A 285713-nucleotide genomic window follows, 5' to 3' on the forward strand; every position below is an offset into this window, starting at 1 on the left:
AATTGTTTTGCAAATCGATCTATTTTTATATGAATTTTTTTTTTAAGCAAAACTAACTCTTCCTTACCCCCTTCTCCTCCATAATGTAAGAGGCTTCGATGGCAGGTTCCAGAGTCCCTGGGATTTCTCCTCACAAGCCTCCATCCTGAACAAGCCCCTGGACCGACCTCCACCTCAGCCCTCAAGCCTCTGGGTCCTTGAGGCCAGTGCAGATTCTCTCCCAGCATCTGATTCTGGGGAGGAGGAAGCTCTCCTGGTTGAGCTGGACCAGGCCTAAGAGTAGTGGGAGCCCTGAGACCACAGAGTTTCTATAAATTTAATATATTTATCAAGCCAAATGTGCAAATGCTAACTGGACACTCTTCACAGTGGGCCCAGGACGTGCCTCTACCCTGCCCTCTTCTCAGCAGTGGGCAGGCCAAACTCTTTGGCGGCCCCAGTCACAAGAAGCTCAGATTCTCTAGCTCGAGGTGACACTTTGCCCTCCCTGTGCTCCTTTCAGCTCCCCACCTCCAGGTAGGGAGCGGGAATGGCATCGGTAGGGCTTGGCCCTGAATCGCAGTTGTTAGAGCCAGGAGGGGAACTCAGGAGAGCTGAGGGCGCCTGCAGGGAGGCCGTGAGGCCAGGAAAGAGGGTTCTGGTTGCCAGAGCCTGCGTGGGAAGGGGCAACAGCAGCTCCTTGGAACTATTTCTGGGAAGACTGTGATGCAGGGGGCCACTGCTCCCTTAGGTCCCCTCCTCCCTGCCAACATCTAGGGCTTTGACCCTTTCTTTTTTAATCTACTTTTGCTAAGATGCATTTAATTAATTAAAAAAAAGGGACAAAATGCAAACCTATTTCCCTCGCCTCCTGGGCTTCTGGGATGTGGATGTCATCACCTCCGGTTTGTAGGGTTTGTTTCCAACTGTTAATAAAGCATTGAAACGGTACTGCCTTACAGCTTCCTTTGTGAATTTCTCAGCTACTTTCTTTTCACTCTCATCCAGGCTCCTCCACTCTTGTCCTGCCTCAGGTCCCTGACTCACTTGACAAATCATCAGGTGCTGGCACCTTCACATGCCAGACACCATTGTTGGGTGCAGGGCTAGAACTGATCAATACATAGTGGCTTCTGCCCTGCCATTTGTAGGGTCTCAGTTCAGCCCTCCTGCCCTTCCCAATTGCAGCCTCTTGGCTTGGAAACCTTTTTTTCAATTCAGTTCTGGGTCCCCACGACCCCAGACTTCACAGGCAGCTTCCTGGCAGTATCTGTGCCTCTTGTGCTGAGGGAACCATTTAACTGCCACTTTCCCATATTCCCCTCCCTCAACATACTTTAAGTGTCCCCAGACCACATTCCAGACCAGAGCTTACACTGGGGTGGAACCTGAGCCTGCCCAGCCGAGGTCAGAAGAGAGAGGTCATGAGCCAGATGACTTGCCACTCAGAGCCATACTTGTTTGAGCACGTGGTGACCTGCACAAAGAAACCTTACAAACTATGACCAGGCTCAGAATAGACAGGGAGGGGCCTTGTGAGGGCCACAAACCCATTTGGGCAGGCTCTGGAACTGGAATTAAAAGCCTCTTAAATAGCCTTGGAGCCTAGGCAGCTGCCTCCCAAGTATGGCTGGAGATGTGGAGGTGGGCTGCCTGCCTCCTCCTTCCCTGCCCCCAGAGGCCACATGTTTCTGGCTCAGAGCTGTACAGGCACACATACCAATTAGGGTACCAACCACAGCTGCTCACGCGCTCTGCCAGTCTCCTGCCGTGCCTGGAATAGAACCCGGGTGTCCGGCACCCCGCCCTCTGCAGCCTGGCTCTCAGAAACAAAACCCTGCTTCCATCTCAGCAACCACGCAAACCACCCCTCCTCCGACGCAAGAAAAGTCGCCACCAGATGCTTAGTTGGTAGGCTTGGTTTCCATGACAACAGACTTCAGGAGCTGGCAGAACCCTTGACCCAGCTCCGTGTCAGCTCTGAGAGACTCAGCGCAGAGGATGCTCAGAGGCGGCCTTCCCCCCACCCGACCCCGCGCCCCGCGCTTGGGCATGCTCTCACCGACCCCCTTGATAACACCATTGGGTCTTTCTGTCCTTCTGCCCCTTCTGGCTTTCCCGCCCCCCACGCTGTTTCCTGCAGCTTTGGTGGCAGCATCCTCAAATCCCTCTGTGCTTCCAAGATGTTGGTGGAGGAGGCGGGAGATGGGCTAGGCGACGAGGGAAAGAACGGAAGGAGGCAGGGCATCTGGGTCTGCGGGCAATCTCACGTCCTGCATACCCTTTCTGTCCCATTGACACCCCCGCCTCTTCCGCACACACGCAAGAAAGCGGGGAGCCCACCGTTTCCATGGCGTTGCTGCAGGCAACCTAAAACGTGAATTCCAGATGGGAAAACAGGCAACCTATAGACTCGGCTTTCGGAGAATCGCCTCCGGCATTCCTTCCCACCCTTTCTCGGTTCCCAGGCCCCCTGGGCAGTGGGGTTCAGGGAGTTGGGGGGCGTGGAGGAAGGCAGCCAAAAAAGAACCCACCCTCTTCCGGCGAAGCCCGAGAGGACGCTCCGGGGTGGTAATTTTAGCAGAGAAGGGGCGGAACTCAGGAAAATCCACCGCCCCCTCTCTAGCTCTATTTGCCAACCCGCGCCCGCCTCCGCGCAAGGGTCTCCTCTTCTGCCTGGAGACAGCCGCACACACACAGCTGCGCACTCACACCGCCACGCCGCGCGCGGAAGGCCCCTCCCCCACGGCGGACCCGCAGGCCCATGACACACGCATTGTACAGATCCACAAGCACCACTACCGTCGCGCACTGTTACACATGCACGTGGTGCTGCACGCATACACAGCCGCATTTAACAAATACACAGACTCTCGGGCCATGACAAAACCAAGATGCGAACACAATAATCGCCTCCGGAACCTGCTCTTCTTCCAGCATATACCTCTTATCATTTCAGCCACAAATGCCAGGAGCCCCCATCTCTTACACAGAAACGTTCAACCTTTCAGAAGAAACCCTTTAATTTTTTTTTGTCAAAGAAAAAAAGCCATATAAATATTAGAGTATAAAACTTGCGTGAGACACAGGAAGGGGGGTGGGGAGCTACGTGACTATGCGAAGAGAAGCGCTTATAGGAGTCAGTACGCGGGAGGGGGTCGCCGCAGCGCGTGACACAGCACAAAACACAGCACGGGCTGCCGCAGGCAGATTTGGGGACAGACGGCTGCGCGAAGACCGCCGCCCCCTGCCCACTCGCCATCACGGAAAAGCACGCCGCACTACATACACTATTGGCTATTCTACACCAGCCAAAAGAGGGAGGGGGCTCTACACTCTACTGTAAGGGCGGGGGTGGGGTTCTCGCGAAGCCCCGCTGGATGAACGGGACCCCCGGGCAGAAGGGGGTGGGCAGAGGAAGGTCTATGCACAAGGAGGCACTGGGGGACTTTAACCAGGCTCTGGCCACTAGGGGGCGGACTGGAGGCCTGGGCAGCGGGCTTCACAGAGAAGACATGGCACCTGGCAAGTTGAAGGACTGGGGATTTGGGAATGCAGGGGCCCTAATCCTGGGCTGACACTTTCTATCTACTTGGTCCCTGTTCTAGCTCCTTGCCTCCCCAACTCAGGGACCAAAAATGGCCTAGCTGGCCCATCCTTCCTGCTGGGGCCACAGTGATCCTTCAACCAGCAGCACCTCTGGAGTACCCAGCACCCACAGAGGCCCCACTGACCTCTCTAGGGGACCTGGTCCCAAACCTGCTCAGAATTTCCCTGGACTGTAATGCCAGTTTAAATCCACTGGTGCTGGTAGCTCAGCCCAAAGCTGGCTGCCTGGGCTGCCCTGTATACGACAGATGAGGGTCCAGCCTGGTGCTTGATTTATGGCTGGAATCTGGGGATCTGGTCAGTATCCTGGTGGCATACAGAGCCTCCCGCAAGCCCTGTTAACTGATGGGTCAAGCTTTGTTCAGCCCCCCATCAACACACCTACCTTTCCCTTCTGTATCTTACCACCCCATACTGTCTGAGAACATGCAATGGAATCTCTTGTTTGGGAAGAGGGAAGTCACAGCATGCAATGGGAACATCAAACAATAAAAAATGAAACAAAAGACTGGTCCCCAGGGTGTCGGGAAGAGGCATGGTAGCAAAATGCCCTCCCTAAATCCAGCAAGCATCAGTACCACGGCAGTGGTGACCAGGTCTCCCAAAACTTGAGCTTGGTCTCAGGTTCTGGAAGGAGATGAAGGGACAGGCACCAAACCATGCTCTGGGGGAAGTTTGAGGATTGAAGGAGAGGCCAAGAGGTCATGATGCCCTTCCAATACTTCAAAACTATCATCCTTTTTAGGTTACCAGGTACCTCAACACCCCAACCACTTACTCAAGAAAGAGGAGCTGTTGAGAAGGGTGGGGTGGGGTGGGTAGGAGGGAGGCAGGGGATGGATGGGCCTGATAGAATTTGGAAGATGGAAGAGTTCAGCTGTAACTAAAGGGGGGTGACAAATGGTGTCTACACTAACCCCACTACCCCCACGGGCACAGCAATTGATTGGATGGGGGTTCCCAGCAGAACTCCCTTTGCATATTCAATCCCCTGGGGGCAGAGAGGGGGGTGTTGACGGGGCACTTGTTTCTGTTTCCCAAGGGGAGCATGGCCTGGGCCCCTACCAGGATCCTGGGGGTGAGCCCTGAAAATCCGAGGCCTGGGTACAGGTAGGGAGAGGCTGGGTTGGTTGGGGAGGGAGGCTGCCCTGTGGCTCCAGGCCTGGCCTCCAAATTACTTCTTCTCCTTCTTGCCCGACTTCTTCTTGTTCCCGTTGCCACTTGCCGGGGTCTTGCCATCTCGCTTGCCAGCTGCGTTGGTCAGAGTAGCATTGCTGCCGGGGATGTAGACATTCTGGCGGTAGTCGGGCACGTGCTGCAGGGTGAACTGGGGCCCGTAGCGGGCACTGAGGCCCATGGTGCCGGCGCCCCCTCCCAGGGTGGAGCTTCCATCAGCAGCTTCTGCAGAGACAAGGGAAGGTGAGGGGCTGAACTTCAGGGTCCCCAACAGTCACTCTCTTATAGCACAAGTAGTTAATGAATACCTGCAAAGTTCCCAGCCCCAACTTTGCTGAGCACTGGAAATGCCGTCTCTATCCCCAAGGGGTAGACGTAAGAGGCTCAGGAGTGATAGCCTAGGTTTGATCCTAACTCTTTTACCTACTACCTGTGATCCTGGTCAAATCTACCTAAACTCCCCCCATGTCTCCTCGGTTTGCTGATCTGCAAAATGGGGATAATAATAGTACTTACCTCTTCTGGTTGTGGTGAAGGCTAACCAAGACGATATACGTACAGCTACACCGCAAGGTCTTCAAACATGCTGGCTGTTATTTCTCTCAGGGCTGAGACACTGACTCAAGTCCCTGCCCTGCCCAAGGCAGCCTCTCTGGTCTCCACACTAGACCATGGGCTCCCGGAGGGCCGTGACAAGGGAGCTCGTGCTTGTGCAGCTCCTATCCTCCTCCCCCAGTGCTGGGCACAGAGGGCAGTTCGTCGTTCCATCATTAGTTAGGAGGGGTGCTCTTCCGGGCATTCATCTCATGACGGCAGTTGATGCCAACCCGGTGCCAAGCACCTTGCTAGATGCTGCACATGCAGGACGGCTTTTAACCTCAACACAACAACCCAGGGAGGTGTGTGCTATTATTCCCGCTTTCTACCTGAGGGGAGCAAGGCTCAGAGAAGCTAAAAGACTAGCCCGAGGCCATACCGGCCAGGACAGGTGAGGGCAGCGCTAAGTCTAAGTGTATCTTAAGTGTATGCTGTAGAGCGTGGTCGTCGCCACCACCAGTGGCCTGGACCTCCTTACTCCTCCGAGGGTAAAGGAGGGGAGAGAGGACAGTGGTGAGCTGAGTTCTATGAGGCTGAGGTGATGAAGATCCCAGACCAGATGTCCTAAGTACAGTGTAGGCACACGCTCAGTGACAGAGCTATAGGTGACATCAAAGAGCCTCCAGCCCAACTTCCCGCTGCGCACAACAAAAACTGGGGCCCAGAGAAGTACAAATTCTGGCCCTGGCTCTGCGTCGCCTGGGAGCTTGTTAGAATCACAGACACTCAGAATCTGCATTTTAACAAGATCTCCAGGTAATCTGTCTGCACATTAAAAGAAGAGAAACAAAGACGTACCTCCCCATTGGGGTTTCCTGAGGACTCAAGGAGACGGTGCGCAGGCGCATGGTAAGTGCTCACTAGATGTTAGCTGCTGCCATCTGACCATCCCCATCCCCATCACACAGGGTCACTGCTCCCCCTGAATGCTCCCTGACTGCCTCCAGGGGGATTAAAAAACCAAGAGTTTTGACGACTCTGGCTGATGTCTCGGGAGGCTCCTGCTGGAGTCTTCAGGTGGTAGAAGGGTTAAAAGCCCAAGAATGCCCAGCCCAGCCCCTCAGGCAGAAGGGCTCCCCCGACACTGGCCTCCCACTACCCCCGCCCCAGACCCTGGGTGACTAAAGCTGGAGAGGCTGAGTAATCCTGGGACACCAACCAGGGATTGAGAAATAAGAGACAGGAAATATTTTCAGGGAACAAACCCGAGTGGGAGGGGCGTAAGAGAAGGCAGAGGAAAGATGAGCCCGGGCCTCCTCGCCGCCTCCTCACTCCAGTGCTCAGGTTTCTACAGCATCCATTTCAAGTCCCAAATCCCAGGATCCCGTGGCCTTGGGGCGGGGGAAGTGGGTTGGGTGGGAGGGAGCAGCTGCCCACTTCCTCTTCTCTTTCCCCAGGCCAGGCCCTCCCCGAGCCCTTTCACTCCACTGACAATTCCCTGTTTTCCCTAATTAACTCCAGAAGGGGGCCCTGTCCTCCATTGCCCTGCCCCCTCCCCCTCCCCCTCCCACAGCCCCTCCTCCAGCCTGGGACTTCAAGTGCTGGGGGGAGGGGGCCCAGATCCGGCTTCAAGAGCCAGAATTCCAGAATGATTTAGGGGCTTGAGGGGAGGACCTCAGAGGCGCCAGAAAGGCAGAGAGAGAGCGCACTCGAGAGAGACAGAAAGACACATGCACTCAAAGAAAAAGAGGAAGAAATGGGGAGAAACAAGGAGAAGGGAGGCAGAAATAGATAGACAGGAAGGGCTTGACTGGGTAACTGGAAGCCAAGCCCACCCACATCCTACAGGCACCCAAGATCTCTGAGGAGCATCTGAGTGTATGCAAGTCACAAAACCAGCCCCTACCACCTCCTCCCCTAAAGCACAGACCTGATGCTGGCCTGGGCCCTATCGATGCAGTGAAGCTGGGCTGGACCGGGAGGAAAGAAGATGGGGAGACCTAGAGTGTAACAGAAAGAGACTGACGCTGGAGTTGCGTCTGGTCACCTCTGCCATGATGAGCTCCGTGACCTTGGCCGAGGCCCTGGCTGACTCAGGCCACTGTTTACCCATCTATAAATCTGAGGGGGAGCAGTTGGATAGCAAGCTCTGACCTTCTGTAGCATCAAGTCTCCAAATGGCCCCTCCTTCTACCCCTGCAAGACCCATACTGGGCAGGAACCAGGATGCTCCCTGAGTCCAAGGAGAAACAGACTTTGAAGAGCAGCAAGAAAAAAACACCCGGGCATCCTCCAGCCTGGAGGAGGTGGGAGCGGGGCCAACCTCCTCTCCTGTGCCAGCCTCTCCTGAGGAAGCAGCTTCCAGCCCTAACCTCCCCTCTCCTCCTGCCCCGGGGCTGAGGGCAGCCACTCCAGAGCAGCCCGGAGGTCTGGTCAAGCCGGACCAGAGCCAGCTGAGCTGCAAACCGCAGCCTCCTTGAGAGCACACCTTCCCTCAAGTGTTTATTTAAAAAGCCTCCCAAGTACACTGACTCTCCGGCTGACTTACTCCCTCGCAGCAGCCCCACAGGCCTGGCTGGGCCGGCCTCCAGGGCCGGGGAGCGGGTGTGAGAGTGAGAAGAGGGCCTGACCCCACCACCTCCGTCCGCAAGGCCCACCCCCCAAGGCCCCGGCTTACACTTGGGTCAGGCCCTGTGTGGCCAGAGGGGTGAAGCCCGGGCGGCCAGCCTGCCGTGACTCAGGGGACCTTCTGGGAGGGTTTGGGACTATAAATACTGACTCCGCTTCTGTTTTCAAAATCTGGATTTAGGCTAAAAAGCCTGCTTCCTGGCCTTAGGGTTCAAAGCCGCACTAGCTAAATATACCTTACTGTCTGTTTACTTCTCTCAAGAACCCAACTTTTGGCATCTCAGACCTAGCCACTTGCCTTTTTCATCCTCAGCATCTGGCCTCTCTAGAATTACAGCCCCAGACCTGGGCCAGCTCTGTCCCAGAAGGCTGGCCCCCCACCCCCGCCACTTCCCCCTCACTCTTCTCTACCCAGGGCCTCGCCCCACTCAGCCTCAGACATCTGGGGAAGGCTTGTCAGATTCAGCAAATAAAAGCCAAGGGTGGGCAGTTAACTCTGAATTTCAGGTAAACAGTGAGCAATTTTTTGTGTGTGTTAGTATGTCCCAGTTCTAACATTTGGGACCTTCTTATGCTAAAATATGATTTGTTGTTTTTCTGAATTTAAAAATCAAGTGGCCATCCTGTATTTTATCTGGAACTCTAACCTGAGAGAATAATGCAGGGAGGGCATCGAGAGAAGTTCAGCCTCTAAATGTGTTCAGCGAAAAGGGAAACTGAGGCTGGATTGAAAGCCAGACATGGTCACTGGAGGAGAAAGGGCACGAACTTGGGAGTCGGGCTGGCTTTGAATCGCTAGTCTGCAGCTCAAAGTGGGGGCCTTGGAGCAAGTGACGTCTCAATTTCCTCAGGACACGGGCATGACTCTGGTGATCACGGTTCTGCCTCTCCCCGGCTCTACCCACCGGCCCTCCAGACATGCTGGAGCGCCGGGCTCTCAGCCTGCTCTGTAAGGCCAGTGCCTTCCTCCTCTGCCAGCCTCCATACAAGCCCAGGATGGGCTGCTCCGGAGCTAGTCCTTATTAACGGGCATTCTTCGAATCCTGCCTTCTACGCCACCGTGGGTCATGTGAGATAATAGTTACTCAGTTTTAGCCCCTGCATAGAGTGCCCTTACTCTCTGCCAACCCTTGTGCTGAGGCCTTATGTTCTGCCCTCACGACCCCACGAAGAGCTCTGTTATTGTTATACTGACTTTAGAGTCAGTGAAGCTGCGGCCCAGAGGGGCCGAGTAACTTGCCCGAGGACACTCAGCCAAGGGGTGGCACTAGGACTCAATCCAGGCCAGCCTGCCTCCAAAGCCTACAGCACTTTTCGGTACCAGTGATGTTATTCTGCTTGCCCGCTCAGGACTCCTGTTACTCCTCAGGGACGACAGCCATCATCTGAATCTCTAGTGCCTGTTCAAGCTCTTCGTTAGCCTTGTGGGAAAACCAAAATCCTGCTCTGGAGGTGGGGGCAACAAGAGAGAGAAGGGGTCTCATGTGCCCAGAGTGTCCTCTCCCTGCTGGGGAGGGACTGAGGGCCTGTGTGTGCCACGCCCAGCAGGTGTTGCTTTGTGGTATCATCTCACTGATCCGCAGAGCAACTCTTTGAGGTCCCTGCCCCTGTTTTCTTGGCTGAGGAAACTGAGGTTTAGAGAGAGAAAGCACATTGATCAGAGTCACAAAGATTGTGAGGGGTAGAGTTAGGACCCAACTGATAGCGGTCCCCTTCTAGGGGCTGGACTTTTAGCCACTACTCCCCACTTGTCCTGCAAAGATCTTCCCTCGTTCACTTCCCTCTGTGCATCCCAGGACACCTCCCCCCTCAGCTATTCCCTCATGTGGCTTTGTAACCTGCAGTTGTCGGCCCTCTCAGACCTGCCGATAGGTCCGGAGGAGCCACACGGACGGAAAGCCGGTCTCAGGGCACGGTGCTGTGGGATGCACCCCAGAAGCCCGGGGCGCCCATCCTGCGCATACTGGCACAACTCACCACTGGCGGAGGCCAAGATCATGGCTTGCAGCATCTCTGTGTCAAACTGGTTGTTGGGCCAGGTGCCGGTTTCATCGCCATTTTGGGAGCTGGGGAGAAAATGGGATGGTGAGTTTGGTCTCCCAGGCCAGCCCAGCTCACATTCCTCCAGTCCTCTCCCAGGGCTCCCAGATCTATTCCAATCCCCAGCCAGCGCCCAAGCCCTGCTCCCTTTCAGCAAGTTAGGAGGCAGCTTATACAACCAGGAAGCCAGATCCCCATTTGTCACTTCCCCAAACCAGCTTTCTCGGGTTTCAGACACCATGGCCCTTGGTGGGGGGGCGAGGCAGGACACACTGCAGCTTGTCCTCCCTGAGAAAGCAGAGGCTCCCAGTGAGGGAGGGCAGGACGGTGGAGGTGGGAAATGAGAGAATGTGTCAGAGCTGGAGAAAAGCATGAGAACCCAGGGAGAGAGGTGGGAGGCCCCACAAGACCTGGGAGCAGGGAGAGAGAGGTTTTTAAAACTCAAATCTGATCACTTCAGTGGCTTGCTGAACCCCCAGGATCAAACCCACGGTCACATAAGAACCAGCCCTGCCTGTCTTACAAGAACACTCTCAGCCCCACTCCCCAACATTCTATCATCAGACCTTTTCTGAGGCACTTCCCCTAATTCCTCAGACTCTCTCTTGCAGCGCATCCTGGGCAGATAAATGCAAATTGCCTACCTCTGCCTCGGTAACATGAATATGATTTGCCAGAGGGAATCCCTAAACCCACCCAGGCTAGACTAGGTGCCTCCACTGTGCTCCCATCCCCACGGCTGCCCCGGGGGCACGGCTGCTGTACCATCTGCTCCGCCCCAGATCCAGCTCTGTGAGCTCTGGGACCAGGCCCCTGCCCTTTCCTACTGAAGCACCTCGTTAAGACCTTTAGGTGCTCCAAGCATTGAGAGAAACATGAAGTGATTCTCAATTGTTAAATTGTTAACCTGTAAAAGAACTCTACGGAATGCCAACTCAACTTGGATTTTTCCCATAGTGACTATTTCTGTGCTTTGGGGGGGAATTTTCAAGGATTAAATGATTTCCATTTTTGAGGGGAGGGGGAAGCAGCCTGACAGACACCCAGTCTATTAGGTGACCCTTGCATGCTCTGCAACACCTAAGTTCATCAGTACATACTTGGAGCCTGAATGAGTGGGAGACCTGCGGAGTTACGTTACTACGGGGTAAGATGTGGCAGCAGGGCAGCAGCTGCAGGGAACACCTTAGAGGCTTTAAAGAGTGAGTGAGTGCGAGTGAGTGCGCGTATATTTTGTCATGGTGGATGAGCACAGTCAAGAACTGCTGTACATTTTTTCCAAGGTCTGTCCCAGCTTAGTCTCCCCTGCTCTGGACTTCCCTATCCCCAACTAGGTGGATTCAGCCAAAGGCTCAGATCAGAGCACACAGCTGCTGCGTGGTGTCCTCTACACCATCACAGCAAACAAAGAGTTAGGGATGGAGGAGAAAGCAGGAATGTCATTTCTCCCTCCACGGGGTGGGAAGAGCTGGAATCAGATCTGGATTCATTTATTCAACCAGTGTTTATTGAGCAATTACTGCATACCAGCCACTGGGCTAGGAGCTGGGGTCAGAGCTGTGAACGTGACTGAAATAGTCCGACTTTACAGTGCTCACAATCTCCACTGAGAAACTGATATTAAATAATTATGTAATGGTTTCATTGCAATTATGACAAGTGACATGGAGGCCAAGAGCAGGAGGCATAGGAAAGCCCTGACCTAGTCGGGATTAGGGAGTCAGCCCATCCAGGCTTTCCTGAGGAAAAGACAAGGAATTTAAACCTCAAGAAACTATCCCACTGATTTGCAGGAGGAAGCCAGCTAAACAAATGCAGGAGGCATGATAGAACCACTGATATAAGAAACAGTCTGAGACAAGGCTCATGGGTGAATACTAAAATACTAAAAGCAGTGAAAGGTGACTGCAAAGTCTCAAATGTCACCCACAATTTATGTATTAATCACCAATATTTATAAGCATCTTTGTCATGGGGAGATCTGGGGATACCACTTTATCAGTGAACGAAATGAGCATCACTGACAACAGGACAAACTGACACAAAATGATTCCCAGCAGAAAGTGCACAACTGCACCCACAGTCTTCTTAACAAGTATGTGTAACCAGGGGAGGGGGGTGGGAGGGGACAGACTGGGAGTTCAAAATCTGTAGATACTGACAGGCATATGTAGAATAAACAAACAAGATTATACTGTATACCACAGGGAAATATATGCAAGATCTTGTAGTAGCTCACAGTGAAGAAAAATGTGACAATAAATATATGTATGTTCATGTATAACTGAAAAATTGTGCTCTACACTGTAAAATGACTATAACTCAATAAAAAATGTTTCAAAAAAAAAAAAAGAAACCAGACTGTGTAACCTGATCTCACCAAGAGAGAATGATCAGCAAACCCCGACTGTGGGACATTTTGAAAGACGACTGGCCTGGACTCTTTAAAACATGCCCATGTCATTTAAAAAACCAACCCCTCCAAAGGTAAGGAGGCTGCTTTAGATTAAAGGAGATGAAAGAGACAGCACAAGCAAATGCAATTCATGCTCCTTCACTGAATCCTGGAGTTAAAAAAAAAACAGGTTAAAAGGACGTTAGGAGAACATTTACGAAAATCTGCTAGTGGACTGTGTGTTATTCCATTAATGTTAAATTCCTCAAATGCGATCATTCTTTTGTGGTTATGAATGAGAATACTGTTATTAGGAGATAGATTCTGAAGTATTTCAAATGTTACGATGTCTGCAACTCTCAAATGGTTCAGAAAGGAAAAATGTGTGTGGGGTGTGTGTTTTGAGTAGGGAGAAAGAGAAAGCAAAATGTGTAAAATATTAATGAATGATGAATCTAGGTAAAAAGTATTTGGATGTTCCATACACTATTCTTTCAATTTGAGAGGTTTGAAACATTTCAAAGTAATAAACTGAGGGGTAAAATTAAGTTATCTAGGAGAAAGGTAGTGTTGGGAGAGAGCTTTCCAAGCAGAGGGAGTAAATACTGAGGCTGAGTGGAGCGTGTACGTTCAAAGACTAAGAGAAACACAGAGGGAGGGCGGGTCAGGGCGAGGGCTGCAGAGTGGACACCAAAGATTTTGGTCTCATCCTAAGATGAGAAGCCACTGAGGCCATTGGATTTAAGTATTTAAAGATCATTTTTGCTCCTATGAGAAGACCAAGGGTTGAGGGGACACCTCTGGGAGGACAGGAACCCAGGGATGCGGCCCCAGCCACCTCTGTCTCCATGAAAATCCAGGAGTCTTGACTTGCAGCCAGGCTCCGCTGTCCCTGGGGCTGAGGCAAGGGGGCTCAGGTGGAGGCGAAGGGCCGCATGGGGACAGAGTGGGGAGAGCAGCGCAGTTGAGAGCAGGGAGGGGAGCTCTGGGGCTGTGGGGAAGACAACAGGGTCAGACACCTGGTTAGGAGGACACCATCGCGGGGCAGAAGGGGGATCACATGGCCTGGGGAATAAAACTCAGTGGAAGGATGGGCCTGGAACCATGACGGCCTGGGCTGAAAGAAGGATTCTAGGGAAATGGCTCAAGGCTGGAGGCCAACTACCCGGGCAGGCTGCCAGCTCTTTGAAGCTGGGCAGGAGATGAACGGAGAGAGACTTTTTTTTGAACCATTTACTGAGAGCTTCCTATTCCCTGGGTCCTGGGCTGGCTAAATTATATACATGTTGTCTATTCCAGCCTCAGAACCACCTGCAGCTAAGTGTTAGAAGTGTCCCTATTTCCCAGCAGATGAAACTGGGGCTCAGAGAGATTGAGAGACTTTCCCCAAACCACACAGCTGGCAACAGGCAGAGCTGCAACCTGAAATAGGGCTAATGTTACTCCCGAGCCTGTGCTCTTACACATGACAACATGCTGGGCTTCAGCCTGGAGGCCCGGGAACCCTGGCAGCAGTGACAGGAGACTCTTCTAGGATTTGGGGAACAGTGAAAAAATAAAAGTGAAAGAGATGGACTACATCTAAGTGACCATTTTCCAAGCACCATGTGCCAGTGCCTGTGACAGGCCCTAGGATTTAAGAGATGACAGATACAGTTCTCACCCTAAGGAGTTTGTATTCTTGTACACTGGGTATGTGTGTGAGGGACTAGCCCAGAGGCTGGGCTGTGGTAAAATGCTCCCTGATCATGCTCAGAAAAAGGGAAAAATCTGGGAAAGTCATCCCTGACAGGAGCCTGGATTTCATTGTATTAAATCTAAAAGCATGTGAAGTGTTTATGTAGTAAAAGTCTATCAGCATTTTAAAATATACATTTTGGTCCATATAAGGGGCTATTATGCAACAATTAAGTGTCAATTTAATAAATAATCTTGCTTCAAAATAAGAACAATTTTCAAGAATTGTTTACTGACACAAGGAAATTCCCATGATGTCATACAAAGAGGGAAAAAAAAAAACAGGCTAAAATACTGATGCACACGGTATGACCTCAATGACTCCAAAAAAAAAAAAAGAAACCACTGAGAAATATCACTTGACTGGGAATGAGAGTTCTTGATATTCTGTGAACAATTTACGTAGGTGAATCAGATTTTTAAAAGAAGAATAAAAAGAGGCAGCAGCAGAAGCAACCGAAGAAGAGAAGGGGAAGCAGGAGCAGCCACAGCCCATCTGTGTTGTTTAACTGCACAAAGGAACAGATTTGAAATATACACATAAAAATTTTAAGAGAGCCTAAGACATGTGAGACACTCAGCCAAATATAAAATATGGCTCTTAATTTGAGTAAGCGTGCAAACCAGGTAACAGAGGGAGATACATAATTGGGGAAGTGTGGATATATACTAAATATCTGATGATGTTTGTAATAATATCATATTAATAAACTAACAGATTGTTAGTTTCTTCAGATTATTTCTGGGACTTATGTGTTTTAAAAAATGAATCATCTGTTAAAGATAGTGAAGACTCAGATGATATCATACGATGGCTGAGATTTGTTTTAAAATAAATCAATGAGAGGAGATGGAAGTGAAACATGTCAGTCGAAGCTGGATAGTGGGGCCAGAGAGGCTCATGACACGGATCTTTCTATCTTTGTATAGATTTGAAATTTTCCGTATTAAAAAAAAGTGAGTGGTGGTTTCCCTGGGTTGTAAAATTAAGGGGGCTTCTTCTTTTAAATGGTTTTAACTATTTCTTATGTTTCTATAATGAGCATAGGTTATTTTATAAGCAGAAAGAAGTAAGTTACTATTTGTTTGTTGAATGACTGCCCAAACTGAGGGGGGGCAGGGATAGTCTCTCTGGAGGAGGGTGGGTTGCAGAATAGAAGGGGAAGGACAGTATGAAGCCACCAAAATAGAACAGTGTGGAGACCAGGGGAAATCAAATGGAGACACTTCTCAAGGCAGAGATTGGGAACAGCTGCAGGGCGGGGCCTATGGGGTACAGCCGAGAAAGGAGAGCTTGAGCAGCAGCTGTTGGGATCAGAAACCAAAAGGAAGACCTGAGAAGGGGTAGTGGTGGGGAGGAGGTACACCTGGGGGGCGGGGATTTCAGAAGACTTCCTTTTGTGTAAGTAAGGTGACAGGGCTGGCTTGAACTTGAACCTGGTTTACTGAAGAACTCAACACTAAGCCTGCTCTGAACCTGGTGTGCCAGTAGCCAAGATGGGCCAGAAAAGCACTTGAGGGCCAGGGTTTGATTGAGTAAGAGGAATTTTCCCTCTCCATCTTCTCCCTCCCACTGACTCATCAGAACAGCAGCAAAGGAAATCTCCCTGTCATCCTGCGAGGCCTCACCACAGGGCCTTTGCAAGTGCTCTTCCTCCACCTGGAATGCTCTTCCCTCTTTTATCTTCAGCTGGTTAATTCACAGCCTCATTTCTTCCTGGATGTCCTCCTGCTCCCTGACCAGGGCAAATCCCTATTCTATGCTCTCACCACCAGGCGCTGCTCTTCCAGGCATTTACAGTAGCTGTAATTGGACATTTTTCAGTGATTATTTGGTTACCATTTGTCTCCCTTAATACACTGTCAACTCCCTGAGGGCAGGGATTACATTTATTTTATATCTCCTACACCTATAGTAGGTGCTTCCTAATTATTTACTGAATGAATCAAAGAGGGAAGTGGTAGTTGCTGGACTGGGCCGCTAACACTGATTTCATCTGGGCCACTTTGGAGCTGAACCAGAAATGTCTGTTCCATCCCCCTCAGGGTGACTAAGGAAGGGAGAGTTCCTGAGCTTGCTCTCCCATCTCCCCAAGAGCTCCCCCATGTTTTTCAGGCCAAGTCTCTCCACTGATGAAAGGGACTTAAGGCAGAGGTAAGGCACCCAATCCAGAGGGCACATCAGAGGAAACTGGGGGGGCTCCTGCAAATTCAGCAGGGCGCTCTGCCTCAGGGCCTGGGGAGGAGGTGGGTAAAGGGGACACAAGTTGCCCTGTGCTTCTCATCACCTCAGCTCACATGTCACCTCCCCCTGGAAGCCTTCACCATCCTCCTCCCCCTTTACACTCATGTGACCCTCTTCTCAGAACTTGCTATGATTTGTAACTATATATATATATATATATATATATTTTTTTTTTTTTTTTAAGTGTGATTTGCTGTCAATTTTCTGTCTTCCCTGCTGGCGTGGAAGCCCATGAGTTCAACACTCATGTCTGCTGGTTCACCCTACAGGCCAGGGTTTAGCCCAGGGCCTGGCACATAGTAGATGCTGAATAAATATTTGTTGAATGAATAAATACATGAACAAATACATGAATGACCTAATGTATGGGAAGTGGGGAGAAAGGAGACACCTGGAGTCAAAGGAGGGGCCAGGGCAGTCCATGCCATCTGGCTTGCTACCTTCTGGGAACTGCCTGGAGATCTCAACACCAGAGGCAGGACTGCACATGCCTGGGGGCTGGAGTCTCCATCCGACACCCAGGTGTCCCAGGTTTTTGGGGCAGTGTGGGCATCTCTAGCATCTGGGGAAATGGTAGCAGCAAGGGTCTAAGGAGTGAGGAGGAGGGAAGACAGCCCGGGCTCTGCTCTCCCTCCCTCTCCTGGGCTCCCTGCACTCCCCCAGGCTCCTGACTTCTCACAGGGAGGCCTGGCCCAGAGCCCAGCCCGCTCTCCCCAGACCCACCACAGGCCCTTCTGCTGAAGTCCTTCCCCCACCCTCCACCCCTCAGGGGGTTCCTGTCTTAGCAGGAATTCATACCAGATTGAAGCATGCAGCTGGGGCAGCCTGGATAGGAGGGTGTATGGTAGAGAGCAGAGATCAAAGGCTGTGTGTGTTTGCATGTGGTGGGGGGCGGAGGGGGGCAGGCATGTGTGTGCTGGCTTGCCCACAAGTGTAAAGAAATGAGAGACAAGAGACAGGAGGAACACAGAGTAAAAGCAGGATAAAAGAGAGACAGAAGAGAAAGAGAGGGCAACAGAGAAAGAAACCCAGCGAGGCAGAAAGGGACAAACAAGAGACAGAGAGAGAGAGACAAGGAGACACAGAGAGGCTGAGAACAGAGGAGAAAGACATAGTGAGAGACAGAAACAAAGAGACTGGAGACAGCAGAACACAAGAACAGTAGGGAATGATGAAAGAAGGAGAGAGATCAAGGACAGAGACAGGGAGACAGAGAGGAAAGTAGAAATAGACTGAGACTGAGGAGGAGCCACATTTATTCATTGATTCCACATTGATTGAGCGCCTAGCCACAGCAGGCGTGGTGTGAGGCACAGATCAGTGTGACAAGACACAGAGGGTAGAGATACAGCAATAAAGACAGAAATTGAGATAGAGACGGAGCAAGAGGGGGTGAGGCAGAGATTGCAAACTGAGATGAGACTGAGGCAAGGATGCAGACATTAGAGTGTCAGAGACTAAAGGCCAGCAGGCTGAGAAGGCAGGACCAAGGGGGCCCAGCGGGCATCCTGGAGGCGGCGCAGGCCGGGGAGAACGTGCCCCCCCTCCAGCTGTGCCATCTCCACTTCCCCACAGCTGCCTGACCTCCCTCCCCTCAGCCTGGGCTCTTTCCTGACGGCTCTGGTGGAGGCTCTGACTGCTGACAGCACCTCCTCTCGGTCTCCTGTCCCAGATTTCTCTGCCCGAACCCCAGTCCGGATGGGGCCCGGCCAAACCCGGAGTAGGGGGCCATAGCCAGTAGACAGACACAAGAAGCCTCCTCTTCACCCAGAGACCACCTTAAGACCATTTTTTCCCCACAGAGCTTCCTTACCCCCGGGAGACAGGAAAATGTTTGAATGGTAGAGAGAAGGAAGGGGAAGAGTGTGTGAATTGAGTTTCCAAAATAGCCAGAGTAGGAGCCTCTTCCCTCTGGGGTTTGTGTACCAGCCCACGATACACCAAAACCTCCCTGAAATCTGGAACAGAGTGAGGAAGCCATTTGTAGCGAATGCTGAGCCCTCCCCCATCTCCTCCCACACCCATCACTGAGAAAAATGCCGCAGAGAAGAGGGTGGGCTGGAGAGACAGTCACCTACCCGCTGGTGCCGGGTCTCTGGGCCTGAGAGAAACGCCAGTCCGTGTTGGGTGGGGCTTGCTGTGGAGAAAACAGAGGGAAAGGGGCTGAGTACCCAAGTCGGCTAAGGTAAGGGGAGGGTAGGCTCTTCTTCAAATACGAAGTATACCTCAGATCTCAGAGGTCTGAGGCACCAGAGACAGAGACAAAATCACATTTATCAGACCATAGTGAGCAAACCAGATTCCTTTGCTAAAGCAACGGTCCCTTCAACCCTGCCCTCAGTCTCAGAACTCTGGAGCCAAGATTCAAGGGCTGGAAGTGTCTTCTGTGGAACTGGGAGGGGGTTACAGAGGACCCTAAAAGTGGCAGAGGAGGCTTTTAGATGAGGATTCCAGCAGCCCTGGAAAGAATTTCATTCAGCTCCTCAGCTGTGAACAAAGCATCTTCTGCAGCAAGATGGCTGCTGCTCGGGGTAACCCTTTTCATGCCAGGTTGTGCCTAACACATTCAGAGGGACAGCTCCTTCAGACCCTTGGCTCTCAAGGATCCCTCCCCACAGCTAAATACACTATTAATTTAGGAATTATGCCAGACTGAGCCTTTGCAGGGCATCCAAACCCCACGTCACCTCTCACCCCCAGAACTCTGTGCCAGACAATGGCTGTGACCCAGGAGGAGAGAACAAGGCTGCTCTGTCTGGGACAGAGAGAACTGCTGGGATGGAGCCCAGCAAAGCTCAAGCTCCCACAGCCTTCATGCAGAGCCAACTCAATCTGCAGGGCTCCCAAGGGGCAGATCTCTGGCCACCTCCCACCTGGATGAAGGTGTGGGGCTCTAAATCGGTCACTTCACTCCCAAGCCCCTCCCAGCTTTCCCAGAGGGTGTGTTATCCCATCACACACTCTCATGGAGCATTCCTAGAGCCATCTCCTCTCCGTTCTAGGGTGTGCTGGTAATTGATTCTCACACTCAACTCCCAGGAGCAGAGCGGGAGGTGTGAGCATCTCCGATTACACTGGGGAGAAGGAAGACTCAGGGCTGCCAAGTGACTCACTCTAAGGTTCACAGGTGGCAGTGATGTGAGCAGAACCCAGAAACTTAGCATCCCAGGTGCAACAGGAGTCACTAGCACCATTCCTGGGCCGAGGTGGGAAAGGGCACAGGGACGTCTGGTCACTGTATTCTTAGACACAGTAGAATCTACACTGAGCTGCAGTCACTCTGACAGATTGGAGGAGAAAAGCTGGGCAAACTCACAACCTACCTAAGGACGGCCGGTCTAAGTTTGTTCAGTTAAGTCTGCTCAGGGATAAAGAACCCCAAAGGACTTTCCTCCACATGTAAGGTCGTAAAAGGGAAAGAATCACACCTCTGCTCCAACCCAGCAGATGCAAACTATCCCTCCTACCCTCCAGCTTTACAAGTACCCAGTGACTGAAAGCACGAATTCAGGAGTTAGTCTTGGGTTAGATCTTTCTCTGTCACTCACCCTGTGAACTTGAGCAAGTCACTTGATCTCTGTGAAACTCAGTTACAAGGGAGGGATGCTACTAGCTAAACAACAAAAGCATTGCGAAGAACAAATGAGATGTTGTGGTAAGTGTGTAGTAAGGGTCAATCAGCTATCAGAATCACATGGGGGGCGTTGTTTCAAAATATAATTCTGACTCAGTAGCAACAGAGTGGGGTACAGATATTTTTTGTATAAAGCTCCCCAGTTGTGGAAACGTGTGCTTTTTACTATTATAGTTTCCCCACTTATCAGGGCACCTTGGCATCTGACAGAGGCCGTGGCTTTCCATCAGCCAGGGAAAAAAGGACTTGCCAGAGTCTCAGATGCTTTGGGCACCCCTAAAGCCCCGATCCTAGATCGCTGGGAACATTGTGGTTACGACGGAGCCAAAAGCCTATCTCTGAGCGCCCAGAGCCCTTGCACTCCAGGCTCCCACTTTCTGAGAGAGGACAGATTAGTGGTACTGCTCAGGTCCCAGGCTGGGCCCCGCCGCGCCGCGGGTCACAACGGGGTTCGGCCAGCTCCAGCGAGGCTTCTGGGCTGGAGGTGCCGACGCCGTCTGCGCGGAGTCCTTAGCCTAATGGACCGGCCAGCCCGCGGGTCACAGAGTCCCGCCCGTCCCTAGAGCAGCCCCCATGCTCCCCGCAGTGGGCTCAGGCCAGCCCTGAGGCATTTCGGGGCGGGGATGGGAGGAGATCCTTTTGGGACCCTGAGGCGGAGACCACCTGGGATGTCACCTCCCCGGAGTCAGCAGTGAGGGCCTCCGGGGCCGGCAGCGGCGTGGGAGGGAAGCGGTAAGGGGGCTGGGACAGCCCGTGCGTGTGCACCTGGCAGTAAATGCGGCGTGCGTGGAAGGCCAAGTGCGACGAGCGTGCGCGCGCGCAGGTGAGGCGTGGGGAGCCCGTGCGCTGTGCGCGGCTCGTGAGTGTGTTCTGCGCCGAGGGCCCCGCGGGTGCACCTCTGTCCTGCCAACGAATGCGTTGGTTTCCTGTAGGAATAAGGAGGGTTGAGAATAAGAGCGCAGTCACACGTCGAGAGAGTGGGAAGAAACCTAAAAAGAAACCTGAAGACCCACGGAGTGGGCCGGCTGCAGGTGTGCACCTCTACCGGGACCCGGACTCCCACCTCAGCGGAAATCGCCGAAATGATCGCCCGACCCCAGCCTTTTCTGGCGTGTGGCGACGGGGTCGGTCTTACCCTCACCCCCTGGCCCACAATCACCGTCACCTCCCGGGGCTCAGAGCTCCATCCCTGCCTCGCCCACACCTCTGGTATTGCGCAATCAGTCCAAACAGTCCCGACATTCGGGTAGAGCCAGCAGCAGAGCGGTGGCTGCAAGTTCAAAGTCCCTGATGTGGATGGGCGGCTTCTCCGTTGCCGCCCCCAGGGGTCATGCCGAGCCCCTCACCTGGCTCCGCTCGAGCAGCGTGTTAGAGCGGGACCGGAAGGCGTCAGGCTCCGGCGCCAGAGCTGAGGGCTGCTGGATGCTGAGGGGCCTTAGAAAAGTGAAGTCACTGCCATCCGAGGCTGGTGAAAAGCACGTCCGGTAGCAATGGCTGTGGGAGTCTGTGGGCCGCAGCGTCACCTCCATGTACTTGAGCGTGCCGTCTGAGCTCACTTGTAGGTTGGGGCTGGACTGCGTGTAGAACTCCCGAGAGGGCGAGTCCTGGCGCCTGCAGCACTGGCCCCCACCCCCATCCCCATCTGCATGCCCCCGAAGGCACTTAGCTGACAGAAAGGTGAAAGTGACTAAGGATAAGAGGCTGATGGCTGCAAGAGCCACAATGAGGTAAAGTGTAAGGTCTGAACGCTCAGGAGGGTGAATGAGGAAGTCCCTGGATTTGGGCATTTCCTCAGGGTCCTCATCCTCCAGAATCAGCAGCACTGTGGCTGTAGAGGAGAGTGAAGGGTCACCATTGTCCCTCACTAGGACCACCACCTGCTGTGTGTCAGAGTCATCCTCCAGTAAAGCCCGGGCTGTTCGAACCTCACCAGTGTGTGCAGACACCAGGAACAGTCCCGGGGCTGTGGACTGTGGCAACAGTGAATAGGAGAGCCATGCATTGTGGCCTGCATCAGCATCTACGGCTGTCACCTTGGTGACCAAGGAGCCAGGAGGGGCTGAGCGAGGAAGACGCTGGGGGATTGAGAGTTCCCGGCCGGGTATCGGGTGCAGCACGGCTGGGGCATTATCATTCTGGTCCAGGACAAACACATGGAGAGATGTGTTAGCGTGCAGTGGGGGAGAACCAGAGTCTCGAACGCCCACCACGATCTGCAGCATCTGCAGTAACTCATAGTCAAAGGTACGCTGGGCAAAGACCCGCCCGTCCTCAGGGTTGACATATACGAAGGAGGAGGCTGGGGCTCCCCGAATCTGGTTCCCTACAATGGAGTAGGTGAGGCGGGCATTATCCCCAGTGTCTGGATCAGAGGCAGCCACGGTGCAGAGAAGGGAGCCTGGAGGTCGGTTTTCTGGGATGTAAGCAGTATAGAGCTGCTGGGTGAAGTAGGGTGCATTGTCGTTAACATCTGAAATGTTGAGTCTGATGGTGAGATGTGCGTGCAAGGGAGGTAAGCCCGCATCGTGGGCCTGCAGCTCAATGATATAGTGGGATGTGGCCTCACGGTCCAAAGGCTGGCTGGTTAGCAGTGAGTAGTGGTTCTCAGAAGGCTTAATCTGAAATGGGAGGTCCGGAGAGATATCCAGGCTCACTTCACCATTTCTCCCTGAGTCTCGGTCCCGCACGTTAAACAATCCCACCACTGTGCCCACTGGTGTGCTCTCCAGGACAGGGTTGACCAAAGAGGCCAGCAGTACCTCAGGGGCATTGTCATTGGCATCCCCCACATCCACTTGAATCACACAGTGGCCTTCCATGGCTGGCTGTCCCTGGTCACGGGCTCTTGCATGAATTTCATAGAAACTTGACTCCTCAAAGTCTATGGGACCAAACACATGGATTGCTCCACTGCTAGGGTCTAGGCCAAAGAGATTCCGCACTGCCTCAGATGTATGGTCTCCAAAAGAATAGTCTAGTTGGCCATTGGTGCCCTCATCCGGGTCAGTGGCATTGAGGCGGAGCAGCAGTGTACCCATGGGTGTATTCTCTGGGAGTGCTACACGGAGAACTGAGGACTGGAAGGCTGGAGCATTATCATTGATGTCCAGCACAGTGATAGAGATAAGGGTGGTCCCTGAGCGGGCTGGGACACCCCCGTCCACAGCAGTGAGCACCAGCTGATGTCTTGCCTGGGCTTCACGGTCCAGCTGCTGCTCGAGCACCAGCTCTGGGAACAGCTTCCCATCTTTTAGGGTCTTCACATTCAGAGAGAAGTGGCTGCTGGGGCTTAGAGTATAGAAGCTCACAGTATTGGTGCCCACGTCTGGATCCTGGGCACTATCCAGTGGGAATCGTGCCCCAAGTGCAGCTGATTCTGAGATGCGTATCTCTCGCTCAGGAGTGGCAAAGCTAGGAGAGTTGTCATTGAGATCCAGGATCTCTACCTCTACACGGATTAATTCCAGGGGGTGTTCAGTCACCACCTGTACTGGCAGCAGGCAGCTGGTGCTGGCTCCACACAGTCTCTCTCGGTCAATTTTCTGATTTACTGCCAGAGCACCGCTCCTCAAGCTCAGGGAAAAATAGTGCCCATTCTCCTCAGAGCCCAACCGCAGTCGGCGGCTCAACAGATCTGTCACCTTTAAGCCGAGATCCTGAGCAACATTCCCCACCAGCGTCCCCGGTTCAGACTCCTCCACCACTGAGTAACGCAGCTGCCCAGACACCCAGCCCCAGCAGCACAAGGACAACATGCACAGCACTTGCCATTTCCCAGCGAGCTGTGGGGCTGTCTTGGGCCCCATGACCCAGAAGTCCATTCCTGGACACTGACTCGGTGCTGTCCTGTCTCCAAGGTAGACCCAGGGCTTGGAATGTAGCAGCTGAAATCTCTTATGTCTCCTTCCAGCCTCTTAAAAACTGCTCCGAGGTTTGTCTGCCCACAGCAGTTCTTCTTAGTCACCAAATGGCGGGGGTGGGGGGGGAGGGGAATTGAATCTGAGTGGAGCTGGGGAGCTGGGGGAGGAGAGGCAGGCAGGAAGAGCAGATCCCCCACCTCTGCTCTGAGTCTGATTGGCCCAAAAGTCTGTCTGCTCTCAGCCAATTATAAAGTCTCCACAGTCCTGGAAACCTTAGGAATAGGCGCTGCAAATCTGTCACAGAAGCCTCCTACCTCCCCATTTATTTCATGCCGCAGGTTGATTTAGCCCCCTTGGCAGCAAAGTTTGACAGCTCAGATGGTGCTCACCAGGGAAGACAAAGTGGTACAAAACTTCTCAGTGTTCTATCCCAGTAACTTCCTGCATGACTTCAGAAGCTCCCACTACTTTGCTTGAACCAACAAAATCTTGTCCTCATGGAGGCAAAGCCCATTTGTGACCCCCTCCCCACTCCCCCCATCTTGCCACACGCTGCTAAAGTGAGAGAAAAGAGGTGTTAGGACCCTTTAGAGTCTTGCTCTGACTCTCCAGCAGTACTTTCAGGAATCTCAATGTCAGCTGATGGCTATATATAAGGAGTCAGTGTTTCTGAGGTCCCAGACTTGAGCTGTGGAATGGGAATCACAGTTTGTGGTGGGGAGAACATTCCTGAAACTGATCCAGGTCACCCAAGGAAGTTGGTGAGAGGCTAGGCATGGCCTCCAGGCTTTATGGTTTCATCAATTCAGATAACCCGTACTTACAGACTACAAGAGTGGCTGTCTCTATGAATGCCTAGCAGTAGAACACTTCTTGGTATTAAGTGATTTCACTTACTGCTTTTTCCCCCACGAAGAGGTGATGTTTCCTGTCCCAATCTACTGCATCTAGCTCAAATCCCAGTGGGGACTTGATTGGGAGTCCTGAAGACATGGACAACAAGTTTCTTGCTTCCACCTGATGCCTCTCTACTCCCTTGGCTCTCTCCTCTTTTTGTTCTCTGCTACATTTCAAGCAAAGAGTGCATTTCACAGTGGGTTATGGAGTAGTTGATACTGTGGGGCAACGGTATTAGTTCCCTTCAATCCATTGGGAAGTGTAACCTGGAGTTAAGGTAGTACAGACCTTGACCCCCTCATTCAGAAGGAGTAGAGAAGGCAGCCCCCAGGGTTTAGGTACATCCTACCCTTGTTCACCAGAGCTGTCTACACTCCCACATTCCAACAGCATGGTTCCACAAAACCCTGGCTCTTGATCATGTTTTTCCACTTCTTACTCTCAGATAAGGGCATAACCGAGTCCAAGTACTCATCTGACAACACCCTGGTTAATTCACAAAACACTTCTAAAAGCACAGCATCTACCACATAGTTACCACTCACAAAAACGGTGACATCACTACGGGCTCTTACAGAGAGACCAGTACTCTCTGGGACATGGCCCAGCCATACGCCTGCATCAGAATAACCCTCAAGCATTGGCTGAGCCTGCAAAGGTCTCACCTCTAGCCCATAGAGAAGATCAGAGGGTGGGCAGCTTGGGCGAACAGGTTCCCCTGCCATAGGTGCACTGGGTGACTTCACCATCATGAAGCTATCGCTCCGAGTGGGTGCAGAAGCCAAGGGTGTACAGCCATGAGAGTGGCCGCCCACATCAACAAACTTGATAGGATCATCTGACCCTAGCTGGATTCGGAGGATCCCATTGGAAGGAGGAAGCCCCTCCCTCCTTCGAGAGCGGGTGAGACAGGCACAGGTGCCAGCGGGAAAGCAGGTCACTCCACAGGCAGCCCCACGCAGGCACTTCGAGATTAGTGCCACGAATGAGCCAAAGGAGACAAAGCAAATTGCCACTAGCGATACAGCCAAGTAGAGGGTCAAGCGGGATTCTCCTTCCCTTGGAGCTGAAGATTCTCGAAGATCGGGAACAACTGGATGAGTGTCTTCTTCCAAGGACACTAGGAGAGTAACAGAGGTAGAGAGCGGTGGGCTACCACTATCCTTTACCACAATGACCAGCTTCTGTGGCGGGAGATCAGCTGGGATGGGAACGGCCGTCCGCACCTCCCCAGCATAGCGAGAGACCGCAAACAGGCTGGGATCTGGGGCCTCCAGGAGCTGATACGAAACCCAAGCATTATAACCTGAGTCCAAGTCCACAGCGGTCACCTTTGTGACTAGGTGGCCAGCACCAACTGATGGAGGCAGTGCTTGGGGACATAAGGAACCAGGCCGGGCCCTAGGGCGCAGCACAGCTGGGGCATTGTCATTGAGGTCCAGCACGAATAGACGAACTGTCACGGTGCTACTAAGGGGTGGGTTGCCCCGATCCCGGGCCTGCACCTCAAACTGTAGTGTCTGTGTTTGCTCATAATCAAAGGATCGAGTAGCATGAACAGCTCCTGTCTGGGGGTTCAGAGAGATGAAGGAAGAAGCTGACACATCTCGATTTCTGGGCTCTAGGAGAGAGTAGGAGATAAGCGCATTCAAGCCAGAGTCTGGATCAGAGGCTGCAAGGGAGCAGAGCAGGTCCCCTGGGCGATTATTTTCTGGAACAAACACCTCATGTGACCTCTGGAAGAAAGAGGGTGGGTTATCGTTCACATCTGAAATATTGAGGAAAATAGTCCTGTGGGTACTCAGAGGAGGGTTCCCAGCATCAGAAGCAGTGACCATGATGTCATAGCTGGATTTGGCCTCTCGGTCCAAGGGCCCAGCAGTCACCAGGGAGAACTGGTTCCTGAAGGCAGACTTGAGGGCAAAGGGCAAGTGGTCAGGAATACGGAGGCTCACATCTCCATTTGACCCTGAATCCGGGTCCTGCACGCTGATGAGTGCCACCACAGTGCCAGGTTCTGCACTCTCAGGGAGAGTCCCAAGCTCTGAGGTCACTGTGATGTGGGGGGCATTGTCATTTACATCCAGGAGATCCACCCGAAGGCTGCAATGTTGCTCCATGGCTGGAGAACCCCCATCACGAGCCCGAACATCAAATTCGTAGTAATTCTCACTCTCGAAGTCTAGGGGCCCCTGAAGGGTAAGCTTTCCAGTAGTGGGATGTAGGCTAAAGAGATTTCTCACACGATCAGGGGTGTGACCACTGAAAGAAAAGGTGACGTTACCACTGGGACCCAGGTCCGGGTCAGAGGCGTTGAGCTGGATGAGCAGCATGCCGGCTGGCGCGCTCTCCAACACACTAATCCTGTAGCTGGATTGCTGGAAGGCTGGGGCGTTGTCATTCACGTCCAGCACTGACACCCGGAGCTCCGCGGTGCCCGATCTCGGGGGGTTCCCTCCATCCACAGCAGTCAGGACCAGGCGGTAGTCTGATTGCTTTTCCCGATCCAAAGGCTTCTCTAGGAGCAGCTCTGGGACCAGGCTGCCGTCGCTGCGCTTCTTGACATCCAGTGCAAAGTGTTCATTGGAGCTTAGTCTATAGCTGCTGATGGAGTTGCTCCCCACATCTGCATCCTGAGCCTTTTCCAAGGGGAAACGCTGTCCTGGAGGAGCTGCCTCTCCAATCTCCAAGTCCAGCTGCTGCCGAGGAAATCGGGGGGCGTGATCATTCACATCCACGATTTCTACCTCCGCTCTGTACATTTCCAAAGGCCCTTCCGTTACAAACTCCAGGGGCACGATGCAGCTGGCACTGAGCCCACACAGTGCCTCTCGATCGATTGGATTCTTGATGAGCAGGGCTCCGCTGTCCAAATCCACACGGAAGTGTCTTTGGTTCACCTCTCCAGCGACCTGCAGCCTGCGAGCTGACAGACTCTCTGTATCCAGCAGGAAATCTTGGGCGACATTCCCTACAAAAGTCCCTTCCTGTGACTCCTCTGGGACCGGGTAGCGGATCTGCCCACAAACGTAACCCAGGTGGCAAAAAAGGAACAAAAGGGTAGCCCCCCGGCAGATTTCTACCCAGCCTCTCACCTTGCGGAGCATTGCTGCCGCCAGCTAGTTCACTATCTGGTCCTGAGAAGCGGAATAAGCCGACCCGCCCCAGAACGGCCACAGCAGCTGGAGACACCTATCTCCCTTTCCCCGCGCCAGTTCTGGCGCGGCTGGGCCGGCGCCGCAAGGGTTACGCGCCGTTTTTTGCTGGTGGCGGGGTAGATTTGTCTGCCTTCCACCACCCGATTGGTAGACAGCGGCTCCTGGACTCAGCCAATAGGCTAAGCGGAGAACGTCCCAATAGCAGCAGGGTTAATGCGTCGCAGAATTGGAGGAAAAAAAAACCCCAAAAAACAAAAAACAAAACCACCTATCTTTTTGCCTTCCTCCTGTTCAACAGCATTTTTTTCCCACGGGTTATTACCTCTGTGTTAAGGCAGACAACATATATGTATTTTTTTTCTTAACACACCAACCCTCCCCCCCACCCCGCCCCTTTTCCGTGGGGAAAACAGCGACAGCATGAGCCCTAGCAACCTGCAGCCCAGAGAGTGAGTAGCCATTTGAGACTGGTCACTTTGTTCAAGCCAGTGTTGTCATCTACCAATATTCTAAATGAGTAGCTTCTGCCTCAATCTGATTGTATTAGAGCAACAGCTAATTAGAAGCACTGCCACATACTAAAAACTCTGCCCCTCTGCAGATTATTCAGAAACATATCCACCTCTTTGCAGAAAAGGCTCACACATTAATGTAGCCAATTAAATCTATGCAGTACACGTTTTTGTCATAATAGAAGGCACATCAGAAACCAAACCTCTCTTATTCAGACACTTGCTGGTGATATATTAAATTACCATTCATTGATTTCAAGGACAGTATGGAAGGGGATGAAGCAGGGTGGAGGAAGCCAGGAGAGGGAGATTTTCCAAATCAGTAAGGAATCAGCATGTCTGAGACACTAAGGACTGGATCTCATTAGCTGGCAGAATGCTAATGTTCACAGATTTAATAGCTTCCCTGAATGATTGAGATCAGCTACCAACAGCATTGTGCCTACAAATCTCCTTTATTTGACACCACGGTCTGCTTGATATGTTGTTAATTACCAACAGAGACTGTTTCCAAAGAGCAAGTTTTTCACTGATCCCTGGAGGGCCTTTTGGAACCAGAGATTTGATCTTATACCACCCCTACCTGATCCAGAACCACCCCCACCCCACGGCGCCTGGCTACCACCTTACACAAAAGCAGAAACACAGCTCAATTCACACTGTAGTTACCTGCAAACTGTAATTTGAGAGGCAAACACACCACAGTATACAGAGAAAAATCCAGTCTGACCTGGACTTGAGTTTTTTTTCTTTAACTCATCCAAATCCTCACATAAGTTACCACTGGCTGCCAAAACCAGCGGCAAAACCTGGTTCTTTTCCTCCCCACATTTTTTGATGGTGAGGCCAGCAACCAGCATTCTGGTCTCAAAGGGAGGTATCTGGCCTCCTGTATTCTTTTACCCCAAAACCCCTGAACTTTCTCCCATGGAATGCCAGAGGTGTGAATCCATCTGACCTATCAGGTGTTTATGCCAGGATTCACTATCTCAGTAGAATGACACCGTCGTCCACCCAGCTGCCTCAGTCACAATAGGGAGGAGTAAGGAGGGCGATCCTTGACTCATTCCTCTCCCTCATTCCCTATGTCATGTCACTGAGCAAGTCCTGATGATTTCACTATAGTCAACTCCCTACATCTATACTGTCACTATGCTGCATCAAGCATTTATCAGTCTTCTCAAATATTTCAATAGCCTTCTAACTGTTCTTTTTGTCTCCAGTCCCAATTGTCCTCAATCCATTTCACTTATGGCTCCAGAATAATCCCTCCAAAACAAACTAGCAAAAACCCCTGATGACATATGTGTGTCAGTACAGAATTCTGCAATGACTATCATGGATACAGAATAAAATTAACTCTTTCGCATGGCCTAAAGATAACTCAAGCTTTAATTCCTGTCTACTTGCTTCACTTTATCTCCTGAAAGACTGTTTTACAAACACACTTTAAGGTTCAGCAATAATGAAATACCATTATCCCTCTGCATGGAATTTGTTGCAAGAGTCCCTCCCTATCACCTTTTCCCCTTTACTGACAATCTACTACTCAACCTTTAGTTCTCAGATCAAGCATCACCTCTATGAAGTCTTCCTGATTTCTCCAAGCTGCCTTAGATGTCTCCTTTCCTTTGCTCCCATTGATTCTTGTACTACACAAATATCCATTATCATTTTTTGTGTGTGTATGTCTATCTCCTATGGTACTCTGTGTACCATAATGGCAGGGACTGTGTCTTTTCATCTTATAAAGTGTGTAGAACATAGGGATGCTCAATAGTGAATTAGTGATCTTATCATTTATTAGTTCAGCAAATATTTATCGAATACTTGCACTTTATGAGTACTTTATATTGAGGACAGATATTTTATATGCATTATGTTTCACTGTCACACAATTTGGAAAGATTTTATAATGAGAACCCTGGAGTTCAGAAAAGTTAGAATTGTCTAAAGCTAAACTAGTATGTGCAATACTACAATCCCTCCACTTCCACCCTTGGTCTGTCTGGAAAGAAATAAAGCCTATTTCTGTAACATCTTAAATAATTTTTCTACCAGTCAATCATCCCTGTGACCATTAACTAGCTCTTTACTGACGCATTTAATATCCAACAGCTAGACCTCTTTTAGGTCTCAAGTCCTTATATCTCTAAGTTTACACCAAAACAAACAGGCATACAGTCTGTATTACTAGCACTGGAGCATCATAAATCCTGAATCCTACCTATCCTAGGCTTGACCTTTTTATGCCAGGTATGTCAGTCTCCTATCCCTAGATTTTAAAAGCAGCTTTTTGAGTTTTCATTCATATAGTCCAACCATTTAAAATGTACAAATCAGTGGTTTTTAGTATAGTCACACACACTAAAATGATGCAACCAACACCATAGTAATAATGACAGAAAAATCTGTCACCCCCCAAAAGAAACCCTATACCCATTACCCAGCTCTAGATTTTCAAAGAAATAGTTGCTCAGGTGCTAGTGGTTTAGGAAGATCTCTTTAGATGACTGAAATATCTTCTCTTCCCTACAGTGCTCTCCTAGAGCTATACTATGTAACATTTTAAAGTTGGAAAATAACATCATGGATCTTTTTTTTTTTTTAAGTTCAGCCTGACCCAAAGAGGTTGGCTCCTGGTACTGTGAACACCAGAATAACACTTTGCCTCAAAAATATGCTAACTGATAGACCAGCAGGTCCTAAGGCAATCATTTTCAAATTTGTCTGTACATTGGAATCACTTGGGACCTTCAAAAATGCTCATGCCTGAGTCCCACCCCGAGGGATTGTGCTCTCATCCATCTGGGATGTGGCCTGGGCTTCAGAATTTTTAAAAGGTCCCTAGGTGACACAAATGAACTTATTTACAAAACAGCAGACTCATAATTAACTTATGGTTACCAGGGTGAGGGGAAAGAGGGTAGGGAGGGGTAAACTCAGAGTTTGAAATTTGCAGATACTGACTACTATATATAAAATAGATAAACAACAAGTTTCTACTGTATAGTTCAGGGAACTATAGTCAGTCTTATAGGAACATGTAATGAAAAAGAATATGAAAAGGAATATATGCATGTACATGTATGACTGAAACATTATGCTGTACATCAGAAACTTACACAACATTGTAAACTGATTACACTTCCCTTTAAAAAAGAAAGAATGAGAATAAAAGGTCCCTAGGTAATTCTGGTGTGCAACTAAGTTTGAGAACATCATTCTAGCAAAAATGCCAGTTGTTTCCCAGTCTGACCAGAAAAGCAGAAGCTGCTTCTCTCTGGCTTTCATCCTTCTTTAGTCTTTCCATATATGTCTCTACTTTCTCATCTTCGGCTGTCTCCAGATTTGCTCATTTCCAAAATGTATTTAAGATTTGGGGTGGATAAAAAACTAATAATAATAACAACAACAACAGCTATGAATTTTTTAACTTGTCAAACAGCAGGCATTGTACATACATTATATTATGCACTAATCTTACAAAACCCTTGTTACTCTTGGAAAAGGCTGAGATAAGAGATTAACTTGGCCAAGGACTCATAGTTGGTAAGTGGTGGAGCTTCCTATGTCTAACTGGCAAATCCGATGGTTGATGGCAGTAATACACTTTATGACTAAGTAACCGTTTGTGGGAACTGCAGTTCTCCCATAATTGGAAGTACCTTAAGTTTCACTCCAAGACAAAGGCCTTGCAGTCACCTGAACACTATCTCGAATAAATGAAAGTTTTATCTTTTTCTCAGGCTATGAATTTACTTACATTTCACACTCTGTGTATACCTACAAAAAATTATGCTGAAAGGATAGGGAATAAAGCTGGTTACAAAAGAACTTTCCATTTGTACTTTGTTTTTCTAGATTATCTGGATTTATTTTCAAAATAACTGATCACTTTTTACTTCTGTAATTAATGGTGGTTACCTTTGGATTTGGGGGATATAGTTAATTTTAGTATTTTTCTTTATACTTTTCTGTACTTTCCAAATTTTCTATAATAAGCCTGCCTTACTATTGTAACAAAAATATTTTGTAAGTAATACCCACACATCATTTCCAGTACCGTGCTTGAAATAAAATTTAAAAGACCCTAGAATTTTATTTTTCTCATAGAAAATCATCAGAGAATGAGGTACAGGATCTGTGTAGGCAAAGGAAAATCATAAGCAAACCATTAGTTTTAATGCAGATGTGGCAACCATTTGAAAGATGGACGGATGAGGTAGTTTTTATATTCCTAGCAGCTGCCACTGGTTAGTTTTCCAGCAGCTTGTTCCAATGCAAATGACACCAAGCTAAGCTCTGAGTGCTGAGATCTTGAATTATAGCTTAATGGCCCTTTAACAGGCTCGGTTAGTTGCGATAGCAAGTGAGTGCTAAAGGTGTGAACTGGGCCCACAGATGAGTCAATTAACTCCACATTGTGTGGAACCACAAACCACAGTCCTAACTGGGCCAGCCCCCTCCCCCGCAAAGGCACTACAATGGATCTGGGAAGAAAATGTGGATGTCTAATTAGGAAAACAATTTCATCACTGAGGAAAAAAACCAAAAACAAAGCTCCATATCTCCCTGAATGTTATGCAGGTATAAAAAGCATTAATGTCATTCCAGGATGACCTGCTAACCCTTACCTGTCCCGGAGGGGAGCTCTCTGCACCCAACACTTGCCTATAGAATACCGGATCGCAGCTTCGCAGAGTGTTCTGGCGGCTGGCCAGCGGGCTGGCGGCACCTGGTTTCTTCAATAGCGGGTCACTACGGCGCGAGTCAGTGGTAAGGTACACCTGATGGTAAAGGTGTGGGGGCATGAGGCCTCCCCGCACAGCGTCTGCGTGCAGAGAGGGCCCTGGTGTTCGGTACAGGGAGCTCACGGGGGCTCGGTAGAGGTCCCTGGACTGCTTCCACTTGTAAACTTTGAATATGATCACTCCCAATACAGTGATTGCGAACCCCACGGAGACCAGGATTAGAGAGAGAAGTAGATAGAAGGTGAGATTTTTATTCTGCTCCCCGGGAGCAGAGCTGGAAGGGAACTCAGCCCGGGCTTCAGGAGATTCTTCGGTTACTGACACAGTCAGGGTCGCTGTGGTGGACAGTGATGGTTCCCCATTGTCTTTGATCAAGACCGTGAGAGTCTGCCTGGGCGAATCTGTGTCCTGCACTGGGCGGGCAGTGCTGACTTGACCAGTATGAAGTCCCACAGCAAAAAGGCTCTGGTTGGGGGCTCCCAAGAGGCTGTAGGAAAGCCAGGCATTATGCCCTGCATCAGGATCCCAGCCTACCACCCGCGTGACCACGTGACCCGCTGCAGCACCTCGAGGCAGCATCTCAACCGAGCTCTGGCCAGGTCGAGGGTATATGACCTGGGGGGCGTTATCATTGCGATCAGTGACAAATATGTTCAGGCTGATGTTGGTGGCCAAGACAGGAGTGCCCCCATCGCTGATGTGAGCTGTTAATTCGAACTCCCGCCGATCCTCATAGTCCAAGGGCACTAACGATGACACGACGCCACTGTCACGATTTATTGTGAAATAGCGTCCCACTAGGCCGATTTCAGCTCCTTGCTCCAATAGAAAGAAGGAAAGGCGAGCATTCTGCGGGGCATCGGGGTCCCAGACACTTAGGTTTAGTATTGGAACACCAGGGAGGTTATTTTCCTCAACATAAACATCGTAGGAAGATTGGGAAGATTGTGGAGGGTTGTCATTGATGTCGGACACTTGTACCCGCACTGTCGTGAGGGCTGAGAGGGAAGGGGTTCCCGCATCTCGAGCCGTGATGCTAAGGTTGTATTCTGGCACAGTCTCCCGATCCAGGGCTGAGCTGGTTTTCAAAGTAAAGTAATTCTTGAGGGAAGATGTAAGGCTGAAGGGGAGACCTGGTGGAACCTCGCAAGTCACCAGCCCATTCTCCCCAGAATCCAGATCAGTCACACTGAGCAAAGCGATGACAGTTCCTAAAGGGGCATCCTCGGGGACTGGGCTGTACACGGAGGTAACTGTGATCTCCGGGGCATTGTCATTCACGTCCACAACCTCCACCAAAACTTTACAATGTGCTCCCTCGGGATTGGCGCCCTTGTCTTTCGCCTGTATGTAAATCTCATGGAGTTTCGTGTCTTCAAAGTCCAGTCGACCCTTGACTGTCAGCACCCCAGTTATGAGGTCTAAGGAAAATAGTTCCCGAACGCCGGCACGGTTGTGACTACCGAAGGAGTAAATGATTTCGCCATTAGGGCCTTCATCCAGATCCGTTGCACGGACTTGCACCACGCGAGTGCCAGGGGGTGCATCCTCCAGGACGCGCGCCCTGTACAAGGACTGGTTGAAGGTGGGCGCATTGTCATTCGCGTCCAGCACTATGATTCGAATAGGAAGGCTGGCGGAGCGAGCCGGAGTTCCTCCGTCCAACGCTGTCAGCACTAACTGGAGACTTGCCTCTCGCTCCTGGTCCAGAGCGCGCTCCAGCACCAGTTCCGCATACTTGGTGCTGTCTTCCCGCGTCTGCACTCGAAGCGCAAAGTACTCGTTTCGGCTCAGCTCATAGGTTTGTAAAGAGTTGCTACCCACGTCGGGATCGTGCGCGCTCTCGAGCGGAAAGCGCGTCCCCGGCGCTACAGCCTCACTAATCTCCAATTTCATTTCCCGGGTAGGAAAAGAAGGATTGTTGTCGTTAATATCCTGGATCACCACTTCCGCGCTGAACAGCTCTAGCGGCCTCTCCATTACCAACTCCAGAGTTACGGTGCAGGAGGGTAGTGTCCCGCAGAGCTCCTCTCGATCCAGGCGGTCATTCACGAACATCTCTCCCGTCTCCCGATTCACCTCAAAGAATCTTCGGCTAGCTCGGGACAGCACCCGGAGCTTGCGGGCTGACAGGCTGCCGAGATCCAAACCAAGGTCCCTAACCACGTTGCCCACCACAAAACCCTTCTCTCTTTCCTCCAGGATCTCATAGCGAATGACGGCGGCGGAAGCCTTGTGCAAGGCACCGAGAAGAAGCAAAACTCCCACCACTCTCCCGGTGCTTACCAGTCCGCCCCTCCAGGCCTCCGGGACCATCTCACTCAAAGGCAGTTCCTCTTAGCGGGGTCCAGATCGTCCCGGCTCTTTTGATGAAAAACTTTCAGCGGGTTAGCGCTTGGGCGCTGGGCTCCGAGTCGGACATGGCTTTCTGGATGCCTTTGATTTGCTCGCAGGCTGTTCAGTCTCTGCCTCATCCCGCGGCGCCGAGAGGGGACGGGCCGGGGCCAGATATCCAGCGTCTTCATTGGCCGACAGCGGCACGCAGAGTCCCAGCCAATAACTGCACGAAGAATGCGCTAGCGCCCGGCTCTTTGAGCGGGACAAGTGCTAGCGCCAGGAACTTCTTTCTTCTGGCTTTCTTCCAGAGTTTAAAGCCAGAGTTCCTTGGCAGTATCTGTACATCGGAAACCCACCTTAGCTGGAAAGCCAACGACAGGGTGATGGAAGCTGCTGTTTCTGCAAGTCTTCAAGCCGAACCAAGGCCTATTAAACACTTCAACCGCTGTCTTTAAGGGGGATCAAGCCAAACCAAAAACGACGCAACGTTATCTGGTTTGTTGGAGGCCTGGGTAAAACTCATCTAGCCAGACTCTACCTGTAAGGAAGGCATTTAGTATTTCTGTGGACGTGTTAATTTCAGTTTTTTTTTAATCTCTTATGAAATGACACTGTAGAATTCCAGGTCACTTCCTAAGTAGAGAAAATCTACAGAGCTGCCATCTATTAGGTTAAATTAGTTTTACGAAATTTTAAAATACAGTTCAGATTTCTTTTTAAAGTAGATGTTGTTGCTTCGCTCTTACTTCTTAAGAACCAGGGAGCAATGTGAAATTTTCCTATTGTGTCTTTCCCAGTGAGCATAATCTCTACTGTTTCTTCCCCTTGCTTGATCAATCCGTTTCGCAAGATCATATGCCACAAAGAGAAGTTGCATTGCTAACAAAGTATAACCCCACCCCCAAAAAAAAAACAGAAAAGAAAAAGAAAAAAGGCCAGGTTTACCACATGGGACATTAATAAAATGACTGAGGTATCAGAAATACAAAGACTTTAGCCACAGAATAAACAGCCTCAAGTTTTCTGCACATAGGATTGTAGTTACAAAACAAAATAACGATTAGGATAATGTATAAGAGAGTCATCTATGAAATAAGTTAGAACTGAGTTGTACATCTTTGGACAAAAACCATCCTCTGAGCGTTCCTGGGTCCCTATCTTATTAAATGAAAAAAGCAGATAAAACACCTGGCAAAGTAAGCCTCAATTAATGATGTACATCAACCCATTAGATACTGGATGTAAAGAATAAAGATCCTTATACTATTTCTGCACACTGATCTTGAACATCACTTTGACTGCATACAGTCCTTTCTGAAGTGTAACAGAATCCTGAGGCAGGCAGACAGATTAGATATGTACATAGGAATTAAGTATATATAAAGTATTTATTGAAGAGATAAAAAGCCACATTTGAGGGGCAGGGTATAGCTCAAGTGGTAGAGTGCATACTTAGCATGCATGAGGTCCTGTATTCAATCGCCAGTACCTCCTCCAAATATAAATAAATAAACCCAATTACCTAACCCCAAAAAGAAAAAAGAAAAAAATAAATTTAAAAAGCCACATTTGACCTGTCTCTCTATATCCTCAATACTTTTATCTCTTAAAACCTCCAGTTTGAAATACTCAAACTTAACAATTGTCCAAACCACCAAGAAGGGTGATAGGTATCATAACATAGAATACATTCTATAGAATTAAATACATTCTATAGAATTAAATACATTATATAGAATTAAGTAATTCTATAGAATTAAATACACTCTATAGAATATATTTAGAATTTAGCATATAGACTATATATAGCCCAGTCACTTGGTACTCAAAATGTAAGCCAAGGACCAGTGGCATGGGCATTACCTGGGAGCTTGTTAGAAATGCAGAAATGCCCCACTCCAGACTCACTGAAACAGAATTTGAAATATGGGGATGATTTGAATGTACATTAAAGTTTGAAATACACTGACTACTGGGTTTTTCAGATATACTGACTTACCATTTTTTCCACAGTCACCACCACTTAACTGACATTGTAGTTTCCAAAAACTAGCTTTTAAAAGCTGAAGTAGTTTTCCCTGTAACAATCAGGCCAATATGCCCAAAGCAATTTACAGATTGAATGCAGTCCCTCTCAAATTACCAATGACCTTTTTCACAGAGGTGCAACAAAAAATGTTAAAATTTGTATGGAACCAGGTAAGACCCCAAATAGCCAAAACAATCTTGAAAAAGAAGAATGGAGCTGGGGGATTCATGCTCCCTGACTTCAGACTATACTACAAAGCTACAGTAATTAAAACAATATGGTCCTGGCACAAAAACAGACACACAGATCAATGGAACAGGATAGAAAGTCCAGAAATAAACCCACACATTTATGGCCAATTAATCTATGACAACAGAGACAAGAATATACAATGAAGAAAAGACAGTCTCTTCAATAAGTGGTGCTGGGAAAACTGGAAAGCTACCTATAAAAGACTGAAATTAGAACATTCTCTAACACCATATACAAAAATAAACTCAAAATAGATTAAAGACCTAAATGTAAGACCAGATACTATAAAACTCCTAGAGGAAAACATGCAGAACACTCCTGGACATAAATCACAGCAATATATTTTTTGCATCAGATCCTGCAGTAATGGAAATAAAAGCAAAAACAAACAAATGGGACCTAATTAAACTTAAAAGCTTTTGCACAGGTAAGGATACCATCAACAAAACAAAAAGACAACCTACAGAATGGGAGAAAATATTTGCAAATGACACAATTGACAAGAGACTAATCTCCAAAATATACAAACAGCTCATACACCTTACTTATCAAAAAAACAAGCAACCCAACCCAAAAATGGGCAGAAGACCTAAACAAGCATTTCTCCAGTGAAGACATACAAATGGCCAATAGGCACATGAAAAAATGCTCAGCATCACTAATTGTCAGAGAAATGCAAATCAAAACCACAATGAGATATCACCTCACACAAGCCAGAATGGCCATCATTAAAAAGTCTACAAACAGTAGAAGCTGGAGATGGTGTGGAGAAAAGAGAATCCTCCTACACTGTTGGTGGGACTACAAATTGGTACAACCACTATGGAGGATAGTGTGGAGGTTTCTTAAAAAACTAAAAATAGATTTACAATGTAATCCAGCAATCCCACTCCTGGGCATATACCTGAAGAAAAATATAATTCAAAAAGATACATGCACCCCAATGTTCATAGCAGCATTATTTAAAATAGCCAAGACATGGAAACAACCCACATGTCCATCAACAGATAACTGGAGAAACAAGATGTGGTATATGTGTGTGTGTGTGTATATATATATATACACACACACACACATATACATACAATGGAATACTACTCAGCCATAAAAAGAATAAAATAATGCCATTTGCAGCAACACGGATAGACCCGAAGATCATCATTCTAAGTGAAGTGGGCCAGAAAGAGAAAGAAAAATGCCATATGATATCCCTTATATGTGGACTTAAAAAAAGAATTGAGGAATGGCAAAATTGGACTCAGCTGTGAGAATGTGAGAAAGTTTTCTGTGATGAGATGAGGGTAACAGCTAACAAACAGATGCACCAGAGGAAAAGGATTGGGGTAGGGATAAAGTGGGAGTTTGGGATTTGCGGATACTAAGTACTATGCATAAGATAGATAAACAGCAAGTTCTTACTGTACAGCACAGGGAACTATATTCAATACCTTGTAATAGCCTATAATTAGAAAGAATATGAAAAGGAATATGTAGACATTTATGTATAATTGAATCACTATGCTGTACACCAAAAATTAACACAACATTGTAAACTGACCATACTTCAATAAAAAACAAACCAACAGTAAGGCCCATAGTTTTCCTAAGACGGCTTCATAAGCCAGCAAAACCCTTCTTGGAGCCACTGTCTACAGTAGCTAGAGCGATCTTCTTAATTTTAATTGGATCTTCAGCTCAAAACTCCTCAGTAGCATCTCACCACCCTTGAAATAAAATACGAAATCCTTGCATAGTATTCAAGTTCTCATGTATTCCATTACACAGCTTTCAGTGTGGTCATCAATCAAGCTCTTTTGTGCTGCAGGGCCTTCAGAGGCTGTTCTGTTCCTCCTCTAGGAGAGCTTCTTCCCCTCCCTTCCCTTTGCTATGTTAATTTCCACAAATATTTCAAGTCCCAGTTTACAAGTTATTTCCTAACAGAGGTCTTCTTTTTGGCCCCAGTGAAAACCAGGATCCTTTGTTATGCTCCGTCAGAGAACCTTTTATTTTCCTTTGTTGAACTTAGCACAACTTAAAATTTTATAGTTATATTTTGTTTAAGCATAATGCCCGACTCTCCCACTGAAAAAAAAAGCTGCAGGAAGACAGGCCACGCCTGTTCTGACGATCATTTGTATCTTCAGTGTCTAGCACAGTAGGTACTTAATACTTATTTTTTTCCCAGCTTTATGGAAGTATAATTGATAAATAAAATTATATAATTTAACATATACAACATGATGATTTAATGCATGTATATACTGTGAGATGATCAGTGCAATATGGTTAACATCCATCACCTCACCTAATTGCCATTTCTTAATGTATGTGGTAAGAACACTTAGGATCTACCCTCTTAACAAATTTAGTTACACTACAATCTTAGTAACTATAGTCACCTTGGTGTACAGCACATTCCAGAACTTATTCATTTTATAACCAAAAGTTGATACCCTTTGGCCAGCATCTCCCCATACTTAATGCTTATTAATATAGCAATCTCTATGCTAATGGCGTAGTAAGCATAAAATGCACTAAGGACTATATGTATTCATTTTGTGCATCCATTTTCCCTAATAGTAAGCATTTTTAGAAGATACATTCACTCTTTTAAGCTACCAATGGGCCTAATGAAACTATTCCTTAACCTAATGATTTGAAAGAGAAAATACAGTTTGCCAAAGAGCCAAGTAAGGTGTGATAGTATAACTCACATTGGACACACAATTAAAAAAAAAATGAAAAAACCAAGTAGTATAACTTGCTGTCACCTATATCCAGGGGAAATGGAAGCACCAGTGCACAGGAGCAATACAATTTTCCAGTCTCTTTTTTCTTTCCTCTGTTTTATAATTCCAAGAGAGCCTCTGATCAGTGAGATGCAGCACACATAATTTTAAAATAGAAAGCGAATTTATTACAGTGGTCAAGAGTGAGGTCTTAAGGTAAAAAAGACCTGAGTTCCAATGCTGGATATTACACTTAGTAGCTATATAACCATGAAGCTTTTATTTTTAACTTATTTTCTTTACCTGTAAAATGGGAATATTAGTACTCCTTAACATAATCATGGAATCTTAATCTTTCGTTTTAATCTTTTCACATCTTTGTATTTACCATACAGTTCACCTAGACAATCAAAGACTTGGAGCAATTTTATGCAGTTACACAACCAATACCACAATCCAGTTTTAGAATAATCCTATCACCCCTGCAGAATTCCTTCCTGCCTGTCTGCAACCAATTCTTGCTCCTACTCCCAGCTTCAGGCAACCACTGATGTACTTTCTCTATAATTTTGCTTTTTCTAGAAATTTCACAAAAAGGGAATTTTAAAACACATAGCCTTTTCCATCTGGCTTCTTTCACTTAGCATGTCAAACCCAGCTCTTAACCACACCTTCCAATCTGTTCTTTCTCCAACATTCTTCATCTAACAATGGGCACATCTAAGTCCAGTAAAAAATTCTCAGGTCATTCTTAACATCTTTTTCTACATCCCCACACTGAATTCACTATCAGTTCATGTCAATGCTACTATCTCCAAAATTTATTTTTGAATCTATCAATTACTTTCCTATTGCCACCACCTGAGACAAAGCCACATTAAATACTGTTGTAGTGTCCTATCTGATCTTCTTACTTCCTCTTTTGCTTTCTCTAAACCCTATTTCACATGTAGAAACCAAATAATCCTTAAAAAAGTAAATTAAATTATATGCTCTCTTTGTGAAATACAGTGCTTAGTACCAGGACTGGCTACACAATTTGCGGGACCAGTGCAAAATGAAAACAGGGAGCTCCTTGTTTAAAAATTACTACAATTTTAAGATGATGACAGCAGAGCATTAACCCAAATGCAGGGCCCCTCTAAAAATGGGGGTCAGTATGATGGCACAGGTCACATGCTCATGCAGCCAGCTTTCCTTGGCACAGAGAGGCTCTCCATAAGTATTACCTATTATTTTTAAAATATTAGGTAATTATCTAATAGTATTTATTAGAGTCATTAATATCAGAAAATCTTACTCATGATACTATTAAATTACTGAATTCAAGGCAAAACTTATATGTATCATCCCCTAAAAATCGAAATATTCTCTAATAATCTTTGAATTCAATCTAATTTGCTTATTTGAGAAACATCCTAAGGTCAAATTAAGGGCTCATTCAAGGAGAAATGGCATTAAAAACAGATAATCAATAGATCAACCAAACATGTATCACAATTCAGACAGAATTTGGTGAAAGCTGAAAGGTTTATCCTTAATATTATGTGTAATTTACCTGAAGTTTATGTGAAAAATACTTTGCATACTTTGATTTAAAAAGATATTCTGTGAATTATGAAATTATCTCATTAAAATATTTTAGAACTACCATCAGTGATTTAAACATGCTATTCTATTCTAGTCTTTATCACACTAGTACTCTCTTATTGTTTATTATACCACAAACTTAAATATACCAGAAAACTATCCATAAAAAGTGCTAAATTTGTCCACATGAAAATTCCCTAAAAGACCTAAAGTCTCCTTAGAGAGATGGAATTAGTTTAATTTTTACCCATCATGCTATTATTATACTGGTATCTAAATTATTATCAGTTCTTACCAAATGGGTAGCCTTATATGGCTGGGTTGTTTATTTTTTCTAAAAAAAAAATCAATTCCCTTCAATATATGATGATAACTTTGAGAAAAAAGTGTGACTTTTTGATCTTTAAAATCTTCTGGCAATACAGGAGGTTTTTTTTAAATTGTGAATCACTATACTGTACATCTGTAATTTGTACATTATAACTTATATATTATACATTATATAATATTGTGCATCAACTATACTTTAGTTTTAAAAATAAAATAAAAATTTTAAAAAGAGAAAGGGCAAATACAAAAATACGTATGAAAACACAACATAAAATAACATGACAGAATTGAAATCAAATATAACTGTCATCTCAATATATGTAAGTAGGTTTAACTCATCTATTTTTAAAACGGTTTTCAAAATAGGTTGCGAAGTCCAGTCCAACTCTAGGCTGTATACATCTAAGATAAAATAATGCAGAAAGATTAATAGTGAAAGGATGGGCGAAGAAAAGCATACAAGAATATATAAATATTAAAAATCTTAATATCTGACAACATGGAATTCGGGACAAAAAGCTTCAAACAAGATACAGAGAAGTACTTATTAATGCCAAAGGCTACAATTCACCATGAAAATTTAAGTTATGAATATCTATGTACCAAAATATATAACAGTTCACATACTAGAGCTATAGAGATACAAGGAGATTTAAACAAAGACACCCTGTGGCAAGGCCCAGCTGTAAGGCCACACAAGAACACAGGCCTGGAAATACACTAAATGTAGCCAATACTCAATTCACCAATCACTTGGTTTACTGCACACAATTAGCATACAGCACAGGTTAGTCAAAGACGTAAAAATAGAAAAGGGGTAGCGAACCACCTCAAGGGGAAGTCCCAGGAGGCATCTCAGCAGTGCCCCCCTGTCCCCTCGAGTGGTCTCTGCTCAGACAGTCTCCAGCAGTGTCAGTCTGGAACAGCTCTCAGCAGTGTGGAGTTGGCTGCTCCAGCAAGAAGTCTTCAAGTCGCCCAACTCAATGGTCTTATTTTAAGGACTCCACCAATATAGGGCATAATGGTTACACCCCAGGGGGCCTTGTCTCTACTGGTTGTACCAGTGAAGTCTTTCGACAGATGTTACCAAACAAGTTCCTCACCTAAAGTAACACTTAATTTTTTACACTAAGATATTCACACATCTACAACAGATATTCAAAACAACTAATGTGGAAGCTCACACTGGCCACTGTGACTCCATTTTGAACTGCTAAACATAGCTTAAATTCTATGAGTTCCTAACACAGTGAGTAGGAATCACAACGCAAAAGACACCACATCATAACACACACTAATAATAAAAGGATTTGATTTCACCTTTCCCAATCCAAAACAGACCAAGTGGTCAAATTAATGAGGATCCAGAAGTCCCAACAATACAATCAAAAAGGTAGATGTCATTGTTATAGATCAGATAATACGAGAACAGAGAACATACTTTCTTCTCAGGTGTGCTCTGGGAAATTCCCGCATACACACAGATTATAAATTAGACCACAAAGCAAACCTCATTAAATTCCCACAGTAAAAATAATATAGATAGCATTCTACAATAACACAATAAACACTGACATTTATAACATTCAGAAAACAAAAAAAAAGCCTTTCTATATGGGTGTGTGTGGGAGGTCTGTATTAAATAATTCCATGATCAAAGGGAAAATAGAAATTCAAAACTGCACAATTTCTAGAAAACAATAATAATTAACATATTACAGAAGAACCTATGTGTATAGCTAAAGTAGTACTCAAAGGAAAATTTATACTCTTAAACAACTACATCAACATAAATGAAAGAACAATAAGTGAAGTAAACAGCTGGCTGGGGTAGTGGGGGAGGGGTTAGAGTACAGCTCAGTGGTGGAATGTGTGCTTAGCACGCATGAGGTCCTGGGTTCAATCCCCAGTACCTCCATAAAAAAAATTAAACAAACCTGATTACCTCTCCTCCACCAAAAAAAAAAAAAAAAGAAAAAAGAAGAGAAAATACTCAGCTGGCTCAAAAAGTGAGAAAAATAATTTTTAAATAAACCAAAGGAGGGGGTGTTGAAGATGGCAGAGTAGTAGGACCATGAGCTCGCCTGTACTCACCACCACAACAAAACCACAACTGACTGCCAAACCACCACTGGAAAAAAAGAAAAAAGAAAAAGACTGGAACCTAGCAAAAAACGTCCTCCCCAAATGGAAACACAAAGAAGGAACCACAATGGGATGGCAGGATGGGCACACTCGTGACATAATCAGGCTCCACAACCCCGGGGTCGGCGACCCACAAGCTGAAGAACAACTAAGTCGCAGAGGCTCTCCTGCAGGAGTGGGGGCCCCAGGTTCCACGCCACGCTCCCTAGCCCGGGGTTCCAGCACTGGGAGGATGAGAAACAAGGACATCTGGCCCTGAAAGCCAGCGGGCTCGACTCCAGGAGCTCTGCGGGACTGGGGGAAACAGAGACCCCATTCTCCCGGAAGCTCACACAGAATCTCCCACGCACCAGGTCCAAGGGCAGAGGCAGCGCCCCACAGGAGCCTGGGCCAGACCCACCCAGTGGTTCCCGAAGTTCTCCTTGGGGGGCAGGGGCAGCGTGGCCAGCCCAGGGGACACAAAAGCTGGTGGCAGACACTCCAGGAGCGTCCATCCACGTGAGCTCTCCTGGAGGCTCCAATATAGGAGTTTTGTACATGATAAAGATGGGATCTCAAATTACTGAGACAAAGATGAAGTTTTTAGTAAATGATACTGGGACAACTGGATAGCCACTTAGGAAAAGTGGTAAAATTAATTCTATATGTCAGCACACACAAGAATAAAGTTCATATAGGTCAGGGATCTAAATCTAAAGCTGAAACACCACACAAGTACTAGAAGAAAACTATGATAATTGTTTCTATACCTGAGTGTAGGGCAAGGCTTTCTATTACTCAAAACCTAAATGTAATACAAGAAAAGACTGAATCATTTGATTATATGAAGAGAAAAATGAAGGGGAAAAAAGACTGCATTTTGCAAGCATACCAAAAAAAGTTGAAAATACATAACTTACTGGGAGAAAATACTTGCAACTTTTATCTTGGAAAAAGGGCTAATATCTCTTAAGTGTACAAATAACTTTTTAAAATTTTAGATTTTCTGAGTGTTTTGTCCTAATAGAAAAATAAATATAAAACATGAACAAAATTTTTAAAAGAGATAGACTGGCTCTTAAACATTTGAAGAGGTATTTAACTTCAATAGTAATGAGAGAAATTCTAATAAAACTACTTTGAGATTTAAAAAAACTGATCAGATTGGCAAAAAATTAAAAAGCTTGACAACATACCCTGCAGATGAGGCTATAGGAAAATAAGCATTCTCACCTATTGGAATGAAAAATAGTACAACCTATATGGAAGGAATTAGTTCTATCTAACAGAACTACATAGGCGTTTACCCAATGACTTAGCAATTTCACTTTTGGAAATGTACCCTAAATAGACACCTCTAAAATTATGAAAATACATATGCACTAGGTTATTCATTACAGCATTATTGGTAACATCAAAAGTATTGGAAACTATCTCAATGGAAAACTATAGCTGGTTAAATAGACTATAATATATACACATACAATGAAGTTTTATGAAACTATAAAAAGAAAAGATCTTTGTAAATTGATATAGAATGATTTTGAAGATATATTGTTAGTGCAAAAGGCAAAGTGAAAATTTTTTTCTTGACAATGTGGAACTAACCATTGATGAAACTATATGGAAAAATATTTTTTAAACATTGGCTCAAAAGAAGTGTAAGATAGAGAAGGGAAGCAATGGGTTGAGCCCTAGGATCTCTGGGGTTTTTTTCCCTAGAGGCAATTTTCAGAGAAAAAAAGACTGAAAAAAATAAACAGAGTTTCAGCAACTCTGTGGGAAAAATATCAAGCGGTCTAACATAAGTGAAATTGGAGTTCTATACGTGTGTGAGAGAAAGAGAGCGTGCGTGCATGTGTGTGTGAGAGAGAGAGAGAGGAACAGAGGGAGAGAAACAGTATCTGAATAAGTAAAATCCAAAACTTTCTAAATTTAAAGAAAATTATAGACCCACACAATTAAGAAGCTGAAGCATCTTATACCCCAAGTAGGATTAAACACACCATAAAGAAAGTGCACCGTAAGGAAACACACAGGAAAGAGAAACACACCAAGGTCCATCATCATCATTTCTGAAAACCATTGATAAACAGAAAAATTTAGAAGCAGTAAGAGGAAAATAAATATTAAGAGGAAAATAAATATTAAATAGAGGGGAACAAAGATAAGAAACATTCTACACTTCTCAGAAATAATGCAAGGCAGAAGAGAGGAACAGTATCTTTAAAGTGCCAAAAGCAAAAACAAAAAACAAAAAAACTGGCAACCTAGAATTCTGTATCTATCAAAGGTAACTTTCAGAAATGAAGGTGAAATCAAGATTTTCTTTTCAGATAAAAACCAAGAAAATTTGCAACCAGTAGATCTATGCTGCCAGAAACATTAAAGGAAGCTCTTTAGTCTAAAGGAAAAGTGACACCAGACGGAAACTTGTGTCTATGTAAAGAATCAGTGACAGAAATGATAAAAATGATATTAAAGACTTCTCTTCTCACTTTTTAATTTCTTTAAAAGACAACTGATTATTCAAAGCAAAAACAGTAACAACATATTGTGGAGCTTAAAATATTGCAGTAGTAAAATGTGTGGCAACAATGGCATAAAAAAACAAAGGAGAGAAATTGAAGTATACTATTATAGGGAACTTACATTATATGTGAAGTAGTGTAATATTATTTGAGTTCTATTACTTTTATGGTTATAAGTTAAAGATGCATAGTATAAGCTGTAAAACAACCATTTAAAGAGGATATCTAATAAACTATTATCGGAGACAAAATGGAATACTGAACAATACTCAATCTAAAAGAATGCAGGAGGATCTCTGGTCAAGATGGCGGAGTAGTAGGACCATGAGCTCCCCTCTCCTTGCAATTACAACAAAACCACAATTGACCTCTAAACAACCGTGAAAAAAAAAAAAAAGACTGGAACCTAGCAAAAAAGATCTTCAACTGGAAACAAAGAGGGAACCACAGCAGGATGTGTAGGAGGGGTTTGCTTGCAATATAATTATTCTTCAGCTTGTATGGGGTCTGATTAAGTCACAGAGGATCTCTCATAGGAGTGAGAATTCTAAGCCCCACATCAGGCTCCCCAGCCCAGGGTTCTGGCATTGAGGGGAGGAGACCCCAGGACATCTGGTTTTGAAGGCCAGTGGGGCTTGGCTCCAGGAACCCCACAAGACTGGGGGAATTAGAGACTTCACTCTCTTGAGAAGCATATGCAGACTCTCACATGTGCCAGGTCCAAGGGCAGAGGCACTGGTTTTGTGGGAAACTGGGCCACACCTACCCACTGGTTTTGGAGGGGCTCCTAGGGAGGTAGGGAATGGCTGCAGCTCACTCAGGGGACAGACATTCCTAGTGTTTATCTACATGAGCTTTCCTGGAGGCTGACAACTTGATTGGATCATTAGCACCAAGCCTAACCCCACCTAACAGCCTGCAGGCTTAAGAGCTGGGAAGCCTCAGGCAAACAACATACTGGGTGGGAACACCATCCAGTACGATAGCAGGAAAATCTCCAAACACTTGGAAATAAAACACAGTTCTAAATAATCCATAGGTTAAAGAGTAAGTCTCAAAGGAAATTTTAAAATATATTGAAATGAATGAAAATTAAAATACAACATATCAAAATTTATGGGCTGCAACTAAAGCATTCCTGAGAGGGAAATGTATAGCACTAAAGATAAAATTCTCAAATCAAACTATAATCTTACCCCAACAAACTAGAAAAAGAGCTAAATAAACACAGAGCAAGCAGAAGCAAAGAAATAAATCCAAGATTGTAGATCAATGAAACTGAACTTCTAGGTACATATCTAAGATAAATTAAAACATACATTCATACAAAGACTTGTAGCAAATGTTCACAGCAACATTTTTCACAGTAGACCAAAACTAGAATCAACCCAAATGTCCATCAATGGATGAATGGATAAACAAAGTGTAATATATATTTACAATGAAATACTATTTGACAATGAAAGGAATGAAGTGCTGATAAAAGCTACAATATGGACAAACCTCAAAGTTATACCAACTGAAAGAAGCCAATGCAAAAAAAACTACACATTTTACATGAAATTTCTACAAAGGGAAGAACTATAGAGACTGAAATCAAATCAGTGATTTACTGGGACTCAGAGTGGTAGTGGGAAATTACTGCAAGAGACCACAAAGGAAGTCTTTGCAATAAAAGAAATGTTCTAAAACTGGATAGTGGGGATGGGGATGGTAGCATAAACATACAAAGTACTAAAACTTGTATAACTTGTCACCCTCAAAATGGGTGAAGATTATGATATGTAAATTAGACCTCAATGAAACTGCTTTAAAAGAAACAGAAAAAACCAATGGCACAAAAAGCTAGTTCTTTGAAAACTAGTAAAATTGGTAAACGAACTGACAAACTCTAGCAAGACTGACAAACCAGTATCCACACTGAAACAGGGAGTATCACATCAGACCTCAGCAATATTAAAAGGAACATAAGGGAATATTATTAACAACTGTTTGCACATTAACTTAACAATTTAAATGCAATGGACCAATTGCTCAAAAATAAAAGCTACCACAACTTACCAATGTAAAATGGATAAATTGTCCTGTAGCTAGGAGAAAAGTTGAATTTATAGTTTAAAAAATTCCCCAAAAGAAATCTTTAAGTCCAGATAGTTGCACTTGAGAATTCCAAAATTGTAAAGAAGATTTAACACTGATTCTGCAATTTCTTCCCCCAAATAGAAGAAAACACTTTCCATTTTACTTTATGAATCAAGTATTACCCTGATATTAAAGCCAAAGACAGCACACAAAAAAGAAAACTATAAACCAACATTCCTCATGAATATAGACACAAAAACCCTTAACAAAATATTAGCAAACAGAATTCAGAATATGCAAAAAGAATTACACATCATGACCAACTGGAATTTATTCCAGAGATGCAAGGCTGTTCAATATTTTAAAATTAGTTAATATAATTCACCATAGTACCAAGCTTAAAGAGAAATATCACATGATTGTATACACTGGTGCAGAAAAAGTGTGTGACAATTTATGGGAAAAAAACCCATTTATGAAAAAACCCACCACCCTCAGAAAACAGAGAATAAGGGACACTTCCTCACTTTAATGAAGAGCACCCACAGAAACCTACAAACATTACACTCAATAGTAAAAGACTAAATCTCCCTCCCTAAGACTGCGAACAAACCAAAGATGTCCACTATCACTATTCTTTTTCAGCATAGTACTAGAAGTTGTAGCCAGTGCAACAGGCTAGAAAAAGACCAAAAGACACAGATTGAAACAACGTGATACTGTTTTATTTGCAGATGACATGACTGTCTACATAGACAATCCCAAAGCATCTACAAGAAAACTCGTATAAACATTAAGTGACTTCAGCAAGGTCATGGAATAGAAGATCAACATGTAAAAGTCAACTGTATTTTTATACACTATCAATGAGCATATGGAATTGAAATTAAAACCTAACATCACTTACAATTGCTCAAAAAGTAAAATTCTTAGGTAAAACTCTAACAAAATATGCGCAGAACCAATAGGCTGAAACTTACAAAATGCTGAGGACAGTGATCTAAGAATACCTAAATAAATGGAGAGAAGGAAATATAATATTCATGGATTGAAAACTCAACATAGTCAATGTCAGTTCCCCCCACTTCAGTCTCTAGGTTTGATGTGATTCCTATAAAATATGAGCAAGGTGTTTTTTCTAATATAGACAATCTTATTCTAAAAGTTGTATGTAAAGGCACAGTCCTAGAATAGCTAAAACAACCCTGAAAAAGAAGAAACAGTGAAATGAATTATTCTAATCAATTTTAAGACTTACAAAATAGTTACAGTAATCAAGACAGTGTGGTACTGGAAGAGACACACATACATAGTTCAATAACCAAGAAATAGCCCCACACAAGTAAGGCCAACTAGTTTTTTTTTTTAAGCCAAAAAGATTTATTGGCTAACATAACTGAAATCCAGAAGAAGATGTTGTGCTTAGTGTGATCCAGCACCATTAATATGTCACCAAGTTGATTTCTTTCCTTCTTTCTATTTAACATATAATAGTATTCTTCATGGTGTAGCTTCACACTAAGGCTGCCTGCCTCCTCCTGCGATCTTAACATGGCTACTGTCAACTCCTGCATACTTCCATTTCCTGAGGAATAAAAAGTATCTTTCTTAAATCCCCACCATACTCTTCTCTTCAACTTTGTTAGGCCAACTGATTTTTTGACAAAGGTGCAAAAGTGATTTAATGCAGGAAGGGTAGTCTTTTCAACAAACAGTAGTGAAACCATTGGTCACTCATAGATTAAAAATTGACTCTCAACCTAAGCATCATACCTTACCCAAAAATTAACTCAAAATGGATCATATGTGCCAACATAAAAATTAAAACTATAAAACTTTAAGAAAACAAAGGAGAAAAATCAGGATTTAGGGTATGTGAACACTTCTTAGATATGACACCAAAAGTATGATCCATAAGATAAACTAATAAATTGCACTTCATTGAAATTTTAATGTTTTGCTTTAGGAAGATCCTATTAAGAGGATGAAAAGGCAAGCTATAGACTAGAAGACAGTATTTCCAAACCAATGTCTGACAAAGGACTCATATCTAGAATATATAAAGAACTCTCAAAATTCAACAACAACAAAAAAACAACAGAAGATGGGCAAAACACATAAACAGATTTCTCACTGAAGAAGTGATGGTAAATAAGCATATAAAAAGATTCAATATTATTACCCATCAGATAAATGCAAACTAAAACTACCAAGAGAAACCCTACACCTATCAGCACAGTTAAAACAGAAAATAGTGACCATACCAAATGCTGATAAGAATGAGAAAAGGCATATCTCATAAATTGCTGTTGGGAATGTAAAATGGTACAATCCTCTGGAAAACAGTTTGGTAGTTTGTTACAAAACTAAACATACATTTACCATCTGATATAGCCATTGCAATCCTGGGCATATATGCCAGAGAAATGTAAACTTATGTCACAAAAACTTATATACAATGTTCATAGCAGCTTTATTTGTAATAGCTCCAAACTGGAAGCAACTCAAATGTCTTCCAAGAGGTAAATGGCTAAACTATGGTATATCCATATAATGGGACACTCCTACGTGATAAAAAGAAACAAACTCAATATCTGCAACTATAACTTTGGTGGTTCTCAAGGGCATAATGCTAGGTGAACAAAAAATCTCAAAAACATTATATACTGTATCCTACCATTTATATAACATTTTACAAATGACAAAATTATAGGAATGGTAAACAGATTAGTGGTCACCAGGGATTAGGGCAATATGAGCGTTCTTTGTGGTGATGGAACATTTCTGTATTTGATTGTGGTGCTGGTGGTGGTTATACCAATCTACACACATTATAAAGTTAGAGAACTATTCATAGACACACGAAAATGGATGCATATAAAAACCGTTGAAATTTGAATAAGGTCTGTAGATTGTAGCAATGTTAATTTCCTGATTTTGATAAACTACAGTAAAGTAAGATATTACTGTTTGGGGAAGTCAAGTGATGGATACCTGGGACCTCTCTGTACTATTTTTGCAACTTTCTGTGAATAGAAATTTAAATAAAAGTTAAATAAAAGTTTAAAAAACTGTATGGACTTAATAATACAGCTTAATATATGAAAAAATGTATGATACAAAAACTGATATACCTGAAAGGGGAAGGAAAAACCTATACTTACAGTTGAAGATTTTAATTCTCTGTCAATGATTGATAGAATGAGTAGACACAAAATCAGTAAGAATACAGAAGGCTGAACAACACTATCAACCAACTTGATCTAGTTGACACAATTGTAAGGAACAAAAATCACTAATAGCAGAATGTATTTTTAGGTGTGCAAGAACCATTAACCAAGATGGACTATAGCCTGTGCCATAAAACAAATTTTAATAAATTTAAAAGAGTAGAAATCACGCAATGTTATTGGGTCATAATAAATTAGAAATTGCTGACAAAACATATTTGGGTAATCCTCAAATATTTGGAAATTAAATAACATTCTTTTATGTAAACTATGAGTCAAAGAATAAATTATAAGGTGTATTAGAAAACATTTTTTTTTAAATCAAGCTCTGATGTATTTTATTAAAGAAAAACTGTGCACAATTTACTTTTCACCAGTCTGTTCTGGCATGCTCCTAATAATATCAAAATCACCTGGATCAATGATAGCCAGTGTGCATACTCTGTATTATTTTCCACAGGCTGTGCCCAGTTCAATATTATTTCCACTGTAGTGATGGACACCAGTTTTGGCCAACATGGCGTAATACTCTATTTCAGATTTCCTTAAAGCTGGGCAGTTGTTGGCAAGGATAACCAGTTTCGCTTTGCCTTGTCTGATCATTTTCAGAGTCTGCTTGTACCCCAGCACGTACTTTCCACTTTTCATAACAAGTTGGAGTCTAGAGTTGATCGACTCCAGCGACTTTTTCGTCTTCTTTGCGGCCACCATCTTCCTGCCTTAGGTGCGGGACGAGTCCCAACCAAGAGCAGCCACCAAGATGGCCGGGGAACAAGAAAGGTGAAAACATTTTTAACTTTAGTGGAAACATAACATCCAAAATTAGTTGGATGCAGCTAAAGGTCAGAAAATTTAAATACTCACTAGAAAAAAATGTAAAGTCAATGATCATACCTACAATCTTAAGCAGTTAGAAAAAAAAGAGTATATTAAACCTAAAACTGGTAGAAGGAAGGAAAAATAGAGTGGAAATTAATGAAATAGGCAAACAGAAAAATCAGTGAAATCAAAAACTATCCCCTTAGTAACAAAATGAAGCAAAGAAATTGTAAGAAAGTTTATTACAGACCAATATACTTCATCAACTTACATGCGAAAATTTTTTTGCATAATATTAGCATACTGAGTACAGCAATATAGAAAAGACTAGAATATTGTAACCAACTTGGATATAGTCTAAAAATGCAAACTTGATTAAACATTCAAAAATCAATCTGTAATTGCACCTAAATACATACAACAAATACGAACAGACAAAGGGAGAAATTAATGGGAATACAATAATAGTAGGAGATTTTAACACTCCACTAACATCACTGGACAGATCTTCCAGACAGAAAATTAACAAGGCAACAGAAATACTAAATGATACAACAGAACAGTTATATTTAAATTAGTATTTTCAGGACATTACATCCAAAAAAACAGAATATATATTCTTTTCAAGTGCACACAGAACATTCTCTAGAATAGATCACATACTCAAACACAAAACAAGCCTCAAAAAATTTAAGAGGATAGAAATTATTTCAAAGCATCTTTTCTGACCACAATGGAATGAAACTAGAAATCAGGCACAGAAAGAGAAATGAAAAACAAAAAAGATTGCATGGAGATTAAACATGATACTAAGAAACCAATGGGTCAAGGATGAAATCAAAGAGGAAATTAAATATCTTGAGACAAATGACAGTGAAAATACAACCACAGAAAATCTATGGCATGCGGCAAAAGCAATCCTCTTAAGAGGTAAGTGCATAGAAATATAAGCCTTCCTCAAAAAAATAAGAAAAATCTCTAACAAACAACCTAACCTACCACCTAATAAAATTAGAAAAAGAAGAACAAACTTAAAGTCAGCACAAGGAATAATAAAGATAAGGGAGGAAATAGAGACTAAAAAAAAAAACAAATCAGTAAAATGACGACCTGGTTTTTTTTTTTTGATAGAGTAAACAAAAATCAACAAACCTCTGGCTATGCTCACCAAGAAAAGAGAACCCAAATAAATAAGAAACAAAACAGGAGAAATAACCATACCACAAAAATACCAAAAACTTAAGAAAATACAGTGAACAATTATATATGCCAACAAATTGGATAACCTAGAAGAAATGGACAAGTTTCTAGAAACGTACAGTCCACCAAAACTGAATCAAGAAAAAAATAGGTAATTTGAACAAACCAATTACTAAAAGTAAAATAGAATCTGTAATTAAAAAAACAAACAGAAAAATTCCCTGCAAACAAAAGTCCAGGACTCGATGGCTTCACTGGGGAATTCTACCCAACATACAAAGAACTTACACTGATTCTTCTGAAACTCTTCAAAGATTAAAGAGGAGGGAACATTCCTAAAGCCATTCTATGAAGCAACCGTTACCCTGATACCAAAACCAGACAGATACTGCCAGCAAAGAAAATTATAGGTTAATATCTTTCATGAATACAGATGCAAAAAATCTCAACAAAATACTAGCAAACCAAATCCAACAACATAAAAAAGATCATACACTATGATCAAGTCAGATTCATCCCAGGGTCACAAGGATGGTTCAACATACGCAAATCAATCAATTTGATACATCACAGAAACAAAAGAAAGGACAAAAGCCACATGATCATCTCAATAGATGCAAAAAAGCATTGATAAAATTCAATATCCATTCATGGTAAAAAGAACTCTTACTAAAGTGGGCACAAACAGAATGTATCTCAACATAATAAAAGCTATTTATGGCAAACCCACACCAATGTAATTCTCAACAGTGAAAAGTTAAATACTTCCCACTAAAATCTGGAACAGGACAAGGGTGCCCACTCTCACCACTTCTATTCAACATAGTATTGTAAGACTTAGTCATACCAATCAGACAAAAAAATAAAAAGGATTCAAATTGGAAGAGAAGAGGTAAAACTGTCACTATATGCAGATGATACGATACTACATACAGAAAACCCTAAAAACTCTGCACAAAAACTACTAGAGCTCATAAACAAATTCAGCAAGGTAGCAGGTTATAAGAGTAACATACAGAAATCTGTTGCATTTCTTTACACTAACAATGACATATCAGAAAAGGAAAGTAAAAGAACAATCCCTTTAAAAATCACATCAAAAAAACAGAATACTTAGGAATAAACCTGCCCAGGGAGGTGAAAGACTTATACACTGAGAACTATAAACCACTGATAAAAGGAAATTAAAAATGATTTAAAGAAACAGAAATACATCTCATGTTCTTGGGCGAGAAAAATATTGTTGAATAGCTATATTACCCAAAGCAATTTCCAAATTTAATATGTTCCCTATCAGATTATACACGACATTTTTCACAGAACTAGAATTTAACTAATCCTAAAATTTATATGGACTCACAAAAGACCCAGAATTGCCAAAGAAATACTGAAGAAAAAGAATGAAGCTGGAGGCATAACCCTTCCAGACTTCCAACAGTATTACAAAGCTACAGCAATTAAAACAGTTTGGGACTAGCACAGAACCAGACATAAGGATCAATGGGACAGAATAGAGAGCCCCAAAATAAACCCACACACTTACAGTCATTAATCTTCAACAAAGAAGGCAAGATGGAGAAAAGACAATCTCTTTGCCAAGTGGTGTTGGGAAAGGTGGACAGCTGCATGTAAATCAGTGAAGTTGGAACACACCCTCACACCACACACAAAAATAACATCAAAACGGCTTAAAGACCTGAACGTAAGACAGGACGCCATAAACCTCCTAGAAGAGAATACAGGCAAACTATTCTCTGACCCATATAGTTGCAATGTTTTCCTAAGTCAGTCTACCCAGGCAATGGAAATAAAGGCAAAAATAAATAAATGGGACCTACTTAAATTTATAAGCTTTTGCACAGCAAAGGAAACCATAAACAAAAAGACAGCTTATGGAATGGACAAAATTTTTGCAAACGATATGACTAACAAGGGCTTAACTTCCAGAATATACAAACAGCTCATACAACTCAATAGCCAAAAAAACAAAAAACCAAAAAACCCAAAAAACAACAATAAAGTAAAGGACAGAAGACCTAAACAGACATTTCTCTAAAGATATAAAGAAGGCCAAGAGGCATATCAAAAGATCCTCAATACCACTTATTATCAGAAAAATGCAAATCAAAACTACAGTGAAGTATCACACTGATCAGAATGGCTATCTTTAAGAAGTCCACAAAATGATAAATGTTGGAGAGGGTGAGGAGAAAAGGCAATCCTCCTACACTGCTGGTGGGAATGTAGTTTGGTGAAGTTACTATGGGAAACAGTATGGAGATTTCTTAAAAAACTAAAAATAGACTTACCATATGACCCAGCAATCCCATGCCTGGGCCTATATCCAGAGGAAACTCCAATTCAAAAAGATAACATGCACCCCAATGTTTATAACAGCACTATTTACAACAATCAAGACACAGAAACAACCTAAATGTCCATCAACAGATGACTGGATAGAGAAGTTGTAGTATATATGTAAATGGACTACTACTCAGCCATAAAAAAGAACGAAATAATGCCATTTGAAGCAACATAGATGGACATAGACACTATCATACTATGTGAAGTAAATCAGAGAAAGACAAATATCACATGTCACTTTTATGTAGGATCTAAAAAATTACAAACTCACAAACATAGAAAACAAACCTATGGTTACCAAAGTGGAAAGAGTGGAGGAGGGATAAATTAGAAGTTAGGAATTAGCAGACAGAAATTATTATATACAAAATAGATAAATAACAAAGTCCTATGGTATAGCACAAGGAACTATAATTAGTATCTTATAATAACCTCTAATACAAAAGAATATGAAAAAGTATATATGACTGAATCACTATGATGTACACCAGAAACCAACACGACATTGTAAATCAAGTATATGTCAATTAAAAAATCCATCTTTAATTTACCATATTAACAGAGTAAAACAGAAAAGCTCTATAATCATTTCAATAGACGCAAATTTTTTTTGACAAATACAACAGTCATTAATGATAAGCTCTAAACAAACTAGAATTAGAACTTTCTCAATCTATGTTTATGGAATCTTATGGTGAAAGACTAAATGCTTTCCATAAGAAAAGATCAGAAACAAGGTAAGCATTAAAAATAAATAAATAAAACTAATCACCCCCAAAAAAAGATTTAAAAAAAAAAGAATAAACAGATCTTAAAAAAAAATAGGTATGTTTAAAAAAAAAAGAAGAAACAAGGCAAAGATTTCCACTCCTATCATTTCTATTCAGTTTTTCCCTGGAAGTTGTAACCAATGCAATAGGGCAAATAACAAAATAAAAAGGCATACAGATTGAAAAGGAAGAAATAAAACTATTATTTGCAGAAAACATATTTGTATATTTAGAGAATCCTAAGCAATCTACCACAAAAAAAAAAACCTTCTAGACCTAAATAGGCAATTTATTAAGCTCCCGGAGTAGAAGGTCAACACACAAAAATTGTAATTCTATATGAAAACGAATATATGTATGCATATGCATGAGTAGGACATTGTGTGGTACGCCAGAAACTGACACATCGTAACTGACTGTGCTTCAATTAAAAAATTACTTATAATTCTATATACTGGCAATGACCAATTAGAGAATGACATTTTTAAAATGCCATTTAGAATTGCAGAAAACATTAAATACTAAGCAATAAATATATCAAAACATAAAGATCATCTGCACACTGAGAAACATGAAACAGTGCTTAGAGAAGTTAAAATACTTCAGAGAGAAGCCATGTTCATAGATTGAAAAATTCAATAATGTTAATTTTTCCCAAACTAAAGCTACAGATTCAATGCAACCCTAATCAATATCCTGAAGCCTTTTTAGTTTTTCAAGAAAGTGACAGGATGATGTAAAAATTTATATAAAAATCAAAAGATCTAGAATAGCAAAAACAATTTTGAAAAGGAAAGCAAAGTTGGAGAACTAACACTACCTGATTTTAAGACTTTATTACAGTACTATAAACATATGTACTAGAACAAAGATTCCAGAAAGACTATATACGGTCAAATGATTTCTAAGGAAGGTGTCAAGATTATTTAATGGGGAAAGGATAGTGTTCTCAGCAAATTTTTCCAAAGGGACAACTGAATATTCCTTTAGAAAAATATGAACCTTCACCCTTACCTCATACCATACACAAGCATCTACTCAAAAGGAATCATACCAAACTTTAAAGGACAGAACTATAAACCTTCTAGAATACAGTACAGAAGAAATCATCAGAACTTTACAACAGGCAAAGACATCTTTCAAAGGGCCTAGGAAATACAGATTATAAAAGGAAGAAATTAATAAACTGGACTTTATCAAAATTACAAATTCGGCTCTTCAAAAGACATTAAGAAATTGAAAAGTCAAGTCAGTCTTTAAGTCACAATATCCACAAAATATGTATGTGACAAAGAACTCACATCTAGAATATATTTTTTAAAAACTTAATTTTAAGACAAATAACTCAGTTAAAGACAAACTAGAGATTTGAACAGACTTCAAAAAGAACACAATAGCCAATAAGCACTTGAAAAGATGTTCAGTATCTTTAGTCAGAAGGAATACAAATTAAAACCACAATGATACAGTACTATGCACCCACTAGAATGGCTAAAATTTAAAGGTCTGACAACAGAAAGCATTGTAGGGATGTGGAGCATGTGGAACTCTCATATACTGCTGATGTGAACGTAAAGTAATAGCACCACTTTGAAAAATAGTTCTGCAGCTTCTTACAAAGCTAAATATAGACCTTCCATATTATATGACCCAGCAATTGTGCTTTTAGGTATTTATTCAAGAACTTTAAAACATAAGCCCACAAAAAGACTTGTACATAAATGTTCTATATCACCTTAATTCAGAGTAACACCAAACTTGGAACAACACATGTCCATCAACAGGTGGGTGGATAAACAAATTGTGATGTATCTATACAATGCAATACTGCTCAGCAGTAAAAAAAAGGAGAAAGCTACTGGTATATGCAACAATGTGAATGAATTCCAAAAATATGTTGAGCAAAAGAATGCATATACAAAAGAGTACATGATGTAGGATTCCGTTTAGGTGAAATTCTGGAAGAGACAAAACTAATTTATAGTGATAGAAAGCAGGTCAGTGGTTGCCTGGAGCCAGGGATGTGAGGAATTGATTTTGAAGGGGCATGAAGGAACTTTTTAGGATTATAATAGAAATGTTCTATATTTTGATTATAGCAGTGGTTACATAGTTGTAAATATTTGTCAAAATTCATTTAGGTGTATAATTTTTAAAGGTACGTTTTATTACATGTAAATTACACTGCAATAAAACTGATTTTTAAAATTTCTAAAGCAAGTTGCAAAAATGTATATGCAGTCAGTTCTCACTCTGCGTGGTAGTGCAGGACTGTAAAAATGACATGCAAGCTGAAACTGTAAAATGATCTTAATTATCAATGCAGGGAAGTATGGTTGTTCCATGGCTTTTAAAATTTTTAAATAAAAACATTAAAAATTCTCTTTTAGGGAAGTAAAATAGTAAAACTAATATTTATTTAGTACATTGTAATCTAAAACATTAGAGCCACTGAGAATTAAAGGGTTTTGTTTCTTAATGAAAAACTTATCAACAAGATTTAAGAGGGTTTTGCCTCTTCTTATCCTGTAACTTACAATATAGAGCAAGCATCTTTTCTATGCCTTGGCAAAATGTCATACACCTTTCTGTATTTGGATCAACATCCAACATTTTATGTATTCTTCGAGCTTTCAATGCCCTGAAGTATCTCTGAGACTTCCTGTAATGTGAAGTTTTTTGCTGGTGTCATTTTTTTCCGGGACATATTTATCCTTTTCATCACAACCACTCTCCTCACTCGTGTCATTAAGTTCCCCTTCACTAAGTTCCTTTGGCTGCATGGCTAGAGACTCTTGAAGGCAGCAGTGTCAACCTTTCCATGGTCAGCTATTTCTTCTGTAACTCCATCTATGGTCAATTTGAATTTCACTGACAGCCTTATCACTTTGGTTTCCTGGCTGCAGTTTCATGTTTGCTGGTCAATTCTCTCTATACATTTTTGTAAAATGTCATGTGGGTTTATCACTGGGAGGTAAGAAGCCAGCACAACTACATGCTCTGCTGTCTGCTCGTGAACTCAACAGCAGGTGCGTAGTAACCAATCACCAACAGACTGAAAGCAGCCACATGATTTGTCACCTGATCATGCTGCACACCTGTTATTGGCAAAGAAACTTGTGGACTGAAAGGCCAACAGCAAAATTTGTACTTTATGCAACTACTCACTTACTACACCATGGTTACTGCAGTTTGGACTGTTTTCAGGAGACTTGTATTATTTAAACTGTGGTAACTGAAATTTGTATATATTCCAATTGTTCACAAGCCATGAATGACTGCATAGTATGTTACTGCTTGTGAAGAAGAAAGAAGAAGATACAAATATGTGGGGGTTTTTTGTGTGGTTTTTTTTTCCACAAAAAGATATACAAGGAGGATAACCAGAAACTAATGAAACAGATTATCTACAGTAAGGGTAAGAACAAGGCAGAAGAGATAGGGGAGGAGAGAATTTCCTGACTACACTTTAAAATACTTTTGACTTTCATTATGTGAATGTTTTACATATTTAAAAAATACTAATCAACACTAATCAATTTTAGAGTATGGAAAACCTCCAAAATTACATACAATAGAAATAAACTTCCCTTTATTTCAAATGGATAACATAACCATCCTATATGCAGCTTTCAACAAAGTACCTTGACTGATTGAAGCCAGGTGTTTCAGTTTGAGCTGCCCTACGGGGGAAGTCCACATGGCAAATAACTGAGGTAAAACTCTAGCTAACAGCCAGCAAGGAACCGAGGGCCTCACTCCAACAATCCATGAGGAACTGAATCTCACCAATAACTATGTGAAATAAGAAGTGGTTCCTCCCTCAGCTGAGCCTTCAGGTGAGATAAGCTAACGCCTTGGTTGCAGCCTTGTGAGAAATACTGAGGCACAGGCACCCAGCAAAGCCATACAGAGATTCCTGATCCACACATTTTTAAGATACTAAATGTTTGTTATTTTAAGCCACTAAGTTTTGGGACAATTGGTTACACAGCAATGGCTAATATACTACAAAAAAAAAAAAAGGGCCTAGTTTAGACTCACAGAAAACAAACTTACGGTTATCAAGAGAAAGGAGGGGAGAGGACAAATTAGGAACTGGGATTAGCAGGCACAAACTACTATATATAAAGTAGACACACAACAAGGTCCTACTGTACAGCACAGGAAACTATATTTAATACCTTCTTATAACCTATAATGAAAAAGAATATATATATATATAACTGAATCACTATGCTGTACACCAGAAACTAACACAACATTGTAACTCAATTATGCTTTAATTAAAAAAGAAATTTAAGAAGTTCCTGGTTTAAATATAATCACTAGGAAGCATAAAGCAAACCAAATTTAAGGGCATTCTACAAAATAAATGGCTTATAATCTTTTCAAAACGGCAGTGTTTTAAAAGACAAATCAAGTCTGAGGAACTGTTTCGGATTAAAGTAAAGAGACGTGACAACTAAATGCAATGTAGGAGGCTGGACTTTAAAAAATTGCATTGAAGTACGGGTCAAGTTTACAGTAATAGACTACAGATAATCATACTGTATCGGTGTTAAACTTTCCAATTTTCATTACTGAAATTCAGTTGTTAAAGAATGTCCATGCTTTTAGAAAATACACAATGAAGTGTTCAGGAATGAGACATGATATCTACAACATATTCTCAAATGGTTTGTAAAAAAATCATTTTTTTGTATATACATACATACATATACACACGTGGGCACACATACGAATGGTAGAGTTTAATGATAGGTGGGTAAAGGGTATATAGTTATTTGTACAATTCTTGCAACTCTTCTGTAAATTTGAAATCATTTCAAAATAGAAAGTTAAGAAAAACTTGCTGTCAAAATTACAAACCTATGTATTATTTGACCCAGCAATTCCACTTCTGAAAATTTATCCCACATATATACAGCATATGTGCAAAGTATTGTAAGTATAAGGTTATTCAATGCAGTTGTTTGTAATACTCAAAGATTGGAACCTAAGTATCAATTTACTAATCAGGTGACTGATAATAGCACGATAAAACACAAAGCAGCTGTTAAAAAAAACCCAGCTTTCTCATGTATTAACAGGAAAATATTTTTAAAGGATACACTGTGAAGAAAGCAAGATATAGAACAGTGTATATAGCATGTTCTCTCTTTTGTAAGAAAAATGGGAAAATAAAAACATATATCCATACTTTGCCCATATTTGCATAAAGAAATGCTGAAAGGATACTTAAGAAACTAGTAAAAAGTTCACCGTTAGGGGTATTAGGCTGCATCCCACAGGCCTGCAAGCTTTGTACTTGCCCAGCCGTGAGACTGAACAAAGAGCCCAGAGACTGACAGAGACCGATGATTTGCTGCATAGGGAATCTTACCAGTCAGAAGCAAAAGGTCCCGGAGCAACACCTCACTGTGAAACACAGGCAACTAGCAGGGCTCTGCAATAAACCTCGCTACAAAGGGGAGGAGGCTAACATTTATAGGGGAAGTGACGTCAGGTTGGCTCATCAGTTACCAGGGAAACCAGCAGCTGGGGCAGGGGGCAAACACATGGGCAGCTACTAATTAAACCCTATGATCAGAGGCTTGGATAGTCAGGTAAGCAGGATGTAAGTGACGTAGGAACTGGTCGAGCAGAGGACGTAGACAGCAAAAGAATACCCATCGTCAGTGGCCTGACCATACACTCCACCCCTACCTACCCAGATCGACCCTTACAATCCTGGTCCACCCCTCTTCCATGATATCCCTGGGGTCAGATACATAGAGGTGGGCTGCAACCAAATACCACAAAAGCAGTACTGAAAACAGCAGCTGAAGAGTATCAAGGGTAAATGAGTACGCTAAAAATAGTCATTTGCCAGGATGAGGGCAAATTTTGGAGCCAGGTGCTTACTGGGTAGATGGAGAGAGAATCTATGGCAGGTGATGTGCTGGTCTAAAGCTTTCATAGCACAGGAAATATTGAGGAGTTAGTGACTGTATATACATAGCACTGGGTTTGACAGCGCACAGGTCCCACCTTGTGCTGTTGTTAGCATATCCGGAGCCATCCTGTTTTGGAGGTCCCCTCCGACAGGAGGGTAACTGCATATCTAGTATTATTTAAGGCAGCAGTTATATGTTTAGCCAGCGCTTCTTCTTGCCTTTCTATATCAATAGAGGCATTTCACTGCAGACCCAGCGATGAGATTCATTTCACAGTAAGGCCACTGCCGTCGCCCAGTCTGAGAACAGATTGCCTCTGCTCATGCAGAAGAAATGTAAGATGTTTAACAGGCACTATTCCGGAAAGATCAGGATCATTGATCAAAATACACGCAGTAACAGCATTTTGAGATAATACCAAACCTGCCTGTGTTTTTTGTCTTGACCTGTAGTTCACCCTCAGTGGTGAACACCCTCAGACCCCACAGCTGGTGCCGATTCTGAAGAGGCGATAGAACAACAGACCACAGAGTTAATATGATGGTGCCTTTCTTCAGCAGGAGTGATTAGTACCTTAATACTCTTAGGTGGGGCCAGGTAGAAGACAGGTGAAATCTGTAAGTCCCTTTCTAATCCTGTTCCCCACATGCCCCGTGGGGTACGCAAACCCAAACAACTGGGGACTGAAATGCCGGTCCAGGGGCCACTTTGTAATGTATTCCTCTGGGAGTAGATCCCGTGGCAAGAGTTATTGTCTTGACTGATAGTTGGCAATGGCCCTTCAGTGGTCAACAGTTGGATGCAGATGGTTTAAATAATTGCCTCTGGGTTAACAAGTCTTAGGCAAGGGGATGATTGCTTCTGGGAAAAAGACGCTACCGTTAACAGGGAGAATTGACACCAGCTCATCAGTTACCAGGGAAACCAGTGGTTGGGGCAGGGGGCAAGCATGCAGGTAGTTACTGACTACCCCAGGGCTTGATCATAGCCCTCTGATTAAGCGTATTGGCTAGTCATGTGAGTAGGGCATAGGTGAAGCAGAGATTGGTCGAGCAGGGGATAAACAGTCATCTTGAGAGGCATGACATAGAAGGGGCAGGAGGAAACAAGTGCAATAGAAGTTGGGCAGGAATGGGAATGAAACAATATACCTATTACACTGTTTTGGTTTTTGAATCATGTAAATATGTTTCCTATCCCCAAATAAAATAAATAAAAGAAAATTACAAAGACTGAGGTAGATAGCACATCTATAAGGACTCAAACAAAAAGGTGTCCCTGAGATATTATTAACTAGGAAAAGCAAGTTGCAGAACAGTATATATACTGTAAAGTGATCCCTATTGTGTAAACAAACAGCACACATATTTACATATACAAAAAATTTTTGGAAGTATATAACATCAGATATTAACAGTAGTAATCTCTTGTAGGTAAGTCTCTAGGCAAGGTGAGGCTGGAGGGGTGGAATCTGATGTTTTATTTTCTTAAATCTCCTTTTAAATACAAGTATTCTTTATATACAGCAAATTGCAAGGGTCTTAAATTCAATGTGTTTAAGCAAATGTATACACCCATGTAATCTACCCCTCTCTCAAAATATGGAAAATTTCTATCCTCTCAAGGGGGAAGGATCTACAATCATTATTACTGTTGGTTTCAACTTAAGATGCTTAATTACTGTTGATTCATTTAAGAAATACTTATTTAGAGCTTAACAATGTCAAACACTGTTACAGGCCTTAAAAAGAGCATGAAAAAATAAATAAATCCTTGTCATCAAGGAGCTTATACTTTTGTTGAGGAGAAAGCTAACAACACACTGATGAGGAAGCAAGTATGTATTAGATGAAAGTCACAGAACAAAAAGTAGTATCATTTTTTACGAAGTCACGGAGGACTCTCTAGGATGTTTAAGGTAAGTGTGGTATACGATCTTCAAGTATATTCATAATATTAAAATCCAACAATTTTATTACTACTGTTCTTGATCTTGTATCCTAAACATTCCTTATCTGAAATTTTACTGTTTGTAAACCAAAAACAGATAGTGAAGAAAAGCTGAACCTAAAAATGTCCATGGAAACATGATAAAGAATATATATGTATAATTGAATCACTGTGCTGTACGCCAGAAACAAACACAACATTTTAATAGACTATACTTCAATTTTAAAAAGTCCATAGAAAACATTCAAGTGAAAGAAAATTCAACAAGAACAACAACAACAAAATTTATAAGGCTATTTATAAGGCTGATAAGTTATAACCCAAACAGAATTCCAGAGGCAGAAAAGAACTGGTCACCGGATGAGTCTCAAAAGTGGGGTGAGTTTTGAAAAAAAAAAGAGTAGGGTGAGTATGAATCAGAGACAGTGAGGTTCTCCAGGTGCTAGATGTTTCTAACAATGAAAAAAAGATCAGGAAAAAACCCCCACAAGAGTAGCTCTGCCATGAGCCCCAAAACACACCAGTGAAGAGCTATCAGGAAACTGATGATGCTCAGCCTGGTACGGATCCACACATCTGAGGAGATTTTCACAATGGAAGAAATCAGAGGGAAAGAATGGTGACCATCCATCCAACCATACTCTTAATATCTGCACTTGGATGTTTCTCAGAACCTCAAACTTAACATGGTTGCAACTCAACTCTTGATTTTTCTGAAATCTACCCTTCTCTGGTCTCCCACATCTCACTAAATGGTACCTTTGTCCATCCAGTCCCTTAATTTAGAAACCTGCAAATGACGCTTATTCCCCTCCCTTTCATCCTTTATTCAGTCAACAATATTTTATAGAGAATTTATCACTTGCAAGGGAACAATCCGAAGAATATAATAATAAACAAAATAGTCCCTGTCCTCGTGGAGTTTACATTCTACCCACTCCATTACTGTCTTGTTGGATCTATTTCCTAAATACATCTCCAATAGCCATTTATTTCTATGTCCAGTGTGTTCCTTTGAATCCAGTCCAGCACCATTTCTTACCAGGAACTTTGCCATAGTTTCCCATCTGTTCTCCCTACTTCCATTTATAACCTCATAAATCAGTTCACCACAGAGCAGCCAGATTACTCTTTTAAAAATTCAAATCATGTCTTGTCACTGCCTTGTTTAAAACCTTACAACAGTTCCTAAGTACAAGGTTACTTAGAAGAGAATCTAGAATCTTTAATATGGTTTACAAGGCTCTGCCTTGAAATAAATGTACCTCATTTACTTATTTTTCATTTCTAGCCTCCCTAGCCCTTTTTAATCACTCACTTTTTGGGTGGGGGGTGGAGTCCTTTACACATGCTATTGCTTCTGCCTGACAATTTCTTCTTTAATATCCTTGCTACCTAGCTAACTTCTATTCATCCTTCAGATTTCACCCTAAGTATCACTTTCTAAAAGAAGCCTTTCCTGACCCTTCAGACTAGAGTAGGCCTCCCTATTACAAGCTCACTTAGCACCCTTGTTTTTCTCCTTGGTGGCATTTATCAGGCTTGTAAAAGATCATATCTTAGAACGGGGGGCCATTAATGCAGAAATTGTATCTGCCCTGTTCATTGCTGCATGCATAGCACCTAGAACAGTGCCTTGCATATTAACTACAAAAGCAATTAAAAATTTGTTATAGAAATGAATGAATGATCCACCCACTTTTAGACTTGGGGCAGACACCAGTGTTTATACTCTGTTTTGAGGTAGACTCTTCCAAACTATTCCTGCAGAGAATGGAAGCCTGAATTTATGTAGAGGTAGTTTAAGCTTATACTTTGTAGTATCATACGATATAAGAATAGAGCATCTTGTATTTCTTGTTTTTCAAAAGCATATGGAATATACGAAAGTCAACAGTGTTTCTGTAAACTAGCAATGAACAATCAGAAAATGAAATAAGAAAATACATTTTACAATAACATCCCAAACCATCAAATATGTGGGAATAATCTTAAAAAAGATACACAAGATCTCTACACTGAAAATTATAAAATATTGTTGAGAGAAGTTAAAGTCCTAAATAAATGGAAATAAAAACCATTCGCACGGATTGGAAGTGTCAATATTGTTAAGATGACCCCTCCCCCAGTAGATTTTTAGATGCAAGGCAGTCAACCCCATTCAAAATCCCTGCAGGCTTTCCCCCTCTGGAAAGTGACAAGATGGTTTTCATTTATTTGGATAGGCGAAGGACTAAAAATAGTCGAAACTGTGTTGAAAAAGAAGAAAATACTTGGAAGACTTACGTGGCTTCAAGACTCAATAATCAAGATAGAGTGGTATTGGCAAAGAGACAGAGAGATCAATGGCATATCATGGACAGCCTAGAAATAGACCCACATATATAGATCATATGATTTTCAACAGGGGCCAAAGCAATTCAATAGGAAAAGGAAAATCTGTTTGACAAATGATGCTGGAAAAACTGGGCATTCATCCATATGGGAGAAAAGAAGCTTGACCCCTACCTCAATGAATTTCTGCCTCATACCACATGCAAAAATCTATTTTAAATAAGGTAAATAAGCATCATAGCAGTCAAATAAGTGCACTTTGTTCACCAGGAATATTCACTGCCCCCCCATATACTGCTGGAGAAGTATTAAATTAGATAAAGCCAGTATATGCAAATGACACATATTTGTTTAGGTGCTTGCCTTTTCTTGGTTTCCAAGCTTTAGCAAACTTTTCAGGTGAGCATCAGAATCCAGGATGAAAATGCCAAATTATCTGATTTGCTGAATTCCTTTTAAGGACCAACAGCCAAGTAGAACTCATAATAAAATTAACATCTTAGACAGCAAAATCCATGCCAACAAGGAACCTACTGTGACTAACCAATTAGACACATTCTAGTGCATCTTCCTCCTAATATTCTCTTTCTCTTGACTTACCAGTAATTCTCCTTCCACTCTTTTCAGAGTTCCTGTATTATCCATTTTACCTAATTTCAGTTTCCAAAGGTAACTGTTTTCTTTTCCTATTTTTTTTGCGATTGTTGCTGTTATATTTTAGAGTGCAAGCTTCCAAAAAATGACAATGATATATAATGGGGAATTTTATATGCAGATGTTATTATACATATAATTTTTGAAGTGTTTGTAAACTGCAAGTTCAGTGAAATTCTATGCTAACAGTATTGGGATCCATTTGTAAAATCACCTGATTACAAGGAACAGTCCTTATCCAGCGCTCTGTGCTAGCTCAGATTCATTTGAAGTATTTGAACTGGCCACAACGGAGTAGGAGATATGGCCATTGGATCCCAGATTGGGATCTGCAGTGCATACTTGGGCTATGGAGGTTCCAGGAGGGTTGTTCTCATCCACGTGGACCATGTAGGAGGCTTGGCAGAAAACTGGCCCTTGCGGATATTGTCTCTGTGTTGCGTGATGCTTCTGGAGGAGAAAGGTGGCTTCCTCCTATCAGCAGCTGTGATGGCGACATTGTACTCCGGGGTTTGCTTCCACTCTAGGGCCCAATCTGTCACAAGCTTGTAGTAATTACTGGTGGAAAACTCAATTCTGAAAGATGCATTTTCTTGTACCAAACATGTGACCTCCCATGTTTTCTAGTGAATCTGGATCCTGTGTTTTAAACAGAGCAATTATTATCTGAGGTACAGAATCTTCAGGAATTTTTATGGAAATAAAAGTAAAAATCACCTCTGGGACTCTGTCATTATCATCTAGAATTTTGGTCTTAACTACACTCAGAAACCATTTCCCTCTGCCTCCATTCCTTCCTTCCAAACCGTGGAACAGTTTTTCATCTCTTCATATTCTGATGTAATTAAAGTTTTCATTTTCTCCACTACTGTGGTCAAGGCTGGACTGGATACTGATACTGTGGGCTGCAAAGGCATACTTGATCTCCACTTTGACACCCTTGTCTAGCTCAGTGGCCCTCACCCTCACCATGGAGGTGCCCAGGGGCATATCTTCTTGAAGGCTGACCCTGTACGCATTCTGGCTGACAGTGGGGGTGGGAGGTTATGGTTGACGTTGACCACCAGGGTTGGGGTCTCAGCAGTTCTGCTTCTAGTGCGCCTCGCCATCCAAGGCCATCAGGACTAAGTCATTCAAGCTTTGCTTTTCCCAGTATAGTGGCTTCTCTAACATGAGTTCAAACTATTTGTTTCCACTGTTGGCTTCTTTTACTTCAAAGACAAATATGGTTTCTGCTCAGGTGGTAATTTTGCAAAGGAATTGTTTCCAACTTCAGGATATTTTGCAGGAACTATTGCAAATCTTGCTCCAAGCTGGGTCAACTCAGATATTTAACTCAGTAGTACTCCTGCCGAACTTAGGTATTATCATTTACATCTTGAATATCTGTATTACTATGCAAGACATTTAAAGTATTTTCAACTACTGTTTCTAAATGTATGATACAAAATATAGTATGTGAACATATCTGCTCCAGGTCCATCCTGTTACTCACAAGTAAGTCCCCACTTTCTTCACCTGGAGCGAGATATTTTTTCCACATTAACCCACAGCTTCTGAGGCAGTAAGTCCCGGACTCCTGGCTCCATGTCTTTGGCAAGGTCCAATTAGGAAAGTCACCCAGTGGAAAGCTTATGGGATCTCTGTTTCCACATGGACTGATAGCAGTGCTCTGAGTCCCTACTCGAGCGCTGCAATCTGAAGAAACTAGAGGTTGAGGTTCCGAAGAGTTGAGAGCAAAGAGAGAGATGTTTCTTATTGGAACCTCCAAGCTGAAAGGCAGCAGTACAGTCTTTATCAGGCAATTAAATATTCTTGGAAATGTATATCCTCAGTGACTCCAGCATACGAAGTCAAAGTGATGACTTCTTTTTACTTCTTCTTGACTCTTAAGAGTATTTTTAGGTCGAGTCCCTCTTTTTATTTACTTTTTTGGTGGTGGTGGGGGCAAGGATTTACTTTTCTTATATACACAGTCTCAGGATGAACTACTGGCTGGATCTTTAGCTACAAATGTATAAAAGCTTCTAGGAGGTTTCACAATACAGAAATCTTGCAGATTGTAGCATCTGCTTTAAAAATTTGATAAATCTCCAGCTACCTAGCTTTGTATAGATAGATCAGAGAGTTGGCTCTTATTAGGAGTGTGATGTAAAGAAAAAGCACAAGTAAAATGGATTTTGCACTATGATTTTTTGCCCCTGAGAGATTATTTTTTAATCATTGAATGCAAGCCTGTTAACTGAGTATCTAGAAGGTTTATAATATACCACTGTATAGAATTCTTCAGATACTTAAAGATGAACTATGAAATTACACTTGTCCTCAATGATATTAAACATTGTAGGTCTTTTTATGGCTTCTCTAAGAGAAATTGTGGAGGTACTGATCCCTTTTATACACAGGTCAATTATTTCATCTGACTCTATGGTCCATCTGATGGCAATTTCATCACATTTTCCTGAACCAGAGCTCTTCCAATTTGGTATCCAGAAAACATATCCTCTCTCAAAGATTTTTTTTCAATTACCTTTGCCATAGGCTATCTTTTCTATCAGTGCTTTAAGAGTGTGTCCCAAAGAGTATGTTCTGTTATTGGTAACTTTGCATTAGGTATGGTTTCCTAAAAATGAACTCCAAGTGTAGCATTAGAGAGTGAATCTTTCTCTTTCCTAATATATACAGCCATTAGTTTGATCAACATCCCTTCCCAACTATGTGTTTGCTTAAAATTTTAAAAAAATAGCTTTATCGAAATATAATTGATATACAAAGAGTGGCACATATTTAATACGAAGGTGTTTGCTTTTTTGAACTCGATATCCTGCATGAGAAAAAAGCAGATTTTTCACCAGAAAACTATTCAATTCATGACCACAGCTATATTCTGTTAGACATAACTGAAAAATTGTGATACAGTCCGCTCATTCATCATTAGCCTTCTAGCTCAGTTTAAAATATTCCATGGGTTGAGTAGTTGCAACAAGTTGTACAGACTCAGCAAGCATCCTAGGCCATTGCTCCTTCAAGTAGCATAACAGCTCTCATGGAATGGAAGTGGTGCAGAGGGTATGGCTCAGTGGTAGAGTGCATGCTTGGCATGCATGAGGTCCTGGGTTCAATTCCCAGTAAGGCCATTAAATAAATATATCTAATTACCTCCCTAACCTAAATAAATAAACAAGTGGATATATAGATAGATAGATAAATAAACATATATATATATATATATTTAAAAAGAATGGAAGTCGGGGAAGAATGTCTACTGATAGATTACATTCCAATTGTAGCTTAACATCTTGATTAACTTACTAGATAAAGTGAGTTCCTTCCTCTTCCACAGAAAAAGGAAGATAAGCAAAGCCCCTGACATAATTTCATTACTAGAAGCAGAAGAAATATCAACATCCAAACCCATTGCCATTACTCTAAAAAACCAATCAACAAATATCCTAAATATCAATCCTAAATTATCAACCAATATCCTAAAGTTAAGATTGATATTTTGTACATCTATTAGCTTAAATTCTCATGTGGCCCAAGCCAAATTACTCCAGCTTTCAGGTTTTGCTGATCCATTTTCCATTTAAATCATCCTAGCAGTTTTACTGGAGTAAATTGGTCCTTAAATAAGAAGTTTCATGGGATCTTTGTTTAAGTTACACTATGGTTCAGGCAGAGAAAAATTAACACTCATAAAATTGTCTTATTAAAAACAATTTTCCCCCCATCTATCATGACCACAAACAAGGCCTTCTCAATCAAGAATGTGCCTAAGCATTTAAGATTTCTATATTAGCTTTCATAAAAACTTTAGAACAGTTTACGTCTGCCCATTGTACCGCCTGGAGAAGCACACAAATCATTATTACTTTTCCCAACAGAATGTCAAGTGTAGTGATATGGAAAGCATGACTCCTTTTTCTATCAACAATCTCAAAAAAAAAAGGCTACTGTTAATTAAGTACATATTATGAACTAGATGGTTTATATGTTATCAGTAGTCTTCACCCCAATCTTTGAATTACATATTACAATCTCTATTTTGCTGAAGCTGAAAGAGATTAAGTAACGTCAAAGTCATTTAGGAGTTACCTCATTACAAAGCTGCTGTTTTTCTATCATACTACATCTTAGAATATGGATATTAGGTAATCCCCAGAGCATGTACATTTGTTCATTCATTCACTCAGCAACTATTTACTGAAGCCTATTTAGCTCATACTGGAAGCATAATAGAGCTCACTGGTATTTGAGATACAGCCTAAGGGTCATCACTGTTCATTGCCCCAGCTCTTGACGATTTGCCCCTAAACTGAGTTACGTGAACAGAAACCAGCATAATTGGACCATACTAGTTTAGCTTCCCAAATAATTTCTGCTGTGTGTTACATCTTTCATTCTGAATCGACTGTCATATGAAAACTGGCCATGTGATAAACATTTTGATAGCTTTCACAAAAAAACCCAGAAGCTACATTGCCCTCTATTCTTCTTGATATTATTTAGGAACCTCTACTTAGTAAATTCCATTTGGAACTCAATGTCGATACAAAGTTTGCCATTTTAGATAAGGTCAAAAACTTCCTTTAAAAAAACTAGACAAGTAGAACCATACTGTATTTCCCTTTTTGGCCTTGGTTGTCAAGAAACATAAAGTGACGCGAATCTCAGTAGCAGCAGCTCTTTCATTTTAGGGCCATTTGATTATCTTTCATTCTCCAAATGGTTTTCAATCTCTTTTATAAGTCTAGATTTTAATTAACTACCATATTTTGAAAATAGATAGAAAACAAATCAGGAGAAAATAATCAGGATGTTATGGTTTCCTACCCCTTCACAGAATTCACCAAAAGAAACCAGGCTTCTTACAGGTTCCACAATGCTTTTCCAAGAATAATATATTTTAGCATTTGATTTCTGTTCAACATTCTACAATAAGCATAAGGTTCTCAGGAAACAGAATCTATGCACTTTCCAGAAAATTTTCCACTGTGAGAATTATGGGAAATTTTACATAAGAGAGAATTCCTACAAATTTACCACAGTATCAAAATGCACTCAAAACACAATTTGTTAACTCTGAATATCCCACAAAGTCACCATTAAAATCATCAGTGTGGGTAAAATGGGCGAAAGAAATATTTAACCTGGAAATTACCTTTAGACATGGTATTCCTGAACTCTATGATGGGGATGAAAAATAAACAATTTCTTCCATTTTTCCTCATGACAACACTTATACTGCATATTTCAGTGAGAAACTTTTAAAAGTGTAAGAAATAAACTCTCAATATTTGGAAGTTCACGAATGATATGAAACCATGAAATGACTTAGGACACTGACAAAGTATAATGTATGCATCCCTAATGACCAGAAAGAAGTACCACACTTTAAAAGAAACTAAATGCAATTTGTGATTTTGTTAGCAAATTCATGTGTAGTTAGAAGTTGTTCTATTTATGAAAGTTTATTTAGAATATCATCGAGTACTTTTCATTGCATTAGACTTATCCCCTCTAGAAGAATTTGTATTCTTGACAGATAAATTGGCATGAGATGTTCAACATAAAACTGTTGCATGGCCAATAGGAAATAAAAGCAATCAAAAACAGGAAGAGTTGTAGAGTTGTTAATTAAATTAGAAAAATTATAGAGTTTTAACAAGTACTTTACAAACTGGATATAAAAATTTATATATGCCATATACAAATATATTTTAAAAATTGTTATAAACAAGGCATGAGGGAAGACCTGAAAAGAGGCCTGAGGGAAGGCAGTCCGATTGTCACTGGTGCCTGCCATATTTATATAAATGCATTGGTGTCTGTTTTATAAACTCCGAATATATGTTATTTACCTATAATAAGAGATATTTTGCTCAGAGGAGAATATTTGATATGAACTCACCTGAATTAATGCATGATTATCTTTAGAAAACACCAAATCGCCTGACAGCAAGAGAGGCTCGCTTTTCTCACAGCTCTCTTGGCTGATGAGCGTGTCAGCGTAGTTGGGCTGCGGGAAGATCACGTGACTCTTTCGCGAGTCCGCGGTGAGCGACACCTCGTGGGAATAGGTCTGCAGGAAAGCCCGCACCCCGTCCACGCCCACGAACTGAGAGGCGGGTACGCCCGCCAAACGGCCTTTCGAAGCCTGGAGCACGCGCGACGTGTGCCAGCGCCTCAGCCTGAGCGCCAGCAGCACGATGACAAAGGCCAGGAAGACACAAGAGACCGCAGCCACCGCCACCACCAGATACAGCGTGAGATCTGAACCATCAGAGTCCTGCGGGACTTCCAGGCTGCCCAGGTCGGCCAGGACATCTGGGATGCTGTCAGCCACGGCCACCGTGAGCGTGACGGTGGCAGAGAGAGGGGGCTGCCCATGGTCCTGCACTGCCACCACCAGGCTCTGCTTGAGCGCATCTCTGTCCAGCAGGGCCCGCGCTGTGCGCACCTCGCCCGTGTGCAGCCCCACCGCGAAGAGCCCGGGCTCGCTGGCCTTGAGCAGGCGGTAGGACAGCCAGGCGTTCTGGCCTGAGTCTCTGTCCACCGCCACCACCTTGGTTACCAGGTAGCCGGGCTCTGCGGAGCGGGGTGCCAGCTCCACCCCCGTGGAACCATCCGTAGGTAGAGCAGGAAAGAGGATTTCCGGCGGGTTGTCGTTCTGGTCTAGCACAAATAGTCTCAGCGATACGTTGCTGCTGAGTGGAGGGTCCCCGCTGTCATGTGCCATCACTTGTAGCTGCAAGTTTTGAAACTGTTCATAGTCGAAGGAGCACAGTGCATACAGGACACCAGTGTCGGAGTTGATGGAGACGTAGGAGGACAGAGGAGCTTCCCGGAGGGTGCCCTCTGCCAGGGAGTAAGTGACCTGGGCATTCTTTCCATAGTCAGGGTCATAGGCGGTCACAGAGATGATGGAAGCTCCTCTGGGGTTGTTCTCTAGGATATAGGCGGAGTATGAGGCATGAGAGAAGGCAGGAGGGTTGTCATTGGTGTCTGCCACGTTCAGAAAGATGTGAGTTTCCGTGGACAGGGGTGGACTTCCTAGGTCACTGGCAGTCACCGTGATGTTGTAGCTAGGAACCAGTTCTCGGTCTAGGAGTGTGTCTGTCACTAAACTATAGTAACTTCCATAAGACTTTTCTAATTTAAAGGGCAGATTTCCTTGGATGAAACAGATCACTTGTCCATTTTCGCCAGAGTCTTGGTCATTTACATTTAAAAGGGCAATTAACGTCCCTCTGGGAGAGTTTTCCGGAATGGAATTGGAGACAGAGGTGATTACTACTTCAGGGGCGTTATCATTCACGTCCAAAACTGTGATCAGGACTTTGGCTCGTGCAGAATATCCTGCGTTATCCATTGCTTGCACTTCCATCTCATAGAATCCAGATTCCTCGTGATTCAACTCCCCTATTGTTGAAATTGTCCCTAAATGACAATCTAGCTTGAAAACTTGAGCCGCTTTATTGTCCACATACCGGAAGGAATACATCACTTCCGCATTGGCTCCTTCGTCAGCGTCGGTGGCGTTTACCAGAAGCAGCTTAGTCCCCACCTCCACGTTCTCCGGAACGCTCACACGGTACTCAGACTGAGCAAACGCTGGTGCGTTGTCGTTCACATCAACGACCATTACACGGATGCGCGCGGTGCCAGTGCGGACTGGGTCGCCAGCGTCAGAGGCCGTGAGAATCAGGTGGTGAACAGCTTTTTCCTCGCGGTCCAGGGAGCGCTCCAGCACCAGTTCCGGGTACTTGTTACCATCCGCTCCGCTTTGCACGTCCAAGGAGAAGTGAGTATTACTACTGAGCTTGTAGCTCTGGAGTGAATTCTTCCCTATATCCGGATCCCAAGCGTGCGGAAGGGGGAATCGCATCCCAGTGGCTGCATTTTCACTCATTCTTATTTCTAATTCATCCTCCTGGAAATAGGGGGCATTATCATTAATATCCCTCACTTCTACCACTACACCGTATATTTTCACGGTATCCTCCATCAGAATCTCCAGATTTAGTTGACACTTGAGGGATCCCATACAGAGCTCCTCCCGGTCTAACCTACCCGCGGTGATCAAGCTGCCGCTTCGCGGATTCAGAGCGAAAAGTGTCCTACCTCTGGAGACGATGCGGACTCCGTGCTCCTCCAGTTCCCGGGGCTCCAACCCCAGATCCTTAGCGATGTTACCCACCCTAGAGCCTTCCTCCAGTTCCTCGGGAACTGAATAGTGGATTTGGGTGCATCCAGTTTCCCACAGAGTCCCCAGGAGAACTCCCAGCATGACCAGCTTTGTGCAGTCCCGGTGTAGTAGCGCAAGAATCATTGTCAGTTTCCTCAAGGATTACTTCCAATTCTTCGCTTGACCACCTAAGTCAGGATTAGCTCTTCCGTCCTTAAAATCCGACAGTTGGGAGACCAGAGACCCTCAGTCCGGAAGATGGTTAGTTTCTATCTGTGCTTTGTGCTTCAGGAGCGTGCAGGGCTAGCGGGATCACTCTGCTTTTCTCTCCCTGATTGGTGAACAGCGGCGCTCAGAGTCCTAACCAATTACTGCACAATCTTCAACTCTGGGGAAGGATTTTGGTTTTAAGACCTTAAATAGCTCCACCTACTGTTCTTCAAATAGGGATGGAGCCAACTAAAACTACAGTATTCATTTTACTTGAAATTTCAGTGAGCTTCTTTTTATTTCCCTAAATTTTTCATACAGAGCCACTTTGAGATTATTTTCTGTAGCTGGAGGCATATTCCGTTTCTCCAACGAGGTTTTAAATGAATTTGAAGTTTCTCTAAACAGTAAATTTAACCTTATTATTTTAGAACACTTACTTTGATATCACTCCACTGCACAAAGGCACTTATTAAGGGAATCTCCTTAGAAGTTTCATGTTTTAAGACACTGTATAATAAGAGTAATTTAGAATTTCTTACCCAGCTAAAATCTAGGGCAAATTTTTGATAGAGTCTTGCCTAAATGGAAGAACTACCTTAACAGGCTGTTGACACTTACTATTTAAAAATAAATTTTTCACAACTGTATGGAAACCTAAAATTAAGAAACGTGATTGTACACATTATCAGAATCACACTCAACAGGAAGTCAAGTGAAGAAGACACATTAATATTTTTAGAACAAAATTAATATTTTTTAGAACAACTAGCATTTAACTGGAAGTAAGGGAAGTAGTATACTAATATATTACATTTCAAAAGAATGTTTAGGAAAATAAAAAACCCAAAGAGTATTACTAACTTACCTTTTTCTGGGTAACAAACGTAATTCCAGTTACTGAGATTTACTGGTAATACACTTGAAAACCCATCAAAATATAGGAAAAATTCTCACTATTGTGTTTTCATGAATGTACATACTTAGATTCTGAGGATAAGCATGTTTGGCAGGCATGCCATGAAATAATACATTTAACTGGGATGAAATCTATAAGTAGCTCTGAGAAAAGGAAGGGCATATAACTGACTTGTTCAACGGGATGCAAAAGAGTCCCTAGCAGATAAACCTAAATATTATCAAATCATTACTATGTCCGTAGTTCTAAAGCCTTTTTTTTTTCATGGATTTCCCTCTCACTTTGTAGTTGATAGAGCAAAGAAAGTCTTATATACCAAGATATTGATGTTCTGAAAAAGAGAAACACTTACAGGGAAAAAATTATGTTCCTATTAAAAATATTGGAGCATAACAAAGGAAACCATAAGCAAAACAAAATGACAATCTACGGAATGGGAAAAATATTTGCAAAAGATAAAACTGCCAAAGGCTTGATCTCCAGAATATATAAACAGCTCATATACTTAATAAGAAAAAAACAAACAACCCAATCCAAAATGGGCAGAAGACCTAAACAAGCAATTCTCCAATGAAGACATATGAATGACACACACACAAAAATGCTCAATATCACTACTTATCACAGAAATGCAAATCAAAACTACAATGAGGTATCACCTCACACCAGTCAGAATGGCCATCATTCAAAAGTCCACAAATGATAAATGCTGGAGAGAGTATGGAGAAAAGGAAACCCTCCTACACTGCTGGTGGGAAGGCAATTTGGTGCAGCCACTGTGGAAAACAGTATGGAGATTCCTCAAAACACTAAAAATAGACTTACCATATGACCCAGCAATCCCACTCCTGGGCATATATTCAGAAGGATCTCTAATTCAAAAAGACACCTGTACCCCAATGTTTATAGCAGCACTATTTACAATTGCCAAGACATGGAAACAACCTAAATGTCCATTGACAGATGACTGGATAAAGAAGTTGTGGTATATTTATACAATGGAATACTAATCAGCCATAAAAAAGAATGAAATAATGCCATTTGCAGCAACATGGCTGTTCCTGGAGAATGTCATTCTAAGTGAAGCAAGAAAGAGAAAGAAAAATACCATATGATATCATTCATACGTGGAATCTAAAAAAAAAACCAGACAAATGAAATTGAATATAAAAAAGAAACAGACTCACAGGCATAGAATACAAACTTGTGGTTGCCTGGGGGTAGGGAGGTGGGAAGGGACAGACCGGGAGTTTGACATTAGTAGATACTGAGAGGTATATATGCAATAGATAAACAAGTTTATACTGTATACCACAAGGAAATATATTCAAGATCTTGTAGTAGCTTATGGTGAAAAATATGAAAACGAATATATGTATATTCATGTATGACTAGAAAATTGTGCTGTACACCAGACATTGACACAACATTATAAACTGACTATAACTCAATTAAAAAAATATTGGAGTGGCAGCAGCATCATAATATCTACTTCTCCCAGTAAGAGAGATTTTATTGTGTGTGTGTGTGTGTGTGTGTGTGTATGGATAAAGAATAACTCAGGTGAAATTGTCAAAATATTTAAAATACTTGACAGCTAATAATGAAGTTACTGACCCACACAGAAAGGAACAGAAAATATTGAGAGTGGGCAAAAACTTGAACTGACAGTAGGTATAATCTGTTTAAGATTTTCTTTCCTAAATATTAGGAATTAAACCAAACCCATATGCAGATGAAAGGCTGAAACTCACGTGAGCAGAAGCAACATAGTTAGAGCTCAACTTGTTATTCTCCTCAGTGACATTTACTCCCAAAGGAGCTTCATTAGAAAGATCTTCTGGGGGGACTACTTCTGGCGTCATGGTGAGAATATTAAACCCCGTTTCCCGAGAATTGGCCACGTACAGATTGTAGGAATAAGGCAAAGTTCCCTCGTTGTAGTTGGAAAACCCCTCTGGTCCAGTCTTAGAACAGACACTAGGCTGAAAGCAGCCCCAGGTGGCCAGACTAGAGGAGCGACGAAGGTGCAGGGCGATTGCCAGAGTCACTGCGAGGAGGAAGAGCACGGAGATCAAGGCCAAGGCCACTACCAGGTAGAATTGCAGCTCACCTTGGGGGTCAGAGGGCTCTGGGCCGTCACTGAGGTCAGGCAGCGCCTCCTGCAGGCTGTCCGCGAACACCAGGAGCAGCGTGGCGGTGGCCGAGAGGGGCGGCTGTCCCCCATCGCGCACTGCGACCAGCAGGCGCTGGCGGACCGCGTCCCTGTCGCCCAAGGCCCGCGCCGTGCGCACCTCGCCCGTGCGCAGCCCCAGGCTGAAGAGTCCGGGCTCGCTGGCCTGCAGCACGTGGTAGGACAGCCAGGCGTTGTGCCCAGAGTCGGCGTCCACCGCCACCACCTTGGTGACCAGGTAGCCGGGCTGCGCGGCGCGCGGCACCGTGTCGAAGAGCGCAGAGCCGTCGGGCCCCAGCGCCGGGTACAGCACCCGGGGCGCGTTGTCGTTGCGGTCGCCCACCAGCACGCGCAGGCTCACGTTGGCGCTGAGCGCGGGCGAGCCGTGGTCGCGGGCCTGCAGCGTCAGCTCGAAGGCGCGCAGCTGCTCGTGGTCGAAGGCGCGCTGCGCGAACAGCACGCCGCTCTGCGCGCTCACGGACACGTAGGACGACAGCGCGCGCGGCTCCAGGTCGCTGGCCACGATGGAGTAGGACACGTGGCCGTTGGGCCCCAGGTCGGGGTCAGAGGCGCTGACTTGGGCGATGGAGGCTCCAGGCGGGTTGTTTTCTGCCACGTGGACGACATAGGAGGCCTGGTGGAAAACTGGAGCGTTGTCGTTGACGTCACTGATGTGCAGGGTGACGCTTCTGCTGGAGGAGAGAGAGGGCTTGCCTCTGTCGGTGGCTGTGATGGTGACATTGTACTCCGGGGTCTGCTCCCGGTCCAAGGCCCCATCTGTTACAAGCTTGTAGTAATTATTGGCGGAAGATTCAATTCTAAAAGGAACTTTTTCTTTTATGAGACATGTGACCTCTCCATTTTCTCCCGAATCTTTATCATGTGTTTTGAACAGAGCAATCACGGTTCCAGGTTTGGTATCCTCAGTTATGGAACTAGACACTGATGTGAAAACCACCTCTGGGGCATTGTCGTTCTCATCTAAAATTTCCAGTATAATTTTACACTCGGTGGCCATGCCTCCGCCATCCTTGGCCTCTATGCTTATGGTATAACTGCTACTGATTTCAAAGTCTGTAGGGTCTTTGGATTTAATTTCTCCACTTTGATGATCTAGCACAAACATTTTTCCAATATCTCGCGGTGTTTTGAAGGAGTAGGTGATCTCTGCATTTATGCCCTCGTCTTGGTCTGTGGCTTTCACCTTTAGAACAGAGGTGCCTGGGGGCGAGTTCTCACGCAGGCTAACTTTGTACACGTCTTGACTGAACACTGGCGGGTTATCATTGGCATCAGTGACCTTGATCCTGATTTGAGTGGTGCCAGTTTGGATGGGATCACCCCCGTCCACTGCTGTCAGGACCAGGAGATGGGAGCTCTGTTGTTCCCGGTCCAGCGGCTTCTCCAATACTAATTCTGGGACATTCTTGCCTTCAGTCTTATCCTCAACCATCAGAGAGAAATACTCACTGTAGCTGAGCTGGTAAGTCTGGAGAGAATTAGGCCCTACATCTGCATCTATAGCTGATTCCAAGCCAAACCGAGTTCCTGGAATTGCAAGTTCGTTGATTTGTAAAACAATGCTATTTTGGGGGAAATGAGGTGGGTTGTCATTTACATCTTCTATCATCACGTTTATGTGAAAAACATTTAGAGGATTCTCTGCTACAATCTCTAAAGTCACGACACAGAGAGGGTTTTGCGGGCAGAGTGACTCCCGATCTATTCTGTCACTCACAAGTAAATTTCCATTCTCCGTGTTCACAGTTAAGTATTGTTTCTCTGCGCTAACTCTGAGGTTGCGGGTCAATAAATCCCGTACAGGCAACCCCAGGTCCTCAGCGACATTCCCCACCACTGAGCCTCTGGCCATTTCTTCTGGAATAGAGTAGCGGATCTGCTCGGAGAGCGCTCCGCGTAACAAAGGCAGCAAGAAAGAAAAGAGTACTTGCCGCCGCCGCCGCCAGGTACTGCTCCTCTGCTCCGCCCTATTTCCCATCCTTCTCTGCGCTGCTATAGCCTCAGACGTTAAGAGAAGATGATTCACAAATTGCGTTCAAAATGTCTACGTCGACCACGGAGAAAACTCAACGCTCCCAGTTTGAAGACATCGCAGCCCGTAATCCGTAATCAGATATGCCGAGCAGAGAGCCTGAGTTCCCGCTACTCTCCTTGCCGACTTGCTTCTGTGACCGTGCAGAAAATCACATGGGTAGATATTGGACTCCAGCTCTGGCAGCGCATTGGCCAACAGCGGCGCTTGGAGTCTATTTAGAAAACTGCAGTCAGAAGCCTTTTAATAATGGGATTCGGTATTCCGATAGATATGTTGTACTGATGTATAGGAAATGAGTCAGTTTAGGAGTTTTGGACAGATCTATTTTCCACTGTTTACTACCAAATAAGTTTCCCTAGAGATGAAATCCTATAGAAGAGCCATTAATTCAGTAATGAGAAAAGTTTGTCTTTTTCTAATCAGAAGCAATACACATATTCGAAGAACAAAGCAAAGTCTTCTCTCCAGACTTAAAACAAAGACCATGTGGAAAAACAGCCCCACCAAGTGGTATGGGGAAATTGTGACAGCCATAAAGTGACACCCAGTATTATCTTCAATCTGCTATGCATATAATTTTCCTCCTCCTTTCATCAGAGGAAACTGGAGGTGAGATCAAAGGTAGGGTTTTACTCAAGATAAGGATGGCCAATACCATACAGTTTCCCTTGTTAATTATAAATAAGATTTATGAAAAGGATTATTAAGTGTTTTACACTTTAATCATAAAGAGTATACCCTAGTAGGTTACCATAGACATTTAATGACATGAAATGTAAGTGTTTTAATTTTATCCTTTTATTTAACTGCCCCATATGTTGCATCTCAACATAACTTTCCCGCTACCTCTAATCAAAATAACCTTCTTAATCTCAAGTGTCAAAACCAGCCTTTCCTTTTTATTCTCTAAGATCATGGTTGACAACTCCTAACTAGTTCAAACTATGTTAAAAAAATATGGAACAGCCTCTCTCTTTCAACAAACACCTCATATTCTTTTTATTCATCTAATTTCAGTTCAAGTAACATGCCTTAAATCTTTTTTTTCTCAGTTTGGAATTCCACAAGCATAAATTCTAGCCCTAGATGCTCAAAACAATCTCACACTTTTCTTGACTTCAATACAAACTTAGGCATCTGTTGCAGGACTCCCCTTTCCCACAGTTGAAATTCTTTTCACACAAGCACTAGATACTCAATTTATAGTTAATTATAATAAGGTCAATTCCAAAATGAAAAGGAAAACTTGAAAGGAAACATAAATATGCAAGTAATTTGGGCCAAATACCCAAAAGTGGTGTGAGAGTGATGAGCTGAATTGACTATGGAGATAATTCCTTTGACCAAATACCCTAAATCAGTTTCCTTTCCCTCCTTAACTTCCCTAGACATTGCTTCACATAACACTTATGTTAGTAGGTAACTATCAGGGCTTCAATAACAAGTTGGTTCTGAATATAAGAATTGAGTATACTTATAGTTAATACAAAAATGAGTTTACAAATGAAATAAAGAAGGAATCTGATAAAGTCTAAATTCCCACTCTGTTTCTTACATTCACAAACTATTCCATATGAATAAATCTGAAAAATGTGAGCATTTTTAGCAGATTTGAAAACAACTTTTTGAGAAGCACTGGATCAACATGAAGTTATTTCCCTAAGGGAATTTACTACACTAAAAAAAATTAACAATACACACACAGACATTAAATTACAGGTAAAGGAATAAAAGGAAATAATATCAGTATTTCTTCACTGTAGAAACAGAAAAGATGTCTAGAACTTAACAAAAAAACGTGTGTTCTACATTTCCTCTCCCAAGACAGTCTAGTATTTAAAAGATAGTCACTATATCTTGTTTTGATGGGATAAATAAATGAGACAAAGGTGAAATAATCAACATGATTGAAAAATATTACCAGCCACAAAAAATAAAAACAGAATTCTTTCATGCTCAGAGAAAAGCTTAGACGTGTGCAAGTGTACATGTGTGAGTGTGTGTACATATGTACTGTGGATAAGAAACAGAGCTAGAGCAAGTATGCTATTTAATCAACAGTGTCAAATATGAACATTAGAAATAAAGCGAGCAATAGGAGAATACAATCATAAATCAGTGGAGGTGATAGGAAGTTGAAATGAAATAAAAAAAACCTGTGAATCATTAATTTGAATCATAACCAGTTTACACTGATAGCCATAGACACTGATGATAAAAAATATTACTAAAAATCACCTTACAATAAAGCAATCTATAACTGAACTGGACCTTTGAAATTAAAACAAAACAAAACAAAACAAAACAAAACAAAACAAAACACCAGGACTAAAAAAATGACTTTTACAAAACCTCTCTGGAAAATGTTAATTTGATGAAAGGTAAAGTACAGAAACTCACACGTTTCGCTTTAAATATGTAAGAATATAAGCCCCACCTCTAAAAAAACAAAAAAAAAAAACAAAAAAACAGGTTTTACAACAGGCTCAGAAAAAAAGTCACTTAGAAGACCTATACAGGGATACCAGCAATTGGGAGGCAGGAAATAAATCTCACCTGATTACTGGTAGGATCACATTTGCCTAAACCGGTAGCTGAATCGTCAGCTATCAAGAGAGGCTCGCTTTTCCCACAGCTCTCCTGGCTGATGAGCGTGTCCGCGTAGTTGGGCTGCGGGAAGATCACGTGACTCTTCCGCGAGTCCGCGGTGAGAGACACCTCGTGGGAATAGGTCTGCAGGAAAGCCCGCACCCCGTCCACGCCCACGAACTGAGAGGCGGGTACGCCCGCCAGTCCGCCTCCTGAAGCCTGCAGCACGCGCGACGTGTGCCAGCGCCTCAGCCTGAGCGCCATTAGCACGATGACAAAGGCCAGGAAGACACAGGAGACCGTGGCCACCGCCACCACCAGGTACAACGTGAGGACCGAGTCGTCAGGGTTGGCGGGAGATTCAAGGCTTCCGAAGTCAGCCAGGACGTCGGGTATGCTGTCGGCTACCGCGACAGTGAGCGTGACGGTGGCAGAGAGAGGGGGCTGCCCATGGTCCTGGACCGCCACCACCAGGCTCTGCTTGAGCGCATCTCTGTCCAGCAGGGCCCGCGCTGTGCGCACCTCGCCCGTGTGCAGCCCCACCGCGAAGAGCCCTGGCTCGCTGGCCTTCAGCAGGCGGTAGGACAGCCAGGCGTTCTGGCCTGAGTCTCTGTCCACCGCCACCACCTTGGTTACCAGGTAGCCAGGCTCTGCGGAACGGGGTGCTAACTCCACGCCTGTGGAGCCATCTGTGGGGACAGCAGGGTACAGGATCTCAGGTACGTTGTCGTTCTGGTCTAGTATAAATATGCTCAGTGACACATTGCTGCTGAGCGGTGGGTCCCCACTGTCACATGCCGTCACCCACAACTGCAGTTCATGAAACTGTTCATAGTCAAAGGAGCGCAACGCATACAGAATGCCGGTGTCTGAGTTTATGGAGACAAAGGAGGATAGCGGTGCTCCCTGGAGGGTATCCTCTACCAGAGAATAAGTGACCTGGGCATTCTCTTTGCTGTCCTGGTCAAGTGCAGTCACTGAGAAGAAAGAAGCTCCTCTGGGGTTGTTTTCAGGAATGTAGGCAGAATAAGAGGAGTGAGCAAAAGTGGGTGGATTATCATTGTCATCTGCTACATTCAGTGAAATGTGAGTTTCTGTAGACAAGGGCGGACTTCCCTGATCTGTTGCTGTCAAAGTTATATTGTAGCTCTGAACCTGCTCCCTGTCCAATGCTCTGTTTGTTATCAACTTGTAATAATTTCCATAAGTCTTTTCTAATTTAAAAGGCATATTGTTAGGAATAAAACAGGAGACTTGACCATTTTCTCCGGAGTCTTGATCTTGCACATTTAGAAGAGCAACCACTGTACCTGGAGGAGAGTTTTCTAGCACTGAATTAGTAGAAGATGTGATAGTTATTTCCGGAGTATTATCATTCACATCCACAACTGTGACCAGCATCTTAGCAGTGGTGAAGAGACCTCCACCATCTTGGCCTTGAATTTCCATCTCATAGAATCTGTATTTCTCAAAATCCAGAAGACCTTGTATTAAGACTTCTCCAGATCGAGAATCCAACTGGAATATTTCAGTAGCTTTGTTTTCCATATTCCGGAATGAATATACCACTTCCCCGTTGATTCCTTCATCTGGATCAATTGCATTTACCATGAGAACCCGAGATCCAGCGCTGAGGTTCTCAGGAACACTCACTCTATAGACAGGCTGAGTAAACTTTGGGACGTGGTCATTTACATCGAGAACCACCACACGAATGGGAACAGTGCCCTGGCGGATGGGATCTCCTCCATCTAAGGCTGTGAGGAGTAGATGGTGAGCAGCCTCTTTCTCCCTGTCCAGGCTCCCCTCCAGCACTAGCTCAGGATTCTTGGCCCCATCCGTTCCGCCTCGCACTTGCAAGGAAAAGTAACTATTAGGACTGAGCTGGTAGCGCTGGAGGGAGTTCATTCCCACATCTGGATCTCTAGCGTTAGGAAGAGGAAATCGCGATCCCGGAGTTGCGTGCTCACTGACTTTTATCTCTACTTCTTCCTCCCGGAAGCTGGGGGCGTTATCATTAATATCCATTATTTCCACCTCCACTCCGTAAATCTTCAGGGTATCTTCCACAAGTACCTCTATGTTTAAAAAACAGGAGGAAACCGCCTCACAGAGCTCCTCCCGGTCTATCCTACTCGCCGTGATCAAGCTGCCACTTCGCGGATTCAGAGCGAAAAGCTGCGTCTTTCCTCTGGAGACGATGCGGACTCCGCGCTCCGCCAGCTCCCAAGGCTCCAGCCCCAGGTCCTTGGAAATATTGCCCACGAAGAAGCCTTTGTCTGTCTCTTCCGGCACCAAGTATCGGATCTGCCCGGCCTCAGACTCCCGCAGCGTCCCCAGGAAGATACACAGTACGACCAGCCCTCTGCGGTCCAGGCGCAACTGCCGATTCGCCATGGCAGTGGCTGAGCCTATATTCCGCGGTTTCTTGAGCCGTTTGGTTCTGAATCAGCATGTATCCACAAGGTCTCTGGCCGACTGCATCCAAAATGTATTAGTGAAGAGAAGTACTTTTAAGTTTCCAGCATCAGGCTCTTTGAGAATCCAACCTCACTCGGCTTTATGTTGTAGAGGTAGGGGAGGGAGGGAATCTGTAGCGCGCTGCTTCCCATTCCCTAATTGGTGAACAGCGGCGCCTAGAGCCCAATCTTATTATTGCAACAAGAAAGAAAAACCCAACTAATATACCTGTTTCCGAAGTTACTACACTCACCTCTTCGAGAATCACAAGCATTTGTAAAGCTTAAAATTGCAGACAATAAAGAATTATGCAATGTGATGTTAAAAGTATACCAAGAGCACTTATGAAAAGGGTAATTATTTAAAGAGCTTGCTAAATTCTTTTTTGAGTTTCCAAACACTACTGGAACTGAACACTTGCAGGTTAGATTTGATTCCTAACGATTTTTACTGACTGAGGGAACAGCATTTGTGGTTGTGGAACTAGCATGGTTCCAAAAAAATCATCAATTAGGATTATGACTATAATTCTTACCAATGTTTCTTTATTAAGTAAAATAAGGGCAAAATTATGAGAAAATTTGCATGGCATTAGAATTGTCATTTAAAATACCACAGTATAAAAATATAACTGTATTCCATATCCTTAATTAAAATATATTCTATTTCATGAAAAATTGACCTAAGAGTTCTCTATATATTTTACCTTAAATGCATTTGAACAGTAGAAAGATTGCAGCATTGTAAACTTTAGTTTTAACAGTAATATCTACAGGTTTGAGCTAGATTTATTTGAAGAACTTTAACAAGAGATGAAACCTAGAATCTGGAAATAACAGTACTATATTAGAATATGTTGGCATATTGTAATATATAAAGCATTATTTTAAATACTTACCTGTTTAAAACTATCCTTATCGTCTTCAACACTAGGAGTCAAAATGCTAGCCAATAGCACTGAAGAGCTATCCTTGATGAGAATATCTTGTGTGGCTGGATAATGTTCAACAGATGCAAGAAAATTAAATTCCGGATTAGTTTCACTCCCAGGCACAGATAAATTATAGGCATAGGGCAAAGTTCCCTCACTGTAGTTGGGAGGAATCTCGGAACCAGACTTGGAGCAGAGAACAGATCTAAAGCAGCCCCCGGCGCTGGGGCTGGAAGAGCGTCGCAGGCGCAGAGCGATTGCCAGAATCACCGCGAGGAGGAAGAGTACCGAGATCAAGGCCAAGGCCACCACCAGGTAAAACTGCAGCTCACCTTGGGGGTCAGAGGGCTCTGGGCGGTCACTGAGGTCAGGCAGCGCCTCCTGCAGGCTGTCCGCGAAAACCAGGAGCAGCGTGGCGGTGGCCGAGAGGGGCGGCTGTCCCCCATCGCGCACTGCGACCAGCAGGCGCTGGCGGGCCGCGTCCCTGTCGCCCAAGGCCCGCGCCGTGCGCACCTCGCCCGTGCGCAGCCCCAGGCTGAAGAGTCCGGGCTCGCTGGCCTGCAGCACGTGGTAGGACAGCCAGGCGTTGTGCCCAGAGTCGGCGTCCACCGCCACCACCTTGGTGACCAGGTAGCCGGGCTGCGCGGCGCGCGGCACCGTGTCGAAGAGCGCAGAGCCGTCGGGCCCCAGCGCCGGGTACAGCACCCGGGGCGCGTTGTCGTTGCGGTCGCCCACCAGCACGCGCAGGCTCACGTTGGCGCTGAGCGCGGGCGAGCCGTGGTCGCGGGCCTGCAGCGTCAGCTCGAAGGCGCGCAGCTGCTCGTGGTCGAAGGCGCGCTGCGCGAACAGCACGCCGCTCTGCGCGCTCACGGACACGTAGGACGACAGCGCGCGCGGCTCCAGGTCGCCGGCCACGATGGAGTAGGACACGTGGCCGTTGGGCCCCAGGTCGGGGTCAGAGGCGCTGACTTGGGCGATGGAGGCTCCAGGGGGATTGTTTTCTGCCACGTGGACCACGTAGGAGGCCTGGTGGAAAGCCGGAGCGTTGTCGTTGACGTCGCTGATGTGCAGGGTAATGGTAGCACTGGAGGAGAGGGGAGGTTTGCCCTTGTCAGTGGCTGTGATGGTGACATTGTATTCCGGAGTCTGCTCTCGGTCTAGGGCCCCATCTGTCACCAGCTTGTAGTAATTATTGGAAGAAGAATAAATCTTGAAAGGAACATCTCTTCCTATATGACAGGTGACTTCTCCATTTTCTCCGGAATCCCGGTCCCGTGTTTTGAAGAGGGCAACAACCATTCCTGGAAGAGAATCCTCCAAAATCTCATCAGAGAGGGAAGTGATGATTATTTCTGGCCTGTTGTCATTTTCGTCTAACACGTCTATAATTACTTTACACTGTGTAGAGAGAGATCCTCGGTCCTTTGCTTCTACATCCATAGTATATCTTTCGACATCTTCAAAATCCAGGGGCTCTCTAGTTATAATGTTTCCTGTAGCAGAATCCAGAGAGAACACATGCTGGGCTGTTTCAGCCACACCAAGGAATGAGTAGGTGATAACAGCGTTGTTGCCTTCATCTTGGTCAGTAGCACTCACCCTCAGCACAAAGGTGCCTGGGGGCACGTCTTCTCGAAGACTGACCTTGTACAAGTCTTGGCTGAACACGGGGTGGTTATCGTTGGCATCCACCACCCGGATTCGGATCTGAGCGGTCCCACTTCGAGGCGGATCCCCGCTGTCTAAGGCTGTCAACACCAAGTGGTGAGTGCTCTGAGTTTCTCGGTCCAGGGTCTTTTTTAGTACCAGTTCTGGATATTTGCCACCGTCAGGATTGTCTTTTACCACTAACGAGAAATACTCATTAGGACTTAGTTGGTATTTGCTCAGTGAATTCATACTAATATCGGGATCTTTTGCAGACTCAAGAATTGTTCCCATTCCTGGGCTGACAGATTCACTGATTTCTAAGTTTATTTCATCTTTATGGAATTGAGGAGCATGGTCATTAATATCCTCAATAACCACAATGATATGAAAAATATTTAAAGGATTTTCCACTACAGCCTCCAACTGCAATTCACAGCTTCTTCTCTCTTTGCATATCTGCTCACGGTCTATTCGGTCTTTCACAAGTAAGTCCCCACTCTCCGCGTCTACGCTGAAAAGCAGCTTCTCCGCGCTAACTCGCAGCTTTCGAGCCGCCACATCCAGGACACTGAGCCCTAGATCCTTGGCGAGGTTTCCCACCACCGAGCCCTTGGCCAGCTCTTCGGGAATCGAGTAGCGGATCTGCTCGCACAGCGCGGGGTAGAACAAAGGCAGCAGAAAGAGGAACAGTACCTGCCGCCGGCGGGCTGGGCGTTTCTGCGCGCAGCTTCCTCCCATCGTGCGCTCTAGTTCTCGCTGCGTCCCAGTCTTTCTAGTTGGAGAAAGTGCACACTAGCGCACTGATACAGCATTCAGCCCAGGACAGGGGGAACCCCTAGTCTCTGGGCTGGGAATCCGTGTGTGCTGGGCAGAACCTGCGCGGCCAGGAACCCCAGTGTGTAAGCGGGTTTCCTTCTCCCTGTGTTGTTGGCTGCGCAGGAAATCCCAGGTTGGAGGCTGAGGAATCCCGGGCATCAGCGCTTGCTCTGCACTGGCCGACAGCGGCGCCCAGAGGCTCCAAGTGGAACCGCAGCTTAGTTTTTGTATTTCAAGAAATCTTTTCTTTTAAAGGGAAGATGACAGCAGCGGAAATATTTGAATCGTATTCCTTGGTGATTCCATTTTCAGCACGAAGCATATTTTTCACATAAAAAACTATTATGTTTTTATATGCTAATATCTTACATAGATTTTTGACTAGGTAGAAGTATTTCTTTCAAAATCAAAAAGGCACGAAATAACGTAGAGTGCAAAGTAGGTCTCCTATTACATGTCCCACTGCTATTCAGTTCTTCCACCCAGAGGCAATCACTGTTGTTCCTTTTAAGAGTAATTATCCACAAAGGGAAGTACTGAAGTTAAATACTATTTCTTTCTCTTTCTTTCTTTTTTGGTCTTCCATCCAGGCTTATATTTGGCCAGAAAGTATTAACCCACCCCGCCGCACATTTAGGAACTAGAATGCAACTATTGTCATATTCACGACAGTCATCCAAGGTGTCCTACATTGCTTTTAAATAATTATATTTTAAAAATTTGCTTGCAATAGCAACCATGCAAAAAAGTAGGGTTTTTTAAAAACTGAATTTTTCTAAATAATAGAATTATTTGAAATAGGTGCATAATAATTTTGACTTTCATGAACAGACATTTAAAATGACAGTTTCAAGGATTTAATAGTTAATAACTATGACCCAAAAGATAATAACTCTGCTCGCCATCCATAGACCTATCCTTGAACAAATGTTGAATGATGTGAAAAAAGTCACGGTTTCATAAATATTTTGAAACACATTAGGACACTCTGACTTTATGCTACCATATTAGTTTAGAAGCATATTAGTAATAAATTAAAAGTAGAAATCAATACATCAGTATCTTCACTATACTAAATGGGTTCATCAGTAACTCCACTGACCGCCGGTTTAGAATTCTATGTACTTCTCTGCTTGTATTCAGATCTCATGCAAAAATAACATTACTTTCTTGGCTTTAAGTTTGTTTTGACTCTAAATTTCAGAGTTTTCAGAGTTTCAGGTGGAGTCACTGAAATGCCTTTGACACACATGTCTTGCTCCTGTACTTGGAACATGTACAAGTTTATCTCCCCCAATTTTATATATATCAGCATTAGAGATTGGAGAATTTAACAAAAAGTACAAAGAAAGCAGAACCTCAAATTTGCTTAACTTTCTATAGGCTCTCTGGAATCCCTATTGAGCAAGGAAAGTAAAATTAAAATGGAATGTCTTCCACATACAGAATGAAATTAGAATCACGGGCAAAACGGATGCTGCAGTGTTACCAAGTATAATGACACTTGGAAAAATTTAAGGACACGTATAGATCAGTAAATCCTCTATAGAACAGTAATGAAAATGGGTAGTATTTCCAGTGAGGTGAATGCATTTGTTTCTAACATTTACCCATTCTTACCAGGCCTACCTTCAAAATAAGAGCCAGGGTGATCTAAGGGGCTAGGGTTTCAGCATGTAGCCAACAGGAGAGCACACGAATTGACAAGACACTTCTGTGGCAGTCCTCTCTTAGGAAGTGTCAATATTATACTCAACAAAATGATAAAATGTAAGATTCTATGAAGCTACTCATAACAGGCTATGACAGTAGGCCTTCATTCGGACTAGGTTCGGAATATTTACCAGAAAGTAAAACCATATCACCTTTAACAACCATCAAGTTCTACATTTCAATGTTTTAGCAAGCAGCAAATGCCCTTGAAATGGAGGGAAAAGTGAAAAAATTATGATTAAGTTTCCATCATCATGCTGCAAACTGAAATGTAAAACCGATTTTAATTTTTAAAGGAGAGAAAAGCAGTAAAAATAGAACTCACTGGCACCAAAGGGGTATCTTCTATAGGAAGCCTGGAATCATCTAACAAAGACAGAGGATCCTTTTTCTCACAGCTCTCCTGGCTGATGAGCGTGTCCGCATAGTTGGGCTGAGGGAAGATCACGTGACTCTTCCGCGAGTCCGCGGTGAGCGACACCTCGTGGGAGTAGGTCTGCAGGAAAGCCCGCACCCCGTCCACGCCCACAAACTGAGATGTGGCCACACGCGCTAAATCATCTCCTGAAGCCTGAAGCAGGCGCGACGTGTGCCAGCGCCTCAGCCTGAGGGCCAGCAGCACAATGACAAAGGCCAGGAAGACGCAGGAGACCGCGGCCACTGCCATCACCAGATACAACGTGAGGCCTGAAGCATCAGAGTCTTGCGGGACCTCCAAGCTTCCCAAGTCAGCCAAGACATCTGGGATGCTGTCAGCTACAGCCACCGTGAGCGTGACGGTGGCAGAGAGAGGGGGCTGCCCATGGTCCTGGACCGCCACCACCAGGCTCTGCTTGAGCGCATCTCTGTCCAGCAGGGCCCGCGCTGTGCGCACCTCGCCCGTGTGCAGCCCCACCGCGAAGAGCCCTGGCTCGCTGGCCTTCAGCAGGCGGTAGGACAGCCAGGCGTTCTGGCCTGAGTCTCTGTCCACCGCCACCACCTTGGTCACCAGGTAGCCAGGCTCTGCGGAGCGGGGTGCCAGCTCCACACCAGTGGAACCATCCGTGGGCAGGGTAGGGTACAGGATTTCGGGTGCATTGTCATTCTGGTCCAGCACAAATATGCTCAGTGACACACTGCTGCTGAGTGGAGGGTCCCCGCTGTCAGTGGCTGTCACCTGTATCTGCAGATCACGAAACTGCTCATAGTCAAAGGATCGCAGTGCATACAGGACTCCTGTATCGGAATTGATGGAGACATAGGAGGACAGAGGTGCCCCCTGGATAGTGTCTTCAGCCAGGGAGTAAATAACCTGAGCATTTTCTTTGCTGTCTGGGTCCAGTGCAGTCACTGAGAAGATGGAGGCACCTCTGGGGTTGTTCTCTGGGATATAGGTAAAGTAGGAGATGTGAGAAAAGGTGGGTGGATTGTCATTGATATCTGCCACTTGCAAGGTGAAGTGAGTTTCTGTTGATAGGGGTGGACTTCCTCCATCTGTGGCTGTTACCGTGATATTGTAAGAGGATACCTGTTCCCTGTCAAGGGCTTTGTGTGTCACCAATCTATAATAACTGTCAATGGACTTTTCTAACTTAAATGGTAAATTCCCTGGTATGGAGCAAGTGACCTGTCCATTCTGCCCAGAGTCCAGATCATGCACATTTAAAAGGGCTATAACAGTCCCCAAAGGTGAATCTTCCCTCAGCGGACTAAACAGAGATGTGATGGTCATCTCCGGACTGTTGTCATTTACATCTTCTACTGTAATCAACACTTTTGCAGTTGCAAGATATGCTCCTCCGTCTTCCGCTTGTACTTCTATTTCATAGAAACCTGTTTCTTCATAGTCTAGATTTTCTGATAGCTTTATTTCCCCAGTATTTTTGTTTAGTTGGAATTTCAACAATTGTGTGTCAGGTAATTTTCGAAATGAATATGTCACTTCTCCATTGGCACCTTCATCCCTGTCAGTGGCGGTGACTGTCAGCAGCTGCGCGCCCACAGGCAAGTTCTCTGGAACATTCACTCGGTATTCGGGCAAACTGAAAACCGGTGCATTGTCGTTTGCATCGAAGACAGTCACACTAATGAGGACAGTGCCAGATCGAAGAGGGTCACCCCCATCGACGGCAGTGAGGACCAGATGGTGCATTGCCTCTTCCTCCCGATCCAGGGCGTGCTCCAGCACCAGCTCCGGGTACTTAACGCCACTGGCACGGCTTTGAACTGCTAGGGAGAAGTGCTTACTGGAGCTGAGCTGGTAGTTCTGTAGGGAGTTCACGCCCACATCCAGATCAACAGCTTCCGGGAGAGGAAAACGCATTCCTGGAGCAACGTTTTCATTAATTTTTACATCTACGTTTTCTGCTTGGAATTTTGGTGCATTATCGTTGATATCAGTAACTTCTATTTCTACTCCGAAAAGTTTCACCCTATCTTCCACAAGAATGTTAAAACTCACCAGACACTGCAGATTCTGTGCGCAGAGTTCCTCCCGGTCTATCCTGCCCGCGGTAACCAAGCTGCCGCTTCGCGCATTCAAAGCAAAGAGCTGCGTCCTACCTCTGGAGACGATGCGGACTCCGCGCTCTGCCAGTTCCCGGGGCTCCAGCCCCAGGTCTTTGGAGATGTTGCCCACAAAAGAGCCTTTCTCTAGCTCCTCGGGTACAGAGTAGCGGATCTGCCGAGCTTTGGCTTCCCACGGCATACGGAGGAAAAGGCAGAGCAGGATCAGCGCGCAGCGGTCGGAGCGATTCCTTAGAGCGGCCATTGTTGGCTGGTGACGGGATTCTCGCTGAGTCCTCACTGGGCACACTGTTGTTTTGGCCGGTTCCTTTTTCTTTCCCTGGCTGCAGGAAGTCTCTGCAACCTGCGCACCTTAAATTCTGGAGTGAATTTCGCTGCAGTCCTGGAGCCGGTTTGTAGGAATCGTGGAGCTTTGTGTATTTGAAGCCCTGAGAATCCGGATTGAGCGCTGGCTGCGGTTCTCTCCTGGTAGGTGAACAGCGGCGCTCAGAGTCCTCAGAAGTTACTGCACCCACTATGTATGCAACGGAAAGCAAACGCTACTCTATTTTGTTGTATATTTAAATTTATTTTACATTATTTCGTTGGTTTCTCAACTGATAGCCTTAAATCAACTACTATCTGTGGGTTTCTTACTTGCTGAAATAAAATGGAATGAAAGGACTACAAAGCATTAAATGATAACAGTTGATTAAATATATATTTTCAACACTCATTTTCCCAATAGAAATAGATCCAGGTTAGTAATGCTTACTGCTATATTCAGGAAAGCCTTACAAATTTATCTGAAATTCTGATTTAAATGGTCAAGCTGTGTTTAGTAGACATTCATATGGAAACTATATGAGATATACCCCTTATAATTCACTTAGACTCTTTTAAACTTTTGATTTGAGCAACCAACTAATTAATTGAATTTGTTTAACATTAAGATTGTGTAAAAGGTTTTCAAAATATTTTTCTAAAATGGTTTTATTGAGCTTCAATGAATTTTTAAAAATGTTTTATTACAGGCACATAATATTAGAAGTTAATTTGACCTATTAAAATGAGTTAAGCTAGTAATCACAAATTAAAGGGATTGTATTGCAGTGAGAAGAGAATATATACAAGTGCTACAATTTTTTAAAAACTGAAGTTAGGAATATTGATGCAGGCTTTTGAAAAATAAGTATTTATGACAAGTGACCTATTTTTACCAGGGCCTTGACACCAGTATAAGTAATCTCTTCTTTGCATTTTGTATGGAAGCTCGAAGTAAAGTGGCCCACACATCTAGAGTTGTATATTCCCATTAACCCAGCAGTAGTTCGCTCCTCAAAGGTGAGGAGTTTAGAGGTTCATTTCTTTCATACACAGAAAACAGGATGTTCAGAAACGTTTACGTCACTATGCCCCCAAGTATAGAACTCTTCAAAGATTTTATCTGTTGTCTTCAAAGATTTTATATCAGACAGAGATTGCACCCAGAAAATAGCATTTCATTTGCTTTCTTATAAACTCCTTGTCTTGCAATGCAGAGAAAAAAAGATTAGGGAAGAGTACAATTTGACCACAAAGAAAAGTAGATATAAGAGGCTAGAAGGACTAACAATTTAAGAGAAAAATTCCTCTAGACAGTATTAAGTTTTGTGGACCATAGAAAATTTGGCAATGGAATCAAAGTTTTGACTCCTTTCCCAAAAAAAAAACGCATACATCTGTAACTTTGCTTGCAACTTCAGGGTTTCATGAAACTCTCACCATCCCCCTTCAAATGCTTACAGTTTAAAAATTGTTAAAATAAATAAAGATACCCAAACACACATCCTAGATTATTTGCAATAGATGGTTCTTTGGAATGAGCATCTACTTTGGTATTTAATGAGTATCTGGATATTAATAAACTTACACATGTAAATAGGATATGGAAAATCCAACTTAGAGCAGATTTGAATAGGGTATTATTTATGTATGTATGTATGTATTTATTTATTATTCATTTATGTTTATTTATTTGGTAAGAAGCCAAGACCATGGCCTATGTTTTCCTAATCTAAGCTTGACAAGGTATCTCCAGTTTAGTGACATTCTTTATAAATTATAGAGCAACTTATGAACCAAGTAAGCCTTGAAAAATATAATCTGCAAAAAGTGAACATTGAGAAGACAAAATAGTGACTAGTTATGGATTTTCTAAATAAGATTCTGAACATGAAAGTGAAGTAGTATGCCTGAAATATGAAAAACTAGTAGAATATTACAGAAGACACAAAAATAAAACTCACCGGTGTTAAGGTCTCAGGATGTGAAGTCAAATCACTCCCACTCTGAAATGGAATTAAGGCCCTAGGAGAATCACCACAAAGGATGTCTTGAGTGGTTTGCAAAGGCTCACTACATTTTAGAAAATTAAACTCGGTCTTTCCAGTATGGGCAACGCACAGATTGTAGGAATAAGGTAAAGTTCCTTCACTGTAGTTGGGGGGAACCACAGGTCCAGACTTGACACAGAGACCAGGATGAAAGCAGCCCCAGGTAGCGGGGCTGGAAGGGCGGTGTAGGCGCAAGGCGACGGCCAGAATCACCGCGAGGAGGAAGAGTACAGAGATCAAGGCCAAGGCCACGACCAGGTAAAACTGCAGCTCATCTTGGGAGTCAGAGGGCTCTGGGCGGTCACTGAGGTCAGGCAGCGCCTCCTGCAGGCTGTCCGCGAAAACCAGGAGCAGCGTGGCGGTGGCCGAGAGGGGCGGCTGTCCCCCATCGCGCACTGCGACCAGCAGGCGCTGGCGGGCCGCGTCCCTGTCGCCCAAGGCCCGCGCCGTGCGCACCTCGCCCGTGCGCAGCCCCAGGCTGAAGAGTCCGGGCTCGCTGGCCTGCAGCACGTGGTAGGACAGCCAGGCGTTGTGCCCAGAGTCGGCGTCCACCGCCACCACCTTGGTGACCAGGTAGCCGGGCTGCGCGGCGCGCGGCACCGTGTCGAAGAGCGCAGAGCCGTCGGGCCCCAGCGCCGGGTACAGCACCCGGGGCGCGTTGTCGTTGCGGTCGCCCACCAGCACGCGCAGGCTCACGTTGGCGCTGAGCGCGGGCGAGCCGTGGTCGCGGGCCTGCAGCGTCAGCTCGAAGGCGCGCAGCTGCTCGTGGTCGAAGGCGCGCTGCGCGAACAGCACGCCGCTCTGCGCGCTCACGGACACGTAGGACGACAGCGCGCGCGGCTCCAGGTCGCTGGCCACGATGGAGTAGGACACGTGGCCGTTGGGCCCCAGGTCGGGGTCAGAGGCGCTGACTTGGGCGATGGAGGCTCCAGGGGGATTGTTTTCTGCCACGTGGACCACGTAGGAGGCCTGGTGGAAAGCCGGAGCGTTGTCGTTGACGTCGCTGATGTGCAGGGTAATGGTAGCACTGGAGGAGAGGGGAGGTTTGCCTTTGTCAGTGGCTGTGATGGTGACATTGTATTCCGGAGTCTGCTCTCGGTCTAGGGCCCCATCTGTCACCAGCTTGTAGTAATTATTGGAAGAAGAATAAATCTTGAAAGGAATATCTCTTCCTATATGACAGGTGACTTCTCCATTTTCTCCGGAATCCCGGTCCCGTGTTTTGAAGAGGGCAACAACCATTCCTGGAAGAGAATCCTCCAAAATCTCATCAGAGAGAGAAGTGATGATTACTTCTGGACTGTTGTCATTTTCATCTAGGATATCTATGATTACTTTACTTTGGGTAAAGAGACCACCTCCGTCCTTTGCTTCCACCTCCATGGTGTATCTTTCTATATCCTCAAAATCCAATGATTGGTTATTTTTAATCATACCTGTTTTCTCATCTAGTGAGAATATGTGTCTTGTACTCTGAGCAGTTCTCCTGAAATAGTAGCTTATTTCGGCATTTACCCCCTCATCCTTGTCAGTGGCTGTCACCAGCAACACCGAGGATCCGGGGGCTAGATTTTCACTAACACTGATTCTATATTCGTCTTTGCTGAACACCGGGAGATTATCATTGGTGTCCTTGACAAAGATTTCTATCTGAGCGGTGGCACTTCGTGGTGGGTCCCCTCCATCCAAGGCAGTCAATATCAAGCGATGTGACCGCTGCTCTTCCCTGTCTAGGGGTTTCTCCAAAGATAACTCTGGGTATTTGCCACCATCGGAATTAACTCTAACCATTAATGAGAAATAAGGATTAGGATTTATCTGATAATCTTTAACTGAGTTCATATTTATATCGGGGTCAGTCGCCGGGTCAAGGGATATTCGTGTACCTACGGATACAGATTCACTGATTTCTAAGTTTATTTCATCTTTATGGAATTGAGGAGCATGGTCATTAATATCCTCAATAACCACAATGATATGAAAAATATTTAAAGGATTTTCCACTACAGCCTCCAACTGCAATTCACAGCTTCTTCTCTCTTTGCATATCTGCTCACGGTCTATTCGGTCTTTCACAAGTAAGTCCCCACTCTCCGCGTCTACGCTGAAAAGCAGCTTCTCCGCGCTAACTCGCAGCTTTCGAGCCGCCACATCCAGGACACTGAGCCCTAGATCCTTGGCGAGGTTTCCCACCACCGAGCCCTTGGCCAGCTCTTCGGGAATCGAGTAGCGGATCTGCTCGCACAGCGCGGGGTAGAACAAAGGCAGCAGAAAGAGGAACAGTACCTGCCGCCGGCGGGCTGGGCGTTTCTGCGTGCAGCTTCCTCCCATTGCGCGCTCTAGTTCTCGCTGTGTCCCAGTCTTTCTGGAAAGCCAAAGAAACTGAAATCCACGCCGTCACTGGAAGAGTATTCGGCCCAGGACAGGCGGAGCTGCGAATCCGTGTGTGCTGGGCAGAGCCTGCGCGGCCAGGAACCCCAGTGTGTAAGCGGGTTTCCTTCTCCCTGTGTTGTTGGCTGCGCAGGAAATCCCAGATTGGAGGCTGAGGAATCCCGGGCATCCGCGCTTGTTCTGCACTGGCCGACAGCGGCGCCCAGAGGCGTCATGTGGAACCGCAGCCCGACATTTCCGTCGTGAATCCAATTTATCTCTAGAATTTTGTGTGTGTGTGTGTGTGTGTGTGTATACATATAGTTATGCAATAAACGCAAATTTTAGTTTTACCATGGTATACGGCGGGTGTATGTCTACTTAGTTTTTCAAGAACTTTGTTACGGAAAATTTCAAACTGATACAAAAGTAGGGAGCATTATCTTTGAACCTTCATATATCCATCACCTAACTGCAATGATGATCAACATATGGCCATCTGTGTTTACTATATGTTTTATTCCCTCATCATTTTGAAGCAAATCCAAGATATTTTAATTTATTCTTCTTTAAAGACATTAAGATGGAGAAGAATTTTATCTTTAAGCCTATTATATAATTTGTTACCAGTGCAAAAGTCCTGCCCCATTTAAGAAAACTAGAATTCAGCATTTTCCACTCTGACCAGTTGTCCATCCAATGAGTCTTGTGTTCTGTTTTTAATGGCAAGTGACATTTTTATGGCATAGAATAGTAGTTACCTACCATGACATACAAACCTTCTTCAATATCTCTGTTATTACATTTTTTTCAAAATTAACACATACTTTAATATTTATGAACACCAAATACTAAAGGTTACTCCTCAGGACAGAAACTTTAAATGTTTTTCCTATTGCATGTTAACAAATGACCTTTGGAAGGGGTAGCTCAGTGGTAGAGTGCATTATTAGCATGCATGAGGTCCTGGATTCAATCCCCAGTACCTCCATTAGAAAGAAAAATTTGTTTCCTATGAACTTAGGAATAGAGAGTATTTTAAATAATTTTAATCTCTGTAGGTCAAAATGGATTTCCACATGTTGGCCCTTATTTTCAGCATGTTTAGAATAGAGTTTTGAGTCCTATTCAAAGTCTCCAACAATGCCATTTATTATTTGAAGTGATACTATATTTAAAGTCACATTATATAATATTCTTTTACTTATGTCTAAAAGCTAGTAAAATATTCTTAGAACCTCCCTAGTAGTTCCTCAGAATACTTTCCTAAATCATCTCCCATATCCAAATGTATTTCTAGCCTTAAAAATTAGAGAATTCAACCATAAATAACAGATATTTGAGGAATAATTTTTATTCCCCATGTTTTGTCTTCTCACAGGGTCCAGTCTCAGAAACCCTTCTTAAGAAAACATAAACTATAGGAGAATTTCAAACTATTAACTATCTGACACTATGGTATTAGGAAATCAAAATCTTTGAGGATGAGAACAAATGATGTATAAAATTTCACCATTAAAGGAGTAAAACATGCTTTACTAGGATTTGGAAATGGATAATAACTGAAGTTTGAATTGTCCTCAGAAATGATCTTTAAATGCAAACAACCTCTACATACATGAAATGCATCACCTCTAAGGGGTGTTGTTTTGTCATAGAAATAAAAGAGAAACAGTGAATCTGGGCTTTCTGTTGTTTCTCCAAGAAAAGTGCATTTGATTTCTTATTATTTCCCCTTACAAAAATAGCAGTGACTGTAGAAATGTTTTTAGAGTAAGAATTTCACAATGTGGCCAGTGGAGATAACAATGATAATAAATTTCAGGAGTGGAAACCAGCCCTAAGAGTTAGTAGTAACCACTCAAGCAATCTCACCCAAAGACCCATGCCCAATGCCTGATAATGAGAGCAACCCCAAGAGGAAGGTTTCCACTGACCCTAGGTTAAATATTATGAGAAAGCGAAAATTATATCAATGATGAAACCAATAAATGCCTCCTATAGATGTTGCAGCAAAAAATATGCCGAGTGAGCATTTAAATGTTTGGTGAGAAATATGTTAATATCAGCTTATCCTACCTTAAGTGCAAACACTTAGAAAATCAATTGTAATAGAAAGTAAAAGAAAAATTGAACTCACTGGAACCAAAGGGGTGTCCTCTATAGGAAATCTGGAATCATCTGAAATGCACAAAGGCTCGCTTTTCTCACAGCTCTCCTGGCTGATGAGCGTGTCCGCATAGTTGGGCTGCGGGAAGATCACGTGACTCTTCCGCGAATCCGCGGTGAGCGACACCTCGTGGGAGTAGGTCTGCAGGAAAGCCCGCACCCCGTCCACGCCCACAAACTGAGAGGCAGGTACGCCCACCAGTCCGCTTCCTGAAGCCTGAAGCAGACGCGACATGTGCCAGCGCCTCAGCCTGAGAGCCAGCAGCACGATGACAAAGGCCAGGAAGATGCAGGAGACCGCGGCCACCGCCACCACCAGATACAACGTGAGGTCCGAAGCCTCTGTGTGTGCGGGGACCTCGAGACTGCCCAGGTCGGCCAGGACGTCTGGGATGCTGTCAGCTACAGCCACCGTGAGCGTGACAGTGGCAGAGAGAGGGGGCTGCCCATGATCCTGGACCGCCACCACCAGGCTCTGCTTGAGCGCATCTCTGTCCAGCAGGGCCCGCGCTGTGCGCACCTCGCCTGTGTGCAGCCCCACCGCGAAGAGCCCTGGCTCGCTGGCCTTGAGCAGGCGGTAGGACAGCCAGGCGTTCTGGCCTGAGTCTCTGTCCACCGCCACCACCTTGGTCACCAGGTAGCCGGGCTGTGCGGAGCGGGGTGCCAGCTCCACGCCCGTGGAGCCATCCGTAGGGAGGGCAGGGTACAAGATTTCTGGCACGTTATCGTTCTGGTCCAGCACAAACAAGCTCAATGACACGTTGCTGCTAAGTGGCGGGTCTCCGCTATCGCTTGCCCTCACCTGCATTTGAACATCACGAAACTGCTCATAGTCAAAGGAGCGCAATGCATATAGCACGCCAGTGTCTGAGTTGATGGAGACATAAGAGGAGAGAGGTGCCCCTTGGATAGTGTCTTCCTCTAAGGAGTAAATAACCCGGGCATTCTCGTTACTGTCGGGGTCATGGGCTGTTACTGAGAAGATGGAGGTGCCTCTAAGGTTGTTCTCCGGGAGGTAGACTGAGTAGGAGGTTTGAGAGAAGGAGGGTGGATTGTCATTGATGTCAACAACGTGCAGGGTGATGTGAATTTCTGTGGACAGGGGCGGCATTCCTTTGTCTGTGGCAGTCACTGTGATATTATATTCAGAGGTTTTTTCTCGATCGAGATTTTGGACTGTCAACAATCTATAATAATCTTCTACTGACTTTTCTAATTGAAAAGGTAGAATCTCCTCGATGGAACAGACAACTTGGCCATTCTTCCCGGAGTCTCGGTCATGAGCATTGAAAAGAACAATTACTGTTCCTCGAGGAGTATCTTCCCTCACTGGGCTAAACAGAGATGTAATGATAACTTCGGGCCTATTGTCATTGACATCTTCCACTGAAATGCACACTTTGGCCCGCCCCTTCAACCCTCCACCATCTTCAGCCTGTATTTCCATTTCATAAAATGCACATTCTTCATAATCTAAACTCTTTGCTGTTGATATTTCACCAGTATCTTCATTAAGCTGGAATAATGGAGATTGTTTTTCACTAATTTTCCAGAATTTATAAGCCACTTCTCCATTGGTTCCCTCATCTGGGTCGCTAGCACTTACAGTAAGCAGCAGGGTGCCCGGTGGCACGTTCTCTGGGACTTTGACTCGGTAGATCGGCTGAGCAAAAACCGGGGCATTGTCGTTTGTATCCAGCACTGTCACTTGGATGTGCACTGTGCCGGAGCGAGGCGGTTTGCCGCCGTCAGAGGCGATGAGGACCAGGTGGTGAGCAGCCTCCTCCTCGCGGTCCAGGGCGCGCTCCAGCACCAGCTCTGGGTTCATAGTTCCGTCGTCTCCAGTTTGCACGTCCAGGGAGAAGTGGTGATTGGAGCTGAGCTGGTAGTTCTGTAGGGAATTCAAGCCCACATCTGGGTCAACAGCCTCTGGAAGTGGATAACGTGTTCCAGGAGCAGAGATTTCATTAACTTTTACTTCTAGATTTTCAACCTGGAATTTCGGGTTATTATCGTTGATATCAGTTACTTCTATTTCTATTCCGTAAAGCTGCACTCTGTCTTCAATCAGGACTTTAAAATTCACCAAACACCGCGCACTCTGAGCGCAGAGCTCCTCCCGGTCTATCCTGCCCGCGGTGACCAAGCTGCCGCTTCGCGCATTCAAAGCAAAGAGCTGCATCCTACCTCTGGAGACGATGCGGACTCCGCGCTCCGCCAGCTCGCGGAGCTCCAGCCCCAGATCCTTGGAAATATTCCCCACGATAGAGCCTTTTTCTGTCTCTTCAGGTACCGAGTAGCGGATTTGGTTAGCGCCGGTCTCCCATAGCCTCCCTAGGAAAAGGCACAGCAGGACCAGTCCCCTGTGGTACAGGCGATTCGTTGCAGCGGCCATTGTTGCTTCACTAAGGTTTCTGTTGTGTTTTTTTTTTTTCTCCAAGAATACTTTCTGTGAACGCTAACTCCTTAGGTTCTTTTTCCCTCCTGCAAATTATGGTGATCTTCTTTCTTTAGGAGAAACCCATATGCTCCACGTTAAGAGGCGAGTTACACTGCAGCCCCGTAGTTGATGTGTGGGATCGGAGCGGCTTTGTGTAGTTGCAGACCCTAATATCCGGAAGGAGCGCTGATTGAGCTTTTCTTAGAGTTGGTGAACAGCGACGCTCAGAGTCCTAAGCCGTTACTACACCCACTGAGATGTGCAATACTTTTGTTATACATGATTGAAAAAGAAAATACTACTCTCCTCCAATTATGGTTTTAGATTTCTCCAATTTTGTCGTGCATTCATATTTCAAAAGCAATTACCATTTGTGGGCATGGGTATTTTAGTTGGAAATGAAGTAGAATGAAATTTCTATTAAGTGTATTATTAAATCATCACTTTCTTAAAATCAAACTAACTTATTCTCATTCTTGCTAGAATTTTGCTCTCTCTCTAGATATGCAAATTATTCTAATTTCGTTTTTATAATGTCTCAAATATTTTCTATACGTTATTATCTATTCTCTGAAGTAATTAGAACATGCAATCCTCTTTGGAAATACATTCATATTATTCTTAATTTTATATATATGTTTATATATGTATATTACATAACTATATTGAATGAATATATGAATAGATTATTCACTGAAGCTATTTTATAAGGTTAATTTATTCCATAGTATAATTTCTGGAGTAAGATTTCCTTAAGATTTTGTTTACACAAATTTAGGTAATAGTAATATACTTTCTTATCTAATATTGCTAAGCTTTAAACATATTGTGTTTCTTAATTTACTTACTTGTCACTGTTACACTTTTATACTATTCAGTTTTTTTATATTTAGTTTTTTATGTGAATTCACAGTGCATACACAGGCCATGGCATTTGAAAGATTCAAATGAACATATACTGAACAGAAAGTTTCCATTTCAATTCTTCCATCAAGAAAGTATGAAATTTTAAAGTAACCTTAAACTTCTTATTATATGAGTCACTTAAACTTATGTAATAATTTGGGGAAAAGAACACAAGATATATAGCAAATTATTACCACTAAAAAGTAGAAAGTACCACAATAAGAAACTTCTTTCAGCACTTTGTAAAGGAACTATTTACTGAAGCAGTTCCTAAGAGAAGCCAAGCAAAAGACTGATACTTACATAATGGCATCTTTGTATGTACATGAAATTAATAGCTTTTGCCTTAAAAATGGAAAACTCAGAATTCTCCGTTCCTCATACATATAGGAGGAAATGTTTAGGGCTCCAAATAATAAGACAATGCAGCGACTTTCCCCTCTTCTTCAAGAAATACAGGTCAAAAATGAGAGCAAGTTATGGAGGCAATAGCATTTCCTTTTTTTTAAAATCAAGTATCTCCTTCTAGTAACTATAAAAAAGAAGAGGATTTGCATTCAAGAAAACTTGAAGGAACTTAGATAATGACTTGGATTTTTTGATGAGATCACTGAATTTCTCTCTCTCTCTCTCTGTCACACACACCACAGACACAGGATTTTTTCTTAAAATTTTAAGGGATTCAAAGACTCACAAATAGGTAGATTTAAGGAACTAGACATGAGGAATAAATATAAGAAAGGGATAGAAACTGTACCAGTGGTATCAGTGAAGGAAGATACCTAGTAGCAGTTTATTTACATTAAAGAATGAATTAAATGATTGCCTACTTTAAATTTTAGGTTTAGTTATATATAATAAATATTTAAATATGTTAAATAATGAATGAGACAATCACTGGGTAAATTTCATTAAATTAGAAAAAAAGAGATAGGAAATTGGTACAATACTTAAATCTGAATTGGGTAAGATAACTCTATTGTATGTTACATACCTATTCTCAATTCATCATTCCCCTTGAATATTGGAAATACCGCTTTCTGATGAGCTATAATATCCCTAAGACAACTCAATAGACTTGAACATTTAATACTTTTTCATATGAACAAGGAAAATTCTGTAGATGATGAAAAGGAATAGACACTTAAACGGAACTCACCGCCACTAGAGTTTCAGGATGGGAAGTCGACTCACTGGAATTACACAATGGAAATAAGGCCCCAGGTGAATCACCACAAAGGATGTCTTGTCCTGAACTCAACTGCTCATTGCATTTCAGAAAATTAAACTCGGTCTTTCCAGTATGGGCAACGCACAGATTGTAGGAATAAGGTAAGGTTCCTTCACTGTAGTTGGGGGGAACCACAGGTCCAGACTTGACACAGAGACCAGGATGAAAGCAGCCCCAGGAAGCGGAGCTAGAGGAGCGACGAAGGTGCAGGGCGATTGCCAGAGTCACTGCGAGGAGGAAGAGCACGGAGATCAAGGCCAAGGCCACTACCAGGTAGAATTGCAGCTCACCTTGGGAGTCAGAGTGCTCTGGGCGGTCACTGAGGTCAGGCAGCGCCTCCTGCAGGCTGTCCGCGAACACCAGGAGCAGCGTGGCGGTGGCCGAGAGGGGCGGCTGTCCCCCATCGCGCACTGCGACCAGCAGGCGCTGGCGGGCCGCGTCCCTGTCGCCCAAGGCCCGCGCCGTGCGCACCTCGCCCGTGCGCAGCCCCAGGCTGAAGAGTCCGGGCTCGCTGGCCTGCAGCACGTGGTAGGACAGCCAGGCGTTGTGCCCAGAGTCGGCGTCCACCGCCACCACCTTGGTGACCAGGTAGCCGGGCTGCGCGGCGCGCGGCACCGTGTCGAAGAGCGCAGAGCCGTCGGGCCCCAGCGCCGGGTACAGCACCCGGGGCGCGTTGTCGTTGCGGTCGCCCACCAGCACGCGCAGGCTCACGTTGGCGCTGAGCGCGGGCGAGCCGTGGTCGCGGGCCTGCAGCGTCAGCTCGAAGGCGCGCAGCTGCTCGTGGTCGAAGGCGCGCTGCGCGAACAGCACGCCGCTCTGCGCGCTCACGGACACGTAGGACGACAGCGCGCGCGGCTCCAGGTCGCTGGCCACGATGGAGTAGGACACGTGGCCGTTGGGCCCCAGGTCGGGGTCAGAGGCGCTGACTTGGGCGATGGAGGCTCCAGGCGGGTTGTTTTCTGCCACGTGGACGACGTAGGAGGCCTGGTGGAAAACCGGAGGGTTGTCGTTGACGTCAGTAATATGCAAGGTGACAGTTCTGCTTGTAAAGAGGGGCGATTTGCCTTTGTCCGTGGCTGTGATAGTGACATTGTACTCCGGGGTCTGCTCTCTGTCCAGGGTTCCATCGGTTACCAGTTTATATGAATTTTTGGACGAAGAGATTATCTGAAAAGGGACTTCACCCTCTAATCGACAATTAACCTCCCCGTTCTCCCCGGAATCTCGGTCATGTACTTTGATCAACGCAATTAGTGTTCCTGGCAATGCGCTTTCCAGAATCATTTCGACTAGAGAATGAAATGTAACATCTGGTCTGTTGTCATTTTCATCTTGAATGCTGATTTCAACTGTACATTGTGCAACCAGTCCTCCACCATCCCTCCCTTCTACCACGATAGAATACTGCTTGATTTCTTCGAAATCCAGTGGGTTTAGAGTTGTAATTTCCCCGGTCTTTGAATTCAGACCGAAGACTTGCCCGGTCCGATAGAAGGAATAAGTGATTTCCGAGTTGATGCCCTCATCTTGGTCGGTGGCTGACACCTGCAGCACGGTGGTGCCTGGGGGCACGTTTTCTCCAAGGCTGACTCGGTATACGTCCTGGCTGAATACAGGGGGGTTATCGTTGGCATCAGTGACCTGGATCTGCAGCTCAGTGGTGCCGCTTAGGGGTGGATCTCCACCGTCTGAGGCAGTCAGGACTAAACGGTGATAACTCTGTTGTTCCCGGTCTAAGGGTTTCTCCAATGCCAGTTCCGGGTATTTACTACCATCTTGTTTCTCCTTATTTACCAACGAGAAACTAGGGCTAAGAGAAAGTTTATAAGTCTGCAGAGAGTTTAAGCCAATATCTGCATCTTCCGCGACTTCTAATATAAATCGAGTGCCTGGCGGCGTAGACTCACTTATTTGCAGCTCGAAGGAACTTTGCGTGAATTTTGGCGTGTGGTCATTAACATCCTCAATCTCCACATTCACGTGATAAAAGTTCAATGGATTTTCAGCGACAGCCTCAAATTCCAGAGCACAAGCTGGCTTCTTCCCGCAGATCTGCTCCCGGTCTAGCCTGCTGCTCACAAGTAACTCCCCGCTCTCTGCGCTCACAGTGAAGTAAGGCTTCTCCGAACTGACGCGCAATTTCCGAGTCGGTAACTCATGGACACTGAGTCTCAGGTCCTTGGCGAGGTTCCCCACCACCGACCCCTCGGGCAACTCCTCGGGAATCCTGTAGCGGATCTGCTCAGAGAGCGCCAGGCAGAACAAAGACAGTAGGAAGGGAAACAGCACTGGCCGCCTCTCAGCCCAGCTTCTCTCCCCAGCGCCGCTCCCCATCCCTCTTGCTCCCCTCAGTTTGCTCACCGGCCTGGAGACGCCGGGTTACAGATAATCTCTGTGTTGCAGTCGTCCGGAGCTCCGAACAGCTTTATTTCTGGCTTGGGGGTCAGGCAGGGTTTCTTGCTTTCCAGAGGAGGAAGCGGTGGAATGGCTCAATGTTAGCGAGTCTGAGCTGGGGAAAGTGCGCTGCGGCTGCGCGAGGAGGCCAGCACCGAGCTCTCCACTTTGGCCAACAGCGGCGCCCAGAGTCCGCACTAGGAAACTGCAGCCCCTGCTGCTTCAGTTTAACCAGCTACAATAATTGTAACTGTTTAACTGAACAGGCCATGCTTCTATGTTTATACATTTAATATCTTAAATTAGAAATACTTCTTTAAGGTATCTTTCTCTTGTTTTCAAGTTGTTAGAAATATCATGTTGGGTTTGTATATAAACCTACAGATACTGGTCACCTCACCATTTTACAAACATACATTGAGCTTTTGCCTCCTGCTAAGTCCTGGCCTTTTCACTGGCCATATAGCAATAAGGCACAGGTCTTGCCCTCAAGAGAGTTTACTGTCTACTAACTTCACAAATCACTTCTGTTTATTAGCTATGATATATGAACAATTAGAAATATTTCACTGATTCCTATGTTTACCCCCAACGTTTCCACATAATTAATGCTGTTTCCTATCACATATATTAGAGAACATTAATGTTGTTGAAAATTATTTCGTAAAGTTGTGTAACTTTGTACCAATCCTCAAACATCTCCTCCTGATAATCTGAACACTCTTTACAAAAATAGTTTTTACTCTTCTGAGTACCTCAAGAAGTATTCATTCCAAAAAACTGTCCCTATGATGTAGCCAGGAGATTACTTACTGTACCCCCTACTCCATATCTGAAAATTAACTGACTTATGTCATACCCAATATCATACGTCAGTTCATTCTTAAAATTTATTAGGGAAATATTTATCTATTCTCCAATACAAAGTCAGAAAGGGATATTCCAGTAGAATTATTTACTTCCTTATCTACGTACCTATGTTATACTGAACTAAGCAGTGACTTCAGAATTGGAGGAACTGAGCTTATCGTAAGTTTATTTATCTACATAAATTTACTGAATATAGTGACATTTCTGCTAATTTTGTTCCATTTGTTTAAAACTTTCTGTTTTTTATAATTAGTGAATGTTTTGAGCAAGAGTAAGGGTTTTTTCATTCAGGATAAATTTTTTAGTTTTTAAATTTGCAAAGTGTCAATAATATAGTCATCCCTTCAAATGAATGTGCACCCAAACATTACAGAAGTTATGAAGTTAACTCCTATCCATTATATACGCAAAATAGAAGGGAACACAGCACAATCCCTGGGATATGGCGTTTTATTATTAGCAAATGATTTATTGTGTTTTCCACTTTCATCTGATGACAACTCAGGGGTTAGCTTTATTTAAATGCTATAACAAGGAATACAGAAAACATGAAATCCAGGCGGGATTGTTTTAAATTGAATTTATCAGCTTGCTTAGAATTTGTGCACATGTAACTTCTGTTTATAAAACCAACATTCTCAAACTCTTACCATGAGAACACAGCTCATTTCACATGGCTGTATAATCAAAACAGCTAATCGGAATTCTAATGAAACATATTCATCTGCATTTTGCAAAAATCACCGTGAACAATTTAAAATGGCACTTTATTTCAAATTTGAATTGGGGTGGGGAATGGCCATTTTAGGCCTTAGATTCCATGTCTCCACTGGTATGAGCTCTGGGTGATCACTGACACACAAACAACATTTAGGGCCCAGTCTTACCTACCACTAGGATCTACCCTTTAAAAATGTTCATGTTTTGAAATGTAAGAAGTATTAAAGCTTTGGCGGGTACCAATCCAGACAGAGGGCTCAGAAAAGAGGTTTAAAGTAAAGAAATCTTCAAAAGCCTAGTTTTACATGCAATCCTAAAAATCTTTAAAATGCTGACGTATTTTACTTTTACTAAATTAATACAAAATTTTAGAAGCCTCAATTTTTGTAAGTTGTAATTTATATATATATATATGTACACACAAACATATGTTTATATATATTTTCTATACACACATGTATATATTCCTATATATAAAACAAACTTACTGTATGTGGTTGGGCAAATATTTCTTAAGAGAATAAGTGATAAGTGATAATTAGAGTAAAATATGGAAGGCTTTAAGAGGTTAACAGCTCATATTTAAAGGATCTTGTCTAAGCCTTTGGAAAGCAGATGAAACAAACTATGACAATTAGAGCTCAATTTTATAGTATCAGTAAAATAAACCCAAAACTTTGTGGTAAACCTTAAAAATTATTTTAAACTTTTTCACAACATGTGTTACAAAACACAAATTAAAATTTATAAGAAACATAATTCCTCTAAGAAATAAATGCAAACAAAGAACTGAACTCACCTTAACAGAAGCAGCTTCATCCCTACTTTCATGAAAATGTAGGGAAGTTAACAAGGAATCATTTTTCTCACAGCTCTCTTGGCTGATGAGTGTGTCCGCGTAGTTGGGCTGCGGGAAGATCACATGACTCCGCGAATCAGAGGTAAGGGAGACCTCATGGGAATAGGTCTTCAGGAAAGCCTGTACTCCCTCCACACCCACAAAGCCTGAGGCTGGGAGGCCTGCTAACTCACTGCTTGAAGCTTGAAGCAGACTTGACTTGTGCCACCGCCACAGTCTGAGAGCCAGCAGTACAATAACAAAGGCAAGAAAGATGCAGGAAACTACAGCCACTGCCACCACCAGGTACAGGGTGAGGTCTGCATCATCAGAGTTGGCTGGGGTCCTGATGCTACCCAGGTCAGCAAGGACATCTGGGATGCTGTCAGCCACAGCTATGGTGAGCAAGACAGTGGCTGAGAGAGGGGGCTGCCCATGGTCCTGCACTGCCACCACCAGGCTCTGCTTGAGCGCATCTCTGTCCAGCAGGGCCCGCGCTGTGCGCACCTCGCCCGTGTGCAGCCCCACCGCGAAGAGCCCTGGCTCGCTGGCCTTGAGCAGGCGGTAGGACAGCCAGGCGTTCTGGCCTGAGTCTCTGTCCACTGCCACCACCTTGGTCACCAGGTAGCCTGGTTCGGCAGAGCGGGGTGCCAACTCCACACCTGTGGAGCCATCAGTGGGAAGCACAGGGTACAGGATATCTGGTGCATTGTCATTCTGGTCCAATATGAACAGGCTCAGTGACACATTGCTGCTAAGTGGAGGGTCCCCACTGTCACTGGCTGTCACCAGTAGCTGCAAGTCTCGGATCTGTTCATAGTCAAAGGAGCGAAGTGCATACAGGACACCAGTGTCAGAGTTGATGGAGACATAAGAAGAGAGAGGTGCCCCCATGATGGTGTCTTTGGTCAGAGAGTAAGTGACCTGGGCGTTGTTGCCATTGTCAGGGTCATGGGCAGTCACAGAGAAGATGGAGGCACCTCTGGGGTTGTTCTCTGGGATATAGGCTGAGTAGGAGGCATGAGGGAAAGTGGGTGGATTGTCGTTGATGTCTGCCACATGCAGGGCAATATGAGTTTCAGTAGACAGAGGTGGGGTTCCTAGATCTGAGGCCATCACTGTGATATTGTACATAGAGACCTTTTCTCGGTCCAAATATTTGCATGTCACCAATCTATAATAATTATCTATTGATTTTTCTAATTGAAAAGGCAAATGATCAGGTGTGTAACAGACAACTTGACCATTCTTCCCAGAGTCTCGGTCATGCACACTCAAGAAGGCAATTATTGTTCCAGGAAGAGTATTCTCCAAGACAGGGCTAAACAAAGATGTAATGGTCACTTCAGGTCTATTGTCATTGACATCTTCCACTGAAATGAGTACCTTGGTCCGCCCCAGAAGTGCCCCCACATCTTCAGCCTGTATTTCCATTTCATAAAATGCACATTCTTCATAATCTAAACTCTTTGCTGTTGATATTTCACCAGTATCTTCATTAAGCTGGAATAATGGAGATTGTTTTTCACTAATTTTCCAGAATTTATAAGCCACTTCTCCATTGGTTCCCTCATCTGGGTCGCTAGCACTTACAGTAAGCAGCAGGGTGCCCGGTGGCACGTTCTCTGGGACTTTGACTCGGTAGATCGGCTGAGCAAAAACCGGGGCATTGTCGTTTGTATCCAGCACTGTCACTTGGATGTGCACTGTGCCGGAGCGAGGCGGTTTGCCGCCGTCAGAGGCGATGAGGACCAGGTGGTGAGCAGCCTCCTCCTCGCGGTCCAGGGCGCGCTCCAGCACCAGCTCTGGGTTCATAGTTCCGTCGTCTCCAGTTTGCACGTCCAGGGAGAAGTGGTGATTGGAGCTGAGCTGGTAGTTCTGTAGGGAATTCAAGCCCACATCTGGGTCAACAGCCTCTGGAAGTGGATAACGTGTTCCAGGAGCAGAGATTTCGTTAACTTTTACTTCCAGATTTTCAACCTGGAATTTCGGGCTATTATCGTTGATATCAGTGATTTCTATTTCTATCCCCCAAAGTGTCCCTTTATCCTCAACCAGGATGTTAATATTTACAAGACACGGTGCACTCTGAGCGCAGAGCTCCTCCCGGTCTATCCTGCCCGCGGTGACCAAGCTGCCGCTTCGCGCATTCAAAGCAAAGAGCTGCGTCCTACCTCTGGAGACGATGCGGACTCCGTGCTTCGTCAACTCTTGTGACTCCAGCCCCAGGTCCTTAGAGATATCACCTACGAAGGATCCTTTGTCGCTCTCTTCCGGCACAGAGTAGTGGATCTGTCCTCTCCCCATCTCCCCCAGATTGCCCAGGAGCGCGCACAGCAGCACCAGCCCGCTGCATCCTCGGTAATTCTTTCCAGCGGCCATTGTTGTTTCGCTAAGGAATCCACTCAGAATCTTCACTGGGCATATGTGTCTCGTTTACCTTGTTGCTGCTGCTATGAAGATCGTCTTACGGAGAGCTGGAGTTTCCAAACTTAGAGACGGAATTTTGCCGCAGCCCTGTAGCTGGTTTGTGGGATCTGCGGGTCTTTGTGAGGTGGAAGTCCAGAGTATCCGGGTGGAGCTTGGTTACGTTTATCTTCAAGTAGGTGAACAGCGGCGCTTAGAGTCCTAGGCAGTTACTGCACTTACTTATATTTGTAATACTGTATGCTAGATTACTAGAAAAAAATTACTAGTTGCTTTTTTATAGTTTGTTTGGAATAATTTATCACTGAATTCGTATTTTAAAAGTAATTGCCAGGAAGTGTGGGATAAAGAGGGGTTAAAGTCTTACAAAGTATTATTAAATAATCAGATTTGGGAGTTAGTGTCATATTAAATTACTCACATTTCTGGAATATATTTACTCTTTTAAAATAATTTTTATCTCTTATTATGCTCTAAGATTTATTGTTAACATCTTCAATATCTATTATCAAATAAGTAAAAACTACAATCGCCACTGGAAATTAATTCATTTTTAGACTAAAAGACACCTATTGGAGATGATGGACACAGTTGTTTTATTTGGTTTAAACCAATCAATCTGTATAGTAAGCTTTCTGTAGGGTTGTTGCCTTTTAATTCTCTTTTTAAATACCACTTTAATTACACATTAATAATGTTTTCAATGTAATATTGTGAAATTTTCCTATTTCAATAGAAATTACTTGAAAAATATAAATGAATATACAATGAAGAGCAAATTTCCACCAATGAGAGATGATTACTTTTTAAAGCAAATTCAGTTCACTTCTAAAGGTAGACATATATTATAAAGTTAATTCTTCCTTAGTTAGCACTTTGATCAAAAGAACCACAGAAGTAAGAAAAACATACTTATCATCAAGGAGTCAAAAAGTGCCAATGCAAGAATGAATGTCTCTTTTCTTCAGCAGTTTGTAAAGTGGCCATTAACTGAAGCAATTGCTAAGGGAAATCTAGCAAAAGCCTGATACAATGTATTACCCTCTTGTGTATGTACTTGTATGCACATAAGACTGGCAGTTTTGTCTAAAATTTGAAGAATTCCAGACTCCATCTTTCTCCTAGAGATACTAGAATGAATATAAGACTCTAGCTATATGATTTTAGGGCTGCAAAATAGACAGCTCAAAAATTATATAAGAGCAGTGTGTGTGAGAGGAGCAACAGAGGCCAAAACATTGTCTTTTCTTTGATGGAGGAGCATATAAAATGAGCATCAATACAGATTAATCCTGAAAAACCTATACTGCAAGTAAGGAGAACAACTTTAATCTCCTGATGAGCATAGTGAGCCTACTGGTAAGTAAAATGATTTTACATGAGCGCATGCAGACAGGAGTACAATAAATACAATTACAATGGATCCACCTACATAAAAATCCAGGTTAAGAACCTTATTCTAGGAGGCTTTGAAACCAAAGAGAAGTAAATTTAAGAAACAAAATATCAGATTAGTATGAAAACCACAGCAGTTCAATCAATTAAGAGAAAAATCTAATTTTAGCTTAAATTCATCTTTAAAGATTTATTTATATGACTGCCTACTTTTACATTTACAGTATGTCCAAGCTGAAAAAAGTCATATATTAACCAGTAAGAAGAAAAATTTAGGGAAAAATCTCATTAGCTTTAATGGGGCCACTATAACATTGCCCGACGTTTCCCTTGTAGACAAAACTACAGCCTCACTGCTTTGTAAATCTAAGCCTGGTAAGACATCACTAAAAGACACATAATTGCTCTGACTTCAACCTCCCTTGAAGAATGGTATGACAGCTTTTTGACTGCCTACAACATTCTTAAGACATTAGATCTAAAAATTGTTTACAGGCATACTTTGGAGATATTTAGAGTTCAGTTCCAGACCAATACAATAAAGAGAATAGCTCAATAAAACAAGTCACATTTTTTTTTGTTTCCCAGTGCACGTAGAAGTTCTGTTTACATTACTGTAGTCAAGTAAGTGTGCAAAGGCACTGTCTTAAAAAAAAGTACACACCTTAATTAAAAATACTTCATTGCTAAAAAATGCCAACCTTCATCAGAAACTTCAGTGAGTTTCGGACATAATCTTTTTGCAAAAGCAAGAGCAAAAATCACTGTAGATCATGACAACAAATTAATAATAATGAAAAAGTTTGAAATATTTTGAGATTTACTAAAGTATGACACAGAGACATAAAGTAAGTAAATACTGTTGGACAAATGATGCCAAAAGACTTGCTTGACTCAGGCTTGCCACAAACCTTCAATATGCAAAAAAAAAAAAAAAAGAAAGAAATATCTGTGATGTGCAATATAGCAAAGCACAATAAAACAGAGATATGCCCGTATTTTCCTGTGAATATGGAGAACTGTCTAGACCATAAGAAGGTTATACTTACAGGAAACTCACCTGATGGGAGGCTGACTCACTGGAATTACAAAGTGGAAATAAGGCCCCAGGAGAATCACCACAAAGGATGTCTTGTCCTGAACTCAACTGCTCATTGCATTTCAGAAAATTAAACTCGGTCTTTCCAGTATGGGCAACGCACAGATTGTAGGAATAAGGTAAGGTTCCTTCACTGTAGTTGGGGGGAACCACAGGTCCAGACTTGACACAGAGACCAGGCTGAAAGCAGCCCCAGGAAGCGGGGCTGGAGGAGCGCCGCAGGTGTAAGGCAACTGCCAGAATCACCGCGAGGAGAAACAACACTGAGATCAAGGCCAAGGCCACTACCAGGTAAAACTGCAGCTCACCTTGGGAGTCAGAGGGCTCTGGGCGGTCACTGAGGTCAGGCAGCGCCTCCTGCAGGCTGTCCGCGAACACCAGGAGCAGCGTGGCGGTGGCCGAGAGGGGCGGCTGTCCCCCATCGCGCACTGCGACCAGCAGGCGCTGGCGGGCCGCGTCCCTGTCGCCCAAGGCCCGCGCCGTGCGCACCTCGCCCGTGCGCAGCCCCAGGCTGAAGAGTCCGGGCTCGCTGGCCTGCAGCACGTGGTAGGACAGCCAGGCGTTGTGCCCAGAGTCGGCGTCCACCGCCACCACCTTGGTGACCAGGTAGCCGGGCTGCGCGGCGCGCGGCACCGTGTCGAAGAGCGCAGAGCCGTCGGGCCCCAGCGCCGGGTACAGCACCCGGGGCGCGTTGTCGTTGCGGTCGCCCACCAGCACGCGCAGGCTCACGTTGGCGCTGAGCGCGGGCGAGCCGTGGTCGCGGGCCTGCAGCGTCAGCTCGAAGGCGCGCAGCTGCTCGTGGTCGAAGGCGCGCTGCGCGAACAGCACGCCGCTCTGCGCGCTCACGGACACGTAGGACGACAGCGCGCGCGGCTCCAGGTCGCCGGCCACGATGGAGTAGGACACGTGGCCGTTGGGCCCCAGGTCGGGGTCAGAGGCGCTGACTTGGGCGATGGAGGCTCCAGGCGGGTTGTTCTCTGCTACGTGGACCGCGTAGGAGGCCTGTTCGAAAACTGGCATGTTGTCGTTTATATCACCGATGTGTAGGGTGATGCTTGAGCTGGAGGAAAGGGGTGGCTTACCTCTGTCGGTGGCTGTGATGGTGATGTTATACTCAGGGGTCTGCTCACGGTCTAGAACTCCATCTGTCACTAATTTATACGTGTTTCTTGAAGAAGTGAGTATTTTAAATGGAACACTACCTTCCAATTTACAAATGACTTCTCCATTGTATCCGGAATCCTTGTCACGGATTTTGAGCAAAGCAATGTGTGTTCCCAGCTTGGTGTCCTCCATAATAAGATCTGGTAGAGACTGGAATATTACTTCTGGGACATTGTCATTTATGTCTAGGATTTCTATCTCCACAGTACACTGAGCAATCATTCCTCCACCGTCCCTTGCTTCCAAAACTATGGAATATTCTCTGACTTCTTCAAAATCTAATGTATTTAGAACAATAATTTCCCCAGTATTAGGATTCAGGTCAAACTGGCTAATCTGAGCTGCTTCAGTGAAAGAGAAGGTGATCTCAGCATTGACACCCTCGTCTTGGTCTGTGGCCATCACTCGAAGCACAGTGGTGCCTGGGAACACGTTTTCTGGAAGCTCCACCCTGTATAGTTCTTGGCTGAACATTGGAGGGTTATCGTTGGCATCAGTAACTAGGACCTGTATCTGTGCAGTGCTGCTTAGAGGTGGATCTCCAAAGTCCAAGGCAGTCAAGGTCAAGTGGTAGGACTTCTGCTCTTCTCGGTCTAAAGGCATCTTCAGTACCAGCTCAGGGTATTTACTACCATCTAATTTCTCTTTAATCATGAGTGAGAAATGATCATCAGGACTGAGCTGGTAATTCTGTAGTGAGTTGGTACCAATATCTGCATCCTGGGCAGATCCTAAGATAAATCGTGCCCCGGGCTTTGTAGACTCACTTATTTGTAGCTCAAAGGAACTTTGCGTGAATTTTGGCGTGTGGTCATTAACATCCTCAATCTCCACATTCACGTGATAAAAGTTCAATGGATTTTCAGCGACAGCCTCAAATTCCAGAGCACAAGCTGGCTTCTTCCCGCAGATCTGCTCCCGGTCTAGCCTGCTGCTCACAAGTAACTCCCCGCTCTCTGCGCTCACAGTGAAGTAAGGCTTCTCCGAACTGACGCGCAATTTCCGAGTCGGTAACTCATGGACACTGAGTCTCAGGTCCTTGGCGAGGTTCCCCACCACCGACCCCTCGGGCAACTCCTCGGGAATCCTGTAGCGGATCTGCTCAGAGAGCGCCAGGCAGAACAAAGACAGTAGGAAGGGAAACAGCACTGGCCGCCTCTCAGCCCAGCTTCTCTCCCCAGCGCCGCTCCCCATCCCTCTTGCTCCCCTCAGTTTGCTCACCGGCCTGGAGACGCCGGGTTACAGATAATCTCTGTGTTGCAGTCGTCCGGAGCTCCGAACAGCTTTATTTCTGGCTTGGGGGTCAGGCAGGGTTTCTTGCTTTCCAGAGGAGGAAGCGGTGGAATGGCTCAATGTTAGCGAGTCTGAGCTGGGGAAAGTGCGCTGCGGCTGCGCGAGGAGGCCAGCACCGAGCTCTCCACTTTGGCCAACAGCGGCGCCCAGAGTCCGCACTAGGAAACTGCAGCCCCTGCTGCTTCAGTTTAACCAGCTACCATAATTATTATCGCATGCCCGCTGAACGAACTTTTTTAGATGTCTGTATAATTAATAATATTTAATTTGTATTATTAGAAAAGTCATTACGCCAACTTCCCACGTTTTTCGGTAAATCAGGTAGACTTAATATATAAACATCTATATCTTGACATAATTATTCCCCAATCTTAAAATCGGGACCGTAATGGAATGTTAACTATAACAGAGATTTAGCCTAAATGATCTAAGGAATATAATGGATAAAATTTTATCCATCTTTCCTTGTCCCTTTTCCCTTATTTTTCTTTACTTTTCTGCCCTTCCATGCTAATTCATTTCAGTTTTTCAGAGAGCATCAGGAATGCTGAAATTATACCTTTTAAAAGGGCACAATTTATACTTACCTCCAAACACTTCTCTTCTTCCAAAATAATTTTCTTGATTTCTTTATAGTAACATTAGTTGATTTTCATTTCCATGATCTCACTTAAGGAAATGATGCAGCCTTTTAGAAAAGAAGCTATCCTTCTCCTTCCCACCACATAATTATTTTCCCAGGTAAGAAGTATAACATGAATCTTCAAGACTACCAGGGGGATAATATTTTGCCTTGCAATACAAAGTCACTAACCATGGTCTACTGCACTGAGGCATTTGTTCCCACTTCTGTACTTACCACATCCCATAATGACCTCAGTTGAAGGACATAGCCCCTAGAAAGTTTATTTGCAATAGTTCACTGAGCTTAGTGATGTATTCCCTTTGTTTAAAAATATTTTTAAGCACTTAATAAATTTGGTTAGGGGGTTCTTTTTCAAAATAACTGATAGCCACATTTCTGCCTCACAAAGTGTAAGTAACACTGTCCTCTCCCCAAGTATTATACATCTGAACACTGCAGAAGGTATGACATGTACCCCAACATGATTGCACAGACCTTTATATGCAAAATGCCACCTAACACAATACGATGCTAGAAAAGTATGCTTTTAATTAATACTTAAAAGATCCCAGTAAACAAGGTTACCTTGTGATCAACTACTTCGTGATACTAATCAACTGATGTATCAAGTTTTACTCAAAATGTTATACAACAAGTATACAAGTAGTTAACTCCTGATTGGATTATTTCTAACTGAATTATTCAGCAACTCCAATAAGTAAATTTCACTATTAGTAGTGTATGAGATACCTATTTCACAAAGCCAGCATCCCAAATCACACTTGGAGAGCCAATATACACACTTCATATGACTGCCCCACTAAAACAGCACATTGAAATTTGGGGAAAAAACATGCAATGGCCTATTTCATAAATGTTAGTTATAACACTAGAAATGACATTTTATTTGATGTCATATTTTATTGGTTTTGGACAATGACCTTTAGTGCAGCATTAGACTCCATGTCTGTCATTGATAAAGATCTTAGTGAAGCTACACACAGACACATTTCATTCTTTAGGCATCAATCTAATCTTCTACCAGAAACTGATGTTAATAGATTATTTTGGTTTAAATAGGTCAAGAGCCACTGAGAATTTCAAGGCCACCAAGTGGACATACATGGAATCAGAAGCAGGGGCACAGGAAAAAAAAAACAACTTAAAGAACCTTCTATAGATCTGATCTAAAGAGAATCCTGAGAAGGCCACCTCTTGCTCACCTTGTGCAGTGAAAAACACATAATAATTCATTCTCATTTATAAAATATATGAATTAAGAACACTGTGTGGAACATAAGTAGAAGGTATAAAAATGGGATAATCCGCTATTCATGATCTTGTCCATACACTTTCACTATGAATGAATATGATACCAAAACCTATGTCAGTAAGTGTTCCATGTTAAAGAATCACTGCTGAAATAAACCATTAATCTTGCCTTACCACGCGATAGGTTTTTTTTTACCCCATTTTCAAATCACTTATTTCGCAAAACAAAGACATTTGCACAAAATATAATTCTTTGAGGATGTAAAGATAAATGAATGCTTGAACTCACCTGAATATTTTGGGTTCCATCCTTATATTCCTGAAAATCTACGGATGTTAACAAAGGATCCTTTTTCTCATAGCTCTCCTGGCTGATGAGCGTGTCCGCATAGTTGGGCTGAGGGAAGATCACGTGACTCTTCCGCGAGTCCGCGGTGAGAGACACCTCGTGGGAATAGGTCTGCAGGAAAGCCCGCACCCCGTCCATGCCCACAAACTGAGAGGCGGGTACGCCCGCCAGTCCGCCTCCTGAAGCCTGCAGCACGCGCGACGTGTGCCAGCGCCTCAGCCTGAGCGCCAGCAGCATGATGACAAAGGCCAGGAAGACACAGGAGACCGCGGCCACAGCCACCACCAGATACAGCGTGAGGCCTGAAGCATCAGAGTCCTGTGGGACTTCCAGGCTGCCCAAGTCAGCCAGGACATCTGGGATGCTGTCAGCCACAGCCACCGTGAGCGTGACGGTGGCAGAGAGAGGGGGCTGCCCATGGTCCTGCACTGCCACCACCAGGCTCTGCTTGAGCGCATCTCTGTCCAGCAGGGCCCGCGCTGTGCGCACCTCGCCCGTGTGCAGCCCCACCGCGAAGAGCCCTGGCTCACTGGCCTTGAGCAGGCGGTAGGACAGCCAGGCGTTCTGGCCTGAGTCTCTGTCCACTGCCACCACCTTGGTCACCAGGTAGCCGGGCTCTGCAGAGCGAGGTGCCAGCTCCACCCCCGTGGAACCGTCAGTGGGGAAGGTGGGATACAGAATCTCAGGTGTGTTGTCATTCTGGTCCAGCACGAATATGCTCAGTGACACATTACTGCTGAGTGGTGGGTCCCCACTGTCACTTGCAGTCACTCTCAACTGCAGGTCACGGAACTGCTCATAGTCGAAGGAGTGCAATGCATATAGGATGCCGGTGTCAGAGTTGATGGAGATGTAGGAAGAGATGGGTACCCCTTGGATGGTGTCCTCAGACAGTGAGTACGTGACACGGGCATTCTCATCGCTGTCAGGATCGTGTGCAGTCACAGAGAAGATGGAGGCGCCTCTGGGGTTGTTTTCAGGGATGTAGACAGAGTAGGAGGAGTGGAGGAAGGCAGGTGGGTTGTCATTGGTGTCTGCCACACTCATGGAGATGTGAATTTCCATGGATAAGGGTGGTGTTCCACTATCTGTGGCTTTCAGTGTGATGTTATACACAGAGAATTTTTCCCGGTCTAGTTTTTTTGCTGTCACCAATCTATAATAATTGTCTATTGATCTTTCTAATTTAAAAGGTAGATTTTCTGAAATAGTGCAGGTCACCTGGCCATTCCTCCCAGAATCTCTGTCTTGAAGGTAGAAAAGAGCAACTACTGTTCCAGGAGGAGTGTCTTCAGGGATTGAGCTACTTACAGATGTTACAGTCACTTCTGGGGCATTGTCATTCACATCTAAAACTGTGATCAATACTTTAGCCCTTGTCGTACTACCAGGACCGTCCTGAGCTTGAACTTCCATTTCATAGTAGCCGGATTCTTCATAATCTAGGCCTTCTGCAGTTGACAATTCTCCTGTGTGGGAGTTCAGCTGGAATATCTGTAGAATTTTTGGAGTTATTTTCCTAAAAGAATATGTCACTTCCCCATTGACTCCCTCATCCAGGTCTATAGCGTTTACTGTGAGTAATTTTGTGCCCACTGGCACGTTCTCAGGGACAGTTACTTCATACTGGGGCAAAGAGAAGACTGGCGCATGATCATTTACGTCTACCACTGTTACTTGGACGCGGGCAGTTCCAGATCGTGGTGGGTCACCGCCGTCTGTGGCTGTGAGGAGGAGGTGGTGAGCTGCCACTTCCTCCCGGTCCAGCACCCGCTCCAGCACTAATTCCGGATATTTAGTTCCATCGTCTCCAGTTTGCACAACAAGAGAGAAGTGATGACTAGGGTTGAGATGGTAGCTCTGGAGGGAGTTTGTGCCCACATCCAGATCCCTAGCCTCTATTAAGGGAAACCGCACCCCAGGAGCCGTATTCTCCATTATTTTTACATTCATTTCTTCTGTCAAGAATGTAGGAGCGTTGTCATTAACATCCATTATTTCCACTTCTATAGGGTAAAGATTCATTTTATCTTCCATCAGGATGTTAAAGTTCACCAGACACTGCGCAGTCTGTGCACAGAGCTCCTCCCGGTCTATCCTGCCCGCGGTGACTAAGCTGCCGCTTCTCGGGCTCAGAGCAAAGAGCTGCGTCCTACCTCTGGAGACGATACGGACTCCGCGCTCCGTCAGCTCCTGGGGCTCCAGTCCCAGATCCTTGGCGATATTACCCACAAAAGAACCCGTGTCTGTCTCCTCCGGCACGGAGTAGAGAATATGTCCTGCAAAGACTTCCCTCTGGGTCCCCAGGAGGATGGAGAGAAGGATGAATCCTTTGTAATCTCCGCCCCTCTGCCGAGCCGCCATTCTTGCCCTGCTGATCTTTAGACACTGGACCAGCTCTTGTTGTGCTTCTGGATGCCGGTATATCTGCGTGGAGCGCTCTGTATTTGGAAAAGGAACCCAGAATCCAATACTATAGAGGCCCGAGCTTAGTGCAGCTTGGAACAGAGTTTGTCTCAATCTGGCGTTTCTTTGTGCTGTACAAGCTCAGCCGATCTTGGAACCACTTTTCCCCCGGTTGGTGAACAGCGGCGCTCAGAGTCCTTACTAAGCTACTGCACCATATTGAATCAAAATAATTAATTCTTCAGAAAGTTGTTTTATCCTTCAAAGTTCTCCCATTTATATTTCTTCAATTCATACATCTCTGACATTATTTAAAAGTGAATTTTAATAAAGTGTGAATTAATGCAACAACATTCATGGATGGGTGTTTATTAATCCCAGATAATTTTAAAAAATTATCTGCTTTGCATTGCAACTTTGAAATGATTCTTAGACATTGCCTCACACTTTATTGCACATAGATAAAAATCAGTTATTGCAGGTAAATAACAAGTATGATTTCTTTTTTCTTTTTTTAATTAATAGACTTAATTTTTTTTAGTGCGGTTTCAGGTTCATGGAAGAATTGATCAGAAAACACAGAGGTTCACACATAGCCCTCCCCACCCACACATATATACTCCCCTACCCTCCACATCGCTCATCAGTGAAGTATGATTTATTTTTAAAAGATGTGTGTATACATAAGATGTTATGTAGAAGCTGTTTATATCAGCATATAATAAATTTAAATTACTTCAATAATATTGAACATATACTATGTTATAGACACCACAAGGTAAGGCGGAGAGTCAAAAATCTCTTTAATATATAGAAAGGTAATTTAACAAAGCTTTTTATTGAAAGGAACCTTAAAGATTGTTTAGTCCAATGCCTTCATTTGAATGATTTTTAAAATGAGAGAGAATTGCTTTAACCTTGACTATATAATAGTAGAATCGATGTAGGAATACAAACACCCTCACTCCCAGTCTTCTAAGAAGAAACCAGGGAATCATTATTTGCCTTCACTGATGCTCTATGCTCCAAAAGTGCCATTAGAAATGAAATGAGAAGCCAAGCAGCAGCAATCAGCTACAGAAGCAACTCATTTTGTACAGATGGCAGAAATTTGCAGAGATTCTACTGGCTGTGGATTCATAAGGAAATAGGTGTTGGCTTGATGGCATCTTTTCATTATGCAATTTGAATAATCATCCTACCCTATTCCAGAACAACTGAGAAAAGATAGGTCTCTAAACAGCCTTTGAGCATACATGCAGGACTGTCCTGAGAGGATCCTTAGAGGTACTCACTGCTCCACTGATTTTAATGAAGCAAAACTCAGTTGTTGATGGATCTGAGGTTACCTTCAGCTGGTAGAAAGAAAACAAAGTTCCTTCCACATAGCTGCAGAAGAGAGTGACCTGTTCTGAAATGAAGACCTGGCAAGAAATAGCCTTGCTTTGTAAATTGTTTTAAGCCCAGGGAGTAGCTAGCAGCACCAACAGGAAGAATTAGAAGTAACACTGAAAATGTTTAGCTTAGTTGGTGAGAAATTTCTAAGTAATCTATTTCTGCTCTCTGATGGCATTACTTCAAAACATAGGAAATACTTTGAATGAAATGCCATTTCAATCTATCAAAATAATTCATGTCATATATGCTTTCACCAAGTAGATAAAATAACTTTTTTTGGTTCAAAGGAACCAATATGTGTATTGCAGATTAATTACATAAACAGGAATTTAAAACTATTTGTTTAGTAGCAACCTTGAATTTCTTGTTAATATAAGCAAAGTACATGGTCATTAAAGATCATAAGTATTTGCAGACATTTTCAAATAAAACTTTCATGTCCGTATATTATGGCTCCCAATGTCATGATTTTTTTTCTACCTTATATTTCATAGTGTCATCTCACATTTGTCTCTTATTCTACTGTTTTTAAAAAGTCTTAATTAACTTAGTACTTCTGGGTACCTTTGGAGTTAAATAAGTAAGATCTAGATAAAGGAGATAATCAAGTTTTCTAAGTTACTCTACAACACAAAGTTAAATACTAACGATCTCTACTAGACCAACAGATATGTTTAAATATAACACACAACTACTGTATAAAATTGAAATAATGTTGTACGTTTAAAGAGAGTATGTTATTACTGACTGAGTTATTAGGAAGAATCTTGACTTTGATTTGTTTACTTGTATAGAAAAAGTATATGGAAAGTCTATTAGACTTCCCATCAGTGAGTTATTTATCTTCTCTCCTTTCTGTGTGGAATCTTTTTTCTATCGAAGAACCACTTGTTTGGAGTTCTGTTTAGGTTTTCATTCCCAGGCAAAGATGTAGGTTTTTTCCCCAGTGATTCTCTCTGAGATTTACTCCTTGCCCTCTGACCCCCGACCCAAATGTTTGATCAGAATGGGTGGTTTTCACAGTTGATAAAATAGCCCCAATAATTTGGTAGATTTTTTCCCAGTGCTTTCAAATTAGTATATGCTCAAAATCTCAGACTGCCTGTCTTATTAACAATGATCTGTAGGGCATGTAAGTGAATGAGCCTCAGTCACAACTTAGCAAGTTCCATGACTGCCAGAGTTAACACTTGGTCAGTCCACATGAATGAATGACTATTGTGAGAGTAGAATCTAACAGTTTTTCTGTCAGTAAAATATTTTATTTGTTTAAATGAAATGCTCACAGGTAACTCAGATAAGAGAATAAAATAAACCACCCTAGTATCCCAGTTAGTGAGCAGAAAAAGAAATAATATAAACCAATCTACCATCCATGAAAACCAGTTAATGAGTTTTGCTTTTAGCAATGGAGATACAAGATTAGTTTAAATCATCCAGTATGGGTGATATACTGAAATAACATTTATACTCTTAAGAGTGTATGAAACAAATCTTAATATTTGCATATGAGACCATCTAACTCCCACAACTAATACCCAAGATTCAAGTTCTTTAAAATATTTACTATTAAATTCTGATTAAACCATCAAAGAATTATATCACAAATGTCCAAACTAATTATATTCGAAATATGTATGATTGGAATCTCTTGGCTAGTCATATACATTTGGAATTTTGAAATAAATAATTCTAAAATAATTGCTGAAATGTAAATACCACAATATTGATTTAGGAAAAACATGCATTAATTACCATTAGCAGTTAACTTAAAGACATCTACTCAATATTATATTTGATTACCCATACTGACAAATTCAAATTACAAAGGAGGTTCTCATTCAATTTCAAGATATCTTCTGAATTGCCTATTTTACACATGCATACCAAATTTAGATGAACAAGTGGCAAGTCCATTGTATTACCAATAATAGAATCCTAAACTCAGGATTGGAAAATACTTTGGGTATCATGAAGTTCAACAACTCATCAAATTATATTATCTCCTTTATTCCATTAATCCCAGGGCCATCCACTTACTTTTGCAAAGCACCAGTAATAGAATCTCCCAGCTCCTAGACAATCCATTTTCTGTTAGAACAACTTTAACAACTCAAAACTTTGTTTTTTTCCTACACATGAAGCCATAGGTTCATTCACATCTTTGGGCCATGATGAAATAGAGTAATCATTCTTTCAAATGACAACCCTCCTTTTGTTGAATATTTGAATAGAATTCCTACATGACAAAAGCTCTATTTTATCTAGGTTAAATATATTAAGTTATTTAAATTCTTATTTGAATACTATTAATCCTTCATTCTCCCATTCACTAGTTCTCTATTTTTATAGATATATCTTGTAAGTGGACCCTAATTAGCATATTTAAAAATCCTATCAAACACAGAGATTGCAGAAAATACTGTAGTAGGCATATAGCATCAGGTGCTTACATATATTTATTAACAATCCAAAATTATAATGGTGATGTCAGCAAATACTTGCTCACTATACTGCTTTATACTCTGAAAAAAAATTTTAATGGAATTATTTTATTTTCCCAGAGTTTGTGTGAGGTAGATAAGACAAGTTGTTTTAACTTAAATTTAAATTGAAAACTATAGATATTGCGACTGGTCCAAAAAAATAGTTCCAGGAATATTACTGAAGCCTTCTAAAATCAAAGGTCAGTTGTTTCCTAGTACACACATCAGTTACTATTATCTTTTATAAAAATAATTTTTGATTCCTAAGTAGTAAAGAGGGAAAATATCTCCCCTAGATTCCATCATTTTAGAAAACACTTGCTTTAAGTTAACACTGGGAAAAAACCAAGATCTTGATTATTTTTTTTAACACAGGCTGTGATCCATTTTTTCACATTAGAAAAAGAAAGAATCTCTATGTCACATAATAGAGAAAAAAAAAAAACCTAAGAAGTGAGGTGTACATAGCCAAAGGCACAAAGAGCTTTGCTAAGAGAAGAAAAGCAAAGGAAATTCTGGGCATACCTTATTAAGATTTGTGTCTGTGTATTTGTGTGTGTGTGAGAGAGAGAGAAATTCGAGAAAACTAAGATTTAATAGAGTTCTACTGATGTAAAAGAAAAACCTTCCCCAAACTATATGATTCACTGAAAGACTAAGAAAACTAAGGACTGATCAAAGAGAAATTTAATTTTTCCTGTTCAAATAAAATAAATAAAAAGTAACAACCTCACCTGAACAAGGGAATCTTGCTCTTTATAAAAATCTGAATCTTCCTGAATCAAAAGAGGCTCGCTTTTCCCACAGCTCTCCTGGCTGATGAGCGTGTCCGCGTAGTTGGGCTGCGGGAAGATCACGTGACTCTTCCGCGAGTCCGCGGTGAGCGACACCTCGTGGGAATAGGTCTGCAGGAAAGCCCGCACCCCGTCCACGCCCACGAACTGAGAGGCGGGTACGCCCGCCAGTCCGCCTCCTGAAGCCTGCAGCATGCGCGACGTGTGCCAGCGCCTCAGCCTGAGCGCCAGCAGCATGATGACAAAGGCCAGGAAGACACAGGAGACCGCGGCCACAGCCACCACCAGATACAGCGTGAGGCCTGAAGCATCAGAGTCCTGTGGGACTTCCAGGCTGCCCAAGTCAGCCAGGACATCTGGGATGCTGTCAGCCACAGCCACCGTGAGCGTGACGGTGGCAGAGAGAGGGGGCTGCCCATGGTCCTGCACTGCCACCACCAGGCTCTGCTTGAGCGCATCTCTGTCCAGCAGGGCCCGCGCTGTGCGCACCTCGCCCGTGTGCAGCCCCACCGCGAAGAGCCCTGGCTCGCTGGCCTTGAGCAGGTGGTAGGACAGCCAGGCGTTCTGGCCTGAGTCTCTGTCCACTGCCACCACCTTGGTCACCAGGTAGCCGGGCTCTGCAGAGCGAGGTGCCAGCTCCACTCCCGTGGAACCGTCAGTGGGGAAGGTGGGATACAGAATCTCAGGTGTGTTGTCATTCTGGTCCAGCACGAATATGCTCAGTGACACATTACTGCTGAGTGGTGGGTCCCCACTGTCACTTGCAGTCACTCTCAACTGCAGGTCACGGAACTGCTCATAGTCGAAGGAGTGCAATGCATATAGGATGCCGGTATCAGAGTTGATGGAGATGTAGGAGGAGAGAGGTACCCCCTGGACGGTGCCTTCAGAAAGAGAGTATGTGATCTGGGCATTCTCATGGCTGTCAGGGTCATGCGCAGTTACGGAGAAGATGGAGGAGCCTCTGGGGTTGTTTTCAGGGATGTAGACAGAGTAGGAGGAGTGGAGGAAGGCAGGTGGGTTGTCATTGGTGTCTGCCACGTTTAGGGAGATGAGAGTTTCTGTAGACAGGGGTGGCATTCCTTTGTCTGTGGCTGTCACAGTGATGTTGTACAAGGACACTTGCTCTCGATCTAGAACTGTATTGGTCACTAATTGATAATAATTGTCTATGGATTTTTTCAGTTCAAATGGCAGACTTCTTGGGATAGAACATGTTACCAGGCCATTCAGCCCAGAGTCTCGATCGTATACTTGAAAAAGAGCGATCACTGTTCCTGGAGGTGTATTTTCAGCAACGGATCTGCTTCCAGATGTAACTACCACTTCTGGCACATTGTCATTCACATCCAAGATAGTTACTAAAACTTTTGCTCTGTCTAGTAGACCTGGCCGATCCCGGGCTTCAACATCCAGCTCATAAAAGCTAGAGTCCTCATAGTCTAGATTTGCAGAAGTTGATATTTCTCCAGTAAAAACATTCAAGCAGAAAGTCTTTGAGATCTTTTCTGCTATCCTCACAAAAGAATATGTTACTTCTGCATGGACTCCTTCATCCTGGTCCGTGGCATTTACCGATAACACTGTTGTACCTACTGGCAGGTTTTCAGGAACACTCACACGGTACACAGGCTGAGTAAACACCGGAGCATTGTCATTTGCATCTAGGACAGTTACCAGAATTCGAGCCACACCTGAGCGGACAGGGTCACCACCATCGATGGCAGTAAGGACCAGGTGGTGAATGGCCTCTCCCTCCCGATCCAGGGCCCCCTCCAGCACCAGCTCAGGGTATTTGAGCCCATCAGCTTTGCTTCGCACATCCACTGAGAAGTGACTGTCCCCGCTAAGCTTGAAGCCCTGGAGAGAGTTCACTCCCACATCCGGGTCAAAGACCTCCATTAGTGAAAACCGAGAGGATAGGGCTGCGTTTTCGATAATTTTCACTTCCAATTCTTCCCTTAAGAATCGGGGTGCATTGTCATTAATGTCCACTATTTCCACTTCTACGGGATAAAGATTCAATTTATCCTCAACGAGGATGTTAAAACTCACCAGACAAGGCACGCTCTGCGCGCAGAGCTCCTCCCGGTCTATCCTGCCCGCAGTGATCAAGTTGCCACTTTGCATGTTCAGAGCGAAAAGCTGTGTCCTACCTCTGGAGACGATGCGGACTCCGCGCCCTGCCAGTTCCCGGAGCTCCAGCCCGAGATCCTTGGCGATGTTGCCCACGAAGGAGCCTTTGTCCAGCTCCTCAGGAATGGAGTAACGGATCGGCCCGGCCCCGGCCCCCCACAGGGTCCTCAGGAGCAGTAAGAGGAGGACTAACCCGCCGTGGTGCCGGTGCCTTTGCAGAGCCGCCATTACTAGCTCGTTCTGGACTTCCCTGGGATTATAAGTAAGGTGGAACAGGTTCGCATCAATTTGGGGCTTCTCAGAATTGGAGGTCAAGGTCCATAAACAAGCAGAGACCAGACGCGAAACGCTCTAGGGCAGAATTTCTGCGCAGCTGCAGAGCTGTCCTGTCTGATTTGCTTTGTGCTTGGAGGATATAACTTGAGTTCTCATTGCTTTCCTTACCCGGGGTTAGTGAACAGCGACGCTTAGAGTCCTAACTTAATACTGCACCATCCTATGGAAATCATCATACATAGGATCTTATTTCTGCTAAATATGCATAGATAACACTCAATATTTCTCTCCCCAAGAATGAGAAGCATTTGGAAGAATAAAATAGCTTATTCTGAAAATGTTTATATGTTACCTGGAATGTCACTTATTTTTGTGACATCTCTTAAGGCCTTAAGAGAACACAAGTAATTTTACACTTTTCTGCAAATCTTGAAATCCACACTACACAGTTATTTATATTTGCCTCATTTTAAATAAGGGCATCAACAACCGCAAACCTATTTCGAACCAATTTACCACTAGGTTACAACAGCTGTCATTTTTAGACCTCATTACCTATTTTTATTATATTTTTATTTTATTATTTTTTTATGTATTGCAATTTTATTTATTTTTAAGGGGAGTTAATTAGGTTTACTTATTTATTTTTTTAAAGGAGGTACTGGGGATTGAACCCAGGATCTACTGTATGCTAAGCATGTGCTCTACCACTTGAGCTCATTACCTACTTTTATTAACATATGGATTAGTAACTGCCCTAATTTAGCCAATATTTGTGTATACTTTTAAAAAGATGCAAAGTAAGTGAAAATATTTAGGCTACAGTGAAAAGAATTTTTGTATTTATATTATATATAAAACATAGTTAAAATTATGTTATAGTTTAACCACTTAATTGTCTAGATTTGTGCTTAAGTATATACAGATAATATGTCTTACAATGATAATGTGAGATATTAATGTATTTAAACATTTCAGGATATATTGCTCAGAATTAACAAAAATTTCAAGACCATACTAAGCAACATTCTGTGAAAGAACAAATGCAATACACATAAGCAAACAATTTCTGACACCCCCAACCCATTTTATGCCCAGAAAAATTAAGAAAACACAAAAATTAGGGCATAGCTAGCCTGTGTACTTTTTGGTCTCAAAAACAATGAATTGAAACCTAATTATACTTATGGGAAGAAAGGGTTTTGAAGTAACTCACCTGATGCAAATTGGCTGAATTGGAAGTCATTTGGGCATTGTCATCACTGGTACTTTCAAGCCAAGAGGCTTCATTACATAGAAGATCTTGTGGTGGAGTATTTTCAGGCTTTATATTGAGAAACTTAAACTCAGTTTTTGAGGAATGAGCGGCAGCACACAGATTGTAGGAATAAGGCAAAGTCCCTTCCTCATAGTTGGGGAGAACTCCAGGTCCAGCCTTGGAGCAGAGACCAGTCTGAAAGCATCTCCAAGCAGTGGGGCTGGAGGAGCGTCGCAAGCTCAGGGCGACTGCCAGAATCACTACCAGGAGGAAGAGCACGGAGATCAAGGCCAAGGCCACTACCAGGTAAAACTGCAGCTCAGCCTGGGTGTCAGAGGGCTCTGGGCGGTCACTGAGGTCAGGCAGCGCCTCCTGCAGGCTGTCCGCAAACACCAGGAGCAGCGTGGCGGTGGCCGAGAGGGGCGGCTGTCCCCCATCGCGCACTGCGACCAGCAGGCGCTGGCGGGCCGCGTCCCTGTCGCCCAAGGCCCGCGCCGTGCGCACCTCGCCCGTGCGCAGCCCCAGGCTGAAGAGTCCGGGCTCGCTGGCCTGCAGCACGTGGTAGGACAGCCAGGCGTTGTGCCCAGAGTCGGCGTCCACCGCCACCACCTTGGTGACCAGGTAGCCGGGCTGCGCGGCGCGCGGCACCGTGTCGAAGAGCGCAGAGCCGTCGGGCCCCAGCGCCGGGTACAGCACCCGGGGCGCGTTGTCGTTGCGGTCGCCCACCAGCACGCGCAGGCTCACGTTGGCGCTGAGCGCGGGCGAGCCGTGGTCGCGGGCCTGCAGCGTCAGCTCGAAGGCGCGCAGCTGCTCGTGGTCGAAGGCGCGCTGCGCGAACAGCACGCCGCTCTGCGCGCTCACGGACACGTAGGACGACAGCGCGCGCGGCTCCAGGTCGCTGGCCACGATGGAGTAGGACACGTGGCCGTTGGGCCCCAGGTCGGGATCTGAGGCGCTGACTTGGGCGATGGAGGCTCCAGGGGGGTTGTTTTCTGCCACGTGGACGACGTAGGAGGCCTGATGGAAAGCAGGAGGGTTGTCATTAACATCAGTGACTTTCAAGGTGACACTTCTGTTAGAGGAGAGGGGAGGCTTGCCCTTGTCAGTGGCTGTGATAGTGACATTGTATTCTGGAGTCTTCTCTCGATCTAAGGTTCCATCTGTCACTAGCTTGTATGTGTTTTTTGTATCTTGGACTATTTTAAATGGAAAATTTCCTTTTAGTTGGCATAAGATTTCCCCATTAAATCCAGAATCTAGATCATGTGTTTTGATCAAGGCAACAACAGTTCCCAGCTCAGCATCTTCTTGTATATGTTTAGATTCAGAATCCACAGTTATCTCAGGAGCATTGTCGTTTTCATCCAAAATATCTATTTGTATTTTACAATGTGCAGTGTGACGTCCACCGTCCTTTGCTTCCACCCCAAGTGTGTAGCTCTCTCTCTCCTCAAAGTCCAGTTCTCCACCAGTGGTGAGTTCTCCTGTTTTACTGTCCAGCTTGAACAGCTGTCTCACTGCCTTACCAATGTTGATAAAAGTGTAGGTGATCTCAGCATTGATGCCCTCATCCAAGTCAGTGGCCATCACTCTTAGCACAGAGGATCCCAGGGGTAGGTTTTCTTGAACACTGACTCTGTACATGTCCTGAGTGAACACTGGTGGGTTATCATTTGCATCTGCCACAACTACCCTGATCTGGGTAGTGCAGCTTCTGGCTGGCTCTCCCCCATCCACAGCCGTGAGGACCAGGAGGTGGCAGGACTGTTCTTCCCTGTCCAGGGGAGCCTTCACTACCAGTTCTGGGTATCTACTGCCATCTGGGTTCTCCTTCTGAATCAAAGAGAAATGTGGGTCAGGGCTGAGGTAGTACTGCTGCAGGGAATTAACACCTACATCTGAATCTTGTGCAGATTCCAGGGCAAAGGTGGCTCCAGTTAGGGCCAGTTCACTGATTTCCAGTTCAGTGATATTTCGGCTAAAGATCGGTGGGTTGTCATTGATATCCTGAATCACCACGGTTATATGAAAAAAGTTCAAAGGCTTTTCTGCGACCATTTCGAATTCCAGAACACACATAGACTTCTTGCCACAAATCTGCTCTCGGTCTATACGGTCGCTCACAAGTAAGTCTCCGTTCTCGGTGCTCACTGTAAAGAATTTCTTCTCAGCACTAACCCGCAGGTTCCGAGTAGGTAAATCTCGCACGCCAAGCCCCAGATCCTTGGCGAGGTTCCCTACCACTGACCCGCTGGCCAGCTCCTCTGGAATAGTGTAGCGGATCTGCTCCGAAAGCGCCGGGGAGAACAAAGACAGCAGGAAGAGAAACAGCATTAGCCTCCGCCCAGCCAGGCGCTTCGGCCCCAAGCGGTTTCCCATCCCGCTCTCTGTGCCTGTACCTTTCTGATTCCGAAGAGCTGCGGTCGCTAAATGATCTCAAGAACTTCTGAGCAGGAGCGACTCCTTGATAAGTCCTGGCGGGCAGATTTCTCCGATAGATATTTCCACGGCAGAAAGCCTGAGAGAAAGCGCGTAGTTCTCGAGATTTCGCGGACCTTGGGCGATTCCTTTGCGTCAGGAGGAGCTCCAGTACTAGCCAACAGCGGCACCCCGCGCCTCGGCTGCAGAACTGCATTAGTGATTACTAAATCAGCTTCAAATATAGAGCCAGCTAGAAGACAATTCTACTGTCCTGGTACAGATACTCATTCTTCCCATTTTACAAGGATTTTTATATTTTAAATACTTTCTACATCTTCGTTCTTGCTGCCACTTCTTTGAACTTGAACTTTATTCATCTAAATAAAGTGATTTTTACTCCTCAAAGCCAGAGGTATCTTGCTGAAGATGCTTATTGGCATTGTGCTTTTAGTTTCCATTTTCAGCCAGTGGTCATAATAACATTCTCCCTGCGTGCCTTAGTAGAATTGAGGACCAAATAAAATAATACATAGAAAGTGATAAAATGGAAGATAGTATTGCGAGTGGCAGAAAGTGTAATATGAAGATTCTTGAAATATCAGCTTGATGTATATTGTTATTTCACTCTATTTGCTTTTATTCTAACTTATAAAAGTGATCAATTTCATAGCTTTTAGTTTTATCCTATGTGTCACTTTCTTCTATCTTATTTTTATAATCTCCTCCAAATAATTTATTGATGGCAAGGAGATTGGTTATCCTTATAAGATAGAAGTATGGTAAGAAGCAAGACACTCTCTTTTCCTGTTTCCAAGTGTCAATTTTTTTTCCTGAGATATAGTCGGTTTACAATGCTGTGTTAGTTTCTGGTGTACAGCATGGTGATTCACTTATACACATATATATTCCTTTTCATATTCTTTTTCATTATAGGCTATTATAAGATATTGAGTATAGTTTCCTATGCTATACAGTAGGACCTTGTTATTTATATATTTTATATTTAGTAGTTAGTATCTGCAAATCCCAAACTCTCAATTTATCCCTGCACCCACCCTTTCCCCCCTGCTAAACATATGTTTATTTTCTGTATCTGTGAGTGTGTTCCTGTTTTGTAAATAAGTTCATTTGTATCTTTTTTTAAAGATTCCACATATAAGTAATATCATATGGTATTTTTCTTTCTCTTTCTTGCTTACTTCACTTAGTATGATGATCTTCAGGTCCATCCATATTGCTGCAAATGGCATTATTTTATTCTCTTTTATGGCTGAGTACTATTCCATTGTAAATATATATACAACAACTTCTTTATTCAATCATCTGTCAATGAACATTTAGGTTGCTTCCAGGTCTTGTCTTGTAAATAGCGCTGCTATGAACATTGGGTGCATGTATCTTTTTGAATTAGAGTTTCCTCCAGATATACGCCCAGGAGTGGGATTGCTGGATCAAATGGCAAGTCTGTTTTTAGTCTCTTGAGGACTCTCCATACTGTTTTCCATAAGCGCTACACCAAACTACATTTCCGCCAACAGTGTAAGAGGTTTTCCTTTTCTCCAAATGTCTCCAGCATTTATCATTTGTGGACTTTTAAATGATGTCCATTCTGACTGGTGTGAGATGATACTCCGTTGTAGTCTTGATCCAATTGTCTAGTTTTAATTACATGACTATAATTTAAAAACTATTCCACTAATTTAATTTTTCCATGCTACATTACCATTGTCTTTAATTGTACTGTTTCTTATCAAGTAGCTTAGCAATGGTGAGTTACTTGGATTTTGGTGGTGAAGTATGAATCCTCATAATGATATATCTCAAAGAAAGTCATCTATGTTTTGCACTTTTCCTTGATCCCCTGCTTACATCTGATCCTCTTGAGTCTATTATTGACACTCTTCCCTTGCCAATATGCATGCCAATTTCTGTTTCTGATAGACATCTAAGAGGTTTTTTTAATGGATGTACTGGGGATTGAACCCAGGATCTTGTGCATGCTAAACATGTGCTCTACCACTTAGCTACCCTCCACCCCCTGCATCTTAGAGTTTTAACTCCATTTCCAAACTAGAAATCTTCATTGAGAAATTGTTTCTTAACCTGCATAATATATTGTCATTCAAAACTTGGAAGCTGTGTAACAATGCTGAATTCATCTTATAGTAGAATAATGCTAGAGCATCTTAGACTGCTCATTTATCCAGGATTCTAGACAGAAACTCGTTGGCCTTTCTACTTTATACAAACGTAAAAAACACTACTGACTTAACACTTTGCTCCAAAATATTACTAAGTGCCTTTTTTTTAAACCACTGTGTGAACACTTCAGTTATTAGTAAAGGAAAGCTATCTTTTCACAACATACATGAAACAAAAGATTCAAATATTTAAGAGTATATCATATATAGTATATATATTTACAGTGCATAGATCAAGCATTTTATTACATAAAGTTTATTACATAAAGTTTATTGAAGTCTATAGAGGTATAGAAGGTATTTTTCCTATTGCATGAAAAAGTTAACCCAGAATGCATACCCAAAACTACACAGTAATCTTTTCTTTAAAAAATAATGGAAAGGTGAGTTTTCACATAGGAGTGAATGGTATCAGTATCTATCATACAGATTCTCCTGTTACTCTTTGGATGAATTCACTATTCAGTGAGTCTGCACATTTTATGTTGAGGTCAGAATTGCCCATATATAAATATAATTAGATCCCTTTTAAATAAATTTCTAAAACATCAAGTGGTCCTAGGTTCCCAAATGTATCAATAACCCTTTCATGTGGTTGAGAAATGCAGCCTACTATCCTATTAAAAATATTTTATTGCCATTTCCCCACTTATTCATACTTTGCAGCTGATGCTCAAGTTGTTGAAAGTACAAAATTTGAAAGACTGAAAAAATTTTTTAAAAGAAGGATCTGAAAATCATCTTTAGTAAATTATATGTAAAAATGAATAGAGTACATGGTTATTACATTACACAACACATATTCATGAAATTTGAGACCCACAGACCAGCATTTAACAAGAAAAATCTATTAATTTAAGATGAGCATAATTTTTTAAATAATTTGAGAAATAACGTAGAATTTCAAACCATTTTTAAGTTGTGTCAATGAAAATTCAATTAACTATCAAGTTAAGAAGACAAAGGGGAATTTTACGTGAGCCAAACAGGATTATAACCTGGGAGGCAGCTTCAGAAAGCTCTGAGAACTGTTCTGCCTGTTAGAAGTTGAAGGCACAGTCATGTACATTTTGAGACAAAAGGTTGTACATCAAAATGATATACTGATATTTTGCATAAAGTTCACCATGGATATATAGTCCAAGTAAGCACATAGAAAATGAGCAGCAAGTCACCATGACCCCCTACCTAGTTGGGAAAGAACACTATTCTTTTAAGAAGTTACACTGCTAGCATCAGAAGAAAGAAAAGATATTGATTCAAAGATAGGTAACAGTTTAGCTGTAAACAGTCCAGCGGGAATTCCCATCTTTGAGGAGCTCTGGTTAATGTGTAATGCAGATGTGCACTGCACATTAGGGAGGGAGGGAGGAGACCCAAACAAACAGAGAGATAGTTTTATCTTTAATTTTTCTTGTCCTGCCTTAAATATAAATTTCACTTCACCAATTGATTTTCCAAATACAAATTTTTAACTCTTGCAATAAAGCAGAATTGCACCTACACTTGCAGAAATGCAAGCATTCAGGAAGATACTGATTCTGAAAAGTTAAGGAGTTGTGTGTAACCAGAAGATGCCAAGTGTACGGCATATTTGTAGTTAATGAGTGAAGTAAGTATCTAATTATTTGAAGATTTTAAGTTGCATCACAGAATTTATTCTAAGGCTACATCTCACTGATTTATTCTCTCAACAAATACACATGTACAATAATTAGATGGTTGAACCCAAACTTTCCAGACTACAGAATGCCACAGACATTATCATTACTATAAATTTAATCTGTTCTTCTGATATTGATCACGCAGAAGTTTTCTATACTCTTCCACTGATTTATGCAAGTGCTATAAATTATCTACTATCTTTATGAAAACAGCAGGTTTTCTAAACAGCAGGTTTACTAAAATACCAATGCTGCACAATATTTTTTCTGAAACATATTTGCTACTGGTGTTCAAGCAGGTAGTCAAAAGAGAACATTACATCTAATAATTTGGACTAGTCAAACAACTCTTCTATTAACGTAACAGTTCTAGTATAAGACAGTCTTTGGGTAAAGTGATTATGTATAATCACCTTCCTTTAAAATACTTCTTTCACTTAAGTCTATGGATATCAGCTAGAGTTTCTAAAATATCCACGTATTATAGAAAAAAGACATTAAGCCCAAAAGATAATTTGAAAGTAAATGGAGAAAGTAACAATTATCAAATTAAATCAAGTTTATCTGTAAATAAAGCAAATAACGATTCACCATTCAAGCAATTGACCGATTTTGAATGTGGCAGAAAAATGATGGAAACAAGTGAAAAAAAATGCTCCAAACATCCCCAGTGAAAAAAGAAAACTCACCTGAACAACTCCTAGCTCTTCTTCCTTTGCGTTTATCTTCTCAGATATCAGGAGAGGCTCGCTTTTCCCGCAGCTCCCCTGGCTGATGAGCGTGTCCGCATAGTTGGGCTGAGGGAAGATCACGTGACTCTTCCGCGAGTCCGCGGTGAGCGACACCTCGTGGGAATAGGTCTGCAGGAAAGCTCGCACCCCGTCCACGCCCACAAACTGAGAGGCAGCCACGCCTGCCAAACGGCCTTTTGAAGCCTGGAGCACGCGAGATGTGTGCCAGCGCCTCAGCCTGAGGGCCAGCAACGCAATGACAAAGGCCAGGAAGACACAGGAGACCGCGGCCACCGCCACCACCAGGTAAAGCGTCAGGCCCGAGTCGTCACGGTTGGTGGAGGGTTCGAGGCTGTCCAAGTCAGCCAGGACGTCTGGGATGCTGTCAGCCACGGCCACCGTGAGCGTGACAGTGGCAGAGAGAGGGGGCTGCCCATGGTCCTGGACCGCCACCACCAGGCTCTGCTTGAGTGCATCTCTGTCCAGCAGGGCCCGCGCTGTGCGCACCTCGCCCGTGTGCAGCCCCACCGCGAAGAGCCCTGGCTCGCTGGCCTTGAGCAGGCGGTAGGACAGCCAGGCGTTCTGGCCTGAGTCTCTGTCCACCGCCACCACCTTGGTCACCAGGTAGCCAGGCTCTGCGGAGCGGGGTGCCAACTCCACACCCGTGGAACCGTCAGTGGGGAGGGCCGGGTACAGGATTTCGGGAGCGTTGTCATTCTGGTCCATCACGAAGAGGTTCAGAGACACGTTGGTACTAAGTGGAGGGTCTCCATTGTCGCTGGCCATCACCCACAGCTGCAGTTCTCTAACCTGCTCATAGTCAAAAGAGCAGAGGGCATACAGGACTCCGGTGTCGGAATTGATGGAAACATAAGATGATAGAGGGGTTGCCTGAAATTTGTACTCAGCCAGAGAGTAAGTGACCTGGGCATTGTTGCCACTGTCGGGGTCGTGCGCGTTCACAGAGAAGATCGAGATGCCTCTGGGGTTGTTTTCTGGGATGTAGGTGTAGTATGAAGTGTGAGGGAAAATGGGAGGGTTGTCATTGATGTCTGCCACTTTCAGGAAGATGTGGTTCTCTGTAGACAAAGGTGGGTTTCCACAGTCAGTGACAGTTACTGTGATATTATAATCTGAGATCTCTTCTCTATCCAGGGCTCTCGTTGTCAATAAGTGGTAATAATTATCAACTGATTTTTCCAATTTAAAGGGCAGGTTCTTGGGAATAGAACATGCAATCTCTCCATTCTCTCCAGAATCACCATCATGCACACTGAACAGTGCAATTATGGTTCCAGGAATACAGTCTTCAGAGACGGAACTGGCGAGAGAGGTAAGGATCACTTCAGGCACATTGTCATTCACATCCTGTACTGTGATCAGTACCTTAGCGCTGGCAAGAAGAGCACCTCCATCCTGAGCTTCCACTTCTATGAGATAGAATCTGGATTCTTCATAATCCAGTGATTGCACAGTTGAGATTTCACCGAGGTTGGAATCAAGTTGGAAAGTCTCTGAAATTTTGTCTTCTTCATTGCGAAAAGAGTAGGTCAATTTCCCATTTATTCCTTCATCTGGATCCGTGGCGGTTAGTGTGAGCAGCCGAGTGCCGACAGGTGTGTTCTCTGGAACACTCACTCTGTATTCGGATTGAGTGAACAGGGGAGCATTATCGTTTGCATCGAGGACCATCACGCGGATGCGCGTGGTACCAGAGAGTACAGGGTCTCCGCCGTCTAAAGCTGTGAGTAGAAGGTCGTGAACAGCTACTTTCTCGCGGTCCAAGGGCTGTTCCAGCACTAGCTCTGGATATTTTTGTCCATCTGTTGCGCTTTTCTCATCCAGAGAGAAGTGCATATTGGAGCTGAGCTGGTAATTCTGGAGGGAGTTCACACCCACGTCCGCATCTCGAGCGAAGGGAAGTACTAACCGCGTTCCCATAGCCGCATTTTCATTAACCTTTACTTTTACTTCCTCATCTCGGAAACGAGGGAAATTATCATTAATATCGATTATTTCTACTTCTACTCCATAGATTTTCATTTTATTCTCAACCAAGATATTAAAACTCACCAGACACGGCGCGCTTTGCGCGCAGAGCTCCTCCCGGTCTATCCTCCCCGCGGTGACCAAGCTGCCGCTTCGCGGGTTCAGTGCAAAGAGCTGCGTCCTACCTCTGGAGACGATGCGGACTCCCCGCTCCGTCAGCTCGCGGGGCTCCAGCCCGAGATCCTTGGTGATGTTGCCTACGAAAGAGCCTTTGTCCAGCTCCTCTGGCACCGAGTAGCGGATCTGCCCGGCCCCGGCCTCCGACAGCGTCCCCAGAAGCATGAAGAGCAGGAACTGCTCTCTGCAGCCCCAACCCCTCAGTGGATCCGCCATTGCCTCGCTCCGACCAGTTTTCTCTTCGCCCTGGTTCCAGTCTGCTGTTTCCTTATTTCTCTAAAGTCAAAGGAAACACAGTCCCCTGTGGAAATGGGAGAGGGGCGCGGGTGGGCGGCTTTTCCCAGGAGCTTATCTGGTCCGCGGAGCTTGTTTAGTGTGGAAGGAGCTGAGAGTCTGGTCTCATCAGCGGCAGCTTCTTTCCCACTTTAGTGAACAGCGACGCTCAGAGTCCTAACCAGTTACTACACCAATTCTGTTTCCATTTCATAAATGTTTAACTGTATTTTATTTCTAATAACTGTATCTTTAATATATTACCATGTGACAGTTTATATTTAATTAAGATTTAATTTTCAAATAGTAGAAGACTTCTGTAAACTTTTGAGATTAATATAATTATTAGATTCTTTTTTACTTCTTTAGAAAAGTTTTATTTAATGTGTCATTGAGCCTGTCCTTTATTTACCTCTTATCTATATTCAGTCCATTTAATCAGGACATTAAAATTCTTTTGTAGGTTTTAAGATTTCGTCTTTTTATTAGGATATATTTATGAAAACATGCCCTTTTGTATATAAAAAATGCCAAGGAAACAAGCCTAGCTTTCAATAGACCTTTGCAAAAAGGACTGTTGAATTATGCAAATTGTATTAGCTATCATATGCAGAAAAATAAAGGGGACTTTTAAAAAACGTTTTGTTACTTGTGAGATCTTCAAGACAGTTTCAAGATTTTCACACTAAGAATATGGCAGCTACATCATATGAGACTGAGAGTTTGAGTTGGATCAACCACGCATTAGTTATATTTTCCTATTACCGTGCATAAATTAGAGTTAGATGTTTTACAGTTACAGCCACCTGGGGGAAATCAGCATAGTGACTGTGGCAGAAAGGGCTTTAGTTCATCACCCATGCAGAAAAACAAGTCCAGATACTTATCAACCAGCAGGCAGTGAGTGACCTTTCTATGTTGACAGATATTTAATGTTATCACCTTTATATAGCAGCAGAAAAAGAAATACCTCATGACTGAAAAATGGACATTTCAGAGAGTCCATTACATGAGAGAAGCAATTTTTACCTAATGATACCTCTACAGGAAGAGAAAGAAAATGAACCTATTTTAATCTATTTTTAGAAAATTCAAAAAATAGTTTTAAGTAAACAAAGTGAGAATAATTTGCATAAGTTCTCTCAATGTACAATTTTTCACAAGAACAATTTGTTATTGTGAATGAGAGAAAAATTTCTCCCATTTATTAAACACACTCCTAATAGCAGACACTGCAGACCTCAAACTGTGCACAACCTTTTATAATTGATCTGGGATCCCAAGACACTTAGCTTGTAAAGATACTTCAGAGTTCTGGTTTTCATGTCAGTCCTACATGTACTCTGCTATTGACAGGCCATGACACCGGGTAAAATCCTTCCTTTCTTTGGTTCCCAGTTACCCCAAACTAGTGAGATGAGGAGATCTCTTTCACTCTTAAGTACGATAATTCTAAGAGAAACTAAAAGTGAAATTAATAAAACTACCCTGAAGGAGAAAGGAATAGCTTACAGTCTCAACAGTAATAAACTTCCAGAGGAAGGAATGTGAAAAGATAAGGAAGAAGAAGAAATATCTTATGTAAAAAACGCTTGTATTTATGGATAAATAAATCTCACTATCAGATAGAAAACCTGTGTCAAAGATTTGGTTAGATAAAATTAAGATGCTTAACACAGAAAACTGCATAAATTCTACCCACAAGACAATAAAACATGAATTGGAGACCTCTACCAAAGTGATTTGTTAAGAAACATTGAAACCCAAGATAAAAAAAGTGAATTAAATTAAAGCTCACCTTTAAAATAGTATCTGAGGTAAATGGGACTCCAGCGTCTCCATGATTAGTACTTGGCACCCAAGAGGTATCTTCGCAGAGGAGATCCCGAGGGGGAACAACTTCTGGGGTCACGTTGAGAAAATTAAATTCTGTCTTAGCTGATTGTGAGGCAACGCACAGATTGTAAGAATAAGGCAATGTTCCCTCACTGTAACTGGGCAGAACCCCAGGTCCAGACTTGGAACTGAGACCAGGCTTAAAGCAGCCCCAGGCAGCGGAGCTGGAGGAGCGCCGCAGGTGTAGGGCGACCGCTAGAATCACCGCAAGGAGGAAGAGCACGGAGATTAAGGCCAAGGCCACCACCAGGTAAAACTGCAGCTCACCTTGGGAGTCAGAGGGCTCTGGGCGGTCACTGAGGTCAGGCAGCGCCTCCTGCAGGCTGTCCGCGAACACCAGGAGCAGCGTGGCGGTGGCCGAGAGGGGCGGCTGTCCCCCATCGCGCACTGCGACCAGCAGGCGCTGGCGGGCCGCGTCCCTGTCGCCCAAGGCCCGCGCCGTGCGCACCTCGCCCGTGCGCAGCCCCAGGCTGAAGAGTCCGGGCTCGCTGGCCTGCAGCACGTGGTAGGACAGCCAGGCGTTGTGCCCAGAGTCGGCGTCCACCGCCACCACCTTGGTGACCAGGTAGCCGGGCTGCGCGGCGCGCGGCACCGTGTCGAAGAGCGCAGAGCCGTCGGGCCCCAGCGCCGGGTACAGCACCCGGGGCGCGTTGTCGTTGCGGTCGCCCACCAGCACGCGCAGGCTCACGTTGGCGCTGAGCGCGGGCGAGCCGTGGTCGCGGGCCTGCAGCGTCAGCTCGAAGGCGCGCAGCTGCTCGTGGTCGAAGGCGCGCTGCGCGAACAGCACGCCGCTCTGCGCGCTCACGGACACGTAGGACGACAGCGCGCGCGGCTCCAGGTCGCTGGCCACGATGGAGTAGGACACGTGGCCGTTGGGCCCCAGGTCGGGGTCAGAGGCGCTGACTTGGGCGATGGAGGCTCCAGGCGGGTTGTTTTCTGCCACGTGGACGAGATAGGAGGTTTGGTGGAAAACTGGAGCGTTGTCGTTTACATCTGCGATGTGCAGCGTGATGCTTTTAGTAGATGAGAGGGGCGGCCTACCTCTGTCGGTGGCCATTATAGTGACGTTGTATTCTGAAATCTCCTCTCGGTCTAGTGCCCTGTCTGTCACTAGCTTGTAATAGTTCTTCGAGTAAGATTTCAGCATAAACTCGGTCTTTCCCAATATTTGGCAGTAAACGTCTCCATTTTCTCCAGAGTCTCTATCTCTCGTTTTTATCAAGGCAATCACTGTTCCTGGTGGTGAATTCTCTGGTAGGGGAGTAAATATCGAAGTCACAACAACTTCAGGTGTACAATCGTTCTCATCGAGAATTTCGACTTGGACACTGCAATGGGCTGCTAGGTCTCCAGAATCTTTTGCTTCTATACCGAGAGTGTAACTATTAGCAATTTCAAAATCAAAATCATCCTTTGTCGTGATTTCTCCTGTTGTTTTATCTAAGTTAAAAAATTGTTCCACTTGTTCATCCACATTATGAAAGGAGTAGGTGATCTCAGCATTTCCGCCCTCATCCTGGTCAGTGGCTGTCACTCGAAGCACTGAAAAGCCCCGGGGCACGCCCTCCCGCAGGCTGACCCTGTACACATCCTGGGTGAACACTGGGGGATTATCGTTCGCATCTGTGACTTGGATTTGGATCTGAGTGGTGCCACTTTGGGGTGGGTCCCCACCGTCCACAGCTGTCAGGACCAGCTGATGAAAATTCTGCTCTTCTCTGTCCAGGGAATGTTTTAAAATCAACTCGGGATATTTACGTCCATCTGGAGTCTGTTTCTCTGTGAGATCAAAGTACTCATTGTCATTAAGGTGGTATCTTTGTAGTGAATTAGGACCAGCATCCGAATCCAGCGCCGGATCTAGCGGAAATGTTTTACCTGGCTTAGTAGATTCTACAATTTTTAAATTAATCTTACTCTGTTTGAATAGTGGAGTGTTGTCATTTATATCCTGCACTATTACTGCTACATGGAAAATACTTAGTGGGTTTTCAGCAACAGTATCAAAATCCAAAATGCACAGAAGCTTCTTCCCACAAATTTGCTCTCGGTCTATCCTCTCACTCACAAGTAAGTCACCACTCTCAGGATTTACAGTGAAATATTCCTTCTCCGCGCTAATCCTTAGCCTCCGAGCCGGCAAGTCCCTAATACTAAGCCCCAGATCCTTGGCGAGGTGTCCTACCACCGAATTCTTGGCCAACTCCTCGGGAATTGAATAGCGAATTTCCTCCGGGAGAGCCCCGCGGAACAAAGACAGTAGGAAGGGCAACAATACCTGCGGCCACAGTGCTGGGCTGTTCCTCTCCGCGCTTGGCTTCATCCTCTGTGCTTGGTCTCCCTTCATTGCTGCTCTGCTCCTTGGCCGGGAGGAGAAATAAGCTGTCCGTGGATGGCAAAACCCGGGGTCAGATCACTTTTCCTGATTTTGTTTTCTGTATCCAAACCTGTACTGGCCTCTTCTGAGTGGCTTGTTTAAGCAGGAAGTTACCCTCCAATGTGCCTCTCATTATCTTCTCTCCCTTCTTTTGACCTACAGCGACGCCCAGAGGTTTTTTCGGGAAACTGCAGTAATGTCTTGTAAATGTTTTGCAAAGGACTATTTTTTCCTTCTTTTTTTGATTTACAAAGAGTATTTATTTGTTTTTAAGTAGGTATACATTTATACAGTTTCAAATTGAAAAGGTACATATTGTGTATTCTATAGGTTCTCCCTCTCTGCTTTCAACAACACATTTCTCCCAGGAGAAATTAGTGTTACATTTACTGTGGGTATGTTTTGTATGGTTCAGCAGGTTTTTATAAATGTTCTCCCCCCAGTTTTACACACAAATGGAAGTATACAGTATACCATGTTCTGCATCTTGCTTTTTTCACTCATTATATCTTGAAGATAATTTTCTATCAGTACATAAAGAGATTTTCCACTTATTTCTTATAGCTATGCAGCAGCCCGGTGTATAGTTGCATAATAATTTATTTAACCAGAAATATTATTTTTTAAAGAAACCCACTGCCTACTCTAACAAAAATATATTTCCATGTGATATTTGGTTACAAATTATCTACTGCTGTCCTAGGAATTTAAAATAAATGTATCACTCTGATTTTGGAATGTATACCTAATGCCAGCATCCAAATATGTCCGTCACAGTTTCAGGACAATTGATATTCCCAAATTATATTTTAGATAATCTCAGATATGATTTGTCTCTCAATATTCATTTATTATTTCCTCTCACCTCTCCCATTGCCAGCTAGTTGTATCATACCACATTCTTGTCTTATTCTATGTATTGCACCAAAATTTCTCATGAAGATAAAAGCATTTACAAACTCAAACTCCTTAAGTTGAACTGAGGCATAGTCCACAATCTATTGCTATGGTTGCCAGATATCCAAAGGTCACCAACTTGCATAGTCCTAGACAGTCATAAATATTTTCCCCAAATCAGATCATCCCAGAGTCAAACAGTGACAGAGATACCTGAGAGCAATTTGAGGGAACAGGGATGAGACTTACTAAGTAGCATAACTCATATTAGTTTGGAATCACAGTCACCCAACCTTTATTAGAGGCTCCCATGATGAAAAAGGAGAGATTTTTTAAAGTTATGTTTTCCTTAGAAATCTAAATGGGTCTTACAGTGGTCCCATCATAGGTAATTTAGAAATTATTAAAATTACTCCTGCAGCCTACTAAATATAAATGAAAAAAATGGGCAATATTTTTGGTAATCACAGAAGCACACCAAAGGGATCACACATAGTCACTGCTGGTGCATCTTACAAACTCCAACAACACAATATTTGAAATATACCAATCCAATTGAGATACTATCTCTGTTAAAGTAGTGTCTAAAAGTTAAACATATTCCCCAATATTTATAAATTGCTACTTGGTCATAATGGAAAATACTTGTTCCAAAGGAAAGAGAACTTCAGGTAAAGTAAATTAGAGTGTAAAAAGAATTTTAACATGCCCAATCCAGATCCAACAAAAACTTCATAATGGAGAATGTGTTAATATGAATTTATATAATTGCCTCCTATTTCATAGTTCTAACTCTATTCTTTCAGTAATGCCTAAAGGAAATGGCTTTAAAGAAGATGGCTAGAAGTATAAAATTAAGACATTGTTACTGAAACTATAACTGAATGACGATTACAAAGGATAAATAATAAATAAATTTTAGGTGTAGTAACGGTTATTGATCATTATTGATCATTATCGTCTGCCTCTCCACTTTAAAGCAACACAACACTAAAACTAGAAGTGCCTTTATTTGACTTATTATGTATCATATAATTGGAGACATTTATGCAGCTCTCTGCCTACGTTTCAGTGTGCCAAGTTTTGACTCACCTGATGAAGACTGGGGTCTCCTTTTGTTTCAAGTAAATCTTGGGGTATCAGAAGAGGCTCACTTTTCTCACAGCTCTCCTGGCTGATGAGCGTGTCCGCATAGTTGGGCTGAGGGAAGATCACGTGACTCTTCCGCGAGTCCGCGGTGAGCGACACCTCGTGGGAATAGGTCTGCAGGAAAGCCCGCACCCCGTCCACGCCCACGAACTGAGAACCCGGCATGCCGGCCAACCCCCTGCCCGAAGCCTGGAGCATACGTGACGAGTGCCAGCGACGCAGTCTGAGAGCTAGTAGAACGATGACAAAAGCGAGGAAGACGCAGGAGACTGCAGCCACCGCCACCACCAGGTAAAGCGTCAGGTCCAAGGTGTCAGGGTCCCCTGAGGGCTTGAGGCTGCCCAGATCAGTCAGTACATCAGGGATGCTGTCAGCCACGGCCACCGTGAGTGTGACAGTGGCAGAGAGAGGGGGCTGGCCGTGGTCTTGGACCGCCACCACCAGGCTCTGCTTGAGTGCATCTCTGTCCAGCAGGGCCCGCGCTGTGCGCACCTCGCCCGTGTGCAGCCCCACCGCGAAGAGCCCTGGCTCGCTGGCCTTGAGCAGGCGGTAGGACAGCCAGGCGTTCTGGCCTGAGTCTCTGTCCACCGCCACCACCTTGGTTACCAGGTAGCCGGGCTCTGCGGAGCGGGGTGCCAGCTCCACACCGGTGGACCCGTCAGTGGGGAGGGCAGGGTAAAGAATCTCAGGTGTGTTGTCGTTCTGGTCCATCACAAAGAGGGTCAGAGACACATTGCTGCTGAGTGGAGGGTTCCCACTGTCACTGGCTGTCACCAGTAGCTGCAGATCTCTAACCTGCTCATAGTCGAAGGAGCGCAGGGCATACAATACACCTGTATCAGAGTTGATGGAGACATAGGAGGAGAGAGGTGCCCCCTGCAGTGTGTCCTCAGCCAGAGAGTAGGTGACCCTTGAATTCTCATTACTGTCAGGATCATGGGCAATCACAGAGAAGATGGAGGCTCCCGTGGGGTTGTTTTCCAGAATGTAGGCAGAGTAGGAAGCATGCGGGAAGACAGGCGGGTTGTCATTGATGTCTGTCACTTTCAGGGAGATATGTGTTTCTGTAGACAATGGTGGAGTTCCATGGTCAGTGGCAGTTATGGTGATGTTATATTCTGAGACTTCTTCCCTATCCAGAGTTCTGTGTGTCAACAACCGATGATAATTTCCAAAGGTCTTTTCAAGTGTGAATGGCAGATTATCTGGAATAGAACATGTGACAAGGCCATTCTCTCCTGAATCACTGTCAAGCACATTGAAAAGTGCAATTACCGTGCCTGGGGAAGAAGTTTCTTGGATAGAGCTGATCAGAGATGTAACTGTGACTTCTGGAGCATTGTCATTTACATCCAGAATTGTCACCAGTACCTTACTTCTGGCTCGGAGACCAGGCCCATCGTGGGCTTCTATATCTATATCATAGAATCCAGAGTCCTCATAATCCAAATCCCCCAGTATTGTTATATCCCCAGTCAGAGAATTCAACTGGAACAGCTGGGATATTTTATCTCTTACTTTCCGGAAAGAATATGTCACTTCTCCATTGGCTCCTTCATCTGGATCAGTGGCTTTTACAGTGAGTAGCCGGGAGCCCACCGGCACGTTCTCCCGCACACTCACGTGGTACTCGGGCTGAGTGAATACGGGAGCATTGTCGTTAGTATCCACAAGCGTTACTTGAATCCTGGCAGTGCCAGAGTGAGCCTGGTCGCCTCCGTCGAAGGCGGTGAGAACGAGGTGGTGAACAGCCTCTTCCTCGCGGTCCAGGGTGCGCTCCAACACCAGCTCAGGGTACTTAATTCCGTCTGCTCCGCTTTGCACATCCAAGGAGAAGTGAACATTCGAGCTGAGCTGGTAACCCTGCAGGGAGTTTGTCCCTATATCCGGGTCAAAAGCTTCAGGAAGAGGAAATCTTGTCCCAGGATTTTCGTTTTCAGTGACTTTTATTTCCCTTTGCTCTGACCCAAAGTTGGGCGCATTATCATTAACATCAATTATTTCCACTTCTACTCCAAAAATCTTCACTTTGTCCTCTAGGAGAATCTCCAGGTTTACTACACATTTTGGAGATCTGTCACAGAGCTCTTCCCGGTCTATTCTGCCCTCGGTGACCAAGCTACCGCTTCGCAGGTGCAGAGCAAAGAGCTGCGTCTTACCTCTGGAGACGATGCGGACTCCGCGCTCCGCCAGCTCCCGGGGTTGCAGCCCTAGGTCTTTGGCGATGTTGCCCACGAAGGAGCCTTTCTCCAGCTCCTCAAGAACCGAGTAGCGGATCTGTTCGGCCCGGGTTTCCCACAGGACCCCCAAGAGAACGCAGATCCCGATCAGCAGGCTGCAGTCTAGGCGATGAGGAGGAGCCGCCATTACAGCCCCGCGGCGGAATAGCTTGCGCTCGGGTGTTCCCTTGGTGGAGGCCTGAGGAGCTCCAGGATCTTCGGGGTCCAAGATAATGTCTTTCACCGTTGGATGTTGGAGTTCTCGGGGTCCAGTTTGAAGCTTTCTAAAGCCTCAGAGCCAGTGCTTTGTTATGCAGAAATTTTGTGGTTTGGATTAAATTCCTGATTCTTTTTTTCCCCGATTGGTGAACAGCGACACTCAGAGTCCTAACCTGTTATTGCAACCTATTCTTGGTAAATAAACCATCACTTGTGTACACCATTTCTTTTCCCTTTTCTGTTTTCCCCAAATAATAAAAGTCCAAACCCGCTGTTTTATTTGCAATGAAAATCTAGAAATTATCTAAAGCTTCCTGTACAATAAGCCTTATAATTTGTTTTTTCAAAGACGTGCTTTTTTGGTAAGAATTTTTCCTACCTCTTTTAAATTTTTGCATTATTTTTTCTCATAGCCCAATTTCAATACAGTGTATTGCATAAGGGACATATTTTTCCCTCCCAGAAACAAGGCTATACTTGAAGAATGAAAGAATAAGTAGATGAAAAGACAACGTCCAGGAAGGTAGAGGTCGGGGCTCCCGTCGCAACCTATGCAGAAAAAAGTTTTCTCACGTGGATTGGCCCTTTAGAATCTGTGGCAACTTTTCAATTCCCTTGTAAGAAAATATCTACTGTTTGAGAGTTAGTCTCCTGTGCAGATGGACTTGGCAAAATGTGGTAATAGGTTTGAGAAGGACATTTGCTCATTAATCTTATTTAAGAAGATTTTAGGCCACAAGTTATATCTGTGATTGTCATGTTCACAGTGAGTCCTCAAACTCTAGAACAGCACCTTTCATAGAGTATCCACTGAAATAATTTTTCAGTGTTTAATGAATGCAGCAGCAAAGCCTAAAACAATGGGTGAATAACCGATCCTAAAAATAAATGATAAAGTTGAGAAGACAGAAAAGGTAAACTGAAGCACTGCAAAAGCAGACAAGGTTTCAGTGATCCTTTCCACATTAGGACATATCCAGAAAGTATTGTTTTACTACTATTTATAAGTTTACCTTAGTCGCAATGTTAGAAATAACCAGTACAAGGAAATATTTCAGTAACTATATATTAATTCAGTAATCTGTATATTATTATTGCATTTTTCAAAGTTTTCTTATTCATGACTACTTAGACTAATTTACTAATCTGAGAAAACTTGAGATAAAGCAGCAAGTACCCATTCTCTATATTATTACTCATATAATAATTAGTTTCTAGAAATCACCCATAAAGTTTGACCAGACAAAAAAGAATCCATTAACTATTCAGTTTTTAAATTCTCAGACTTTGAAGAGTAGATTAGAGGTATTTTTCACAATCCTCAAAGGACTCACAAACTGCTGGGAATTGGAAAGTAAAATAAAAGGCTTTGAAAAAAAATTGACTCACTTCTCAGAAATCTAGTCTCAAGAAATATGGAAAAGGTTCCATATACAAAAATGTTCATTATATTTTCCCAAAAAAAGTTCATTACATTCCTTATTATTATAGTGACAAAGTAGAAAGGGTATAAAATCAATTATTTTAAAATGGTCAAGAAAACTAGTCTTTTTTTTTCTTTCTCCCCTCCCCTCAGCCCTTGGCAAACACTAACCTTTATTCTGTCACTGTGCATCTGTAATAGGATGTACGTATTCTGGGTGTTTCACACAAATGCAATCACATAATATGCAGCATTTTGTGTCTGCCTTCATAATGTTTCCGTCAGCGTTGTTGCATGTATCAGACTTTCATGCCTTTTTATGGATGAACAATAGTCCATTATATGGACACACCAAATTTTGTTTATTCATCCATTGACAGCCATTGAGGTTGAAGAAAACTATTCTTGACAGATTATGAAGTGGGAATAAAGACCCAAAATTAGTCATTCAAATGTAAAACCTGGCAGTCTTTGCTACATGTGATAAGGCAAAACAGCACGAAGAGACTTAATCATTGGAAAGCTATATTTAAAATGCACATCACGGAAAAAGATAAATAGAATGTATTTGATGAAGATGAACAGAAACTTTAACTTACGCAGAAACAACTCAATACAGTTATAAAGAGTAAAACTTGAAAAAAAAGAGTATTACACATCAACTAAGTAATATTGCCCTATTACTAAGGGTGGTGATATCAAAGAAAATGCTGTCTTTAGCAAGATTTGTTAACCATACAGAAATGTCAACAGTACCAACTAAGAAATAGTAATTAGATAACTGCCAAGACTACTGAGCAATCAAGGAACCAATCCCCAACAATCCAATACACCTCCCTCTTCCACTACCATCACTAGAAAAACGAACAAGGACCAAAACTAATCATGCACTATTGAGAATAAAACACAGTAGTCTAAAATTTAAGTAAGTCTGCAAAAACTCACGTGATAGGGAAAAGAGGAATCATAAGCGATTTGGGAGTCTTCATTACTGGCACATACATCCATAGAAGGATCTTCATCTAGGAGATCCCTTGGAGGACCCGTTTCCGGGGCCACGTTGTGAAAATTAAATTTGGTATTTGCTGAATGTGAGGCAACGCACAGATTGTAGGAATAGGGCAATGTTCCCTCATAGTTGCAGGGAACCCTCGGTCCAGACTTGGAACCGAGACCAGGCTTAAAGCAGCTCCAGACAGCGGGGAAGGAGCGTCGCAGGCGCAGTGCGATCATTAGAGTCACCGCAAGGAGGAAGAGCACGGAGATCAAAGCCAAGGCCACCACCAGGTAAAACTGCAGATCACCTTGGGGGTCAGAGGGCTCTGGGCGGTCACTGAGGTCAGGCAGCGCCTCCTGCAGGCTGTCCGCGAACACCAGGAGCAGCGTGGCGGTGGCCGAGAGGGGCGGCTGTCCCCCATCGCGCACTGCGACCAGCAGGCGCTGGCGGGCCGCGTCCCTGTCGCCCAAGGCCCGCGCCGTGCGCACCTCGCCCGTGCGCAGCCCCAGGCTGAAGAGTCCGGGCTCGCTGGCCTGCAGCACGTGGTAGGACAGCCAGGCGTTGTGCCCAGAGTCGGCGTCCACCGCCACCACCTTGGTGACCAGGTAGCCGGGCTGCGCGGCGCGCGGCACCGTGTCGAAGAGCGCAGAGCCGTCGGGCCCCAGCGCCGGGTACAGCACCCGGGGCGCGTTGTCGTTGCGGTCGCCCACCAGCACGCGCAGGCTCACGTTGGCGCTGAGCGCGGGCGAGCCGTGGTCGCGGGCCTGCAGCGTCAGCTCGAAGGCGCGCAGCTGCTCGTGGTCGAAGGCGCGCTGCGCGAACAGCACGCCGCTCTGCGCGCTCACGGACACGTAGGACGACAGCGCGCGCGGCTCCAGGTCGCTGGCCACGATGGAGTAGGACACGTGGCCGTTGGGCCCCAGGTCGGGGTCAGAGGCGCTGACTTGGGCGATGGAGGCTCCAGGGGGATTGTTTTCTGCCACATGGACGACATAGGAGGCCTGGTGGAAAACTGGAGCGTTGTCGTTGACGTCACTGATGTGCAGGGTGACGCTTCTGCTGGAGGAGAGAGAGGGCTTGCCTCTGTCGGTGGCTGTGATGGTGACATTGTACTCTGCCCTGTGCTCCCGGTCTAGGGCACCGTTAATCACCAGCTTGTAATAATTCTTGGAGGTGGATTCTAATTTGAAGGGGACTTCTTCTTGAATATAGCATGTCACCAGGCCATTTTGCCCAGAATCCTGGTCTCGCACTTTAATGAGTGCTATTACGGTTCCAAGGTCTGAGTCCTCAGGAATTTGGCTAGAGAGGGACACGAATGTCACATCTGGGGCATTGTCATTCTCATCAACAATTTCAATGTGAACATTACAGTGAGCTGTGTGTACCCCTCTATCCTTGGCTTCTATACCCAACATATACATGCTTGTCTCTTCAAAGTCCAAGGTACCATTGGTTGTGATTTCACCAGTATTTGGATTGAGAATGAAAAGAAGGCTGGTACTTGTCGGGGCATTGAGGAAGGCATAGGTGATTTCTGCATTAATGCCCTCATCCTGGTCAGTGGCCATTACCTGCAGCACGGAGATTCCCCGGGACACATTTTCTTGGAGGCTAACCCTGTATGTGTCCTGACTGAACACCGGAGCATTATCATTGGCATCGGTAACCTGTATCCGGATCTGGGTAGTGCCGCTTAGAGGAGGGTCCCCACCATCCACAGCAGTCAGGGTTAAGTGGTGATAGCTCTGCTGTTCTCTGTCCAGAGGTTTTTCCAGCAGTAATTCTGGGTATTTACTTCCATCGGGACTTTCCTTCGTTGACAGAGAGAAGTAATCATTGGGGTTGATGGTATATATCTTCAGTGAGTTACTTTTTACATCTGCATCTTGTGCAGAATCCAGAGGGAATTTTACCCCTGGTAAGGCTGACTCGCAGATTTCCAAGTCAATGCCTTTTGCAATGAACCATGGTGCATTGTCATTAATGTCTTGAATTGCAACAATCACATGGAAAATATTCATTGGGTTTTCAGTGACCATTTCAAATTCTAGTGCACACTCAGATTTCCTCCCACAAATCTTCTCTCGATCTATCCTACCATTCACTAACAAATCCCCACTCTCTGTACTCACGTTGAAAAAATCCTCTGCACTAATCCGCAGTTTTCGAGCTGGCAACTCCTTGACGCTGAGCCTCAGATCCTTGGCCAGGTTCCCCACCCTTGAGCCCTTGGCCAACTCCTCTGGAATAGAGTACTGGATCTGCTGAGAGATGGCCCCACACAACAAAGACAGCACGAAGAGAAAGAGTACCTGACTTTTCATTGTTTCAGCTTTTCTGAAGCTCCTTAGCATTTCTTGAATTCTCTGGAAAGCTGATCTTCAAGATGCCTATGGGGTATTTAAAAAATCAATGACAGCACCCTGGACTTCTGTGATTTGAGGGTAGGACTTGACTGTTAGGCGCTTTAGGGTGCACAGGAGCCGAGTCTGCGCTCTGATATGCACAAGACAGGACAAGGTAGAAAAACACTCTGCCCGTTTCTTCTGCAGAACTGAGAACCCTTATCTTCCCTCTGGTCAACAGCGGCGCCCAGAGGTTTTCTGGGAAAACTGCATATAGCCCAACTATTTCTCAAAGTATAAGCTCTTGAATCTATATATCTTGTCTTTTTACTTGTTGGAAAGAACAAACTATTCAAACTTCCCATTTAATCTGATATTTTCTAGTTTTTTTATCATCTTATAAGTGTTGCCATTATTTTATATTCTTCTCTTTTCATTGAAGTTTTTTGTAAGTCATACAATTTTTTTTTTCAGTTTTGGGGGCAAAAGTATCTTCAGTGATTCCAATGTATAAACACTGGCATGACTAGTGCAGATGTAACCAATTAGATTAGATCTAATCTTTGCAAAAAAGAGTTAGTCCAAGCCCTAGACTTATTTTACTGTATTGCTTATTATTTTAAAACATAGATAATCCTCCCACTAAGTATAAAGGAAACTTATATTTTGTTAGAGACACCAGTCTAGTATTTGGACACACACACATGCTTTTATAAAACTGAATCTTGTGTAAGCCATATTTACTTTTATGAAACCAGTGCTTTACTATATGAATCTATACACAATATTTCTTAGTGCCAATTCTGAGCTCCAGTCTGTTAATACCATTATTAAATGAAGTGAGTTTGAGTTTGAGTTGATCACTGGTAAATCCTGGAGAGGCATTGAGACTTCTTAGACACTTCATTTTGAAACTTACCTGTAATCCCTGAACTGATCTTGGGTAACTAAAACAAATACTTTTATTTCAAATGCACTACCAAATTAGACACCAACTCAACAATTTATTCTATTATTTTGCAGTGCTAATCCATACTCATCTTATACTGCAGTCAAGACAGACTATTATGTTTTCCTAAGACATCCTTCCCTTGTTGTCCCAACTTCATAACTTTATACTTTCTGTTCCTTTTACTAAAAACCCTCCTTCCTTTCTATTGTAATGAATTCTTCCCCATCATTTAAAAAATTCTTTTTATCAAAAATGGGATGTCTGAGACTCCTTATTATCCGTATTCTATATTCAACTAGATGCCATTGTACTCTGTGCATTTTCACAATGTATAGATATGTAGCTACATTTTATATGGAATCCTTAGAAAATTATCTTTGAATGTCTAAAGTTCCCTGGGCAGTAGCCATTTAATATTTTTTCTCATTACAAGGAAATTTATATTAATATTCTAAAGATTTTTCCTTAAAAATTATTCCAATGGTAACATGCTTTTTTTTCTGTGATGCATTTGCATGTTTGAATGAGAACACACATTTTTGAATGTACCTCTTCCTAATATATTGAGGGAGAGATGTGTTCCTCTGTTTGAGATCTAATGAAATATATTTTTGCCTAATTTTGGATGACTCTCTGATGCATCTTTATGGGTGAATGTAATTTCATAAATTTCAAAATGGGCCAACAATTTCCAGTACAAGAAAGTTGTTAGGACTCCGACACTATTGTTGAAGTGGATGGCCTGGAAATCTCTAACAGAGGCTGAGACATATCTCCTTACATTTCAAAATCCTTCTGAAAGAAGAAATGCCACTCCAAGACTCATAATACTTTAGGCAACTGAGCTTCCCATGTTCAGACAAAAGGCTGAAATCCATATGAATACACACACACAAACACACACACACTTTAAGTATACATAATAGAGACTACATGCTAGGTAAAAGAATTTGACCAACCTCTATGTTTTTTTACCCTATCATTTTTATGTCATCAGGTTGAAGAGAATTCAGTCTGGCTTGCAAGGAGTTAAGAATCACATTATAAGAGCCTAAGATACCATATATGTATATCAGGATAGGCTAAGTAGGCTGGAGTGATAAACTTCATCATAGGGACTTACAATGAAAAAGGTCTACTTATCACAGGTATACAGATCAATGCTGGGTCATCCAAGGCTCTTCTCTCATGGTGGTTATTCAAGGACCCAAGTAGAAGGCTCAGTCACAATTTCAAAGAGTAAGTCAGAGGTCTGGCAATTCTCACAGTGGCAACTAGAGCTTCCTCCAGGAAGAGACTCATATACTTTCATTCACAATGTATAGGTCAGAACTATTTACTAGGCCCATCAGCCTTACCAGGCCAGGAAGTGCAGCCCCACCATAATTCCAGAAGAAAAAAGGAACACGTATTTAAACAGAACTAATGACTACTGCATTGCTTTTTTCTTCCAAATAAATGAGCATTGAAGCTTTATAATAACCACACTGGCATAATTGTTCTTTATGATATTCAAAGAAAGAAACTCACCTGAAGTTGCTTGGGGTCTCCTTTCATTTCAAGTAAATCTTGAGATATCAAGAGAGGCTCGCTTTTCTCACAGCTCTCCTGGCTGATGAGCGTGTCCGCGTAGTTGGGCTGCGGGAAGATCACGCGACTCTTCCGCGAGTCCGCGGTGAGCGACACCTCGTGGGAATAGGTCTGCAGGAAAGCCCGCACCCCGTCCACGCCCACGAACTGAGAGGCGGGCACGCCCGCCAGTCCGCCTCCTGAAGCCTGCAGCACGCGCGACGTGTGCCAGCGCCTCAGCCTGAGCGCCATTAGCACGATGACAAAGGCCAGGAAGACACAGGAGACCGTGGCCACCGCCACCACCAGGTACAACGTGAGGACCGAGTCGTCAGGGTTGGCGGGAGATTCAAGGCTTCCGAAGTCAGCCAGGACGTCGGGTATGCTGTCGGCTACCGCGACAGTGAGCGTGACGGTGGCAGAGAGAGGGGGCTGCCCATGGTCCTGCACTGCCACCACCAGGCTCTGCTTGAGCGCATCTCTGTCCAGCAGGGCCCGCGCTGTGCGCACCTCGCCCGTGTGCAGCCCCACCGCGAAGAGCCCTGGCTCGCTGGCCTTGAGCAGGCGGTAGGACAGCCAGGCGTTCTGGCCTGAGTCTCTGTCCACCGCCACCACCTTGGTCACCAGGTAGCCAGGCTCTGCGGAATGGGGTGCCAGCTCCACACCCGTGGAACCGTCCGTAGGTAGAGCAGGGTACAGGATTTCGGGTGCATTGTCATTCTGGTCCATTACGAACAGGCTCAGAGACACGTTGCTGCTTAGTGGAGGATTCCCACTGTCACTGGCTGTCACCAGTAGCTCCAGGTCTCTAACCTGCTCATAGTCAAAGGAACGCAAGGCATACAGGACTCCAGTGTCTGAGTTGATGGAGACATAAGTGGAGAGAGGCACCCCCTGGATGGTATCCTCAGTCAGAGCGTAAGTGATTTGGGCATTCTCGGTGCTGTCAGGGTCGTGGGCGGTCACAGAGAAGATGGAGGCTCCCCTCGGGTTGTTTTCAGGAATGTAGGCAGAATAGGAGGCATGAGTGAAGGCAGGTGGATTGTCATTGATGTCTGCCACATGCAGGGTGATGTGAGTGTCTGTAGACAGTGGCGGGCTTCCCCCATCTGTAGCTCTCAGAGTGATGTTATATTCAGACACCTGTTCACGGTCCAGGGATCTGGCTGTCACTAAGCGGTAATACTGGTCTATTGATTTCTCTAAATTAAATGGCATATTTCCCAGAACAAAAATGGTGACTTGGCCATTTTGCTCAGAATCCCGGTCATGTACATTGATAAGGGCAATTTCCTTTCCAGCTGTAGCTTCTTCAAGGACTGATTCTGTGAGAGAAGTGATTGTAACTTCTGGGGCGTTGTCATTCACATCCAGAACTGTGACTAGAATCTTAGCTTTTGAAAGGAGACCTGGTCCATCTTGTGCTTCAATTTTAATTTCATAGGACGTGGCATCCTCATAATCTAGACTTTTTAATATTGATAACTCTCCAGTCACTGAGTCGAGATAAAAAATTTGATCGATTTTTCCAGGCATTCTATCTAGTACATAGGACACTTGTGCATTGAATCCCTCATCAGGGTCGGTGGCATTCACCGTGAGCAGCCGGGTGCCCACCGGCAAGTTCTCTTGAACACTTACTTGATACTCAAGCTGAGTAAATACTGGTGGATTGTCATTTGCATCCAGAACTACCACCTGGATGCACAAATGACTAGAGTGGACAGGATCACCACCATCAGAAGCAATGAGGACAAGCTGGTGAACTTTCTTTTCCTCTCGGTCCAGAGCCTGCTCCAGCACCAACTCTGGGTACTTGGCCCCATCAGAGACACTCTTCACAGCCAGAGAAAAGTAGTCATTGGGGTTGAGCTGATAGTTCTGCAAAGAGTTCATACCCACATCTGGGTCAAATGCAGTTTTAAGTGGAAATCGAGTTCCAGGAGCTGTTAGTTCAGCAATTTTTATTTCTAATTCCTCTGTTAGAAAATCAGGAGCATTGTCATTAATGTCTTCAATTTCTATTTCTACTTCAAAAATTTTCAGTTTGTCTTCAACCAGGATATTAAATTTTACTACACACCGCGCGCTCTGAGCGCAGAGCTCCTCCCGGTCTATCCTGCCCGCGGTGACCAAGCTGCCGCTTCGCGGATTCAGAGCAAAGAGCTGCGTCCTACCTCTGGAGACGATGCGGACTCTGCGCTCCACCAGCTCCCTGGGCTCCAGCCCTAGGTCCTTGGCGATGTTGCCCACGAAGGAGCCTTTGTCCAGCTCCTCTGGCACCGAGTAGCGGATCTGCCCGCATCCGGTCTTGCACAGCGTCCCCAGAAGCGCGCACAGCAGGGCCAGTCCTCTGCCGTTTCTGAATCTCGGATGACTGGTCATTTCCTTTTTGGTGAATTATTTTTTCTGAATTGGGTTCCAATTTTCCACGACGGACTCCAAACTTATTTTCTCAAGGACCTAAGCCTTTCATGGGCCTAATTTATAGATCACAGAGCTGGCTAACTGAGAGGGTGAGCTTTGGAGAAGCCCCGGATCTTCTGAGTGTATTTTCCTGGTGCTTTGCTCTTTGGAAACAAGAAAATGGACTGACTCTTAAGCGGCGTTTTCCTCCTTGAGTGGTGAACAGCGACGCTCAGAGGCCTAACCGTTTACTGCACCCTCTCAGACAAACCCAATTCAGTACTTTTTAAGTTTATCAGCGCCTGAAATCCTTTTTACCAGAGGTAATGGGATCGGTGTTTATTTCACATAATTGAATCGCTATATGTTAAGCGATGTGGCTTCAAGCTATCTTCCTTGGGAAGCCATGCACTAACATTAATGCCACCAATATTGCTTCAAACATGCTGAAGATACTGTTTTGAAATACTCAAAGTTGAAGAACTGCACAGAAGTGTAAGTCGTATTTATAGGTTATGCCTCTTGAAATCTGTCTTTGATAGCCTGACATCTTAGTTTCAATATTTTCTATTTTACCCACTCATTGAACAAGCATGTAATTGAGTGTCTGACAATACCTGAGGACTTAAGATGAACGATATGAATACAGCCACTTCCTTCACAGAATTATAAGGATATAAAAGCAAACAAGGCATTATAGTGCATTGAGATAACCACCATAATGGGAGAAGCAAAGGGAAATGGGAGGGCCTCCAACCTGGCCTTGGAGGTTAGCAAAGGCTTTCCCAAGAAACATGAGAGGAGTGGATCAGGGATAAGGCCTGGCTGTGAGAGAGAAATCAGAGAACTTCAGGGTACTGAAAATAGTCCACTTGGCCTAAATCTAGACTGTGAAGATGTTTTTAAGGACCAAAACTAAAAGTAGTAGAGATAAACGTTTGTTTTATATTCCAGAAACCCTTTTCCTGTATTCATTTTCCTCTTCAAGCACAGAAATAGAAATATATTTGTCATTTAAATCATGATGCATTATATACCTATGCATAAGGCATTTATTCTTGTAAAGTTACTTACACACTAGAAGGAACTCTGTCTTCAGTTTCCCTCAACTTATACTTTTTTATTTATTTACAAATAAAGATGTTATGATGTATTATTCTCAGTGAGTTCCAACTTCATCTCAAAGAAAATTATATAATAGTAATAACACAATGGAATACATTGTCTCAGATCCATTTCCCCCAGATGCCCTTAAACAATAATCACAGCACTTTAAATGATCATAATATCATTATAAACACAATTGAGTCAGTACATGATTATTTGCAAATCAAAAATTAAAAATGATTCCAGTTACATAGAATATTAGTGTATTCCTTATTCTCTGTTATTAAATATATAACTAACACACTAAAACCCAACATGAGAAAAGGAATGGGGAAGGAAAACTGTAGTTGTGAGGGGGACTGATGTTGGTTGAGAAACTGGAAATATATTTAACAGCTGCTGTGAGTAGGAAAATTTAAGAGAGATGTATAAGAAGGATCTTCATGGGCAATTATTTGATGTGGCTTCTGAATCCCTTAAGGATATATATTATTTTTAAAGATAAAAAGGCAATATGGTTTCCACATATGAGAAAACTAAAAAGTAACAAAAAAGAGAAACATGTTTACTATTATACTACCTGTTTATTATAGAGCAAATGAGAACTCAATCACTTCTTAAAGGAACACAGAGCTACTTTAGAGGCTAATGAGATTTTTAACTAATAAGGCATTACATGACATACCTTCCTGAAACATGGTGAAGCATACATATTTCTAAATTTACATCTTTTAATAGGGAAGATCATGCAAATTGAGAAAAATAAAGAGTCTCACTGCCAAAATGAAAGAAAACTATTAAGAATGAGTTAGAAGAAAATAACCAACTAAAGTATTTCATTATTCATTAACAAATTTAAATATAAAACATACAGCCTTAAATTTTAAAGAAGGAAGGCATTTGAGTAAACATAAAATTCAACCTTTGTATTTCTAAGAAAGAAAGAACTGTTGATCCAGGTGGATGTGGTGATTTGCTCAGGGATGAGAAAGAAATCATGAGAACCAGATACCCCAGTTCCTAAGGCAGTGCTCTTTCCATAACCCAAATATCAACTTTGCCTACTAACTCCTCATTTATACTCATTACACAATGATTCTAGCCCCCTCTTCCCTGTTACAGGGTGTGAATACTTAGAACCACTGAGAGATAATTCATCAGAACTAATTTCCTAAAAATTGAATATATCCATTAAGAAATATGAGAAATAGAAGAGATCTGGTAAACTGTGCAGACAGCTAAATGATTAAGCAAATGTATTTATTTTAGGAAAACAGCTCACAGGTATATTGCGACGAGAATTTACCTGAGAAAGTGTTTCTTCTTTATCTTCAGGTAGAACTTGAGGGTCTGAAAGAAAATCCTTTTTCTCACAGCTCTCCTGGCTGATGAGCGTGTCCGCGTAGTTGGGCTGCGGGAAGATCACGTGACTCTTCCGCGAGTCCGCGGTGAGCGACACCTCGTGGGAATAGGTCTGCAGGAAAGCCCGCACCCCGTCCACGCCCACGAACTGAGAGGCGGGCACGCCCGCCAGTCCGCCTCCTGAAGCCTGCAGCACGCGCGACGTGTGCCAGCGCCTCAGCCTGAGCGCCATTAGCACGATGACAAAGGCCAGGAAGACGCAGGAAACTGCAGCCACCGCCACTACCAGGTATAGCGTGAGGCTCGAGTCGTCAGTGTCCACTGAGGGCTTGAGGCTTCCCAGGTCGGCCAGAACGTCTGGGATGTTGTCAGCCACGGCCACCGTGAGCGTGACGGTGGCAGAGAGAGGGGGCTGCCCATGGTCCTGCACCGCCACCACCAGGCTCTGCTTGAGCGCATCTCTGTCCAGCAGGGCCCGCGCTGTGCGCACCTCGCCCGTGTGCAGCCCCACCGCGAAGAGCCCTGGCTCGCTGGCCTTGAGCAGGCGGTAGGACAGCCAGGCGTTCTGGCCTGAGTCTCTGTCCACCGCCACCACCTTGGTTACCAGGTAGCCGGGCTCTGCAGAGCGAGGTGCCAGCTCCACCCCCGTGGAACCGTCTGTAGGTAGAGCAGGGTACAGGATTTCGGGTGCATTGTCATTCTGGTCCATTACGAACAGGCTCAGAGACACGTTGCTGCTCAGTGGTGGGTTCCCACTGTCCTGTGCTGTCACACACAGCTGCAGTTCACGGAACTGCTCATAGTCAAAGGAACGCAGAGCATACAGGACACCGGTGTCAGAGTTGATGGAGATGTAGGAGGAGAGAGGTGCCCCCTGAAGGGTGTCCTCAGCCAAGTTATAAGTTACGTGGGCATTGTCATCGCTGTCTGGGTCATGGGCCATCATGGAAAAGATGGAGGCACCTCTGGGGTTGTTTTCAGGAATGTAGGCAGAGTAGGATGTGTGGGGAAAGGTGGGTGGGTTGTCGTTGATGTCTGCCACCTGCAGCAAAATGTGAGCATCTGTGGACAGAGATGGGTTTCCTCCATCTTTAGCAGTCACTGTGATGTTGTAAGAGGAAAACTGTTCCCTGTCAAGGACTCTGGTTGTAACCAGTCGGTGGTAATTATCTACTGACCTTTCTAACTTGAAAGGAAGGTTCTCTGGGAGTGAACATGTAATAAAAGCATTCTGCCCAGAGTCTCTGTCATGTACATTGAAAAGTGCAATTATGGTTCCTGGAGGAGAGTCTTCAGGAACTGAGCTGGTAGCAGAGGTCATGTAAAATTCTGGGGCATTGTCATTCACATCCAGAACTGTAACAATGACCTTCGTTCTGCTCAAAAGGCCTGGGCCATCCTGAGCTTCAATATCAATTTCATGGAATTTGGCATCCTCATAATCTAGACTTTTTGTGATTGTTATTTCTCCAGATGCTGACTTAAGCTCAAATATCTCTGAGGTTTCTTCAGGGTTTTTCTCCAGAATATATGCCACGTGGGCGTTGTACCCCTCATCTGCATCAGTGGCGGTCACTGTGAGTATCTGAGTGCCTACGGGTGTATTCTCTGGAACACTTACACGGTACTCCGGCTGTGTAAAAACAGGTACGTTGTCGTTCGCATCTAGGACCATCACGCGGATGCGGGAGGTGCCAGATCTGATAGGGTCGCCCCCGTCCAAAGCCAGGAGAACGAGGTGGTGAATGGCCTCTACCTCACGGTCCAGGGGATGTTTCAGCACCAGCTCCGGGTACTTGTTTCCATCCATTCCTTTTCGCACGTCCAGGGAGAAGTGGTCATTTGAATTAAGCTCGTACTTTTGGAGGGTGTTCTCTCCTACATCCGCATCATGAGCGCTCTTAAGAGGAATGCGGAATCCTGGAGTAGTCGTTTCACTGATTTTTAGCTCCAATTCTTCTACTCCAAAGCGAGGGGCATTATCATTAATATCTGTTATTTCCACCTCTACTGAATAAATACTCAGTTTATCTTCCAGGAGTATATTAAAGTTCACCAAACACCGAGCGCTCTGCGCACAGAGCTCCTCCCGGTCTATCCTCCCCGCGGTGACCAAGCTGCCGCTTCGCGGGTTCAGAGCAAAGAGTTGAGTCCTACCTCTGGAGACGATGCGGACTCCGTGCTCCGTCAGGTCCTGGGGCTCCAAACCCAAGTCCTTGGCAATATTTCCCACGAAAGAGCCTTTTTCGAGCTCTTCTGGCACAGAATAGCGCATCTGCCCATCTCCAGCCTCCCACAGGGCCGCCAAAAGAAGGAACAGCAGGACAAGCCAGCCGCGGTTTGGCAACTTGAGCAGAGCCGCCATTTCTTCAGCTGCAATCTTTCTCCCAGGGAACTTCCAGCACCCAGTGCAGGATTCCAATCTTTATTCTTCAGGGTCTAAGGTGACCAGCATTGACGGGACCCAGGTCACTGTGGAGAGAACTAATGGGCTGCTGGACTGAATTTCTTTGCCTCCCGGAAGCTTGCCGGCCAAATGCCCAGCCCTTTGTGTTTTGGGGGCCGTAATGTTTGGATTGGATGGCTCGCAGGCTTACTTCTTAGGTGGTCAACAGCGACGCTCAGAGGCCTAAATAATTTCTGCACGCTCTCAGGCAAACTCAAGTTATTTCTTGTTACCTGCTGTGACTTTCAAGCTGCTTTGAAGAATCTTACAGTTCTATGATACCTTAGAAGCAACTCTTTCAAGCCAGGAGTCTTTTTCTCAGAATGAACAAGAATGGTGTAAACGAATGCAACTTTGATAGTAGTTGCTAGGAAAGTATTATTGAACGCTGGAGGCATTAGTCAAGGCAACCTCTACCCTTACTCCAAACGTCTTCAGTCTCTTATTTTATCCTCAGAGACAATAAGGCCAATTTCAAAACATTAGCCATATTATCTTCTAATGTTACATATTTTGAATTTCAGTGCATGATGGCTTAGCGTTAAACTTCACAACCTGTATATATATGATTGAATTATCACTTAATTGGGTAACTATCATGTGCCTGACACTTTGCCTGACTGATGCTGGAGATAGAAATGGTGAGCCTGATGAACACAGTCCCTGTTCTCAGGAAGCTTACAGGATAGAAGACACAGGAAAGTAAACAGAGTATTTCAACAGAGCATCATAACTGTTAGGGTTGTTGCAAACATGGGTAATGGGAGAATACATAGGAAGGTTATCCAGCCTAGAATTAGGGGTCAGGAAAGCCTTTTCCAGGACAAGATTGAAACTGGATCCTAAAGGGTATGTATGACTGGATCAAGAAAGAGGCTGGAGTAGTGTTCTAGAACCTCAGTACAAGTGCTTGGAGGTGAGAGGCAGCATGGAACATCTAGGAAACAGAAGGTGGTTTGTTCTTTGTTCTTCTTTTTCAAGATTGTTTTGGCTACTTGAGGTCCTTTGATACTATGAATTTTAGGATGGGCTTTTTTCTATTTCTACAAAAAAAAAAGGCACTGGGATTTTGACAAGGACTGCACTGAGTTGATACATTGCTTTGGGTACTTCTATGAGTTTTTGATAGATACTCTTCATCCAGTTAAGGTTTCCTTCAATTCCCAGTTTGCTAAAAGGTTTTAATCATGGGTTGAATGTTCTCAAGAGCTTTATTATGTCTCTGTTGAGATGAATATATGGCCTTTTATCTTTACTCTCTCAAAATGGAGTTTTACATTATTAGATTTTTTATAATGAAATATCCTTGCATCCCTGTAATAAACTCTACTTAGTCATAAGCTATAAACTATAAATATTAAATATATAGTAGGCAGGATTTGATAATATCTTTAGATATTGAATCAACATTCTTGAGTGACATTGCACACTTCCAGTCTCATTTCAGTCTTTTTTTTTTTACCTTTTGGCTTCTTCCCCATTGAACTTTTCCCAACTTTAATCCATTCCTCTGAGAACAATGATGGAATATTTATTGGCAACAACTGGTATCAACTCACCCTGTTTTCTAGTAGAGCTTCTAGTCTGTTTTTTAAAAACTTTTCATCAACATTGTTTTGATGCTTTTGAGTCTCATTAAATAACTTCTTGGTAGCCTTTACGGCAGCTCTGTGAAGATTTCTGTTTCTTTTTCTTTGACACCTGGTTTTATTCTGTATATTATTTCCCACTCATGCTTCTTTCCTCATACTAAGTTGTTTCATTTTTTCCCAGTCTTACTTGCCACTTGCTTTTCCTTCTCTTTCCCCTTTTCCAGGTCTTTGTCTCCCCTCTACTCGTGCCTCTAGGTCTTTGTCTTTAATCAGAATTCTGGGTTTTCTTTTAGGATTTTTAAAATGAATTTTATGCCATCTGCCTAGCCTGTATTAGTCCCAGCAATGGACTGGACAGAATTTTAATTTTCTTCCACTGGTGTCAGCTTCCACTGCTTCACCATCAAATTCTTCCTTGTTTGCATTTCAATAATTTATATTCTTCATTACTTTTCCTATTATTTTGTTTAAGTTTATGCTGATATATATTTTTGCCTTGTTTCTTGAGTGGGAAGTTAAACTCACTTATTTTTAATCATTTGTTTTTTGAAATTATTACAGCTGTCTATAAATTTACCCTTAAATACTCTTCTAGCTCCATTCCATAATTTTCATAAATAATTTTAATTTTTGTAGTTTTTATTTCCATTATGATTTTTATTTTTAATTGATTAATTAATTTTAATACATTTTTATTTCATTGTGATTTTTTAAGAGTTGTCGAAAAAGAAGAACAAAGAACTAAGTAATTTAGGGGTGTAGATTTAAATGTCTAAACCTTTTTGTTTCTTTTTATTATTTTTAAATGTTTCCTTTGTGATTTTTCCAGCTTTACTGAAGTATAATTTAAAAATAAAATTGTAAAATATTTGAAGTACACAATCTGATGATTTGATGTGTACACATTGTGAAAGGATTCCTCCTATTGAGCTAATTAATACATCCATCACCTCACATATTTACCTTTGTGTGTGTGTGAGAGAGCATTAAAACTCTAAGCAAATTTCTTTTATACAATACAGTGTTATCAACCATAGTCTCTACATTATACAAGAGGTCCTCGGGCTTTATTCTTATTCCTCTTACAGCTGAAAGTTTGTACCCTTTTACTAATCCCTATTTCCCCTGCTAGCCAGCTTTGTGATTTAAGTACATGTTATATGGCATGTATATTATTGGTACTTTGAAACTAGCTCCGCCTTTTTTGTGTGTGATGACTATGCAGTAAACTACTGTAGATTTCCCATATTTTCATATAAAATGGCTCTTCTATATATTTGTTGTGTATAGGATTCTATACAGATCTATCAGATCAAGCTTATAGATTCTGCCGTTCAAGTCTTGTGTGTACCTAGTAATCTTCTGCCTGTGGGGTGTGTTATTTTTTACGGAACTGTGTTAAAATGTCCTGGTATTATTTTCAAAGCTATATTGTTTGGTGATAGAAGTTCGTAATTTTTATATCTTTTTGGTTGTCTGTTCAATTATAATTATAATCAGTTCGTTAAAAAAAATGACCATTAATGCTGTTGCCTTAAACACTACTTTGGTGTTATAGTAATATTGACATAACTGCTTTCTTGTGTGTGGGTTGTGTGTGTGTACATCTATCCATCTATAACTTTATGTTCAATTTTCCTGTATAATTGTGTTTTAAGCATGTATCTTGTCAGCAGAATAGACGGATTTTAAAAATCATCCAAGTTGGTAATCTCCGTGTTTAATAGGTAACAAGTTCATTAATATATCCACAGAAGTAAAGTTTTAAATTATAAGAGCTGAGAAAATTTTAAATTATAACAACATGTTATCAAGAGTATACTCTTGCTACTAAACAGAAAATAAAAGTAAAAATAAAAACCTGAACTTAGACATACAGCAAGAATGAGGGAAATTTTTAAAAAGCCATCAGAGAAAACAAAGATTACCTAACAAACAATGACAATTTGTTGACAGAAAATTCTAATTAGCAACAGTAAGTTCCAGAAATCCCCAGGTCCCAGGCCATAACTAGGACTTCTAATGGCACTTAATGGTGTGCAAGAGTGGTATTTGGAATATCACAACTCAAGTCTGAGAGACTTAGTGTGCATTTTCTGAAGACAGTATGGTGTTCACCTCACTCCCTTGGTTTGTAGCTTGCAAAAAGTTATCATAGGAACAGGTAGGCAACATTTTTTGATTCCTCTCCCCCCTCCACCGCCTTTTTTCTTTTACCACGTGAGGGGCCTTAATTGCTTATTTTGGATCCTAGGCGTAAGACTGGCTTAGGTCCCTTGTTTAGCCTGCAGACCTTTGTCCCTATTACACTGCTGGAACAATCTTGTGACCTACAATGCCTTCATCTAAATTCACGACTAGAATTCCTACTTTAGCTTTAGCCTGGCTCATCACTTTGTCCCATCTTCAGTCCGTTCAGATATTTATTTTTTATTTGTACCTTACTACGGTACAAAAGAAAGCGTCTGCTTTCTTCTTTTTATATTTTATGTATCTCTTTAATTTACTGGAGGAGAGTAAGTATATCAAAGCATGGATTCCCCTATGATGCATTTCTTACAAAGAGCTAACACACGTTAAAACGTGAATATATACTTGATTTTGTTAGTCATCAACATTACAGGCATAATGTACAAGTCAGGAGGCTTCAAACTTTTTCTCAAGTTGCATGGTAAATTTTCTGTCACTCATTTTATTACTTCATTTCATAAGTTACTTAAACATTTGATGTCTTCTTGAGCATGCATAAAATATATCAAAATAAGTGACTAAACAAAGGGCTTAGATACTCAACAATGGCTTAAATTTGTAGATTACCTAGATGCCCATAATTCATATTAACAACTTAAAATACTACCTTACACAGTCTTTACCTCTTCAAATGCCCCAAATAAAACAGCACTCCAACAGATGACATCTACATTAAAGTTAGGAACTAATTAGGCGATCTTTATAACTTAAGGATATTTGAGAACAGTATTAGTCACATAAATACTGGTGGACTTTTTCTAGTCAAACTCAATCCTTGCCAGATAAGAGAATGGTAAATCCAGAAAAATAAAATTATTTGGCCAGTGGTAAGCAAGAAAATGTTAAAAGCCAAATCTCCTTGTTTCTGATGTGGTGCTTTTCCCACAACCCTTCATGCCACATTACACGTACATTATGATTAATTACAATCTCCTTTTCAATGAAAGAACAACTATTAATATACTTGGATATTAACACTTGATAATGATTTCCCAAGATTTGTAAATCGACGTCTACAAAGACATACGGGATGTAGAGAACTATTAGCAGTAAAGAGTGAAAGCAAGTAAGTAAACGCAGAAATTATTTTTATCTAGATAAACTTACTACAAAAAGTTTACCTGAGAAAATGTTTCCTTTTTGTCTTCAAGTAAACATTGGGGTGCTGATAGAAAATCCTTTTTCTCACAGCTCTCCTGGCTGATGAGCGTGTCCGCATAGTTGGGCTGAGGGAAGATCACGTGACTCTTCCGCGAGTCCGCGGTGAGAGACACCTCGTGGGAGTAGGTCTGCAGGAAAGCCCGCACCCCGTCCACGCCCACGAACTGAGAGGCGGGCAAGCCGGCCAATACACCTGCAGTCTGTATGCGGGATCTGTGCCAGCGCCGCAATCTGAGCGCCAGCAGCACGATGACAAAGGCGAGAAAGATGCAGGAGACCGCGGCGACCGCCACCACCAGGTACAGCGTGAGACGTGAGTTGTCAGGGTCGGCGGAGAGTTTGATGCTGCTCAGGTCGGCCAGGACGTCTGGGATGCTGTCAGCTACAGCTACTGTGAGCGTGACAGTGGCAGAGAGAGGGGGCTGCCCATGGTCCTGGACCGCCACCACCAGGCTCTGCTTGAGCGCATCTCTGTCCAGCAGCGCCCGCGCTGTGCGCACCTCGCCCGTGTGCAGCCCCACCGCGAAGAGCCCTGGCTCGCTGGTCTTGAGCAGGCGGTAGGAGAGCCAGGCGTTCTGGCCTGAGTCTCTGTCCACTGCCACCACCTTGGTCACCAGGTAGCCGGGCTCTGCAGAGCGGGGTGCCAGCTCCACGCCCGTGGAACCGTCCGTAGGCAGGGCGGGATACAGAACTTCAGGGGCATTGTCATTCTGGTCCAGCACGAATATGCCCAGTGACACGTTGCTGCTGAGTGACGGGTCCCCGCTGTCACGCGCCATCACTTTCAGTTTCAGGTCCCGGAACTGCTCATAGTCGAAGGATCTCAATGCATAAAGGACGCCAGTGTCTGAGTTGATGGAGACATAGGAGGATAGAGGCACCCCCTGGATGGTGTCCTCCGCCAAGGAATAAGTGATTATTGCATTCTCATTGCTGTCAGCATCATGGGCTGTCACAGAGAAGATGGAAGCACCTCTGGGGTTGTTTTCTGGAATGTAGGTGGAGTAGGAGTCCTGGAGGAAAACAGGGGCGTTGTCGTTGATATCTGTCACTTCCAGTGAAATGTGTGTTTCAGTAGATAGAGTCGGGATTCCTTGATCTGTTGCTGTTACTGTGATGTTGTACCTGGAGGTAAGTTCTCTGTCCATTGTTCTTTCTGTCACTAAACGATAATAACTATCATCTAACTTTTCTAGTTTAAAGGGTAGATTTTCAGGAATGGAACACGTAGTGTGACCATTGTCTCCAGAGTCCTGATCATGCACACTGATAAGAGCAATTATGGCCCCAGGAGGAAAGTTTTCTGGGAGTGCAGTGGTAACAGAGGTGATGGTCACCTCTGGAGCATTATCATTTATGTCCAGAACTTTGATCAGCACCTTAGCTCTGGCCATGAGGCCTGCACCATCCTGAGCTTGAATTTCCATTGGATAAATTATGTATTCTTCAAAATCCAGAGGTTCTTTATTTGATATTTCTCCTGTGTAAGAATCCAAGTGAAATATTTGCGCCACTTTGTGGTCTATGTTGTGAAATGAGTATGTTACTTCCCCATTGGTTCCTTCATCTGGGTCGGTGGCTTTTACTGTGACCAACGGAGTGCCCAGCGACACATTCTCAGGGACACTTGTCTGGTACTGTGCTTGAGTGAACGCTGGAGGGTTGTCATTTACATCCACTACCTGAACTCGAATTCGGAGGGTTCCTGAACGGACTGGGTTGCCCCCATCGAAAGCAGTGAGAAGGAGGTGGTGGACAGCTTCTTTTTCTCTATCTAGTGGACTCTGCAGCACCATCTCTGGCTGCTGGGACCCATCAGGTCCTTGTTGCACATCCAGGGAGAAATGAGGGTTGGAGCTGAGCTCGTAGCTCTGCAGTGAATTCATATCCACATCAAGGTCTTGCCCAAAAGGCAGAGGAATCCTGGTACCTGGAGTGGTTATTTCATTCATTTTAAATTCCACTTCCTCTAACTGAAATTGGGGAGTGTTGTCATTAATATCAATTATTTCCACCTCAACAGGGAAAAGCTTCATTTTATCCTCCACCAAGATGTTAAAACTCACCAGACACCGCGCGCTCTGCGCGCAGAGCTCCTCCCGGTCTATCCTGCCCGCAGTTTCCAAGCTACCGCTTCGCGGATTCAGAGCAAAGAGCTGCGTCCTACCTCTGGAGATGATGCGGACTCCGCGCTCGGCCAACTCCCGGGGCTCTAACTCCAGGTCTTTGGAGATGTTGCCCACGAAGAAACCTTTTTCTGTCTCTTCTGGCACCGAGTAGCAGACCTTCCCAGCATAGGCTTCCAGAAACAGCCCCCGAAAAAGGAACAGCAGAATCAGCCTCCTGCAGCCGAGCAGCTTCACTCGAATCGCCATTGCTCTTTGCTTCATAGTTTTCTTCCAGGCCAGAGCAAAGGGTACTGTTTCTCTGCTATTCTGAGCCTAAATTCACCGAATTTTCAGGACAATTCAGAGCAGAAAGTGGTCCAGAAGTAGAAACTGGGCAGCCTAAGGGAGGCTGTTTTCAATCTGGCGGTGATGGAGGTTCTAAGCTTTTCCGCCTCGCGGGGTGGTGCGCGCTGCCCTTCTCTTCCAGACTGGTGAACAGCGACACCCAGAGTCCTACCCATTTACTGCACTCCTAGATAATACTTGAACTTTCTCTTCTCATTAACAGGGTCTTAATTTATTATCAAGGAAATAGTTAAGCATTACACAATGTAACTATGAAAAAGAGAAATTAGTACGTTCAATTAATTATATCTACATATTGCTAAATTGCAACATATAGTAGAATCCCAATATTCCCAAACTATCTGCTTTCCCTGTTTGCTATTCAGGAAACATCGCAAAGGGGACAAAATCATCTCTCCCTTCCTCTGTAATATATCTTGACCACTTGATAATTTCCCAGGCCATATATATGGGCAACTGCCCTCTGACAAGATGATGGAAAAAACTGAAGGGAAAAATAAACTTTTAGAGTCTAAGCGAGACTTTAAAAAATTGGACTGTCCCATTTCCTATCCATAGTTTCCAATATTTATCAGCATTGGAATTCTGAAAGACATGTTTTACCCCATCCTTTTACTCTGTATCTCTGTAATATGGAGCTTAAAAGATCTTTAATATGGACTTTTAAAAGACCTTTAATTCAGCTGAAAGTAATATATTTTGCATAAAATAATACTGCGCTCTTGGAATTTCATTAGGAAAATGTGACATGAATATCTAATTTAGATTTTATATTTAAGAGACACAAGAGGTGGTGATATTATTTTTCAAAACTGACAAGAAAAAGGCCACATCTTTATTTTTAGCCAGCCTATATTAGGATAATATATGTATTCTCCTACATTCACACTTAATATTTTCTCCAAGATAAATTGGTTTTCTAAAATAGGAAGATTTTGAGGAGGGGAGGGTATAGCTTAGTGGTAAAGTGCATGCTTAGCATGCATGGGGTCCTGGGTTCAATCCCCAACACCTCCATTAAATATACATATATATACATACACACATACACACACACACACACATATAAATGAACACAATTACCTCCCCCTTAAATATATATATATATAAATGAACACAATTATATCCCCCAAAAGATATTTTTAAAGTTTTTAAAAATCAAGATTTAAAAACTAGATTGCTTTCCTTCTTTTACTCATTGCAAAATTAGTAAAAAGTTACTAACATGTCTCAGCCTAGTGTGATTTATTTATCTTTACCCAAAAGTTAGGGAAGAATGATCTTTGCATTCCAGAGACTGACATTTTTCAGAAACAAACTGGGCCAGATATTGGCAGCCAACCCATGGGCACGTGAGTGAGAAGGGTCTGGAAAACGATGAAAGAAAGGAAACAATCGAAGGCCAGAGAACAGTTTTTGGAAAGAGAATAACCAAATCTATTATTTTCTCAGCTTCTCGAAGACAAGTATAATGGAGCCAAAGAGCAGACACATAAAGATGCAGTGAACCTCCCTCAATATTGCAAGGAAAGAACTCTTTAGCAGGAAACATAACGTTTCAGAACATGCATTAATAGGCACAACGTTTGGCCCAAAGGAATTTTCTGGGCCAATGAAACAAATCAAAATACACATAGAAACTAGCAAGTAAACTTGTAGAGCTCCCCCTTTATCCCCAAATCCAACAAAAACCAAGCACGACTGCTTACATCAGGATATTTATGAAATAAAGTGTTAAAACTCACACATAAACATTTGAACCCAATGTAATATTTACAGCTTCACTGCTGGCACTATGGAAAACATCCAGTTGAAAGATGTTTCTAAGTTACCCTGAAGAAATTAAAGACTGCAATATCTGAAGCCACATATAGACTGTAGGAATAGGGCAAATCTTTTCCTGAAATGGAAGCAACTACAAATCCAGGCTTGGTCCACGGACCAGGCTGAAAGCAGGGCTGGAGGAACATCACAGGCACCAGCCAGGTGATGACCAGAATCACTGCCAGGAGGAAGAACACAGAGACCAAGTAAAACTGTAGCTCTGGTGGCAGGTGCCAGATGGTTGCTGAGGTACAACTGCAACTCCTGCAAACCACAGGCAAAGACCAGCTGCAGCGTGATGACTGTCGTCACTGAGCATGGTAACCAGCAAGCCCCAGAGAGCTGTGTCTGTCACCTGCAGTGCCACAGCACGCATCCCATTCTTGCGTATCCTCAGGTTGAAGAGTCAGAGCAGGTGGTGTGAAGCACCTGATAGGACAGTCAGGCATTGCACCCCACTCAGTACACACCTTGGCAACCAGGCTGCACAGTATATGGTGCCCATGGAAGAGAGACACAACTTTCGGGTGCAACTGCCAGCATAGCATCTTCTGCGCATTTTCACAGTGGTAGTCCACCATTACAGGCAGGCCCAGAATGACACCAAGCCCAGTCGAACCCTGGTCATGGTTGCAGTCAGCTCAAAGGTAGGCTGCGGTAAGCACTGTTGTGCTCTGCACTCAGTGACATGTTGGACAACAGCACCCAGGTTGCTGGTCAGGAAGAAAGAAGAGGCACTCAGGGCTCCAAGTTCAAGGTGGAAGCACTAACACATGCAACAGAGGCTCTTGGTGAGTGTTCCTGGTCTCCAGGACTATAGTAGGCCTGTTGGAAAACTAGAGCATTTTTGTTAATCTGGGTTGTATGCAGGCTGATGCATGCATCAGAGGAGAGGGACAGCTTGTTCTTGTCGGTGACACGGAAATTCTGATTCTGCTTCCAGTTTAGAATTCCATCTGTCAGTAGCTTACAAAGAATTCCACAGTAATTCTTAGAGATGAATTGTTGGCTGTCTGTTTGTTACTCTTTACAATATCTTTCACTTGTCCCTTTAAGCAAGTCTCTTGAGTCCTGTTGTTCTGGTAAGTGCAACCACAGTTCTCATCTCTAATAGGACTAGATACCCAGTTGAAAGTCACCTGCACTGCATTATGGTTCCCAACCTCCATTTCAACCAGGATTGGGCCCTTAACTGTCTCCTGTCCTCTTCTACATCATAGAAGAGGCTACGATGTAACTGTCACTCTTCAAAATCAAAGATGGTGCTTGCTGTTACAGGATATATTCTGTATATCCTGTGGGACTGTGTGGGAAGTACAGGAGAACTCTACCTTAAGGGTATCACCTAGGTCAGAAGGGATCACCTGAAGAATGTAGACAAGGAGGTGGAAGGCACGTGCTCCAGAAGGCAGACTCTGCTGTACTCTTTGTGGTTCAGTATGGGAGGGCTGGCTCTGGCATCCAAGATCCGTTTCATTCTCTGAGCTGTTCTGCTTCCTTCCCACCACTAAGTGGTGGCAGCTCTGCTCCCCCAGTCCCAATTTCTCTGATAACCAGGATATTTACTGCCCTTGTGCTCTCTTCTACTTCTGGCAGTGGGGGAAATGGTTAATTGAAACTAATCCGATAAATTTGTAGAGAATTATTTGCACCATCCATATCTACTGCAGTTTAGGAGTAAACTTTGCTCCTATTAAGATGTTTTCCCAGAATTTTCAAAACAAAATGGCCGCACTAAAAGCCTTAGGTTATTTATATCCAGGATAAAAATACATTTATATGAAAGGCATTTATAGGATTTCCAGTAAAGTTTTCAGGTTCGAGGAGCCTAGGGACTTCCTTTGGCCTACCAGCTAGATCTATCCTGTCATTGTCTTGTTCCTCCCTGCTCTCTTTGCTGGCGGTAAAGACAGGCTTCTCAGCACTCACCCATGGTTCTGGTCACTGAGATGTAGATCTTTGGCAAAATTGTCCACTTTTAAATCCTTGGTTATCTCTTCCAGAATCGGGAATCTTGCAGCGCATCTACTTCGCAGTTCACTAGAGTGAACATTGACAGCAGGAAGGAAAACAGTGCTTCCTGCATTCTTGCGCCCTTCCCAGTGGGAGGACCTCTTTCTGTGTCTTCTTGATGCTGCTTCGTAGGTCTGAATACATCTTGCTGCGATTGCTGCCGGGATACCAAAGTGCACTGGAAAGATAAGGCAGCGGCTCACCCAGAGTTGCCAGACCCATATATTTGGAACAGATTCCGGGAGAGACGGTGTGCAGAGTCCCTTCCTGATGTGTTTCTCGAAAGTCTGCGGGGATCGGGGATCGCTGCGTCAGAGACGCCAGTGGATTCCTTTGTTTCACTCTAGCCACGGACTGGCCGACAGCGGCACCCAGAGGTCCAGGGCGATATCTACCGCCTGTTATTTCTGAAAGTCCTCACAGGAGACTGGATTTGCTTTATTTCTGGGACTTCCTTTACAGTACTGGTTGGTTTAGTACAATGGCTACGAGTCACTATTTCTTTTTGACAAAATATGAATAAAATGCTCTTTCTACAAAATTTAAATCAAAATTTTAATTTATTAAAATTGATATCCACTTAAACATTCTTACAGAATTTCCCTCTTGACATTTCCTTTTGAAGAATACTATTGAAGCTTCCTTTTCTTAAAAAAACTTTTTTTTGAACCCAGGACCTCGTGCATGCTAAAAATGAGCTCTACCACTGAACTACTGCCACCTCCAACCCACTCCTACCCACCTATCCATACTGTTAAAAGACAAATATACTTTTTCCTGTTTTTATTGTGATAAAATACACATAACATAAAATTTACCAACTTAGCCATTTTTAAGTGTACAGTTAAGTGGTATTAAACACATTTATAATGTTGTGCAACTATCTCAATCATCCATCACCAGAACTCTTTTTATCTTGTAAAACTGAAATGTATACCCATTAAGTGGTTACTCCTCATTCTCCCCTCTCTCCAGCCCCTGGCAAACACCGTCTACTAGCTGTCTCTATGATTCTGACCACTCTAAATACCTCATGTAAGTAGAGTCATACAGTATTTGTCTTTTTTGTAGTTGGCTTATTTTACATAACATAATATCCTCAAGGTTCATCCATATTGCAGCATATGTCATAATTTTCTTCCTTTTTAAAATAGTCTGGAGGTTCCTCAAAAAATTAAAAAGAGAACTACCACAAGATCCAGCAATTTCACTTCTGGGTATGTTTCTGAAGAAAATGAAAACACTAACTCAAAAAGATATATGCACCCCCTATGTCCACTGCAACATTATTTACAATAGCCAAGATACAGAAGCAACCTAAGTGTCCATCAATAAATGAATGGATAAGATGTATTGTACATTTACACAGCCATGAAAGAGAATGAAATCTTGCCATTTGCCACAATATGAATGGACCTAGAGGGTATTATTATGCTAAATGAAGTAAGTCTAACAGAAAAAGACAAACACTGTATGATTTCACTTACATATGGAATCTACAAAAGCAAAACAAATGAATAAACATCACGAAACAAAAACAGATTCACAGATACAGAGACCAAACAAGTGGGTGCCAGAAGGGAGAGGGGTGAGGGGATGAGTGAAAAAGGTGAGGGATATTAAAAATTTCCAATTACAAAATAAATGAGTCACAAGAATGTACAGCATGGGGAATATAGTCAACAATATTGTAGTAACTTTGTATGGTGACAGATGGTAACTAGAGATATTGCGGTGATCATTTTCTAATGTATAGGAAAAGACTATGTGTATACCTGTAACTAACATAGTGTTGTAGGTCAATCATATCTGAAAAGAAAAAAAGGAATTTCCTTCCTTTTTAAGGCTGAGGAATTAGTTCATCGTATGTACACATGCCACATTTTGCTTATGCCTTCACTGGTTGATGCACACTTGGGGTGCATCTAACTTTTAGCTACTGTGAACAACGCTGCTAAACATGGGTATACAAGAATCTCCTTGAGACACTGCTTTTAATTCTTTGGGAAATATACCCAGCAGTGGAATTGCTGGATCACATGGTAATTCTCTTTAATTTTTCTGAGGAAATACTGACTGTTTTCCACAGTGGCTGAACCGTTTTACACTCCCACCAACAGTGCACAAGGGTTTCATTATTCCATAGAACACCAATATTTGTTATTTTCCTTTTTTTGGAGAGTAGTCATCCTAATGGGTGTAAGGTGGCATCGCATTGTTGCTTTCATTTGCATTTCCCCAATGATTAATAATGTTCAGCATCTTTTCATGGGCTTACTGGCCATTTGTATCTTTTTTGGAGTTACATACATACTATTAAAATCCCCCCCAATAATCAGCTATTTCTTGTACACCATCGGTTACCTCTACAGACTGAGTATTTATGTCCCCCAAAATTCACATGTTGAAACCTAATCAATGTGATGGTATTTAAAGGTAGGGCTCATGAGAAGTAATTAGGTCATCAAGGTGGAGTTATCACGTAAAAGGGGCTGCAGAGAGCTCCCTCACCCCTTCCACCATGTGAGATTACAGCAAAAAAGACTACCATCTACGAACCAGGAAGCCTGCGCTCACCAGACACCAAAGCTGTCAGTGTCTTTATCTCAGACTTCTCAGCCTCCACAGCTGAAAAATTAATTTCTGTTGTTTATAAGCCACTCAGTTTATGGTACTGTTACAGCAGCCCAAAAAGACTAAGACAGTTGCCCATGCCCTTTCATCTCTTCTAACACTTTCTTTTTAGTGTAGTGGGTCCACCCTCCACATACCTAAGGGGAAGGTGAACCCATTCATAGCTGTAGTAGGGTCTGAAACTAAACCAATAGTGGTGATCTCACTCCTCTTATCAGTGTTTAGTGAGGAATACTGGCTTAAAACAGTTAATAATTTAAAAAATTAGCTTAGGGCAAGGTTTCTCAACCCTGTTAATATTTTGAGCCCAATAACTTAGTTGTGGAGGGGATGCTCTGTGCATTATAGGATATCTGGCAGCATCCCTGGCTTCTTCCCACTAGATGCCAGTAGATACCACCCCCACAGTTGCGACAATCAAAATGTCTCCAGGCATCATCAAATGTCTTCTCCTCCCCACCATTTTGAAAATCATAGGCTTAGGGTATTCCCCTGGTGACTACTATTGAGCCAGGGATAGGTGTATAGTCTGAGTTAGACCAATCAAGTTGAAAGACAGATTTTGGTTAGGGAGAGACACTCTCTGAACTTACCACAGCCAAGAAAGGAAGTTCCCCAGTTACTGCTGTCAGATTTCTTATGACCATAGACTCTCGAAGTTTACAAGATGAAGGAAAAGCTGAAAGAATAACAAGTATAAATAAATGTTCATTCTCCAAAATTAGGAAGTTAAACAATTTGTGCCAGGCCATGATTCTATCACGCCTAGAGGCAGCCATGTTTCTAGAACTGCACTGTCCAATACAGTAACCACCAGCCAGCCACACATGGCCACTGAGAACGTGAAATGTGACTAGTCCAAAATGAAATGTGCTTTCAGTGTAAAATACACACCAGATTTTGAAGATTTAGTACTAAATCAGAATGTAAAACATACCATTAATAATTTCTACATTGATTCTATGTTGAAATATTTTTGATAATTAGGCTAAATAAAATGCTACCGAAATTAATTTCATGTGTTTCCTTTTGCCATTTTAATGCAGCGACTAGATAATTTAATACTAAATAATTTAATAATGTGGCTTTCATCTATGGGTCATATTATATTTCTGTTGAACAGAGCTACTCAAGACTACCTGGTTTTCAAAAACATTTTCTTATTGTTTAAACCAGTGTAAATCAGGTTGGTCTTTTTTCTATAGAAAGCATCGCACTTAATGCAAGAGACTGCAACATTTTGGCTAACCTGCTTTTCACTGTTTATATACTACTAGAGCAATATATAAGGGTATTTGCTATTTCCTCACTCCTATAATATAATTTTCTATCTCCAAGATATAAGCAAGGCTTCTCCCATAACCCACAATTTTTTAACACCCACAGTATAAGGAACTTGAAAGTTTATTAAAGGGAATTTTCAATCATATAGCATTAGCTTGATAGTGCTACTCCTTTATCATAGGTAGGAAGCCTTCTGAGCCTTGTTACTACACTGGAGAATTTACTGCTACCCCCAAATCTTTGGTTCACTAGTATCACAGATATTCCATGGGACAATCACAGGAGTATAATTCTTTCATCAACTCAGAGTGTTTCTATATGTCAAATGGATTTGATAAACATAAACACACACACACACACACACACAACTGGATATATCAACAGACATTAAGGTAATGGTGACCTGGCAGAGCTCTTAGCTTTAGGATCAATGTAATTACCCTGCAAAAAAATAACCTTCAGAAAACGTGTCAAACTCAAAAGGAGAAAATATGTTTCAGGATTGAAGGAGGTAGATACTTCAGGGGAAACTTCAGTTGATCCTTTTAATTATTCCTGACAATCTTCTACTTAAAGGTTTACTAACTAAAATACATCATAATTTTGGCAAATCAGAATTGCATAGAATTTATCTCAGGTTATTTTCTGTGACAAAGATATTTGAACATCATAAAACTCATAGGCAATTAAAATGCAAAGCAATATATGGATAACCTTCTTGTATAAGCTTGGCCTCAAATTTTATAATCACAAAAACGGATTATGCAGAGACTAGCATGTTAAACTCATATCTATGAAATGCGTAAAATCTGGTACAATGAAGGGATAAGTACAGGGGGAAAATTTCATCTTCAAAAAGAGGAAAGAGAGAATCCTGGAAATACATCAGCTAACATTCTTCAACACATTACAGAACAAAGAACTAAAGTACAATTATGTGGAAGAGCTTAATTTTTCCTCAGACTTAACATTAAAAAAAATCAGACTGGTGCCAAGCCATTTAAATCCCCCTCATCATACATAGTCTCACAGTCTACTAAAAGCAAAGGCAACACATTCACACACACACTTTTTGCAAACTTCTCCCCTCATGATAATTGGCACTGTCCCTGACTGGAGAGGAAATGTATATAAAGTTGCTGTATCTCATTTTAATGTGACTTGGAATATATTTTCTCTCACAAATTATTAAAGAATTTGGGCTATATTTATATTTTTTTTCTGGATGGATCAATTCTTTCATTCAATTAGCAACTATTTTTTTTATCTCCCATGTTTTGATACTAGGCACCAGGACCAGATGAACAAAATATTACATTCCTGATTATCATGGAGCTTCCAACCTAGGGCACGGGAGACAAGTACATAAAGAAATACAGTTAATTTTGTAGATGTTAATCACATTTTTAGTGAGTTCTCTTAAACTTAGATGCAGATGTTAATATTTTAGAGGACAGAAATTAAATTTCAAATGACCTTGATGCTCTACCAAACTGATCCTATTAAAAAATAAATGGAAATGAATAGGAAGAAGTGGAAACTGTTACATAGTTAGGCTAAAATGCTATAAATACATGTTGATGAATACCTGACCACCCATACAAGAGGCAAGCAGAAAATAGTTCTCAAAACAGTAGAGGTGGAATTTTTAAAATTCCAAACTAATTTAAAAATTACTGGCAAATGACTGACAGGGAGTAATATTTGAATTATATTCTAATCAGACCATTTGTCTTTCAGATAACTGTCCTAAACGAACATGGGCCTCCAGAAGAACACTTACTTCTCTGTTACCATTTACATCTACGTCGAATACTTTAAAAAGAGGAATCATCCTTGTTCCTTCTGAGGGCCTTCAAAACAGAAACAGACCCCGAGTCATAGGCCTCCTACGGACATTTCCATAACCAACACACACAGACTTAGAACTACATAGTGGACAGCAAGTCCTCACTCCACTGATTTGGGTGTTTTAAAATCCACAGCATGGTTAGTTATAAATTCTTAGTTCGGCTCCAAATTGGATACAGCCTGGGGAGCATCCAGATGTCTCCAGAAAAAGGACGCTTTCCTCACGGACTCCCTATCTCTGGCAATCACCCGGAAGCCAAGGAGCTATCCGGCTTCATGGCGATCCGGTAAAAGTTCTGGCTTAGCGGGGGCGGGCCGGAGAATCTACGTCTTTCTTGGTATTGTTTTCTTTAAATGTTTCCAAACCAACGTTCTTCACGAGAGTATCATCTTCATCGCGTATAGCCAACTTCTCGCGAGACAAGTCACGCCGGATAGCGTATTTGTGCGTTGCGCCTGCGCGCGCCGGGGCAGTGAGCACTTCCGCCCGAGTTGTGCTGTCACTCATAGCCGCCTCCGGTTGCGTAGCGTTTTATTCTCCGCTGGGTCTGCAGCTCTGGACGGAGGTCTGCTGAGCTGCCGAGCTGCGCAGCTGAGGAGCTGCAGAATCTGGCTCTCGAAGCTGCGGATATCAGCGAGATTTCGTGTTGCCTGTCCTGAGCTGTTTCACTACTAATTAGTAGCGGATCGCTCCTGATTGCCGCGAGCCGGAAAGAACAAAGGAATCAAGAAGGAGACGCTCGGCCACGGGCCGCCTTGCTCCGGAGTGGCTTCTGCTCGCTCCTGTCCGGAGAAACTGGATTTATAATCGTCACTGGATTGTAAGTACCCGAGGCGAAGAGAGCTCACTACGCCCCGCTTTTTGAATATCTTTGTTCCGGGAGAGTTGTGGATTGGGAGTGTCTGCTGGGCTTTAGCTTTGTGTGCCGAAAATCATTCCGTAGCAGCCGCCATTTGCTTTCCTGCTAGCTAGCTCTCTGCGTTGTCCTGCAGCGGCATCTAGAGGTTGGAACTTGGCATTGCAGCTAAGATTTAAATGGACTTAATTGAGTAAGGCAACGTGTCAGTAACGACTGGTATTCAGCCACAGCATACTTAGAAAGACTTGGGGCTTAATTTAAAATAGACGCTTAGCTGCTGTTGTACTTAGAACTGTTTGTAATTAAAATTCCAATTCATAGCGAACTGGTCTTTCTGTTGAAATAGGTGGAACTTTTTAGTGCAACAAGTGGTTACTAGAGAAGTGAGTCACCAAGAAATAAAGATGAGTAAGAGCAAAGATGATGCTCCTCATGAACTGGAGAGCCAATTTATCTTACGCCTTCCTCCAGAGTATGCCTCTACTGTGAGGCGAGCAGTACAGTCTGGCCATGTCAACCTGAAGGACAGACTGACAATTGAATTACACCCTGATGGGCGTCATGGAATCGTCAGAGTGGACCGGGTCCCACTGGCCTCAAAACTGGTGGATCTGCCGTGTGTTATGGAAAGTTTGAAAACCATTGATAAGAAAACCTTTTACAAGACAGCTGATATCTGTCAGATGCTTGTCTCTACAGTTGATGGTGATCTCTATCCTCCTGTGGAGGAACCAGTTGCTACTGCTGATCCCAAAGCAAGCAAGAAAAAGGATAAGGACAAAGAGAAAAAATTTGTATGGAACCATGGAATTACTCTGCCTCTAAAAAATGTCCGAAAGAGAAGGTTCCGGAAGACAGCAAAGAAGAAGTATATTGAATCTCCAGATGTGGAAAAAGAAGTGAAGCGGTTGCTGAGCACAGATGCTGAAGCTGTCAGTACTCGTTGGGAAATAATTGCTGAAGATGAAACAAAAGAAACAGAAAATCAGGGCCTTGATATCGCTTCTCCAGGAATGTCTGGCCACAGGCAGGGCCATGACTCATTAGAACATGATGAGCTTCGGGAGATATTCAATGACCTCAGCAGCAGCAGCGAAGATGAAGATGAGACACAGCATCAAGATGAAGAAGATATAAACATCATCGACACTGAGGAAGATCTGGAAAGACAGCTACAGGACAAGCTAAATGAATCAGATGAACAGCACCAAGAAAACGAGGGAACCAATCAGCTGGTTATGGGAATCCAGAAACAGATTGATAACATGAAAGGCAAGCTCCAGGAGACCCAGGACAGGGCAAAGCGACAGGAGGATCTCATCATGAAAGTGGAAAACCTGGCTCTCAAGAACAGATTTCAGGCTGTGCTAGATGAACTGAAACAAAAGGAAGACCGAGAAAAGGAGCAGCTCAGCTCTCTGCAAGAAGAGCTAGAATCACTCCTAGAGAAGTGAGGAGAGCTTTGATACTTAATTTCATTCCTGAGAGTGGTCAGCCTTGAAAGAAAAATTTTTGTTTCATTGCCTGGACTAGATAGTATATCTCTGCAGTAGTTCGCATTTCCTTCATTGCATTCTGTTTGATTTGTCTAGTAGACAAATGTGAATTTCTATCTCATTTGTCTTTCAGAACCACTTTGCTAGGTGTTTGCCCTGTAGAAAGTAGGAATGTATAGACAAATGTAGGAAAGTTGTAGAATTAGCGGAGTGAACAGTTCAACTTAGTAATTAATCGCAGCTTCACTAGAGGACTTTGTTGCTGTTTGTCCATTTACCAGAAGCTGCTGTTGTTCCTGTGTGATGCCATTTGAGATGAGTAAGAGCCTAGTCTGGGGGCGGGGGAGCTTGTTTGCATATGCTTTCCCATGCTGTAGCTATTTTCCCAGCTATTCAAAGCAATTTTCTACATTTAGCATTGCAAATCATTTATAAGGTTGTTTAACACAATAAATAAAAGCAAGTAATTTTCACCTCATAATGAGTCTTATTCTTTTAAGGGTAGTGGGTATCAGATCCTCTTCTGGGGTGGTTTCTTGGTGGGGTTTAATGGACTGACCAGTTGGATTCTGTTTTATAGGAAAAGAAGCTGTTATGCTAGGTTTTAAGAAGAAGAGGAACACAGCAGGGGCAAAGAAATTTGAGAGATGTCATCTTGCATTATGTTTCCAATCCACCTGCTCCATTTGGAGGTTAGGAAATACAGAACCTCTTAACCTATCCTAAATTTTGTTTCAGCCTGATCTCACCACATCCTTTCACTATTTTCATTACACACTAAGCTTATTTACATTTTTCAAGGAATTTAATTACTCCTCTTCCTCTATAATAGTGTACTGGGATTAAAAACTCTGTAATGCACCTATCTTACTAGACTGTAAATTACCTGTTCATGTCCTCACTAGGCTGTAAATTCACTGAGATGAGGCACTTTACCTTGTTAGTCACTAAACTTACTAAAGAATGGTAAAGAGATTAAAATCACAAGGTCAAGAGATGTATTGCCTGGGTTTCCATCGTAGTTTAGTGACCTATTAGATGAATGATCCTGGGCAAGTAAATTAATCTGCCTCAATTTCCTCATCTCTAAAATGGAGGTGAAAAAATAAAATGGAGGTGATAGTATTATCTACCTGAGGGCTCTTGAGTTGTTGGCTATTGAGTTGATACATATAAAGGTCTTAGAACAATTCCTGGAATAAAAGTAAACTATTATATTCCCAGCTCCCTTGCCTGATGAGTATGATGTTCAGTTGGGCTGCAGTTTTCAGTATTTTTGAGTTGATGAACAGTTGAATTTTCTTTAATTAGTGTTTTAACATACAGGAATAAGAAGAGTAACTGAAAAATTTTAAGTAATGCAAAAATTTTGCAAAAAATACAAAGTAAAGTTGTCCCTTTCACACCAACTTTCCAGGGTAACTTTTTGAGATGTATTGGTCCAGGCCTTTACTTGGTGTACAATTAATTGTATACATATATATATAGTTTTGTAAAGCAAAAAATATATATTGTTATAGATACTATTCTAAAACTTTTATCACTCAAAAATTTATTACGAGTATCCTTCCATATTAGCACATAGATACTTCCTGCTATTTTTCATGATACAGATTTTTTTTTCCCCTTGATTTTATCCACTCCCCTATTGCTGGTCACTTACATTGTTCCATTTTAAATTTGCTATTACACAGAATGCTGCCATAAGCACATCAATCTGGCTTCCATTTTGCACTATATCTATAGATTAGGTAAGTGGGATCTTTGTGTTCAGTTCAAAATGTCATAAAGCCTGACATTTTGAATTTGGAGAGCAAATGTTTATTTGAGATGAGAAATTTGGACAAATAGTGACAATTCATGTCTTTGAAGGACTGTGTCTTGACCTCTTGCTTATCTTATTATCCAGTAAGAATTCTGTGTGAAAACAGACTAGGAAGACTGCCCACCAAACATCAGCTATACTGGCCTTTCTGTACTTCAAATGCCCAGGTCTTTCTCACTACAGAGCTTTATTTAGCATTTACAGTTCCCTTTTCCTGGAACAGTCTCCATATCCTCTCATGGCTAGCTTTTTGTTACTCAGGCCTCAGCTCAAACCTCACTTTCTCTGGTAATCCTACCTGGCCACTCAATCTAATTGCTAGGGAACATGTGATGTGGGTGTTCACATCTAGTCAAGGGTGGTGGTCTTCACTGAAAAGTTGGAAGTTCCTTTGCCATTATTTTCCATGTATGCTTGGGAGGACATGTGCTTAAATTCAAAACAGAAGCATAATTCTGGTTAGTTAGAATCGGGGAAAAAATGGTTTCAGATGTTTATGACTGCCCAGTGTCTTGGGCAGTGTTACAGTATTTGCTGAAGTGTGTTCTCTCCAAGTCCAGCTGTTTAAATACACTTTATGGAACTCAATCTCTTTCTGTCACTATTTGTGCAACTATGTCCGACAATTCAACGAAGGTAAAGACCATTTCCCTATTAATGCCCTACCTGGCCTTCATTATTAGTTTGGTTTCTCCAAAACATACATATATGAACTTAATGCAAAAGTATCTCTTGTGTGTTTTTAAAAAATTAACAATGAACCATATGTAATTAATTGACAGTAGTTAAAACTGAATGCTCCTCTAGAAAACTTGATAGGACCTCCATAATAAGTATTAAAATATGATTTTCCCCCATTGACTTTCCTGAGGGTGATACCAAAACATTTTTAAAAATCCCTCAAATATGATACGAAGAATTTAACATTTTTTTCTAGTTTAAAATGGTGCGTTGTTCTCACATATCTTTTCTCTATCAAAAAGCCTGCCAATATAACATAGTAAGCCCCAAAGACAAAGAATAGGAAATGAGACAACAGTGAATGAGAAATGTCAACCTGTTTTCAGAAGGGCAAAGCAGATGAAGAAATGATAATTGAGAAATCACAGAAAGTTACATGCTAAATGTCTGCAAGGGGGTATATGAAAGAGAGAGAGAGACACACCCACTTGATAAAGAAACTGTGAGACCATTTTTGCAGGCAAAGTTTCCAAGGAAGACGGAAGTGGGGCTGGAAACAGGATTCATTAAAGTGTGTTCACAGCTGGATGTGCAGGATCCCTATGTCACTCGAGGAAGCCAGGTAACTCTTACTTACCCATCCCACAGATGGAAAGTTTATTTTCTGGATAAATTGAACCAAAGGCTCAAACTCAGAGAAAGCAGGTCCAGATGAAGGCTGGGATGTATAACATTAAACAAGGGGGTTATGTGAAAATATGTTTTCTTTACTGCAGGATGTCACCCCTCTTACCCTATTTTGGTCTCATTAAATCAGTATCCAAAGCATACATCACCCCCAAACACACACAAACAGAGTCAAGACTGTAAGATTATTCTCTGAAGAAACCATGTGAGCCCAGAGAAAAGAAATCCAAATACTGACATTTGGGTATTATCTAAACAAAAGGCCTGGTCACTGTCTACCACTACACTAAAGTCTACCTATTGACAAACTACCCATGCACAATCTGCTTTTGGGTGCCACACTTTAAAATGTTAACTGGGAGCCAAAGAATCAGACAAGGAAAGCTTCCTGAATGGAAGAATCATTTCAGCACACCTGACCCCTTCCCCATTTTGTTTTTACCCCCAAGGTAAAATACCGCCTAGAGCTTAGAATGTAAACCTTAAGAAAATTCGTTCCAAAGCTGGAATTATAAGGATCTGGGAGAAAAAGTTGGAGGTAGGCTACAGCGGTACCCACAATGATGCCCAAAACCACATCTTGCCTACTAGGCCTATAGTCATTGCTTCCCAGAATTGCTGCTGCATAAAGCTGTATGGCTCCTCAACAAGAACCATGAAGCGGCGCGAACAGAGCTCTGGAGCCACACAGCTCTCTTCCATCAAGTTTCTTAGCTCTATATAGATACGTGTCCCAACCCGATGGTACAAAGCCTTGTCCTACCTCTGGAAATGATGGGGACTCTGCGTCCTACCAGCTCACAGGGATCTAGGCTCAGATCCTAGGCGCGTTGCCACGAAACAGCCTTTCTCTAGCTCCGTAGGCACCGAGTAGCGGATCTGCCGGCCTCGGGCCTCCTCCAGTGTCGCTAGGCGAGCAAAGGGCGAGACCCAGAGGGGCGCGGCGGGCCGGCACCTTTGCTGAGCCGCCATTCCTCTCGGGAAAGGATTAAGGGTTTTCTGATTCAAAGGAGCCACGTATTCTCATGTAAACCGCTCCCCTCTCCCCCCAGTAGTTTGTTTGTTTTCCCTATTTAAAACCTGTTTCTGAGGTTGACCCTTTGACCCCAGTCACGGTCAAACGGGAGCACCCCTCCCCCCAGCCCCCGCCCAGTTTGATTTACCGAGTAGGAAATGCGGGCGGTGGAGGGGCAGGCAGAATAGGAAAGCCGGTGAGTAGCGGCGCCTAGCGGTTCCCGCCGAAGTCGCAAGAATTTATCGAACAGCTTTCAACCGCTGGATTGTAGTCCATTAAAAATGTTTACCTAGTACGCGCCCCGGTCGGGGGCGCGGGGATGGCGGGCGGCGCCCGGCAGGCGGCGGGCGGGGCGGGGCGAGGAGGGGCGGGGCGGGGCGAGGAGGGGCGGGGCGGGGCGAGGAGGGGCGGGGCGGGGGCTTGGGCGCGGCGTCCGCGGGGCGCGTGGAAAGGCGCGCGCGGAGGGCGGCCTAGTCTGGGGTTAAGCGGCTTCTCCCGCGGGGGAGAGAGTCCAGAGTGGGCGGCGGGACATAAGACGCCCGTGTTAGGCTGCAGAGAGTGGCCTTTCCCGGGGACCAGCAGATCGGTGGGCGAACATGGAGTCCAATCCTGCCATCCAAGCCGCCATCGACCTCACCGCGGGGGCCCTCGGGGGCACAGCATGCGTCCTGACCGGGCAGCCCTTCGACACCATGAAAGTGAAGATGCAGACGTTCCCTGGCCTGTACAACGGCCTCATCGACTGCTGCTTGAAGACGTACTCCCAAGTGGGCTTGCGGGGCTTCTACAAGGGGACGGGCCCAGCGCTGATGGCCTATGTCGCAGAGAACTCCGTCCTCTTTATGTGCTACGGCTTCTGCCAGCAGTTTGTGAGGAAAGTGGTTGGATTGGACAAGCAGGCAAAGCTGAGTGATCTGCAGACTGCGGCCGCGGGTTCCTTCGCCTCTGCGTTTGCCGCGCTGGCCCTGTGCCCCACTGAGCTTGTGAAGTGCCGGCTGCAGACCATGCACGAGATGGAGATGTCAGGGAGGATAGCAAAAAGCCATAATACAGTCTGGTCCGTCGTGAAGAGTATCCTTAGAAAGGATGGACCCTTGGGCTTCTACCGTGGACTTTCGAGCACTCTGCTTCAAGAAGTACCGGGCTACTTCTTCTTCTTCGGTGGGTATGAACTGAGCCGATCATTTTTTGCTTCAGGAGGATCCAAAGATGAACTTGGCCCTGTTCCCTTGATGTTAAGTGGTGGTATTGCTGGAATTTGTCTTTGGCTTGTCATATACCCCGTGGATTGTATCAAATCCAGAATTCAGGTTCTTTCCATGTTTGGAAAACAGGCAGGATTTATCAGAACTCTTGTAAGTGTTGTGAAAAATGAAGGAGTAGCAACCTTATATTCTGGATTGAAAGCTACTTTGGTTCGAGCGTTCCCTGCCAATGGGTCACTGTTTTTGGCTTATGAATACAGCAGGAAGATGATGATGAGCCACTTTGAAGCATACTGAAGTGTCTTGGTGAACTCTGATCCAAGTACACATCTTTGAGGACTACAGTTTATCTCACGGTTTCATGGAGCACCGGACCAATGCGGAATTATTTTTGACTTCATGGAAATTTTGTTTTTGTCTTCTCTTCTTATACTCTAAATCTTAAACTTTATGGAAGCACTTCTGTTTTATGTCATATAGTTTCTGCCTATAATTGTATTGAAATAGAAAAGTTGTTGCTCTTATGTTTAGTGGGATATCAGAGTGAGTGGGTGGCTCTATGTACTTAATCTCAAAGGGTAAATATAGTTGTACCGGGACTTTTGCATAAATCTGCACATGTGTCTGCAGTTTGGTTGATTATGTGTTGTGAGTAAATCACAGTTTGGTTCCATGTTTAATCTCATGTCCCCGTGAAAACAATTAACTATGATTTATGAAGATGGTTATAAATGATTGCTTAATCCATTCAAGATGTAGGGTCTCTTTAAAACTCTGCTTAACATGTGCACTATACTAGCCAATTAAAAGTTTTTAAAAAGTTTTTGTGTGTGTGAAAACCAAAATACCCATCTTGATTTTTTTTTTGCATCTACAGTGTTTATTTTTTATTGATGTAACATTGTTTCATCTATACATTATTTTTCTACTGTATACCCTATAATGTACTCACCACCAAAAATATATTTTTCATCCATCACCATAGAGTTGAGCCCCTTTATCCACTTTGCCCTCTTCCCATCCCTCTCCTCTGATAACCACAACTCTGTTCTCTGTAACTACATGCTTGTTTTGTTTGGGTTGGGTTTGTTCATTTATTTTGGTTTTTGTTTGTTTTTCATATTCCAGATGAGTGAAATAATACGGTATTTGTCTTTCTCTGTCTGACTTACTTCACTTACCATAATACCCTCAAGGTCCATCCGTGATGTTGCAAATGGCAAGATTTCATCTTTTTTCCCATCTAGATTTTAAAGAGAATATACCTACATTCTGATGTTGCTTCCACATTCTTGAGTTAAAGTTTCAGATGAGGCATCCTGAATTTCTCCAGGATCCTCTATTCTTAAAATTATGCTGTTCATTTTCAAAGTGGGCTCATATTCCACACTCTTAGTTTAATGTGGCCTAGAGCATTAAGCCTTTGGGACATATCCTGGCCCTTATTGTACCAAGTTTCCTTCCTCTCCTCTCCCAAAGAGCCTCCTCTCTGCTGAACTTTAGACTGAGGAAGAAGTGAGGGATGGGGCTGTGCTATGCTTTGATGAAGACCCATGTAGCTCACAACAGTTCTTAGCTTCCAGTCTCTGGGTCCTGGCCCCGGGTAGGATTCTGTGATGTACTGTTGGCCCATTTAGGGGATGTTGACCCACTTTAGATCATTCACTGTTCTCCCTGTCTTCACCAGTCAGAAACCCAGGGAACACAGGGTGCCAAAGCCAAGAGAATGTTTTGTTCGCTGGTGATGATCAAGTGACATTACTAGTGGATGAAACCCTCTCCTCTCAGACAGAACTAGACAGAACTTACTGCTTGCAGTCCACAATGATTAATGTTAGGGCTGACCCATCCTTAAGTTTACCTCAGGGTCCATAACTCCTTGTCATTTTTTTTTTTTTACAGAGTTGGAACCCTCTAACTTTGGTACTGGCCATCAGTGAATTTTATTGATGACTACATATAGGATATGACTTTATAAATCAAACATAAGAAAAGCCGTTTTATTAAACTATGCTATATGTATGTATATAGGCACGGACAAAAACCAAAACCAAAAACCATAGTTCATCTGATCCCCACAGACCTGTGATGAGCACCTGTTCTTTGACCCCATGGTCATTCTTGTCATCATTAAAGTAAGCCTCATCATTCCTTGCTGATCCAGACCAGTAGAGCTTCTTTCATTAAGAAGTGTTCTTAAGCAGCCTGTAAAGCTGAAAACAGGCTGGCTCCCAGTCTTAATATTCCATAGCATGTCTACATTGCTGGCAGAACATAAAACTGACATGGAATCTCTAGTTCCTTCATCTTTTTGCTATTTGTGATGCCTTTGTGGTAACTTTAGCCACATTGCCAGAGGCAAGAGGGTCAGGGTAATGAGATGTTGACAAATGGGGGCTGCGGCAGACATTTGTGGGAAAGGATGCTCAGTCTTATGCCAGGTAAGCTCCAGAGCAATAGCTGGTCTTCCATTTATTTTTTCTTTAAAAGAAAACAATTTTCTACTTTACTTTATTTATACATTTAAGTTATATATTACATACATAAATAGTCAGCAGCTACTTAGTGGGGCTTCATTCAAGCAGGCCTGGATTAAAGCAGAATGCAGATGGTATTTATTTCTAAGATTTAAATTGATCAAATCCATATTTCTGATGCCTAAATCTGAGCTTTGAAAATCCCTGTTTTCAAAGTCTGTGACTCTCTGGTGTCTCTGATCTCTCCAGGTTCATATGGAATGGTCCAGACATCTTCTCTGAGAATCTTTTTAGAAAGCAAATTATTTTAGTGTTGGAATTATCATCCAAATCTGCAGCCTGCCTTTTGAACTCCACCATCCATGGTGTTTTTAGCTCCCTCCTAACGCCAGCACTTAAATACAGGCTCCTTGTGAATGATGTCCATGATGTTTAAAAGGCAGACTACACTCTTCTGGTGTCCCTACCTCTTTAAGATTGGTGGAGGTCATTGTTCTGATGTTCTGTTTGTTGCAGCAGATACCATGGCTTTTTCAAAACTAGTTCACAACATTGGGCATTGCTGGCTTTAGTCTGCACCTTGAGATGAAAAATTTCACAGGTGGGTAAGTAGTTTTGTAGAAAATTGAGATCTGTTAACAATCCTGCACATTCTGTAAGGGAAAAAATTGTCCCCAGAAAGAGTATTATTTCTGCTACAGGGAAGCCAGATTAATTGTCTATATAGTGAGAATTTCTGCACCAGCCTAAGTCAGTTTCACTGGGTCCTCCTCAGCAAATTGGACTCTCAGCAGACATTAATCAGGGCATCCTTCCATTTAACTTCTTTGCTGATTGATTTACAAATGGCTTTTTGGGTGTGCATTGGGAACAAAGGGTCCCTTCTGCCTTTAGAAGAATGGAAAACTCTTCTCCATGCTCTGTGTCCCTGATCTAGGTTTTTGGAGATATCGCCCACAAAAGTCCTCCCCTATCTCCTTGGCACCAGTCATGGGAATCTTCTCGGACTCAGGTGCTCATTTAGTCGTGAAGAGGCCTCACAGCAGGGTTAGTCTTCAGTTCTGGGCTCAGAGGCTGTTGCGGTGCCATGACTGTCTTCTGTAATGGATTTAAGGATTTTAGCACACTGCTCTTTATTTTTCTATTCTCTCCTTCTCTTTTTACACTTGCCTTTCCACTTCACTTTGCCATTTGTAGTCAAAGCTGATGCACGTTGATAAGAGCCTTGCTCTATATACAGGCGTTTTTCCTCCTAGTTGATTCCACTCTCTTACCACCTAGAAGTAGGCAGGAAGGCTCCTGGGTTTCAGGACTTCCACTCCTTGGAAGTCTAAAGGCTTGTTTGAGTTTAAACATTTTTGGCAGGAATACTTCACTGGAGATTCAGTGTGCTTTCTATTCTATCACATGTGCTGTTTTGTTTTATTTTTATCCTATTGGACCTCAAGTTCACAGAACTGGATTATGATAAACTGTCATCATAGTCCATACATGATCTGCATTTTTTATTTACTTACCTTTCCAATATCATTTAGCTGCTTATCTATATATGTAATTATCTATCAAAATAGTAACAAGAATTTGTGAACAAATCACCTCCTCACAAAGGAGGACCTTGGTAGTAATCTACATCTAACCATACAAATGGTCCCTCCCACCTCTCCCTGGTCCCCACCAAATGAGGATATCATCCAGAATTCTATATGCATCATTCTTTGCTCTTTCAAATGTTTTTCCTGTATTATATGTTACCCCCCCCATATATATTTTTCATCTAGTTGTTTTAAATTTTATAGTAAGGATAAAATAATGTATATGATTCTTTGGTACTTATATTTTTTCACTTAATATTTATTGTTAAAGTCCAATAATCTTGTATTACTGGAGTTCATTTATTTAGGCTACTGTAAAACATTCCATTTTGTGAATATACCGTAGTTTATTCGTTCCATTGTCAGGCATATGGAATGTTTCCTGATTTTTGCTCCTATTGCCCATTGTCAATGGAAATATTCTATCTACCTCCTGATGTAAATGTGCAAGAATTTCTCTTGGGTATACAACTAGAAATATAAATTCTGGCACTCTCAAGTATTTATCTAGGAGTAATTGTTAAATTTAATAAATATTCAACTATTCTGCAAAGTACTTGCACTGATTTTCATACTCACAATATATAAGACTGAATCTCTTGTAGCCACATGCTTTCCAATATTTGGCATTGTCAGGCGCTTAAAATTTTGTCAAACATGTGTAAAAAAATCTATCTTATCTTGGTTTTGATCTGTATTTCTCTCATTACAGCAAAATAATATCCCTTTGTGTGTCTATTTGGTTATATGTTTCTTCTGTGAAAAGTCTGTTCACATCTTTTATCATTTTTCAATTGTTATTTTTGTTTACATTAGTTTGCAGGAATTCTTTATATATTCTTCATATTAATTCTTTGTCAGTGTGTATATGGTGAGTATCCTCTCCTGGTTTGTACCTTTTCACATCTTAAAATGTCTGTTGATGAATGAAAGTTCTTGATTTTGTTACAAATGTACTAATCTTTTATTCTATGGTCATTATCTTTTTAAAGAACTTATTTCTATCCCAAAGTCTAAAATATATTTACCTGTATTTTCCACCAAGAACTTGAAAGTTGTTTTTGTTTTTGATATTTGAGTCTTAGATCCATTTGGAGTTGATTTTCAAATTAAGACCCAGTTTAATCTTTTCCTGTATGGATAACCATTTTTAATTGAACATTTCTCCTTTTTTTCTCCCTATTCTATGGTAGAATTTGTATAAGATTGGAATTATTTCTTCCTTGAATTATTTGTAGTACTCACAATCAGCTAGTCCACAATTTAAACTTACTTAATAGTTATCATACTCTTCTGTTTTTTCTAATCTTGATGAATCAGTTTGGTTAATATATTATTCCTAGGAGTTTGTTTATTCCAGTTAATTTTTTAGCTTGTTGGCATAGTCGTGTGTATAATATTTTATTATTACCTTTTTATTGCCTGTGTCTACAATATTTGAGTTGCTATTCCCATTTCAATTTATGATATTGGTTATTTGTGTCTTCCCTCTAGTTTTATTGTATATTGCCAGAGATTTGGCAATTTTATTAATGTTTCAAAGAATGGACTTTTAGATATTTTGATTCTCTCTTTTGGATATTTCATTACTTTCTTTTTAATTATTTTCTTCCTTGTCCTCTTTTGGGTTTATTGTCTTTTGTTTTTTTCATTCTTGAGTAGGATAATTAACTCATTAATCTTCAGCCTTCCCCTTTTTCTAATGTATTTATTCCAGGTTATTGGCTTTTCTCTAAATACCGCTTAACTGCATCCTACATGTTTTGTTATGATATATCAAAATAATTCAGTTCAAAATAACTTCTAATTTGAGTGTGATGCTTTCTTCAACCCACAGGTTATTTTTAATTGAATTTTAACATTTCCAAACATAGGGATATTCTAAACATGTTTTTTGTTATTAATTTCTAGCTTAATTTCATTGTGGTCAGATTATATGCTCATATAATTTCCCTCTTTAGCTATTGGTTGAAACTTTTTTTGCATACAATATAGTCAATTTTTATAAATTATGAAGAAAATAACATGCATTTTATACTTGCTGAATTTGATCCTTTATATTTGTTCAGTAAATCAGTTTTCTTGTCTCTAATATAATGATTGTGCTAAGCCACAGGCTTCCAGGTGCTAAGCCAACCAGCAAATTCATTTGCCACTGCTCAGCTCCTATACCTACCTAACCTTATGTTTAAGGTTAAGGCTCTGATGATACCAGCCCACGATGAGCACCTCTGATGGCATGATGATCATTTAGTGTCTCATAGTCAGCCACTCAGTCTCTACTAGGGCTCAGGAGCATGACAGCATCTATATAAACACAGAGAAGTTAATTGCTATAGAAGGCATGGATCTCCACTATAATGTTTGCATTATAATTCTCCTACTGTGGCTTCCTGGAAACTCCACACAGCATCCTTAATCACCATGGGCATTTCTAGCAACTTCAGATTGACTAGGTCACATTAGATTGGCTAGTATTATAGCCTTGATCTCCTACATATCTTTTTTCTTACTCCAGGCCCTGCTTAAACCTTGCAGCATTTTGAGTTCCACATATGATATATATTGCCTCTAAAATCTAAAGAGGTCCCCCAAAACAGTGCCTCTTCCTTAGTGGCAGGGGATGCAAGCAATAACTTGTATTTTACCTCAGGGGAATTTCCTGGCATGCCCAGGCCCCTAGCATCATCTCTGATGGGGCAGGCCCCTTAATTTTCATGGGGCTAATCTTTTACTCTTTGACATACATGGGCCTGCTAAGTCATCCAGGGTCCTTTTTGTTTACTGCTCATTAGGCCCAATTAGCACAATGTCATCAATACAGTAGTCTAACATTATGTTCTGCGGAAGGTTCAATGTTGAGGTCTTTGTGGAGTATGTTACAAAAGAAAGTGAAAGAGTTCACATAGCTCTGGGGCAAGACAGTGAATGTGTTTTGCTATCCTGTAATGAGTAGATGAACTGCTTCTGATTTCATTCACTGATGGATTTAAGATGAATGCGTTCATCAGGAAAACAGCCACCTACCAAGTGCTAAAGGTCATACTGATCTACTTCAGTAAAGATAACCACTGGTATGGCAGCTGTAATTGGAGCAACTAATTGGTTCAGTAAATTGCAGTCCATTGTCATCACTATGAGCCATCATAGTCGGGGTGAATAGGTGAAGTAAATGCGGATATGATGCAGACTATTACCTCTGCATGCTTTAAGTTTTAGGATGTAGTGCTAATCTCTGAAATTCTTATTAGGATGCAGTGTTACTTATGATCTACTATCTTGGTTAGGGAAAGGGATATTTCAGGTTTTCTGCTGTAATGTTTCTTACTCTACCGGTCAGGGAACAAATGAAAGGGTTTGGCCTTGGAGGTCCCTAAGACCATCCCCAGGTTTGGTGATTTGCTAGAAAGACTCCTGAGACTCAGCATGTAATCATACTCATGTATATGAGTATGTAAAGGAATACAGTAAAAGGATACAAAGAAAAATCAGCAAAGGGAAAATGTGCACAGGAGAAAGTCTGGAGGAGAGTAGATACAAACTTCTAAGAATCCTCTCCCCTTGGATTCACATAGAATGTGCTAATTCTTCCAGCATCAAATTTTAACAATGTATATGAAGTGTTGTCTACCAGGGAAGCTTACCTGAGTCTAGAAATCGAGGGGTTTTATTGGGTGCTGGTCATATGGGCATCCCCTGCCTAGCATAAACTACATCGTCTGTATATACAGTTAGGGCACAATAAACCACCTACATCAGTTATGAAATGTTGGGGACACTCCTAAAATCCAAATCCCAGATGCAAACAAAGGGCCAACCTTGCCAGAAGGTCTTTCTAAGTACAGCAGTTGCAGGTCCTAGATTTGGCCAGTTAAACAAATCTCACTAACCATAAAGGCCTATCTTAGAAAGCCAGGTATCTTCCTGCTTCAGTTTTTGTTGTAACCTTTTTACCTGGCCCAAGGCATCAACTCAGACACAGCACAACTCTGGTTGGTACGTTGAAGCTGACTCAAATGCCTTGTAGGGCAGAGGCAGTATCATGATAGTTCAGTCCAAACAATCCAGTCTGAAAGGGACCTCCCAAGACAGTCAGTTCCAAGCTGTCTTGCTTGTCTATAATATCAGTTTCTCCACCTCCTGTGTACGGACAACATCTGGAAGCATTCTGCATGGGAAGTGCGGGAGCTGGAGCCATTCTCTGCTGCCTCATAGTCAGTGCCGCCTGGTGTGGTTGTGGGCTCAGCAGTCCGTTTGAATTCAGAATGCTCACAGCAGTTTAGGAAGGCAGCCTGTGGAGTTTACCTTCAAGAAGAGAGGGAAGCTTCCAGGAACAGTTCTGAAAAAAAAAAAAAAGATCATTAATGTCCTCTGAATCTGTGCCTCCCCAGGTACTAGATGTATTTTCTTCATTGTTAAAAAACCAGTGTGGGGAGGGTATAGCGCAAAGTGGTAGAGCTTATGCTTAGCACGCATGAGGTCCTGGGTTCAATCCCCAGTACCTCCCCTAAAAAATCAATCAATCAATCAAATTAATTCCCTCCCCTAAAACAAACAAACAAACAAACCAATGTGTCCCACTCAGCAATTATAACTTGATTTTTTTTAGTCATCCCATAGACTTACTCAGATCTTTTGTCTGGAAGGGTTGTATGCAAAAGGGTCAGAGGCATTTTCACAGAAAACATTTTTATGTAACTTAATTTATTAAGAAATTTGTATTGAAGTATAGCTGATTTTCTTTTCTTTCTTTTTTTGTTTGTTTTTTTTGGGGGGGTGGTAATTAGGTTTATTTATTTAATGGAAGTACTGGGGATTGAACCCCAGGACCTTGTGTATGCTAAGCACGCAATTTACCACTGAGCTGTACCCTCCCCACTTATATAACTTAATTTAGAAAGTCATATTGTGTTAAGGAATTGGTCATGATGATAGACTAAATTTTCAAAGGATTTCAAAATGGATTTACACAGATCAATCTCTTTCTGGAAACAATTATATTTAAAAGTCAAATTGCCTTAATAAGATGTGTGTACCAGGAAAAAGGTAAGGGAAATAAGTCACACTATCAGTTCACTGAGGGAAACTGCAGCCAATCTAGAAATCTGAACCTAAGTCAGCAGCACTAAAACATCCCCCCCATTAGGGGTCCAGTGTCTGATCTGTCCGTACTGGGTGGAGGGGTCACAGTTGTTGTGATGTGCCTTCCCTTAGCTTGCAGCTTTCCACAGTACTCACAAGTTAGAAATGCAGTCTCTGTATCTCCCTCTACATCAGAAACATAGAGATAATTAGCAACTTGATTTCAGACGGCTTCATCAGAAAATTAGCCCTTTCCTGTGGGCATCTATAAGTGGCTCAAATGGTCCAGGCAGCATCCATGATATTGTCACTGTTTAAGGCCCCACAAAGGGGTAACCTCAATCTGCAACAGTCACAGAGTCCATGATCCCTTTATTGACCCTGGGCCTGCTTTCCATTTAGCACAGCTCATACTAAAACTGAAATGGCTCTTAGAAGGTAGTATCAGATTTTAGCTTAGGGTCAGGCCCAGGCAATTAGGATCTGTGAATTCAGAATTCTAAGAAAGCCAGTGAGTAGTGAGGGACAGTGGAAATGTTCCTCAAATTCAAGTTTCCAGATAACAGCCAAGGCCAATCTTGCAAGCATGGTTTTCTAGGGTTAGAGTATTAGGCCTGCCACAGTAACTCTTTTTTGCACAGGGTTCTTCCAGCTGATGAGTATATCTATTCCAATTGAACACTCAGGGACCTGGGAAATAATCACATGGCAGGTCTGTGGATTCTTTGAACCCATTTTGAAATGGATATGGGCCTAAATTCCATTCATCTCTTGATCTATATAACCCTCTGTTATAACTGGAGGACCATTATGGTATTTTAGGTCACCTCTTATCAGAGGCTTCTCAAGAACTGTATGTCACCTGCCTTGAGATGTCTGGGTAATCCACTTTCCCAAGTGCAGTTACCCAGGCAAAAGGTATAAAATCTCAGTAAAATGGAATCTCTGACCCAAGGGTGAACTTAGTTTGACCGTGTTCTTCCCCTGAGTGTATAAGAGTGCCCTGGGTAAACCCAAATTCACTCAGGTTGAACCTAGGCTGAAAAGTAGAAATACTTCATGTTTAAAGTATGGAGGCTAAGAAATGCTTTGAACTTCGGCATATCTAACGTGCATGTAAAAGCTATAGATTCTTAATGAAAATGGATTCATTATAAATAACTTGAGACAAGATTTTGCATCTTAGGTATATCCTTGAGGACCACAGGAGATAGATTTTCCAATCTCAATGAACATATCCTGAAGATATAAGAATATGCTTGTGGAAATACTGATTGAAGAGTCTTAAGGACTCTTAAGGTAAACAGAAAGTGCCACGTGTCAAAGTTCTTAAGAAATAAAAGTGGCATATCTGTCCCCAAAGAACTCCTTTACATATGCATACTCATCTAGCAAAAAAAAAAAAACCAGGATTCTGATCAGAAGATGGCAGGAGGTATTATAGAATTTAAAATTCAGAGTTAATTACAACTTTAAGTTTTTTTATCTATGTTTATTCTGTATTTATCATTTTAAAATTATAATGTATTTTAATATGTGTAAATCTGTACTTAAAGACAAGAATTTGATTCTTCTAAGAGTTATGACATTTGAGTTCTATATTTATGTAAATGGATTATCAACTAGAGAAAGTTATAAAAGGATGTTTAATTTGGTCTCAATGTATTATAGGAAAGGAAAAACACCTTTTCCTCTATAATTCTAAGTTCTTATCTGCGACCCATGTAACAAAGACACATTAACAAGAATAAAGCATAAAAACTTATTTAAGTTTTATGTGACTTGGGACCTTCATAAGGAAATGCACACTGGAAGAAATAGTTAAACCTGAGTGTTTTTATATTAGTTTTGACGAAGAAGGGAAAGTCATGGGAAAACACATTAAGATGAAAGGTTTGAGCTGAGTATAATAAACTGGAGGAATTTAGCAAGGCCTCTTTGTTCAGATTCCTCTCTATGTCCCTTTGTCTTCAGAGATAAGGATGCACTTTTCCTCCAGGTATAGAGGAACCCCCACCTCGGCCAAATTGAGGGTTTTATGACCTGCTTCAGGGGAGGGCCAGAAAGTCCTTCATGCACATGCCATTTCTCAAATTCCTTCAGCTTAAAATATTCAGTATGCTAAGGTGTTTTGGGGTAGTGTATCCTGAACCCCATCAATATATTTGGAAAAGATATACTCCAAGCAGCCAATTAATTAAAGCCATTTAAAATTATTTGATTAATTTTAAAATATAAATCTTATGTTGATAAAAGACATAAAACAACTTATTTTGAAACTTGTATTTGGAAGAATGGCTACATGTGTTTTTACATGAGAAGCTAAAATGTAATGTATTTATCTATTTAAAGATAAATCTCTAAGCATTAAAGCTAATATGCTTTCATGAGTTAAAAAGTTTTATCTAACCATTTTGCTTTTCAGTAATTTTATAGAGGTGGTGCTGGCTCAGGCACTGAGGGCAGGAAGGCAAATCCATGTCCAGAATAAACGTCTATGTCAATGAGGTCAAATCACTGCCTTGGCCATGAGTCCAGGGTAATTAACCTGACATCCAGTGGCTGGCTATCTCCCTAGGGTATGGACTTGACATTGGTCTCTGCTGATGACAGATTGGCACACAGCAATGTTGGTGGTAACCACATCTCTTGATGAAGAGATGTTCATTTTGTTGAACCTATCTATTGTATAATGTCCTTCCCCCCACCATGGTCACTTTGTACATGGCCCATCAAATGCTAGCATAGTGGGGAAGGGCTGTTCAATATCTTATGGATTAAACATTTAATATTTGTAAAGTGCTAAGAACTATGCTTGTCACATAGTAAGCATTATGTAAGTGTTTTTAAAGCAAAAAGCCACATAATTGAACTTTCTAATTTCAGTTTTAAAATTCACAACTGTGGTGTTGAGCATTTAGGGAGCATTCATATGAGGCACATATATATATCTACACACTCTGCCCCATTCTGAGACAGTTCTATAAACATCTCTCTCACCCAGTGTGATATTATGATTTATAATAGGAAATATATGTTTGGTTTTTGTCCTTGGTTTCTGACACAGAGCTCCCGTGGAATTTCCTAAGTGGTGAGAGCAATAAAGGTGTCTCTTGTTATGTTAATGAGGTGATTTTGGGACCAGCACCTAAGGATGGGATGATGGTTGCCAGAAGAACCAACCATATGATTAGAGGGTTGGAACTTTCAGTCTCATGCCTGCCCTCTGGGGAGGGAAGAGGGGCTAGAGATTAAGTTTAATCGCCAACGACCAATGATTTAATCAACCATGCCTGTGTAATGAAGCTGCCATAAAAACCCAAAAGGATAGGGCTCAGAGAGCTTCTGGGTGGGTGAACACATGGAGATTTGGGGAGAGTGGGACACTAGGAGAGGGCATGGAAGCTCTGTGCCCCTTTCCCCATATCTTGCTCTGTGCATCTTTTCCACCTGGCTGTTTCTGAGTTATGTCCTTCTATAATAAACCAGTAATTTAGTAAGTAAAATGTTTCTCTGAGTTCTGTGCTGCTCTAGCAAATTAACTGAACCCAAGGAGGTGGTCATGAGAACCTCTGATTTATAGTCAGGTGGTCAGAAGTACTGGTAGTAACCTGGGCTTGCCCCTGGTATCTGGAATCTAAGGGGGGCGGTCTTGGGAACCTCCAACCTGTAGACAGTTGGTCAGAAGCACAGGTAACAACTCGGGCTTGCAATTGGCATCTGAAGTTGTTGGGGGGAGCCGTCTAGTGGGACTGAGCCCTCAACCTATGGAATCTGATGCCATCTCTGGGTAGATGGTGTCAGAATTGAGCTGAATTGGAGGATAACCACCTGGTATCAGAACAGTGCTTGTTGGAGGTGTGGAGGAAAAGCCCCTCTCCCTGCACTGAAATTGGGTGCTCAGAACGCAAAAGAGTTGGTGTCAGTGAAGTGGGATTTGCTAGAATTAGCCCTGGCTTAGGGAAGCATGTGGTTTGGGAAGAGAAAGGATGAAAAGGTCAGGGGATGAAGAACCTTGGATTCCTGGGCCACACGGTCACCCAGGGTATGGAACAGCAGCTGTGCTGCAGTCAGTTACTAAAGGTAATAGTTACTAATAGAATTTAGAGATGAATCCAAATCCTGGGGAGCTGAATCACTGGGTATATAAGGAAGTGCAAAATAACAAGAAGCATGCCAAACATACAGTCCCTTGGTTATCGTTACCTGTAATAGCTAAACAGTAAAAGAGAATGCTGAGTTAGACCTGGATGCTGGTCCAAACTCAGATTTCAGTGAGTCTGAGCTTGGGCTACTAGCCTCAAAGCTGTCCCCATTGTAAAAATTGTGCAGGGACAACAGAAAGTACATCTAAGACCTCTGGTCACCAAGAAAGTAGTCAACATGGGGGAAGGACAAAACCAAGAAACTCCTGGAACCAGGGTTATAAAGAAATTGTTACACTTTGTAGATCAGTATCATCAGCTTTCTGAAGAACCTTTACTGAAATGGATTGTGAGAGTAACTCATTTGGGGGCTATGTCTTTGGTTTTGAGTGCTGCAAAGTAGCACAGCATGTTTGAGCCCATGGCTCACTATGGAACAATCACAGTTGACAACATGTGATTCAGATACACAGGAGGTTATTCCTAAGGGAACAGTCAGTCTGATGGACTGGATAAAAGTAAGGTTTGTTTACCCTGAGGGGACTGTTCATCTTCCCCCATGAATGCCAAGTGGAAGACTTCAGATGAAGCAGTTGATATGCTTCATATGCAAGCCAAGTGGGACTGGCTTTATGTTAACCAGCATATTTGGCCGCTGCCCAGGTCATGGTAAATTTTGTGGTTAAAGAGGCCCCTTTCACATGGGCATCCCGTATAATCCTATCGTTGCAAAATCAAAAAACAGTTCGGGAAACCTCACCAAATTTGTTGTCTCTGCTTCTCCTCACTGGGCCTTACAGATGCTAATAAAAACATTAAGTTAATTAACAAGAGAATAGGAGAGGCCAAGGGTGGAGTCACAGGACTCTTTACAACAATGTGGAAAGTTTTACACTGTTATTAGGGAATAAGATGAATGAAGTGAGTATTGATAGGAGCAAACAAAGAGGAAACAGAAGAAAAAGAGTCACAGGACTCATCCCAGCAGGGAAAAAATCCTTAGATGGTTATTAAAAAATGGGATGAATGAAATGGACACTGATGGGGTTAAAACAAAAGTTTTAATACAGCACTACCTAAGGTTGGTTGGGCCAAAGGGACCTCCTCATTGGTCTCCTAACATTAAAGGGCCCCAAACAAATCTACTCTATTTACCCATTTGAAGAAATTTAAAAAGTCAGAAGGTAGAAATTACAGTGAGAAACCTGACCAGCAATCATATGGGGCAATGGCAGGCAAATTTACAAGACTGACAAAAGGGCCAGTGTCCCTTGGCTCGACTCCTCACCAGGGACCCGAAGTCTTTTGCACTGGAGTGGGCAAAATGGTCAGGGACTGGAGAAGAGAAGTTTCCAGGACTCAACTGTGGTACCAAATTACCCATTGGTGAAGCCCCAACTCAGGTTACAATTAGATTAAGATTATTTCAAAACGTAATCGTTGATAGGGTTACAAAAGTTGGAATTATGTGCTATGTAAAGACTTGTGTTAACTTTACCTGAATGTTTTATAGGAATGTATATTACGTACAGCTGAGGAATAATTCCTTTACCTAGTATTGTAAAATTAAAACCTGTGGATGCAGTCCTACTAGAGTCTACACTAGGAACATGTAAGTTCCTGGAATTACAGTAAAAATTTATAGGAGAATTGGTATGTTTGAACAGGCTTTATGTGAAGTGGTTGCATCTCTTTTACCAGATTGTATTTTGAGAATGGACACTGTATCTGACAGAGAACATTTCTCCTACCTAGAATTACAAAACAGAAGGCATGTACATCCACCCCTTCAAGCAATATTAATTGGAGATACTAAATGGGAATCAGTAAGACTGCCTGAACCACACAGTGTGGAAGGGAAGCTGAAACGCTGGTGGGGACAAATTCCCTGTGCGAGAGCCCTGTGTTCAGTGTATACTGGGGCTTATGGCAAGAGCCTGTGAGTGCCTCCCTGTGATGACTACTGGGACTCTGGACAAGAGAATTACCATTTGAGGGGTATTTACTCCCTTGCTATCAGATGTTAATTGGTGAATGAAGGACATAAAATGATCTGAAACCTGAAACACTCATAATGTCTAGGGTGATATCAGAGAAAAGCTCTAATGGGGATGGCAGTGCCCAGAAGAGTTCCATTATAAAATGGAAATGGTTTATACAGGATCACGATGCCTGGGAAATGCAGGAGATACTCACCAGCAGGGAGCCTCTTTTCTCCTAGTATTGACTCTGGAACTGCATGAGGAGTTGCTGGATTCTGTTGTCACATGGGCTGTGCCCTATAAAGAGCCCTTGACTGACTGACAAAGAGCTGCTGGGTTTGGAGGTGATAGTTCCAAGGTGAATGGACAACATCCTGTTCGGAAGGCCACCGCCCTGATGATAGAAGGTAAAAACAAATCAGCTTGGAGGGCTGAATTGCATTCTGTTACCCAGCAGTGTTGGAAGAATTGAACAGTGGAAAGAGATTTTTCCTGACTTATGCACAGTGACCAATGGCCTGGCCATAGGTTAGGCAGGAGGGCAGTGGACACCTGGCCTATTAAAGGGATGCCCTATGGAAACTTGAGGGGTGGATTAAAGTAGGACACGTTGATGTCCATCAGAAGAGCTCCCTTCCAGGTTTATAAGGTTACTGTAATCAACAAGCAGGTATCCCCGTGTGCTTGCTTCAGGTGGCCACATGGGCCCATGAGTTTGAGGGTCTGCAGCTATGCAGAGATGGGTTGAATCTAAACATATTTCTCTTGCACCCTCTGAGGAACAAAATGCTAGTAAGAACTGCCAATAAAATACACAAAGACTGCAGGTAGCTGTGTGACCAGCTTCCTGGTGGGAAGGCCCTTGAATATAGCTGGCTGATACTGGTAGCCCTGTGGGGTTTGTAAATGGGTCCTGACATGAATAGATACTGATTCTGGTCTGGGCCTTGCTTACCTGGTGGTTAGAATACTGTGAAAGAACTGGAACAGAAGATATTCCATCAATTTGGATGGCTGATCATCATTTCTTCAGACCAGTGACCTCAGTTTACAGCCCATAGTGTCCAACGATGGGCAGAGATATATCCTCCTCAGAGTAATAGTTTGGTACAGAATTAGAACAGGCAATTAAAACACTGGTTGTCTAAAACAGGGAGAGATAAAAGCATGAGGGGCTTGCTTACACGCCTTCACCACTGTGTGCTCACACTCAACATGAGGGGGTCTAAAGGAGTGTCCCCACTGAATAGATTTCTCTTGTTTTCCTGGTGGATCTGGAGCAGGAAGGTTGGGGAAGGTGCTGGTATACCTTCTTCTCCACATAATCTCAGCTTTTTCTATTTCCCCTCCTGCTTGATGCATTGGTCATAGGACCAGGGCTGCAATTAAAAGGGCAGGAAGCATGAATGGATTCCTAAGCAAGGAACTATAATTATGTTTTTAACTTTATGTCAGAATTCTCAAGGGCCTAATGGGGCAGGATGTACCTTCACCCCATCTGGTAAAATTGGGATTAACAGTGAATGCAGCTATATTGCCTGGTGGTAGAGACAGCCCACTAGTTCTGCATCTATGTACCTTACTCCATGGGAACAAGAGGGGACAGAGGAAGAAGCACTTGCTAGACTAGTATTGCTGTCTGCAATCTGCATGAGCCTAGTGGCTGAATCTAATGTTCCTCCCAAAGGTGGAAAAGTTTGGGATTAAATGGAGAGAAGAAAAAATACTAGTTATTGGTAAAGGAATGAATAAATGGATAATGTAATGAGGGAAATTTAATATGACATTAACACCTCATAAGAGGCTCAGAGCAAGAGATGATACCCAGATTTTCTTGTTACTATCCTTCTAATCTTATTCCTTTTTTATTCCATGAACAAATGCTGTTTGAATTGTGTCCTCGCTGAAAAAGATATATTGACATCCTAATCCCTCGTACCTCAGAATGTAACTTAATTTGAAGATACGGTCTTAATAGAGGTAATCAAGTTAAAACAAGGTCATTGGGATGGGTCCTAAACCAGTAGGGTTGATGTCCTTATAAAAAGGGGAAATTTAAACATAGGAACAGATACTCATAGAGAGAAGACCATGTGAAGAGATACAGGGAGAAGGTGGCCAACTACAAGCCGAGGAAAGAGACCTGGAACAGATTCTTCCTCTCAGTCTTCACAAGGAACCAACTCTGCTAACACCCTGATTTCAGACCTCTGGCCTCCAGAACTGAGACAATACATTTGTATTATTTAAGCCACCCAGTTCGTGGTACTATGTTATGGCAGCCCTAGAAAACGAATACAAATGCAAATCCATACCTTTGGCCATCTTTGTTTCCAGGAAAAGTGAACAGTCAGATGTACCACTCAAAATGCTTTCTTACCAAGTGGGAGGGGCAAGGTAGGTGAAGGGGATTAAGCAGTACAAACTACTAAGAGTAAGATAAATAAGCTACAAAGACATAATGTACAGTAAAGGGAATTTAGCCAATATTTTATAATAAAATTATATGGAGTACAATCTAAAAAATATTGAATCACTATGTTGTACATCTGAAAGTAAAATAATATTGTAAGTCAACTATACTTCAATTAAAAACCAAAACCCAAAAACACCCTACAAAGTCCTTTCCTTCATGAAGGGTTCCCTTCCCTTTGGCCCTTCTGAGCCAGTCCTGTGGGATATAACACTCTAGTACCCTCCTTATAGTTTGTGCCAGATTTCTGTGTGGAAATATTTTTAAATTAGGCTCAGATTTTCCCTCTTTAGTGATCTGATCACCAGGAACTCCCCATGAGGCCATAGATGTAAAGTGAAAGAGCAGAGGTAATGCAGGAGCATTAGGTGTATTGCCAATGTAAACCTTCCACTCCTGAAACATATTTATGCTCTCCAGACCTGCTCACATATGATCTTGTATTAATACTTCCACTTGAAGATGGAGTGCTGCTACACATACTGCAATTTTATGGTTTGATCAATCAGGTAACATCCAGTAAATTACAGGCATCTGAGATGACATGCTCACTTTATGTCCTACAGTCAGGGGTTCAGCCTCTATCGTGGTCCAACAACAAGCCAGGAGCTATGTTACTTTGTTAAGATCTCTGGGAAGCAGACTGTGGGACAGAGTGTAGGGTGTTTGCTAGTGTGTTCTTTGAGATTAACACCTGTGGGGTGGAGGTGATGGAAGCAGGATTCAGCAGAGAGAGAAATGGAGAATTCTGAAGCTAAAATGGCCCTTTAGAGCTGTGCTGTGTTAGGCTGAAATGGCTGGGTCTTTACATTTCCACCTTAGTCATTGGATGTGGCCTGCCCTGGTAAGGATGTGACAGCTGAAGAGTGCCCACTGACAGCACCCCTGGCATTCCCAGCAGCATCCCAGAAACAAGTCTTTCATGGAAGTGGAATCTGAGTGGTGCATGTCCATGTCCTTACAATCTACTCTCTGTGCTGCTCAGATCCTCTTCATACATATTCAGAGAGCAGCTCCTTCATGGTTCTGCTGGGCCTTTCTTCCTGGGGGATACTTAGAGGAGAAAGTTTAATGGGATGACCTATAGTCCCTACCACCGAAAATGGTTTCAGGGTTAGAACTGATAATCATTGTCTCATTTCTCTACTATCCATTCTAGGTTTCTCCTCACCTTCACTAGCATGTCTGCTGGTGTCAGTGGATTATCTGGTGGTATAATCCGCACTTTCATGCCCAAGAGATACGAGCCCTTGTCATCATGCCCTTCTCAAAATGGGATTGTTGCATATATCCAATTACCAAAGTAATGGGTGAGTGTGTACCAGGAGGCACTCAAGTTGGTCATCTGGGTGCCAAACATATTTTCCCTTGGGCCCAGTGTGTCATAGCAGCCCTACTTCCTCCTGATGATCAGGGTCACTTTCTCCTGTCAAGTTGGTGGCTCCGCTCTTGTCTGTTGGACCTTAGTCAAATGGAACCCAAAGGACTGAGGTTACAGCTTTAGCTTATTATATAGTGGGAATTTGCTATGTCCCCTGGTGGAAATGTTTTCTTTTAGGGACAAAGTCTAACTCTGCAGACCCCAGAGTTTCTGAAATGGGAAGCACAAATTTCCCAAGCAGGTCATTGTGAGCAATGTTAACTGAAGCCGTTCCTACCATATAAAGGGTTTAGTGTTTGTCTTTACTGCTGGCATATTGTACATTTGGCTGTGGAAGCAGCTAGATCAACCTTGATAAGTGAGGTACGTGAATAGCTTTTATCTTTGTCACTGCAGCCTCTTTGTTCATGTGTTCATCATGCTAGCAGTGGTCTGGCTGATGAAGGAAGCTGTCTGATGTCAAATGGATCAATAATTTTGTCTATTTCAGTGTTTAGTGACTCTTCCTTGGTGGAATGCCCTCTGGTGGCCATCAACTTAACACATAAAGGTCTTCACACTTCGAGTTTACTTGTATATATTCAACATGCTTCCAACTCATTACTACTTATACTCAATCTTCCAGCTTTCCAGGACCCCAAGATTTTGTTCTCTAACACCTTTATTCAATGGGAAAAAATAAGGCTCTTTTAAGGAATAGTTAGATACACATCTGGATTATTAAAAATAGAATAATTTTGTGACTTCTTATATTTCCAGAAAACAAGTATGTTTCAAAATTATAGGTTGGACACCACACACAAAAATAAACTCAAAATGGCTTAATGGCTTACACATAAGACAAGACACTCTTAGAAGAAAGCAGGCAAAACATTATTTAACATAAATCTCAGAAGTGTTCTCCTATGGCAATTTACCCAAGCAACAGAAATAAAAGCAAAAATAAACAAATGGGACGTAATTGAACTTATAAGCTTTTGCACAGCAAAGGAAACCATAAGCAAAACAAAAAGACAACCTACGGAATGGGAGAAAATATTAGGAAAAGATGAGACTGACAAGAGCTTAATTTCCAGAATATATACACAGCACATACAATAAGAAAAAAACAAATAACCCAATTCAAAAATGGGCAGAAGACCTAAACAAGCAATTCTCTAATGAAGACATAGAAATAGCAAATAGGCACATGAAAAAATGCTCAATATTGCTAAATATCAGAGAAATGCAAATCAAAACTACAATTAGGTATCACCTCACACTAGGCAGAATGGCCATCATTCAAAAGCCCACAAACGTTAAATACTGGAGAGACTGTAGAGGAAAGGGAACCCTCCTACACTGTTGGTGGGAATGTAGTTTGGTGCAGCCATTATGGAAAATCAGTATGGAGATTGCTCAAAAGACTAAAAACAGACTTACCATATGATCCAGCAATCCCACTCCTGGGCATATATCCAGAGGGAACCTTAATTCAAAAAGATACATGCACTCCAATGTTCACAGCACCACGATTTACAATAGCCAAGACATGTAACAACCTAAATGTCCATTGACAGATGACTGGATAAAGAAGTAATGGAATACTACTCAGCCATAAAAATAACAAAATAATGCCATTTGCTGCAACATGGATGGACCTGAAGATTCTAAGTGAAGTAAGCTAGAAAGGGAAAGAAAAGTACCATATGATATCATTTACATGTGGAATATATATATGAAAAAAGACAAATGAACTTATTTACAAAACAGAAACAGACTCACAGACATAGAAAACAAACTTATGGTTACCAAGGTGGAAGGGAATGAGAAGGGATAAATTGGGAGTTTGAGATTTGCAGATACTAACTACTATATATAAAATAGATAAACAACAAGTTTATACTATATAGTACAGGGAACTATATTCAATATCTTGCAGTAACTTATGGTGAAAAAGAATATGAAAATGAATGTATGTATGTTCTTATATGACTGAAGCATCATGCTGTACACCAGAAATTGAAACAACACTGTAAACTGACTATACTCCAATAAAAAAAAGAAAAATTATAAGTTGGGTGAAAAGCCCGCAGGAGCCAGTTTGAGAAGTCTCCTGCTGGCCAAATTGGGATAGGTTAATTGCAAAACTGGACCAAAAATGTACACTTGATTAAAACAAGTTAAGTCCATAAATGCCACAAGTATATAATGATACTAGAAAGTAAAAGTTGATTATTTTCTTTTAAAATAATTTAGTTTTCTCTTTAAATAATTATTTATTGATCCTTTTGCCAATACTACTGTGTCTTGATGCAAGATCTCTTGAAAATATATACATTTGCTCATCACTTGCCAATTTCTACAAAACAGTCTATGTGGATTTTGATTGTAGTTGCATTTCTGTTGAGCTCATTCTGGTAATGAACATCTTAATTCTGAGTCTTGAATCTATGAACATAGTACCTCTCTCCATTTACTTAAATCTCAATTTCTCTTTGCAATGTTTTATAATTTTCAATGTAGAAGTCTTGCACATCTTTAGTTAAATCTATTTCTAATTATGTATCTTTCCAATGCTACTGTACATGTAAAAATTCCAATGCTATTTTTATTACTTGCAATTATACAGAAACATAACTGATTTTTATATATTAATTTATATTCTGCAACCTTGTTAAATCTATTCATTAGTCCCAGTAGTTTTCTTATAGATTCTTTAAGATTTTAAACATACACAATTATGCCATCTATAAATAAAGACAAATATTTAAAATATCTGTGTGTTTTATTTATTTTTCCTGGCTTTTTATATTGACTAGATCTTCCATTATAATGTTGAACAGGAGTGAGAACTTTCTGATCTTGTCTGCAATATTACAGGGAAGCATTCAATATTTTACCAGTAAGTATTATGTTAAGTTTTAGGATTTTTGTAGATTTTTTTGAACCACAATGAGGATGCTCCCATTGTGGTTCCATAACTGGGAGCAAGAGTATTATCATAGAGGTTTATATTAGAAAATAAAAAACTACAATTTGTGAGCTAGTAATCACTTCAAAGATCAGTCAATGATAAAGCAATTCCATATTTACAACATTTTAAAGCTTTATCCTCTGGTATGAATTTCCTTATGCATAATAAAAGATGCACCTGAAGGTTTTCCCACATTGATTACATTCATTGGGTTCCTCTCCAATGTGAGTTTCCACATGTTTTTGAAGTAGTAGAGAAAACTAAAAGATTTTCCACATTCTTCACAGTTCTATCTCCCAGTATGAGTTCTCACTTATTGACTAAAGAATGAGAAAGACCTGAAGATTTTCCCACATTCTTTACATTTATATGGTCTCTTTTCAGTGTGTATCCTCATATATTCACTGAAGTGTTAGGAATTATACTTTCCCACATTTCTTACACTTAGTATGGTTTCTCTCTAATATGAATTTTCACATAGCTTTGGAAGAATTAGATGTAAGTTAAGATTTTCCAACACTCCAAATATTAATAGAATTTCTCTTCAGTGTGAGTCCTCACAGGTTTCTTAAGTGGTGAGGAACAGCTGAAGGCATAACCGCATTCCATATAGTGTTTCTCTCCAATGTGCATTATCACATGTACAGTAAAATGTGAAGGATGACAGAAGGACTTGTCACATTGTTTACAATTATAGGGCCTCTCTCCAGTGTTCGTACTCATGTGGTCATTAAAAGAGGAATGGGAACTGTGCACTCTTTACATGTATTGAGATCTTTTCTGGTGTTTTCTTACTTGTAGAGTAAGCTTTGAAGAACAAGTGAAGGCTTCCCTACATTCCTTATATTCATAAGCCTTCTCTTCAACGTGAGTTCTTTTATGTACTGTAAGCAATGTAGGAGAAATAAAGACTTTCTCATATTCTTTTACATTCATTGGGCATACTTTCAATATGAGTTCTCACACGTGCTCTAAAGGATGAAGGACAACTGAAGATTTTTCCACATTTTTTACATTTGTAGAATTTTTCTCCAATGAGAGTTTTCATATTTTCTAAGAGATGAGAGAAAATGGAAGGTTTTTCACATTATTTGAATACACAGCTTCCCTCCACTGTCATTTCTTACATGTACAGCAGTGTATGAACAATGAATAAAAGCTTTCCTACATTTTGTGTATTCATAGTATTCTTCTCCAATGTGAATTTTCATGTGAGTCCTAAGACATAAGGAATAGCTGAAGAGTTCTTTACATTCCTTACATTTATAGGGTTTGTGTCCAGTGCATGATCCCATGTGTGACTTAACAAGCGAATGATTAACGAAGGCTTTCTCACATCCATTGAATTCATAGGATTTCTCTTCAGTATGAGTTCTCTTATGCACATTTAAATTTAGAATCTGGCTGAAGGCTTTTCCATAATAATTACCCTCATTATATTTCTCTCCAGCATGAAACACCTTCTACACAGTAGATATTAAGGTATTTCTGAAATATTTTCCAATTTGATTATATTCATAAAGATTCTCCACCATATGAATTCTTAAATATCTTTCCTGTGTCTTAGACTGATCTATGCCATGGCAAAAGGATGATGATTATATAATAGGAAGTTTTTCATATTCTAGATGAAGTAGTATAATACTAATATAAAGCAGACTGTGGTAAGTTAAGGTTGTGTATTCTTATCCTTAGAGGAAATACACCCCAAAATGTTATAGGTAAAAAGTCAATTTAGGATATAAAATGAAATACCAAAAAAATACAGAATTAAGCCAAAAAGAAAACAGAAAATGAGAAACAAAGGAATGCAAACAGAGGGTATGAATAAATAGTAGACAGAATTATATAAATAATTGTATTAAATATAAATAAAATGAACTCCCCAGTTAAAAGGCAGAAGTGATAAGACTGGATAAAAAAGCAAGATCCAATTCTATGTAGTTTACCAAAGAGGTATTTAAAATATAAATACAGGATGAAAGCAAAAGGATGGAAAAAGACACATCATGCAAATCCTAAGCGTAAGAAATATCAAGTGACTCTATTAACATCAAATTTAAAGTATTACTAGAGACTAAAAGGGATGTTTCATAATGATTGGTGTTAATTCATCAAGAAGATACAATATTCCTACTTATGTGCACATTTTAATAACAGAGCTTCAAAATAGATGAGGCTTACAACAATGCTAGAACTGAAAGGAGAAATAAACAAATTCATAATCATTGAAGAATTTAACATTTTCCTCTCAGTAATTGATAGAACGTGCAGGAAAAAAATGGTAAGAATAGAGTATTTCAATAACACTATCAAAGCAATTCAGTTTAATTGATATTTATAGAACACTATACACAACCGTACAACACATATTTATTTCAAGCACACATGAGCTCATCAGGATAACCCATATGTTGGATAATAACAACAAAACAACAAAACTCAATAAATTTTAAAGGATTGAAATTGAACAGAATATGTTCTCAGACCAAAACAAATGATAGCCCTGGATATTTGGAAATTGAGCAATACTTCTAGCTAAGCAATGGGTCAAATGAGAAATCAACAGGGAAATTACAGATAAAGTCAAGCAATGGTAATAAAATCACCATGTATCAAAATTCATGAAGTACAGCTTAAGTAGGTATAGGAAAAGAAATAACATATGTGTGGAAATCAATGAAACAGAAAAGAGAAAGTAATAGGAAAATAACAAAGACAAGAATTGGTTTTTTTTAAAGATTAGTAAAATTGATATACTCACAGCACTACTGATAAAATAAAAGGAGAGAAGACATACTTACTAATATTCAGAAAGAGGGGCACCACTATAGATCTTAAATATATTGAAAAGATAATAAAGGAATAGTATCAATAACTTCAAGCCAAAATATTAACATCTTAGATAAAATGTTAAAAAAAAAAAACACGTTACCAATTGGCACAAGAAACAGAACACTGGAATTGTAGCATACCTATTCCAGAAATTGAATCTGCAATTCAAAATTTCCCCACAAAGAGAATGTTAGCCACTGATGGCTTCTGTGGCAATTTCTATCATATACACAAAGAAGAAATAATAAACATTATACACAAACTCTTTCATAAAAGAGAGGTGGAATAAATAATTGTTAACTCAATTTATGAGACCAGTGTAACCATGAAACCAAACCTGACAGGGGATTAAAATGAAAAAATATAGAGACCAATATCCCTCATGAACATAGAGGCAAAAGTTCTCAACAACGTAGCAACAAATTGAATCTACTGAACAGACATTTTTCACACTGCTGTATGCCGCCTGGGAGAAAAACATAAATAGCTTGCCTGAGGAATCACAGCCACACAGGTGCCCTTCCATCCCCAGCCTGCAGGACTCCAGTTTCTCGGATCTCCTTGGATTTTTGTATTCTTCTATTGCTGCTGCTTCTGCTGTCTTGTGTTTGAAATGAAGAGTGACCTGATTCAGATCTCACCACTCAGATTTCAGCTGTGAATACCATCACTACTGCTATGATCCCCACTTGAACTTACAAGTTAGAAACTACCAACAGGACCAGGACCACGGTAAGTCATGTGTCTCAGAAGCAAAATTAGTATGTCACCCAAAAACTTACTAGTAAAGATAGATATCATTTAATGCAATAGTCTAAAAAATCATGCTTAATGAAATAATTAATGATGAACAAAATATCAAAATTTTAAATAAAAACACGATCCAATTCCACACTTGTACAACTTGGCCTCACCCTAATTACAACCCTGTTACATCTTGATGTCAACTTTATTGTTTCCTGAGGTCACTGGGGAAAAAAATGACTGTATCTGCTTTACAGTTCCCTCTTCTGGGCTGCTCCTTCAAAATCAAGAGGGCTACCAAACTTCTTGATCCACAAATGCTGGCATTGATAAATTTACACAGAGAAAATTTACACAGAGAAAATTATGTTTAGTTTGCAAATACAATCTACTTTAGAATATGTTACTAATGGCAATTTTATTACACACACTTATACATTAAATGAGAACTATCTTTACAATGTGAAAAAGGTATGGAAAACCAATGTTATTCTAATATATATCTGTGCATGCGTGCACCTCCACCATCTACTAGAGCTACCTTCTCCACCACGCCACACCCCGACATGCTCAAATGCACACACATATACACACAAATACACAAACACTGAGTGCAGCTGAGGAGTTCTAAAATTTCTTGAGGCATTACCATTCATGTATCATAAGGTTTTTTATTTATTTTTCATATAACTGGAAGTAATGCTCTTTTCAAGGTATTCCAGATGAATCCAAGAAAGGTATAAGTAGTAAGCCTTTGGAGATGCCTTTAAATTCTACATATACCAATGAAGTATTTGTAAAGTCAGTCGACTGGAGAGGAGTAATGGCTACTGACACAGTGGGGTCTCAAAACACATCTCTCTGTATATTGAAAAAGCTGTTAGGAATTTCTATTCCTTCCACCAGGCATTTTCTACCAAAACATGTAGATTGCTGATCTCCTCTCAAAGATTTTTAGGACTCATAGTCAATTTATTTTACTAAGTAAAAATTTTGGCCCTGCTACTTCCCTGCCTGAGAGGGAAACCAGTGTTCTGGATTGCTGCATTGCTGGTCAGAACACCACTAGTGCAGGTTTAAAAGGATAGCTAGCATTTATCAGCTCACTTTCTCATTCTATTCTCCAAAACTCAACTTTTTGGGTTGCTACTAGCCAAGAAGGTTTCTTTGAAAGTTCAATTATTTGTGTATATTTGTATTAGCCAAATTGAGAGATGACTGAATGAAGACAGAAGGTCAGCCACAGTAACTCAGAGAACCATCCCTTGATAACAGCTAAGGGAAAGCAAAACTACTTTTCTGACAAGCATCTCATACATCTTAAATAGAAAATCTGGGACCTTGTCAGACAACTGTATAAATCAACCTTACTCATGAAGAGGAGAGATGTGTCAGTTTGGAATGCATTTATCTGTAGTCAACAGAAAACCTGACTATAGCTGTCTAATGACATAGGAGTTTATTTATAAGATGCAACATAAAGCCTGGGAGAAGGTGGTATAGAGATGCTGCAGCAGCTTAACAATGCTACAAGAAGTCCAAGGGCTTTCCATATTATCATAATTAGTATACAGACCTTTGTTTTATGGTATTCATCTCATGGTTGCAAGTTGGCTGCTTCAATTCTAGGCTTACTTGCAATATCCATGCCAATTAAGAAAAAGAAAAATGGGCAAAAGTCCTAAGGAACATGCTACCCCAGACTAGCCTTCCAAAAATATTTCCCTTAAGCCCAGTTCCTGTCTGCACTTTCACATCACTAGCAATAACAGAGTCATATGACATTCCTACCTGCAAGGGACTACAGGACTATTAATATTTTGGCCTAGCGTAGGGGAAGGCAAAGAAAAACTGGCCAGGAGATGGTTTTGTTGATAGTCATTTGTATTCATGTCCTATTGCTGCTGTAACAAATTACTACAAACTTAGTGGCTTAAAAACACAAATTTATTATCTTACTGTTCTGGAGATCAAAAGTTAAACTGGGCTAAAGTTAAGGTAGAGCTACATTCCTTTCTGGAGGCTTTAAGGAAGAATACATTTTCTTGCCTTTTGTAGCTTCTGGAGGCTGCCTGCTTTCCCTCACTTGTGGCTCCCTTCCATCTTCAGACTCAGTAATGGCTGGTTCAGTCTTTAACATCACTCCCACACTGACTCTTTTCTGCTTCCCACTTCTACTTCTTATTAAAGACTCTTGCAATTACACTGGACCCACCTGGATAATCTAGGGTAATCTTATCTTAAATCAGCTAATTATCAACCTTAATTCCATCTGCAACTTTAATTCCCCTTTGTCACATACTATAAGATATTCACAGGCACAGAGATTAGGACATACTTTGTGGGGCTATTATTTTCCCTATCACAGTCCACTCTATGGTCCCCAAAGATCCACATCCATTCCACATTTTATATATATATATATAAAATTATATATAATTATATATATGGCCCTGCTACTTATATATATTACTTTATAATATAATTATATATTATATATATATAAAATCCAAAAGATCTCATCTCTATCAACTACTCAGTGTGTATGCCTAATACAAATGGTGTACACCTGAGACACCCTGGCTTTTTCTCAAGAAAAAGAATATGCTTTCTTAATAGTAAATCTCCTAATTTTAGCATCTTTTATAACCTAATTAAGCTTAGAATTTCTCAAATCATCATATTCTGGTTCCTTTTTGCTTAACAGTCTATCTCATTCCTTTCACATTCTACTATAAGCAGCAAGAAGAAACCAGGCTGCACTTCAACCCATGCCTGGAAATTTCCTCAGCTAAATATCCAAGTTCATTGTTTACAAGTCCTCCACCCCCTCCCCCCATATTTCCCCTGCAGGACACAATTCAGCTAAGTTTTCTACCATTATATAGCAAAGATTCCCTTTCCTTCAGTTTCTAATAACATTTTCCTCATTTCTTTCGGAACCCTCATCAGCAGTGACTTTAACATCCATTTTTCTACTAAGTCTCTTTACGCTTTGATTTAGGTATTCTATAAGGCAATATATTTTCTCTACCATGCTCCTTATTTCCTTCTGAGTCTTCACTAGCAGAGTTGCTAACATCTGTATTTCAACTGTGTGTCCAAAGCAATCTACGCTTTTTGTAACATGCTCTTCAGAATTCTTCCAGTCTATGCCTACTACCCACTTCCAGAGCAATTTTGACATTTTTAGTTATTTTTTACAGAAGCACTCCAATTCCAGGTACCAAAATCTGTATCAGTCAGGGTTCAATCAGTCAGCAGGAGATAAATATATGAAGAGATTTATTCCAAGAAAGTGACTTACAAGGTTGTAGGAGCTGGCTGGCTAAGTCCAAAATCTGTAGAGCAGGCAATTAGAAAGGGCCAACTGGAAGTCTGGGGCATGAGCTGAAGCTGCTGCCCATAGTCGGAATTTCTTCATCTCAGGGAAGAGTCAGTTCCGTTTTTAAGGCCTTTCAACAAGGCCCACCCGGATCACCTACGATATTCTCTCTAGTTTAAGACTAGCTGATCAGCAACCTTAATTCCTCTGAACCTTAACTCCCATTTGCAATACAACATGACATATTCACAGGTTCCAGACATTAGGATGCTGATGTCTTTAGGGGGCAATTGCTCTGCCTACCACAGCATTCTATAGTATCCGCAAAGTTATGAGGCTCCTGGAGATAGACAAGTCCAGACAACAGAGCTGATTACTTCTTCAAGTATTCAATCCCTTCACCAACATATCCTTTAGTAAGTTTTCTTTAGTTAGTATTAATTCTACAATGTATTTTCTTTCAAATTCCTTATCAACCAGAACAACGTCACCCATAGGCAAGTAGATTGGCATGCTGTGTCATCAAAAGCTCCTCTAGGCCCAGAATTTGGAACCTGCTTGAGAATCTATCTGCAATATAGCAAGGGACATTGCAGGCAACATATTACTTGGTCCTTTAGAGTATATAAAAACACCTTAGACACAGTCAATCTGAGTATCATTAAATCTGTCTAGAACTCTTATCAGGATCATAACTTCGTAAGTTACGATATAAGGAAGAACCCATAAGTCTTTTCAACATTAACTTAGATAAGAAAGAATAGATGACAGTTATATTTTCATGAGACGGCATATGTATTTTAGAGCAAAAGTCTAATGATTTACAAGCTTAATTTTGAAATAAGCAGCACAGAATTATACATGTTGCTGCCTAATAGTAAAATAAAAATCCAAACAAAGCTTAGAAGAAATTGGATATAGGTAAACATAAATTGATTCCACCCCCAAAGAGAAAAGAGGTTATAGAAAGGTCATAGCTGCGTAGATAATAAAAACTAACAAGGAATCAGATATTATTAGGTGGTGTCATATAGTGAGAAATTAGTTTTAAAAGTAAAATTATGTTTGTACTGAGAGGTTAACTTTCATATTATCCTTTAGGAATAAATACTAAACCTTAATCAGGAATACGAAATTTCCTGATGTAAAATTTTTTACTAACACAATAATTGGAAAAAAATTACACAGCAACAAGGCCAACAAAACAATGAGTAACGTTACTAAGGAAAATATTAGAGAAGAACGAAAATAAGAATTAAACATTATTACAGGCTGAAAAAAAGAAAGGGAAAAGTGAAGGGGACAAAGCTAATGTATACAGTGGGGAAGTTTCAAATACCTAAACTATTCTGGAAAGTTGGCTTTACCTCCAGCTTCCTCCCAACGTCCTGACCTAGAATATTGGGTAAGACAGGCTTCAAGAATTTGAACTCATTACTCCCAGAATCTCCCGTCAGACACACCTCATACTGGTAGCTGTGGGACAGGGTCCCGGTGCCGCTGACGTCCACCAGGTGGCCCGGGAAGGGGCCCTCGGGCACCGAGCAGCGACCCGCCCGCGCCGCCCCGCCCCGCCCGCACAGCCGCACCGCCACGAACACCAGCACCGAGAAGAGGAAGAGCGACGACACGGACGCCAAGGCCACCACCAGGTAGACGGTGAGCGCGTCGGCCGGCGCCGCGGCCGCCGCCTCCGCTTCCGCTTCCGGGGGCGGCAGGTGGGGCTGCGAGAAGCCGTCCACCAGCAGCACGTGCAGCGTGACGCTGGCCGACAGCGGCGGCTGGCCGTTGTCCTTGACCAGCACCAGCAGCCTGTGCCTGGCCGCGTCGCGCTCGCTCAGCGGCCTGGCCGTGCGCACCTCGCCGTTGTGCGCCCACACGCCGAACAGCCCGGGCTCCGTGGCCTTGAGCAGCTGGTACGACAGCCAGGCGTTCTGGCCCGCGTCGCCGTCCACCGCCACCACCTTGGTCACCAGGTAGCCCGGCTCGGCCGCCCTGGGCAGCAGCTCGGTGCAGGGCGCCGAGGTGTTCTGCAGCGGGTACAGCACGAAGGGCGCGTTGTCGTTGTCGTCCTCCACGAGCACGCGCACCAGCGCCTGGCTGCTCAGCGGCGGCGAGCCGCGGTCGGCGGCGCCCACGCGGAACTCGAAGGCGCGCAGGGCCTCGTAGTCCAGGGACCGCAGGGCGAACAGGTGGCCGTTGTCGGCGTTGATGGACACGAGGGAGGCCAGGGGCACGTGCGGGTCGGCGGGCGGCAGCAGCGAGTAGGTGACCTGGGCGTTGGCGCCTGCGTCTGTGTCTGTGGCGCTGACGGTGCCGATGTGCAGCGCGGGGCTGTTGTTCTCGCGGACCCGCAGGGTGTAGGAGGCCTGGGTGAAGGCGGGGGCGTTGTCGTTGACGTCGGACACCAGCACCGTTATGTTGTGCTCCGTTTTCAGCCTGGGGGTTCCCATATCTGTGACCGTGATGGTTATGTTATATTCAGCTTTGGTCTCTCTGTCCAGCACTCCTTCTGTTACAAGCTTGTAGAAATTCTCAATGGAAGGTTTTAGAGTGAAGGGAACATCCTCTTGAATGTAACAAATCATCCTTCCATTTTCCCCAGAGTCTCGGTCTTGAACACTGAAAAGAGCTATGGTAGTCTTGGGGGAATTTTCCGGGATAAGGCTTATAAGTGAAGCCACCGTCAGTTCTGGACTGTTGTCATTTATATCCACCACTTGTATTTTGACCATGCATTTTCCAGAAAGACCTGCCCCATCAGAGGCTTTAATATCTACCTCATATGACATAATTTTTTCAAAATCTAGTTTCTTAATTATTTTAATTTCTCCTGTTAGTTCATTAAGTGCAAATGTCTTAGTAATCTCTTCATCAGCATAAAAAAATGAGTAGAATACTTCTCCATTTATTCCCGTGTCTAAATCTCTAGCAGAAACAGTGACAATAAGGGATCCCAGGGTACTGTTTTCCAGGATCTGCACATGATAGACTGGCTGCACAAACTCAGGGGCATTGTCATTGATGTCCAAGACATCAACGAGGACCAGTGCAGTCCCAGTTTTAGGAGGAGCTCCACCATCTACTGCGGTGAGGGTTAACCTGAGCTCAGGCTGCTCCTCTCTGTCTAGAGCTTTGAGCAGAACCAGCTCCGGGTACTTTCTGCCCTCACCACCAATGCGGGTAAGAACGTGGAAATGAGAGCTGGGGTAGACGGTGTAGTTCTGAATGTTATTGATGCCTACATCCAAATCTTGTGCATTTTTTAGGGGAAACACAGTTCCTGGGAGAGTATTTTCCAGAATTTTCAAAATCATTTCTGTCTCTGGGAACACGGGGGAATTGTCATTTATATCATTAACCAAAAGCTTAAACCTATATACCTCCAAAGGTTCTTCCAGTAACACTTGGAATTGCAGCACACAAGGCTCAATGTGGCCACACAGTTCTTCCCGATCCAGTTTCTCATTTACTTGTAAATCTCCAGTCTGAAGGTTCAGCTGAAAATGTCTCTTGTGATTATTAAAAACGACCCGAGCCCTCCTCCAAGGCAGCTCTCCTACCCCTAGCCCTATATCCTTTGCTAGATTGGCCACAATAGAACCTCTGTCGGTTTCTTCTGCGATGCTGTAATCTTCCTGCTCCGCGCAAGTCTGAGCCAGCAAAACAAAGAGAAGAACTTGCCTTAGTTTAGGAAAGCGCTCCCTTTCAGTCTCCATTTCTCCAACAGCAAAAGCCTTTAGGGTCCGGGTGCCTTTTGGGTCTGTAGGCAATGTGCTCTGGCAGTCAATCCTTGCCGCAAGGAAGTTCCGTTAAGATTGCTCTTTTGTTAGGTAGGTCTGTGTGTGACTGCCGGAACAGTAACCATTCGCAGGTCTGTTTTTTGCAGCCTTAGCTTACAGCGCCACCATGTGTTGTACTTAGTTTGCTGAAAATGCTACAAAACGCACTCCACTTATTTAGATTTATGCACACATACAACAAACCACGGGTTGTATGTGGGGTGACTAACACACAAAGACAAACTATGGGTAACATATGGGGTGGATTATAAATAAAAGTGGTAACTTCTGTTTTCCTGTGAGATTATGAATGTGGAAATGGTGCCACTTGGAGAATGGTGTAAGAACAAAGCTAACTTTATTTGTTTACTCAACAAATGCTTATTGATTTCATATTATATATCAGGCACTGTGCTAAGTTCTGGAAATACAAGTATATTCTCTGGCCCCATGGAGTTTACAATACTATATTGTATAGTCTTGTGTTCTGGGGGGAAATTGAGTAGAAAAAGATGTGCAGCTATCAGTCTATTCCTAAAGAAAGAATAAATACCAATAAACTCAGCTCATAGCTAGCACAGTAGATGAAGAGATTCATTCATTATGTTTCACCATATCAACATAAGTGATAGACCAGCTAGAATTGGTTTATTATACAAACTCAACAGGCAGCTTAAGGGGTTGTGGATAACTTGTTTGTAAATATTGTCTAAGGGGAATATCTCTGTACATCTGTGAGCATATTGCATTGACTTGTTCCATTATCCAAACAATTTGTAAAGAGCTTCTACAGTTATTCCTAAAACTAAGATTCATACATGTTGAACCTGAGATTCACCTTAGCATGGAACTGAAGTTCTTTTTCTCCTAAGGATGGGAAAAACATCTTGGAGTGGAGGACCTGGGGTCTCCCCAGTTGCACCAAAATTTGGACAGTATTTTAATAATAATGTTTAAATAATGGACAGTGTCATACATTCTGGCACTCTAATTACCTAGCTAACTGGAAAAACAATGTGAGCCAAGTGTAAAAGTTGTGTTGCATATTGATTTAATTAAGGTACAGATAACTCAAATTGATATTATATTTTTAAATGTTTTGCTCTACACCATGCAATAAATTTGATTTAGTAAACTTTCACAATATGAGAACATGCTGGTCAAAGTGAAAATCTGATAATTTTCCTCAAGGAAAGATCTTGGTCATGGATCTAAATTCTTTATTATAGAATTAGATGTTCAAGAAAATGTGGCCTTAAGTACTAATGATAGAAGCTGTTTCCTATGTCAGTAAGCAAATGGATCAAAATTAATTTTTTATTCCCATCTTTCAGATAAATTTTCTCCTTGTTTTCTCTTCTAAGGAGAAAATTTTAAGCCCATCAACTTGGCAGGGAGCTTGAAATGTTTTTCATGAGGCTTTCTAGTAGACTATGTGTCAATCAAATTATAGTTATTACCATTAATGAAATAATGAATCAACTATATGATCTATAAATCAGATTATTTAATTCACATTAAATGATAAAATATTTATTCCATATTGAACTCATTAAATAATTTTTAAAAGAAAGAGGTGCTAAGGAGGGTATGATGATCCTGAGAAAAGTATGGACATCCAAATAATAACAATTTCAGTGTTACTTTTAAAAACTGATCCTGGGGCACATAAAATATTGAAGAGAAACTTGTTAACAAGATATTCCATAAAACCTTTTGTAACAATTTTCCGTCAAAAGACCTCATAAATTATTTACAAAATTTTGTAGAAAAATTCTCTAGTATAGTTATCTTTAAGCTTGCACATTTTTATTCCATTAATTGATTAAGTTAATATTAGATGCATGCAATAAAAGACCTGGGTTTGATACTATACAGTCTAATTGAGTACTCAAGGTTGTATGTATCTTTCCTGTCACTTTTGGTTTCCAGAAATGCACCCCTCCCCAAGATAGGTTAAACAGAGGAGTTTTATTATTAGGAAACTAGAGTGTTACTGTAGAACTCAAGACAATTTGACATGGGGGATTTAGAAAAACTGAAATCAAGAACTGACAGATCTAGCACCAAGCAGATGTCTTAAGTCTCTACTGTTTTTTAGGCTTCAGATTCCTCCACTCCCTTGTTCCTTCTCACTTTTACTCCTTCGTTCCCTTCCTTACTCCCTTTTCCTTCCCTCTCTAGATACCATTCTGTGATGCCAGCCTACGTAAGTATAAACATGGCTACCTCAGCCTATGCTTAACATTTACTTCCTAGTTACAAGCAATCAAGAAAAAAAAATCAAGATGAACTATCTCTTAATTACAAATTTAGGGGCTTGGAGAATATGCCCATTCCCACTTTAATCAGGAGTCTGTCACTGGACCAATCAAAAATGGCCAGGAGAGGTAAAGAAAAGTAGAATAAGCATCTCAGTATTGATTACCTCTCTTGGGTAGTACCAAGAAGTTTTTAGACAAGTATGGGCTGAGTATATATCTTAATCCAAACAAGATTATTACTTATCTTACTGTAACAGCATCTACTAGCAACATACTTATGAAGAAAAATACCTGAAAGCAGAAAAATTCTCTGGTCTGACACATTTGGCAGAAAAATGAAATGTAAAGATTAAATTTTTTTTAAAAACCTGAAAACATAAAAACCATGCATGTTTTTTATTCCTACCATCCATTTTCCCCTATAATAATACTATATCAAACATGGAAAAATTGTCTTGATGAGGTTCTGGAGTCCATAACACCCAGAGAATGACTGAGCCAAGTGTGCAATTAAGTTGAAGAGAAACTGCTGTATATCTTAATAAATTATTTGAGGTTGCATTTTGAAAGAAAGACTAAGAAAATCCTAGCTCCCTTCATTTTTTCACGGTTAATGAGCAGAGAATAGATTTAAATTATTGAAATTTCTCAAAATTCTTAAGTAAAATGAAGTTACCCAAAATGTAATTTTGCATTACAATGAATAAATTTTTACAAAGAAATAGCACTCATTCTAAAAGTTCTGTATAATAATGAAATCTCTAATTTAACTCAAAGCCATTCAGAAAGGTGTGGCTTTCCTCCCTTTCAGTGCCCTGGGGCGGGAATTTGGGGATAACGGGTTTAAGGAATTTGAACTCGCTGGTCCCAGTACCTCCGCTCAGACACACCTCATACTGGTAGCTGTGGGACAGGGTCCCGGTGCCGCTGACGTCCACCAGGTGGCCCGGGAAGGGGCCCTCGGGCACCGAGCAGCGACCCGCCCGCGCCGCCCCGCCCCGCCCGCACAGCCGCACCGCCACGAACACCAGCACCGAGAAGAGGAAGAGCGACGACACGGACGCCAAGGCCACCACCAGGTAGACGGTGAGCGCGTCGGCCGGCGCCGCGGCCGCCGCCTCCGCTTCCGCTTCCGGGGGCGGCAGGTGGGGCTGCGAGAAGCCGTCCACCAGCAGCACGTGCAGCGTGACGCTGGCCGACAGCGGCGGCTGGCCGTTGTCCTTGACCAGCACCAGCAGCCTGTGCCTGGCCGCGTCGCGCTCGCTCAGCGGCCTGGCCGTGCGCACCTCGCCGTTGTGCGCCCACACGCCGAACAGCCCGGGCTCCGTGGCCTTGAGCAGCTGGTACGACAGCCAGGCGTTCTGGCCCGCGTCGCCGTCCACCGCCACCACCTTGGTCACCAGGTAGCCCGGCTCGGCCGCCCTGGGCAGCAGCTCGGTGCAGGGCGCCGAGGTGTTCTGCAGCGGGTACAGCACGAAGGGCGCGTTGTCGTTGTCGTCCTCCACGAGCACGCGCACCAGCGCCTGGCTGCTCAGCGGCGGCGAGCCGCGGTCGGCGGCGCCCACGCGGAACTCGAAGGCGCGCAGGGCCTCGTAGTCCAGGGACCGCAGGGCGAACAGGTGGCCGTTGTCGGCGTTGATGGACACGAGGGAGGCCAGGGGCACGTGCGGGTCGGCGGGCGGCAGCAGCGAGTAGGTGACCTGGGCGTTGGCGCCTGCGTCTGTGTCTGTGGCGCTGACGGTGCCGATGTGCAGCGCGGGGCTGTTGTTCTCGCGGACCCGCAGGGTGTAGGAGGCCTGGGTGAAGGCGGGGGCGTTGTCGTTGACGTCGGACACTAGTACCGTTATGTTGTGCTGGGTTTTCAACCTGGGAGTCCCCAGATCTGTGACGGTGATGGTGATATTATATTTGGCTTTGCTCTCTCTGTCCAGTGGGCTCTCTGTTACCAAGGTGTAGAAATTTTTGAAGGTAGGCTTCAAGAGAAAGGGGAGATCTTTCTGAATTGAGCAAACCATCCTCCCATTGTCCCCAGAGTCTTGGTCTCGTAGACTAAAAACAGCGACCACCATTTCAGGCGACGAATTTTCTGGGATGGGACTGGTAAGAGATGTTATGACAATTTCTGGTGGGTTGTCATTCACATCTACAACGTGAACTAAAATTGATGATTTTCCCGAAAGGCTACCACCGTCAATGGCCTGAATATTTATTGTATAAGATTGAATTAACTCAAAATCCAGAAGCGCTTTTAAACGGACTTCACCAGAAATTGGATGGATTTCAAATGTTTTCCGTATGTCTCTGGAGACGTGCGAAAATGAGTAAGTTAGTTCTCCGTTTATTCCTGCATCTGTATCTGTAGCCGACACCTTGACAACCAAGGAGTTCAGAGGGCTGTTTTCTGGTACCAGAACCTCATAGAGGGGCCTCTCAAACTCTGGGGCATTGTCATTGATATCTAAGACCAACACACGCACCAGTGCAGTTCCAGATCTGGGCGGAGACCCACCATCCAGGGCTGTTAGTGTTAATTTAAGTTCAGGCTCCTTTTCTCGATCAAGAGATTGGTCCAGTAACAGCTCTGGATATTTTCTGCCCTCGTCACTGTCTTGCAGTTTAAGGAGGAAATGAGGATTGGGGCTTAATGTGTAGTTTTGGACACCATTCTTGCCTACATCCAAGTCCTGAGCACTATCCATTTGGAATGAGGTTCCTGGAGCAGTACTTTCTGAGATTTTCAGAAGTATATGTTTGTCTAGGAATGTGGGAGTGTGATCATTTATGTCTTTGACCCAAAGCTCAGCCCGAAAAAATTGCAAAGGATTTTCAAATAATACCTGGAAATGCAATATACATGGCTCGGTGAAATCGCAAAGTGCCTCCCGGTCCAGTTGCTCATTTAAGAGCAAGTTGCCAGTCTGCTGATCTAAAAGCAAGTATGGCTTATAGTCGTCAAAGATGACTGTGGCTCCCCGTGAAGCCAGGTCTTCCACATCCAAACCTATGTCTTTCACCACGTTGCCTATAAAGGATCCCATCTCCGTTTCCTCTGCCACAGAATAGTGCCAGGTCTCTGAACACACCAAAGACCCTCCCAGGAAAACAAAGAAAAGCAGCACTTGCCTTATCTGCTGAGGGCTCCCTTCTCCCGGCTCCATGGCTCCCTGGCCAAACATCATTCCTCAGAAATATTTCAAGTCAGTCTCAAACAGCTCCTTTCACCTATCAGCCTGACCACTGGGAATTTATAGACTTGCAGTCCTGTGGCGAAGGGCTTCTTGGCTCCCTAGCTTTCTCTTGGAAGCCTCTTTTTATCACCACTGCTTCTCCAGCACTCTCGGTTCCACTGGTTCACGGAAACCGGAGCATCTGATGATACAAAATTTCCCTATCTTATCCTGCAGCGCCACCATGCGACTCTGTAGATTCTCATGTTTTAAACAAAGTCAAGTAAGTTTGAGAAAAAATATTATTTTATCTTTTATGTTGATAACTCTGAATTCTGTTTTCTCCTATATTCCTCTTTTGTGAGTTTTGTTCTTTGTGATATGTGATGCTGTTACTATTCAGTCTTTAACTCAATAAACCACAATGTCTAGAGCTGTGGTAGATATGAAAAGCATATTTAAGCTATAGTCCCAACCTCAAATAATTTATGATCTCTCTGGGAAGACAATATATAAAGCAATTAAAAATAGGACTCTTTAATGTAATTTGCTTAGTAAGAGGTTTCCCAGAAAATTGCAAATGGGAACTAGAGGTGTTAGTCATCTCTAGGTATCAGCAAATACACTTTGAAAAGACAGTAAGGATAAAGTCATGTACTTGAAACTGAACCTGGTATACGCAGATAATTGTTTTGGGGAGGCTGGACACTTCAGGCTGGGTAAATGGCACTGCTTGTTTAGAGTTACTCCATAAGTGACTTACGCAGCAGCAGTAGAAAGTAAATGCTCAATAGTAGTGAATAAAGTTAAGACATGTCCAGTTTCTGTCAACATTTTTAAAACGTTGAACAAACTAGAACCCAGTTTAGTTGTGGAACTAAATTCCATTTTGTACACTCAGGCCTTAATTTGTTCAGCAAATATTTATTGACTACATACTTTGTGCTAGGCATGGTGATTAGTGTCAGGGATAGAGTGGTAAACGGACATGGTTTCTACCCTGAAAGATGAAGGAAGAAAAGTGATCAGAGATTTAAAATAGAGCATAATGAATGTCATGATAGCAGAAGTTTATACTAATATAAGAGCATAGATGAGGGTCATCTAACCAGAATATGGATGTACAAGGGAGAAAACTTTTCTGGAAAAAATTATGCTCTAAGTGGATACACAAAAAGTGAGTATGAGTAATCCAAATAAAAATTGGATATGGAGTAAAATTTCCAACAAACTAAAAACAGGATTTTGCAAACTCAAAATTAAAGAAGTGTTTTAGAAGAAATGAAATAGGATCGTTTTGTTATGGCTGAACCATAGAGCAAGAGAAGAGAAATGGTGAGAGTTGAGATTGGAAAGATCAGCAAACATTCTGTAAGCCATGCCAAGGCATTTAGACTCTACATCAGTAGAAATGCAAGATTATTAAAGTGTTTTAAATAGAAAAGTGACATGAGCATGTTTTCATTTTTCAAAAGATCACCTTGTTTCAGAGTTGAGGATAAATCACAGAGGAGTATGACTAGAGGCAAGGAACAGACTAGAATTTGTTGCATTAATACAGGTAAGAGGTGATATTGCTCTCACTTAGAAATATGGTAATAGAGTTGTATTAGAATGATAAAGATAAAATACACAAAATGTGGTGATAGATTAGACATAGAGGGAGTAGAATAAGAAGTGAAAATAAACGTGTTTTTTTCAGGCTTTGGGAACTGAGTGAGTGCTGGTGCTATTAACAGAATAAACATGGGAAGAGAAGAGAGGAACATGTATATAGCTGAAAAAGATGTTTGATTTTGAGGAAGATAAATATTTAATTTAAAACATGTTGAGTTTGAGATGTCCATACAGCATCTGTCTATATAAGCAGTTATGTAAATGATCATATATTACATAAATTGAGAAAAGAGGTTTGAGCTGCAGAGACAAATTGGGATTTATTGGTATAAGTGGTGACTGAAGCCCTTTTAGAAAGAATGTAAGTTGTAGATTAAGAGAAGTATGTTTAAAGTTGTGATTTCAGAGATACAGCTCTAAGAGACTACCATCTCCATAAAGAGATCATGGTCATAGGTCTATTAGACTAGAGTAGAAGTGCTGTCACTAGAGATGAAGAAGGCTAGAAACAGAGTATGTCAGACTCCTGGACTCAGAATTGTGGTGAGGGATGGATAGAGGAAAACTTTAAGTTATATTTGAAAAATGTCTTTACACCACTTTTCTCCCATGATCTTGATTGATTTAAAAATCAAACTGACATCCAGTTGATTTGTCTCATCTGATGACTCATGTGCAAAGACTATTTAGGATGGAATGTTTGCTAATTTCTTTCAGCACATTGAAGCTATATTACTTTCTTTTAGTTTCCATTGCTACTGTTGAGAAATTGTCAACATGGAACATAGCTTTCAGTCTGTCATATGTTTAAAGATTAGATGTCTTTTTCTATGACTTATCTTTTTTTTTAATAAAAAGATTTCTCCTTGTCCTTCTGATATTTCACAATGATGTTTCTAGGTATGGTTATCTTTTATTTATCCTTTTAGGTTTATTTGGGTCTCTTGAATCTCTGCATTGATGCTTTTATCAATTTTGGACACTTTCCAGCCATTATTTTTTCAAATATTGCTACTGATCCAATCTTTATCATCTCTCCTGGAATTCTGGTTAAATAAATGTCAAATATTTTTACTCTGTTTTCTGTTTCTAACCATTTCCTCTGTATTTTTCATCTTATTAACTCTCTGAGCTGCATGAAGAATAAATTACATTCTGCTCTTTCACTCTACAAATTCTTTATTTGGTTGCATCTAGTTTTTTATTACAAATTTTGATTTTCATATTTTTTCAGTTCTAAGAATTCTGTTTGGTTCTTTTCTAATATTTCACATTTTATTATTTCTCATTCCCTGTATATTTTCAAGTATAATTTTTATTTCGGTTAAATTTGTTAGCACATTATAGACTGTGACTGTTAATTAAAATATTTGAAGTGTTTGCCAGTTTATTTCTGTGTTCTTTGTTTTCTGCTGGCTGTCAGTCATGGTGTCTTATTTCCTTGTGCATGTAATTATCTATGTTCAGGTTAAGAACATAAAATTATATGAATAATTCTATACTTAAGATGAATAAGCCTTCTTTCATAGAAGGTTATATTTGTTTCTCTCAGGATGTGGGAGTACTACCTGTCAATGACCACCTTAAATCAAGTTCAGTGCTAAAAATCAAGTACAAAGCTGAAATTCAACACAAGGGCTCATTCATTTCCAGTTTATTTTTACCCTAAAGGTGTAGTACTTAGGAATCTATATTTATTAATGTGAAGGTCTTCTATCAGCTTCTCATTTTGTTAGGCTTTGATTTCCTTCCCCATATACACCATCGAAATAGAGGTTCACATTTCCCAGGATTCCACATGTTCTCAGGGAAAAAGTAGATTTGGGGCTAATTTATCTCTCTGAGTTACCTTTAAACATTGTCTGTGACCTGACAGTATATTAGTGTCTTATTAGCTAATTTTTTTCCAGTGGAACTGTGGTCTACGTAATCTAAACGACCCTTATTAAAAATGTACAATCTCAAGGACATTGCTGTGTCTCAAAATCACAAGTAAATTCTTAGCTTTCATGGGGTATGGGCAATTGATCTTCTTGAGAAGACAGAAGTAAGATGTATTTTTAAAGCAATTTCAGTTGATCAGTACTAAATCAACTCTATAATGCTGTAATCAATTTAAACAATCTCTTGGAAGAAACAGTTTCTGCCATTGACACTGATAAAGCTCATACTTCTCTCTGAACCCCTATGTAGAAATACACATTTTATTTCTTACATATGTTCCTTCTTTACTTCCAACATGTTTGTTTATATATTTGTATATTTCTACATGTATGATATTATGCATTTTATGGATATATATAGGCACTGTACTATAAATCTCAGTCTCTTTCTTCCTTTTAAACATTTGGAATTTATCCATGTGGTTGTACACCTAGTTCACTCCTTTTGATCACTGCATAGTAGTCCTTCACAGACCTGTTTTCTCATTTATCAATTGCTTTACCAATGAATCTATACATAGACTCCTATTCTCTGTTTTCCCAAGATGAGCATTCTCATGCATATGTGTAAGAATTTTCTGGCTTATATACCCCAAAGTAGAATTGCTGGGTCGCAGAATATGTACATACTAAATACTACTGAAACTCCCTCAAAATGGTTTGTATATGCAATTTCCTTTGGGACCACTTGATTTTATCCAAATTTCTCATCTTTACTAATTCGTTGGGTATAAATTGGTGTCTTATTTTATCTTGTGTATCACCAACTAATGAGTTTGACCATCATTTCATGTTTTTTTCAGACATTCTATTTTTCCCCTTCTTGAATTACCTTTCCTTTTTGAATTACGTTTCCTTTTTGTCCTTTTAAAAAAATCCTATTGGCTCTCCTGACTTCTTAATTTTTGCTGATCTCCAAGAGTTATTTGAATAATCTTAATATTCATCCTTCTCAGTTATAATGCTGCAAGTAGCACCTCCTGTCTGTCATCTGCTAGCTTGACTGGGCTATCCTCTAGTTTTGAGGTAGTACTATTTGTCAATTTTTATCTTTATTACTTGCACTTATAAAACCTTGTTTAAGAAACTGAAACCAATACTAAAGTCATAAAGATATTTTTACTGAGATTTATCACAATTTTTTCCAACTAAAATATTTCAAATTCACCTCTTAAATCCATATAAAGTTTATTTTTATGTGGCATGAGATAAGAATTTTGTATCTTTATAAAGGAATCCAATTTTCCCAGTAACATTGCTAAGTAATCAGTCTGTCCCAACCCCACCTGCCAGTGATTTTGATACCTCTTCAACCATGACCATGTTTTCTTATACAAAAGGATCTGACTGTGGATTCTATTCTATCCGGTAGTCTACAAGTTTGTTCCCAAATTATTCAAATAGGATATTTTGTACTTATCTATTTACTCTTATGCATAAGATTTGCTTCTTATGACTGACACATGAAGAGGGCCCAAACATTCTTTTTCACTAAATGTCTATTTAAATAAAATTCTCACAACTAGTCAATATCTGTTGCAAGACAAAACCAGTAAAAATTGCATGAAGCAAAGAAAAAAATTCTTAGGGAAACTGGAGTTTCTTTCACCCATTTCACAATATCAAGCAAAACTGCATTTTACTACATCATTTAGCCTATAAATTTTTTATGAGAGAAATTACAAAAATGTGTATGCACACTGGCTCTATCCACACTACACGCCAGTTACCAAAATTTCTGTTGAACTGTCTGTCCACTTATAGACTGGAGACATAATTTGGAACACTATGAGGCATTTATAAATCACTAATACAGATCCATTAATTGTTTGTGGATATGTGGGAAATGTCACAAAGTATTAAGGATTTTTTATATTTACTTTGAAAAATAAATAAAAAAGTGAACCTAATTCATTTCTTTACCAGTTTGAATTTTCATTTCAATTTCTTAAGAAGTTTTTATCTTTACTCTTCTGATGGAGGAGTATTTTACTCAGGATGATACCTACTAGTTACATAATAAACAATATAAAATAATACAAATTTAAACTAACAAATGTGGTATAATAAAAGAAAACAAGAACAGCAATATCAAATCCCAGAACATTGTAAGACTCCTGCCCCAAAACAGCATCAATGACAACAAAAAAGGAAAATTACTTAAGAAATCAGTAATTTTCAATGGGGGTCATTTTTATTTTGTCATAAAGTGAATTCTTGAAAACCATTATGTAACAAAAAGCAAATAAGGTACCCTACTACTGAATATGGAGAGGTAGCACTTTTATCCTTTATGATGAAAATTTTCAAAGGTAATAGTGCAATAAAAGTCATTATACTTTAAACTAATATATGTGTATATATATGGTAGAAACATTATGCTGTACACCAGAAACTGACACATCATTGTAAACTGACTATACTTCAATAAAAAAGAATGCAAAAAAAATCCAATATACTTTACACCCAGATTCAACAGCATTCTTAATTTTGCTTTATCTATGCTTTGATGAAATGTCTATAAGTGAATTACACATACTGTGGCATTCCCTCTTACTACTTCAGTTTGTACCTCCAAATAATAACATCGTTTTGCATAACAATGCCGCCAAAAAATCACACAAATATTAGTAATACCCCTATTAATATAATATTTTGACCAAATAAGTGAAAAAGTAGAAGATAGGTGATTTCCCCGTGTCATTATAGCCACCAATAAAGATTGTTAAAGCAACTGTGAGGGAACATGAGAAATGATAATATATGCAACTACAGTACAACCTAAGACCTATTACAGATTGACAAAAAAGATCTGCAGTTTGCCAAGAGTAACAAAGATTATAAGTTCAAAATAAATTATTTTATTTATCATTGAATCCAAAGCTAATCCTAAAGTTCTCTTTTTCCCCTGTATGCCTACCGGTGTCTTGGGCTGCAGGGTTAGGGATAATTGGCTTCAGGAACTTGAACTCGCTGGTCCCTGAATCTCCCGTCAGACACACCTCATACTGGTAGCTGTGGGACAGGGTCCCGGTGCCGCTGACGTCCACCAGGTGGCCCGGGAAGGGGCCCTCGGGCACCGAGCAGCGACCCGCCCGCGCCGCCCCGCCCCGCCCGCACAGCCGCACCGCCACGAACACCAGCACCGAGAAGAGGAAGAGCGACGACACGGACGCCAAGGCCACCACCAGGTAGACGGTGAGCGCGTCGGCCGGCGCCGCGGCCGCCGCCTCCGCTTCCGCTTCCGGGGGCGGCAGGTGGGGCTGCGAGAAGCCGTCCACCAGCAGCACGTGCAGCGTGACGCTGGCCGACAGCGGCGGCTGGCCGTTGTCCTTGACCAGCACCAGCAGCCTGTGCCTGGCCGCGTCGCGCTCGCTCAGCGGCCTGGCCGTGCGCACCTCGCCGTTGTGCGCCCACACGCCGAACAGCCCGGGCTCCGTGGCCTTGAGCAGCTGGTACGACAGCCAGGCGTTCTGGCCCGCGTCGCCGTCCACCGCCACCACCTTGGTCACCAGGTAGCCCGGCTCGGCCGCCCTGGGCAGCAGCTCGGTGCAGGGCGCCGAGGTGTTCTGCAGCGGGTACAGCACGAAGGGCGCGTTGTCGTTGTCGTCCTCCACGAGCACGCGCACCAGCGCCTGGCTGCTCAGCGGCGGCGAGCCGCGGTCGGCGGCGCCCACGCGGAACTCGAAGGCGCGCAGGGCCTCGTAGTCCAGGGACCGCAGGGCGAACAGGTGGCCGTTGTCGGCGTTGATGGACACGAGGGAGGCCAGGGGCACGTGCGGGTCGGCGGGCGGCAGCAGCGAGTAGGTGACCTGGGCGTTGGCGCCTGCGTCTGTGTCTGTGGCGCTGACGGTGCCGATGTGCAGCGCGGGGCTGTTGTTCTCGCGGACCCGCAGGGTGTAGGAGGCCTGGGTGAAGGCGGGGGCGTTGTCGTTGACGTCGGACACCAGCACGGTTATGTTGTGCTCCGTTTTCAGCCTTGGTGTCCCCATGTCTGTGACGGTGATGATGATGTTGTACTCAGCTTTTTCCTCTCTGTCTAGTGCTTTTTCTGAAACTAGAGTGTAAAAGTTCTTGAAGGTCGGTTTCAGAAAAAAAGGGAGGTCATCTTGAATAGAGCAAACGATCCTTCCATTTTCACCAGCATCTTGGTCTCGGACACTAAAAAGAGCCACAAGGATCTCTGAGGCGTTCTCTGGAATTATTTTTGTAATTGATGACATGATCACTTCTGGTGGATTGTCATTTATATCTATTACTGTAACCAGAAGAGTGCATTCTTCCGAAAGACCCCCGCCATCTGTTGCCTGTATTTTTATCGTGTAGGACTGTATTACTTCAAAATCCAGGCGTGATCTCAAATGAACTTCCCCAGATACTGGATTGATTTCAAATGTTTTACGAGTATCTTCTGCTGCGTGCACAAATGTGTAAGATATTTTCCCATAATTTCCTGCATCCAAATCCTTAGCAGAGGTGGTGATAATCCAAGAGCCAACAGGTGTGTCCTCCAGGACCTGCACCTCATAGAGTCTCTGAGGAAACTCTGGGGCATTGTCATTGATGTCCAAGACTTTGATGAGAACCAAAGTTGTCCCAGACCTGGGTGGGGATCCACCATCCAGTGCTACAAGTGTTAATCTGAGCTCAGGCTCCTCCTCATGATCTAATGCTCTGTGCAGGACCAGTTCTGGGTATATCTTTCCATCTTCATTGTCTCGAATTTTAATGTAGAAATGAGAATTAGGGACAATTGTGTAGTTTTGGAGACCATTGCTTCCTACATCCAAATCTTGGGCACTCTCCATTTGGAATGTGGTTCCAGTAGTGGTACTTTCTGATATTTTAATAAGTATTTCCTTGTCAAGAAACGTAGGGGAGTGATCATTTATATCTTTGATATGCAGCTCAGCCCGAAAAAACTGTAAAGGGTTTTCCAGTACCATCTGAAAATGTAGCACACAGGGCTCCTTGGAGCCACACAGCTCTTCCCGGTCCAATTTCCCACTTAGGAGCAAATCCCCAGTTAGCAAATCGAGGTGCAAATGCTTTTCATTATCATCAGATACTACCCTGGCCTCCCGTGAGGAGAGCTCCTCCACCTCAAGCCCCAGATCCCTTGCCAAATTGGCCACAAAATAGCCAATTTCTGTTTCCTCTGCTACAGAATAGCGCACTAACTCAGGACCCGCCTGAGACAATCCCAGCAAAACAAAGAGAATCAAGACTTGCCTTTTCCATAGAACGAATGCCTCTCTGATCTCCATGGTTCTTTCAGGAAACCTCTTTTGTGGAAAAGTTTAAGTTCCGCTCTAATTTGCAAGCTGAAGCTCTGATTTTTTTTTTAAGTTGGAAACTCCTGGAAGGTTACATTCTGTAGGTGAAGCTCTCTTCTCTGTCGGTTAGATGTTTTCTGTTCCCCTGAATAATGGAGCCCACAGTGTCATAGAAGCAGTTTTCATCCTATCCTGCAGCGCCACCATGTGTCTCTATGAAATTTTTTCAGTAATTTTTTTTCTCTTTGAATAAGTAATTCATAAATACATCTGGAGTATTTTAAAGCAAATTCCAGACATCATGTATTTTTACATCTAAATACTTCACTAAGTATCTCTAATAGATAAGGACTTAAAAATATACATTATATGCTATCACAATCAACAAATTTAGCAGTAATTCCTGGTTATAATTTATACTCAGTCTGTGTTTGGTATTCCCCAAAATATTTTTGTTTGTGTGAATCAGCATCCAGACAAGTTTCACACAGTGCATTTAATTATCATTATTTTGAATGTCTGACAAGAAGAAATCATTAGCGTGTCCTGAAATGAGGAAATGATATTTTATTCAGGCCATTTCTTGAATAATAGCAAATATATTCTCCCCTACACTCTTGTAAATACTTGTAGATTTCAGTCAATTATAAGTAATGTCATTACTTTTTCACTTGTATATTTAAAAAAATACACACGTAAGGACATGACGTTGTCTTGATGGAGCTCACAGGCTAGAAAATTTGGCAGGCAAGTAATTAAAAAGTAACAATGTGTGCATAGGTAAATAGTCATATAGAAATACCTAGAAAGGATATCTTATACCTAGGAAGCAGCATTTCATAGTGGTTATGAACATGGATTCTGGATCCAAAATTTCTACATTAGAATCCTAGTTCTGCTACTCACTATCTTCAGTCTCAGGCAAATTATGTACCTCTGCCTCCTGATCTGTAAAATAGGGGTAATAACAGTGCTTATCTACTAGGATTATTATCATAGGAATCTAATGAGTTAATATTTACAAAGTGGTTAGTAAGTGTTAGTTAAGTGTCTGTTAAGATAAACTAAATAAATCTAACCCACATTTTTGGACATCAGTGAAACCTTTCCTAAAGTAGTGAACTACAAGTTGTAACCTGAAGGAGCTATCCAGGAGAAGGAGTGTTCTAAACAGATTACTTTGGAACAGAGAGAAGTTAAGTATGCACTGAACTTTAAACCATGGAAAGGGAGAATTTTAAAATGAGACTGGGGTAAAAAGAGTGAGGATGTAAACAATTGTATGGGTTATATCATGCATTTTAAAATTTATCCTAGAGGCAATTAAAATACAATGTAGGATTTTAAACATTTGATTAACATAACTGCACCTTCATTTTTGAAAAATCAAAATTGGTGGAAATATAGTTGAATCAGTTGCAGATGATGACTGGAATCAGAGAGACCAATTAGGAGATGATGTAGCCTGGATGAGGGTAATGCTAGTGTGGATGGAGAGAAGGATGATTAGAAAGACATTTAGGAGATAAAAATATTTAAGACCCAATAATAGATTGCATGGAGAGGAAAAGAGTAAAGACTCAAGGACGATTAACACAACTCTAGGCTGGGTACTGGATGGTTAGTGTGTCATACACTAAGGCAGGGAATGCTGAAAAACCAACCAAGATTGAAATGGAAAAAGATAAAATTAGTTTGGGACATGAGGATATTAAGGTAAGTGCCTGTGGAATATATCTATGTGTGTGTGTGTGTGCGTGAGAGCATGCACGTGTGTGTGTACATATATAACCGAAACATAGGAAACAAATCTGGGGTGGAGATTTGGACTTCGGGATTCATCAGCATATACAAGCATACCTCAGAAATATTTTGGGTTCTGTTCCTGTATCACTGCAATAAAGCAAATGTCCCAATAAGGTGAATCACATTTTTGTTTCCCAGTGCATATAAAAGTTATATTTACACTATACTGTAGTCTGTTAAGTGTGCAATAGCATTATGTCTAAAAATACAATACACATACCTTAACTTATGAATACTTCATTGCTAAAAATGCTAACCATCATCTGAGCCTTCAGCACGTCATAATGGCTTTACTGGTGGAGGATCTTGCCTCAGTGTTGATGGCTGCTGACTGATCAGGTTAGTGGTTGCTGAAGGATGGGGTGGCTGTGGCAATTTCTTAAAATAAGACAATAAAATTTGCTTCATCGATGGACTGTTCCTTTCATAAACAATTTCTCTGTAGCATGCAATGCTGTTTGTTAGCATTTTACCCACAGTAGTTCTTTCAAAATTGGAGTCAATCCTCGCAAACCCTATTGCTGCTTTATCAACCTAGTTTATGTAATATTCTAAATCCTTAGTTGTCATTTCAGTGATCTTCACCAGGAGTAGATTTCATCTCAAGAAACCACTTTCTTTGCTCATCCGTAAGAAGCAACTCCTCATCTTTGAAAGTTTTATCATGAGATTGCAGCAATTCAGCCACATCTCCAGGCTCTACTTCTAGTTCTCTTGCTATTTGCATCACATATGCAGTTACTTCCTTCCCTGAAGTCTTGAATCCCTCAAAGTCATGAGGGTTGAAATCAACTTCTTCCAAACAATTGTTAATCTTGATATTTTGATCTCTTTCCATGAATTGTGAACTTCTTAATGGCATCTAGAATGGTGAATCCTCTCTGAAAAATTTTCGACTGACTTTGCCCATTATAGAAATCACCATCTGTGGCAAGATATTACCTTACAAAATACATTTCTTAAATAACGAGACTTGAAATTCAAATGGCTCTTTGATCCATGGGTTGCAGAATGGATGCTTGTGTTAGCAGGCATGAAAACAATATTAATCTGTTTGTACATCTCCATCAGAGCTCTTGGGAGACCAGATGCATTGTCAATGAGGAGTAATATTCTGTAAGGAACCATTTTTTTCCTGAGCAGTAGTTCTCAACAGTGGGCTTAAGTTCAGTAAACCATATTGTAGACAAATGTATTGTTGCCCAGGCTTTGTTATTCCATTTATAGAGCACAAGCAGAGTAGATTTCACATAATTCTTAAGGAAACTAAGATTTTCAGAATGGGAAATACGCATTGGCTTCAACTTCGAGTCACCAGCTGCATTAACAAGATAGTCACCCTGTCCTTTAAAGCTTTGAAGCCAGGCATTGACTTCTCTCTAGCTGTGAAAATCCTGGATGGCATTTTTCCCAATATAAGGCTGTTTCATACACATTAAACATCTGTTATGTTTAGTCACCTTCATGAATTGTCTTAGCTAGAGCTTCTGGGTAACTTCCTGCAGCTTCTACATCAGCACTTGCTGGTTCACTATGCACTTTTATGTTCTGGAGATGGCTTCTTTTCTTAAACCTCATGAACCAACCTCTGCTAGCTTCATTTTTTTTTCCTGCTGTTGCTTCCTCACTTCTCTCAGCTCTCAAAGAATGGAAGAGAGTTAGGGCCTTGTTCTGGATTAAGCTTTGGCTTAAAGGAATGTTGTGTCTGGTTTGATCTTCTATTCAGACCATTAAAACTTTCTTAATATCAGCAATAAGACTGTTTCACTTTCTTATCATTCATGTGTTTACTGGTGTAGCACTTTTAATTTTCTTCAAGAACATGTCCTTTGTGTTCAAAACTTGGCTGTTTGGTGCAAGAAACCTAGCTTTCAGCCTGTCTCGTCTTTTAGCATGCCTTCTTCACTGGACTTAATCATTTCTAGCTTTTGATTTAAAGTGAGAGACACCTGACTTTTTGTTTTACTTGAATACTAAAAGCAAATTGTAGAATTGTTAATTGGCTTATTGTCAATATTGTTGTGTCTCAGGGAATAGGGAGGCCCAAAGAGAGAGAGAGGGGTGGGGAATGGCCAGTTTGTGGAGCAGTCAGAATACATGCAACATTTATCTGTTAAGTTCATTGTCTTATATAGGTGCAGTTCATGATGCCCAAAACCAATTACGATAGTAACATCAAAGATCACTGATCACAAGACAATATACTATAAACCTTCTAGAAGAAAATGGACAAAACATTCTCTGACATAAATCTTAGTGATGTTCTCCTAGGGCAGTCTACCCAGGCAATAGAAATAAAAGCAAAAACAAACAAATGGGACCTTCTTAAACTTACAAGCTTTTGCACAGCAAAGAAAACTAAAAACAAAAAGACAACCTACAGAATGGAAAAAGATTTGCAAGTGATTTGACCGACAAGGGCTTAATTTCCAGAATATACAAACAGCTTATATAGCTTAACAACAACAACAACAACAACAACAACAACAACAACCAATCCAAAAGTGGGCAGAAGACCTAAACAAGCAATTCTCCAGTGAAGACATACAGATAGCCAACAGGTGCATGAAAAAATGCTCAATATCGCTAATTATCAGAGAAATACAAATCAAAACTATAATGAGGTATCACCTCATACCAGTCAGAATGGCCATCATTAAAAAGTCCACAAACAATAAATTCAGGAAAGAGTGTGGAGAAAAGGAAACCCTCCTGCACTGTTGGTGGGAATGCAGTTTGGTGCAGCCATTATGGAAAACAGGATGGAGATTCCTCAAAACATTAAAATATAGACTTACCATATGATCCAGCAGTCCCACTCCTGGGCATATATCTGGAGGAAACTAATTCAAAAAGATACATGCACCCCAATGTTCATAGCAGCACTATTTACAATAGCCAGGACATGGAAACAACCTAAATGTCCATTGACAAATGATTGGATAAAGTAGTTGTGGTATATGTATACAATGGAATACTACTCAGACATAAAAAATAATAAAATACTGCCATTTGCTGCAACATGGATGGATCTGGAGATTGTCCTTCTAAGTAAAGTAAGCCAGAAAGAGAAAGAAAAATAACATATGATATCACTTATATGTGGAATCTAAAAAAAAAAGACACAAATGAACTTATCTACAAAACAGAAACAATCACAAACATAGAAAACAAACATATGGTTATGGGCAGGGAAAGGCCTGGGAAGGGATAAATTGGAAGTTTAAGAATAGCAGCTACTAACTACTATATATAAAATAGATAAACAACAAGTTTATACTGTATAGCACAGAGAACTATATTCAATATCTGGTAGTCACCTATAATGAAAAAGTATACGAAAAGGAATATAGGTATGTATATGTATGACTGAAACATTATGCTGTACACCAGAGATCGACATAACATTGTAAACTGACTCTACTTAAATTTAAAAAGACTAAAAAAATCACTGATCACAGATCACCATAACAAATATAATAAAAATACCCAGTACCTCCATCAAAAGTAAATAAATAAACCTAATTACCCCATCCAGAATTTAAAAAATACAATAAAAATGAAAAGCTTGAAATAATGTGAGAATTACCAAAAAGTGACACAGAGACACAAAGTGAGCAAATGCTGTTGGAAAAATGGTTTTGATAGATTTATTCACTACAGGAGTGCCACAAACCTTTAATTTGTAAAACACCTTATCATTTAAGTGCAATAAAGCAAAGTAGTAATTGAAACCATGAAATCTCTAAGAGAACCAAGCAAAGTGTGTCAATTAAGAGTAAGAGAGGCTTAGCACAGAACTCTGAGAAACATCTTCATTTAGAGGAGAGGTAAGGAAGAATCTTTTAAAAGATAAGGAAAGCCCAGAGTTCAGAATCATGAAATCAAAAACAAACAGCATTTCCAGGAGATGAAGATCAACAGTAGAACAAAAGATCAAATGCTTCAGAAAACTCAAGAAAAAGAAGTATTAAAATGTCATTGGATTTAAGGAGATGGTCATCATGGAGGACTCTGATATATGCCTGCCAGAATCTGTTCTCCTTTTGTTTATAGTAATCAAACTTTTCCCAGGCATATGGTGACTCAGCCTCCCTTATAGTTAGGTGTGGCTAATTAAGTTCACACAGATTGTTAACAGAATTTTTGTTTGCCACTCCTGGGTCTGGAATGGAGGATGTCTGGATGTGTCTCTTCCCTCCTAGACAGCTAGAACCCAGATGTGGCAGTGACCGTGCTACAGGCATGTAGATTATGATATTGCACTAGGGAATGTAAGAGCAATTACTTGGAACGAAATTTGGCTCCAAAAGGACCGTGAGGAGCAAAGCTGCTCTATCTACCCAGTTATCAGTTACATTGTGGCCATTACAAGAAAGAGACACAATTTTATAAGCCACTGTGTCATTTTATCACTACTTATACAGAAATCTTTGATGAGCTTTACAATAGCAATTGTTAGTAGAGTGGTTATGATGAAAATTAGACTGTACTGGATTGAAAAGTGAGAGGGATAAGAAAGTAAAAATGGAATCCTTTTGAGAAATGCAGCTGTAAAAGAAGTAAATCAGTATCTGGAGGGTAATTTTGATTCAAGAGGGTTTTTTAAGCCTAGAGAAACATGAACTTATTTTAAATGCTGATTTGTAGTTTTGAGTAGAGAGGGAGAAAATTAAGATTCAAAAGAAAGGATATAATCAATGTGAAGCCCCTAGAAAGTGGTTAAAGATAGGATCCCACAAATATACTAAGGAATTGGACTTAGGTGGGAAGGACCTCAGCAGAGAAAATTATAGTACATATGCTATCAAGAGAACAGGTTTGGAGAGAGGAAATTGAGATAATTTCCATCTGATGGGTTATATTCTCTCTGTAAGGAAGTTCAAATGCTAGAAGGATATGTAAGTAGTAGAGTGAGAAGTTTAATGTAAGTAAGTTTGAAGTAGTTGCTATGGAGAATAAAAGAGAAAGCTGATTATGAAAATGTAAAAGGATTTCTTGACTGTGAAAGCCCAAATAAGTTTGGATGTGATAAACTTAGTGGCAATAGTATTGATAATTTTCTAAGTTTTGTTTTATGGAGTGCAGCTTCCCAGGTGTAAGAGAAGAGGAAGGTGATAATTATATTCATTTCACGTGGAGTTTCATCAGGTGATGAAGGAAATCCTTTAGAGAAGGAACACTGAACAGTATTGAGAATATGAGTATGTGAGTGATTGGGAGTGGTAAAACAGGGAATCAGCTAGATGGGAAGGAAATTAAAACAGGAGGGAGCTGATAGGTAGTAGCAGCAGCATGGAATGGAGGTCTTGATAAGGTCAAGACAAGATGTGATAGGAGTAAAAAGATGAGAGGGTTAAAGGCATAGAAGGTTGTGTTCTTAGAGGGAGATATTTGAAATTGTTCCATAGACTGAACAGTTCTGGGTGGTGAAAAAGTACAGCATGACTGAACTGGAACAGAGGTCAGAGAGTCCATGTTAGGTTAATCACTGGATGCAGGAGTGGTAGAGAGACTTGAGGTAGAAGGGAGATGAGAACAATGTGTTTGTAAGTGAAAAATGTCCTTATGTCCTTTCTTTCCCATGCTCTTGGCAAATTCCAACCTAAATTGTTATTTAGTTCTTATTGGTAATGGTTTTCAAGAAAATCCACTCTGGGAGGCTGGGCAGTCTCTTGCATTTCCATTTGACAAGTGACCTTTTCCCATTGGACCACCTACAGTCCTTTAATATAAAATTGGCTGATATAATTTGATTCCTATGTACTGGTTTAAATTTAACTATAAATGAGGTATTTTATGCATAAGAGTAAAATTTGTTTTTAGCAATACATTTTAAGAGAACTGGTTAGTTACTTGTATCTGGGCATCTGAGCTCTTGAAGGCCTGGCCACTCTCTGTTAGAGTCAGGAAACACATAGTTCATTCCATAATTAGACAAGTCCTCCTGTTCAGATAGCTGGAAAAACTCAAGGCAACAGGACAAGTACCTGGACCTCTTCTCTGCTGTTGGACCTGTTAGGTTTTTCTGCTTGAGCTGTTTGAAATGCCCTTGTCCCCTCCCCCATTATAGATGAGAGAGGTCCAGCTTACTTGGGACACAGGCTGCTAGAACAACCCCACCTTCATTTTTGACAGCCTGTAACACTGTACATCTCTTTAAGCCAGTGATCCTCCATCTTTTCCCCACTAAATGCAGTAAAGATAGGAGGTAACCTTAATACTTAACTTAGATATATTGCTATATTATGAGTATTTGTTCTCTATGTAAAGAAGCTTTCTTAGGGAGGAAAGAATTTACTCCTAGTTCCACTTCTGAAAATAGAAAATTATAATTTAGTTAGCCTGCATGGACTTTTGTTCCTTCCATTTTTCTTGAATTCAGAGAATAATTAATCAGTCCACACAGTTCAAAAGAATTGGTAGTTAAATTTTAGCTTTCAAGAAGTGAAACATTAGATTATTTTGGATATGCTAGAGCAAAAGACTGTACTTCCAGGCATTAGTAACTGACTAATACCAAGCCCCTCCACAATGTTAAGATAAAAATATCTTCAAGAGGCAGTTTCTGGCATTTACTCTAGTCTGTGGCACTAGAAGCAATAAAAGCAATAATTTTACTCACCCTCATGCATTTCCTGTTTGCCCTGCCACTCTCTCTCAGGCACACACTTAATTTCCCTCTATATCCTTACTCATTTTGTTCATCTATACTTTCCTTCTTCAACATACAGACTTTAGACTTTTTGATTAAATTCATTGGAAAACTTCTCCCCCAACAATGAAGGCCTTTTCTTCTGTAATGTAGTCAGTTCACTAAAGGCAAGAGTGATTGACTGGTGCTTGTATAGCATGAGACAAAACTTCCTCCTACAATGGCTTGAATTTTTAAAAAAATTAAAACCCTAAAGTACTATGTTTTCATACTTTTCAATACTCTACAGATATCTCTGAGAAAAGTGGTTTTAAAACTTTGGATTGCCACCCATTAGTAGGCCATGAAGTCAACTTAGTGGATCATGACTACATTTGTAAATTAAAGAGAGTGGAATAATATAGGCAATGCCAGATGCATCACAAAAAAGCTAAACACTGTTCATAAAACATTTCTTTCTGTTGTATGTTATGTAATATATACAATATAATTTTTCTATTGGCTGTAAGTTTTTAAAGTTTGAAAATTAGTGCCCAGTGTATATGTATATTAAATTCTGGGAGAACACAAGGAGGCAAAAAGTTATACACATTAGCACACAAGTCAACTCTATGATAAACAAATTATTCTTCGGGAGCCTCTTTTCAACTAGATTGTATTACACCTTTGTAAAAATGAGACATCTGGAAAATTGTAACTTCATATTCCATGGTGAGTGGCCACAATATTATGTATTAACAATAACTCTCTAGGATGAATAAGGAAGAGATGCTAAGAAAATTGCCTTCTGGCTCTTTCTAACAAAGTGATTATGTTTATGACTGTATCATAGGACATGATTTTTTCACGTATATTTTCAGCAGTAATAAACATTTTAAAATGTTAACTAAAAGTGTGAATTTTAAGTAAAATGACATTTCTTTATAATGATTATTAAACAACAAGAAAAAATGCAAAAAAGAAAACGAAGAAAGGCTTGAACACTTGAAGTACTTTTAAAGTGGTCTGCTTTATTTTATCATAAGCATAATTGTGAGTGTAAGTTCAACTGGAGAGAGGGCCATGAACAAAAAGTGATTTAGTGTTGTTATTTAAGAAGGCAACTTAATTACAGATGAAGATCTTCTAGGTTAGAGAATAAGTTACTATTCCATTGCAACCACAAATAAAGACATTCACTTAAAAGTAAAGGCGGGTAGAACATGTGAAAACAAAAATAACATCAGTATAACTTCAAATACACACAAATTGGGGGAAATAACGTTGGTATGGAAATGGCAAAAACAACATACATATGGAATATAAAAGTTACAGTCACTGAATATTGAACCCCAAGCTATTGTAGAAGGTAGGATTTTCCTCTATTTCTTTCCCAGGGCATTGGGGCGGAAGGTTGGGGAAAACTGGCTTTAAGAATTTGAACTCATTACTCCCGGAGTCTCCGGTCAGACGCACCTGGTACTGGTAGCTGTGGGACAGGGTCCCGGTGCCGCTGACGTCCACCAGGTGGCCCGGGAAGGGGCCCTCGGGCACCGAGCAGCGACCCGCCCGCGCCGCCCCGCCCCGCCCGCACAGCCGCACCGCCACGAACACCAGCACCGAGAAGAGGAAGAGCGACGACACGGACGCCAAGGCCACCACCAGGTAGACGGTGAGCGCGTCGGCCGGCGCCGCGGCCGCCGCCTCCGCTTCCGCTTCCGGGGGCGGCAGGTGGGGCTGCGAGAAGCCGTCCACCAGCAGCACGTGCAGCGTGACGCTGGCCGACAGCGGCGGCTGGCCGTTGTCCTTGACCAGCACCAGCAGCCTGTGCCTGGCCGCGTCGCGCTCGCTCAGCGGCCTGGCCGTGCGCACCTCGCCGTTGTGCGCCCACACGCCGAACAGCCCGGGCTCCGTGGCCTTGAGCAGCTGGTACGACAGCCAGGCGTTCTGGCCCGCGTCGCCGTCCACCGCCACCACCTTGGTCACCAGGTAGCCCGGCTCGGCCGCCCTGGGCAGCAGCTCGGTGCAGGGCGCCGAGGTGTTCTGCAGCGGGTACAGCACGAAGGGCGCGTTGTCGTTGTCGTCCTCCACGAGCACGCGCACCAGCGCCTGGCTGCTCAGCGGCGGCGAGCCGCGGTCGGCGGCGCCCACGCGGAACTCGAAGGCGCGCAGGGCCTCGTAGTCCAGGGACCGCAGGGCGAACAGGTGGCCGTTGTCGGCGTTGATGGACACGAGGGAGGCCAGGGGCACGTGCGGGTCGGCGGGCGGCAGCAGCGAGTAGGTGACCTGGGCGTTGGCGCCTGCGTCTGTGTCTGTGGCGCTGACGGTGCCGATGTGCAGCGCGGGGCTGTTGTTCTCGCGGACCCGCAGGGTGTAGGAGGCCTGGGTGAAGGCGGGGGCGTTGTCGTTGACGTCGGACACTAGTACCGTTATGTTGTGCTGGGTTTTCAGTCTGGGAGTCCCCATATCTGTGACAGTGATGGTGATGATGAACTTGTCCGTGATCTCTCTGTCCAGCGTTCTGTCCGTTTCCAGCGTGTAATAATTCTCAAGTGAAGATTTTAGCATGAACGGGAGGTCCTCTGACAAAGAACAAATCATCCTGCCGTTGTCCCCAGAGTCTCTGTCTCGAATACTAAAAACCATAACCACAGTCTTCGGAGAATTTTCTGGGATTGGACTGGTAATTGATGACACGGTCACTTCAGGAGCATTGTCATTCACATCAACCACCTGAATTTTGAGTGTTGATTTTCCAAAAAGGCCTCCCCCATCTGTGGCTTGAATGATTATTGAGTATGATTCAGTTGTTTCAAAATCCAAGGGTGCAGTTAAACTAACTTCTCCAGATTTTTGATTAATTTCAAATGTCTTTCGAATGCCTTCTGAGGCATGGGAAAAAGCGTATGATATTTCCCCATTTTTTCCCGAGTCTAAATCCCAAGCTGAAACGGTGACAACCAGCTTTCCTAGTACGCTATCCTCTGGAATCTTCACCTCATAAAATGGCTGCTCAAACTCTGGGGAGTTGTCATTAATGTCCACTACCACCACCCGAACCATGGCAGTCCCGGACCTGGGCGGAGACCCACCATCCAGAGCGGTGAGGATGAAACTGAGTTCAGACTGCTCTTCATAATCGAGCGCCTTGTCCAGAACTAACTCTGGGTATTTCCTATTATCGGGATTGACTCTCATTTTAATGTGGAAATGAGAGTTGGGGCTTATCGTGTAGCTTTTTAGAGCATTGATTCCTACATCTAAATCCTTCGCACTTTCTAGTAAGAACACAGCACCGACAGGACTATTCTCTGGGATTTCTAGGAGCATTTCTTTTTCTAAGAAGATGGGAGAATGGTCATTTATATCCCTGACCTGGAGCTCAATCTGTAAAAACTGCATGGGGTTTTTCATTAATATCTGGAAATGCAGCAAACAGGGCTCCGTGGAGCCACAGAGCTCCTCTCGGTCCAGCGCTTCGCTTAAGAGCATATCCCCTGTATTTATGTCCAGCTGCAAACGCTGTTTGTTATCGTTAGAGACCACCTGAGCCCCCCTCGATAACAGCTCACCCACTTCCAGTCCCAGGTCTTTTGCCAAATTGCCTACAAGGCTCCCACTCTGCATTTCCTCTGCCACCGAATAGCGCCCAGACTCGGAGCCCGTCTGAGACATTCCCAGCAAAACAAAGAGAAGCAGGACTTGCCTTATCCGCAGAGTGTCTGCCCCTCCGGTCTCCATAACTCCTTTCCCAAAGGCTTCCTGCTGAATCGCTTCAGTTCCTCTTCACAATTCTGGGAAACGTGGTTCTGGTATGTCCACAGAATCTGGGAGGCCTAAGGGTTTTAACCCTGTTGAATAGCTTCTAGTTTGCCCCGAAGCCTTGTTCTTTCTGTCTTCCTAGTGCTCTCTGTGCACTGGTTAACAATGTCCAGAACATCATTCGTCGTAGGTTTTTTTTCTCCCCCAGCGACGTTATCCTGCAGCGCCACCATGCGTCTCCACATATTTTCAGAATTTGATGAAAGCTACCTAAATTCCATTCACATAAATATCCACCAGAAGCAAATACTGTTTTATTTATTGTGTTTAGGTGAGTACATATATATTCTATCTTCCATAAGAACTGTTTTATACTCCTTATAATTTGTGATGCTGTTAATATTTGTTTTTAAAGCATTAAAGTATCTGTTCCCACTGTCCACACAACTGAAAATGCTCAGTTTTGGTGAATACAGAAATAAAAAATGTGATGCCTGGCCCCCAGAAGCTTGTAGTCTTTCTGAGAAAATTTAAAACTGGAAACAAGGAGAGTATAAATGACTGTTTAACTGAAGAAAATTCCATCACTCCTTGGCCTTCCTTAGGTGGTAGGAAGGGGAGGTGTACATAAGTGATTTCAGAAGTCTTCTCAAAGGATATGAAACTTGATTAACCATAAGGTGAAATATAAATAGATATATACAGATAGAAAAGAAGGCTTTCTGTAGATTTACTTGGTAGCAATGAACTGTGAGCTGAGAGAAAAATGAAGTAAGATTTTGGGGTGGAATACATTATGTAAATTCACAATTTAGTTCCAGCATCTCATAAATTACAAAAAATATTTAATAAGTACACAAACAAAACATGTTAGTTTCTATTGCAGGCTTACTCCTAAAGCTAGCTTCTCTTGGGTTCTTCAGATTTAGCCCAGTTACAGCTATGGTACTCTGCTGTCTCTTTCAGCACAGGAAGAGAGAGTAAGAGAGATGTCTTTTTCCCAATCATAGAACAAAAAGTTAAATATTTCTCTGATCAGACCAACTAAGATCATGTACCTGCTGCTGAAGCAATCATTGTTTCAGGGGTATAGAAGTATAGGTAAAGATTTTAGTTCCAGAATCTGAAGACCCATCTTTGGCCTCTGCTTTGTTTTAATCCTGTCTGGGGCCACCTCTTTAAGGTTTGGGTGGTTTCAGTTGTAACCAAAGTGCACGGCTGCTACATAATGAGGGAGATTGTTTGGATAGACTTCACCAGCAGTGTCTACTAAGGTCTGAAAAGTGCTCTCAAGAATGGGTGGAAGAGGGGTCTAACAAGTTTTCATTTTTTGAATGTTAAATTCAAATTACACTCTTAAAAAATGTAAGCTAGAAACATGGTTGAAAAATCAATCACTACAAAATGGTAGATTTTGAAAAGTTAGGTGGACTGACCACACATACTTATCCTCCCTCCTTTTAAAATACCCAATAAATGATAGAAAATTAATAAAAATGACATGAACTTGCAAAGATCAAGAATGCACACTCATATGTTTGATGACAGAAATCAGATGAAAGAGCAATTATCAGTTCCAAGAAATGTCTAAAGAAAAGTTCCTGCATTAGAGATACTCACAAGAAAATAATAGGCCTGTCCCACATAATCCCATTTAGGTACAAGATTTGGAGGAACCCAGTGTATAAGGCTGAAGTCCATTAAAGACTAAAAAGAAGTTATTAGTTACTATAGACGTATATAGGAGAGTTGAATTCTCAAATCCTCGCAGCATCCTACATAGGAAAGTAACTCAGGGGCAGAGAATGGAAAGTTTGTTCTATGAAGAAATTAAGTGGGACTACCTCTAGTTTTGGAGACCCTAGGCAGAGCTGAGTGCAGGTGTGAGAAGAAGAGTGAAACTCAAAATAGGGAGATCAAGCAAAACTTGGCATCCTGAATGGTGAGACTTCTAGTCCCTTTCCATGCAATACTCTCCATTTGCAGGACAAGTATATGCCTGACTCCCTCTCTAACTCTCTCTGCCACAGATGGTATTGCAGAATTCTAATCTAGAGAATATGAAAGACTCAAATAAAAACTTACACATACTGATATTTGGGGGTCTTCTAAGGTAATAGCTCTATCCTACCATAATTACATTAGAGTGATGCCTTACCATCGAGGTGCTGCATTCTCACATACTCAAAGAGCTGACTGTCAGTATTTTGATAACTCATCATTATTAACTATGAGAAGGCAGTCAAGGACCACAAGACATGAGGAAGTTCCTACAACATGCCAAAACCACCATCACCAAAAAGGGGGAAGGAATAAGAGGAAACAGATACACAGTGAAAATAGAAGAAAGTGTTTTAAAATGTCTAATATCCTCAGAGTAGTAAAATCTAATAAGGGCTAATATTTACTGAGTACTTACTCTGTGCTACCCATTATTCTAGTGCTACATATGTGCTTACACATTTAATATCAACAGTAATCATGTGAAGTATGTGTTCTTATTGTAAGATAAATAATAGATAAGGGTTTAAGTGCCACTTCCTAGCTATATAATCTTAGGCAAGTTCTTAATTTCCAGGTGATGCACTCTCATTTAAAAAATAGATATGATAGTAGTTTTTACAGCATAATGCATTTTAAAAGAATAAATAGATTAATTATAGATGACAGAAGATATTACATTTACAGATCTATAACAGGTGCTATGAAAAACACTCAGAGAACCAAAAAGAGCTCTTAAAAATAAATGTTTGTTGGCCAAAAATAAAAATTTAAATACAAAGCCTGAATGATAAAATACATTTTCCAAAAAGTAGAATAAGAGACAAACAGAAAATAAGAACTGAAAAAAAAGAGAGAATCAATCCAGGTGAGACAATATTTAACTAATGCGATTATGGTTAGAGTGAGAATGTAGAAAATTCAAGGGAGAAATTATGATGAAAATAGAACAAGAAAATTTCTCAGAACTGAAAGTGAGATTCTGAACATTAACAGGGTTAATGTGACCATTATACCCATGTGACCAGATAAATAAATAACTGAAACAAGTATTTTCGGAATAGGGGAGGAAAATTTCCAAGGTTTCCACAATGAAAAAAATGGGGTGACATTAAAAGAGACAGGAATCAGAATGGAAACAGTTTTCAGAACAGCAACTCTATATGCAATCAGTAAAAGGAACACTGCTTCAAATATCTGAGGGAAAATTGTTTTCAACCTAGAATTTTATATCCAGTCAAACTATCAATGAAATGAAAACAAAGATACCTTCACAAGGCAAGATCTCAAAAAAAATTTACCTCCTCTGCATCTATTTTTATGGAGGTATTGACTGATGTGTCAGCTAAATAAGAGAGTAAACTAAGAAAGTAGAACAGTTGTCCTTTGGTATCTGTGGGGGATTAGTTCCAATGCCCAATGGATATCAAATTCCCAGGATGCTCAAGTCCCATAGTTGGCCCTTCCTATGCAAGGGTTGTGCATCTGCAGATTCAACCAAGCTCAGACTGTGTATTAAGTCTGCTATCTGCAGTTGGTTGGATCTTTGGATGCAGAATCCAGATACAGAGGTCCAGCTGTATATACATTGGAAAAAATGCTCGTATAAGTGGACACTCACAGTTCAAAACCCTATTGTTAGTCAACTGAATATACAGTTTCCTATAAAAGAGGACCAACACAGTAAAGTATTAAAGGAGAAAAAGTTCTAGGGCGATAGCCTATAGAACAGTGTAAATGAAGCTGAGATATGGGGGAAATCCCAGCAAAAGATTTCCAGAAAAGAAATATAATTGATAGGTTTCTGACATTTTTTAATATTTAAATGGAAAGACTGATAGTCAAATGAGAGATAATATGAAAAATCAGTATAATTAATAGAAATGATGCAAATAAAAACAATCATCAGCTCTAGGAAAGATGTTCAAAAAGGAAATGTAATACTAAACTAATATGTATTTTGAAATATCTTCACAATATAGATAAAAACTATTAGTTTAACTTAAAAAAAACTTAAGACAACACAATTGGGAGAATAGAAGAAATGGAATGTACAATGTTTGTAAGTGTGTTTCTTAGTTGGAAAGTAAGAGGGGCATGAAATGTGTAAAGAGGATTAAGAGGTACAAACCTCCAGTAGGAAACCCACTTTGAAAACCGTGGGGCTATATACAGCATAGGAATATGATCAATAATATTATAATAACTTGTATGGGTACAGTTGGTTACTGGACTTATTGTGATAATTATTTCATAATGTATGCAAATGTCAAATCACTATGTGGTACACTTCAAACTAACATTATACATCAACTATATATCAATAAGGAAAGAAAGGGGAGATAAGTAATTAAGAGATTAAAAAAGTAAGAAAATTAAATCCTTTTTTATCATGGAGAAGTAATTAATGTATAAAACTGAATGTCAGTATATAGCAGTATAAACATATTTCTTAGTAATATTGAGATAAATTATAGAGAAACCACTCATAGAAGAGGGCTGGAGATTTAAGAGTATTGTTCTTTATGATTTTTAGTTCATCTTAATTTTTAAATTTGAGATGATTAAAATATATTACAAAATAAAGTGAATATCTTTCCAACAATCTACCAATAGCCTTACACAAATTTTCAAAATATTTTTATTTATATTTATTTTCATGCAGGCTATTACACTTTGTTTCAATTATAAGACATTTTGCTGTTTTATACAGTAGGAAAAGTAAATATTAGAAAATATGAAATGAATAAGTAGTGCATTTAAATTGAATGAAAATAACATGAACACAAGAATATTATACTAGTCCAATATTGCTGACAAAAGGATGTCTCCTTTTATTATGAGCAGAGTAATAAGTATGTATTTGTTTTTAAATACTATTGTTTAGAACAAGATGCTGTGGTTTCTTAACATAGTTAAAAGGAATGTTAGAGTAAGGTCAGAAGTGCAGGTATGTCTTCTTAGGTGAAGGAAGTACAATAGGTGTATAGGATCATGAGATACAGCCTATGAAATACACTAGGAGAAAAATCAAAACCTCAATTTTCTAGAATGAAAATAATAACTAAGCCCTTGTACAATAGGAAATAACTAAACCTAAAGCTATTACTTATGGGTGCTAATTAAAGCTAATGGCTGATTAATGCAAAAAGAAGAAATAATGTTGTGAAAACATAGGTACAGTATAGTACTGTAAATTGAGGCTTGAAGTTGCAAAATAATTTAACTTGGAGTTTTAAAACTAAACTAATATTGACATAACATTTCAAAAGCGCGTGAAAATATAAAAAGAATTTTACTGAAAATTGAATCCAAAGCTATTTCGAAACGGAGGGTTTTCGTCACTATTTCTCTCAGGCTCTTGTCCCTGAATGTTGGGGAGTATTGGCTTCAAGAACTTGAACTCGCTGGTCCCAGTACCTCCAGTCAGACGCACCTGGTACTGGTAGCTGTGGGACAGGGTCCCGGTGCCGCTGACGTCCACCAGGTGGCCCGGGAAGGGGCCCTCGGGCACCGAGCAGCGACCCGCCCGCGCCGCCCCGCCCGCACAGCCGCACCGCCACGAACACCAGCACCGAGAAGAGGAAGAGCGACGACACGGACGCCAAGGCCACCACCAGGTAGACGGTGAGCGCGTCGGCCGGCGCCGCGGCCGCCGCCTCCGCTTCCGCTTCCGGGGGCGGCAGGTGGGGCTGCGAGAAGCCGTCCACCAGCAGCACGTGCAGCGTGACGCTGGCCGACAGCGGCGGCTGGCCGTTGTCCTTGACCAGCACCAGCAGCCTGTGCCTGGCCGCGTCGCGCTCGCTCAGCGGCCTGGCCGTGCGCACCTCGCCGTTGTGCGCCCACACGCCGAACAGCCCGGGCTCCGTGGCCTTGAGCAGCTGGTACGACAGCCAGGCGTTCTGGCCCGCGTCGCCGTCCACCGCCACCACCTTGGTCACCAGGTAGCCCGGCTCGGCCGCCCTGGGCAGCAGCTCGGTGCAGGGCGCCGAGGTGTTCTGCAGCGGGTACAGCACGAAGGGCGCGTTGTCGTTGTCGTCCTCCACGAGCACGCGCACCAGCGCCTGGCTGCTCAGCGGCGGCGAGCCGCGGTCGGCGGCGCCCACGCGGAACTCGAAGGCGCGCAGGGCCTCGTAGTCCAGGGACCGCAGGGCGAACAGGTGGCCGTTGTCGGCGTTGATGGACACGAGGGAGGCCAGGGGCACGTGCGGGTCGGCGGGCGGCAGCAGCGAGTAGGTGACCTGGGCGTTGGCGCCTGCGTCTGTGTCTGTGGCGCTGACGGTGCCGATGTGCAGCGCGGGGCTGTTGTTCTCGCGGACCCGCAGGGTGTAGGAGGCCTGGGTGAAGGCGGGGGCGTTGTCGTTGACGTCGGACACCAGCACCGTTACGTTGTGCTCAGTCTTCAGTCTGGGGGTTCCCAAGTCAGTGACAGTGATGGTGATATTGTACTCTGCTTGGCTTTCTCTGTCCAGCGCTCCTTCTGTCATTAGGATATAAAAATTATCCAGGGAGGGTTTCAGAAGAAAAGGCAGATTGTCTTGAATGAAGCAAATCATCTTTCCATTTTCTCCAGAGTCTCTGTCTTTAATCCTAAAAACAGCCAGTACCGTCTCAGGAGAGTTCTCAGCCACATAGTTCGAAAGTGATGACATGATCAGTTCAGGGGGATTGTCATTGGTGTCCAATACCTCCACCAAAACTGTACATCTTGCAGAAAGGCCCCCACCGTCGATTGCCTGTATATTTATTTTATAAGACTTTACTAGCTCATAATCAAGCAACACTCTGAGAACTATTTCCCCAGAAATAGGATTGATATGAAAGGTTGTTCGAATATCTTCGGAAGCATCAAAAAATGAATAGGATATGTCTGCATTGATTCCAGAGTCTACATCTGCTGCAGAGACTTTAGCAATAAGGGACCCTACTGGGCTGTTCTCTGGAGCCTGGGTCTCGTAGATTGCCTGAGAAAACTGAGGGGCATTGTCATTGATGTCCAGAATCATAATGCGTATAGTGGTGGTTCCAGACCTGGGTGGTGACCCACCATCCAGCGCAGTGAGTATTAAGCTGAGTTCTTGCTGCTTCTCCCGATCCAGCACCCTGTCCAAAACTAGCTCTGGGTATATTATGCCTTCATCACTGTCACTAATTTTAATATGGAAAAAAGAGTTGGGGTTGATGGTATAATTTTGGACACCATTGAGTCCTCCATCTGAATCCTGTGCTCTTTCTAGCTGAAATGCAGTCCCTTCGGCTGTATTTTCTAATATTTTTAAGACTGTCTCTTTGTCTTGAAACACTGGTGAATGATCATTTATGTCCCTTACCCTCAGCTCAGCCCGGTAAATCTGAAAGGGGTTATCCATTAAAATTTGAAAATACAGCATACAGGGCTCTGTGGGCCCACACAGCTTCTCCCGGTCCAATTTCTCATTTGTGAGCAAATCCCCAGTCTGAGAATCCAGGAGCAAGTGTTGTTTGTTATCATCAGAGACCACCCGGGCACCTCTTGCAACCAGCTCCCGGTCCCCTAGCCCCAGATCCTTTGCTAGATTGACCACAAACGATCCTCTCTCTGTTTCCTCTGTCACCGAATAACGTCCAAACCCAGAACCTGCCAAGGATACTCCCCAAGACAGAAAGAGAAACAGGACTTGCCTTTGTCTTGAGAAGCACAACCTTCCAAACTCCATAGCTTCTTCTGAACAAGTATTTCCTCGATACTGGTCACAACCACAGATCCCAGCATTAAGAAACAGCAGCCGCAAACCCAGACCTAATCCACGTAGGAGCAAGGGTCTCGGGATTTTTCCTTTTCTAATCCTGAGCCGCTACAGCTTTTCTTCTAGCCTACCTGCCGCAATCTTTCTTTCTTCTTTTTTTTTTTTTTTTGTTAGTGACTTACGCAGCATTCTCAGTTGTTTTTTCTCCCCATCTCTTTAGCCTGCAGCGCCACCGCGTGGCTTCCAACAGACTCTAATGGCTGTGCCTGATTTGAGCGGTTGTAAATATTTATAAATTTGTTCTTTAGTGGCTCATTTAAATATTTCATTTTTCTTTTCTTTGTTTCACAAAACATAATGTTGGAGAACTGTTCACATTGTTGAAGTTTTTTACTGCTTCACGGGGGAAAGTTAAAAATCCAACAGTTGGAAAAAGAATGTTTCTAGCAGTTAACTCTGTCCACTTCATTGTACTAGATTTAGTTCTGTACTAAGCCTTTGACTCCCAACACTACTCCTATGCACTGTGAGGAACCTAGAGGAAAATTATGGTGATCTCTGGGACCATCGAAGTAATAGATTTTACTTTTCCAAAATTGGGCCTAGGAACCCCCCCAAACTGACAAAAGAAACTTTTCACACCTTCTTCAACAAACTGTTTCAAAACCTAATTACACTGCCTCAGTAGAATAATCACTGTATAATCTAGAAGGAAGCATTTAGGCTGTATCTCCTCTGTGCTCTGAAAAAAAAACTTGCATAATTGCCTTGTAACTATTTTTGTTCCCTGATTTCATGATAGTCTGTCCCTTCTTCAGTATGTGATCTAGTTAAGAATGGAAATGATGTCTTATTCCTCATTGGCTGGCATATCAGACATTCACTAAATACTTGCTGTATTAAGGCATGCATAAATAAACTCTAGTGAGTAGGATATGAGATAATTTTTAGTGCGTTTAAATCCTTATAATTTGAAAACTGCTCTTTAACTTACTCATTCTTTGCAGTTTGTTCTTTCTTTCATATATCCTTATTTTTCTTACAATTGCTTGAAAATACTTGTAGAATTAAAGAAACTGACTTTTATTTTAATGTTGCTCTTAATGAATTTTAGTGGGATCTAATTTCTCTGCACAAAATAAAGAGTAGACCATACTAAAGCCCACCCTAACTACCACTGAAAGTAAGAACAACATTAAAACATTTGCCTCACAGAGAATTTTGTTCAAGCCCTTATATTTAGAAAGACACTATTTTTTCCATGATAAGCAAAGGATACAGATTAAACTGAAAGCTATTGTACTGGGAAAAGGCTAGCTACTGCCAAAAACACTAATGGTTGATTATAAACACCACAGCATGTAATACAGACCTCTTTCTGATGACTTCTTTATTTTTTTTCCAACTGAATGGGACTGTGTTGGCCATTAAAAACTTAATGGGGACCTCTGATTTCTTCAAACAGAATTAAGAGGAACAAATTATTAAATGTTTCTATGTGATATTATAGAATACCTAAATTTTGCTTTTTTGTCCCCAAACTTAAACACACATACACAAACTCAGTATCTTACAATTGTGTTTCTTGTTATTTTCAGAGAAGACTGATTAGATATTTATTTATTATAGCACCCAATGGGGATATTCTATTTTAAATAGGCAGATACCAATACAGGGGAAGGGAATTATTTTAAAAAGTAACATGGTTTAAGAAAATTGCTGTAATGAAAATTGAAGCTGACAAACCAACAAAAACACCAATTTTGAAATAAAAATGTTAGAAATGTCAAATAGTAAATATCTAGATCCCATGGACAGATAATTGACAAAGTTCTAGGAAAAGGAAAACTGAAATTTCAAATGTAAACACAAAATCAATAAAGACCTCTATAAAGTGGGAAAAAATGTAAGTGATCTCCACTTTGACAACAAAGCCTAACTTCACTCATTGGAATTCTAGTGAGAAATACTTCATTGGACTAAAATATGAAGAAAAGGAAACTTGTAAAGTTAAGCAGAAAATAGAAATTGAGGATAAACCAAATAGAGAAAATTAAATAATACCCTATTGGTGGTGTGGATAAAAAGTTTAATTAAAAATATTAGGAGTAAATATCTTTATTAACTAGGTTTTTATCAATAATTAAATCCCAAAGCTATTCCTAAACGAGGGATTTTCTTCTATTTCCCTCCCTGTACTCTGGGATTCCAGACTGGGGATAGTTGGTTTGAGGAACTTGAACTCGCTGGTCCCAGTACCTCCAGTCAGACACACCTGGTACTGGTAGCTGTGGGACAGGGTCCCGGTGCCGCTGACGTCCACCAGGTGGCCCGGGAAGGGGCCCTCGGGCACCGAGCAGCGACCCGCCCGCGCCGCCCCGCCCCGCCCGCACAGCCGCACCGCCACGAACACCAGCACCGAGAAGAGGAAGAGCGACGACACGGACGCCAAGGCCACCACCAGGTAGACGGTGAGCGCGTCGGCCGGCGCCGCGGCCGCCGCCTCCGCTTCCGCTTCCGGGGGCGGCAGGTGGGGCTGCGAGAAGCCGTCCACCAGCAGCACGTGCAGCGTGACGCTGGCCGACAGCGGCGGCTGGCCGTTGTCCTTGACCAGCACCAGCAGCCTGTGCCTGGCCGCGTCGCGCTCGCTCAGCGGCCTGGCCGTGCGCACCTCGCCGTTGTGCGCCCACACGCCGAACAGCCCGGGCTCCGTGGCCTTGAGCAGCTGGTACGACAGCCAGGCGTTCTGGCCCGCGTCGCCGTCCACCGCCACCACCTTGGTCACCAGGTAGCCCGGCTCGGCCGCCCTGGGCAGCAGCTCGGTGCAGGGCGCCGAGGTGTTCTGCAGCGGGTACAGCACGAAGGGCGCGTTGTCGTTGTCGTCCTCCACGAGCACGCGCACCAGCGCCTGGCTGCTCAGCGGCGGCGAGCCGCGGTCGGCGGCGCCCACGCGGAACTCGAAGGCGCGCAGGGCCTCGTAGTCCAGGGACCGCAGGGCGAACAGGTGGCCGTTGTCGGCGTTGATGGACACGAGGGAGGCCAGGGGCACGTGCGGGTCGGCGGGCGGCAGCAGCGAGTAGGTGACCTGGGCGTTGGCGCCTGCGTCTGTGTCTGTGGCGCTGACGGTGCCGATGTGCAGGGCGGGGCTGTTGTTCTCGCGGACCCGCAGGGTGTAGGAGGCCTGGGTGAAGGCGGGGGCGTTGTCGTTGACGTCGGACACCAGCACCGTTATGTTGTGCTGGGTTTTCAGTCTGGGAGTCCCCATGTCTGTGACAGTGATGGTGATGTTGTACTCGGCCCTTTCTTCTCTATCTAGTGCTCTCCTGGTTACCAAGGAGTAAAAGTTCTTGACTGAAGGTTTTAGAAGAAAAGGAAGGTCGTCCTGGATGGAGGAAATAGTTTTCCCATTGTCCCCGGAGTCAGGATCTGAAACACTGAAAACTGCAACCATAATCTCAGGCGAGTTCTCAGGGATGGGGCTGGTGAGTGCAGAGATTGTCACTTCTGGGGGATTATCATTCACATCCACTATCTGCAGGAGAAGAGTGCATTTTCCTGAAAGACCTCCCCCATCAGTAGCCTTGATGTCCACTTCATAAGACAGAACTGTTTCAAAATCTACTTGTTTTCTTAGTCGAATTTCGCCTGTCATAGGGTTTACCTCCAAAGTTTTACTAGTATCTTCTGAAGGCTGAAAGAATGTATATGATATTTTCCCGTAGACTCCACTGTCTACATCGCTGGCAGAGACAGTGACAACCAGTGAACCCACAGGGCTGTTCTCAGGAATATGCACCTTGTAGAGCGACTGCTCAAACTCGGGGGCATTATCGTTGCTGTCAACCACTTCAATGTGCACCTGGACAGTCCCATACCGAGGCGGAGAGCCGCCATCCAATGCTGTTAGGGTTAATGAGATTTCTTGCTCCTCCTCCCGATCCAGCTCTTTGTCCAGTACCAGCTCAGGGTATTTTCTGCCGTCGTTGCGATTGCGGGTTAGAACCCGGAAATGGGAGTTGGGGCTGATTTTATAGTTCTGAACATTGTTGCTCCCTACATCCAGGTCCAGAGCGTTACTCAGAGGGAATGAAATTCCTGGCGGACTGTTTTCTGGTATTTTTAAAATCATTTCTCTTTCAGTGAACACGGGGGAATGGTCATTTATGTCTTTCACCCTCAGTTCAGCCTGAAATATCTCTAAGGGTTTTTCCATTAACACTTGGAAATGTAGTAAACAAGGCTCAGTTTGACCGCATAGCTCCTCTCGATCTAGTTTCTCGTTTATGAGCAAATCCCCAGTCTGAACCTTGAGCTGCAAATGCTCTTTGCTCCCCTGGGAAATTATCCGGGCCGCTCGAGTGAACATCTCTGTCAACCCCAACCCCAGGTCTTTTCCTAAATTTGTCACAAAGGAACCTCTCTCTGTTTCTTCCACTACTGAATAGGGCCCCAACTCGGCACTCGCCCCAGACATGCTCAGCAAAACAAAGAAAACTAGGACTTGCCTTTGTCTCCAACTGTTTATCCATCCAATCTCCATTGCTCTTTCCTGAAAACTCGGTTCACAGGAGCTTCATATATGGCCAGGATCCTAGTAGCTGGGACCTGCACTCCAGCAAATCAGAACTATATCGCTAAATAAAGTTCTGAAGAGGTTTCACACTCACTTTTGCTCTGCCTGAGAGCTATTCTTCAGCTTCCAGGCAGTGTGAAACTGGCTGAATACTGGAGCTACGTAGACAATTCTGGTTTTCATCACCTTAACCTGCAGCGCCACCATGTGTTTTCACTGCGTCTTATTTTTCTGGTTTAACATTGGATGCAAAATTCTCCTAAATATACCAAGTAGCTTGTATAAACTGTTTTCTGTAATATAAAACACTTGAGTTCTATTCTTGTGTGGGTTTTTTTGAGTTCAGAGGGAGATGTGTTGTTGCACAGGAGGAGTACAAAGAGCAAACTTTCACTTATGTTGGCTGTTTAAAGCTATTTGGGATTAATGATTAAATACAATAATTTAATTAACATTTAAGCTGAGAAAAATATACAAGTGGGAGCAAAATATTTCCGCAGTAACATGGGAACAGCTTCACAAGTACATCATTTTTATGGTAGAATTACAAATGAGTGAACGCTGCAAAACAGCAATCAGTGATGCCTTACCGATACCTTATGAAAGAGTAGATAACTTGCTCTTCTTTCCAACACCTAAGCTGAGGGCTGTGAGTTTTCAAAACTTTCAAGTTACTGGAAAGTTATTTCCCAAATAGACAGTCTCAAGGTTAGGCTTGCCATGTTTGGGGATTTTTTTTTATCATGACAATAATAACTTCTGTTTTATTCTTTTTAAAAAACAGCTTTAATGAGATGTAATTCACATACCACCACAACTCTCTCATTTAAAGTATACAATTCAATGGCTTTTAGTATATTCACACAGTGTAGTGCATCCATCACCACAGTCAATTTTAGAACATTTTCATTATGTCAGAAAAAAACCCCCATACCCTTTAGTTATCATCCTATATACCCTTATCCCTCCTGCACTGAGCCCTAATCAACAACTAATTTACTTTCTGTCTCTACAGAGTTCTGTACTCTGGATTTTCAAATGAAAAAAATAATATATGGAGTTTTGTGACTGACTTCTTTCACGTAGCATGTTTAACCCAAATAATAGCATGTATCAACAGTTTATTCCTTTTTATGGCCAAATAGCATTTCATTGTATAGACATATCACATTTTGATTATCCATTCATCTGTTGATGGACATTTGGGTTGCTTTCACCTTTTGGCTATTATGAATAATGCTGCTATCAGCATTCATATACAAATATTTGTGTGGACATATGTCTTCATTTCTCTAGGAGTAGAATTGCTAGGTCATTTGTTATCTCTATGTTTAAATGAGGCACTTCCAGACTGTTTTCCAAAGAGGCTATACTATTTCACATTCTCAACAGCAGTGTATCAGCATTTTGATTTTTCCACATCCTCCCAAAACTTGTTATTTAATACTGTTACTGACTTTTTAATTTTAGCCATCCTAGTGGGTATGAAATCATATGTCATTGTGATTTTGATCTGTATTTCTCTGATGGCTAATGATGTTGAACATCTTTTCATGTGCTTATTGGTCATTTGTGTATCTTCCTCAGAGAAATGTCTATTCAGATTTTGCCCATTTTTATGTTGGGTTACTTGTCTTTTTGTAACTGAGTTTTAAGAGTTATTTAGAACAAGTTGCTTATTGTATTTGAATTCTTCTGTTCAGGTTTTTTATTTTTATAATTTAAATTGGATTGTGGTAAAGATTAATGATATCTTTATAAATTCAGTGTTTTTGTTAACAATCTTTAGAATTTTGTTAAACACCTTGTCTAGGGTTAAAGTATCTAGGCATTGAAGTCTGAACTCCTGTTATAAAGGTCTTTATATGCTTTTCTTTGGCCATATGTGGTACTGCTAGACTGAATAATTTTCCTCCAAGCATCTAACCTGTGAAAGGCAGAATAATGGTCACCCATTTGAAGCTATCCATGCACTAATCCCCACAGTCTGTAAATATGTTATCTCACACTGCAAAAGAGAATTCATAGATGTAATTAAATTGAGGACTTCGTGAAGAGAAGATTATTCTAGATTATCTGCGTGGGACAGAACCTTTCCTGGCTATGATCAGGAGATGTGATTATGGAAGAACTGGACTAAGAGACACAATGTTACCAGCTTTTAAGATGGGTAAAAGGGGCCTTGAGTCAAATAACACAGGCAGCATCTAGAAGCTGGAAAAGACAGAGAAATGGATTCTCCTCTAGAGCCACCAAGAGGGAATTCACTCTTGCGGACATCCTGAATTTAGTCCAGTTGGACCTATATCAGACATTAGACCTAGAGAATTATATAGTAGTACATTTTTATTGCTTTAAGCAACTTCATTTGTGGTAATTTTCTTCTTTTGTGATAATTTTTAATAGTAGCAGTGAAAACTAATATATAACATACGCATGAATTTTTATGCACCCAGAATCTGACTCCACAAAAATTTATCACTCTACAAGAATAACATAATCATAGCAAATGCTAAAGACACTCTACAAGAATAACATAATCATAGCAAATGATAAAGAATGCCTGATTCAGCTCTTGTGAGCCATCCTGTCAGAACTAAAGTAATATATGACCCTCTAAATCTTTTTTCAGCATAATTTTAAAGAGGAATTGCCAAAGATATGTGGTTACTTTTAATAGAAGATAACTGTAGCCTACCAGTTTTAGTTCTATTAAATTTCCAGAATCTCTATTTAGTGATAAAAATTCCTCCACATCATTGCCTATACTTTTCTGAAATTAGTTATTTCATTTAGAATTACTACTAGAATAGCAACTGATTTCAAAGAGTATATTTAATGTGAATAAGGGACTTACAAAATGTATACAATAAAACAAGTTTAAACTTTCAAAATATAGAGAAATGTATATTAGGGTTGACAGAAAAAGGAATAGTACAAGAAGCTCAAGAAATACAACCATATAGTGCCTTTCAACAGCAGAAGCAACAGATCCAACAACTGCAATTCTTGCAGCATCAAATGGCCATGGCAGCAGCAGCGGCACAAACAGCACAGCTACATCGTCATCAACATACAGGCAGCCAGTCCAAAATTAAAATGAAGAGAGGCACACAAACCACTCCAAAATTCTGAGTCTTGCATTGTTTTCTTTTTAAAATCATAAGACCATTGAATCAAAAGGGTTCTAAATTTCCACTTCGTTTTTGTTTTTTTTAAAATATGCCAGTATTTTATATTGCTAGATACACAAACTTTATATAGAAGCACAACCCTATGATTTTTAAATAAAAATGGGGTTGGGGGAGAAATACAACCATAGGGTAATTCTACTCCCTATTCAGGACATTCATTTCTGCAACAATGAATGTGATATGTTGTGAAGGTACAGGAAGATAATCAGGCTATCTGATCATAATGAAGGTCGATTGTGGTGTCTGACCCAGCTTACTTGAGTCAGTACTTCTGTAAGAACGTTGGGTTTATTGGTCCAGAGCAGTGTGGTCCTTGATATAGAAACAAATGCAAGCTATAGACTAAAAGTTACATTTCTACACAGGAGTTCAATTCGTGGAGTAGGTGGATTTCACTTCCTTAGTTAGGAAGAAAATGCTATCAATTAATGCCTACCGTATGGGTTAAGAAGTGGGGCACTCAATTCAAGTGGACTTAGAATATATTTCAGATTTTCCTTTTATTACTTCAGAATTGTGAGCAAGTTATTTAGCTTCTCGAAGCTGCTGTTTTATCATATGTAAAAGAGGAGATAGTATGCTTCCTTCAGGTTTGGCAGAGGATTGGAAAAGTAATGAATGTAAAGCACTCTACTCTACTTTTAACTAAACTAGAAATCAAGTAATAAAAACTTAACAAAGATTAGTTAGATTGAACTATACACTTGAGATTTGTGCATTTTACTGTATTATATAATAACAAAAAATCTTACTGTGAAATCATTAGGATTGGATTCCACTGGAGGTAGCACAAAACTAAAATGATGGTGGCTTAAATGAGATAGAAGTTCCTTTATTTCTCATGTAAAAAAGTTCAGCAGAAGGCAATCCAGGGATGACACGATGACTTCGTGATTATCAGGGATCCTTATCTCTTTGAAGTTTATTCTATACTGTCTGTCTTGGTCCATTACTTCTGTCCTTAGTGTTGCTTTATGGCTCAGTATGACTGACTGTGTTCCAACCATGACTCACACATTCCAAGCAGCAAGGGCAGTTAGAGAAGGACAAAAAGGGACCCCCTTCCTAGATGAGTCATCTCGTTTTTAACAGCCTTCTTGGAAGTCTTCAACATTTATATATATTTCTCATTGCCAATAACCCAGTCAAATGCCCCTGTTCTAGCTGCCAAGGAGGCTGGGAAAATGTCTTCTTTTGACTAAGTACACAAATTCTCTAAATGAAATTTGGGGTCTGTCACTAAAGAAGAAAAGATGAATGGAGACTGGGTGGCTACTGCATTTCTGTCACAGATGACCAATGTTTCTCAAGTGGGAAATGCAAATTTCCTACTATGCCCTTTTATCTCACTAGATGAACAGTGTAGCATCACCCCCCACCATTTAACATCAATGAAACTAAATGGAAAGCAATTAAAATAATTATATTAAAACTAAACTTGGCATATTAGTGAAAGGAAGCACAATTAGTATAACATTTTAAGAGAAAGTAAGATCAAAGTGCTATGAGAGCATAATAAATCAAAAGCCAAATTATCACTCTATCAGTTCTCTCTCCTTACCAATTAGGCATGACTCAGTGTGTTAGCACAGTACTGCCTTATATGCTTCATGGTTTTAAAACTAGTAAGAAAAACTGAAGGAAATAGAACTAATTATATAGAATTAATTAATTTCCCACTTTTCCCCCCAATACATTTCTAAGCTATGCCAGAACAAGGACTTGTACAACTATTCACTTCATCAGTGTCTTGAGAGGCAAGATTTATGACCATTAAGCTTTTTATAGTAATGAAGAAAAGATAAGATACCATTCTTTAAAACAGATTTTGCAAGCAAGTTTAGTATAATTAAAAAATTCATGACAGGTTGACAGAAAGAACTATCACCTTGAACTATTATCAATTTAAAACATTTGGAATATGAAAAACAATTATTGTCACTTAATACTGAAAGCAAAGTCTTTACTAAAGTTAGGGATTTGTTCTATTTCTGGCCCTGGGGAATGGCCTTGAAAACTGGGCACAGTCGGCTTCAGAAACTTGAACTCACTGGTCCCAGAATCTCCCGTCAGACACACCTCATACTGGTAGCTGTGGGACAGGGTCCCGGTGCCGCTGACGTCCACCAGGTGGCCCGGGAAGGGGCCCTCGGGCACCGAGCAGCGACCCGCCCGCGCCGCCCCGCCCCGCCCGCACAGCCGCACCGCCACGAACACCAGCACCGAGAAGAGGAAGAGCGACGACACGGACGCCAAGGCCACCACCAGGTAGACGGTGAGCGCGTCGGCCGGCGCCGCGGCCGCCGCCTCCGCTTCCGCTTCCGGGGGCGGCAGGTGGGGCTGCGAGAAGCCGTCCACCAGCAGCACGTGCAGCGTGACGCTGGCCGACAGCGGCGGCTGGCCGTTGTCCTTGACCAGCACCAGCAGCCTGTGCCTGGCCGCGTCGCGCTCGCTCAGCGGCCTGGCCGTGCGCACCTCGCCGTTGTGCGCCCACACGCCGAACAGCCCGGGCTCCGTGGCCTTGAGCAGCTGGTACGACAGCCAGGCGTTCTGGCCCGCGTCGCCGTCCACCGCCACCACCTTGGTCACCAGGTAGCCCGGCTCGGCCGCCCTGGGCAGCAGCTCGGTGCAGGGCGCCGAGGTGTTCTGCAGCGGGTACAGCACGAAGGGCGCGTTGTCGTTGTCGTCCTCCACGAGCACGCGCACCAGCGCCTGGCTGCTCAGCGGCGGCGAGCCGCGGTCGGCGGCGCCCACGCGGAACTCGAAGGCGCGCAGGGCCTCGTAGTCCAGGGACCGCAGGGCGAACAGGTGGCCGTTGTCGGCGTTGATGGACACGAGGGAGGCCAGGGGCACGTGCGGGTCGGCGGGCGGCAGCAGCGAGTAGGTGACCTGGGCGTTGGCGCCTGCGTCTGTGTCTGTGGCGCTGACGGTGCCGATGTGCAGCGCGGGGCTGTTGTTCTCGCGGACCCGCAGGGTGTAGGAGGCCTGGGTGAAGGCGGGGGCGTTGTCGTTGACGTCGGACACCAGCACCGTTATGTTGTGCTGAGTTTTCAACCTGGGTGTCCCCAAGTCTGTCACGGTGATGGTGACATTGTATTCCCCTCTGGTCTCTCTGTCTAGCGGTCTCTCGGTTACGAGGGTGTAAAAGTTCTCCGTGGAGGATTTCAAGAAAAAAGGTAGATCGTCCTGAATGGAGCAACGTATTTTCCCATTCTCTTCCGAATCAAGATCTGAAACACTGAAAACTGCAACCACCGTCTCGGGCCGGTTTTCAGGGATCTGTCTGGTAAGTGCAGACATGGTGACTTCAGGGGCATTGTCGTTCACATCCATGACTTGAATCAGAACAGTACATTTTCCAGAAAGACTTCCAGTATCTCTGGCCTCGATATTGACCTCATAGGACTGAGTTGTTTCAAAATCAAGTTGTTTTTTCAGTCGAATTTCTCCTGTCATGGGGCTGATTTCAAAGGTTTTGCTAATCTCTTCTGAAGCCTGGAAAAGTGAATAGGAAATCTCTCCATTGACTCCCATGTCTACATCCGTAGCAGAGACGTTGGCAATCAGGAAGCCTACTGGACTGTCCTCAGGGATCTGCACCCTATAGAAAGGCTGCTCAAATTCAGGGGCGTTATCGTTGATATCCACGACTTCGATGTAAATCTGAGCGGTGCCAGACCTGGGTGGAGAGCCGCCATCCTGAGCAGTGAGGGTTAACCTGAGATCAGGTTCCTCTTCACGATCTAGCACTTTGTCCAGCACAAGTTCGGGATATTTCTTGCCATCACTGCGTTTTCGGGTGATGACCCGAAAATAGGAGTTAGGACTGATTATATAGTTTTCAATATTATTTCGGCCTACATCCACATCCTGAGCGTTCTTCAGAGGAAAGATAGTTCCAGGAGAAGTGCTCTCTGGTATTTTTAGCAACATATCTCTGTCTATGAACACTGGGGCATGGTCATTTATGTCTATTACTTGTAACTCAGCTTGAAAAAACTCTAAGGGATTCTCTAGCAACACCTGGAAACGCAGCACACAGGGCTCTGTGTGACCACACAGTTCCTCCCGGTCCAGTTTCTCATTTAGCAGTAAATCCCCAGTCTCCTGATCGAGCTGTAAATGCAGTTTATTTCCTTTGAAAATGACTCTAGCTCCCCTCCTGGAGAGTTCCCCATGCCCCAGACCCAGGTCCTTTGCTAAATTGGTTACTAAAGAGCTCCCCTCAGTTTCCTCCACCACAGAATAGCGCCTAGGTTCAGAGCCCGCCTGAGCCAAGCCCAAGAAAAGAAAGAAAAAAAGGACTTGCCTTTGTCTGCAAATGAGCTTCCTGCTGGACTCCATTGTTGTTACTCGGTGTAGCTTCAGGCGAGGATAGTTCCGCTGAGCTGTAAAGCCCTCAGTATCAGAGGCTGGTTCTTCCACAAGATACCTCAGAAATATTCTGGTGAGTAGTCCTTTACAAAGGACTCATTTCTCCTGTGGCATCCAAGGTTTCCTTGGGCTTCCTGGTTCTGCTGGGGAGTTTTGCCTGTAAATAGAGCCGCAGCTGCGGTTCTGGTTTATACCTTCTTATCCTGCAGCGCCACCACGCGTCCTCAGAGGATCGCACATTTTCTGGGATGAAAATGGATGCAGCATTCCCAACTCTTGCCAGTATGGACCACTCAGCTATGTAAGGTTACAACACTTTTTACTGTCGCCAAACCCTATGGTTCAGACAACTGTCTGAAGGCCTTACAGGAGAACTGAAATTAGTAGAGACTACTTTACATAATGCTAGTTGAGTTTGTAGTAAAAAGAAAATATTTATGTAGCGTTCTGGTTGAGAAGAAAGAATATATGCAGAAATTTAAAATATATATATGCATAATTTGAGTAACATAGCAAACTTTCAGAATCATGTACTTTCATTGCCAGGAACTATGGGAATAATTAGTAGCTATGTACCTTGGACAAATAATTTAAACTCTGCCTCAGTTTGCATATCTGTAAGGTAGAGATATTAATGGTGCTTACCACATAGGGCTGCTGTGAGTTCCCCACTTGACAGATAAAGAAATTGAGGCAGAAAAAGATTAACCTTATACACACACAGACACCTGGCATGTAATTTGATGCCATGAGTTTACATTAGTTCATTGCCATGACTAAAAAACACCCTTAGGATTCTTGTGGTAGAAGAATGCATAAGCAGGGTTATCTCAGAAGTTTTCATATCAAATGATTAGACAGGAAAGGCTGGAGAGTTTGTCTAATACAAGTATAATCTGTGATGCTAGCAGTGATTCTGTATCTCAGAAGGCTGTCATAGTTTTGTTAACTCCACTTCTCTTTTTTCAAGGTAAATTCAAAAAAAACCTTTTATTTTGAAAAATTTCAAACCCCATAATGAAGGAAAATAGTAGGATGAACACTCAGGTACTCATAACTAACTAGAACAATTATCAGCATTTTCCATAATTGTTTACCCTATGTACCCAACATTTTCACATCCCAGAAAAACTGAGTATTCACCCATAAATACTACATTATACATCTCTAGCTTTTAACATCTTAAAAAAAACCCACTACAATGTCCTTACCAAGCTAAGAAATTTGGTTAATATTATTTAATATCCACCTATATTCAGATTTCTCCAATTGTTTCAAAGTTGTTGTGGCTGTTTGAATCAATCAAACACAATCCACCATCCTTTACATTTGGTTGGTATGTCTATTAATTTCTCTCATTGTGTAAAATTCCCTCCTCCCCTTTTCCATGCCATTGATTTGCTGAAAAAACTGAGTAATTTTATTCTGATACTGTGTAAACAACTTAAGGTTCTACTGATGTGAGAGTCTCTTTTTTGGTCCTTAGACTATATATCATTAGTAATGCACAGTAATATTACTATTATGAATTATCAGCACTAGCTTTTTGGTATATTCGGAATACAACTCTGCATCAATTATCTGGAAAATTGTTGAAGAAAAAGCAGTTACAAATTTTATAACAGACAAGGCTTTCCCTTAAGTCTCCAGAATCTCTAAGTAATTCAGTGATAATTAGTTTCTATTTAATATTATATATTTAAATTATTCTTTTTCTTACACTTTTTCAATCCAGCACTGGAGTATATTGAATAGAAACTTTAAAAAATATACTTTCAAATTAAAGAGGAAAAAACATGTTAAAAAGAGTAGACCGGGACAACTGCAGGAAAATGACAGCAATGAGAGGAAACTAGTAAATAAAGCAATTAAAGTTATGTAATATTTCTATTCATGGTCATTAATCTTTTCTATGAAATGAAGGTCATATGTTCAGATAATAAGGAGAAAACACAGATTGATCGTTTTTTTTTTCCACGTGAGATTTGGGTAGATCAGAGGTTTAAAAATAATAGTTGAATAATTGATCCAGAAAAACTGGATTACTAGTTTATACAAAAATAAAGCCACAGACAAGTACATATCTTATTCTTTCCAAATATAGAGAAAACTGAACAGGAATATGAATATGAGAAAAAAATTTCTCCTTAATTAGGGAGAAACATGCCAGATGATAATCTAATCAGAGAAAACAGTATAGCATTATAGCCAGGCCCCAGAATCAGAGGATTTAGGACAGATGCTCAGATCTGCTATTTATTAGTTGGTGACCTTAATGAACTCACTGAACCTCTGTGGACACCTACTTGCCCGTTTCTAAAATACTTCCCCTTACAGGTTTACCTCTAGAATTTAAAGTGTTAAAATAGTGTATGATGCACAGTAAGTTTTTTTAAAAAACACATTTAGGTTAGGTATGATTGTACAGCACTCTAATCAACTCAGAAAATAAAAGTAGCAATAATGTTGGAAGACAGTGAATTCCAATTTAAAATGTCTCAAACAAGATTTGTCATGTAATAGATTGCATACAAAGCATAACTGAGATAGAGGACAATACACATTCCATGCTTTGTGGAGTGTTCTTAGGTCTAAAACTGGATCATGAAAAGTGTAAAAAAATTTATTCTATGACTTTAAAAATACTTCAACTAGTGAGAAAGCACTCCTCTACAGGTAAATCAAGATAAATTTCTTAATAGGATTATAACAGGCATAATACCGGCATTTTATACCCCATGCTTTATCAGAAACTCGAATCATTCCGATATGAGGGATATTCTTCTACTTCCCTGCCTATGCTCTGGGATGCAAGATTGGGGATAATCGGCTTCAGGAACTTGAACTCGCTTGTCCCTGAATCTCCCGTCAGACACACCTGGTACTGGTAGCTGTGGGACAGGGTCCCGGTGCCGCTGACGTCCACCAGGTGGCCCGGGAAGGGGCCCTCGGGCACCGAGCAGCGACCCGCCCGCGCCGCCCCGCCCCGCCCGCACAGCCGCACCGCCACGAACACCAGCACCGAGAAGAGGAAGAGCGACGACACGGACGCCAAGGCCACCACCAGGTAGACGGTGAGCGCGTCGGCCGGCGCCGCGGCCGCCGCCTCCGCTTCCGCTTCCGGGGGCGGCAGGTGGGGCTGCGAGAAGCCGTCCACCAGCAGCACGTGCAGCGTGACGCTGGCCGACAGCGGCGGCTGGCCGTTGTCCTTGACCAGCACCAGCAGCCTGTGCCTGGCCGCGTCGCGCTCGCTCAGCGGCCTGGCCGTGCGCACCTCGCCGTTGTGCGCCCACACGCCGAACAGCCCGGGCTCCGTGGCCTTGAGCAGCTGGTACGACAGCCAGGCGTTCTGGCCCGCGTCGCCGTCCACCGCCACCACCTTGGTCACCAGGTAGCCCGGCTCGGCCGCCCTGGGCAGCAGCTCGGTGCAGGGCGCCGAGGTGTTCTGCAGCGGGTACAGCACGAAGGGCGCGTTGTCGTTGTCGTCCTCCACGAGCACGCGCACCAGCGCCTGGCTGCTCAGCGGCGGCGAGCCGCGGTCGGCGGCGCCCACGCGGAACTCGAAGGCGCGCAGGGCCTCGTAGTCCAGGGACCGCAGGGCGAACAGGTGGCCGTTGTCGGCGTTGATGGACACGAGGGAGGCCAGGGGCACGTGCGGGTCGGCGGGCGGCAGCAGCGAGTAGGTGACCTGGGCGTTGGCGCCTGCGTCTGTGTCTGTGGCGCTGACGGTGCCGATGTGCAGCGCGGGGCTGTTGTTCTCGCGGACCCGCAGGGTGTAGGAGGCCTGGGTGAAGGCGGGGGCGTTGTCGTTGACGTCGGACACCAGCACCGTTATGTTGTGCTGGGTTTTCAGTCTGGGAGTCCCCATATCTGTGACAGTGATGGTGATGTTGTACTCGACTCTTTTTTCTCTGTCCAGCGGGCTTTCGGTTACCAGGGTGTAGTAATTCTCTACAGATGGCTTCAGAACGAAGGGGAGGTCATCTGGGATGGAGCACACTGTCTTTGCATTGTTCCCTGAATCTCTGTCTCGAATCCTGAAAACAGCTACGACCGTCTCGGGTGAGTTTTCTTTAATTGGGCTAGTAAATGATGACATGAGCAGTTCTGGTGGGTTATCATTTATATCTGTTACCTGAACCATTACAGTACATTTTCCAGAAAGCCCTCCGCCATCTTTGGCCTGAATAGTTAATGTATAAGTTTGCATTTCCTCATAGTTCAGTGCAGCTTTAAGATGAAGATTGCCGGATGTTGGATTGATTCGAAACGTTTTGAGAATTCTTTCAGTAGCATAAAAAAATGCATAAACTATTTCCCCATTACTTCCAGTATCTAAATCTCTAGCTGATACGGTGACAACCAGGGAGCCAACAGGGCTATTCTCTGGCACCTGCACTTTGTAGAGAGACTGTACAAATTCAGGGATGTTGTCATTTATGTCCAAAACCAGAATGCGTACCAAGGCAGTCCCGGATCTGGCCGGAGAGCCACCATCCAAGGCTGTGAGGGTTAAAGTGAGCTCAGGCACCTCTTCACGATCCAGCACCCTATCCAGAACCAATTCAGGATAGATAATCCCCTCCCCACTATCATGGACAGTAATATGGAAATAGGCATTGGGGCTGATGGTGTAGTTTCTCAGGTTGTTAGTTCCAACATCTGAGTCCTGTGCACTTTCTAGGAGAAATGCTGCCCCTGTAGTGGTACTTTCTAATATTTTCAAGGTAATCTCTCTATCTAGAAATACTGGAGAATGATCGTTGATGTCTCTGACCCATAACTCAGCACGGAAAATCTGAAGAGGCTTTTCCAGTAACAACTGGAAAGGCAGCACACACGGCTCTGTGGGACCGCACAGTTCCTCTCGGTCTAATTTCTCATTTAGACGTAAATGACCAGTAAGCGGGTCAAGTAGTAAAAATCGCATGTTCTGATCTGAAACAATTCTGGGTCCCCTCGCTGACAGTTCCCCCACCCCCAACCCCAGGTCATTTGCTAGGTTGGCCAGAAAGGTGCCTCTCTCTGTTTCCTCTTCCACAAAATACCGAAGCTGTTCCGCACCAGCCCAAGACACTCCCAGAAATACACAAAGAAATAGGACTTGCCTTTTCTGCACAGCACGCACCACTCTGGCCTCCATTCTTCATTTAACCAGTCTTTCAAAAACACTTTCAGCCTCAAGCGACTCTCAGAAGTGACATCAGTGGAATCCTTAGAAATGAGCTGGACAATAGCAATGCTTGTGGGGAGGGATCCCCACTTTCCCCCAACTCCTATTACAGTGGTTTCCTTTCTTCTACTTTACTGGTCTGGCCAGTTTTGCTCTTAACACTGGAATCTGCAACATCCTTTATGCGATTATTTTTTTCTCTTTTTAGCCAGCAGCGCCACCTTGCGTTTTGTGCATGTTATTCCCGTTTTCAAGAATAGAACAGAAAGATGGCGGATTAAAGGAGAAACTGCAGTAGAAGTGACATTTTTTCCCCCAAGTGCCTTTGCTGTTTCATCTTTTTCCTCAAATGGCCACAGTAGTCCTAGTAAGTAAGCGTTCACATTGTTTTCCTCTTAGTTAGTCTGAATTTGTAGAAAAATAAATCAGTCATTTTCCTTAAGTGCACAGAATTAAACTCTGGCTCCCTACCAGGAGTAAATTGTAAGAAAAAACCTTTTCCTGTTTTTAAGCTTGATAATAAAGAATATATAAGGAAATGAAGTCTCCATCAAAAAGTCAACAAATATTGGTTGAGAGCCTTTTATTTGTTTGTAAACTGCCTAACAATAATGCTGCAAAGCAACTGGCCTTTTTTTTTTCCAGTTTCTTGTATATTAATTAACCCTCCCAGTTTCAAGGTCTTCACTCTTTACCCATGATATTTTTTGGAACACCTTCTACCCCTCAACCTCCACTACTCACTAGATTTAGGCATTATATGTATAAATTAGTGTTCACATATAATTTCAATGACTGGTATTTCCAAGCATATGCAATGAATAATCTTTGAAATTTTTTTTAATTTAAAAAAATTTTTGGAGGGGGAGACCCTTAGGTCTATTTATTTATTTATTATTATTTTTTTAATGGAAGTACTGGAAATTGAACCCAGGACCTGTGCGTGTTAAGCGTGCGTGCTAAGCATGCTTTCTACCATTTAAGCTATACCCTTCTCCCCGAATACTCTTAAAATTGATAGTAGCAAGCAGGTGTCTTCCTTGCCTTTGTGGAAGTTCTTCTAGTATTTCATCTTTAACTGTGATAGCTGAACTCAGTTTGGGGGTAAGTGCTCCCTTCTTTGGATCAAAAAAGTTTTCTTATTTTTCTTCATTCTTTCAAATTTTTAGAGCAATTTTTGATGTACGTTGAAATTGTACTTCTATTCTTTAGCTTTTTAATTCTTGAACTCTTGATATTACATATTACTGTTTTAATGCACAGTTGGATTTGATGAGCCAACACAGTTTTAGAATTTTTCTGGCCCATGTTGCTCTATGTGTATGTGTGTGTGTGTATAGTGTCTGTGATTTTGATATTAAACTATCCTGGTCTCGTAGTATGGGCTAGGAAGCTTTACATCTATTGTTATGCAACATAATATTTCTTTATAATTATCTTTCTACATGCTGTATTATAATTTTCCTTTTAAAACGGGTTGGGTTTGGGTAGTAAATCTATGACTGTATTTTCTACTTTATTTTTGGTTGTTAATCTGTCTGGTTTTGTTTCTTTTTTAAAATTTTTTTATTTATTTACTGTTGTATCATTTTATTTTACTTTATCTTGGTGGGGAGAGGTAATTAGGTTTGTTTATTTTTAGAGGTACCGGGGATTGAACCTAGGACCTCAAGCATGCCAAGCATGTCCTCTACCACTTGAGCTATACCCTCCCCCACTAGGTTTTGTTTCTTTTTAAAGTAATTTATATTTTATTTGAAAAACATTTATTTTATCTGGATTTGCAAATGTTTTGCTATTATATTTTCTTTGCATTATTTATATTTGGTTATGTCTCTATTATTAGTAATATTTAGTATTTTATCTCCTTTTTATTCTTGGGGAGACTTGCAAGATCTGTATTTTTCTGATCTTTTAAAACACACTTTTTCAAAATAATCTATGACCTTGATTCAATATCAAATAGTACAAGGAGTTTTTTTTAAATAAAATACAATAGTTTTCTGCCCTTTCCCTTTCACCTTCCCAATAATGAGGTAACATTGGTTTATAACCTTATTCAAGTTTCATATGTACATTACAGTTTCACTTCTGTATACAGGTGTGTGCCATGCTCACCATCAAAACTTTAGCTTTTATGTGTCGCCACAGAGTTGACCCCCTTACACATTTCGCCCTACCCCTACCCACCTTCTCTGGTGACCACTGCTCTGTTCTCTGTATCTATGTGTTTGTTTTTGTTTGCTTTGTTTTTCGTTTTGTTCTTGGCTTTTTATATTTCACATATAAGTGAAATCATACAGTATTTGTCTTTCTCCCTCTGACTTATTTCACTTAGAATAATACCCTCAACGTCCATCCATGTTGTTGCAAATGGCAAGATTTCATCTTTTTTTATGCTGGTAGTATTCCATTTTGTGTGTGTATACATACAAAATATGTATTATATATCACATCTTCTTTATCCCATTATCTGTTGATGGGTATTTAGGTTGTTTCCATATCTTGGCTATTTTGAATAATGCTGCAATGAACATGGGGGTTCATATATCTTTTTAAATTAGTGTTTTCATTTTCTTCAGATGAATACCCAGAGGTGTAATAGCTGGATCATGTGGTAGTTCTATTCTTAGTTTTTTGAGGAATCTCCATACTGTTTTCCATAGTGGCTGCACAATTGATATTATCAACAGTGTGTGAGGGTTCCCTTTTCTCCACATCATCTTCAACATTTGTTATTTCTTGCCTTTTTGATAATAGCCATTCTCATGGGTGTGAAGTGATATCTCATTGTGGTTTTGATTTGTATTTCCCTAAAATTGGTGCTGGTTGAATATCTTTTCATGTGGCTGTTGGCCACCTGTATGTCTTTTTGGAAAAGTATCTATTCAGATCCTCTACTCATTTTAAAATCAGGTTGTTTTGTCTTTGTTGAGTTCTATGAGTTCTTTATATATTTTCATATTAACCCCTTACTGGATATATGATTTGCAAGTATCTTCTCCCATTTGTTAGGTTGTCCTTTTGCTGTGCAGAAGCTTTTTAGTTTGATGTAATCCCATTTGTTTATTTTTGATTTTGTTTCCCTTGCTTGAGGAGACATATCCAGAAAGGTATTGCTAAGACTGATATCAAAGAGCTTACTGCATATGTTTTCTTCAAGGAGTTTTATGGTTTCAGGTCTTATATTCAAGTCTTTAATCCATTTTGAGTTGATTTTTATGTATGGCATAAGATAGTGGTATAGTTTCATTATTTTGCATATGGCTCTCCAGATTTATCAACATCATTTATAGAAGAAACTATCCTTTCTCCTGTGTTCTTTGCCCCTTTGCTGTAAATTAACTGTTCAAATATGCGTGGGTTTATTTCTGGGCTCTCAATTTCGTTCCATTGATCTGTGTGTCTATTTTTCTGTGAGTACCATGCTGTTTTGCTTATTATAGCATTAAGCAGCCATTTTCAGCTCTTTAGTTATTTCTTCTGCCTCTAATCTGTATTCTGCTGTATTTTGGTTAATTAGTTTTAGACATTATCAGCTGAATCCTTATTATGTTGGATTAGGTTTTAGCTCTTTCATGCCTTCTTTCATTTACAGTTTCCTTGGGATCCTTGTTGTGTACTCATTATATCTTCTTTCTTTTTTCCTTGAAGTTAATAATAACCTTGCCTTTTCATTTACTTTGTTTTCTTTCTATTTATCAGCTATTCTTCCCACACTTCCAATTGCCTCTCAGTACAATTTTCCACATGGTCATTCCCATATCTCCTGAGATATCAATTCTCCTTTAAATTGAGTGGTTGCTCTCTACATCTGCTGTACAGTTTTCATCCTGGACCTTTACTTTGCTCTCATTCTTGGAATTCTCTTTGCCTTTTATTCTGGTTGGGTTTCCTGTTTGAAAGATTTAATTTCTTCCTATTTTTTGGTTTATTCTATAGCTTTAATCAATCACATCCTCCAGTAGTTTCATCTGATTGAAAATATGTCAGGGGACTTGCTGATGATATCCTTCAAAATGCCTGTCTCTTGAGTCATACATCTTCAAACTGGACTAGTTGTTCACTATGCTGGAGACACGTGTCATCCTGGGATCATCCTTCAGTGTCATCTGGAAATTCATTTCACTTGTTCTGCTTTGGATTGTCTCTTTTCTATTTCTTCTGACTTCCTCTCAGATTAATCTTTCATTTTGACAGATATGTTCTGGTAGTTTCCAGAGAAGGGTATATGAGAGTTAAATTTTATTGTGACCTTGAGTGTATTAAATTACCTTTATTTTATCCTCAAACTTGATTGTAAGTTTGACTGATCATAGAGTTTTAGATTGGAAATAAATTTTCCTCAGAATTTTAAAATATTTTGTGAGTGAGTTCCCTAAGCCGATGTGTTAAGAAATCTAAAGCAGATTTTATTTCATATCTTCTATAGGTGACCCATATTTTTATTTCCTGTTGTAGTACTTTGTCATTGTCTCAAGCATTTTAAACTTAAATGCTAATGTATCTTGATTTGAGCTTATTTTCATCCATTGTACAGGACAATTGGTAAGCCCTTTCATCTAAAAAACTAATTTCCTGTAGCTCTTAGAAACTTTCTATTTCCTTCATTTAATTTACCTTTTTCCTTTTTGCATTGTTTTTATTTCTGTATTTCTTTTTAGAAACTTTCTTCAGGAGTTTAATTCAGGTGTCTATTCTTGATTTAGTTTGGGAGACTAAAGAGCTGAGTAGTAGCTTTGACTGTGGTATCCGGACTTGTACATTTTGATCATTACTCTAAGGTGAACTGGGAGCTCTTGTGGTTGAGGAAACCCCAGTGTCAGTGTGATTAGGTCTTTTCCCTTGGGCTGGTCAGATTCCCCAACTCTTTAAAAATCTCCTACCCAGGAGGAAAAGGTACAGATTGAAAAGATAAAGGACTGAGTGGGGGAAGAGGTGTGTAGGCCTGCATTATTCAGGATAGGTTAGGTTATGCTTCAGTACTAAACAGTTACAACACATCTTAATAGTTTAACACAATGAAGGTTGATTTCTTGCTCACACTGTATATCCCATACAGTTCAGCACAGGGCCCTCCTCCCAGTCCTCAGTGAGGGATCTATCTAGGCTTTTGTAGATTTCCATCTCTACAAGTCTTTCATGATTACTATAGTGGAGAAACTAAATGTGTTAAACCATGCACTGTCTTCAAAAGTTCCAGTCTGTAAGTAAAGTATGTCACTTCTCATTTTTTATTGGACAAATGAAATTACATGGCCACGAGTATTTTAAACAGGAAATAGAATTGAATTTCTACCATGTGTCTGGGAAGAGAACTGAAATATTTGTAATTGGTCCCAGTGACTATAATAGTATTTTAACAATCAGTGCTTACTATCTAGAGATCACCTATTTCCACTACACATATTTCCCCTGCCCTCAGTTTTGACCATGGGCCTTCTAATATGACTCTCTTTTTCTTCAGTCATCAGAAGACAAAACTTCAGACTTTTGCTGGGGTCAGGGAAGTAGGTTACTCAGTTACTGGAGTGGGGTAAAGTGAGCTGACTGCTAAAAGTTTAACTGATTTTGAAGCAATTTTAATGTAATTCTACTTATTTGGCATCCTGTTGTCATTTCCATAGTATCTAGGGCTGACAGTTCTGATACTTCTGAAAATCTTGCAGTCTAAGCAGGATTGGTTCTCAGCTTTTCCCACTTCAGGATTGGTAGTTGGTTTATCAGGTCTACTGAGTTATCCATGTACTTTCTAGCTACTAACTTGGATTGGCTATTAGATGAGCATATGATTGTATTTCTCCATACTGATGATGTGTTTTGTGGCCAAAAAATTCTTGTTCCACTAAAAGCTTAGCCCTCAAAGTAATGAAGTAATAAATTCAATTTCTGGGACAAGATCCTTTGGACCAGTGGTGCTTCCCCACTGTGTTGTTGGCACTGTCATCCATTCCTACTTCCTTTTATTAATTTTTTATAAGTTCAGGGTCTGCAAAGCTTAAAACTCCATTTTACAGGATCCTGTGAATTATTATTCTGGATGTAAATTAGGTTTTACCAATGAGATACCTTCACATGAACCTTTGAAGACAGGTAGAGGTCATCTTCCCATTGTCATTGCTGTTGAACAACAGATCAGAAAGATGTGAGTGCTTGCAGCCAAGTCAGCATCTATGTCCAGCCATCAGTTTCATAGGGAACTGGAGGACATTGTGGCAGCCAGACACTATGTTCCAGTGTGTAGTCATCAGTTTTGGAGGTGGGAGGGGAGAGGCCATTTTGGCAGCAAGAGTTTTGGGAGCAGCCATAGCAGCAGCTTCCTGATTTCTGTATGGCAGCAACGGTAGAATGCCTTCAAAACCAGGAGTTTGGTGTTGACTCTCTTGCTTCTACTTGTCCAGTTCTTCCAATTTTGTAAGCGCCTAATTCCCTCTATCAAATATCTCTTTTTTCCCTTTGGTTAGATGTACATAGAGTGGTTTCTAGTTTGTTTTATTTTGTTTTTGTCTTGAACTCTGAATAATTCACCCAAACTCAGTTTTATCTTCTTTATAATTTGAGTGAAAAATTTACACCTTGAATTATAAGGAATAGGAGCTTCTCACTTAGACTTTGTAAAGGAAAAGACATAAATATAAAATTATTAAGCAATTAAGGCACTACGCTCTTAAGGTAACACATCTTGGTTTAAGAATAGGGAAGAATAAAGCATTATGGGTGCACTCCTGAGAGACTAAGGATAAAACTGTTTAATAAATTTAATGTATGTATTTTAAGAAATATATAACATGGTCTGAAAGTGAATTAGAAACTCTTTCCCCTAATGTGTAATATAATAGATAAAAATTAGTTTTAAAATGTCATTATGGGTGTACTCTATCTGTGAATAAATAAGAAAAGGACTCAACATCACATACATTTTAAAAGATGATAACTAGCTCACATATTCTAAATGATATATAGTTAAGTGAAGGAAGCAAGTATCAAATAGTGTAAATACTACATAAGCATTTATAAAAATAAATATTTTGTTAGAGTTTTTAAGTTTATAAAGCAAGACAATAAAATAACAGATTGAAATTTACTCACTAATTTAGTCAATACTCATTCATCCATAGTTACTTCAGTATGTATTCTTCTAAACACAATAGAAAAAGAGCTCTCTCCATAAGGAGATTATAACCTAGTGCAGAAGCAAGATCATTGATTTGACTGGGCAGAGTACCCAATGAATAGAACAACTGATTTAATAGATTCAAAGAAAAAATAGACTAATATGTCACTGAAATAATGGCAAAACTGAATCTTCAATTTGAAAAGACATTAGGCAGAGCTTCTCATTTCTGAAACTGATGGCATAGATAATTCAGATGACCCTCCTGTGAAAAACAATAAAAAGTAATGGACAAGACTTAAAAAAATCACTTAAAAATATTGAAGAGCTAAAAACATAGTGAAAAAAGTCTAATTTTTGATGGAAAGCTGTAATAGAGGGATAAACAGTATATCAGAACAACAAAACTTAGTATTCTCTCAGGGCATTTAAAAACATTTTCCCTTGGACTTTGACTTGAAGCTATGTGAGATCAAAGATCAAGTCTCAGGGCCAGCTGAATGTGCAGCATAGTGTATGAAGATCCTACCTGTTCTAAGGGACCCCACAGGGCTGTATCCACAATGCAAACACAGTGGAAACACCAACAAATCTAAACCTGCTCCCTCCCTCAATTCCAGAGAATTATAGGGAAGGTTCCTGGTGTTAAGTAGAGCACAAGAAAAAGAAAAGAAAACATGTGTAGGAAAATTGTAGTTACAGATTGGTCCTCATGTATGTTTGTATTTTGAACACGCATAGTTTGAGCTGCAAGAAACTGCAAGTCATAAACATGGTTTGTGATGGTCCCCCTGCTTACAGTGTTTCCAGGATCCTGGCTGAAACAAATGAAAATCAGTTTTTAAGGATAGAACACGCAACTGAGGCCTTGAGGACACCATACAAATACATTTTCAAGGGTAATCAATTATATGATTCACACAAAGAAACAAAGACAACATGAATGAGAAGAATCAGCAACAATACAGCAGAAATACGCCCATACAAACTTCAGTTATGGGAACTATCAGACAGATTTAAAAACCAATTATACTGACCACATATAAATATATAAACGACATCCTTGAAAATATCTGCATGGAACAGATTGAAAGGGTACACTGAATATCAGGAAAAGTGATACAAAATTATCAAAATTATGACATAACCTGTTAAAGATAATAAATTTCAAGGATAGAAAGCAAGTCACCTACAGGTGAAGAAAACAGGCTTCAGATTTCTCCTCACCAACATTTAATGCCAGAACACAATAGACATGTCTGAAGGGTTCCAAGAGAAAGAAATCATGGTTCACTACTTTTATACCTAGCCAAGATGTTGTTCAGGTACAAAGATAACTGCGGCAAACAGAAAGAATTGATAAAACATTGCATTGGTATTCATGAGTGCTTACTGAAAGAAAGAACTACCTAAGGATGAAATTCAGTCAACTTATAGATGAACTAAAACTATGATGAAGGGGGCTAATGTAATATTTGGTGTCAACAAATCTCTGAAGAAAAGAAAGTGGACTGAAAAATTTTAGGAAAAGTTTTCAATTAGAAATAATTGTGCCTCGGGTAAACCTCATTGGCTGCAATACTGCCACAGTGCAAAAGCTGGCTGAAGAATTTTATACACAGCCAAATAATACTTCTCAAGTATGTGACAATTCAAGAAATAACAGTACCTATAAACTCTTCTTTAAAGGATTATACCTGATGAAATCCAGCAAACCAAGAGATGATGCAATATAAATATTGCCTAATCAGCTTTTTATTGTCTCATAAAAAGACAGCCAAGCAGCATAATACAGATAAGGCAAAGTCTCTAACATGAGGGTAGAGACCAGAGACAAAGAGCATAAAAGTAATTCCAAAGAAAAATGAAATGCTAGGATCAGAAGAAAAATTTAAAAACCTAAAACTAATATCTTCAGAGATGTAAGAAAGGACCAAGTCTCTGTGATACAATAAAAGGCTACCAAAAAAGAGAAAGAAAATATATGGGAAAAATAAAACAATAAAAGGCTGCCATTGATGGATGAAGCCTTAAATATAAGGGCTAAAGCTATAACACACTTAGAAGAAAACATAGGTGTAAATCTCTATGACGTTGGATTATTAAGCAAGGATTTCTTAGATATGACACCAAAAGCATAAGCAACCAAAGTGAAAACTAAATAAATTATGCTTCCTTAAAATAAAAAAAACAACTTTTGTGCTTCAAAGGACACTATCAATAAAGTTAAAAGACAAACCAAAGAATGGGAGGAACTATTTGTAAATGATATCTCTGATAAGGGTCTAGTAACCAGACTAAATAGAGAACTCCAACTCAACAATAAAAAGACCAAAATCCTATTTTAAAATGTGCAAAGAATTTGAGTACATATTTCTCCAAAGAAGATACTCAAATGGTCAATACACAAATTAAAAGATGCTCAACATCATTAATCACCTGGGAAAAGCAAATCAAACTATAATGAGATACTACTTCACACCTTCTAGGATGGGTATAATCAAAAAGAAAATAACAGGTGTTAGTGAGGTGAAACTGGAACCCCTCATACACTGTCAATGGAAATGTAAAATAGTACAGTTATTTAGGAAAAGAGTTTGGCAATTCCTTAAAAAGTTCAACAGAGTCATTGTGATTTAGCAATTCTAATTCTAGATATATACCCAAGAGGATCAAAAACAAATGTCCAAATAAAAACTTGTACACGAATGTTCATAGCAGCATTATTCATATTAGCCAAAAAGTGGAAACAAACCCAAATGTCCATCAGCTGATAAAATGTAATTCATCAATACCATATTGCATTATTTGACCACAAAAAAAGAAGGAAGTACTGATGTGTGCCACAACATGGATGAACCTTGGAAATATTATGCTAAGTGAAGGAAGACAGACTCAAAAGTTACATACTGTATGATTCCATTTATATAAAATGTCCAGAACAGGCAAATCCATAGAAACAAAGTTCAAAAATACACAAATGTCAAATGCTAGAGAGGCCGTGGAGAAAAGGGAACCCTCCTACACTGCTGGTGGGAATGCAGTTTGGTACAGCCACTGTGGGAAACAGAGATTCCTCAAAAGATTAGGAAAAGACTTACCATATGACCCAGTCATCCTGCTCCTGGGCATATATCCAGAAGGAACCCTACTTCAGAAAGACACCTGCACCCCAGTGTGCATATCAGCACTATTTACAATAGTCAAGACATGGAAACAGCCTAAATGTCCATCAACAGATGACTGGATAAAGAAGATGTGGTATATGTATACAATGGAATACTACTCAGTCATAAAACCTGACAACATAACGCCATTTGCAGCAACATGGATGTTCCTGGAGAATGTCATTCTAAATGAAGTAAGCCAGAAAGAGAAAGAAAAATACCATATGAGATTGCTCATATGTGGAATCTAAAAAAAACACATAAATACAAAACAAAAACAGACTCATAGACATAGAATACAAACTTGTGGATGCCAAGGGGGTGGGCGGTGGGAAGGGACAGACTGGGATTTCAAAATGTAGAATTATAAACAAGATTATACTGTATAGAGCAGGAAAATATATACAAGATCTTATGGTAGCTCACAGAGAAAACAATGTGACAATATATATATGTTCATGTATAACTGAAAAATTGTGCTCTACACTGGAATTTGACACAACATTGTAAAATTATTAAAACTCAATAAAAAATGTTAAAAGCAAAACAAAACAAAAAAACATGTTTTGGCTATTGTAAATAGTGCTGCTATGAACATTGGGGTGCAGGTGTCATCCTGAAGTAGGGTTCCTTCTGGATACAAGCCCAGGAGTGGGATTCCTGGGTCATATGGTAAGTCTATTCCTAGTCTTTTGAGGAATCTCCACAGTTTTCCATAGTGGCTGCACCAAACTGCATTCCCACCAGCAGTGTAGGAGGGTTCCCCTTTCTCCACAGCCTCTCCAGCATTTGTCATTTGTGGATTTCTGAATGACGGCCATTCTGACTGGTGTGAGGTGATACCTCATTGTAGTTTTGATTTGCATTTCTCTGATAATTAGTGATATTGAGCATTTTTTCATAGCAGCACTATTTACAATAGCCAAAACATGGAAACAGCCTAAATGTCCATCAACAGGTGACTGGATAAAAAAGATGTGGTATATTTATACAATGGAATACTACTCAGCCATAAAAACCAACAACATAATGCCATTTGCAGCAACATGGATGCTCCTGGAGAATGTCATTCTAAGTGAAGTAAGCCAGAAAGAGAAAGAAAAATACCATATGAGATCGCTCATATGTGGAATCTAAAAAACAAAAACAAACAAACAAAAACAAAGCATAAATACAGGACAGAAATAGACTCACAGATAGAGAATACAGACTTGTGGTTACCAGGGGGGTGGAGGGTGGGAAGGGATAGACTGCTGTTTCAAAATTGTAGAATAGATAAACAAGATTACACTGTATATAGCACAGGGAAATATACACAAAATGTTATGATAACTCACAGAGAAAACAATGTGACAATGAGTGTGTATATGTCCATGAATGACAAAAATTGTGTTGAACACTGGAATTTGACACAACATTGTAAAATGATTATAAATCAATAAAAAATGTTAAAAAAAAACAAAAACAAAAAAAAACCCCAAACATAAAGTTGATTAGTGGTTGCCAAAGGCTGGAGGGAGGAAGGAAGGGGAAGTGACTGCTAATGGGTACCAGGTTTCTTTTCAGGGTGATGAAAATGTTCTGAAATTAGATAGTGGTAATGAGTGTACAACCTTTTGAGTACACTAAAAACCACTGAATAGCCTTAAAATATGACTGTTAGGGTATGTAAATTATATCTCAGTTAAAAATTAAAAACTAAGAGGTTACTATAGAAAGAAAAAGAGAACAAGAGGAAGCTTTATGAAAGGAAAACTATAATAGCAAAAGTTTAAAACTCAATTAGAAGGGTTAAAAAATAGGTTGAGAAAAACTGTTAGAATCCAGAGAAATAAAGACAAGAGGTAATAAATAGAGAAAGATTAAGAAAAATTAAATATCAACCAAGGAGTTCACTATGCAACTGAGAAGAGTTACAGACTAAGAAAACAAAGAAAATTGAGCAGAGGAAATAATTTTTTAAGTTACACACACACAAATATCCTAAATCCTGTCCTACTCTAAAGAACGTATGTCACAAGATTTACAAATCAAATTGAGTAATTATCACACTAGAAGACAAAATTCTTACAATATGAGACATAAGAAATTCTAGAGGTAATATACTGGAGATAATATACAATGACCTAATTTAATCTTAAGTTTTCTCAGCCTCAATACTATTGGCA

General features: G+C 42.3%; 14 protein-coding genes, 2 long non-coding RNA genes and 1 pseudogene across 50 annotated transcripts in view; 5 read left to right on the top strand and 12 right to left on the bottom strand.

Moving 5' to 3' along the window:
• Window positions 1-930, top strand: part of LOC140691860 (protein diaphanous homolog 1-like) — a 17717-nt gene extending 16787 nt beyond the window's left edge. The window contains exon 10 of the mRNA XM_072956153.1: window positions 1-930. This exon is cut by the window's left edge and continues 1012 nt beyond it. The gene's annotated coding sequence lies outside the window, so the exon portion shown is untranslated.
• Window positions 931-2984: 2054 nt separating this feature from the next.
• Window positions 2985-178738, bottom strand: LOC102540146 (protocadherin gamma-C3). 29 transcript variants are annotated; one of them, XM_072956093.1, is made up of 5 exons: window positions 21327-23735; window positions 20746-20906; window positions 18425-18483; window positions 9907-9995; window positions 2985-4989 (listed from the first exon to the last, which is right to left on the bottom strand). In XM_072956093.1, the coding sequence occupies exons 1-4, from the start codon at window positions 23733-23735 to the stop codon at window positions 9925-9927; spliced, it is 2700 nt and encodes an 899-aa protein (XP_072812194.1). In that variant the 3' UTR covers window positions 2985-4989; window positions 9907-9924. The 29 variants fall into 29 exon arrangements, with proteins under 29 accessions (XP_072812194.1, XP_031528034.1, XP_072812164.1 ...); XM_031672174.2 differs by lacking the exons at window positions 20746-20906; window positions 21327-23735 and adding an exon at window positions 178670-178738; XM_072956063.1 differs by lacking the exons at window positions 20746-20906; window positions 21327-23735 and adding an exon at window positions 161627-164580.
• On the bottom strand, window positions 25106-27844 carry PCDHGC4 (protocadherin gamma subfamily C, 4). The gene has a single exon (XM_072951714.1). It carries the CDS (start codon window positions 27842-27844, stop codon window positions 25106-25108), a length of 2739 nt encoding a protein of 912 aa, XP_072807815.1.
• On the bottom strand, window positions 52717-53176 carry LOC102535903 (large ribosomal subunit protein eL30). The gene is given in 1 exon segment (XM_015252631.3): window positions 52717-53176. A coding segment is annotated over 1 exon segment (348 nt). The 5' UTR covers window positions 53107-53176; the 3' UTR covers window positions 52717-52758.
• Window positions 97919-99722, top strand: LOC140691871 (uncharacterized). Its single transcript, XR_012067501.1, has 2 exons — window positions 97919-98004; window positions 98173-99722. It is a non-coding gene; the product is annotated as an uncharacterized lncRNA (long non-coding RNA).
• LOC140691867 (uncharacterized) lies at window positions 107021-149736 on the top strand. The gene is made up of 3 exons (XR_012067499.1): window positions 107021-107080; window positions 147004-147371; window positions 149121-149736. It is a non-coding gene; the product is annotated as an uncharacterized lncRNA (long non-coding RNA).
• Window positions 178739-181699: 2961 nt separating the features above from the next.
• On the top strand, window positions 181700-184048 carry TAF7 (TATA-box binding protein associated factor 7). The gene is made up of 2 exons (XM_015239474.3): window positions 181700-182032; window positions 182418-184048. The coding sequence occupies exon 2, from the start codon at window positions 182476-182478 to the stop codon at window positions 183523-183525; it is 1050 nt and encodes a 349-aa protein (XP_015094960.1). The 5' UTR covers window positions 181700-182032; window positions 182418-182475; the 3' UTR covers window positions 183526-184048.
• A 4206-nt stretch (window positions 184049-188254) lies between these two features.
• Window positions 188255-189803, top strand: LOC102541620 (mitochondrial ornithine transporter 2). Its single transcript, XM_006204532.4, has one exon. It carries the CDS (start codon window positions 188372-188374, stop codon window positions 189275-189277), a length of 906 nt encoding a protein of 301 aa, XP_006204594.2. The 5' UTR covers window positions 188255-188371; the 3' UTR covers window positions 189278-189803.
• A 5059-nt stretch (window positions 189804-194862) lies between these two features.
• On the bottom strand, window positions 194863-221691 carry LOC116277659 (protocadherin beta-15-like). 7 transcript variants are annotated; one of them, XM_072956302.1, is made up of 5 exons: window positions 219340-221691; window positions 205214-205402; window positions 204473-204652; window positions 197004-197388; window positions 194863-195356 (listed from the first exon to the last, which is right to left on the bottom strand). In XM_072956302.1, exons 1-2 carry the CDS (start codon window positions 221689-221691, stop codon window positions 205307-205309), a joined length of 2448 nt encoding a protein of 815 aa, XP_072812403.1. In that variant the 3' UTR covers window positions 194863-195356; window positions 197004-197388; window positions 204473-204652; window positions 205214-205306. The 7 variants fall into 7 exon arrangements, with proteins under 7 accessions (XP_072812403.1, XP_072812398.1, XP_072812409.1 ...); XM_072956297.1 differs by having other exon boundaries at window positions 196940-197388; XM_072956308.1 differs by adding an exon at window positions 214396-214504 and having other exon boundaries at window positions 194863-197388; window positions 219436-220827.
• Window positions 221692-223288: 1597 nt separating this feature from the next.
• Window positions 223289-227349, bottom strand: LOC140691919 (protocadherin beta-18-like). Its single transcript, XM_072956396.1, has one exon. It carries the CDS (start codon window positions 227195-227197, stop codon window positions 224780-224782), a length of 2418 nt encoding a protein of 805 aa, XP_072812497.1. The 5' UTR covers window positions 227198-227349; the 3' UTR covers window positions 223289-224779.
• Window positions 227350-232517: 5168 nt separating this feature from the next.
• LOC116277098 (protocadherin beta-14-like) lies at window positions 232518-236027 on the bottom strand. The gene has a single exon (XM_072956361.1). It carries the CDS (start codon window positions 236010-236012, stop codon window positions 233607-233609), a length of 2406 nt encoding a protein of 801 aa, XP_072812462.1. The 5' UTR covers window positions 236013-236027; the 3' UTR covers window positions 232518-233606.
• Window positions 236028-245472: 9445 nt separating this feature from the next.
• Window positions 245473-248651, bottom strand: LOC140691872 (protocadherin beta-11-like). The gene has a single exon (XM_072956185.1). It carries the CDS (start codon window positions 248200-248202, stop codon window positions 245797-245799), a length of 2406 nt encoding a protein of 801 aa, XP_072812286.1. The 5' UTR covers window positions 248203-248651; the 3' UTR covers window positions 245473-245796.
• Window positions 248652-253034: 4383 nt separating this feature from the next.
• On the bottom strand, window positions 253035-256067 carry LOC102525283 (protocadherin beta-10). The gene is given in 2 exon segments (XM_072956369.1): window positions 253035-253763; window positions 253765-256067. Coding segments are annotated over 2 exon segments (2400 nt in total). The 5' UTR covers window positions 255921-256067; the 3' UTR covers window positions 253035-253519.
• Window positions 256068-258018: 1951 nt separating this feature from the next.
• LOC140691926 (protocadherin beta-16-like) lies at window positions 258019-260643 on the bottom strand. Its single transcript, XM_072956404.1, has one exon. The coding sequence runs from the start codon at window positions 260488-260490 to the stop codon at window positions 258094-258096; it is 2397 nt and encodes a 798-aa protein (XP_072812505.1). The 5' UTR covers window positions 260491-260643; the 3' UTR covers window positions 258019-258093.
• A 2697-nt stretch (window positions 260644-263340) lies between these two features.
• Window positions 263341-268250, bottom strand: PCDHB8 (protocadherin beta 8). Its single transcript, XM_072956353.1, has one exon. It carries the CDS (start codon window positions 268059-268061, stop codon window positions 265656-265658), a length of 2406 nt encoding a protein of 801 aa, XP_072812454.1. The 5' UTR covers window positions 268062-268250; the 3' UTR covers window positions 263341-265655.
• Window positions 268251-269574: 1324 nt separating this feature from the next.
• PCDHB7 (protocadherin beta 7) lies at window positions 269575-273440 on the bottom strand. Its single transcript, XM_072956406.1, has one exon. The coding sequence runs from the start codon at window positions 273232-273234 to the stop codon at window positions 270838-270840; it is 2397 nt and encodes a 798-aa protein (XP_072812507.1). The 5' UTR covers window positions 273235-273440; the 3' UTR covers window positions 269575-270837.
• An 8408-nt stretch (window positions 273441-281848) lies between these two features.
• LOC116277928 (U4 spliceosomal RNA) lies at window positions 281849-281977 on the bottom strand (annotated as a pseudogene).
• Between the last annotated feature and the right edge of the window lie 3736 nt (window positions 281978-285713).

This window comes from Vicugna pacos, chromosome 3 (assembly GCF_048564905.1).
Source record: "Vicugna pacos chromosome 3, VicPac4, whole genome shotgun sequence".
Classification (NCBI taxonomy): Eukaryota; Metazoa; Chordata; class Mammalia; order Artiodactyla; family Camelidae; genus Vicugna; species Vicugna pacos.

Coding starts and splice junctions, on each gene's coding strand:
- LOC102541620 (XM_006204532.4), top strand. CDS start 188,372: ATGGAGTCCAATCCTGCCATCCAAGCCGCCATCGACCTCACCGCGGGG.
- LOC140691919 (XM_072956396.1), bottom strand. CDS start 227,197: ATGATGTTTGGCCAGGGAGCCATGGAGCCGGGAGAAGGGAGCCCTCAG.
- LOC116277659 (XM_072956302.1), bottom strand. CDS start 221,691: ATGGAGACTGAAAGGGAGCGCTTTCCTAAACTAAGGCAAGTTCTTCTC. Junction 205,403..219,339: donor ACGTTGGGAGGAAGCTGGAG/GTAAAGCCAACT, acceptor TCCCTGTTTTAG/ACAACCAGTGTTTTAATTGC.
- TAF7 (XM_015239474.3), top strand. CDS start 182,476: ATGAGTAAGAGCAAAGATGATGCTCCTCATGAACTGGAGAGCCAATTT.
- LOC140691926 (XM_072956404.1), bottom strand. CDS start 260,490: ATGGAGATTGGATGGATAAACAGTTGGAGACAAAGGCAAGTCCTAGTT.
- PCDHB8 (XM_072956353.1), bottom strand. CDS start 268,061: ATGGAGTCCAGCAGGAAGCTCATTTGCAGACAAAGGCAAGTCCTTTTT.
- LOC116277098 (XM_072956361.1), bottom strand. CDS start 236,012: ATGGAGATCAGAGAGGCATTCGTTCTATGGAAAAGGCAAGTCTTGATT.
- LOC140691872 (XM_072956185.1), bottom strand. CDS start 248,202: ATGGAGACCGGAGGGGCAGACACTCTGCGGATAAGGCAAGTCCTGCTT.
- PCDHB7 (XM_072956406.1), bottom strand. CDS start 273,234: ATGGAGGCCAGAGTGGTGCGTGCTGTGCAGAAAAGGCAAGTCCTATTT.
- LOC102540146 (XM_006204524.4), bottom strand. CDS start 23,801: ATGGACTTCTGGGTCATGGGGCCCAAGACAGCCCCACAGCTCGCTGGG. Junction 18,484..21,326: donor CGCTGCTCGAGCGGAGCCAG/GTGAGGGGCTCG, acceptor TTTTCTCCACAG/CAAGCCCCACCCAACACGGA. Junction 4,990..9,906: donor GATCTTGGCCTCCGCCAGTG/GTGAGTTGTGCC, acceptor TTGTCTCTGCAG/AAGCTGCTGATGGAAGCTCC.
- PCDHGC4 (XM_072951714.1), bottom strand. CDS start 27,844: ATGCTCCGCAAGGTGAGAGGCTGGGTAGAAATCTGCCGGGGGGCTACC.